Below are 205,105 nucleotides of genomic sequence, written 5' to 3'. Positions count from 1 at the left end.
CAGCACTAGCAATGAAATATTACAAAGTTTTAAAACATTTACATTTAATTTAAGCCTTCAAAATTAATGTTTCATCAAGATACGGCCACATGATATAGGCTGACCTGAAATGCAAGATGAATAAATTGATATAACATACTTCCTCAATGAGCCTTTTTTAAACAGTGGTTTAAAAAGATTAAGTTAAAAGAAAACACATAACAAATAGCTTATTTAAGCAGAATGGTATAAAAGGCAATAAGAGGCAGACACGTTTGTTGATAAGGCACAAACCTGAAATTTCATTAAATGCAATCAAATAAAATCAGCATACACTTAAATTTTTGAAAACTTAAGTAATAACATAACACATGACAAAGTAAATAGATATTTCGAATTCAACAAAGCAAAAGTAAGCAGTTACGCAGAGTCATATAGAACAGTTTTTAATTTGTTTATTTATTTGTGTATTTATTTACACTGTACACTTTATGGAATGTCATACACTAGTTCAGTAACGTAAATATTGCCTCTCGTTTTTCTGAGCAGTCGGGATGGTTTGTTTTGCTTTTGTTTTGAAATTGTACACAGGCCCAGACCCGGAAATGTTACTGTGCTGTAAAGCGTGGGAATGCCTTTATGTCGCCTCCAAGTGGTTGTGGTTAAAGACGACTAAAATAACAAAATATGTATATCAAAATTTAAAATCATACACCCCAAGTATTTAGAATATTGAACGGCAGCAAAGTAAAGTACTTAAGTAATAATAATACAAATAACAATAATAATAAGAAATGAAAAAAATGAGGACATGCTCATTATGTAAATTTCAAGTAAAAAATATTATATGTTGAAAATGAGAAATTATTATTATATTTTAAACATATGTGATCATTTTAAATGTGGCTGTTAAATTAAAAGAGAAAATCACAATCACAACACAAAGTTTTAAAGAAATGAACAATTTCATCCAGAGTGATACATATTAATTACAAACACAAAGGACAGGAACGAGAAACGAGCACTAATGTAACACTACTCCTTTTTATCAGTTAAGTAGAGTTTCTAAATTATTTACACATGACTGCACTCTTTGATTTACACATTACACATAACACATAAAAAGAGGGTTACACCTTCACACTATTGTCACATAAATGTCAGAGTTGGGGTGTGAAGTGAACCCAACTACATGAAATAGAATCTCTGGGTGTTTGCTATTAATTTGTTAAGATTAGTGGCAAAGAACCAGTTAGGTTTTTTTCTTAACTTAATTAGTTAAGAAAAAAAAAGCATAGCAGCAGGAAAAATACCTTATAATTGAAGCAGAGCAAAAACAAAAACAAAAAAACCCCAAAACAAAATAAAAAAAACAAAACTCAGGAAACTAAACTGATGCCCAGAGAAACAAACAGGGAAAAAAGAGACAACTGCACTGAGACAAAGACTGACAAGATGACAGATAAAAGAAAACAGAGGAAGGCAAAGGATATAGGAAGCAACATATATGGAAACCCCGAAGGAACTAAACACACAAAAGTCAAAGTAGCAAATGGACCAAGAATGACAAAACAATGGTTTGCAAATTAACACAAAAAAACAACCTTAACAGTCACTGTGAATCCTCTGAGGTCCAAGAAACCCCAATTCTTACCCAGGGCTATCACAGTATGTAATTTTTGTTTTTATGAAATTGTTCTCTCATGTCTTCACAACCAGGGAGCAAAGAAAATAACAATTTTAACTGAAACACATCTAAATCTTCTCACGTTTTCCCTATAAATTTAGGGTTCCATTTATGACTTACTGTCTTATAGCAGGGGTGGGGAACTCCAGGCCTCAAGGGCCGGTGTCCTGGAGGTTTTAGATATAACCGTGGGTCAACATCCCTGATTTAAATGATTAGTTCATTATGAGTCCTCTGGAGAACTTCAAGACATGTTGAAGAGGTAATTTGGGCATTTAAATCAGCTATGTTGGATAAAGGACACATCTAAAACCTGCAAGACACCGGCCCTTGAAGCCTGGAGTTCCCCATCCCTGTCTTAGAGCTCAGAGGATTAGGACTAATAAGTACCAATGCACCTAAGGTACTAGAAAAATATTTTAGTGAAGTAAGTGTGGAAAAGAATTACAGTACCCAAATACAAAGATGTTTTTTAACACTGGCAGAATGTTGGTAATGTTGTGGAGATCATTTCATGGTCTCCACACTAGATGGCAGACAGAGTTCACTGGCATCTGGGGTGAACTTTAGAGACCTAATGAGCGCAGAAGAAAACTGATGCAACAAAACTGAGTTCAGATCAGGCTGCTTGCATCAGGATTTGGATGGTGCCCTTTTGCCTTTGAGCAGTTTGCAGTGAGAGTATGCTTCATTTGCCTCAGATCTAATGACATTTACTGCTTCATTGTGTTAGATGTCACAACAACAGAGCTGGTGAGGAGTGGGCGTTGTGCTGATGGTTCATTCATCATCGGTGAGTCAGTCACAGCTCAGTCACTCGAGTGGATGACTTGTATTGATTTCGGATTTTAGGATGGATGGTGCTAGTGTTTCGACACATACACACCCACGGGGACTCCATCCTCACAGAAGAACACAGCGACAAGACCCTTCATGAACAAACTGACAAAACACAGGCTTTTAGCACGAAGAACCTGCATCTCAGAGGCAACATTGCAAACTATAGCTGCCTCTAATGTTGTGGTAAAAGTCTGTTTGTCCTTTCCACTACATACAGTTTGATAATGATATTTCTAGGAAGCTGTTAGATGTCCTAGAAGAGGATAATAGAATGTGTAATCTGTTATGTTTTGGGATTTGCCACCTTGTACTTGCAGTCTACAAGAACTATAGAGTCAGGTCTTGAGTCAGGTCTTTCCGTTCGGCTATAAAACCACAACGACACACAGGAGTGGTTTGTGCACTTATACAATTCAGGGAGGAGGAGGATCTCCTTCAGCTACATAAATAAATAGTCCTTTCAGTTTTGTGGACTAACTGATTCAGCCTCACCTCTGATAAGCTTCTTTCAGCCCTTTTGTGTGTCAGTAGCTTACAGGACTTCACTTGATGATGGACATGTGATATATCCCACACACATATGGCTGAAATTCAAGCAACCAGTTAAAATAGAAACACTCGCTGTGGCTGCGGATCTGTAATGGTGACAACAGGATGACAATTTTGCTTCTCACTGACTTGCACATTAATAATCGTCAGGGATCAGCAGTCAGCGTTTTTACCACACCAGCATGAACTCTCACATCAGTCCACTCACACATAAACACACACCCGCAGTAGAGAGAGTGACCAGCAGTAAATCACACAGTTTGTGTCAGGCACCACCTGTGGCAGAACATCAGCTGTCTGTGTTTCTGACACCTGTTTGTCTTTGTGGGGAGGGCTACAAGTTGTTTTTGTGTGTGTGTACTTGAAAGTAAAATCCTCAAATGTATTTTCTCAGTCAAAGACATTAATAAAAATTCCCATCAGAGTAGGGAGGGATTCTTTATGAGACAAAGCCTGTTAAAAGCTTGAGAACCACTGAATCACACTAAAGTCTGAATGTTTCCAGCTTTCATTTTACAGTGTGTTCAGAAAGCATTCAGACCCCTCCCCCGAAATATCACATTTACATAGTCTTTGGCAAAAACACAACGACACATTTCTCTTGATCATTGCTGAGATGTTTCTACACCTTGATTAGAGTCCGCCTGTGCTAAACTCAATTGATTGGATGCGATCTGGAAAGACACACAGCTCTCTATAGAAGGTTTCACAACTGATTATATATATGAGAGCAAATAACAAGCCCAACAAGCGGGGGGGGGGGGGGGGGGGGGGGGTATAGTGAGAGAGATGACCAAGGACCTAATGATCACTTTGACTAAAGGACAGAAGAAGAAGACCACATGGATAACTATCACTGGAGCTCTCCATTGATCTAGGCTTTATGACTAATAAGCAATATAATTCTAGCTGTGAAATAAATGTATGCAGTGAAATGTACAATGCACAACCCTGAAATTTAGTGACGGAAACATGTAAGTACAGTGAAAGCACTTCACAAAACTTGTGACATGGTGTAACTCAGCTCATAACCTTAGCGCGTCGGAGCAGTATGCCTCATGCGATAGAGCGGCTGTGGCGTGCAAGACCTCTGTCTGGTTGAGCATTTGGAGCCTTGCTACCAAACCGACATTTCATCTCCGAGAAATTTATCCCAGAGAGAAGTAAAGCAAGTGTGTAAGTTCATTTTGGAATGTCTGTAAAGCATTCCCACGTTAAGCATAATAACAACGGATATATGTAGCGACTGCCCCTCATTCTCTCCCTCCCTCTCCTGTTGCTACTTCAATGATCAGCTGATCGGCTTTTCTGTCGCGAGTCCGTCTCTCTTGCTTGTTTTTGGCCCACTTTGCACCAGAAAGAGGAAACCAGCGGCTGAACAACAGCAGCACGTTTAAGCTTGATAAGCTGTTGTTAGAATTTATTTAATATTAGTTTCTACACCAGGATCCTTTTCTACCTAGCTGACGGCTGGTAACTGTGCAGGGGCGGATCTAGCAAAGTTTTGCCAGGGGGGCAGGTAGGGCATTAACAGGGAAAAGAGGGGTACTAAGAAATACTTATCTTTCTTATTCTTGTCTAAAACGTCTAGCTTTTAATAAATAATTATCTGAATCTTACACCCAAAGTTTTAATCTGATGTAAAATGTATAGAATGACGAGGCAGAGGGTGGGGGGGTGGTTCCTTGTTTTTTTTTTTGCTGGGAGTTTGCAACCCTATTAGTTAGGTTGTTTAATATTTCTGCTAAGTACTCTTTAAAATGCCAGAATAGGGAGGATGGTGTAGGTTTAAGTTTATTAGATTGATCATTATTGTCAGTAGCAGTTTTCGATACGAGCGACACGGGCGGTTGCCCGGGCGGCATCGTGGTGGGGGGCGGCATCACGCCCATTTACTTGTACTCATGCTGCCCGACGTCATGCCAGCGCATATTGGGAATGTCACAGGCACCGATCGGTTTTCTATCGCCCATTTGCTGGGAGTAAGGGCGCCCTCGTTTGCGTAGTGCGCCTGCTGCTTGCGGCACAGGGAGAAGAGGGCGGGGCGGCGGGGGATTCTCTGGCTGGCTGGAGCAGCATCTAATAACCAACCCGCAAAATAAAACTAAATAAAAACAAACCAAACACGAAAACAACAGACATTTTAATACAGACTTATAATTTGCACCGCTGTTTTTTCAAAATTCCATACGCGCAAAGTAAGCGCGAGAGCCCTCGGTGCGCCTGCTCGCTGCTGAAGTCAAAGTAAACTTTATTGTCATCTCCGCTACATACAGTCCAGGATATAGAGAGACGAGGCTCCAGTTACAACAGTGCAAGTAAACAAACAATAAATATAAGAAGAGTAAGAAAATAAATATACACTTTAGGACTTTTGGTAAAGGGATCAATAACAATTTAAAATTTATATTTGATGATTTAAAGTCTCACACACAAACCGTCGAAAGGGGAGGGGGGGCCCTGCTGCTTCCAAACAGAGCACATTTCATTTATAATGTTGTAAATCCAAGTCCATTATGTATTCATGATTTGAATCCTGGGTTGTGCGAAATCCCAGAAATAAACCCTAGACAAAGTGATTCTGTGAACTAAGGTGTAGGTCTATTAGGTTATGTTGTGGTGATCCTCGGGTTGGGGGGTGATTGTTCATACTGGAGTGCAAAATTAAAACCAATGGAAGATGGACAAGAAAAGTTCAAAGCCATCAGGTGCTCAGTTTAGAAAAAAGAGAAAAGAAGAGGAGGAGAAAAGAGCAAAAGATACAGGTAAGCAAATGTCATGGCAGGTCATCCTGAAACAATCAGAATCAGAATATTTAACAGTAACAGACTAAACTCCAAACATTATGTAACATTATGTTACAGATTTTACACATTTAAGAAATAGCACTAATATATATATACATATATATATATATATATATATATATATATATATATATATATATATATATATATATATATATATATATATATATATATATATATATATATATATATATAAAAATTGCCCACTCGCCCCTGTAGGTGGTCAATCCTTCAAGCTGGCAGAGGGGGTGTTCGCCCAGGGCACCGAACAGCCTAGGACCGCCACTGAGTATTGTTGAACAATTAAATATTTTGGGTGCAGTGTAGTTTTTGCATACAGGTATAACAGAATTGCTTTAGTTTAAAAGAAAACACAAAAGCTTGACTATGACCTTATACAAAATGCAGCAAGATGTTAAAAAAACTGTTTTATTGATTAAAAAATACACTATATCGGATTCATATCGGTATTGGCAGATATCCAAATGTATGATATCGGTATCGGTATTGGACATAAAAAAGTGGTATCGTGCCATCTGTAGTTTAAACCACTCAGACTGTGACCAAACATGATTCTGTGGTTTGATTAAACTTTGTGGCCTCAGTTCTAAATATTATGTCTGAAGGGAAACCAGGCAGAGCTTATGACCTACTCAATATCATCCCTACAATGAAGTATGGTGGCATCATGGTGTCTGGCTATTTTTCAGCAGAAGGGACTGGAGACTAATTAGGGTTTAGGGAAAGCTGAAAGTAGAAAAGTACAGAGACATCCTCAGTGAAAACCTGTTCCACATGTGGAACAGGTTTTCACTGAGGATGTCTCTGTGACAATTACTTGAAGGTTCACTTTCCAACATGACAATGACAACACAGGAGTGGCTTAGGGACAACTCTACGGATGTCCTAGAGTAGCCCAGTTACTGACCTGAACTCTATTGAACATCTCTGTAGAAACCTGACAATGCCGACTTTCATCATCCAACCTGACAAAACAAACAATAAGAAGAAAAAAGTTGGGAAATAAATGTACAATGGTTGTTGCTTGTTTACTTTACTACTGTTTTCAGTTAGACTGACTAACATAATTACATAATTAAGACTTACATGTTAGTTATCAAGGGCATGAGTAAAATGTTGTGAATGTGTGTAAATCATAATGAAATCCATTTGAACTATTGTCTATAAGTGTGGAAATTAAGATAAAGAACAACGGAGTGTTATTAAAGACATAACCAACTCCTTACAGGAACCAGTCAACGCAGAAACACTGAAAAAGTTATCCACCTCAGTTGTCAAGGGCAACCTGTACGTGCGACGTCTGACAAGCTGCGTAAATTGCTGCATTCAGGTACAGTGCGACATAACCAACTTATGCCGGCTCGCATGAAAAAAAGGCAGCAAGCCGGGTGCTGTTGCCTGAGTTATGTTTCGAACTAAATTAGCCTTCTGTTGTGTTTTTCCAAAATAAGCTTCATTTTATAAAAGGTACAATACATGAAGAAACCTGGACCAGTCCTAGATTGAAATGCATTAGAGGTTTCGACGACAGCAAAGTTGGTGGTAGAACACATAACTTGCAAGTGAAGAAAGGTTATTAAAACGTTATTTTGGGGCAAACATTTTAAACAGTTTTATTACATACGTGCTGATGCTAGACATGCCGATTTTTGTCCATGATGTAACCATTTAAATCAAAGTTCGTTTAGAAAAACTGCCCCAATAAGTGCCTGAAGGAGTTTCAAGACGAAAGGCAATACTTTTCTGTAGACACACCTGGCGCTGGTAAAATTCATTTTTTGTTTGTTTGTTTTAGGGAAGGGGGCATATTTATTCCCGAGAAACTTCAGAGTAGGAGTTTACAGCGGGTCCTTAAACGCAGCACATGTTGCGGCCAGCAGCCAGCGGCAGCAGACCGGTATCCGAGCGGCACAGCGCCGCATCACATAGAGCTGAGTGCGTCAGAAACAGCCGAGAAACGCTGCGATTCTCCGCTTTAGTTCCCAGTGATTCAGTGCCAGCAGCGGAGCGGCGATGCTCTAGAACATGTAGGAGTCGACTGTTTCTTTTTAAGCCACCATTTTCTTTTTTCTTTTCCTTTTTTGTACTTTTATCGGATAGCCCGCAAACTGTGAAACATCTTGTCACGCCGTCGTCGGGAGTCCCCATTCATCTTAGGTCGCTTGTATCGTTGAACCGAGCAGCGAACTTTGGTGAAAACTACACAGCAACTCAGCCGTCGTCGTTATTCGAAAGACTCTGTGACATATTTGGCCTGACACCACTTTCACCATGAGGTAGGAAGCCCCTGTCTTCATTCTGAAATAGTGTGAGAGGAGTGAGTGTTTTTTTTTTTGGGGGGGGGGGAAGAGATGAAACAATGAAAACTACAAAATTACGCCAACTTTGCTTCCATAACGGCTTGTATCGAGTAACCGGTGCGCGCCTGCTTGCAGTGCCGTGTTCGCCTTATTAGAGGGTGTTTGTTTGTGGTCAGGTTTTATTAACGCCAGCAGGCGCGCTCAGTTGAATCTGAATTTGTGCTGCATTTGTGGACGTGCATGGGTTTGGAATGGCGCTCGCTTATTCCTCCTGCTGCTGCTACTCCCACTCTGCATGAGAGAGGATTATCTTTCAGCGGTGCTGCTGATGGGGTGGCATTTATTTGATGCCACATCATGATTGTCACACACGCGCAGAGAAGCACACAGAGAATGGCTGGTAAATAAACGCTAGCTCCATAGACACCCAGCCTGAGCGAGTCTGGTGGCAGATGGCGAAGACATATGATAGCTGCTTAAACACATAGTGCAGTTCTGACATGTGTCATGAACTCGGGAGGACACGGGTTTGACAATGTTCGTGCAGCATGTTGGATGTACCACCTGACAAAACCATCATAGCTTACCATGTGTGGCTGTTATGTAGCGTGGATGAAGTCTCTGTTTTCCATTAAAACATGATATCTTCTGAAGGGAAAGCCTATTCGTGCAGATACTTTGAACGGCTGCTTATTCTATGGAGGTCTGTTTTTGTCCAAATTATTTTCGGATATCTATTGTGCAAATTGTATTTGCATCCTTTCAACTTTACTTCACTTATGGCAAAACACTTTTTGACAAGCAGGTTGTGCTTGATGGTGTCTCTTTTGACACAAACATGTGTCAGTGCTTGTTTAATGTGGAGGGAAGACCCATCCCACACTGTGGTGTTTGGTGGTGACATAACAACGTGGGCTTTTGTGTAAGGAAAAAAGGGGAATGTTGAATGATGTACAACATAGAAACAGATGGTAAGAAATCTTTTAAACCCATAGAGGAAAAAGTTGAATGAATTCTGTTAGTAGTGCTGTGATGTGGTGACCACAGTGATATTCAGTGACAGCAAAATAATCGCTGACGAGTCTCAAGTTAAATGTTTCTCAACTCCAAGGTGAGCAGCTGAAGTGACTAGAAATTACTATTACTAATGATAGAATCAGATGAAAATGGGCTCTAGTTTTGTCTCATTCATTTGGCAATAAAAACACTGCTTATGTTTGGAGAAGGGAGTAACTTACAACACGGTGGTGGGACTATTATGCTGTGGGAACGCTTCAGTGTGTTTGGAACTGGGAATCTCATCTAGAAGGAAATATGAATAAAGAAGGACATGTGAAGATTTTAAAAGAGAACCTCAAGCAGTCAGGAGCAAAAGTGGGTCTAGATTATCGCTTTAGTCAGAGAAATGACCCAAAACATACGCAACTTCTTGTGAAGAACCATCATCCGTAGTGAGTGTCCACATGAACAAAATTTCAGCCTCATATAGAGCTGAGTGTGGGAGTGAAAATGAATGCTGTGTTACTTTACTCTTTCTGGGGGTCATGATGTACAATGCATTTCTTGTGGCCTTATTTTCCACGATTTGGTGTAACATTGTTGCACAAGCCTTGAGGTTCCTGAAATGCCTCCTGCATGAGCAGCCACACTGTAATGTTACCACCAAAGTGTCAAGGTCTAGCACTGGCCTTGTTTAGATACATCATGCATGAAAGCTGTATTCTTTTTATTTAATTTTTTTTGTATTTTAAAATTTTTTTTTCTTCAGTTCATGTAGAGCTGCCATCTCCACAGGAATGTGTCCAGAAGAAGTGTTGGATTTACTTGATTCTGTTTGACATGGCTAACATAGCACGGCAATGTTTGTCAGACATTTCCTGTTGCGTGTTTCATTTGTGATGCTCACATTCATCCAGACAAAGCTCAGTGTCAAAACCGCTTCTGTGGACATTTGAGATCTTTATTTTACTGTGTGTGTGTGTGTGTGTGTTAAGAAGTGAGACATGCAGTGTGCAGGAGGCCTGCCTCTTTAAAGAAAACCCTTAATTGAAGCCAGCTGTTGGAATCTCTCTGTAGGCCAAACTGTGGTTAACAATAGTTTTGGTTGTTTCAAAGAGCCGCATGTTGCGTCCGTGTCCCAGAATGGAAACCGCTAACTTCTCATGTCTCTCATTTTCCCATCCTCTTCCTCATATTTCTTAACAACTCCCTCATTAGTTGTTTTTAGTCTCTTATGAGCCCCTGAGCATGTCTTTTAAAGTACAAGGAGGAGCGCTGAAAATGAACATCACCAAACTGCAGATAGCAACAGAGAGAAATAAAGGCTGATGTAATTTTTAACACAAGTTGTTTTCAGAGGCAGAAATCTTGTTTAGAAGGAATGTATTTGTGTGTCTGTGTCATAGAACAGGTGTGTGGACGAGTGGCTGCCCCAGCTGCTTGCAGCTGACTCATGCAGGACACTTGTGTGGATCTGTTGTTGTTGGTTTGTTTTTTTTTGTTTTTTTGTCCTTTCCTTGTCCCCCATGTGCCACATGGCTGTGACCACATGAACACCCCAAAGTTATTATCCCATTGAGTATTCAGTACATGCTCCTGGAGGTGAGTATTAGCAAGCCATTTTCAAAATTATCTCCAGCAAAGCGCTGTTCAATTTGTTCCAATCATCACAGCAAAGAAGGCAGTTTGATTATTTAACTCACAGCTGGGCGAAGGTGACGGTGGGTGGATGAGTTGACATTTATTTTTGCGCCAGCCACGTTGAAGGGTTCCCCACCCCCCCATTATATTTAAATTTACAATAAGATATAAACCTTTACAATATATATATTTTTTTAGATGACTAAACTTTTTTTTCTTTCTTTCATAAAACATTTTTGCTTTTAAAATGGTAACTGCTACTTTGCAGAGGCCAAGGAGACTTACTGAAAAACCCAAACTACTGACTGTCAATAAAGAAGTGAACACAGCAAAGTCTGGAAATGTAGTAGTGCCTTGAACCTGCATTCTTTCCAACAGCCATCCAGGGGCTACTCTTGTGGTTGCAAAATGTAGTGAGATTGTGTAAAAGTATGAGTGTGCAGTGTTCTTGGTTTCTCAGTCACATTCATCCTTTGCTTTTGATACCAAGGTTTAAAAACGGTGAAACTCAAGTCTTCAGAACATCAGTCCACAAACTGATTATATGGCTTTAGCAATCTTTTATATAGTGTCAATAACTCAGATATACAATATTAGCTTTTTAAAATTACAATGCAATTTTATTTATTTAGCACGTTTAAAACCAGGGGATACACCAAAGTGCTTCACAGTAAAAATAACGGTAAATGATTACACTGAACAGTAAGTCATTAAAACAAGGTAAAATAGAGAAAGTAGAGAAAAGAAACAAAAAGCATTAGTAAGTAGAGAAAGGGAGAGATCATGATTATCCAGAGAAATGAGTAGCGATACAGCAATTAATGAGGTGAGAATTAGCAAATTAGAAAAGCCAGGTTGAATAGGTAAGTTTTCAAGTGTGCTTTAAAGGATTGAATGGAGTCAGAGGCACAAATGGTAGCAGGAAGACTATTCCAGAGGCAAAAGCACGATCACCCCTAGTCTTCAGACGGTGCCTGGGCTGGGCCAGAAGTAACTGACCGGAAGATCGTAAAGAACGGCTGGGAGTACAGAGACTGAGGAGGTCGGTGAGATAGTCAGGGGCTATCTCACAGACCTTTGGTGAGATAGCATTTGAAAGTAAGCAGCAGAACTTTAAAATCAATACAACATTTAATAGGCAGCCAATGTAAGTCAAACTTTCTAAATTTGCAGTTTAAAAAAAAATACAATGAAAAGGTTATGTGAGTGGTTTGGTTTGTCTGTTTGTTAGTAGAACTTCTCAGAAAGGTGGGGAAATATAATTCCAGTTTAACCATAGGTGAGGTTAGGCCCAGTTTACAAGTGATAAACTTCAGCTAAACGGATTTCGGAATTATTTGAAGGATTCTTTACTGTTGCAAAATTGGGCATTTTGCGTCAGAACTTACCCAGTTTGATATCAATTAGTTACAAAATAAACAAAAAAAAGGATTGAGAGATGGTATTGATGACGTTAAAACGCCTATTGATTGTTTCACATCTATGTGTCACATCTATGTGTCATAAACTTAGTTTATGAGTTCTTAGTGAGGTGCGTGTGTGAATGCTGGATGTTTAGCAACATGGCCTCATCCTGACTCTTAAGGTAAAAGGTACCTGGTGAATGGTCCTTCTTAAACCATTAGGAGGAGACTTTATATAATGCTTGTCAGCTTATTCTTCCATGTTCTGTCAGGGCACACATACCACCGATGCCAGCTTATCTCTGGCTGTTTGATAAGCAGCACTGTAAGGGCGATGGGGGGCTGTGAGGCGTCACAGTAATAGTTCTTGACAACTGCTGAAGGGCCACGTGCCTCTGAGGCACTACAGGTTCACGCCACAGATGAATGGCAGGAGCTGAGGTCAGACTCCATGCAGCTTGGAACATTTTAATGTAAGTGTTGCACTGGAGGAACTGTTTATGAAGAGAAAAACACCCCCAGTCCCTCATGAGTTGAAGCTGGACTGCAGCCAGCTATGGTATCTAGTCCAAATGAGATATTAATGAGGTCATCCTAAGGCTAATTTGAAATTGGAATAAATGCAATACACTTTACGTTGACTTAAAAGACTGAAGACACAGTCACTGATTCTGGTCTCTTCTTTGGGTTTATCGTATCTCAGAGTGACAGAGTCAGGGATCCTTTCCTCGTCTTTACAGGTCAGATTAATAGATTTTCTGACAATAATATTACAAGAAGTCTAAGGAGCTTGGAAAGAAAAGCGTCTGGACTTCTTTAAGTTGTTGTCAGTTGTCTTAAAGAAGTCCAGACGCTTTTCTTTCCAAGCTCCTTAGACTACGATGACCTGGATGACTGAGAACCTTCACAGACAATATTACAAGAACTGTGATTTGATTACTTAATGGACACATAATGGCATCGCTCTCTGTTAATTTCAGCGTAGCAGTCTTTGTCCACAAATCCCAGGGATTCAGCCCCCCCTGTCTGTGCCCTATCGTAGAAATAAATGTGACCTCTAAAGGAAAGTGAGGAATTGGTAGCAAGCTCTGGAGGCACATTTGGCCTTATTCCCCTCTAATACACAAGCTGATCGCAACCTGGTTTTCAAAGTTGGAATTTTTCAAAGGCCTTGTCCAGACTGGAAGTACAATGGTGTGTCTGTGTCTTTTTTTTTTTTTTATGAACTTTTTGAACAGGCCATTAACTTTATAAATCTTCGGGATTGCTATTCCTGTATTATGGTTTCCATGTAAATGCAAGGACTGGTCCAAGTTTTCCTCCAGATGCAGAGTGAGGGCTGCAGAGCTGCTGATGTGACCTTGTGTTATTGTGATACCTGAATTGTCATATATTTTATATTCCTATAAAATGTTAGAAATTATTATAAACAGACCAATCAACTGGAAGAGTATAAGAGTATAATCTGACTATAAAACCAAATGTATAATGTTGTCTGTTTATTGATGGGGGTGAATTGAACTATAAAATGGGACAGGAGAATAAAGGTGTTGTGCCAGAACGATTTGCTTTTGAAGCTTTTGGGGAAGATTTTGATCTCCTGGCAGCTTGCCATCATCTGCCCCTCATGCTTTCTCTCTCCCCTTCACCTCTTTCTGCAGTTGCTGTCAGCCAGTCCATCCTTAATCTCACATTCTCATTTCTCTTCCAATCTGCTCCAAAAAGGCCCGCTTTGCAGTCCTCTCTGAGCCAGGACCCCCCCCCCCCCCCCCCCCCCCCAAAGTTTTCATCCCTTTGACGTTCCAGACGAGTTTCATCCCTCATGACTGAGGTCTTATGTTTCGGCCGTCTGCTGGATGGCTGTTTACTGAGGTAAAGTCAACCAGAGGAGCAAAGTAATCATACCGTGGATTTGTGGCTGACACAGGGCCAGCTCTCCCAGGATTACTGCTGATTCACTACAGTAAAAGATGTGACATGGAGCTCTTAGTATTAAGTCACCATAGGTAACATATTGCTTTACTTGGATATATATTAGGGTATTTTTAAGGTTGTGACAGACAGAAAAGACCAATTAATGTCTTTACCATAACCACAGCCCGGTGCTGCTTCTGAAAGTTAAGTGCCTTGCTCAAGGGTGTCTCAACAGTAATTTATAAGGAGAGAATTACTCATTCATTTTTATTCATACTTCGTCCTTGCTGACCTCATGATTCACATCATTGGCCTCCTGCTTAGAAGCTCCCTTCTCTAATCTGTAAGCTACCACCAGCCATCACGTCCTTGGTGTTTTTCTTCCTGCTGAATGATACTTGTGTTTAACTCTGTGCCTTTTCCCTGTATTTTTCTGATGAGTCACTCCATGGACACTCAGGATATTACAGACCAGACTGAGAAATGATCTCCTTTTTCTCTTCAGTGGTAGTTTGCTGCTTTTATGATTAGTATTTTCAGGGATACTTTGTTCCTTTGAGAAGTGGCAGTAGACAAATAAAGCACTTAAAATGCATTTCTACTGATAAACATTTTAGCAATGGAGACAAAAATAGCAGTCACATACTACCCAGAGCTGAGCAGGTAAGAGATCTGGAAACAAAGGCTGCTGCAGGCAACTATTAACAATTCTTCAACAGGTTCATCTACAGAGACCTTAACTTCTCCTACCTTAGTTTAGAGCAGTGGTTGGGGAACTCCAGGCCTTGAGGGCCAGTTTCCTGCAGGTTTTAGATGTGTCCTTGATCCAACACAGCTGATTCAAATAGCTAAATTACCTCCTCAACATGTCTTGAAGTTCTCTAGATGCTTCGTAACAAACTAATCATTTGATTCAGTCGTGTTAACCTGGGGTGATATCTAAAACCTGCAGGACACCGGCCCTTGAGTTCATCACCCCCGGATTAGAGCCTAACCGATATAGTTTTTGTAAAGACTGATGTGGATATTTGGTGATTTACAAACCCAATGTTGTACTGCATTGGGTAGTGCGCATGTGCCAACCAGCGTGCAGCCTGTTACAGTCGCTCCTGCTTTTCTCTTAGTTTAGCTCTTTTTTTCTTACGTATTCTTTTTTTTTTTCTGACTTGTATTTTCCTCCATTTTCTATCTCTTACTCAATCATGTGGATTGAGAGAGTTTTTGTTCTTCTGGTGGCCGTGGAACTCTTACTTTTATCAAGGAACGGGACCGCGGCACATCTCCTACACGCACGGACCGTTTACTCCAGAGATCAGCTGATCGCCCTGATGCCGGCCGGCTCGCTGGCCAGGCCCGCAGAAGTACCAGCTGAAATTTGGAGGAAAACACATCGGGGATGCAGAGGTCAAGGACAGAAGAGAAGAAAAAAGGTGACGGTGAGACAGCGGAGGCTCGAAGCGAGGAGGAGGTTTAAACCGTGTCTGCCGTCTATCGTGATGGGTAATGTGCGATCGTTGGCAATTAAAATCGACGAGCTCTCAGCACTGGTACGGAGTCAGAGGGAATACCGAGAGTGTAGCCTGATGTGTTTCACCGAATCATGGCTGCACCAGGTCATTCCCGATGAGAATGCTTCCGTGGAAGGCTTCCACACTGTTCGGGCGGACAGGGACAGCATCGCTAGCGGTAAGCGGAAAGGAGGTGGGCTTGCTGTTCTAGTTAACAACCGGTGGTGTAACCCTGCCAACATAACAACCAAAGAAAGGATTTGTTGCCCGGACACTGAACTGTGTGCTGTTGGACTCAGGCCATATTATTTACCCAGGGAATTCTCTCACGTCATCTTGGTGGCTGTTTATGTTCCCCCCTCTGCTAACCCCACAGCTGCATGTGACACTATCCACTCTGCCATAGCTCGGTTACAGACTCAACACCCGAGTGCCTTTATTGTGATCTCGGGTGACTTCAACCATGTATCACTGGACAATACACTACCAACATTCAAACAATATGTGGACTGTCCCACCAGGGGAGAGAAAACTTTAGACTTACTGTATGCTAACGTCAAGGATGCATACAGCTCCTCCTCCCTCCCCCCACTTGGAAGGTCAGATCATAACCTGATTCACCTCACCCCCTGCTATGTGCCAATTGTGAGGAGGGAACCTGTGACCACCAGGACTGTCAGGAGGTGGTCAGAGGAGGCCTTAGCAGAACTACAGGGCTGTTTCGAGGTGACCGACTGGGAAACACTCTGTGAGCCTCACGCCGAGGACATCAATGGGCTTACTGAGTGTATCACAGGCTACATAACTTTCTGCACCGACTCCATTGTTCCAGCTCAGACTGTTCATTGTTACCCAAATAACAAGCCGTGGGTGACTAAGGACATCAAAGCCCTCCTCAACAACAAGAAGAGGGCTTTCAGAGGGGGCAACAAAGAGGAGGTGAGGAAGATCCAGGTGTTACTAAAGGACAAGATCAGAGAGGCTAAGGACAATTACAGGAGGAAGCTGGAGTGGAAACTCCAGCAGAACAGCATGAGAGAGGTGTGGAGGGGCATGAAGACCATCACTGGATTCAGGCCAACCAACAGCAGGGGAGCTGAGGGAGGTGAGAATAGAGCTAACGAGTTGAATCTGTTTTTCAATAGATTCGACACCACAGTGTCTGCTCCCACCCCCACAACCTCACCTGCAGTCAGCCTGGAATCCAGAGCCACACCACTGTGCCAGCCTCTCTCTTCACATATTGCCTCCTGTGAGATTCCTGACACCCCTCCCCCACCCATCACCTTCACTCAATACCAGGTTGAGATGCAAATGAGGAGACTTCACTCAGGCAAGTCTGCTGGACCAGACGGAGTGAGTCCCCTTGTCCTCAAGACCTGTGCCCCCCAGCTGTGTGGAGTCTTTCATAAACTGTTTATGCTGAGTCTGAGTCTGCAGAGGGTCCCGGTGATGTGGAAGACATCATGCCTCGTCCCTGTACCAAAGACGTCCCTGTACCCAGTGGCCCCCAGGATTACAGGCCCGTGGCACTGACCTCCCACATCATGAAGACCCTGGAAAGGCTCATCCTGGACCAGCTGCGACCCATAGTAAGACCACACCTGGATCCCCTTCAGTTCGCTTATCAGCCTCGTCTCGGAACTGAGGACGCCATCATCTACCTGCTCAATCGTGTCTACACCCATCTGGACCAGCTGGCGAGCACTGTGAGGGTCATGTTTTTTGACTTTTCCAGTGCTTTCAACACCATCAGGCCGACCCTCCTGGGTGATAAGTTAGCAGCGATGCAGGTGGATGCTTCTCTGGTGTCCTGGATTGTTGATTACCTGACAGGAAGACCACAATATGTACGTCTCCCACAGTGTGTGTCTGACAAGGTGATTAGCAACACAGGGGCACCACAGGCGACTGTCCTCTCCCCCTTCCTCTTCACCCTCTACAGCACAGACTTCAGCCACTGCACAGAGACCTGCCATCTTCAGAAGTTTTCTGATGACTCTGCGGTGGTTGGATGCATCAGCAGGGATGATGAGACAGAGTACCGGGCTGTGGTCGACTCCTTTGTCACGTGGTGTGAGCAGAATCATCTGCAGCTCAACGTGGCAAAGACCAAGGAACTGATCGTGGACTTCAGGAAGACCAGGAAACACTTGACCCCTGTTTCAATCCAGGGGCTCAATGTTGACATTGTAGAGGACTATAAATACCTTGGAGTACACATTGACAATAAACTGGACTGGGCTAAAAACACCACAGCACTTTACAGGAAGGGCCAGAGTCGTCTCTATTTTTTGAGGCGACTGAGGTCCTTCAACATCTGCCAGAAAATGCTGAGGATTTTCTATGAGTCTGTTGTGGCCAGTGCGATCCTCTATGCTGTTGCATGCTGGGGGAGCAGGCTGAGGGTCGCAGATGCCAACAGACTTAATAAACTGATCCGTAAGGCCAGCAATGTTGTGGGGATGGAGCTGGACTCCCTCAAGGTGGTGTCGGAGAGGCGGATGCTGTCCAAGATAAAGACAATGTTGGATAACACCTCCCACCCACTCCATGACATGTTGGTCAGTCACAGGAGCACGTTCAGTGAGAGACTGAGATTACCGAAAAGCACCACTGAACGACACAGGAAATCATTCCTGCCTGTGGCCATCTCCCTGTACAACGCATCCACTTAACACACTGTTTGCTACTACAGCTACACATGTTTCTTTTCCAACTATTTATTTATGAGTGACTTATGTATGTGTATGTATATATATGTATATTTTGTACTATTCTTAGTTAGTGTATTGTCTGTCTTGTCTTAATGTTGGTTTAAAATGGAGCACTGTAACAAAAAATAATTTCCCCCAGGGATCAATAAAGTATTCTGATTCTGATTCTGATCCATCTCTCTATAGCTTAAATTTGTTATGTTTAGTTATTTATTTACTCATTTACAGTGGTCTCGGATCCAGCTGGTTATTTATGATATTCCAAATGTGTTTTGCCAACAGAAGTTTTAGAGTGTCCACCGGTTGATAAACTTTGCAACATAACACTTATAACTTATAGCTTGTAGCTAATATCGACTGATAATATACATACTAAGGAAAGGGTAAAAGCACAGTGCTGCAAAGCAAGAGCATATGTGTTGTAAGCGGATCAAAAAATGAGAGCTATATAAAGGGGGGGGAATGTGGGACTAGAGCTCAGTCAGCATGTTGAATGTCCAATTGATGAACTTTAAGCTAACTGATACTTGATATTATGGGGGATGGCAAAAATAAGATGCGTAAAAATATACAACAACATCAATGAAATAAAAAGGAAGAAGTCTAGCTCCTATAATAATGTTAATGTTTTATTTGCCATAGCTGTTCGCTGCTAGCTTATTGATAACTTTACACACAGCTATTGTTCCTAGCGGGTAATTGCTAATAGTTAAGTAGCTAACATTAAAGTGTGGGCTGGCCAGATTAACACTTTTAACTGCTTAATACATCACTACTGTTGAAATGTGAAACTTTACTATGGTCTCTAGTTGCCAAGAAGCATTGAATTGGTTTTGGCATCCCATGGGGCCTCAACACTTTAGTATGATACCTGTCTGCTGCTTATCTACTAATGTCTATAGAAAGAAATGTAATCTTCTAGTGCTTCCTTTGTGTATTAGTTTGTGGTGCTAAACAAAAGTTTGTATAAAAGTATTGTTCCTAAGTACCTTCATCACAGGATCTCTCGAGGTCAATAGGTTGAAAACTATAGTGGCTGGAAAAAATTGGTGAAATTGAGATTTATTAATGCTTTCCCGAAATATTATGCAAATGCTAAGTTTCTAGCTTTTGAGTGTGAAACACTGGAATTATCTGACACTGTTTTTTGTTTTGTTTTGGGGGTTTTTGTACAATGAGTGATACCAGTCATAATTAAACCCGGTTTTGACATTCACCAAGAAGCGGCGTTACCCAAAGATAAATGCTGCTTGACATTTAACTGTGAAATGAGTAATGATTTGGTATAAAATACTTTTCTTCTCGTTAAATATGGAACATTTTGCATCCAGAAAGTGTATTTCTTTATCTTAAATTTTAGCTTTTGTAGTCTCCCCCTCGCCCCCCCCGTGAAGTTACAGCAGTTGTTTCTTCACATTCAAGGCAAGGCAAGGCAAATTTATTTGTATAGCACAATTCAACAACAAGGTGATTCAAAGTTTACAGAGACATTAGAAACAAAAACAAATAAAAAGCATGATCACACATTGATTCCTGTTGTATCCTTTTTAAAGAAAAAAATTAAATTATCTGATAAGAAAAAAGACATTTTCTTCTATGTGATCACATCTCTGCAATGCTCAGCCTCTTTGTCTAAACAAATGGCAAAGAGCAAACTCAAGCTCCATGTTAAACTATGATGTCATTGCTGCTGTTGTGATTTGTTGTTTTTCACCAAAACCCCCCCACAAGAGGCTGCTTGGGCCTAATGCATGCATCCATGCGCCTTAATATGTTTCTGTTGCAGGTTTATTTTTAGTTACAAATGTGAGTGCGCTTACATGGTGACAACTGAGTGCTGCAGAGTTGGAGACTAAACAAAGTGTTGACGATTCTTTTTAAAATCTTTTTTATTTATTTAGGGTTTTTTTTTTTTTTTTTTTTTTTTTTGTAGCGTGGAGTTATTTGAGTTGCTCGGTGAATGAATCATTACAGCCTGTTTGTGTTTAAATGTGCTAGTGTATGACTGTGTATGCATGTCTGTAAGCATTTAAAGGAGTAACAATGAAGAAATGCGAGCATATCATGTAATTAGCCACCTGTAATTACTGTTGATGATGATGATCTGGTGTCCTGCTCAGTGATATTGGATATTGGAATATTTTTAATGGCCTGTGGAGGAAGGACCCCCCCCCCCCCCCCCCCCCCAAGCTTTTAGTTTGGTAATATAAAAAAAATATAATTGTACATTATTATATTATTTTTTAATATTATTACACTACAATTAAGCAATATAGTTTATTGATTTATATTGATCTAAATCTGTAAAATGTTACTACAGTCTTGATCTGGCCTAGTACACCCCATACCCCCCTTTAGACTCACCCCTGCTTGCTAGAAAGTGAGATGATATCCACCAGCCTTCAGCAAGCGGACTAATTTCAACACTGTTTTATTTTAAATTCTGTAGCTTTACTGTAGTACTTCCTGTGTAAAACAGCAGGGAGTGGAAGCTGATACAACGGTCTTTCTTTCTTCACGTTGGAGTTGTTGATCAGGCGCTTTTCCCCAGTAAATTTCGGGTTTGCTTTTAGTTACATGACTAGTGTTGAAGTTGATTAAAGGTAGAAAACAATATTAATGCCTACTTGAAGTTATAGACTGTCAGTACTTTTCTCATCTTGTGCATTTTCCATGGTTATACCTCTCTGACCTGTCTTCCCCGTGATGTTTGTGTAATTTATGTATGGTCGGAAGGGTAAGATAGCGCTGGCACGGCTGGCAGCTTTAACCCAATTTCCCTCGGGATGAATAAAGTATTATCAATCAATCAATCAATCAAAAGTGTTTGCTGAGCTCTGAATGCTTCACTTGGTGTGTGTCTGTGTGTGTGTGTGTGTGTGTCAGACAAGTTGTGTGCTTACTTTACCATCCTGTGAAATTTGTGAGCTTCTGCCATGGACATCATTGTCTGAGGGGGAAAAAGTACTGAGACTACAAAATAGGAGTTTGGTATGATCTGTCCAAAATTCTTCCACGGTGGCATACAGTTCGATCATAGCGCAAAGGAGTATCTGGTATAAACATAGCTTTGGATCCATTAGAGGGAGTGGGTGTCAAAAGATCATGTTGGTAACATAGCTAATTTTTTGCAATTTATAGAACGAAGTATATTTACTAAAGAAACACACAGGTAGCTGGAAATAATTGTTAAAATATGGACACCTGTGCACATACTTTTGGCATATGTTTCATCAGAGCATGTGAAAAGGGTTGACTGTGCAGGAGTGTTTGAGACAGTGTTAGTCAACAGTACGTGTCATTGCTCTGGCCAGCTGCATGCCCACGGTGTGCTCAACTGTGTGATTTGCCAACAGGAGGCCACGCTAGCCTGATGATCCACGACAGCTCATGAATGTGCTTTTCTACGCTCTGCACTGCCAACCTTTCACTTGTCCTCTCCCTCTCCTTCTTCTGAGATTATGCTTATGCCATTTCAGCTCTGCTGGTCAGCATGCAATGAGGAGTGACAGTGATGATGGTAGATGAGGTGAAGCAAATGTGACGCAGAAGCATTTTTGCCCCTGTTGGTTTAATTGCTTCACAGTGCAGGATCAGTTGGATGTTTCTGATCATTGTTTGGAGGATTAAAGGCCCTTTTGGACCTTGGAAATAAGTTTTATATAGGTTAAGCATAGCTGTCACTGAGATGTGATGTGTTTATTCTTTAACTATGTTTTGCATCTATTCGAATGATGTTAATATACAGTGTTGTCAATATGATCAATCAGTCCAGTGCTCTAAAAGGTCGGAGTTATGGTGAAAACGGAACAGGACAATTTAACTTAAAGTTAACGGCTGGCCTGCTGCCTTTATTTGTATGAACAGGTTTTCCAGCAGTGAGCCAACATGCACTGTCTGAGGACCTCGTGATCTGCTGATTTAAATCCAATGATCAGTCAGACTTGTACATGTGGTTATAAGCAGCACTGAGGTATAATTTGTCCTGCAGCCAACCTAACAGCTACAACAAAATGAAGTGTTGTATGAGCTCAAACAGTATGTCCTTAAATGGACTGATTCTTATATAGCACTTTTCTACTCTCCCGGAGTACTCAAAGCGCTCTATACAACATGCCACAATCACCCATTCACACAAGCACTTTTTCTAAGCTGTTAAGTGCGCCCTATCTAACATTCATACACATTCAGACTCCAATGGATGCATCGGAGAGCAACTTGGGGTTAGTACGCTGCCTAAGGATACTTGACACGTAGACTGGCTCCTCCAGTCTGTCAGCAGAGTCGAAGTGATGTAATCAGACTGTTGGTGTCTTCCAATTCCCTTCAATTGATCTTATCTCTTTTCACATCTCACACATATTTAACCCTGTTGGTTCAGTTTTGTTGTCTTTGAAGTCTTTCTGTATATCTTTCTCTCGTCCATCCATCCATTATGTTTTCTTCTTTTTTTTCCCTTTTTTTTAAAAAATGTGGGCAGATTTTTAATCAGATATGCACAGATCTGTACAACTCTCATTCTCTCCATTTGTGTTCTTAAGAGAAATAATTTTTCCACTGTGTTCTAGTTCTGGCATGGGATCTCATCCCAGTAGGACATGCCATAAACACCTCCTAGGAGGTGCCCAGGAGGCACACTAGTCAGATTCCCCAACCACCTTCGTGGGCTTCCTTTGCTACAGATCTAGTGAAATGAACAATGTTGTGTGATGTTTTTGAAATTGGTAATACAAAATTATAAAGCTTTTGATTAGCAAGTAAGGATTAATCAGGTTGGAGTTGGATAGCGTTGCTTGATTTGTGTGGAGTTTTTTTAGGAGCGTGCAGAGACTGAAGAAATATATATATATTTTTTTTGCATATGAAACTTACATCTCATGCCATCAGCTTGTCCTCGGTCACGGTTTCCTTCCACATAAAGCTTTGCAAAGATTGCATAAAAAGCGCTTGCAGGAACAAAAACATAATATTCCAGAAACACGCTTTGCCGATCCGATCAGCTGTTCGTAGCACTTCACACATTAAAACAGACGTCACCGCTAACTATCGCATTTCCGCCATTTCCTGCCTGAAACCGGAAGTGACATCATTTTCGCGGAAAATGTAGTTGTTTTTTTGTTTTTTTTTACTTGTAGGCCTTAAAAGCCTATACTGGTCATGTTTGACTTTTCTGAATAGTTTCTGGGATGCTTAGAACTCTAATTGCACTGCTGGAAATAGTTTATTTGTTTTCTTTGCAAATTTGCATCATAGGATTTTTTTTTTTCCTGCAGTATATAAAAATTGCTGCATCTCCAAAATAAAACTATGAAGACACTCAAAATAAATTTCCTGTTGTTGTAAACTATTTTTTGCAACTTTTTTGTATTTAAAGTTTTGAGGGATAAGCCTCTTAAATTTCTCCAAGTAGAAATATATGTAAAAACAAAATGATTTTCAATTTTTTTTTTTTGTAGTTTATTGCACTTTTTTGCAATTAATGTAGTTACTATGGACTTAATGCATACATATTATTAAAATATGGGCTATAACAGTTGTATTGATGTATAGCAACTTGAAATGCTCCCACAAATGGCACTACAACATGTAAAAAAATAATATAAGCTCTGGTGGACTTGGTCCTATAGTAGGTCTTAAAGGGTTAAATAAATATCGTCAAATAATCGAGATCTCAATTTCAGTGAAAATAATCGTGATTATCATTTTTGCCATAATCGAGCAGCCCTATCCTCCAGCACAACTGATGCTCTAAAGGAGCTGTGGATGTGGCTTGAGGCACCAAGTAGCAGGCTAGCTAGAAATCAATAATAAAACAGCAGTAGTGAATTTCCCTCTTCTCACATTTTCTCTCTGTGTAATTTGGCTGTCCTGACACCACAGAAGTCCAGCAGAGTCAGACTGGAAAGAGATTAGAAATGAACGGATGGGTAAACTTGTAATTTTGTTCATTCTTCAGTAAGGAATAAACAAACCAAGGCACACATACTGATGATGGCTGAAGGGATTATTATTACTCCCCTGTGGTTGCTAACTCCTTGAACCCTCTGCTAGGACAGTATATGGATTTATCATACACACATCTTTTGTGTGACGCTCTGGGGACCTCCTAATGGGGGGTGGGGTTGTGTGTGTGTGTGTGTGTGTGTGTGTGTGTGTGTGTGTGCGTTCTCCTGTTGACTGTTTTGTGTAACCTGTCTGTGTGTTAATCCTTTTCCTACAGGCAGATTGACTATTTTCAGCAGATAATAGCATGACCTACATGCATAAAAGAACCCATACTGATTGTAGTTATGGTATTGCTTTATATTAAAGTATTAACTCCTCATCACTGTCAGAATTTTTACGGAATTAAAGTTGCTGACAGACTGTTTGTCAGTAAGTCAACTTAAATACTACTCCATGAACTAAGATCCTCTTCAGCTCCTTTTTATAGCTAATCGCATACAATTGCTTAAAGCTCAGAAAAAGCTCATCTATTGCTTTTAATTTTGAGTACTGTTGAAGGGGTTGCTCAATAAAAGTAATGAATTACTTTCCTTGTTTACTTTTGTAGTTAGCACGACACTAATAGTCTCTTGGATTAGCGCACACTCAGCTTGAACGTCACTGTGTGTCTGTGCACTGTGTGCCTGTGCACTGTGTGTATCATTACGTATAAAGATGCTAGCATGATGTTTTCATAGGTTTTTTGGAAAGGTTTGATGTGGTGGATCATTGCACAGTTTGACCTTACTGCTACTGTTTTGTTTTTTGTTTTTTTGTTTTGTTTTTTAATAGTAGTAATCAGCACTGTTAAAATTTGAAGATCACTCTGATTGCTGTCCTGTCTCCCACAAAATGAAGTCAAGCATGTACATAAAAAGACTCGCTGCACACTGGAATGTGCATCCCTTTAAATTTGACTGCTGGTCACATGCAGACACTCCCGGCTCCGGTTGCCTAGGTAACCCTCTAATGTATTTACTACTACTTGGCATGCAGCTACAATTAATGATATCGCACACTCTGACTGGTGGTTTCCTCAAACACTTTGGTGGCAGCGGTTATTTCACCCATCGTTTCATGGAGTCGTAAAATTCCTTTCACTTTATATCACAACTTTAATATACCCTGTCACTGCAAATCACTTCCACTGTGGACACAGTTTTTTTTTTTTTTTTTTTTTTATATCCGCAAATCATGCAGATAATTGAAACATTGGAGATCAATTAACTTCAAATTTATGGAGTGCAATTAGTCACTAATAACAATCCTTCCACTGGGATGATTATTAGTAACTAATGCTTTATAGCACAGTTGGAGATAAATGTAATATGATGATAGTAGTGCTTTACTTTGTAATTTAGTGATGCACTGGTCCAAAATTTGGACTTGATATGAGATAATCCTGACCAAAAAGCATGACTGGTGACAGTGGACTGATTTGTTCAGTTAAACTAAATGTTATTTATATTGTGCAATCTTTGTTGATTGGTTGACACGAAGGGGAAAAGAAGGGGAAAGAGAGATAAGACATCTCCTTATGCTCTCTCTATTGTTGAAGTGTAAGTGGTGGATTGTTGCAAAATTATTTGGAATGCACTACATACTTTAGTTTTTCTAAAGTTTTAGATTTTAACTGAAGTTTTAGCTCACTTGTAATTTTCTTATTGCACAATTAATTATTAAAAGTAATATTTGTCAATGCTTCTGTGTTTAATGTTTGTTGCCTGTTATATTAACTTTTTCAAAATATATAAACTCGCATTCCCAAGTCTTGGATTACTGCACCCTAGCCCAAATGGTTCTGTCATTAGAAGTGGTCGTCCAGGCAACACAAGAATACCGCCAAATTGACGCTCTTTGTTTGGCCCGTTGTGGCCTCACTACATCTTGAATGAACAGAAAGGGGGAAATAATAGTCACAGTTCCATGAAGATGGAGAGAAGGCAAAAGACAGGCGAGGGAGGAGCATAAGAACGTGACTTCTGAAACAGGTCATCCACATCTCAGCTAGGCCTCATTTGGCTTCCATAATGAAACGACCCCAGACAAACCTCTCCATCTTTGTTTCCCTGCACAATGCCTGTGCAGCAGGAGAGAATCATCTGACACATGAACTCCCAGCAGTCAGCTGTGTTCAACAGGCTGTACTGACACACACAGGGATAGTTTATCTGTCTACTGTGCTTCCAAGCACTGCAATATTAGCCAGCATTATTACGTATTGCATATCTGAGCTCATGAGATGGACAGTGTTCTCCTTTTCTTGCTTTGAGGGTAATTGTTGCCATGACCTTAATGGAGATTTATTTGATCTATTTGGCTAGACGTCTGTTGCACCTTCCAGAAAGTCTTAGTGCTGTTTTTAAGGATACGTTCTTGGACATGGTCAGGGCTACACTTCTTAGAAATCAAAGAGATACAAACAACATGTACAAAGGAACTTTTGGAGAGTAATGGGTAGGGCTGCACGATTAATCGTTAGAAAATCGCGATCTCGATTCATACTTATGTGCGATCTCATTTCCAAATGACAACGATTTAAAAAAAAAAAAAAAAGACTACAACGATTGTACCGCATTTTGATCCGGGACGTAATCTGCATGAAAACAAGCGCTCACTTATCCTGCTCAACAAATGACAAGGGCGGAGCCTCATGCCACATGATACAGAAGCTGTGCCGTGTGATGCTAAAATTAGCAGGGAAAAAACAACTGAGAGCACGTCAGGGATGACGAGAAAGTGACAGGAGAAAATCCGTCCCGGTCAGCCACCCAAACATCAATAACAGGAACCTTATACAGCGCTTCCCTATACCCGTCGAACTCCCGCAGGCACAAAGAAATTACGGAGGCTATCACTTATCACCTGACCAAAGATATGGCTCCCATCAACACTGTGCAAAACGAGGGATTTAGGAAAATGATCAACACCCTAGACAAACGCTACACAGTGCCGTCCCGCAACTATTTTTGTATTGTTGCACTACCTGCTCTATACACGCAGCGTTGAGCAACGGTGGAGACGGAATTTCAAGCAGTACAACATTTTGCGGCAACAACAAAATGTGAGACATTTGTTGTTTTTATGTTTATTTATTGTTTTTATGTTCAGTTTCAACTGTTACGAAGTTGATGTGCAGTTAATAAGTGCAATAAATATTTATACTGGAAAAGAGAATCGTGAGAGAATCGTGATCTCAATTCTAAGCCAAAAAATCGTGATTCTCATTTTATGCAAAATCGTGCAGCCGTAGTAATGGGGCTTTATTACATGTATACAACACGCATGCATATTTCAAGTAAATGTCCTCAAAGATGAGCATATTAAATTTTGGGCACTTGGGTTGCAGGTTGTTCCTCATGAATTCCTTTCTTTTGTTTTGAAAATCACTACAAAGATGACACAACCTGGCTGATTTCATGTACCTCCTGCCACATGACCCACTAAACATATTAGTGGCTTATGGTTGAACTGACTGTCTCAGGTATAAGTGTGTAGCATTGTATATGTACTTTAATTCACTTTGGGTCCTTTTTGTGTGGTTGTGGTGACAAGCTAATAAAGCTTCTGAATCAGGCTGGGCGATTAATTCAAAATGAATCAAAACTAACACTCAAAGTCTCTAACTGACCTAATCTTGTTAATGTAGGTTATTTTATTATTCGTTTTAAAAGGCTGTTAACACTCCCTGAAGTTTGTTTAAATGGGAGATGGTCCAATGTACTGAGGGGATTGTCATTTTACTCTGCGCCTTCCACTCTGACATGGAAGCATCATGGAGAAAAAAACATAACACTAAGCCAACTGCACAAGTGAGAAGCACATTGACGGTGGCTTTGGCAGATTTATGTGCTATCTGCTGGCAGATTGAACAAAGTCAATTTTCACTTATTATACTAATGTTATTAGGAATAACCATGGTCGCGTGCCTTATATTAAATGGAGTTTTTCGCTGGCAATCTTTAAAAGTCATTAATTTGTCAAAGGGTGTTCATTCTTCCACCAATCAGCTGGTGTTGCTCTCAAAGGAGACCCACGTGGTTATAGAGAACATTGTGTGCAGCACAGAGCAATCAACCTGCTGAGATCTTCAAATTCTCCTCCTTGTAGCAGCTACACCTCATCTTTTAAACGAAGCTCTTATTAAAATTTCAGAGGCCTCTGATGTAACTCATTTTCTGCTCGCTGACAGCTCAGTCGCACAGCTGCCGTTTGAAAGCAGCCTGCTTATCACCTGTTGACATTTGAGAACACACACAAAGAGTTGGGGTTGTACTTTAACTATTCTAATTACTTTTCACATAGTTCAAGACCTTGAGGTTCTATTATTTATTATTTTTATTTATTTATTTTTTTGGTATACCTGCTTTTTGGGAGGTAGCTGGAACTGGTTATTTTCCTGCACGCTGGTCAGTGTGTCTGGGGCAATGGCTCAAGGATTTCAGACAATGATCTTCACAGTTGACATTAGTTAGATCATAGGTGTCAAACTCTGGCCCGCGGGCCAAATTTGGCCCGCATCCTAATTACATTTGGCCCGCGAAGCCATACCAAATTACTATTAGAGCTGGCCTACTGGTATTATACAGCTAATATATATATATTGTTTAGTATTAAGCTTTGCTTGTTCCATATTCAGTTTTTCAGCAAAATGTGTTTGAGTCCATAAGAAAAGATTCATTCTTATATCTGGAGGAATAAATATATTTCAATAAATATTAACGTTAGCCCGCGACTTTGTTCCAGTTTTCAATTTTGGCCCACTGTGTATTTGAGTTTGACACCCCTGAGTTAGATGATACCAGATTACTGCTTTCTCCACTGTTAGAAGTAAGAATTCAGTCACAGGGTTTGGTTGGAATGATTTGTTTTGCTGACTTGTGGCTGGATTTTTATGCTCCAGTTTCCAGGTTTTAATACTTTAATGTGGTTAATGCACGCATACGTGCATGCTCTTAGTATGAGTGTGTTTGTTGTTTCTACACACCTTGGCTATTGGCCTATTATGTGACAAATCAGCAGGAGGCATGGCTAAGATGACAGCCAGGTGAGGTGGACTAGGCTTCATTCTGTTTTACCACAGCCGTGTCAGGGGCTCTCTGGCCTGCTCTTCTCTGCAAATCCTGACCTGTGCTGTATTTCAAGAAAAACTGTCATTTGATGTCGTGTGTGTGTGTGTGTGTGTGTGTGTGTGTGTGTGTGTGTGTGTGTGTGTGTGTGTGTGTGTGTGTGTTGTTTTTTTTTTTTTTTTTTTTTTTTTTTCTTTATTTAGTTTCACCCTCCAGTGAACGCAGTGGTCCCTGCATGTGTGGGTTTTTTTGTTTTCTGGGTGACTGTGTGGACTTGTCCATGGACCATCGATGCACCAACTATGCATGTTCCTCGGGCAGTGGACTGCAAAGTATTATAACAGGAACAGCTACTCTACTGTCAACACCTGATACTTCTGCTGAGCTCAGAGTTAGCTACAGGGTGTTCAGTTTCAGGGGCACTTCAGTGGGCATGGCCCATCATTTCTTTTGTAAGAATTCAGCATCAGCTGAAGGTTGATCTCACACAAGTTCTCCTCCAGCGGTACTGTACACACTGAAATTAGTGAGGTAAATCCAATTGAGATAAGATGTGCTACGCAGTTAAATACCATTAACAAAGTACAGCTTGAATGACAGCTTTCCTTTAACAGTACACTCTGCTAATTGCACATGTCAAAATGGATTTATTAACCAGACAGTACTGTTGAGACTGAAACCGTTTATTAATGTCAGGCAGTAGAGGATCTTAGTACAAAAAAAAACCTCTTAAGTGACATCACCAGCATTTTGAGAGTACAAATGTGTAAGACACAGAGTGAAATACAAATAGTGGAACACAAATATGGGTGTTTACAGGTAAGGCAGTGATCTAGTGAAAGTACATTAGAATAACATTCTGAGCTGCTGAGGGACTTTTCTTTTGCCCGGCACAGCCAATGGTATTTTGACATAGGCTCTTATCACAGAAAATGTGATAAGAGCTTGTAGGAAATAAGATTATGATCCTGACACAGACGGCTATATGCACAGCCTTACCTTCATTAACTGGAATCATTGAAGTGAACCTCTTCACCATGTTTGTGCAGTTTGGAGCATTTTTATTGGAATTTTCTGACAAAATGGAGCTTGCTCTGTGGTGGGTTTTTTCCTTTCAGGGTTACTTGGCGCCGCCGCCACCACTACCACTGCTGCTACTACTAATTCTGCAGTAACACGCAAACACTAATGTTGAGGCTTTGAAAGAGTCCAGTACATAAAATAATTGGAAAACAAATGAAATAAAACTGCACCCAAAGCAGTAAATGATCTACTCTGGAATAATATATTTGGTACAGGGTTGTAGATTCCCGCTCTGCTTTTAGGTTAAATCTGATACTTTTTTTGTTGTTGTTGCCATGGTTTTTACCCCTCTGCCATAAAAGGGTCATGGGTATTGTCGACACCCCATTGGGCGTGTGGACGTTGTGGACATGCAAGTTTGTGAATGCAACAACTCAAGAACATGGCGATGTAGGCGTTGGATCTAATTCAAATTCAAATTTTATTTGTCACGTACACAGTCATACACAGTACGGTATGTAGTGAAATGCTTGGACAACTGCTCGTGACCTAAAGAAAACAAAAAAGGAAAAGGCTATGAATAAGATAGGAAATAAATATGAAAAATTAAAAAGGGTAAATTTAACTAGGAAGGAATAAGATAAAATATATAAATTAAAGTTGAAAATAAAATAACTGTACAACAAAATACACAATATAGAACTATATAAGAATGTATGAAGAAATATAAATAAATATATACACAATAACAGCAGCTGTACAAGTATTAACTGGAAATGAAGAATATAATGTCCAGTGTTGTGCAATCTTGGATCTTGATACCTTAGGTGCATCTATTATGAGGCTGGCGGGTCGTGCTGATGGCTGCCAGCATTTTTACATGTGGAAGAGCTGCCGGAGCCCCACCTATAGTAATAGTGGAGCGCTGGAGTATCTCTAGGAGCAGATGGCGGCTCTATTGGTCACGAATTATTTTGGAGCTTGTCGGGTTGTTGTTTTTTATTTTTTTTATTATTATTTTTTTATTTCATTTATCCTTCCTAGCTGTTAAGGCACTGCTATGCTGGCTAACATTTAGAGTTGGCATTCTTGGTATTACCCAGTATGTCATTAGGTTCTGTATTTTTATAAAAATTGAAGTAATTAGTGCAACAATTGTCTTTCTGTGTTATGTTTGCCCCCTTAAATAGATGAGAAAAATACCAAAACAGCTGGAACTGCACAGAATCCTAGTTCCATGTATTGTTTTCCTCTTGTCTGTGATGACATTAACAGATAAATTGTTGCTAAGCTGCTGGTTAATAATGCTTTTTAAAACATCTCAAATGTTTACTTTTATTACTGGATTTTATACCCAAGGAACCAAATGACCTTAATTAGATGAATGCCGTGGAATTTATTTTTTTTCAGCTTGTTTGCTGGGTCATGCCTGTGCAGATCACATTTCCATTGCTGCTGTATTATCAGTGTAAGTACTATATCCACACATGTAACCTCAGGCAGCAGATGTCACTGGTAGTAAAAACTGGAAGAGGCTTATGTGGCAGCCTGTAATGCCCCAGCCGTTCTAATGCCCAATACCCTACCCTGCCAGCCATCATGTGGGCGTGTGTGTTTCTGACTCTGTGTGTATTAGGTGTGGAGGCTGGTTGCTGACCCAGTCCAGGCTAGATGCTCTTCCTCTCACACTCACTGTGGGCCCTTTCTGTGTGTGAAAGTCTGCCAACTGTTAAAACATGTTTCCTTTGTGTGTGGACAACAGCACATGCAAAAAGCTGAAGCACTCGGAGACATCGGGGGAGCCTGTATGGTGGGATGCTGTGGGTGAAGAAAGCTGAGCGTCTTGATAGAAATGTGTGTGAGATGAGTAAAAACAGGTGGCTGCTCTGTTTGTCCATCTGCACCCTCTTCCATAGCAGCTGTCTGTTCTTTCCCCTCACCCACTCTGTGTGCATGTGATTTCTACTAGGGTCAGGGGTCACAAACTACAGTGTACAATTCAGCCAGTCTACACTAGTAACACTAATAAATATACTTTATCTTTGTTTGCGAGGCTGCTGGTATGAAGTGATGTGGTTTTGTGTTTTAATGTATATGTGGGCATTTTGAAATTGAGAACATATTTCATGTAGAGCTGCTATGTGGGATTGTAAGGTTTTCATCTTGGTATGTTAGTCAGTTGAAATGAAAAGTTCTAGAGAAATGCTAGAGTCTGAAGATGATCTTCTGTGTGACGTTAGACAGGGTAACGGAGCTCAGAGTCCAAAAGATGTGGGGAACAAGTCCTGGAAGGAATTGGGTCCGGCAGAAGTGTGATTTCACATAAACACAAAGCACAGTCAAATGGGTTAAAGATTATGTTGAACCCCCGTTAATACGATTGAAGAAGGCCCCCAGATTTGGACAAATTTAAAGTGAGTGTCAGCCAGACGAAAACTAACCTCTTCAACATACGAACATGCGATCACCTCACATAGCCAAACCCTAAACAAGGGATGGTGATTTCCAGGCTCTAAGAAGTCTTTTAGCCACAATCATGCCAAACTTTAAGGCTTTCTGAAGATGATGTCGAAGTGCCAGTGAGGTTACGGAGCAGCCTATGACTGCAAGTATACTATGTGGCTTTAATTTTAAGTCATAAATCTGGTTAGATAGATATAGATTGTTAGGGAAAATATTCTAAAACACTTCTTCAGTAAAGACTCAGAGAAGAGAAACACACAGAGTTCTTGCTAGCAAGGGCAGCTCCCTACTGAGAGACTCGCACTAAGAAACTGCCCCGGTCTTTATTTATACTTCTGTGTGTGTGTGTGTGTGTGTGTGTGTTTGTGTGTCTCTCCTGCTGATCAAAGGGTCATAAAACATGAAAGCACAAAAGGTACATCCTTGGTCATAAAGAGGGTAGTCTCCCCCACCCTAGATGGCACGGTGAGGAAGTCCAGCAGTTAAAGCACTTAGACTAAAACAGACATAGCTACGTTAAAACAATAAAACAAGGTACGACCTCTCCCATGCTCCCAGGATGTGGGGGTGAACCAAGCCTGCTAAAAATCACACATCCTGTCACTACCAAATAACTACAAACAGCATCCTACCATAAGCAAACTTATATCACTAAAAGATTATACTGACTACTAAATACAATTTTCCATTGACATAGATCGCTTGCTCTCTTGCTTCCCAGAAACTCCTGAGTGTTGGGCATGATCAAAAAAGGTGACCAAGGGTTCTTTCCACCTCTTTGCATTTATCACACAATGAGGAAATGGATGGAAAAATACTGGCTCCATTTCAGAGAAATGCAAACGATGAAGGACTTTGAACTGGCATTAACAGAGCACTCTTTAATCTTCTTCAACACATAGGCCCATAAATCATCTGATATATCTACTTGTATGTCAGGTTAATGGAGATGCACTACTTCAAAAACAAGCTGATTGACGTAAACCTTTTCACTGGGTAAACTGTTGTTGTTCAGTGTAGGGATAGTTGAGTGTTTGGGTCAGGACACAAGGACAACAAATATGCTGTCCTTGTGTCCTGACAAGAATAATTTAATCATTTCTTGTTAAATCAATTAAAATACTTTGGGAATACTACCAATGAGTGCTCGTCTAATCTCAGATATAATGATTAAATGTGACTTTATGTATGTAAACAGCAACATAGGAGATTGTCTATGATTTATCACAATTAATTTTTGTATTATGAGAAACGGGTTTTTATGTAATTGCCAGTTTGACCCATCTGTGACCGTGGCAGACTTTAGTAGCAGGTTTTAGAAGCAGTGTTGGTACTAAATTCTTGACGATCTCCTTTTGCATTAATAAATAAATGACAGAAGTAAGATAACTTGACCTTTATTGGATGAAATGGATGTATACAAAGTGTAATTCAACTTGCAGTTGAGAAGGTGATAGATCACATCCCATGTTATTGGAATACTCAAAATTCATTAATCACAATACTGTTGTATTCTGAGTGATGTGCTCTAATAACATTGTATTGTGTATTCCCACCTAACATTTCTGAAAGTGTGTTTCAGAGAAATTAATTAAACTGAAAAATTTAACAAAAAATGTAAAATGAAGTTTCTTGTAAACTGTAGAATATCAATGAAGGGTTTAGTTTAGAAATAATCTTTTTAATTTTAATGTCATCTCACTAATGCAGTTATTTTCAAGAGTAAAACGGTATTTATTGTTTAAAAACCATATTTACTCTTTAAATAAATCTGTTTACATGTTTGTGAATGTCCTTAAACTTCCACAAAGTCAGTCTGATAATCTGTGTGTGCATATGAGAGAGAGAGCGAGGGAGAGAGAGAGGGGGAGACCTAAAGCAGTGTCTGTCCTTCATCCTACACTGTGTGAGCCAAGTCTGCTCTTATCAGCTCAAGATAAAGAGACGCTTCATTCTGACCGCTCATCTTAGCCAGCCTCTATTCTCTTTTCTCCTTCTGTCTTTTCCCTTTGGAAGCATGCTTTCCCTCCTTAACCTCTAGATTTTTTTTTTTTTAATCATTTCATTTCATCTTCTTTCTGTTTGTTTTTGTTCAAATGTGAAAGACTTCTCAGAAACTCAGTTTTTTGGGTGTACAAATTCACACATTCTATGTTTCTGGTGTTACAGGGCCACAGAGTGATGCAAAGCTTCCATCTAGCTTTCTGGTTGATGCTCTTTGTGGTTTAAGTATGCTACGTCTGCTTTTTACATAATGAAAATCATCGTTATCAGAGTTCTTAAATCTGATAAATGTTTTTCTTTCCTACTGTTATTTCTTTCTCATTGTAACTGTTGGGGTGCATGTTACAGAGTGGAATGTGTGTGGGGGTTTTTTGGGCTACAATTTTACAGAGATCCCTTAAAGTGTCATGGCCCAGCCTTCTTGTAATATGGCAGTTAGACGTGGTATTTACTTCCACAGCTGTCTTTATGAGCATTTAAGTCCACCTTTTGTAAAAGTTATAACTTGTTAGCTAGGTGGAATTGTTATCATGCTTCTTGAAAACCCTGTTTTTAGGGTTACGCCTTGCTTTTAGGATTAGGTTTGTTTGGCCTTGATGCTTGTTGGTGGTTTATGGGAACTCGATGCCTGTCTACCTTCAGCGTTTTGTTTGTGTTTTTGGTTTTGCACTTCATCCACTCTGAGTGAACTCCCTGCACATTTCTGGCCCACTTGAAAAACAAACTCAGTCAATCATTTGACCGAGTTTGGGTGAGTGAAAGCTTCTCTCCGTTTGATCTGTGTATTTATGCCCCTGCACGCACTGAACTAACACAGCAACTTTTAACCAAAATCTGAGAACTACGTGGTACCAGGGTCCCCTGCAATCCAGCCACCAAGTTTGAAGTGAATCAGATGAATGGTGAAGAACAGACAGTGACGTACATCCAGGGTTTTCAGATCTTTGACAAATAAACAGTTTCCAGCATGTAAAACGCATCAGTTGTTCTGTCTCTCACTTTTTTCCCTCTCTCATTCTTATTTTCCTCTTCGTTTCTGTTGTTCCTCTACCACGTCTTCTTGCTCTTGATCACTTTTCTCAGTTTTCTCTTCATTTCTCACGCCCACACTAACAGATGGGTTGCAGCCATTGTTTCACACGGCAAACATGGCCAATTTTTCAGGGTTTTGACAGCAGTTACAGTGCGCTCAAATCTGTGAATATAGCTGAAAGAAGTTTGCAACTTCCTCGGCCTGGTGTTGGGAGTTATCACAGTGCAGTTCCAACAAACATACAGTCTGCATTGGAGAATTAGGCCTCTCTGGCATTGAGTGAAATCACTGCAGAGTAAAGAGCACACACTCGGAGAAAGACGCTTAGCAGCGCTATCTGAATATTAACACGGTTGTCTCACTGTCTTGTCTTTGCATACATTTTGAAAATGATAAACCCAACTGTACAGTTTTCACTGTTCGCGTAGAGAAAGCGGCGAGTCTGGGTCCAGTAGAATCAGTGTGCTGAATAACTGTGGAGGGGAGGACTGACTATAACAAGTGTACTCACAGACCTGTGTCATATGCTGGTTTTAAAATAAGGAGTTCACAGGAGGCTGCGATTGGGACTTCCATAAATATTTTCACTAACTCAGAAAATGCAGAGCAAAGGGAAAGTCAGGTGAGAGGAGGGGAGCTGGCAGCTTCATAAGAGCTTGTTTCTTTTGCTGACGTATTGGCGGCGCTCCTGTTGTCTTTGTCAAATTCCTTGCGGAGAGTAAAAATCTCCTGTGCAAACAGCCAGTGGTATGCTCAAAGGCACTCTTATCTGCTTTTTGCAAAGAATTCCAAGCATAAGCTGTGAAGTTTGAATATTAATCACTTTAATGAAGCACCATAACACCGTGCGATGTACAGATCGAGCCTTTTACTCGGGGCAAGGGTTTGTGCAAAAAATAGTGTCTGCTGCCGCTGTAATATGTAATGGTGCACGGTAGAGATTACCAATTTGTTTTCACTGTTTGCCGTTACCTAACGCAGAGGATTCGGCCTATAAAAGGGCTTTTATTTCGTCCACCAAGTACTTATGTAACCTTCTATTCACTCTAATCCCATCCTGTAAAAAAGCAAACAAAAAAACAGTTTCTATAAGTTTCTCTCAGCATTCATTCAACATGAGAAGGTGGCATTCTGTAAAAAGTGATGTTTAAACTAAATGATTTAATATATTGACTTTCTTTTCCATCTTGCACTGATGTTACCACAGGCCGAGACTTGGCCATCATGTCTTCCTTTGTACAGCCACACACACACTGAAAAATACTATGATACCTTTACTTCACTCTGTTTGTGGGGATCTGGTTTTCAGTTTTGGGTCAGCTTGTTGTTTGTAACTTCACCTGGGGAATACTCTGTGTAGGGGTGAATTTGGCCAATGGTAGAGATTTTGACTCTACCGCAATAGCACATGTGGATGGTGTCATCTGCGCCTGTTTTGGTCAAAAGCATTGCAGTGGCTGCAAGCAATATAATCTGGAAATTGTGCCGGGCGACAGTAATAGCGAAGAGACGAAGCACGTTTTAGAAGCCAAAAACGGCACTTCCTCCACTTGTGTACCGTTGATTCATTGTTGAATTCTCTTGCAGCTGCTCTTTTCGCATGACTTACCTCGTATCGTGGATGGATTATCTCAGTTGTTCTCCTGACTGAAGTTTAGTCCGTTTACAGCATCCTGCCATGCGGTTGCATTTGATCCTAACCATTGGGAACCCTCACGTTAACTTTTATCGAGTGGGGAAAAAAAGTTAGCATTCACCCTCCAGCATCACTGTTTATGTTATGCTAACATAGCTGTGTTGCTAGCGATCACGTAGCACATTTTTTATTATTAATCCTTTATTTATCCAGGTAAAAAAATCTCATTGAGATTAAAAATCTCATTTCCAAGAGAGACCTGGCATCATAGCAACAAAAGTCACACACCACATAGGTATACAACATTTAAAACAAATACAATATCGCATACAAACATGTGTAAAATAAACAATAACATCATTATATACCAGCTAGTCCAACTTCAGTAACCCTAAAAAAGTCGGTGCTGTTTAGTTTTCTGTCTTTATTTATGTTGGAAGTGATAGCAGAGCTGTACTTTTTAATTTTTTCAGAAATCTCTCGGTCAGAACATGGTATATCATATTTAGGTGGAAACTAGCAAGCTAACTTCCTGCTAACTCAATTAAATTGACTAAATTCTGTTTTCATGCATGCCTGGATGTTAAACTTAATTGTTACACCTGGTAAAGCAGCAATGCTGATCATTTTATTAAAGATGAAAGAATTTGGACAGCTTTTAACTCTCAGTGATCCTGCAGTGTTCCTTTGACTTTGGGGCCCGAAGCGGACTGAGTTTTGGACCTAGATTACTCCACGAGGCTCCTGACTACGGCAGCCGTAATGCTCCGACAATCCATCAAGCGGTGCAGCTTCGTAGCATTTTTTTGACAGGTTTTTGAGTGCTGTGTACCATATAAAATTGGTTAGAGGTCAGTAAACACAACCAGAATTCATACATAAGGTGCACTGGATTATAAGGCGCACTGTCGTTTTTCTTTTTTTTTTTTTTTCTTTTTTGGAGAAATGGATGGACGGGCAGTGCTCTCTCAGAGCACAACCGTGCATTGTGTGAAGTCATAGCACAAGACTGAAAAATGTGTATGGTGATTGTTTGAGTCTGTGATTACTACCAAAGCCCCAAGTGGCACTTGGAGCAGCACTGAAAGCTTGTGGTCCAGTTGATTAGGATTCTTATGGTGGTCTGCATCTGAGACTTCTGCCAAAATAAGGTACTGAGGTTTCCTTCATTTTCTTTCACAGCAAGTCCTTACTGACTGTTCTGTTATTTATTACTGCTTCCTTCAATAAGGATTATGTGACAGTGAGTCATGAGATTTGCCCAAGTGTTTGTTTGTTTTGTTTTTTTGGTTTTTTTTGGTGTGTAATCTGTAGCTAGGTGCTATATCACGTTGCACTTAGTCACCATTGTGCTTTTGCATCATGGGATTCACTGGCTCGCTAAAGGGTAGCAGAGGGAAATATAATGTGTGTCTCATGAATCTTTAGATGAGCTGTTTAAGGCTTCATGAAGGAACATGGAAGTTGGTTTTTTTTCTTATTTTTCCTTCAATTTAAACAATTATTTCTATAGAATTATGGCTATTTCCCTGAGGGCTTTTCACAGCAGCCAAGCACCTTAATAAAACCAAGAACACATCGACCCCCTGTTAAAAGTGCACAATCTAATTCTTTTGAACTGTTGCATTAATTAATAATTGCTGTTGCTGGAGTTTTTAAAGTTGCAAAGTGAGGATGAAATTAAAGCCAACTCTAATAAAAGGACAAACACAATAATTAATGGAAGCCTGCATTGCAGTTTTAAACACTGCTAGCAGCTAAAAGCATTAATGTGTAAGTGGTGACACAGCTTCTCTTCCTCTCTGCAGGATGGATTCCTCTTTGCCTCTCCACCATCATTCAGCTGATTAAAAACCTCTCTGCTTTCCATATCAGTCTCTCCATCTTTGTCCCTATATTTCAGCACAAGTCTGGATCCAAAGTTCTGGACTCTGATCAGCATTGGTTCTTTCATAACATATAGTTGGTGACCTGTGAAGGCCCTGATTGGGATGGATCTTTATGCAGTCCTTTTAACATCAGTAGAGCTTTAACAGTTCTGCTTTGTCTTGTAATCCCCAGGAAATTGTAAGTAATGATGTGACTACATTGGTACCCATTTTTGTGGATCTTCAGAAGGAATGGGGAAATTCAGCCAATGAGGATACTTTGGAGATGTACTAAGAATCATGGTAGAATGCGAAGTAGTTGGACAGTTAAAAAAAAAAAAAAAAAAATGAAGTTAATGTCAATAACTCTCTTACTTCAGCAAAATTCTTTGTATATTAGTACATTATGACTACTTCTTTGTGTTCTTCAGGGCATCAAATAACCTAAAGAACCCACAACAACGCAAGCATGAATAAGATGGGGTTTCCCACAGATTCTGTTTATTGTGGAGACTGAAGTCACTGTAGGCTTGGCTTGTTGGCACATGAACCAGTTTTTGCTGCAAGTTCTGGCTAAAGTAGCCCGCCAGTTCAGAAGGACCGCAGCCACCAGCTGCAGTTAGAAATGGTGGACTTTGAGTATATTTGAGTACACTGGGTACAAGATCCTTGAGAAGCAGCTGAATGATATAAAGAATCGCCACAACAACAACGTGACGGAGCCAGACGCTAGTGAAAGAACTCGACAGAAGGATGATGTGCAGTAACTGAACTTTCAAAGTAAGAGTATGAAATGAAAAGATTAAAGTTGGTGTGAGGGTGAGGAGGGGAGGGGGGGGGGAAACTAAAGAGAAACAGTCGACCACTTTGCTCCAAACTACTATATCGGTAACTGTGAGGTGAAATTTAGCAGAGACATCAGCAATAGATTGTATATGTAAAAACATACATGGCCTCTGAGAATACACCTACTGCTTTGTGACATGAAGGCTTGAGGTTGTTACATTCATCCTCCATTGATGTAATGTTTTCAAGAAGTGGATCTGACCCAGAAGCTGTGACAAAGCATGGCCTATAGCATACCATGCTTTGTCTGTTGTACTATAAGTGAAACTGTAATTAACTAAATGAGCACCGTGCTGTATTAAACAAGACGTGAAACTTGCAGTAGAGTTTGTTGACATTGAGCTTATAAACCAAGATTGGTTTGGCTATTTTTCTCCTCCATTTTCATACTGCTGGACTCCAACCTCTGCCACCAGCAGACTAGCCCATTGTTGACCATTAGAAAGAATACAGGTTTGAAGAAAATGTGGCTTTTTTTTCCCTTTTATGTTCAGTTTTAGTGCTCACAACATTTTGTTGTTAGAATCTGACCACCGAGTTGCTGCAAACCCATCAAAGATGTCTCCACTTCCATGTTTAGGAGCTTACAATTGTATGTTTAGAATTTCTGTTTCTCATTATGTCTGCAGATGCCATCTGCCTGTCACGGGCTTGTAATGGCAGCAGGCTGCGTAACAAAACACAGACTGCACGCACACTGGCACAGCAAGGAAACGCTCCATGAAAGTCCTAAATACACCAGTAGGGCTCACAAACAGACTCCTGTGCAAGTGGAATTCCACAGGCTCGGCACAAACTGGAGGCTGAGTTTGAACAAAAACTTTTTCTCTGCTTTTTAACTGGCGAAGAAGAAAGCTTTGAATACTGGACACTTATTTAGGTAAAGGATGCTTGAGGTGAGATTTCAAAGAGTGTGTGTGTATGTGGGTGCATCCCTGCAGTATATCCCCCTCCTTCAGTGAAGCCGAAACTCAGGCTGTGGTGTATCTATTTTTTGAGCAATGTGACATAAGTGTCTGTTCTTACTGTGTGGTGTTGAATTTGCTCTGAGAGGATAAAGAGGTCATTCCTGAATGCAAATAAGATAAAGACAGAATTCTTCTGTGCAGCCTGTCATATGCATACTGCCCTCAGCTGATGAATTCAGCACCCCTGAGCCACGGGGTGGCTGAGGTAAAACAGGTTGACTACCGGAAGGTTGCTGGTTTGAATCCCTGCCTGCTCCAGTCTGCATGCTGACATTGTGTTAACATTTTTCCTTTTCTCGGCTCTTGTGAAATGGGAGAGTTCATGCTGTGGATTACTTCAAGTAGAAAATGACAAAGGCTCATTTTATCTTGAAGTTTATTTGTGAGTACAGCCTGAGATGACTTTGTTTCAGACTCTAATGAGCATGACTGAGAAGAGGAAGATGGTGTGTGTAATATGCAAATAATGTTTTTTATTTTATTTTTTAGAAGCACTAATGCAGTTCGATTAGTAAAACTGCTTAATGTCATCAGCACAACAAGATTTAAGCATGCAATTAGTTTACCTTTTACTGTAGGTGCAAAATTCACTCCCTCCAACTATTTTCTTGTTCTCCACCAGCTCCTGAGGGAGAGATCTCGCTCTGTAGCTGCTAAGAGCTTCACTGTGTTCAGCAGCCTGCTTCCTAACTATGCTGGGTTGGCAGAATCCAGTGGTCTGTTTAAAATGTCTTACTGAAACAGTTTGCTGCGAATCGGGGGGCGAAAGAGTTGAAACCCGCACAAAGAGCTGAAAGAGGCTAAAATGCACATTTTGCATTCACTTTTTTTTTTGATTCACTGTTAAATACACAAATCGAAACAGCTTAAATTGATATTAGGAATGGATTTGGTAATTTTTCTTTTCCTTTTTTTTTTTTTAAGTCTTAAACTTTACTGCCTAAAACCTTGGTGAGCAAAACATTAACTTACTGACTGTATATTAATGCAATTACAACATTACCACTTTTCCTCTGGTTAAAATCTGTAGCTTGATGGTTGTGAGTGAACAAAGCACACATGCTCAAAAAAGTGGTAAAGGATGATCATAGAAGGCTGAGGAAACGAAGGCAGGCTTTCTGCACATTTCTTACTCCTTGCCAGACTAACGCAGCCTTTTCCTTTGTCTCTACACCAGTTCTATCATTGAGTGTTGTTGTGTCAACAGCTGAGGACCCGTTGGGTCAGACTCTGGTTTCTGCAGCTCTGTCTGCAAGGATCCGCTTTGGGTCATAAAGTTTGTGCCAAACCCTCCAAGTAATATGATTTAGCATTTCTTTCATGTTTAGCTTCCAGATGGAATTGGAGTCCTTTCACATCATGGAAAAATTAATTATTGCCCCTGTTGTGGAGAGGAAATGTTTGTCTCTTACCATTAGTCTTTTACCCACTCTGTGTTCTTTTGTGTCCACATGTAACCACACTTACAGTTTGATAGATGGGACTCATGGTGCTTACAGTAGCAACAGAGTGTTGCTACCAAACACAGCAAACATTTGCTGCTTTGCCAAGTCAGCAGTGTGATGCTGTGATGATCAAGATTTTTGCTTTTTCATGTACACACTCACCCACATGCATGCTTACAGTTTGGTTGTCAGTGTGCTCACACCTTATTATTCTGAATTGGGTGTAATAACTTGTGTGTGTGTGTGTGTGTGTGTGTGTGTGTGTGTTGTACTTCATAGTAGTTGTAACAATTATATCTATACCAAAAGTTAAAGGGTGACAAATGTTTAACAACCAGATTTTTTTTTTTTTTTAAACTAGCCTGATCAATCGGCGTTAACAAAGTTTAATAATGCTGTTGCTTTCTTATTGCTTTTAAAAGCCTTAGTTTCAGGCTAACCCAGCTAAACTGAACAGTAGTTTAGCTTCTTTAGTTCTTGAGTATTCCACAAATTTCAACACAGTGTCCAATTGCTCATAGCAAGTTTTACCCTTATTTGAAATGTGTTGATGCATGCTTAATCATCCAGATAATGAAATCACAAAATTTCTAGCGTTACATCCAGATGAAGGTGTTACGGCCCGGCTCTGCTAGGCGGCAGCGGACGTAACATAAACGAGCCCAGAGACCAAGGAGTTAGATAGGAAGACAAACATAAGGTTTATTAACACAACTGAAATCCGTTAGTGAAACAACTCACTAGGCAGCAGAGAAACTTTAAGCAAACACCACGATTAATAACACCAGTAGAGCACTGCTCTACTAAACGTCTCGCAGGAGGCAACACAAAACACAGGCAGAAGGCAAAAGGGAAAAGGCAAAAGGGAGGGACTCTCTGTACAGTCTGTTCAAATCAACAAGTCCCTCGACGAATGAAGACTCCTCAGCCTTTTATACTATCAGTTAACTGCAGTCAGCTGTGTCACTTGTCATAACTGCAGACAGCTGTGTCACTTGTCCGTCGTACTCCAGGCTCCTGCGGCAGCCAATGGTGTGCGTAGTCTGACAGGCTCGGATCCGCATGAAGTTGGGGCGGGCATATGTCCGGGCCAGCCAATCCCCCGTGAGTCCTGGAGCACTGTAGCTTCCATGGAGGAAGGCGGGGCCACCTGAGGCTAGCGGCCGTAACACCCCTCCCCTTAAAATACCAACTATGTTGGGCTGAAGCCAACGTTACAGAGCATAAACAACAACAAAAGACAAAAGCAGTAAAACATGTTTACAAACGGGACAGACCGTCAGCTAAAACATTTTCATTCCCCTTTTTGTGGTGGATACTTAAGTTGTATTCCTGCAACAACAGAGCCCAGCGCATAAGGCGCTGGTTGTGATTAAACATACGCGCCAGGAACACAAGTGGGTTGTGGTCTGTGTACACAACAAGAGGCAACATGCTGGACCCCAGGTACACGTGAAAGTGCTGAAGAGCCAACAACAAAGCCAGGGTCTCCTTTTCAATGGTGGAGTAGTTTAACTGATTTTTATTGAACTTGCGGGAAAAGTAACAAACGGGGTGGTTCAAACCCAGCAAGTCTTCTTGCAACAGCACTGCCCCAGCCCCGACAGCACTGGCATCAACCTCGAGTTTGAATGGTCGCGTCAAATCAGGTGCAGCTAACACAGGAGAATGGCAGAGGAGGGCTTTTGCACTCTCAAAAGCATCCTGACACTCACTTGACCAGCTAAACTCAACCTTTGGGCTGAGCAGGTCAGTCAATGGCTTTACTACAGAGGAGAAATTCTTACAAAAGTTCCTGTAGTAGCCCACCATCCCTAGAAACCGACGTAACTCACGCCTGGTGGTAGGCGTGGGAAACTGTTTAATCACCTCCACTTTGGCATCTATGGGCCGGACCTGTCCACGTCCCACCTCCCTGCCTAAGTACGTCACAGTAGCTTTGGCAAACTCACACTTAGCTAAGTTGAGAGTTAGGGTAGCTTGTGCCAAACGGTGAAATACCTGTTGTAACGTTTCCAAATGATCTTGCCATGTTTCAGTGTAGACTACTAGATCATCTAGGTAGGCACTGCAGTTGGACAGACCACGGAGGACTTTATTTACTAGCCTCTGGAAGGTGGCAGGAGCGTTACACATGCCGAAAGCCATGACTGTGTACTGTAAAAAATCATCGGGTGTAACAAAGGCAGCGATGTTAGAGGCACGTTCAGTTAAAGGGACCTGCCAGTAACCCTTAAGAAGATCTAACTTGGAGACATACTGAGCAGTCCCAATACTGTCTACACAATCCTCAACCCTTGGGAGAGGATGTGAGTCAGCCACAGTCACAGAGTTCACCTTCCGGAAGTCTGTAATAAAACGGGGCGAGCCATCTGGCTTAGACTCCACTATACAAGGCGAGCTCCAGGGGCTTTGACTGGGCTTCGCTAAACCATGTTGCAGCAGATAGTCAGCCTCCTGTTTCATGAGCACGCGCTTATGGGGGCTGGCTCGATAAGGATGCTGCTTAATAGGTTTAGCTCCCTGGACATCAATGTCATGCTCTAGCACCGTAGTGGCAGTTGGCACATCCCCGAATAAACAGGTGTATTCCCTAATTAAGGCAATTATGTCCTCTTGCTGCTCTGAAATCAGATGCTCAAGCAAACCCGGCAATGCTTTTAGCATTTCAGAGTTAGACAAACGGGGTCTAGAACAGGTGGGATAACATAGTTTTAACCCATCACCCCCATCCGCCCCTCCTTCCTCCTGGTGGCTTGAGGCTACAATAGGAACACAGAGCCCTGCAGGCTTTGGTGTTGACCGCGGATGGTACAGTTTTAACATGTTTACGTGACAGACACGTGTTTTGCGTCTGCGGTCGGGAGTGCAAATTACATAATCTGTCTCCCCTCTCTTTTCACAAACTTTAAATGGGCCACTATACCTAGTAGACAAGGCTGAGCCAGGGACAGGCAAGAGCACGAGAACCTGGTCGCCCACCTGAAAGGTTCTTTTAACAGAAGCCTTATCATAATGGCGTTTCATCTTTCCCTGTGACGCGGCAAGGTGTTGCTTAGCCAGAGCGTTGGCTTGATTCAAACGCTCACGGAAGTGTTTTACATAACTGCTGACGTTTGTTTTGAAAACCCCTTGTGGGCTCAAAAACGCCTCTCTCAGAGCTTTGAGGGGTCCCCGTGGCCTATGGCCAAATACTAGCTCAGAGGGACTAAACCCAAGTGACTCCTGAACGGCGTCACGGGCAGCAAATAACACAAATGGAACACCCTCGTCCCAGCTTTTATCACTCTCCAGGCAGTATTTGCGTAGCATCGTCTTCAAGGTCTGGTGCCACCGCTCTAATGCACCTTGCGATTCAGGATGGTAAGCAGAGGACACAATATGCTTAACACCCAGAGTGCTAACTGCTTGTTTGAATACCTTAGACTGAAAGTTCGAGCCCTGGTCGGTTTGTACGACCTTAGGCAAGCCAAACACTGAAAAGAAGGTTGTCAACGCCTTAACGACAGATCTCGCTGTAATTTTATGTAACGGGACAGCCTCGGGGAAGCGGGTAGCGGCACACATTATCGTGAGTAGATATTGCTTTCCTGATTTTGCTCTAGGTAGTGGACCCACACAGTCTACTATGACATGGTCAAACGGCTGATCCACTACAGGAATGGGACACAACGGAGCCGGGGGCATGACCTGATTGGGTTTACCTGCAATCTGACATACATGGCAACTGTTGCAAAATTTAGAAACATCACGCTTCATACCAGGCCAAAAGAAATGTTTTAATAGTAGCTGGTATGTTTTTGTGATGCCCAAGTGTCCTGACCACTGGCTTTCATGGGCAAGGGCCAGGATCTTCTGCCGGTACGCAGAGGGCACTACAATCTGCTTGACCTTGCTCCAATCTGCACCTTCTGCACCTGGTGGAGACCACTGACGCATTAGAACATCATGTTCTATGAAATAGGCTTGTTGCTCCTTTTTGGCTTGCTCAGCACTTACCATACGTTTGAAACAGCTCTTTATTGTTTCATCAGCTAATTGAGCTGCTGACAGCTGATCTCTAGTCAAAGGCAGTACAGAGTCCTTAGGAAATGGATCAGGCTCCTCGGGCGTCACAGAGTCTGGAGGTGACAGAACATTGTTTCTGTTAGTGGGTACATCATTCTCCCCGGAAAACGAGGACATCAACACAGAATCAGAGAGGGCAATATCAGTATCTTTCCGAGCTTGTGCTCGAGTAATTGCACAGGCTGGATACAGCCCAGGGTGCATAGACACATCAGAAGTTTTCTGATTCAGGGGGTTGTCTAAAACCTCCAGACGAGGGAGCACTACCCCTCCTGCGATGTCGTTGCCCAACAGCATGGCCACACCCTCTATTGGCAAGGCCGGGCAAACGGCAACAGGGAAAAATCCTGTAGCAAGGCTAGATTTAATAAAAATTCTGTGAACTGGTCTAGGAGCGTAACCCATCTCTATCCCCCGCAGAACAGAATTAAAACCACATTCACTTTTAGCAGAAAATGGTAATACAGTTGAGAGGATGACAGTTTGAGAACCTCCAGTGTCCCTTAAAATACGCACAGGTTTTAACTCGGATGGGTTGTCTGTTAGCGATACTAAGCCATCAAAAATGAATGGTTCGAAACAGGGGTCAGGCACCCTACCACCACACTCATGGTCCTCGTGACGGGCCTCAGCTTTTACAAAACCCACCCCTTTGGGTGGCTGAGCATGTGATGTTTTGCGTTTTAATGCTAAACAGTCAGCAATCACATGTCCGGTTTTATGACAGTAAAAACATTCACGGTGTTCCCTGGACCCAGACTCTTTAGCTGTGTGGCGCTGCTGCACAGGGCTAACCCGTGGCTTCTCACTGTCAGTAAATGAGGCTTTGTGAGTGAGTACAAACTCATCAGCAAGAACAGCAGCAGATGTGAGTGACGTCACTTTCTGTTCATTCAAATACAGCACAATACGCTCAGGAATGCATTTCTTAAAGTCCTCTAACAAAACTAGTTCGCGCAGAGCGTCATAGTCAGTCGCTTTTGACGCAACACACCACTTATCAAAGAGAACCCCCTTTTCTCTTGCAAACTCCACATAAGTCTGCGACAGCAATCTCTTTTGCTGGCGAAACCTCTGCCTATAGGCCTCTGGAACTAGCTCATATGCCTTCAAGACAGCTGCTTTAACACACGAGTAATCTAAACTGTCCTTTAAAGAAAGAGCAGCTACCACCTCTTGAGCTTTGCCGGACAGTTTGCACTGTAGCAAAAGAGGCCAAATCTCACTAGGCCACTGCAGCGCACCAGCGATACGTTCAAATGCTGCAAAGTATGTATCCACCTCAGTTTCTCTAAAAGTGGGCACTAAAGAAATGCACTTATCAATTTTAAAAGCAGAAGTGGACGTGGAGGTGGGACCGGAATGAACAGCAGAGACAGATGAGGCTTGAGACTGTGACTCCAGCTCAAGCTGTCGGAGCCTAACGGCCTTGTCCGCCTCTATTTCCAGCCTCCTTATTTCAAGCTGAACCCGCCGGTTCTGAGCCTTCTCCTCAGCCTCCATCTGGAGACGTGCCAGCCGCACCTTCAGCCGAGCTCCTTCTCTCCCTTCGGAACTCCCAGAAGAGAGTGGATCATAGCGAGGAAGCGTGCGCGGCGTTTTTCCCCGCTCATCCCCCTCACCATCCCCACTGGAACCATTTTGGCCCTCTTCAACTACGGCAGCTTGGCTTGGCACACCAGAGACCACAGGCAAAACAGGCGCTTGAAGCACACCAGCTCCCACCAACTTGTCCACCACTAAGGCTTTTATTTCACTCTTACGGAGAGTTTTTGAAACCTGCAGCTGAAAGTGATCCACAATTTGCAGCAACTCGTTCTTGCGACAGCTATTAATAATCCCTAGAGACGGGGCAGCTATAAAGTGCTGCAAACAAAACGCAGCTGACATAGTGCTTAATCTTTAGCCAACTCAATTTCTCTTTCTTTTTTTTTTTTTTTTTGACCCCCACTCCCAGGAACAAAGACCCCCTATGAGGGATCCCGGATGAGCCCCCACTTATGTTACGGCCCGGCTCTGCTAGGCGGCAGCGGACGTAACATAAACGAGCCCAGAGACCAAGGAGTTAGATAGGAAGACAAACATAAGGTTTATTAACACAACTGAAATCCGTTAGTGAAACAACTCACTAGGCAGCAGAGAACCTTTAAGCAAACACCACGATTAATAACACCAGTAGAGCACTGACAAACGGGGTCTAGAACAGGTGGGATAACATAGTTTTAACCCATCACCCCCATCCGCCCCTCCTTCCTCCTGGTGGCTTGAGGCTACAATAGGAACACAGAGCCCTGCAGGCTTTGGTGTTGACCGCGGATGGTACAGTTTTAACATGTTTACGTGACAGACACGTGTTTTGCGTCTGCGGTCGGGAGTGCAAATTACATAATCTGTCTCCCCTCTCTTTTCACAAACTTTAAATGGGCCACTATACCTAGTAGACAAGGCTGAGCCAGGGACAGGCAAGAGCACGAGAACCTGGTCGCCCACCTGAAAGGTTCTTTTAACAGAAGCCTTATCATAATGGCGTTTCATCTTTCCCTGTGACGCGGCAAGGTGTTGCTTAGCCAGAGCGTTGGCTTGATTCAAACGCTCACGGAAGTGTTTTACATAACTGCTGACGTTTGTTTTGAAAACCCCTTGTGGGCTCAAAAACGCCTCTCTCAGAGCTTTGAGGGGTCCCCGTGGCCTATGGCCAAATACTAGCTCAGAGGGACTAAACCCAAGTGACTCCTGAACGGCGTCACGGGCAGCAAATAACACAAATGGAACACCCTCGTCCCAGCTTTTATCACTCTCCAGGCAGTATTTGCGTAGCATCGTCTTCAAGGTCTGGTGCGGCCGTAACAGAAGGAAATCAACTTTTTTGGACTTATTCGAAAGGGTGACTGCAAAATTTGTCTGTGATTGTTAGCTACCTCAGTTTGTGAAAGCACAAACACTGAGCAAAGCCAAAACACAAGTAGCATTGATTTGAAAAAATGTCGCAATGTCTAGGCAGTTAGTCCTAGCCTTTCTGCGTTTACAATGTATCCATCTGCTACTAGCTGAAACTTTTGGGGGCCACGATATACTCACAAAACAGTTCATGTAGTTGTATTTAATGATGTGAAGGCACTTGTGCACAAAAAGTGTGGAAATATGCAATTTTGAGATGTATCATTACTCTTCAGTTTGGATGACTGAACATCTTATCCTCATCCTGTCTGTAAGGCTGAACCCAGGCATGCTCATTTCCACTAATTGTAGCTGTATCCTTATTCTCTGATCACTACCCAAGCTTAGCTTTCTGTTCAGCACAACACACTGCAATATTATTCACAGCAGATGCTGCACCCGATCCATATGCCAATCTCTTGCTCTACTCTCCCCTCTTTGTTGATCGAGACCCCGAGATACTTACTACCTTAAGTAGAGGAGTTTAACTCCTCCTTAACCTGGAACTATGTTCTTAAAAGCTAAAAACAAAATGACTTGCAAAGGGCAGCCACTGTAATCAATGATCTTGTGGCTGGGGGACAGTAAAAATTAATTAGCCAGCTGCTGATGGTTTGGACTGGTGATGATGGTACTATCAAACGCAGTTGGTGTCTATTTTCAACAAAAGCGATAAAGATGCTGTTGTAGTTAAAATGTAGCCACAGCACAGAGGGGTCCCATTACAGAGTTGTAGAGCTCAGATGAAAGAAACATTTTCTTTAGCATTCACAACAACAGTTTACATTATTGTAACCATGATTAAAACCTTTACTAGTAAAAATCCTGGTCTTTGTCTTCTCACATCCACCACCAAGGGCTAGTAAAACTGATTCACTGCCATAAGTGGGCAGTGAGAGAAATGTGTTGGACACTTGATTGCCCCATGCTATCCCTCTGGCTGTATAGGTACCAAATTGCCCTAGCAACAGGCCTGATACCCAATACTAAAGCACCCCCCACCACCTAACCCCAGGAGGATGCGGTCAAATGATCTGTCAATGTCCACAAACATGTAAACTAGTTGGGCAAACCCCATGCACCCTATAGTATTCATAGTGTGCCCCATACCCCTTCTTCTATTGGGATAGATGGTGATAGTATAATTATTTTTGTTGCGTCCCGAGTTAATAGAATTTTATTAAATTCATACCTAAAGAGGAAGCAGTTTGGGATTAGTTCCTGTTGTCAAGCCAGCAAGTCAAATAAATGCCCTGAAGTTTCAGCATAACGCTACCTCTGACCAATGTAACCATTTGAGCTATATTTATTGAGGTTTGCTTGTGTTTAAGATGATGACCAAAGCATTGCGTGCTATTGATTGTTAAAAATAGCCAGTATTTATAAAAAATGAGTCAAAGGGATATAAGACTTCAATTATATACACTTGCATTTAGATAAACATAAGTGGAAATGAAAGGTGTCTCTTGTACACGCAGCTTTAAATGGAAACGGCTGTAATTTCTCCTACACGATCTTGAGCTCACACACTCAGACGCTGACCGGTTGCTTAGTTGGCTCTAATCCTCTAGTTCATCGGCCCTTTCCTCTCCAAGGGAATGAAAAGTACATCACCATAGAGACCACATCAATGGCCCATTAGCATGAGAGGTGAAGAGAGGAGAGACTGAATGGAGAGGGGAGCGAGAGAGTTTAGACTGGGAAAAGAGATACTGAACGAGAAATGGAGCAAAGGAATGAACAAAAGGAGAATGTGTTTAAAAGAGAGGATGGGAAAATGTGGCAGTGGGAAACTTTAAAATAAATGATACATTGGCTCTGTTCAGTCAAGGAGGTTTATTGCTATGGATAATTCTGCTTTCCTAACTATGTCTGCTCTGTCTTTGCTTTAACTATGTTTTTTTTTTTTTTTTTTAAATATTCAAAAGTTACTGGCAGTTTGGATCTCTACTCATAAAATGCACTTGTAAGTAAACTTCATTTGGAGTACCTTTGCATCTGATTGCCAAAACACTATTAAAGGTACCTGTTGTTGTTGTTGTTTTTTGACGTTTTGACTAGACATGAATTAGTCTTACAATATAGCTACATACATTTCATGTGTCACTACTCTAAAGTGATACTTTATCACAGCAGTTTATATTATAACTGCCTGGGAAATATTTTTCAAGGTTTTTACAATGAACAGCCCAGGTATTATATACAAACCTCAAAGTTTGTTTCGACTGAACATGTATGCGCTTTTTATACACTTGAGACCCTTTTGTGTTGAGATGAGCGAGGCATCTTTACACACACATTGGTTTGGATCGAGATGCTGCTACTGACGCTGGAGCTGGTAAAACTGTGTCCAGTGAGTGTGCTTTTTATAAAACCTAGTATTAGAAAAAACACATTTATAGATACAAACTGAAAGTATTACACTTCTAACACACATTAGCTTACTATTTTTACATGTTAATTCATGTTAGATTGTAGGGCTGCAAACTGCTGCAGTTTTACAGTTGACTTTTTGGCAGATTTCATTTGACATATTGCTAATTAGTTTGAAGCCAAATCTCAGTAAAAGCAGTCACAGTTGAGACTGAGTCTGCAGGGTACAAAAGTGTAATGTTTTTACAGGTAGTCTGTACCTCCTGCTCCCAGAAATAACATTACAGATGACTTACAACATCATACGGACCAAACAATGGACCAGTGGATCCTGAGACTACTGCTCTAGAAAACAATAGGGAAAGCTGTTAACGACACTGATGATTAAGATTTAAACATTGGAATTCCATAAAATGACACTCTTTCTTTTGAAGGCCAAACTACTACATTTATTTTAGGATTTTGTGTATCAGTTGACAAAAGCAGCACTGGCAGTGATTAAGAAGGATTATTTCTTTTAAACTTTTGTTCAACTACATCACAATGAAAAGATATGCTATTTCTATTTGGGTTGTGTGAGCTCGACCCCCACCCACCCCTCCTCTCAGATGAGCATTCTGCAGACAGCTAAGCTATTTAACAGCTGTCTTAAAGTACTGTATCAGGGGGACGCAGCAGCAAATATAACTGACTTGCAAAAGCGTGGAAGAGACACTGGATTGAACTGATTTTTGAAGCGTGCGTGTTCTCTATAAGTTTTCTGACCTACATAGCCCCATTAGGATCATGGCCATCAGTCACTGATAGACTTATCTCACTCATCCTTGTGTTTGTCTTCCTAAGGTTAGTATATCCACTATACGTTGATGATAAACAGAATGTTACTGGAGACGAACACAAAGGCTCACAGCTCCTGCATGCTCCCTCTCCCTATTACATCCATGCTATGTACTTGTGATTCACTTAAATTTGCTCTGTGCTCTATATTAGATGCCATTTGCCAGAACAGATTGTAACAATTCAATACACCGTATTTTTCGGACCATAAGGCACACTTTCGATGAATGGGCCTGTTTTCATACATAAGGTGCACCGGATTATAAGGCGCATTAAGCAAAACAAAACGGGCAGATAAATGGTCTGTATTTATGTAAAGCGCTTTACTAGTCCCCGAGGACCCCAAAGCGCTTTACATATCCACTCATCCACCCATTCACACACTGGTGATGGCAAGCTACATTGTAGCCACAGCCACCCTGGGGCGCACTGACAGAGGCGAGGCTGCCGGACACTGGCGCCACCGGGCCCTCTGACCACCACCAGTAGGCAAAACGGGTGAAGTGTCTCGCCCAAGGACACAACGACCAAGACTGTCCAAGCAGGGGCTCGAACTGGCAACCTTCCGATTACAAGGCGAACTCCCAACTCTTGAGCCACGATTGCCCCAGATAAATCAAACTTTACTCAACTCATTCTTCTTGCTTCCTCCACTTCCGTACCATTGATTCATTAATGTTGAATTCTCTCGTAGCTACTCTATTCCCATGTTGTTGCAGTACAGTAATGACTAACTAGAGCTGTGATATGAACAAAAATCTCATATCCCGATATAAGACATTTATCGTCCCGACAACGATATCACAATAATTTTACATTTTCTGTAAATTCTGTGAATCTTGGGCAACTCAACTTGCGTAAAGTTTTCAGCTGGGCGTCGTGTACCAGTGTTTTGACCAATACGTGAAACTATACATAGTTAGACATAAGTTGTAACGACCGCCATTTTCTTTGAGTCTGAGGTGGGGACCGGTTTCCTGCATAATTTGCATAGTACAGTTTTCTGGTCTGTGTCAGACTTTTCATAATCACACCGTGTCCATGATACAGAGGCCCCTTGTTTTGAAATAAGGTGCTCGATTGCAGTGTGGGGAAAAAAAATGCACGGAAATAAATTATTTTTCAAGAATAATTAAATAGATTCAACATCTTTCTTCAACAGTATTGCAGAATTCACAGATGGTACCTTCCCAAAGGAAAAAGTACTATTGCTTACTAGGGTATATTAGACTTAACAGTTACTATATACAGTAATGGACTTCTATATTTTACATCAGATTAAAACTTTGGGTGTAAGATTCAGATAATTATTTATTAAAAGCCAGACATTTTAAATGAGAATAAGAAAGAAAAGTATGTCTTTGTGCCCCCTTTTCCCTGTTAATGCCCTATCGGCCCCCCTGGCTAAACTTTGCTAGATCCGCCCCTGCACAGTTACCAGCCGTCAGCTGCGTAGAAAAGGATCCTGGTGTAGAAAGTAATAATAAATAAATTCTAACAACGGCTTATCAAGCTTAATAATGCTGCTGTTGTTCAGCCGCTGGTTTCCTCTTTCTGGTGCAAAGTGGGCCAAAAACAAAGAGAGACGGACTTGCGACAGAAAAGCCGATCAGCTGATCATTAAGCAGTTTCATGATTGAAGCAGGAGAGGGAGGGAGAGAGAGAGGGGCAGTCCCTCCATATATTGGTTGTTAAGCTTAACATGGGAATGCTTTACAAACATTCAGAGATGAACTTACACACTCGCTTTACTTCTCTCTGGGATAACTTCCTCGGAGATGAAATGCCGGATTGCTAGCAAGGCTACACACAGCCGCTCTATCACCTGATGCATACTGCTGCAACGTGCTACGGTTATGAGCCGAGTTACGCCGTGTAGCAAGTTTTGTGAGGTGCTTTTTTTGATATTTAATGGATCGGATTACATTTTTTATTTCTCGCCGATATCCGATCCAGTAATTTGGGTCAGTATCGGACCGATACGATACGTAATATCGGATCGGTCCATCTCTAGTTGCCACAACCATACATGCCAACCCTCCCGATTTTTCAGGGAGAATACCGAATTTCAGTGCCCCTCCTGAAAATCTCCCGGAGCCACCATTCTCCTGAATTTCTTCAGATTTTCCACCCAGATAACAAAATTGAAAAACTATATGCAGAATTCATAGCGCAACCCAGCCAATTCCAGTCTCCAACAACGGCGGCAGCTACTTAGTTTTAATATTACTCTTATTTCTCTTTCTGGGTCGCAAAAAAACTTTTAACATATTTTCAGGTAAGAATGTAGCTGTGTTCAAATATCTGAACCGACCAACACATCGGCTTCAAACCCCCGCGGTCTTTCGCTACTCGGGTTAAACATGATATATAAGTCACTTAGATAACTTAAAAATGTTATTGTTTGGCTTTTTCAGTGTTTTATTTGTTCGTGAATAAATCAGTTTGGCTGAGATTAAAGTTATTAGATTTGATTAAATTAAATTTAACTTTATTAATCCCTCAGGAGGGTTCCTCCGGGTTTTCACACAGCTGAATAAACGCCAAACAGAAAACTGAAAACAGAAGTGAGAGAGTCTAGAGTTTACGCCAGCGCCCGGTTATATTTTAGATAGCAAGGAGCAGACGGCAGAGTTTCACTCCACAGAGGGAGCTCGTGACGTACTACCCAGCTTTCTTTAGACCGCGAAGGCCGGGTCCTCAGGTGGAAGCAGCCTCTGAATTTGGACACGCCCACTGTTTCCAGACATTTAACGTATTTTATTCGATAAATAAACACTGTAAATGTATTTATCCCCCCCCAACAGCTCTTTTGAATTATCTCCCTAGTGTGGCCACAACACCTCACGTTTTTGCCACATGTATCGTGAACTAGTGATGTGTCAGTCGCGAACGAAATGGCTCTTAGAGCCGGATCTTTGACGTGAACGACGTGAGCCGGCTCCTTATCGCGAGCCGTGTTTTGTTTTTTGTTTTTGTGTTTGTTTGTTTTTTTCCTTTCTCTCACCCTCTCTTGCACTTTTTTCCCGCTTCACTCCGCATGCGAGCCTTGTGCTTTGAGCTGGGAAGAGGGGGGAGGGGCGGTAGTTAAACTAGCAGTAGCACAGGAACAGAGCAGGATCATAAAGGATTCAGAAACCCATATGACAGAGAATATGCATGTTCTTTTTGTTTTCATATTTTCATTTATATTAATTATTTTTTGTGTTGTGGTTTGCAGTGTTTTGTGTTGTTTCACTTTAAATTTGTTTAAAAGGGAAAAGCTGAAAATTTAAATAGTTAAAAGTTGAAATGTGAATAGTTGGTTTTTGTATTATATGATTTATTTATTACATTTTATGTGGAGTGAATAAATAAAAGTATATTTACGTTGGCCCCTAGAAACAAAACGTGTACAAACTCCAAAACGTGTACAAACTCCAAAACGCGTACAAAAGACAACCGAAGTGCTCCAGAATGCTAGGTGCAGTGTTGAGCTTTTGTTACCTAGTGGCTACACAAGCCAGGAAGTACCAACGACCGGATTTGGTGTGTGGTAGTAACAGGTAAATTAACTTTTTTTTTTTTTTTTTTTTTAATTATTTGAATATATATGAGTGCTTGTGTATAAATACACAAACAATACACATATGCTTTCAATTGTGTAATTTAAGTGATCTAGGTAGCTCTGTTTTGGAAGTTCAGTTAACTGTTTTGGAATTTGTACGTGCTTTTTGGAGTTTGTACGTGTTTTGTCTCTAGGGGCCACCGCATATATTTATATATAAACATATATAAATAAAACCTTTTTTTTTTAACATTAGTATTTCCTTTTGTGCATAATTTTATATTATTGCTAATAATAACTTCATTAAAGCAACAACACAACCTGAAGAGCGGCTCTTTTTAGTGAGCCGAGCCAAAAGAGCCGGTTCTCTGAAAGGAGCCATAAATCCCATCACTATTGCAAACCACGTTTCAGCTTTTGTGGAGGTAAAATACGTTCGCACATGACTCCAACGTCAGCCATTGTTGTGAGTGCACACGCCAAGGGGCTGCGAGACAGACAGCCGTATTTCGCACATGACTATGAAAGGCGGAAGAGGAAGTAGTTCCTTTGAATGTAGACAATCCGAATGTTATGGTTTCTTTTCACTGTGTTCCTGTTAATGATAAACTACAAATTTAACCTAAATTACTAAAATATCGATATTTTAATGTGAGAATGTATTCTAGAACATAAATGATTGGTATGGGAGGAATCGATATTTCAGGATCGATCCGCACATCACTAACACATCCGCACATCGTTGTTGCTAACGACAATGCATAAAAAACAGTCGCTTGTCCATCCGTAGTGTGGTTATTTTAAATATAAGAGAAAGAGAGAACTTTAAGAAATTAATATAGCCACTACAGTGACCATCAAAACGATGAAAAACTATTGCCATAAAAAGTTTATTTTGCGACGCCACGAATCAAATGAGAGTGTAATATGAAACGATAGACATTTTCATATCGTCATCTGATAGATATGGTTATATTGAAAAGCCCTATGACTAACCTCGTATTGTGGATGGATTATTTCAGTTGTTCTCCTGACTGAAGTTTGGTCCATTTACAGCATCCTGCCATGCGATTGCATTTGTCAATAACCATCGGGAAACCTCCCGATAACTTTCATCCAGTGAAAAAAGTTAGCATTCATGCTCCATCTTCACTGTGTTTATGTTATGCTAACATAGCTGTGTCGCTAGCAATCACGCAGCACATCATTATATACCAGCTAGTCCAACTTCAATAACCCTAAAAAATTCAGAGCCGTTTAGTTTTCTGTCTTCATTTATGTTGGAAGTGATGGCAGAGCTGTAATTTCTTTCAGAGATCGCTCAGTCGGAACATGCTATATCATGTTTAGGTGGAAACTAGTGAGCTAACTTCCTAGATGAAACTGGATGTTAAACTTAATTTTTACACCTGGTAAAGCAGCAATGCTGATCATTTTATTAAATATGAAAGAATTTAGACTGTTTTTAACTCTCACTGATGACGCAGTGTTCGTTTGGCTTTGGGACTTGAAGTAGATGGAGTTTTGGACCCAGATTACTCCACGAGGCTCTTGACTGCGGTAGCCGTAATGCTCCGACAATCCATCAAGCGGTGCAACTTCGTAGCTCACCAAAGTCGTACTAAAACGTTTTTTGACAGATTTTTGAGCGCCTATACCACATAAAATTAGTTCGAGGTCAGTAAGCACAACCAGAATTCATACATAAGGTGCACTCCCAACTTTTGTAAAAATTAAAGGATTTTAAGTGCACCTTATAGTGCGGAAAATACGGTATCATAAAAACATAATCTTTGTCAACTCTTACTTCAGCTCGTAGTGTCAACAATAATGAACGTTATCTGACAATAGCAGAATGGTAGGAGTTCACAAATGTCAGCAAATGACAAAAAGCGGGGTTTCAGATTGAATCCAAAACAGCCTAAGCTAATGATCTGTTGTTGTCTTAAACCAGTATAATGTGACATTATACACAGGTTAATATAATGGGTCATGTTAGCTTGAATTTGGGAAGCTAGATGACTAATTTCCACTCGTGTGTTCATGGTTGCTGTGTCACACCCAAGTCAAATTATATTGTCATTTTGATATTCCGATATACAACATGTAGCTGGTCTCTAAGTTGTTGCACAAAATAGATGCAATGTAGTACACAGTGCAGAATCCAGTTGTCGATGCTAGCTCCAAAATAGTACACTAATGATCTGCGTGCTAAAACTAGCAATTGAATGCCAACTGCAGCTCACTTGGTATCTGTGGGCGTCAATAATATCAATAGTTTTGCAAAACTCTTTGAAAAATGGGTTCAATATTGACCTGACGCACCTTTGAGAATTGTCCATAGAACTTTTCCTTTGAGGACTATAGAGTGAAACACTCCGACTGTATGCTTTGTCAGGCAGTGGGAGGTCAAACACAGGACTTCTATTCCTGCAGTTTCATTGATCTAGTAGCTTTCAGATCATTCCTGTACTTCAGTGCAATCAGGCCCCCTAAATAGCAGAGTACAGTAATTCAAGGCTGAGAATGTTCACATACTTTCATGCAAATGGCCTTTGAAGGCCTTTACTTTTTAATGTAGGCAACTCTGAGATTTTTGCATTGAGTTTCAAATGTGCATTGTTGAATCGATGAAAGGTTCCAATTCAATCCTTCAGACTTCCTTCAAACCATCTAGGTTATGTCAAATCCTATTGATCTGCCCCTCTGATCCCTGTACAAGAACTCTCTTTGTACATAGAAAAGTTTGAAATATGGGAAAAGTGAAACTTCTGTATACTTTCACATTTGTGCACTTGAAGCAAGTCACAGTCTTTAGTGGTCTGATTGTTAGAGGGGGCTTTAGATGCTCTAGAGATGATCTAAGATGTATGATCTAAGGCATTAAACCTACTGTGTGATGACTGCTGCAGTGTTTACCTGTGAGTTTACCTGGGGGAAAAGACAGTTGACTGTTTTTAATTTAGAAATGCTTTATGAGCGTATTTCCCCGAGTTCAGTATTTTGTCAGTGAAAAATGATTAGAGGGGGGAGGGGAGGGAAAAAAAAACCTTTAGTTTCAGCAACCTGAGTATGAACCTGAGCATGCTGGCTCTGTCATGGCTTAATGAAACGCAGGAAGGGGAGAAAACTACTATTAACAGTCGCAGCTGTGCTTTCCCTAATGTGCAATGTCAGTGTGCTGAATGGAGACATCCCTGCTGCATCGTTTCACTCTGAGGGGAAGGAAGAACTAGTTTTATGTCGTGTGTTTCTGTGATGCAGCAGAGGCAGAATGTCAGCAGCACCTCTGTAGACCTCAAGTGTGGTGTTTTTTTTGTTTTTGTTTTTTTTGTTTGTTTGTTTTTCCTTCTTTTTTGTTGTGGTTTTGTGTAATTATAAAGCCGTTAAAACATAAGCTGCTCTGTGACTGGAATGGCCTTAGCAGATGGTCTAACTTGTTGAAGAGATGTAGAAGGGCACAAATGTCTCTGTTTTGTTTTCACTTTCCAATCAGACTGTTTAAACTGTAAGCAGAGTGGGAAAACTCCCAAAGACTCTCAGATATCGGCACATAATTGTGGATTGTGTCCTTCTGTTTGCAGAACGTCTACCTGACTGGATATCCTAAGAATATAAATAAAAAGTCTAATCCAATGGATTAATTTCATTTGACAAAAAACATTTTATTTTTTTTTGTCCGGGTTTTTAAAAACCTATATAAGGATTTTAACGCTCGTTTTCAGGTTCCTTCTTTGGTAATAGATGGTAAAACATGTCTTGGAGTTGAACCTTGAATTGGGAGACCATTGACAGTCCCCCACATGAGCTAAGCTGATGTGTGCAGGTCACAGTATCTATTTTTGGACTGTAGAAAAAGATTCTTTAACCCCTGACTCATTACACTCCCTACATGCCCCCACCTAGCTGCTCCACTTTTAGCCCAGGCTCCTGTGAGGTGAGTGAGTCCGGGTGGGTGTATGGGCTGAAATGGGGAGGGGGTTACTTCCAGCAGGCCTTGTGGTTGGGTGGATGCCCGTACACTCTCACTTTCTCCCTTGTGGAGTCAAGTCAGTCGTGGAGCCAGGCCAAAGCAGCTGCTCAGTCAGCTAGCCTGTGGAGAAAGTGGACACTAGACCAAACTTTCCCAGCGACCGATTTTCTTGTACAGTTGGTGGAAGTGCCAGATTGAGCGGTTACCAACGCCAGGATGACTCGTGATTCGTAAGTTTCAGCCGGCCATAGCAATGGAGCCGATGTAGGATTTCGGGGTTAACCATATTAACCATTTTCTATGTCTTTACCTACAGTATTATCATCTCCAAAGCAGAGTTGGCAAGTATTTGTAGTATAGGCTCAGGGAAGTGTGATTATTGTGGAGCTCAGTCTCTCTGCCCGTCTACCTGTCTGGCTGAACCATTGCCATTTACCATGGACACTCAAAGTTCAGCTGAAACGCTCACTGCAGCTGTTATCAGCATCCACAAATTCATTCATTATTCGGAGCCCCCCCATCTAAAAAAGCTGCTCTCACCAGTTGAGGAGCTTTCCTTTTTATAGAACTGCAGTAGCTGTTAAACTCAGAGTCCAATCAGAGGGAGTTTGGAGCTCGGTTACAGGATAGGATTCATCTCTTCGTGTGGTGACAGGGTACTTTTCTCCTTTGCTGCTTCTAGAGCTGCCGTTGTTTTTCCTAAAGGACTCTAAAAACCTCTTTGCAGGCTTGTCCTTCTTGGGTTGTTGTTAAAAATGTATGTGATGGTGACTCGGGGTATTTTATCTCTGTGGTGATAGTTCACCTCCTCTTGGCAAATATCTGCTGTCTCATTAGTGTGAGGACTGCTGATTTGTGCCCTGTGAATCTGCTCGCCACATCATTTTTATACCCTTTGTTCCACTGAGCACGTCTCCCTTCATTTTCATTTGGATGCTTGGCAGCATCAAAGTGATTTCCAAAATGTGTTTCACTGTAATAAGTGGAGGTAATGTAGCTAAATGAGTGATTTTAAACTGGTATTTTGTTCAATGTCCCCACATTCACAACACTGCAAATTTGACTTGGCATCCATCTGCAGATCACCTGCTGCCCCATTTTTCTTTTTTTTCTTTTTTTTTCTTTCTAGAATGGTTCACCCAGCAACAATGACATCATTGTCCAGGCTGGACATCAGAAGCATTGCAGGTCAAATGACAGCAACACAGAGTTATGCTCCCACCCCACACAGCACCGTGCTGTTCTGTTATGTCTGTACTTCAAACCTCAGACCTAAATCACCACTGAAGGCAACAAAAGCAAACTGCTTTATCTTGGAATTTTCACAGACCAATAAACAGTTTTGCTGTTAAACTCCAGATATTCATGTTGAATATATTTGCTACTTGGTTATAGCCAAAAATCATAGTCATTATAATTTTGTTCAGTAGTGTAACCTTGATTATTCAGTAACTTCACAAATGGCATTTATTTATCATAAAAATGTCTTTTGATATTTACTTTTTCCTTTGATGTTGATACCTTTTAACTCTTATGCCTAAAATCTGACGTGTGTGCCTGGTGCATTCTTACTTATGTGTCTAAGTTTGCAGTGACTCTCTTTATCCTTTGCTATTGTTTTTGATTTATGTATGTTTTGTTTTGTTTTATTTTTGTTGCATATGTTGTTTGTTTAATTTAAGACAAAAAAAAACAATTAAATGAATGAGAGGTAAAACTTGAGGGGGTAGGGACAAATAAGTAAATACTTCTGCCTACTCCTTTTCAAACAAATAATGGAATAATAGTTTGTAATGATTGTGAAGGCACATGTTTGAAATGTTTGAAATAAAAATGAACTGAACTGAACTATTGCTAAACAGCTTGTAATATGCTTGAATGTCATATAGCCATTAGCTGGAGAAGGCTTGGGTCCAATATGTCAGAGTGGATGACAGCAGAATTCAAACAGAGGACTTTTACATGGTACAAAACTGCTGAATGCTGAATCTCTTGAGTAAAACACTCAGTCGATTAGTGTTTTCTTTGTGAGGCACTTTGATCCTTTTTTTTTCTAAAACTGGGGTTTGTGCCACAGGTTGGTGCAGATGAGAATACCAAAATAATGAAAAAAAGTCCCCACCCAGCATCCGCCTTCTGCTGAACACTGTCGGTTTCAGGTTTTTCTCCTCGGTCCACTCATGTAAAATGATCCATGTGCCTTTCAGTGTACCTGAAAACATCCTGGGAGAGGTATGCAAGGACAAAGGCTGGTTTTTCTTCAGCTGTATTCCACTCAGTTTTGCCGTCTGTGCAGTAATGCGAAGCTATCTGTGTACTGCGGCAGTGTTCTCACACCCTGTGTGCTGTGAGAACCGTGACTATACTCGTATATTGTCTGGGATTAAATGGACCACTGATATCACTAGTTTGTCTTGTGGACAGACCTCCTTAGCAGTCTTAGCGTACCTGCCTGCCACTTGATCTGTAGCTTATTAGCCATTCATATCCCTTGAGAGACATGCATGTCTGTGTTTCAGCAGCAGGGTGTGTGGGGCTTTTTTGTTTTTGTTTTGGGTCCTTTTCCCAAATTACACGAAACTGCTTGATTGGCTCAGCACAAGAGGTTTCCACCATGAACCAGCTTTCTTGTCTTTTCTCTTGCTATATTTCTGCCCCTCTAGTCTGTCACACTCCCTGATGTTCCTGGGAAACTGTTTGGTACCACATTAATTCATCTTCCTCTTTACTAATCACTAGTCTTTACAAAGCTGACTCAGTCACTCATGACAATATTGTTTGTAACTTTGTCTGTCATAATACAGAAACAAAGACTGTTGGCCAAGCAGAGACTAGCAGCCATGTAATTTTTAATTTTCTTTGACAGTGTGTACTCAGAGTTACCGTGACACTTTGATTGTCCCACACACCAAGTCAACTAAACTTAGTAGTTCATGTTAGAGATTTTCTTGGAAAAACAAAACCAACAGTAATAAAATATTTGATCAACTTCATGTAATCGTCAAAGTTTAAATTTTGTTGCTTTCAGCTAAAGTTCTTAACTTCAGTGATTTGTTTCCAAGCCGTACCAAATGCTCCTTTTATTTAAACTTTTTCATGAAGTATAACGGGGGTGTCTGTCCCTCAAGCCGTCCCTGCCTCTCTCACTTTGTTTCCAGAGCGTTCAGCCTTAGCTGTCACTATGATACACTCATTTCAAATCTATTTTCTAATTTTCCATCCTGCTCTCTCCTAAAGAAAATCTTCCACTCTGTCACCTTCAGCTTCTCTTGTCTTTTTGTTAGTGCCATCTTTTCCACATTATACAAGGTCTCACTACCATAAACTAACTCTACTTCTGTTTTGTCGCTGTTGCACCGGTCTCCTTCTCATTTACATATATGTATTCTGTCGTGCTTCCACTGACTTTCATTCCTCTTCTCTCCAGAGCATACCTCAACCTCTCCAGGCTCTCTTCCACCTGCTCCCTACTCTGTCTACAGAGCAGCGTTGTCGTGAACATAATATTCCATGTAGACTCCTGTCTGACTTTATCTGTTTTGCTGTCCATCACCAGAAGCTGTTGATTCCTGATGTAATCTCACCCCCACCTTGAAACCATCTGTCACTCCTGCTGTAGACATCGTCTTCTGTCATCATACATGCCCTGCACCACCTGCACATAGTTTTCTGCCACTTCTGACTCATCCACAGTTCCTCTCTTTACTCCCTTTCATTGTGTAGTGAATCACTTTTATCCATCTGTAATTACTACAGCACTTCTGATACAACACACTATAGAGAAGGCCATGCATCTTCCCACTCTACAAGACTGTGTTAAACAATCTATTGCCCTCTCTCATACACACCTCTGTACCTCCACAGGTATGTTGTCTGTACCACCTGCTTCCACTCATCATCCTCATCACCACTTTTTTTTTTATTTTTTTACCGACATTCCTTTTCTTATGTGCTTCTCAGCACACTGTCTTCACTTGTTAGTACATCTCCATCACTAACCTTAATCTGCTGTACATCCTTTCCAGCTCGATCTCTCTCCCTATCCCCTTACTCCAAATCCTTTTCTCCTTCCTTAGTGTTCAGCTTCACATACAACTCACTGTAAGCCTTGTCCTGTGCACTATAACAAGTCCCATTCAGACTACACATACAGCGAATCATACAAATGTAGGTATTAGGCTCAGAAGGCCAGTCATACCTCACTAAAAGCATTTGGAGTTTAGGTGTGACTCCATTAAGTTAAAGCAAGTGTTCACGACTTCATAAGAAAATTCCTGATGTGAACTGGGAGACTGGGGCTGTAGAATGATCCATAAAATGTTGTTGTGTTATGGTTAATTTGAAGCTTTACTGTCCAAAATTTTCAGTCTCAAATGTCCTGCCTTGATCTCTCGGTAATCCCAAAACTGACTTCTTCTAGGAGCTTTAGTCACCAATTGAACTATTTTGAACATGGCAGTCTGCTATGAACGAAATCTCTCCAATACTCCTATAATACTCCTACATATGACAGTTTCAGAAAATTCTATTCAATTCAATTTTATTTATACAGCACCAAATCCCAACAACGGTCGCCTCAAGGTGCTTTATCTTGTAAGGACCCTACAATAATACATACAGAGAAAAACCCAACAATCATATGACATCCCTTTGGCGACAGTGGGAAGGAAAAACTCCCTTTTAACAGGAAAAAAACCTCTAGCAGAACCAGGATCGGTGAGGGGCAGCCATCTGCAGCAACCAATTGGGGAGAGAAAAGGAAGATGGGACAAAAGACATCCTGTGGAAGAGAGCCAGAGATTAATAACAAGTATGTTATTAAGAGGTCTATTAACACATAGTGAGCGAAGAAGAAACACTTAGTGCATCATGGGAATCCCCCATCAGCCTATACCTATTGCAGTATAACTGGAGAGAGAGATAGATAGATAGATAGATAGATACACAAAAAAATTAAAGCTCCCTTTCTTCCTCACGCTCCTCTCCTCTTAGTCAGCTATAGTTGTTTTGTTTTTGTTTTTTTTCCCCCTCTCTTGCCTGCTGAGGCAAAAAGTACTGCTGACCAGCCTGATGATGTCATCCTCGTCCCTCAGTAACACACGGACACACACCCACATTAGGAAGAGGAGGCTGTTTGTTGAGTGTAAATAGAGAGGAGGGCTGTTTCAGCACCAGCAGGAGAACTGCTACGATTGATACTGTACGTTTGATCATGTGATCTCCAGATTGGATTCATTTAAATTAGAAGTAGAAAGTAAATACTCATATTTGATGAAAACCCTGCTTTATTTGTCCATATTGAAGATGGGCTTAACTCATGTTACTTTAACTTGTTTAACTTGTTTAACTTGTTAACTTGTTTAACTTGTTAACTTGTAACTTTAACTTACTTTAACATGTTACTTTCTCATGTTACTTTAACTCATGTTACTTTCAACAAATACATTTTCTGGAATCATTGCTGGATCCTGTCACAACCTCTAAATATTAATTTCTAACATCAAAGGGAGGAGGACTTCTCTCCAGAGTTATAGTTAATGATTAGAAATAAGTAAAAGTACCATCTAATTCTGTGATTTGACTGATTTTATACTTTTGTTTTTTTTTTGTTTTTTTTTTTGTTCTATTTCTTTGAAAAAGCCAAGGTAAATCATGCAGCTTTGGGGGATTTAATACTGGACATTTGCAAACAATAGAGGTCTTAATTCTTAATTTCATTTTCTACTGCCATTTATCCACCCCTGACTCATCGTTACTCTGCTCTGAGGAAACACTAGCTGCTCTGTTAAAATGTGTCACTGTGACCTGTGCCTCGACTCACAGGTGTCTCTACAATGTGTAAAGCTGGTGTGACTGAAACTTGACTTGTACTCTGTTGTGGACACAGACAGCTTAGTAGTCATTCTGGTTATACTACTTGTGCATGAATTACGTTGCCTTTCACACATGTATAATTGATGCATTGTAATTTAAGCTCTCCAGGAACAAACCCGCACAGTCATAAAAAACACCCTGCTTATGTAAAATGCTTATGACAGAAAATTTTTAAAAAGGAAAATGAGACTGGGCAAAAGCAGTTCAACGATTTTGTCGTAGTTAATGTTGAATAGTTTATCCACTAGAGGGCATCCGGTGGTATTTCAAACATCGCTACAACAACCAGCTGATCCGAGCAGTAAATGAGTAATCCACGACTTGTTGTATCAGTAACACAAGTTTATTTTTAAACAATGAAAATCTCATATTATCCCAGACGAACTACAGCTAACAAATGTTGGGCAAATCTCTTTGTGTTGTGTGCCTGGTTACATCAGCTGGTATAACCGGTATTTTGACATCTCCAAATACTGGTATCTCTGTCAGCCTTAGAAATCCTGCATCAGCTGGGCTCTGTTGATGACTGCTCAATATTTGTCTTCATTACTCACTCTTCTTGTATTAAATGTAAGACTTTGTGAAACTGACACTGTGGAAGCCGTTGTGGTGTAGCTATAGTTTGGGAGTTTTGTGGTATACAATCTGTTAGCATTGTTCTTTTCAGTGTATACAGTACAATGTGTGCACGTCGCTGTTTTATTTAGCTTTTGAAATAACTGTGTGGGACGTAGCTTGCGGTTTATGAGCTGTGTGTATGTTTGTCTGTGGCATTTGAGCCACCTGTACTCGGCAGCCTCCTGCGGTGACACAACCTGAAATGGCATCAGGCCTCGGGGGAGACGAGATGTGCTGCTCACTTCATCTCTTTCTTCTCCTTCTCTCTTTCTATTAGTAGAGCTATTTGCAGCATTTCTTTCTTTTTCAGAGCTTACACTGCTCCTCTTTTCACCTTTTCCCGTTTCCCTGGATCCCAGTATTACTAAAGGTTCTATACAACTAAAGTCTTAAAAGGCACATTATGCTTTTCCATATTTTTTTGTCCATTGTTGGCATGGTGGATGCTCATATTAAGTTGGCTGAAGTTTCAGCATGTGTACAGGTTATCCATGTGAGCCAAAAGCTCAGGCTTCAGAGTTGTTGTTTTTAAAAAAAAAAATAAAAAATTTATTCATGTCTTCTCTACTTCTGGCTGTGATATTATAGAGAGGGATATCCCTACTATGGTCATCTCAGGCATGCAGCCACAGCTTTGAGAACAGCAGTCCCACCCACCTGCTGTTTAATCTTTCAATTTGTGAAACGGTGAAGCATAATCGGGTAATGTAAAGGCAGAGGTACTGCACCAAGACGCAGTTTAAGATAAATACATGGGAAAAAGCTGAACTGCCAGTCATTCAAAGCTAATTAACTGGAGTCTAAATATAAAACTGCGGCGATGGAAATGACCAGAACAGGTGCCCTAAACAAGGTTTCCACACTTGCTGCACATCTATAAGCCTCTTGGCAACCCACCTCCACCCCTCCTCCTCCTTTATGCTGATATGACTGTTGTTTAAAGGCGTATCTGTTGTTGTTGCCTACGCTGTTCAGTGCTGGGTTTTGCTGCTGTTTTCTGTTCTCTGGAAGTTTTTGTAAACACACAGTTTGGAGTGTTTCTGAACAAAATAACCTCGCCTCTTTTGTAATTCTGAGAGTGTTGTTAATTGCCAAATTACAACCCTGGATGTTTTCAAAGTCACTACTGGCTGTAGTGATCAGCCAAAGTCATTTGTAACGGGTGTTCAGATAGAAATAACTGATAGCTTATTACAGGTGCCTCACACTGCCCTCTTCCTCCTCCTCACCCCTCCCAAATGGATTGTAATAGCTTGTGATGTGTGAGCATGGTTTCGGCAGCTTTTGACTCAGTGCTTAAGTGGAGTGTGACAAACTGCTCTCTGCATAGACCTTTCATTCGTCAAGCCCCGTTTTCCAGGGCACATGCTACCTCTCCCTTTAATAGTTCTGTCTTACACTGGCAGCTGTACTTTATGGACGAACCGGAATTTTAATGTAATTATATACGTCTTCATATCTATTTATTTTTTAATCTAAAGCTGTATATCGGACTTTATAAATGAGACAATGACAGCGTATGTTTGTATGCCTGTGTTGTGTTGAAGTGCTCAGTTTTTCAGTGTTGCCTCAGTGTCTGATTTCATGTGCTGAACCAAAGCGCATATATGCATCTCCTCCAGCTCTTGTTGTTCCGACCTCCAAGAGTACAGTCTGCCCTTGGAACCCTGTGTATTTTGTGTTTGTGTGTCTGTCTCAGTGTATTTTTTTTATACATTCTGTGTCCTGCCCTGAAAGCACATGTCAGCCCTTCTGCGCTGATAGAAATTCGCTGCTTTATTGAGGCTGATTTAGTGCCTGTCAAGCCAGCTGTCCAATGGGAAATAATTTTTAAAAAGTCCTTTATTTTCAGCTCTTGTAGTATTTACATCCACTTTTGAATTAGTTTGTAGCCTTCAGGGTGAAGCACGACTCTAATTTTAACCCTGAAAAAAAGGAAAATGTGTTCAAGTCGATCATTTATCACGACAGCTGCTCAGGAAGACACATCTTCAGGACTGGAAAAGGCACTGTCAATCATGTATAGTAGAAATACATTGATACATTTGTTTAAAATGGAAAAAAGGCAGAGGTTGTTTTTCTTGTTTATATTCATTTACAGTCTGTTCCTAAGGAAAAAGAATTTTTCCAATAAAGATATTGGATGAAAGTGTGATGAAAGGCACATATCTATCTCTAAATGAGCATGAAATCGGCCCTGCAAATTTATGAAACTCAATTCTAGACATAAATGCCCCAAATTGATTGGACACTGAAGGTGGTGAAAGGTTCAGTTTCCAGCTGTAAACTACTTGATAAGTTAATCTGGTTGGCATGTTTGTCCGATGGTTAGTACTGTCACTTCACTGCAAAATGATTCCTAGTTCAAAGCTGGGGCTTTTCTGGCAGGAGGTTGCGTGCTGTGAATCTGCTCTTCTACTCCTTTTAATACTTGTAACAAAACAGGGGGAAAAAAGACTCCCAAATTCCCAATTTAACATAAAAGTTGGCATAGCAACCAATACAACCTGGTACAGGCTGCAGAACAGCGAATCGCAGCACAGCAGGAAAGCCCAAATGTCGGCTGAAAATCCCCCCCCCCCCACAGTATATACAGATTCTACTTCACATGAGCCTTTATAGAAAGCTGTCGCATGTTCCATCCAATATTATGTTTGATTAGGAGCGCCAATGCGGGTCATTTTGACTTGTTAGGTAGATTCATAACGTATGTATGTTGATGTTACATTGTTCGGCACAATGCCAGCTGATGATAGCTGAAAGTGAAAGAAAGGATTTTAGCTGTGCCGAAGCAGGCCAGGACACTGAATAAAGAAATGAAGAACTTTGCGTGCTCGCTGCGAATGTCTGCCTCCTGTGACAACAGAGATGGAAATATTCGACTAATCCTTATTCCACATCCGCCATACATCACTACATCTGGCTGCTCACTCTCTTTAGTCTATTTATTTAGGAGAGTGAGAGAGCAGAGTTGGGTGGGTGGGTATATGGTGAGAGAGGGAGTGTGTGGATGGTCACAGCGATAAAGTAGAGAGGGAGGGGAGGGGTAGATGAAAGAAGGGGTGATCAAGTGAGAGACAAAAGGTATGAGATAGATGTAGCAGAAGCGGCGAGGGGAAGGAGAGCGACAGATGTAAAGGATACCTCCCTTCATGCCTCAGCCCCCGCTTGCAACCTCCTGAATTGAGCCGCTGTGAACTGCTGGATCCCGCCGTGTGGATTTCTCCACAGCAGCCTCTTCCACAGGAGCGCAGGAGTGGGCTGTGCAGGAGCCTGTTGCCTGGATACCTCTGCTGTCGCTACGGCGGCGAAAAGCCAAGACCAAAGCGTGCGCGTATTTGCTGGCTGGTGCCGCTGCCATGGGAAAAACACAGCTGGCTGACTGTTTAGACGGTTCCCTCGCTTGCCGACTTGCTGGCTGACTTGCTGTCGTCGCATGTACGCATAAGGAAAGAATCACCCTGAGAAGGGGACTTTAAAGAGAAGGGGGAGGGGGGTGGCTGGCACCCTGCTTTGCATGATGAAGAGAGCTGTTTGGTAGCAGGGATATTACTTTGGCAAAATTGAAGCAACTGCAACAAGAGCCGGAAAGGGCTGGTAGGGGAGAAGTCACGCTTGGGGCTGGCTGAGTTATTTAAGCAGGAAGGCTGTGGGCAGCTATGCAGATCCAGTCTTCTGGTCCACAGTCCAAAGCCTCCAGCTTCATCCTCAGTCAGAGATGTGTACTGGCCTCCAAAATGGAAATCCACCGGTACGTATCTGTTGTCACAGACTTAGTCCTGCTGCTTTTGTGCTCTTTCTATAGGAACCTTAAACGGAAACTGCTGCTCACTTTTGATCGATGGGAAGAGAATGCCTCATGCTTCACCAGTGACAATTGTTGTTGATTTGGTGTGCTCTTATCAAGTTATCTAGTCAATTTCAGAATTAGGATCATGAACCAAAATCTGACATACTGAACACTTCAGCATGATTACAAATGATCAAATGAAACTTTTAACCCAGATTTATGTCTGTTGGAAAACTAGGTGTAGGTAAAGGGGGGCAGTAGTGCTCATTTCCAACTCTATACAGTGGGGCAAAAAAGTATTTAGTCAGCCACCGATTGTGCAAGTTCCCCCACCTAAAATGATGACAGAGGTCAGTAATTTGCACCAGAGGTACACTTCAACTGTGAGAGACAGAATGTGAAAAAAAAATCCATGAATCCACATGGTAGGATTTGTAAAGAATTTATTCGTAAATCAGGGTGGAAAATAAGTATTTGGTCAATAAAAAAAAAAATACAACTCAATACTTTGTAACATAACCTTTGTTGGCAATAACAGAGGTCAAACGTTTACTATAGGTCTTTACCAGGTTTGCACACACAGTAGCTGGTATTTTGGCCCAGTCCTCCATGCAGATCTTCTCGAGAGCAGTGATGTTTTGGGGCTGTCGCCGAGCAACACGGACTTTCAACTCCCGCCACAGATTTTCTATGGGGTTGAGGTCTGGAGACTGGCTAGGCCACTCCAGGACTTTCAAATACTTCTTACGGAGCCACTCCTTTGTTGCCCGGGCCGTGTGTTTTGGATCATTGTCATGTTGGAAGACCCAGCCTCGTTTCATCTTCAAAGTTCTCACTGATGGAAGGAGGTTTTGGCTCAAAATCTCACGATACATGGCCCCATTCATTCTGTCCTTAACACGGATCAGTCGTCCTGTCCCCTTGGCAGAAAAACAGCCCCATAGCATGATGTTTCCACCCCCATGCTACACAGTAGGTATGGTGTTCTTGGGATGCAACTCAGTATTCTTCTTCCTCCAAACACGACGAGTTGAGTTTATACCAAAAAGTTCTACTTTGGTTTCATCTGACCACATGACATTCTCCCAATCCTCTGCTGTATCATCCATGTGCTCTCTGGCAAACTTCAGACGGGCCTGGACATGCACTGGCTTCAGCAGCGGAACACGTCTGGCACTGCGGGATTTGATTCCCTGCCGTTGTAGTGTGTTACTGATGGTGACCTTTGTTACTTTGGTCCCAGCTCTCTGCAGGTCATTCACCAGGTCCCCCCGTGTGGTTCTGGGATCTTTGCTCACTGTTCTCATGATCATTTTGACCCCACGGGATCAGATCTTGTGTGGAGCCCCAGATCGAGGGAGATTATCAGTGGTCTTGTATGTCTTCCATTTTCTGATGATTGCTCCCACAGTTGATTTTTTTCACACCAAGCTGCTTGCCTATTGTAGATTCACTCTTCCCAGTCTGGTGCAGGTCTACAATACTTTTCCTGGTGTCCTTCGACAGCTCTTTGGTCTTGGCCATGGCGGAGTTTGGAGTCTGACTGTTTGAGGCTGTGGACAGGTGTCTTTTATACAGATGATGAGTTCAAACAGGTGCCATTCATACAGGTAACGAGTGGGGGACAGAAAAGCTTCTTACAGAAGACGTTACAGGTCTGTGAGGGCCAGAGATTTTCCTTGTTTGAGGTGACCAAATACTTATTTTCCACCCTGATTTACGAATAAATTCTTTACAAATCCTACCATGTGAATTCATGGATTTTTTTTTTTCACATTCTGTCTCTCACAGTTGAAGTGTACCTCTGGTGCAAATTACTGACCTCTGTCATCATTTTAAGTGGGGGAACTTGCACAATCGGTGGCTGACTAAATACTTTTTTGCCCCACTGTATACACTGAACAAAAATATAAACGCAACACTTTTGTTTTTGCTCCCATTCCCCATGGGATGGACGTAGAGACCTAAAATTCATTCCAGATACACAATATAACCATCCCTCCCAAACAGTGGTCACAAATCAGTCCAAATGTGTGGTAGTGGGCACATCTGCTATATTGAGATAATCCATCCCACCTCACAGGTGTGCCACATCAGGATGCTGATCTGACATCATGAGTAGTGCACAGGTGTACCTCAGACTGCCCACAACAAAAGGCCACCCTGGAATGTGCATTTTTTTGCGCTATTGGGGGTCTGGGGACCCAGAACCGGTCAGTATCTGGTGTGACCACCATTTGCCTCATGCAGTGCAACACATCGTCGCATGGAGTCTATCAGATTGTCAATTGTGGCCTGTGGAATGTTGGTCCACTCCACTTCAATGGCTGTGCGAGGTTGTTGGATATTCATGGGAACTGGTACACGCTGTCGTATACGCCGGTCAAGCACATCCCGAACATGCTCAATGGGTGACATGTCCGGTGAGTATGCTGGCCATGCAAGAACTGGGACATTCTCAGCTGCCATCTGCCCTGAACAATGTGAACCATGATTCATCCGTGAAGCGCACACCTCTCCAACGTGCCAGACGCCATCGAATGTGAGCATTTGCCCACACAAGTCTGTTACGGCGACGAGCTGGAGTCAGGTCAAGACCCCGATGAGGACGACGGGCATGCAGTTGAGCGTCCCTGAGACGGTTTCTGACAGTTTGTGCAGAAATTGTTTGGTTGTGCAAACCAATTGTTCCAGCAGCTGTCTGGGTGGCTGGTCTCAGACGATCTTGGAGGTGAACCTGCTGGATGTGGAGGTCCTGGGCTGGTGTGGTTACATGAGGTCTGCGGTTGTGAGGCCGGTTGGATGTGCTGCCATATTCTCTGAAACGCCTGTGGAGACGGCTTATGGTTGAGAAATGAACATTCAATGCACGGGCGACAGATCTGGTTGACATTCCTGCTGTCAGCATGCCAATTGCACGCTCCCTCATTGCTTGTGGCATCTGTGGCATTTTGCTGTGAGACAAAACTGCACATTCCAGGGTGGCCTTTTGTTGTGGGCAGTCTGAGGTACACCTGTGCACTACTCATGATGTCAGATCAGCATCCTGATGTGGCACACCTGTGAGGTGGGATGGATTATCTCAATATAGCAGATGTGCCCACTACTACATTTGGACTGATTTGTGAACACTGTTTGGGAGGGATGGTTATATTGTGTATCTGGAATGAATTTTAGGTCTCTACGTCCATCCCATGGGGAATGGGAGCAGTAACAAAGGTGTTGCGTTTATATTTTTGTTGAGTGTATTTCTGACTCTACTCTCTTTGCATGATTCACAGTACACCGAATCATTTTTAACTTACAATGGCCCTTGCAGCCTCTCACTTCATCCATAAGCCACCATCTGTTTAAGCTAGCCGTCTGTTATTTTGGGCCCTTCGCTTCCACAAACAGAAACTGAAACTGTTCAGGAATTGATCCTTTGTGCAGACTTCTTTAAAGTTTTAAGAAATGGTTGGCACAGACTGAAGGCATGACAAGGACTTTAATTTACATGTCATGTAGAGCATAAAGCTACGGTTCTGGTTTTCTGTAACTATCAAGAGAAGATAATTGATTAGTATTAGCTACATTGTGGATGTATTGTACTAATGGATGCTAGTGTTGTACGTGCTTGTCCCCCTAAATAATTGTGATCATTTGTTTTTGCTGCATTCATAATAAATGTGATGCATAGAGTTTTAAACCCTGAATCGGTGAATAATGGCGACCTGTGTAAAGTCTGATGCCCTTCTTTTTTTAAAACCAGATGTTTAAATCCACATGCAGAAGGTCTGGTTTTGGTTTTTTTGGGCAGTTTGTTTTCGAATCTCAGTTTGTCGGAGTGTGTTCGAGTCAACTCTGAGTTGACTGAAGGATTTTCTGTTCTCATGCCTGTGTGCCTTCTTCCCCAAGGGCTTGGTTGGATCCAAGTAGCTACATTGGTGATTTAGCAGTTGCAACGTGATGTTAAACATGAAGACTCTGTTTATTTATTGATGATTGTTTGCTAAAATGTCAGACAACATTTGAGTTTGGCTCAGTAGCACGAATGTTATGTTCATTTGGATTTTTTTTGTTTGTTTTCATGGAATGAAATGAAGATTTATTTATTTTAAAGTTGGGGAAACAAAATGAATGAATTAAACCGAATGTATTCAAATCGCCTAATGGACCAAGGGATCCAGATATGGACCATATAACTCAACAAACAGGGCTGGGATAATAACCTATAGTTGACCTTTGACTTTACAAGCCTTCAAATCAGAACAAAGGTCATTTTGACCAGCCATAGTGAGCTTGTGAGTAGGTGATTGGGAGGAGAGCTGATTGAAACCTGGCTCTGTATGTTAATGTTAAAACGAAGCCTGTTTAGAGAGCTTAGCATGATTACTGCAGATGCTGAATTTCTTTAAGTTTCTGTGTTATTTCATGGTCCTCATGAGCATCTTCTCCATTCACATGCCATGTTATTAAGAAATTAATAGTGATCTTTTAGTCTGGATAATTTTGCAAAAAATAAGATTATTACATTTGAAATATTTTACACTCTGAACTATGACTCTGTTCTGGGATTTCCAAGTACATGCAGAATATGCATGAACAGCAGGAGCCTGTGTGGAGGTGACCTGCAGAGTTGCTTTGTAATTTTGGAACCTGCTGAGATTTGCTAATAGGTTTTCTGGAAAGGGATCATATGAGGCACTAAGTATTAATTGGCAGTGAGATCGGATAATCTGCTGGGATTGAGTTTGACCCTAACTCTGAATTAGACAGATTATACTTGGTTTTGTTTGCTTTGTCACTTCAAAGGAGTCAGACTTTCTTGTATGTTTTCAAGTTGTCTTGAGCATTAGATCTTCAGACTTTCTGACAGTCTTTCAAAGTTTCCAAGGCATAGTGCATAACTGCCTTATGTCCAGCTTCACCTAAACAAAGGGTGCTCTGTGGCTTTTAAACCAGTCCTGTGGGAGTATTTGGCAAAGAAACAGAAGTTTGGAGGTATTTTATGAACTTTGTGGACAATAAACCAGAATTGTGATGTGACTGTTGCTGAACCAGACCTTTGCAGTTTTGCACCTGAAGGCTGCAGTTGTTTATTTCAGTGGTTTAAGAGGAGTGAAAGCTGAGTTCAGTGCAGACTTGCTCTGCCATCAATGTGTCCCCTGTCCGTGTGTGAATAGAACTGTGATTGGACCCTTGTAAAATGTGCCAGGCACCCAGTTAGGCCGCAGTCTGAACCCTGGAAACTACCTGTAAAAACCACTAGATATAAGTGATATACAGCGACTTGAACAAACACCTTGGAGAACTCGATATCTGGATTGGGTTATGTTCAATAGTGCATGCTTGAAACAGCCTGTTTTCTGCCAAGTGTAAAATTTTCTGTCTCTATTTGCTGTGTCCTTACTAATAGGTCAGCCAAATGTGTCTGAGCGTTGTTCTTTGACTGTAATGTAGCCCATTTGAAAAAGTGTGCGGTTTAATTTAAGGAAAGGTCAAAATGGGCTTGTTGAGGGGATGACACTGAAAAGGTTGAGCCACTAATAAAAGATGTGCGTGTTTGTGTGGTGGGATGGGGATTGGTGCCACCTGTGGCCGAAGCCTCTGAGGATCACGCTCTTCAGTCAGCTAATGGTTTCTGTGAGTGACTTACACAAAGCCTAATTGAATCCAAAAGGATTCAGTGGACCTGGCCTTAGAACTCATTAAATAAGACTGGAACTTGAATAGTCCAGTCAGGGGTTCAGGTAATTAGCAGATGATAATGTTTTACATCTTTAGGTGACTTGGAAATAATCAAGGGAGTGACGACACTAGTTGTATTGTAATATAGCTTTAAAATGGAATAAAAGAAGTTTGTTTTAACAGTCATTAACGGTAACAACATTTTCTGTGATTAGCTGTGTAATGACCATGAGATAAAATGCGTAGGCCTGGTTCCGGAAGCCAGTGCGGTGTGGAACATCTGATATGTTTTGTGACTTTAAACTGTGTTGGCTAGAAATAAATTTGGATGTTGGAGTTGGATTACTGACATGTTTTGTTATTTAGCCTAGTTGGACATCTTAAACTACTTATTTTTATTTTATTTATTTATTTTTTTAAATGAACTACTTAAAACAAAGTGTAGCTCAGCCTTTTCGAGTCTTCTTTGAGCATGTTTAGGTGAATTGTTACGAGTTGAAACTGCTGGAAAAGTTTGTACAAGATGCTGAACCCTGCATCAATGTGTGTGTCTGCAAATGTTAAAAAGCACTGTTTGATTAGATGACTGAGACATACTCAAAATAGAAAAGTAGTAGCAGAAAGCACTTTATATGTTGCAGTCCATTTACCATTATACCAAGAAAGCTAAAAATGGAGTTGTAAGAACTACAATAATACTCAGATGCTGCAGTTTACTCCCAGAAAGGGGCTGGCGCTTGTAACGGCTACTAGAACTATGGAAATATTCTCGTGGCCCAAAACCACCTTGCATTAACCATGGGATTTTAAAGCTCTGGCTCATTTGTAGATATTTAAAAATAAGGGTTATGTTAGCTTCCTGGGGTATTTTTCAGTCTTGCTGTTCCTTGAGGAGCTTTTTCTCCAGTTTCTCATTGCTAATTTAGAGTAGTAAGCAGGGCTGCACGATTAATCGTTAGAAAATCGCGATCTCGATTCATACTTATGTGCGATCTCATTTCCAAATGACAACGATTAAAAAAAACCAAAAAAAAAAAAAACCGACGACGACGATTGTACCGCATTTTGATCCGGGACGTAATCTGCATGAAAACAAGCGCTCACTCTTCCTGCTCAACAAATGACAAGGGCGGAGCCTCATGCCACGTGATACAGAAGCTGTGCCATGTGATGCTAAAATTAGCAGGGGAAAAAAACAACTGAGAGCACGTCAGGGATGATGAGAAAGTGACAGGAGAAAATCCGTCCCGGTCAGCCACCCAAACATCAATAACAGGAACCTTATACAGCGCTTCCCTCTACCCGTCGAACTCCCGCAGGCACAAAGAAATTACGGAGGCTATTACTTATCACCTGACCAAAGATATGGCTCCCATCAACACTGTGCAAAACGAGGGATTTAGGAAAATGATCAACACCCTAGACAAACGCTACACAGTGCCGTCCCGCAACTATTTTTGTATTGTTGCACTACCTGCTCTATACACGCAGCGTCGAGCAACGGTGGAGACGGAATTTCTAGCAGTACAACAACAAAACGTGAGACATTTGTTGTTTTTATGTTTATTTATTGTTTTTATGTTCAGTTTCAACTGTTACGAAGTTGATGTGCAGTTAATAAGCGCAATAAATATTTATACTGGAAAAGAGAATCGTGAGAGAATCGTGATCTCAATTCTAAGCAAAAAAATCGTGATTCTCATTTTATGCAAAATCGTGCAGCCCTAGTAGTAAGCCTGTCATTTTAGTCATTTTTTCAGCATTGGGTTTATAAACCCTTTCCAGGATTTACAACATCTATAAATGACGAGTGTATCTCTTTATTGATTCCTGCTTAAATTACTGGCCAGACGCTGACCTTTGCTTGCTCAATTTCTGAATGTTGCTGTGGCTGTTCATATCTGGCTGCAGGGCTAGTGCAGTCTAGCTGCCCCACACGCACACCATCATTGTGGGCTGTACTGGGTTATATATAGTCACTAGTAGTGATGGCTCCTTTGTCACACACCAGGTGTTTTTACAGCTATCATGCCACATGGTGGTCCTCTCCTGATCCATCTCTTTCTTTCCTCATCTAATAGAGTGGATGACTCACACTTAAGAGCAGAGGGTATTTTCTCATTGCTCTATGATAGTGTGTGTGTGTGTGTGTGTGTGTGTGTGTGTGTGTGTGTGTGTGGACCCATGCTTACTTTACAAATATCAAATCTGCGGGTATTGATTATTCTAATTGATTAACAAGGTTTCACAAGTCGATTTTGGTTTTTCCTCTGAACGCTGACTGATGTGATAAAGGGGGTTTCCATGTTGCCATTAAATTTGATGTATTGATTCAAGTTTGAATCTCATTTATGAAACATGCTGAATGGTTTCAGAAAAATGTCATGACGTCATATCAGGTAGCTGACGTTCTCCTGTTTGGCGTTTCCTGTTTAAAAGGTGGGTGTAATACAAGTACATCTGATGGATCACCTTTATTGTCTGATATAAGCACAGTTGTTTAGGAGAAGTGAGGTGGACTGAATGTGTGTGAACATCGTCAGTTCCTGCTCTTGTTTGTTTGCAGCTTCATGTCAAAAGTCTTTGGTGCAAATATGATGTGGAGCAAATCCATTCTGAAAATTATTTGACTTCTTGTCTAGATTAGGGTGATTTAGGTTTTTGGACATATTCAGATACCCCCAAGAGTCTGGAGTCCACTGGAATCTCTTAATTTTCTCTTCCTCTAAACACTGGTACTGTAACTGCACCCAGTGGTTGAACAGGATCTTTCTCTTGTCTGCGGGCCTCCGTCTTCCCTCCCTGTCTGCTCCTGATCACTTCCATATGAGCTAGGAGCTCTCTGCTCCACACTGTAGTCGATGGCTGACTAATAAAATAGAAAAGAGAATGAGAGGGAAAGAGGGTTTAGATGAGGGCAGCAAGAGATTGAGTTAGTGGGACAGAAAGTTAGAAAGAGAGTTTAAAAAGAAAACAAAGAAAACAAAAAAACCCAACAACAACACAGAGTGAGCTAAAAATTAGTCCAGGCTGCTGAGTGAAAAGGAAGGATGCAGATGTGGCTGGGATGCTCCCTAGAGCCCCTCTACACTGAACTCCTTCCTTCTGTCTATAGCCAGCTGCACTTCTGCCTTAACAACCTTCATGGCTTTCCCAATCCCAGTATACCTCTGTCTTTTATTCTTCTCCTCATGTGCATTTTCACAGCGGGGACTCCCGCTGGATTCCACGCCCAAGCTTGGAAAAGCTTTCCCTAACATTCATTTTGGTTCAGCTTGCAAGTTTTGTTTCAGCTTCACAGGATTTATCATCCTCCCCCACCTTGAAAACGGCTGACTCTGGCTTTTCAGACCAGAGCCTCAGTTTATTGTCAGCCAAATGGGGCAAACTGTAGAGAGCAAGTCAGTTTAAAGAGAGAGGAGGAGGCAGAATGAAGAAATGCCTCTGTTGTGAGTCATGTTAATGAATCTATTCTGAGAAGTGTGTGTGTGTTTGTGTTTGTCAGGGGCACCCTTTTGTTAATTTGTCTCTTGAAGGCTGATTGAGTCTGAGCAGCTAAGTGTAGTCTCAATGATTATACATCTGTTCAGGCCAAAAAATACCACAGAGTTTAATGAAATTAACCTCATTGGTGTAACTCGGAAATAATGAACACTGTAAACAAACAGTCATTGTATATCAGCAAGGTATCATTAATGAGGAAATCTGAATTTTATATCAGACCAGTGAAGTGGAATGTTCGATAAGAGCAGCTGTATAAAAACTGCAGCCACTGCAAACTTCCACTCTCCATCTCTCACATTGATCAACCATAACACTATGAACTATTGATAGGTGAAGTGAATAACACTAATCGTCTCTTCATCATGGGACCTGTTAGTGGGTGGGATGTATCACGGAGCATTTTGTTCTCAAAGTTGATGTGTTAAGTGGAGGAAACATGGACAAACGTAAGGATTGAGTGAATCTGACAATGGCCAGAATGTGATTGTTGTTGTCTCCTAAACTGCAGCTCTTCTGGGGTGTTCCTAGTCTGCAGGAAACGGTACTCCTGGATGGCTGTGGCCTCTTTCAGCAAGACATTGACTTTGAGGTGTTGACTTGGCCTACGGATTTCCTGGCTCACATGTAGGGCTGCACGATTAATCGTTAGAAAATCGCGATCTCGATTCATACTTATGTGCGATCTCATTTCCAAATGACAACTATTTAAAAAAAAAAAAAAAAAAAGACGACGATTGTACCGCATTCTGATCCGGGACGTAATCTGCATGAAAACAAGCGCTCGCTCTTCCTGCTCAACAAATGACAAGGGCGGAGCCTCATGCCACGTGATACAGAAGCTGTGCCGTGTGATGCTAAAATTAGCAGGGAAAAAAACAACTGAGAGCACGTCAGGGATGACGAGAAAGTGACAGGAGAAAATCCGTCCCGTCAACCACCCAAACATCAATAACGGGAACCTTATACAGCGCTTCCCTATACCCGTCGAACTCCTGCAGGCACAAAGAAATTACGGAGGCTATCACTTATCACCTGACCAAAGATATGGCTCCCATCAACACTGTGCAAACGAGGGATTTAGGAAAATGATCAACACCCTAGACAAACGCTACACAGTGCCGTCCCGCAACTATTTTTCTATTGTTGCACTACCTGCTCTATACACGCAGCGTCGAGCAACGGTGGAGACGGAATTTCAAGCAGTACAACATTTTGCGGCAACAACAAAACGTGAGACATTTGTTGTTTTTATGTTCAGTCTCAACTGTTACGAAGTTGATGTGCAGTTAATAAGTGCAATAAATATTTATACTGGAAAAGAAAATCGTGATCTCAATTCTAAGCCAAAAAATCGTGATTCTCATTTTATGCAAAATCGTGCAGCCCTACTCTCAATCCAATCGAGCATCTGTGGGATGATGAACTACAGCTCCACTGTGTTGGACTTGGTGATAGTGATGTAGTTGCTATTCTTTGGTGAGCCTGGTGTGGCACTACATAATTAGTTCTCCACTTACTGCTGGGACATGACCAGAACTTTTATGTGCATTAAAGTCATATCTTCAGCATAACCATGTATAATATCCACAAAACTTAAAAAGAGGTTATACACACACAATACGGTAATATTATGTTGAAGCACAGTATGTATCACTCCGCGAGGCTCCTGCCTACGATAGCCGTAATGCTCTGACAATCCATCAAGCGGTGCGGGTTTGTAGCTTAGCAAAGTCATACTAAAACATTTGACAGATTTTCGAGCGCCGTGTATGACATAAAATCGTTTCGAGGTCAGTAAACACAACCCGAATTCATACATAAGCCCCACGGGATTATAAGGGGCTCTGTCGATTTTCAGAAAAATCAAAGGATTGATTTTAAGTGTGCCGTGTTTTCCAAAACACACGGTAATAACGACGGCCCGCTAGCATGTGCTACCAGAAATAGTGCTTTGTTGTGTATCTGACAGATGAAAGCTAAACCAGCTCCACACCCCTGAAGTTGCAGCATTTTTACAAACCAATTCTGGTTCATCCGTTCCATTCAACGATCCGCTTTCGCTCTTCTCATTCTCTGTCGCCACCATGCTTTTTTTCGCCATGTGCATATGAAAACAAAGGCACTGCGCATGCGCGTTTTACTCATATTCTATCGCGATATTTCATTTTCTTATCATTGCCCAACATTATACCTGTATTACCGTGAACGGTATGATACGGCCCAGCCCTACTGTGAAGAGATCACCACACTGATACCACAGTAATACTCCACATATGGTGAATCATAAGGCTCTGTATAGCTGGCACAATGACACAAATGAATTCATCACTCAGCTCCTGGCTTTGTCAGACTGGCAGACGCACTGAATGAGATTTTTAGTTTGGCCATTTTTGGGTTTTTTCTATATTTAGATTAGTCACTCGGCTGCTTACATAACGCTGGCCCATCAGTTGTGGAAAAAGTCGCAGTTTCCAGCCATAGTAATGATGGACTGAGTCAGTAATTTTCAGGTAATCAGAAATTTGACTTGCTCCAGTCTTCAGTACCTTAGTTCAACAACCATGAGTTAGAAGGAGTCAAATCAGTGATTCCCTTTTGCTTTTGTCTTCTACTTCTCTCCTCTGCACTCCTTTGCTCTCTGTAAACCCACAGTACCTCACCCACCCCAATCCTGGCAGGATGTGACATCATGGTAGTGAATACCCTGGAGCTGTTCTGTTCCTCTTTGAAGTCAGAACTGCTCCAAACTCAGAGCTTCATTAACATTAATGAAGGAGATGAAAATATTCTCATTTCATTTCCCATTCTCTCCATTTCTATTTTTGTCAGATCTGCACATTTGTCCTCTTTGTGTGTGTGTCGGTGTGTGTGTTGATGTGTCACTATTCGCTTTTCCTTTTAACAGGGAAATAGTATCCACATATATGTAAAACTGTTGTTTGTCTGTAAGAGCATTCAGATTTTTAGCCTGTAGTTTGGTATTTTATCTAACATGGTGAAATTTAAGGAGCTCATAAAGTAAGCTGTTAAACTAAGCAGATCTGGTTAGTTAGATGGTCATTTAAGCTAATGTAAGCTACTGTTAGCTAATGCTACTTGATATGCTTCATTGCTTCATGGCCCCCATTGCTTCAATGACTATCCCCCCACCCACACCCCACACAATTTACACCACCCCTGCCCACACACCTTACCAATCTGAGCCATGGTCTGAGCAACCCCCATCACTGAGGCCACTCACAGATGCTATTCAGACAAGCGCTTTTCTTTGCACTACTTCCAAGCACTTTGCAACTACTTTGCTCTCCAATGTGTGCCTTATTTATTTTTTTTATTTATCCCTCTTGTGTATATATTTTTCCCGTTTGCTATTTATTCTTGCTGTCTACTATTTATATTTTATTCTGGCACAGTTGGTGTGGAGCACCCATAATTTCATTGTACATGTACAATGACAGTATTCTATTTTATTCTATTCTAGTGTGACGTCTGGGGCTTCTTTGCTGCTTCAGGAGCTGGACGACTTCCTGTAATTGAATCATGAGCTCTGCTCTCTATCCTCAAGTGGTCAGCACTCCCGGAGGCTGGACATCATGAATGTCCAGCCGTCAGTAAACTGTTGATTTTAGCCCGTTGGTAGGTGGCTGCCAGGTAGCAAGGTGACATTATAATATCCGATATAGATGGGAACCAGTGGATCCAACCATTGGACTTAAATGTATCCATGTGCCAAAGTTTGGTTGCTATTCAGACAAGAAGAACATTTTATAAAGCACATTTAACTTAATATAAATCTCAGAAATCTAATCTGTAGTTGCATTTAGGAATTCCTTTTTAGGAAAAAGCATGGCTCTTTCTGCAGTCATGTTGGCACAGAGGCACAGAGTGTAGCAGTGTAGTCTCAGTAGAGAGGCAGGCAGAGGGTAGCTGATACATTTAGTGGAAGGGTTAACAAGGAGACGAGGAGGGTCAACAGGACTAGATTACACCGGTCAAGTACTTAACCATCAAAGCTTACATTTCACTGTGACTGTCTGAGACATATCACTGAATTGGCTGCAAAGACGAAAGACAATTCACCACTACATAATGTACATACTCATGTACAATCTCAGTTAGGATTGCTATTAATGTAAATAAGGGTGCATTTTACAGGTTCTTCCTCTGATGACTGTCTGCTTTAAAAGAACCATAACTGTCAAAGTAATTATCCTACAGAGATTGGACCAATTAGGAGAAAGCAACTGTGTCATGTCTGCTCATCTGTTCTCCACATTTTCTTTCTTTTGGTTCCACATATTCCTTGTCTTTGCTCACATTGGTTGCAAAGAGCACTTGGACCTTCAACACAAAATCTCTTCGAATCGCACACATGCAAGCTGTACTACATTCACCACACAAAAATGTAATGTTGAGAAATTGCATAGACATGCGCACCCAGTGTGGTGAGAGTTTATGACTTAAAGCCTGCAGGCTATGGTCTGCAGTGGTCCTGAGCTTGAATTTATTTTATGCTATGATAATATGTGACATCCTATCTGGCCAAACAAAGTGACCACAGTAACCAAAATATGCACCAGTGCTCTCATTATTTTTTTACTGCTCAGTTGTGAGGTTCAGAGTGCCTCTTTTGAATGGCTGCATTCAGTCACTCTCCCAATTCCAAATCCATTGGTACAATTCCAGGAGGTCCTGGGATATGAAGTCATAGCATTTGGGGGGTCCTAATCATTCCTAACTTCCCGTATATAAGCGAGTCTGAAATGGTTTTATATGTAAAGATGATGAAATGCTATTATCATAAGGTAAATTAAAGCTAAAGCCAAACAGTAAGGCTGACTAAACTTGCCTGTTAAATAAAAGCAAGAAGAAAACTGACACAAAATAACAAAATCTCACTTTGTCACTTGCTGGTACTAGATTGGACCCCCTTTGCCTTCCGAACTGCCTTAATTTTTCATGGCAAAGATTCAACAAGCTGCTGGACACATTCCTCAGAGTTTTTGGTCCATGCTGACACAATACCGTCAAAAGGCTGTGGACTGCACATCTGTGAATTTCCCATTCCACTGCATCCCAAAGTGGCTCTATTGGATTGCGATCTGGTAACTGTGGAGGCAATTAGAGTCCAGTGCACTTATTGTCATGTTCAAGAAACCAGTCTGAGATGATTTGATCTTTGTGACATGGTGCATTATCCTGCTTGAAGCAGCCATGAGAAGATGAGTACACAGTGATCATTGGAGATGGTTGGCTAAAACGCTCAGGTAGGCCGTGGTGTTTAAACGATGTTCGTTTGGTACTAAGGTGTGCCAAGAAAATCGCCTCCACACCAGCAGCATCCTCAGCCATTGATGTACGTCAGGATGCATCCATGCTTTCGTATTATTTACTGAAACTTCTGATTCTACTATCTAAATGTCACAGCAGGACAGGAAACTCGTCAGACTAGGCAACTTTTTTTTTTTTTTTGCCAAGTCTGACCCAGCTACCAGACCAACCCAACTATGCTATCTGTTAGCATAAAGGACTGAAGGTCTAAAAACTGTTAATTTATCATCTGAGCAATTACGATACTGAATACTTGGTTACAGTGCTGCTTCTTTAAAACAAATCTTTGTTTTTAAGAGGAATTAAATTAGCACATGAGACTGAAAACTTGGTGTTTTCAGAAATGTATCATCCCTCTTTGCATTTTTTAGTATGCAACTGGAAATTTAAAGGCATGTGTGCGGTCTGAATACTTGTATGCACATAAACCAGTGACTAGGGGTGGGTTTATCTTCCAATCCCAGCTGAAATCACTGTAGCTGCTGCTGCTGTGAGCCTCAGAGGAGAAAAGTTAATCGTTCTTACTCCGTTTGGCCAGTATAATAGAGACGTAAGGTTGGAGTAATTTGCCCGTAGAATATTGAAAAATCTGCAGTGATCGTGAATGAATGGTTCTGTCTTTATTTCCAGCTCCAGTGTGTTTGAGCTCAGAGCTTTTACTAGTTTGATGTAAGGTGAGGGCTGAGGTGTGAAGTCTCGGTGCATCTTCAGAGAGGTTTGACATTAAATCATATTGTAAGTTCATCAGCTTCTGTGGGGTGTTACCACAGCTCGACCATGATGAAGCACATTTGAGCAGAGGCGTGAAAGTGTTTGTGAGAGCTGGAAATGCGGGGAGCTGTGCATATGGATGCCTGAACCTCATGCATGTGTGTCCTTGGGTGTATGAACAAGCCCACAATACACACTGGCGATAAATGCTTTGCAGCAGTCTCGGGAAGTTTCTTTTTTTTCAATTCCACAGAATATTCTTTGAAACCTGGAGTGAGATGCATGTTAAGTAGCTCTGGCATATGCAGGAGACTGCTTGCACTCCTGTGTGTCTGTGTGTGAACCTCGTTCGTGGTCTACATTCCGAGATGTGTTTTTCTTCTCACTGTAAAGCCTCTATTTTCATGCATTTCTAACACTGACGCAGACTCTCTGAGGATGTGTATATGGCCTGTTCTCATCACTTCCTCCCTGACTCTTTTCACTCCTTCACCCTTCCCCAAGCAATTATGCCTGTCATTTTTACACTTCCTGTCTCTCAAGCTCTCCCTCCGTTTCCCGTCTTAACCTCTGCGTTTTTGCCTGCTTGTATTCAGAGTGTAAATTGTCACACAGGTTCATGATATCATAGGCCACCATATTTGGCTTTAGGTGAGAAAACAATGATGATGTCATTAGTGTCAGACTGGGTTTGAGACAACAGATACAGTGGGGCAAAAAAGTATTTAGTCAGCCACCGATTGTGCAAGTTCCCCCACCTAAAATGATGACAGAGGTCAGTAATTTGCACCAGAGGTACACTTCAACTGTGAGAGACAGAATGTGAAAAAAAAATCCATGAATTCACATGGTAGGATTTGTAAAGAATTTATTCGTAAATCCGGGTGGAAAATAAGTATTTGGTCAATAACAAAACAACAACAACAACAACTCAATACTTTGTAACATAACCTTTGTTGTCAATAACAGAGGTCAAACGTTTACTATAGGTCTTTACCAGGTTTGCACACACAGTAGCTGGTATTTTGGCCCATTCCTCCATGCAGATCTTCTCGAGAGCAGTGATGTTTTGGGGCTGTCGCCGAGCAACACGGACTTTCAACTCCCGCCACAGATTTTCTATGGGGTTGAGGTCTGGAGACTGGCTAGGCCACTCCAGGACTTTCAAATGCTTCTTACGGAGCCACTCCTTTGTTGCCCGGGCGGTGTGTTTTGGATCATTGTCATGTTGGAAGACCCAGCCTCGTTTCATCTTCAAAGTTCTCACTGATGGAAGGAGGTTTTGGCTCAAAATCTCACGATACATGGCCCCATTCATTCTGTCCTTTACACGGATCAGTCGTCCTGTCCCCTTGGCAGAAAAACAGCCCCATAGCATGATGTTTCCACCCCCATGCTTCACAGTAGGTATGGTGTTCTTGGGATGCAACTCAGTATTCTTCTTCCTCCAAACATGACGAGTTGAGTTTATACCAAAAAGTTCTACTTTGGTTTCATCTGACCACATGACATTCTCCCAATCCTCTGCTGTATCATCCATGTGCTCTCTGGCAAACTTCAGACGGGCCTGGACATGCACTGGCTTCAGCAGCGGAACACGTCTGGCACTGCGGGATTTGATTCCCTGCCGTTGTAGTGTGTTACTGATGGTGACCTTTGTTACTTTGGTCCCAGCTCTCTGCAGGTCATTCACCAGGTCCCCCCGTGTGGTTCTGGGATCTTTGCTCACCGTTCTCATGATCATTTTGACCCCACGGGATCAGATCTTGCGTGGAGCCCCAGATCGAGGGAGATTATCAGTGGTCTTGTATGTCTTCCATTTTCTGATGATTGCTCCCACAGTTGATTTTTTTCACACCAAGCTGCTTGCCTATTGTAGATTCACTCTTCCCAGTCTGGTGCAGGTCTACAATACTTTTCCTGGTGTCCTTCGAAAGCTCTTTGGTCTTGGCCATGGCGGAGTTTGGAGTCTGACTGTTTGAGGCTGTGGACAGGTGTCTTTTATTCAGATGATGGGTTCAAACAGGTGCCATTCATACAGGTAACGAGTGGGGGACAGAAAAGCTTCTTACAGAAGACGTTACAGGTCTGTGAGAGCCAGAGATTTTCCTTGTTTGAGGTGACCAAATACTTATTTTCCACCCTAATTTACGAATAAATTCTTTACAAATCCTACCATGTGAATTCATGGATTTTTTTTTCACATTCTGTCTCTCACAGTTGAAGTGTACCTCTGGTGCAAATTACTGACCTCTGTCATCATTTTAAGTGGGGGAACTTGCACAATCGGTGGCTGACTAAATACTTTTTTGCCCCACTGTATATATAACAAGCCAATGAGATGGTGTTTTATAGACATTGACGTTTATAAGGCAGGGTAGTTAACGTGAAGACTGCAGGCTTGTGCTGCTTTTAAATTTGACCTTTAAAAGAAAAAAACATGATATAACAGCTTGTGTGTTTCCGAACTGCATGGATGCAAAATAATCTATAGCAAACCTTGAATATGAGCAGATACAAAACTACATCCTAGCTTATTAATTACCAGGACATGTCACCACGCTATATGGAAGCTTGTATAACAGATTTCTTTTTGATGTGCTAAAGGAAAATCATTTTTCCATCTCACTCTAGCATGTGTGTTTTGCAAGCAGCCAAGTTTCAGCTGATGTTAGCAAGCCTAGTTGGCAAGTTGCATTTAAAATCTGTCCAATTCCAATGCACCTACACTTAGCAGTGCTGAGGCCTGAATGACCGCTGTCTCTACATCTGACTGTGCAGACACACTTGTCATTAGAAGCCTCCACAGCTCTTAACTTTAAGCCTCAAGTAAAACCAGATTGATGAGATGTAAAACAAAACCACAGTACCATTATTATGTAGGTGGAAACTGTCCATAGAGGCAAAAACAGTTTTTTTCTTTCTTTTTTTTTTTATATCAGGCTGAAAAAGGCACATTTCATAGCCGAATTTGGGCATTTCAACATGATAGCCTCTGGAGTGATTTTGGAGGCAGGTTCATGTGTCCACTACAGAAAGTGCAATTCCAAAGCTGCATAGCTACAGTGAAAAGTGAGCACAGGAGAGTTTCCAGGCCTTAAATCAGCTGTGTGGCAGCAGATGTAGCCATCGCAGCAGAAAAGACTGGAGGCAGTTTTTTTCCTCTCAAATGAGCAGTCTCCCCTCACTGTCAGTCTTTAACTCTTTCCCCTGTAAAGAGGACATTTGATCTCCTTCCCTGTACCCTTAATGACGAGTTTTGACACCTCAGTATATAATAAAGAAATAGTTTGACAACCAGTAGGATACTGTCTGGGTTTGCTGTTTGCTGGTTTAAGAGAATCTCTAGATGGATGATTACTAATGTGTCACTGAGGAGCTTGGAGGCATCTGAAGGGCTGTGGACTTTTAGTCTGTGCACTGCAGACCAAGTTCATGGGAATTTAGTTAATACTGATCAGTAACACTAATGAAGGCATTTGCTTGCTGCCTTTGAGAATTGGTATGTTTGATTAAACTGATATTAGACTGCTATGTTTGATTATGGAGGAGTATGAACCATGTTAAACACCGATTTTAAAAATAAATAAATAAATAAGGATACGGATAAGCTGTTTTTGTCGGTTGCAGTTGCCTGCAGCTGAAATGACACACCTAGTCGACCATACATACAATACATACAATATACAAACTTACATTGTGGATACAGGCCAGGCTAGGCAGCAAAAAAGGGATAGACGGTGAGATATGTAATACATAGGGGCAATTAGAGAGAAAATGATTACTGAGAAGACACGCGCAAACACCCCCCCCCCCCCCCCCCCCCCCCCCCACATACCAAACTATTAATACAACAAAGTTAGTTTAGTTAGGACTGCAAGCAACAATGACAGCAGATATGACACTGATTAGGTCCATCACTGTATAAAAGTCAGAGCTGAGGTGGGAGCGGGTTGCCAGGCAGCTTGCAGAGGCAGAATCAGTTGTGCACAGACTAAAACTGAAATGACATTCACAATATGAGATGTTGTGTGGAAGTGTACCGGCTGAGCCATCAGCTGATCTGCTGGGATTACAGCTAGGCTTGAAGTAGTGAAGTTTATTGGTGAGCTGTGGAGCCAATGAAACATTCACTAGTTAATTTCATTTTACAGTCTGTTTTTGGTGTTGTGTGCTCTGCTCTGTTTCTTGCTTTTATACCTGTGGGGTCATCTTTGTATTTGCAGTCCCAAGCACTTGGTCACTTCACAAAACTTGCTTCAAAGAAGAAAGGAAGATTGAAAAAGATTGGATTTCTAAAATGGTAGAATAAACTTTTCTGTCTCTTGTCCCTGCAGTGAACAGAGCATCTGCCAGGCGCGAGCTGCTGTCATGGTGTATGACGATGCCAATAAGAAGTGGGTCCCAGCCGGTGGCTCTACAGGCTTCAGCAGAGTCCACATTTACCACCACACGGGCAACAACGCCTTCCGTGTAGTGGGACGCAAGATCCAAGATCATCAGGTCAGTGGATGAGACGGGGCTGTTACTATCACAGTGTATATATAGATTTGAAAAGGAGAAATGGTCTGTGACTATAAGCATACAAAAACAATGACACAATTATCATATTTGCGTTAGTGATATAGTGCTGATATTACATTTTTTGACCTCCGACTGTGTCCTCTGGCAGCAGATCCTTTTCAAGACAGAACTGTCCATCCGCTGGACCAGTCCTGCCCTGGCTGGGACATTCCAGCATTAGTAGTATTCATGTTGATTTGTGTGCCAGTAGTTGTTTGGAGCCCTTTTACAAATATACCTTTTAGTTTTGAAGATTGTTGTGCTGTATCATATCATCTGCAATGATACTAGTATAAATATTTATACATATTAAAAAAGAATCACGTTGTGATGTAATTTCTGCAGCAGACTACCAAAAAACAAGATCCTAGCAGGGAAGGTGTGACGTGCAATGTGCAAATGAATGACTCCATCAAGTGTCACTAGAACACTTGATAGTTTGAATCAGTGTGTCACAAAGAGCAAACAATGGATATGAATTACTGATGTGCTTACATGGTGGAAAAATGTGCCTGGTTTAAAAATCTCAATTCAAGATGCAACGTCACACGTAGAAATAATTTAAGTTTTATTATGTGATAGTATTTTACAATTACTTTAGTTATTATTAATCAAAAGTGTTAAGTAGTTATTTTGTAGTTTTACGTAAATTTTCTCAGTGGAAAAAAAACTGCAAAAGTTACTTGAGTGCTCAAATTTGAGTTATACTTTATAATGCTGTCTTTACTGGTCTGTTCAGTTAAATTTTATTTATACAGTGCCAAATCTCAACAACTGCTGCTTGAAGTTGCCTTTTATTTTATTGTATGTTGTAGGTAAAGACTAAATAATACAGAGAAAATCCCAACAATTACATGAGCCGTATGAATAAGCACATGGTTGACAGTAGAAAGGAAAAACTGTCTTTTAACAGGAAGAAACCTCCTGCAGAACCAGGTTCAGAGAGCAACAGCCAAATGCTGTGACCCACTGGGTGTTTCAGTAGATTCACACGTGAATGACATGGTTTCTTTATTCAGTGACAACAGAAAAGGATGGAAATAACCTTGAGTTACTTGCACTTTGCCATAATATTTTTCGACTTTCCACTGAACCTGTATTCTGAGTCTTCAACTGTTTTCTTCTTGACCATCTTGTTCCTCTTTTTTCTGTGCATGTCAGCACATCGTGCTGCCTGGTTAGCTTTTATTTGTAAGAATAAGTAACCATCATATATTTATTACAGCAAGCCATGCATGTATGAACACATAATGATTTAGTCCTACACAGCAGAGTCCTGGTGAGGACATTTGAGCAGAAAGAAACTCAGATTAGCTCAAATGGCTCATAGCTTCAGAGCAATAATCCCGAAGCTGACAATAATCCTCAGTTTAGATGAAAGCATCCCAATCAGAGCTGAGGCACAGTGGGTACAGTTATATGCAAAAGTTGGGGCAAATCTGTGGAATTGTGAAAAGGCAAACATTCCTGCAGGAAATGCAATGTGTGAGAGGGATGACCTGAATGTATGAGTTCAGAATTGTGTTTATTGCGCAAACCTTTGCAAACAGCTGTCAGTGTGCTCTGCATGTGCATTTATTGCACATTCGCACTAAATTGCACTAAACCTTTGGTGTTGGTTATCTTTCTTCTGGAATGCCACAAAATCTGTGTATAAAAACTCGGCTAGTGAACAATGCTTATGGCAGCTTCCCATTCCTCCAACCTCCGATCTGGTAACCATTTGGAATTTTAACATATCTAATAAAGCAAATTGGAGCGTTTAGACAGTGGATTTTCATTAATATCAGGGAACACATGTTTCATATTCATAATACAGACGTGCTAAAAATTGACTGGCTGGAGTGTGCGCATCCTCAGTTATGAGGCCTGTAAAAACATGGACGAGTCAGAGGCTGGACTGGCTGTGTTTGTGTTGGCGCTTCACACTTGGGCTTCAGCCTGATTTCTCACTGTGTGGCACTGCCTATCTTACCATTTCCTCTATTTGTTTCACTGCCATCCACAACAAAACATTTGCAGTTACACAGTTCCTCCTCACATTTGCTGCTTGTCATCTTATCCAGTCCATCAACAATACAAAGCAAATATGGGAATCCTTTCCTGCCTACCAGAGACACATTAGCAAAAACTCAAAAATCGACAACAGACCATTTCCATAGTCAAATAAATGTCTGCTCTGGTGCTAAAGCTTGTTTCTTTATAAATGAGCAGATTGATTACAGGTATTAGCACTCATAGAGCTGGTTTTTTTTTTTTGCCAAAGTAGCAGTATCGTCTTCTGAAGTATTTTTGCAATATTACCTTTAAGCCTAGTGTCAGTACAGTACAGTAATCCTTCATTTAAATCAGGATGCGGCAGAAATCAAAACACACCACCAAGCCCTGTGTGATAAGCTGCTGGGTCCCTGTTGGGGAATGTTTTGAATTTATTCTCCTTATTAGTTTGGACGAGAGATAGCACAGCGATTATGAGATTAAACCGCATTACACATCTTTTCAGGGTATATCCGCTATATCAGATGAACTGTAACAAAATGAAGCGTGTGTGTGTGAATTCACTGATAATGCTGATTATGATGCTTCAAATATGAATGCTTTCATTGTGGGGGAAAAAGAGGTTGGACTTTAACAGCAGAGAAGGCAAGTTAGCATGCTAACAATCCAATAAATCTACTGCAAATAATGTATACTAATAAGCCTTAATAGCCTTCTCAAAGGTTTTAGAAGCTTGTTTGGTTCAGAAATCTTAAATACAGTAACTGTAAAAGACGGACATAGCAAAGACACTATAGAGAGGGACATAATGACGATGATAATAATATTAATAAATTTTATTTGAAAGTGCCTTTCAGAACACTCAAGGACACTGTACACAGCAGAATACCGGTAATAAAAGCAAGCAGTTTACACAATCATAAAAGCATAACACATAAAAACAAATTTAAAATAGAGTGGAGAGGTTATGCGGGATAAGCTATTTTTGAACAAGTGAGTTTTGAGTCTGGACTTAAAGAGAGAGAAGGAAATGATATATTTTTTTTAAAATCAGGAGGTAGGGAATTCCAGAGTCGAGGAGCAGAGCAGCTGAAAGCCCTGCTCCCCACGGTGGCGAGACGGGGAGAGGGGACAGAGAGAGAAAGAAGAAAGATCTGAGACACCGAGATGGGATGGTGATCTGAACCAGATCACAGAGATATGGAGGGGAGAGATGATGAATAGCCTTAAATGTGTACAAGAGTATTTTGAAATTGATGCAATATTTGACCGGGAGCCAGTGAAGCTGCTGCAGGACAGGAGTGATGTGATGGATGGAAGGGGTCCTGGTGATAATACGAGCAGCAGAGTTCTGGATGTGTTGGAGCTTGTGGATGGCCACAGAAGCATAGCTGTTAGGGGGGAAAACAGTATTGTAATGTTATTTTTAGGATGAAGTAGGAATCGTATTGGACTCATGACTCTTTCTCCTCTTGATGACTGAAATTAAAGGTAACTTGGAGAATGCTGCCACCCATTGTGACATCACCACTTGTTTCTCAACTGTGCAAACTGAAGCCATGATATTAAAGTTTTGGCTGCTTTTGAGCCACAAAAGGTCATATTTGGACACTGTTGTATCTATAGACCATATGGTTTATGGTCTGAAAGAATAATCATTCACCATATGTGGTTTTTAAAATGTGTCTGTCTGTCTTAAAATGCCAGTATCTGATGGTCAGGCTCCAGTGAATGAAATATTGGTAAATTAATAATGATAAATAATATTAATAATGATAAATATATCAATTTTTTAAAAACTTAACGAATAAAATACTAAAGTCATATCCCTGACTTCAAGCCTAAACAGAATCCTAACTATGTTTTAAAAATACACACATTATCCATATGGACCACATGGATACTTTAGGCTTCAGCTGTGTAGGCACTCTGATGATGGAACTGAATATGTTTGTACTGTGATATGAGCCAATACACAAGTCAAATGTGAGTAATTTCCCCTTGTTGCTTCAAAAGTTTGATTTTTCTAAAAATACTTTTTGACTTTGCATGTGAGTAGAAAAAGGAAAATGTTCAGACAGTTCCTTTAGGTTCTAGGGAAAATGGTTTGGGACCCCTCCCTATTGGTCTTATTTAACTGGGAGTACCTTGAGGCATTACTGTTTGGCTGTGTGCCCCGAACAGTAAAAACCTCAGATGTGAACACTTAAAGTGCCTTAAATTAGACACAGAGTGAGGGGATCATAAAGTCTACTTACGAGGAAGTAAAAGTGACTTTAAACAACATAACAGGCGACAGTGTTACAAGGTTGACATATTGTGTTTTAATTGGAGATATTTTATTTTATTATTATTATGATCCTTCAGACTTGAAGTCATAAACCTCTCCTGTCTTGTCTCCGTTTCCTCTCTCTTCTGATTCACGGATGTCTGCAGGTGGTGATAAACTGTGCCATTCCCAAGGGGCTGAAGTACAATCAGGCCACACAGACCTTCCACCAGTGGCGTGATGCCCGACAAGTCTACGGCCTCAACTTTGGTAGCAAGGAGGATGCAAACGTATTTGCCAGTGCCATGATGCATGCACTGGAGGTGCTTAATTCGCAGGACACAGGTGAGACCTCCTGAGCATGCATGCTTTCTAGCTCCACCACATGATAACTGAATATCTAAATTATGCATGCACAAACTATATAGCTTATCCTGATACAGGATTCAGCTATAGCTTTTATTTAGATCAGATCTGCATTTACACTTGGTGCTGTTATTCCTGAAGATGGGCAAACATGACGATATATTGGTGTCTGCATGCTGTCGGGATTTGGAGAAATCATAGTCATATTTCTTGTCGTGTTCTCTCTGTACTGAGAGCTACGCTTCTGTAGATTTGTTTTCACATTGCATTTTACATGTGGATTTCCCTTTCTTAAAGAAATCAAAACAAAGAATAGTAACAGATGTAATGGCATGAGAGCGTCACATGGTCATTAGCAGCCTGCTAAATTAGCTGCTAGCATACCTTTTCTCTTTTGCAGGCTGCATAGGTTTAGCCACCATGATCCTTTTTTTTTTTTTTTTTTTTTTTCATGATTTCAAAATAACACCAGTGATTTTAAATGTTCTGAATATCAGCCCCTCTAATCAGGCTGACCAATAACTGGCCTGTCTCTATACTGTATATAAAAGATGGACATTTCCAATTTAGCATTTTGACTGTCGTCCTTAGAGGATATAGGCAGACACTTGTTTTTGAATTACTGTTTTGAAGCCTCAGATGACTTTTTACTTCATCTTGTAGAATGTTTAGCTTATTTTAGAGTTTAGAAATGTGTTATCATAGAATGTAGAACTATTGTAGAGACATTGATACTGCCCTTAAAGTAATAAAGGCCTCACTGTGTCGTGAACTTAGGAGTAGATTGTAGGAGGCCTCTCCCCCACTGAGTGGAAATTCCCCAGAGGATGTTTTAAGGTGGGGGTCTAAACATTTGTAACTGTGGTTTGGAAGGGAGAAAGGTTTTATGACCTAGGGAGTTACCTACACCCACAGTGTTTTAACTGTCACGCACACACATTCACACGCACACTCACTCATGTGCACTCACACATACACACAGGTATGCACACACAGTCACACACGAGCACTCACATAGACACGTGGGAACGCGCACATGTAGGCATTCATGTGCTCGTGCACATAGACACAGACAGAGTTTGCAGCACACTGTAGGGGGTTTTATGATGGGGTCGCTTCTATAAAGCTGGCTGTAACTAACAAAGGGTTGAAGACATACAAGACCACTGATAATCTCCCTCGATCTGGGGCTCCACGCAAGATCTCATCCCGTGGGGTCAAAATGATCATGAGAACGGTGAGCAAAGATCCCAGAACCACACGGGGGGACCTGGTGAATGACCTGCAGAGAGCTGGGACCAAAGTAACAAAGGTCACCATCAGTAACACACTACAACGGCAGGGAATCAAATCCCGCAGTGCCAGACGTGTTCCGCTGCTGAAGCCAGTGCATGTCCAGGCCCGTCTGAAGTTTGCCAGAGAGCACATGGATGATACAGCAGAGGATTGGGAGAATGTCATGTGGTCAGATGAAACCAAAGTAGAACTTTTTGGTATAAACTCAACTCGTCGTGTTTGGAGGAAGAAGAATACTGAGTTGCATCCCAAGAACACCATACCTACTGTGAAGCATGGGGGTGGAAACATCATGCTATGGGGCTGTTTTTCTGCCAAGGGGACAGGACGACTGATCCGTGTTAAGGACAGAATGAATGGGGCCATGTATCGTGAGATTTTGAGCCAAAACCACCTTCCATCAGTGAGAACTTTGAAGATGAAACGAGGCTGGGTCTTCCAACATGACAATGATCCAAAACACACCGCCCGGGCAACAAAGGAGTGGCTCCGTAAGAAGCATTTGAAAGTCCTGGAGTGGCCTAGCCAGTCTCCAGACCTCAACCCCATAGAAAATCTGTGGCGGGAGTTGAAAGTCCGTGTTGCTCGGCGACAGCCCCAAAACATCACTGCTCTCGAGAAGATCTGCATGGAGGAATGGGCCAAAATACCAGCTACTGTGTGTGCAAACCTGGTAAAGACCTATAGTAAACGTTTGACCTCTGTTATTGACAACAAAGGTTATGTTACAAAGTATTGAGTTGTATTTTTGTTATTGACCAAATACTTATTTTCCACCCGGATTTACGAATAAATTCTTTACAAATCCTACCATGTGGATTCATGGATTTTTTTTTTTTTCACATTCTGTCTCTCACAGTTGAAGTGTACCTCTGGTGCAAATTACTGACCTCTGTCATCATTTTAGGTGGGGGAACTTGCACAATCGGTGGCTGACTAAATACTTTTTTGCCCCACTGTATATTATACAGCCTGTGCATGTCTGTGTCAGCCAAGTTGAGCAAGCAGCTTTCAACTCCCCACACTGGGGTTCAATATTTTTGTAACATAACAAATATAACATGTCAAGAGCCCACTCATTTACACTGCCAGTAGTTTGTTCATATTAATTCCGTTTCAGAGGTTTCATCCTCTGATTGTATTCATAACATGTTGAGCCTCCACTAAAACAGAGACCGCTGATGAATTTTATTTCTTTTGAGCATTCCAAAGGAGGGATGTTAACAAAGATGTTTGAAAAGAAGAACACTAGTTCAGAGCTTGTACCTGTACAGAGCACTGAGAGATTTCCACATATCTAATAATGTAGCATTAAACTCCAGCTCCTGCTGCATTTTTGGACCTGTGTTTACTGGAAGTAGAACCACTAACTTGTGCTTCTGCTCAACTCTGCAGGCAAGAGCAATTTTTGGATATGAAATGCTAAGAGGCACGAAGGGATTAATGCTTAAAAAAAAAAAGAAAAAAAAAAGGATTAAAAAACATGTGTCAACAATAAAAATGTTTTTTGAGTGAACAAAACATTTTTTTCCAGAAGCAACGATTAGAGTAAAACATCTTAATTTGTTGCGGGAAGTCAACATTTGAAACGTGAAAAAATAAAAAACAAACCCATTTGAAACGTGATTTTCATTTCAAGTTGAAAGCACAGCCAGGAGGTAATGCTAATGAGGTGGTTTATTTATTTATTTTTTAGCATTGCTGAGCTTGGTTAGCAGTTACTTCTCGCAAGAAATTCATTTATCAAACATTGAATATCGACCCCAGATCTGATCAAAACACAAACGGCCTCGTTCACTTCAAGAAACGCCCCATATTCACAGCACGCACATTCATGCTGAATCCAATTTCCAGCAAATAGTTGCAGGCTCAAACTTCCATGACCTTGGCTTTCTAAACACACACTCGCTCCACTGACTTCCTGCGTGTCTACGTTCGCGCATATGTAGGAAGGGATGGATATTTCCCTACTTTAGAAACATCCGTTGTATTAAAGCACCTCATTTTAATACAAAAAAGATGGTTTTAATTGCAGCTTGTTTGTATTTTTGCAATCCCAGCATCCAGATGCTACTCCATGCTCCCTCCCCTCTCCTTAAGCCATGCCTCTCATCACACTCTAATCCCATCCACTAATTAACCTGATAGAGATGCGCCTCATCAAGCTAATGGGGCTAAGACGTGTGGTGTGTTTGCGTGAGAGAGAGACAGAACAGACTTTAGAGTGAGAGTGGAATGACATGAGGACACATTTTAACAGAGCTGAAGGGAATTGCCAGGATTTTGTCATCCCTAATACGACCAGAGGAAGGCTAAATGTGGACAGTTGTGTAGAACTGTGAGGGTCGTGTTTTGTTTTTCCTACAATAGGTGCTGGCATCCAAGCGTTTTAGGATAATAAAACGTGGCTCACGTGGCTCAAGAGTTGGGAGTTCGCCTTGTAATCGGAAGGTTGCTGGTTCGAGCCCCGGCTTGGACAGTCTCTGTTGTTGTGTCCTTGGGCAAGACACTTCACCTGTTGCCTACTGGTGGTGGTCAGAGGGCCCGGTGGCGCCAGTGTCCGGCAGCCTCGCCTCTGTCAGTGTGCCCCAGGGTGGCTGTGGCTACAATGTAGCTTGCTATCGCCAGCGTGTGAATGTGTGTGTGAATGGGTGGATGACTGGATATGTAAAGCGCTTTGGGGTCCTTAGGGACTAGTAAGGCGCTATATAAATACAGGCCATTTACCATTTACCAATAAAGTAGTGGATGTATCTTGATGGCTTTTTTTAATTAATTAATTTTTTTTTAGCTCTTCAATTTTACATTAACTGTTACATTAAAAAAAGTACTAATGCAGTGTCTCTGAGAGTTTAACCATGTTTTTTTTTATCTGTATTTTGCAGTCATATAGTGATTGTGTATATTCAGCGTGGTTGCTGCTTCCTTGAGAAATGCTCATTCAAACTATGAGTGACAGAAGTCATTAATCACAAGAAAGAAAATTAAAGACAAACACAGCTGGGCGAGTATATACTATAGTTATCTTGGGATTACCATTTTGAGTTTTAGAGTGAAACAACTACAGATGTGCAGAAATGTTGCTGTGATTTGTTTGTATAAGAAGCAGCTGGTGATGGTGTATAATGGTGATACTATTGAGAGGCTTCTGCTAGAATTTTCTGCTCCTGCTCGCTTCAAATACTGAAAGTTTTGATCCCCTAAAGTGTCTTATGGTGCTGTAGTATGTCTAAAACTTAGAAATCTATTTCAATGCAGTTTAGAAAAAAAACTGTGATTAAAATCATAATACTGTGTTACACCGGATCAAAAAACTTTAAGTTGGATGTGCAAGCATGCTAATTTACAGTATCACTATAATGAAGCTCAGACCAAACTGTGGTCTATAAAAATATAATCTTTGTTTTCTTGTCAGGTTGTATACACATTAGTTTTAAATGCACTTGAATCACCTTAAATCGTATCACAAAGCTGGAATGTTAGCCGGACCATTTAAGTGAAGCAAGATGGCTGAAACTAACTAGACTTCTCTGCTGTGTATTTTACCCCCACAAGAGCCTTATGAGAAAACGGCACAGCCAAAGACTTCAGCCTCCAGCGTTTTCCTTTGCTGCTTGCTTTATTCTCTAACATTTTAATTTTTCCTTCACTCGCCTGATTTCCTCTCTGCTCCCTCTGTCTTTCTCATTCTTCTCACATTGCCCCCCCCCCCTCTGTGGTGCAGTCAGCTCCGTACAGAAGCCAGAGGGTTTCCTCTTTCACCCCACTGTTTTGCTACTGTATTTCTGTCGTGACAGCTGCACTCAGTGGCGCCTATTCCAGCCACATTTACCCGTGGACCTGACAGCCCCCTGCGACACATAGGGTTTGCCCTCCGTCACTCACTCAGTGGGTGGATGGGCCCTGCCCTCAGAGTGGGATCACTGATATTACCATGTGCATGGCAGTCATACAGTGGAAGCTTTTAACCATTTTAATAATTGTTCTAAATCGCTTTTCTTTGATGTGGTGTACAGTATGTGACATACCATGACCACTTTAATAAACAAAGACAAAAAGAACATTTAAAGAATTTAAAATTTTGACTTGCTTTGCAGCTCAAATATAAAGTTCAGCAGAATTATAACTAGCTGTCTAACCTTTTACCTAAAGTGCTTCACAGTATGGTGGAAACATGTGACCTGATCCTCTACAGGAACTACTGAGTAATCAGTGGAGATGTAAATCGTATGGCGCGGCCTTGGCCAGTGAGCACACTTAATTGGAACAAGACAAGCAGCAGGATGAGCATAGTCACTGAAGCTAGCTTTTCCAGTCAGACTAATTTGCACAGCTGCTTTTGCTCTCGTGTTTTAGTCAGGACCCGTTCAGTCAAAAGAAGGCTGTTATTTCCATCTGCAGTAGTGACACTGCAGCAGAGATGTCTCTGGTTTAGTTAGGTTGCAAAGTGGCTTGCAGTAGCTGTAACTGCGGGCAGGCTGCGTGGGGTTAAAGAACCTAACACTCTATTTGAGGTGTAGAAGGGTATCAGCTGAGCCGCCAGGTAAACTCTTGTGATCTCAACTGCCGTTTACCCAAACAAATTATCGCTGGGCTCAATTTTTGTTTCACGTAAACAAGACTAAAAATTATTCCAACTGATACTTTAATACTTATGATACAAGTTAGGGTGGATGGAACTGAACTTTAGTCCAGACATATTAGTTTTTTACTTGCATTTAAACTTTGTGTCTCCTTTGCTGCCACCGAGTGCAATCTGACAAGAGCAGAAAGCAAAAACCACTGAATATTCCAACAAATAGTGCAGCAGACTGTGTATGCAAAGGTAATGAGGACCAAATCATGTTATATGGCACAGATACTTAGTTCGTTACTACTTCCATGAGGCATTTGCTAAAGGACCATCTCGTTCTTCTTGGTGCTGCTAGTTTATTTATTTATTTTTCTTCAGATTGAACTTTTTTCATTCTGGCTCTTAGAAGTTACAGTTGTCCAGCATCACTGCTGATACAGAGATCAACTGACAAGCCAGGATTGTTGGAACAGCATGCCATAAGCACGATCTAAAATACTCCTGTTGAGAAGGCAGGCAGATTAAACACTAGTCGTTTCAGTTCAATACACAAGTTCTATCACATGACACCAGTTTTATCTCCATCACTTTGAGTCCTAGGAACAAAGAGAATAGCTAATTTGGATACTTTTTTGTTTTTGTTTTTTTTAGATGTACTGAATAAAAGATGGGTTCATAACCTGAGAGTGCTTCTAAAGAAAATGTATCTAAGTGTACAAAAACTTTAGCAAGAAGCCAGAAATATAGAACATATGAATTGATGATGGGACAACATCATATTACAAGTGCCTCGATTTAGCTATAGCAAGGATTCATGCATTAAACCCTAGATAAATCAGCCCTGACAGTGGATTAAAGTATCTTGGCACATGTGGAAACCATGTGAGGATGACCTCTGCCCTCCATGACTTCACTGATTTATTTCCTTTCCCCTGAGAACCCTCCACAGTGTTTCTAATGAAGAGATGCTCTACAATTGCAGCCCATGCTCAATATTATCAGAGATAGAACTGATTTCCTCCTCCCATAAATGCTTCTCCGGATCAGGACATGCTTTGATGTATGTCTTTGAAGTCGAGCTTGACCCGCATAGCCAGAGAAGATTACGATTTCAGCTGTTTCGGAGGATTAAGAGAGAGGAAGGAAATCAGTTTATACGTTGTTGCTGTTTGGCCAACAAAGCTGCCCAATAGCATCACACTTTTAGTTATTTAAGGATTCCCACACATGCAGGTGAGTGAATTATGTGATGTGTGTTTTTATCTGAGGCTAGGAATGTGTGAGTGAGAGATTGAACAAAGCACAGAATAGTTTCCGAGTGAGGGAAGAGAATGGATATGGTTCACTGCTGCCATGTGGAAAATGTGCGTGTCTACAAGCACTTAAAATAAAGGCAAACACTCATCACTTTGATGATGGGTTGTATACAGTAGGCATGCGCATTTACTGCGGGTGACCTCTGCAAACACCGCACACTCGACTCTGTCGCCGTCTTACGTCACTGAAACCAGCTCGTCACCTCACTGCTGGATATTGACTTGGACCAGCTTCTGTTCTAAAAGTGAGCTCACATGTGGATAAGTGAGGGCGCAGACAGCCCACACATAGTTTATCTGTTATTCCTTTTCTCCTAAAAAGGCCAAAGCAGGGTGGGAAGGAAGGCCAGGATCAGGAGAGGGAGGGATGGGTCACAGACTTGCCAGCCGTGTGTTGTGGTCTGGCTGGTAATCCGCTTCTGTCAGGTCTGAGCAGAGAATTGCAGACTTAAAGGTGGACATGAGGTCATAGGTTGATGCATGCATCCTTTTTTTTTTCCTTTTTTAAATATAGCCTTCTTGAATAAAGGGTTAGAAAAACAGCATTGTCACATCCTGACTTGCGTGTCACCAACTCACTGCTTCGAAAAGCGACCAGCATTAGACCTGTCTGTGCTTTTCCTGCACAAACGTCGCTAGGATGTTGATGCCAGAGGTCAGAGGAGAATGGCCAGACTGTTTTGATAGGAGGGCAACAACAACTCAAATAACCATTGTTAAACTCCAAAATAGTATCTCTGAATGCCCAGCATGTTGAATCTGATGGGTGACAGCAGCAGAAGACCACACCGCATGCCACGCTTGTCAGCTACAGGAAGGGAGGCAACTATTCACCCAAATCACTTGCCACCTTTGAGGTGTGATGGATCAGGAGATGATGACATAGATGTGCAGCTGACAAACAATTGTGGGACTCATGTCATGTCAGTATGGACCAGTCTGACACTCCAATTTAGGTTTTTACAGTTGTAATATTTTTAGTTGGTCAGTCATATCTCCTGAAAATACCAACATGTATAAAAAAAACAAACCCATCTATATCTGTATAAGTGTCTCAGGGTCTTGTTCGCGTGTGAAGGGAGAAGGGAGCAGGAGATCAACAGACTGATCGGTGCTGTGGCTGCAGTGATGCAGACGCTGTACCGGTCTGTCGTAGTGAAGAGAGAGGTTCATCTGTGTGTGTACTTCGTCTTCCTGTCAGTCATCAGTTCATTTACATTTTTTTCTTCCCAAAGCCTGGTGTTGCCTTCTTCTGTGGATCCTGGAAATCTGTATGATAAAGCACTACTTACTGGTTTGAATTTCAATTTTCGTAGTTGTTGTGTTTGCTGTCAGTCCATTAAATACTGACTGGTATGCAGCTGATTAAATATGACAAACTGTCACATTGTTTTTCAGCTGTCCTTCCTGTCTTTAAAAGGACTTGTTTTTAATTCTTTTATTTAGGATTATTGACCACTCAAAGCACTTGGCACACACAGACATTATTACAACACTCTGTTGTCATTTATATGTATTTTTGACTCTGTCAGCTGCCAGTTGACCTCTGACCTTATGACTAGTCATATGCTTCCAACATTGCCTCTTTTAATGGAAGCATGTTTACACCTTAATTGGGGAAAACCCTGATTTGACACATCCAGTTGCTAACACCTCTGTGTGACTTTGCAGCTTGATTGCTGATGTTAGTTTAGTTTAGTGTCAGGTTTAGTGAAGCCAGATAAAGAAAACATATCTGGGATATGTTCACTGTACAGACGCTGTTCTTCCCCTTTTTGTTTATCCTCTGACTTCTTTTCCTCTATTTTCAAAACTTAAGGCTTAACTTTGAACTCTGTGCATATCTTCTTTTTGTATTAGAGCATGGATTTTACTTCTACCTTCCTAAAGCTTCTGCCCCTGGCTTGTTCTTTTAATGGAGCATTACCTTGAGTAAATGTACATTCACCAAATGGAGGAGAGAAAAGCTAGCAGTTAGGCAGTTAAAGCGTAGAGTAGAGTTGTATTCTCTGCTCTTTTTGTCTGGGTAGCCACAGTTGGAGTTGGCAAAAGCTTGTCTCCACAGAGATGTGTGAAAAGTTGCTAAGTGCGGCTCATCAATTTATTTTGAGTCCTCACTGTTCCTGCCAGCAGTATAGAGCATGTGGCTCTGGATGTTGTGAAACCTTTGTTGCAGAGGAGGGGGTGAAACCTGAGAGCTGGAGGTGAAGAGAAAGGCACATTTCATCCCTCATCTCATAGAAACAGCCTGTATGTCCCTGGACCACCGGGAGGGGGGGGGGGGGGTTGCAGGTCACGGATGAGTGAGAGCAATGCGTAAACATTTTGGGGTCCGGCACTCCCCCCAGCAACTGTCCACCACACCAGTCTGGCATGTGTTTTTCTTGTTTTAACATGACAGCGTGTGATCACGCTTGCATCAGAAGCCCCCCCCCCCCCCCCCTCCCCCTCTATTTCTCGATGAGCTCATGGTCTCTGGCATCAAACGCGAGTTTGCAGACGACTGCACAGCTGGACTAGAGAGACCGAGGCAAAAGGAAAGTTGTGTGCAACAGGACAGAGTAAGTGACAGAGTTTAAAAAGAGAAATACATTGCAGAAGTATCCGCAGACATGCCGGCCGCAGCAAGAGTTCACAGATTCCCCCAGGAGCAGCAGAAGATCAGCCGCGCTCAAATCATCCTCAGGAGTGAGTAGTCAGCCTGGCAGAAGTGTTGAACCGGAGCACCTATCTGCTTGGCTGTTTTATGTTGTCTTGCGTGTCTCTGTTTGGTCTTTAGATTATGCATGATGAGGCAAAATCGTTTGTATTTTTGTAAAACTACAAACGATTTTTTTTTTATTAATAAAAGAAATTTTAAAAATTAATTTTGAGCTGTTTATCAAGATTAAAAAACAACAGACAAACACTCTGTTTGCTGTTGTTTTAAAGAAGCTGCAAATACTGCTTATATTTCATATGCTTTTTAATAGAACACCTGTTATGGGCACAAAGATTTATCCATCAGTAAACCATCATGTCATTACTGTCGTCGAGTTAAATGAACAGTCAAACATGAATATATTCCACTGCCGCCTTCTCAGCGTGTCTAAGCATTTTGTCCCATGAGTCTCAGACACATGTCAGTCGGAAGTGAGGACTCTGCAGAAACCTGATTGGCTGCAGAGCTCTCCTGTAATTTCATTGGTTAAGCTGTGCTCTAGTTGTCGTGTAGCAACAGTGTCAAAAGGCTGGAGGGAAGATTGACCATAGTTGCCATGGTCTCATGATCTTTGAAAGAGAAACAAGTTTAATTGTACATGTGAGCCACAGCACAAGTCCTCCTTTGTGTTTGCCAGCTGGGTGTGATATATGTAATGATTTGTTTGACAGGCCGTCCAAGCATAAAAACACAGCTATGAGTACGGAAATACCAAAAAGCCCACTGACCGGCTTCCAGAGTACAGAGTGCGAAGCCAACTAACCTAAGACGACTCTGAACAAATGTTACACGGGATATTTCATGCTCCTCTTCAGCTCCATATTTTCATTTGTTCACTTTGTTATAGCAGCTTCGCATTTGCAACCCCCTTAATCATCCACTGTCTGAAATGAGCTATTTTAGTTCCCTTCCTGTTCCCTCACTCAAGTTGGTGGTACTTAAGTGCTCACAGCCCTTTTCCCCATTTTCCTAGTTTACTATAAAACTGGACTTCTTTTTTCAACAGTACTTGCCTCTTCATTTTTCAGATTTAGAAGCTACAGCCATTTTTTTTTTTTTTAAATTCTAAGGTTGGGAAATCTGGTTTAAAAAAAAGAAAAAAAAGAATTACCATAAACGGAGGCATGCTAATATGGAATCCTTGCAATTTTACTATACTGGCTGAATATTACTGTGTAAAACTTTGCAATAGTTTCTAATTATCACTACAATAAATATTATGATAGTTTGGGAAACCAGTTAGTATTGGCCTTTAAGCAGGAAGAAACATTGCTTACTTTATCTAGAATATAGACCAGTACTTAGAATATGCAGCTTTAAGGCATGTATTCTTTTGGGTACAGGCCCAATTCAGTGGAAACATCATAATGAATCTAGAAAACCCTCACCGAAACCAAATCTTGCTCAACTTTGCCAAAACTCACGAGGAAGTAAACAAAACACTTGAGTTAAAAAGCCAAACAACCACGCTGTAATTATGGCTGTCATCATTTTTCAGCTCAGATGGTCAAAACATCCTCAGACACCACAAGACTTGAGTCACACTAATAAGTTTCCATCTTTTGGTCTCTGGTTAATGGCCAGTTATATGGTGTGTGCCAAATTTCCTGCTCATCATTGCATTCCCACAAAGTCATATGTGCTTTAATCTTATAGCATGGAATGCAAAGATTCATTGCGTCAAGCGAATCTGTGTCATTCAGCTGTTACTCATTAATCATGTGCTAAATACAATTTGTGTGAATCTGTAGGAGCTGGGAGGGTATCAGCAGAGTGGTAGTATAATTAAAGGATCTCCACTGCTGTCTTGTCTTTAAACCTTTCTTAGATTCAAATAGCAAAAATTAGACCAAAAAATGCAAACTTTGTTGCGGTGTCCCAACTCCAAGTCATGGAAAAGAAACTCGACGTTCCTGCACACATAAGATGTCGCAGACTGGAGGAATGCTCTGACATGATGAAATATCAAATTTAAAAAAAAGAAAAAGAAGATAGATAATAGGTCTTATTATTTACCCACAGAATGCTCTCTTCTCTCAGTCTAAAATAATCTGCTGCCATTTCTTGTCATTTAATGCTGACAAAATGAGCCTTTCGGCACTTTTTGAGCACTCACTGCCAGTTCTGAATGATCGGAGACTCATTTTACCGGAGAAGCTGATGAAGCAGTTTTATGTACAGCTGCCCCCTCTTGTGCTGCATTCCTCATCCCCACTTAGGCTTATCTCTAATTTCTGTTTTGTTTTGTTTTTTCTTCGTTCTCTAATTCAAGTTTTCACATTGAAGACTGTGGGGGGGAGGTGACTGAACACTCCATGTGACTACAGCTACTTTGTTGCTGTCTGGTAGTGTTTTCCTCTCACATTCTTGTCCAAACTGATCCATCCTTGTTGCTGCTGCTGCTGCTGCTACCATTAGCCTGTCGAGCTATAATGAGTCATTCAGTAATATATAATTCATGACAGTATTGGTTTTGTGTGTGTGAAAGATTCTCGTGGGTAAGGTAGAGGGAGCAGCTTTACAGGAACACCCAAGCCAGCCCTGTTTTCTGTTTTTATCTGTGTGTGGAACTCATTCTGTCCTTGGATCAGGACCATTGGGTTCCATCCTGCTGTAGATGGGCCATTGCATTACATCCAAACAGGTTGGCACAAACAGTTTGGCTCTACATGCGAGTCTGCAACCAACAAATTAGTTACATTTAATTAACATTTAGAGGGAAGTGATTGACCAGTTAATAATTTCTTATGTGATCCAGTTGTTGAATTGATCATCTGGTCCCCTCTAAGTCAAACCCCCTGCTTTCCCCTAGTTCCAAGTGTTTACCATAACCCTCGATTCTGCAGGTTGCCGGGCAGATCTGAAACTATATTAAGTACATGTTTGTAGGTTGTGTCACACTGACAGATGATCCCTGTCGTTTGACATGGATTCAGAATCATCCCTGCCCTGTCACTCAGATATTCTGACAGAGCACTGGGTTGGAATTGGATTTCCAGCAGTCATTCAAGGGGTGGTGATTGAAATGTGTAGCTGAGCAGAGGTATAGATATCATTACCCTACTGCCCCTCTAGACATTGTGACTCCCACGAGCCCCAAAATAATCCTTTGACACATTGAGTGAGTCGGAGATACAGAAACAGATGGAGACGGCTCAGCTCAGCCTGGACCCGCAGCTACTTAAATCTCCTGCACGTCTGTCTGTAACAGGATTTGTCGCTAATTAACATAATAATTAATGTACTCTCTCTGATTGAGGTCCTGTAATGATGCAAATTCTGTGTGAATCTAACTCCTAACACCTGTCTTTTTAAGTTGTTTTTCTGATTTAAGGAGTAACAGCTTTTAAGCTTGACCTTGAACAGCATGGTAAAAAATGAAATCAAGAAGAAATTCACAAATTCAGATTTTAATTTGTCAATGATTTAACAGGGGTTTCCAGAGGCCCAAGTTCTTTTAAATTTGGACACATAAAAAGAACACGTTAAATCTTTAAAATCTTTTAAAACGGCAGCAACGGAACATCTGGATCAGCCATTTTCAAAGAAGAGATTTCACTCTGGTGTCTTCGCTTTGCAAAGAGAGAAGGCTTTTGAATCCCAGTAACCAATAGCTTGAAAGTCACTGCTTTTGATGGTGGAGTGCATCTATGAGCTTTTAAGTTCCTGCTTAGTGTAATGTCAGCCATCCAATCAGGTCATGGCAAGGTTGCTTTAAATTAATGAAGTAATGGATGAGGTTAACAGAGGTAAGGGATTGGACAGGCAGCGGCAGAGCAATTGATGAGGAAAGCTGGAAGCCACGCAGAGAATTTAAAGGTTTATGTGCCAGATGAGCCATTTACTTGGCTATCTAATATAATGGTTATTGATGGAGAACCATTTCACCTTCCTTTCCCGAAGACACAGACTTCAGCAGGAAGCACGAGATTGAGGCGGACGGCACATTCCCGGCTCTGTCACAAATACTTAGTTTTCTAGTAACTCTCTCAATCCTGCCTGCATTTGGCCAGTAGGAGAACTGCAGACACCCGCAGAACAAACTGGAGATTAAAAAAAAAAAAAAAGGATGTAATGACTAGACAGATATTCAAGATATTGTTGAAGCACCTTACACCTGCATCCTTTCATGATGGCCAGAAGACACAATGCTTCACTCAGCATACGTATTTGGCTACACAGTTGGACTCAAACGCAGTTCAGTAAACTGTTATTGTTCTATGGGTGGTAAACAGAATTAAGCAAATGCAATGGAAGCGATTTTATGGAGTTAGTTCAATGCTCTGAGCTGGTAAATATGACCAAAATCTGATTTGATTAGAATAATGTACTTCTGTAGATCGGCCGTGTTCTCTCTTACTGCATGGGCTATAGATGCGGCCACTTTACCCGACAACAGACCTTGGAGGATGACATCATGATCTATATGACGCTGTGAGCTTTAGGTGTGTAAAAAGTTGTCCCTGTAATCCTGCTGTCTGAGCTTTGTGCCAGACAGTCTAAATCAAGCTGGCTGTGGACATTTGTCTTACATGTTACCTTTGACTGTGTGAAGGCAGTTTCAATTTCGAATTTCATTCGGTTTTCCAGGGCAGCATGTCTCTGACTGTATCTTAACACGCTGTTGGCTTTGGTTCTCCCTGTAGCCATGTGTGCTAAAAAATGTAGGACCTCGTGACACCGTAAGGCTCTGTGGATCAAAGTGTGTACCAAAGCAGAAACTCGGAGCTTCATAGATTATTTATAACCCCGTGTGCTTTTTAGCATGTTGGTGCCTAAGGGTTTGACGGATGGACATGTTTATAGAGAAATGAAGTGAATAAATGCTTGTCCACTGCAGACACATACACTACAGAAATACCTTGACCTATTGGCAGTTGACAGTGTCAGCTCCTCACTTGTATAAACGGGATGGTTGCGAGGTTTGATGGCACCTTTTTTTCCCCCCCTTTACTTTTGTGTTTTGTGTCCAGATCATATCAGATAGCTCTGATAACTAATGCTAAGGTTGGGTTTTTAAAAAAAAAAAAGGTAATCACCATATTCATTTTTGATGAGACGTGGAGGATAGAACCAAAAAAGTTTAAGCTTGCTCAACCTGACTTTAAAAAAAAAAAAAAAAACAACCCCCCCCCCCCCCCCCACAAAAAAAAAAAAACAGTTTTTTTTTTCCTGCTTTTGTTTTGTTTGGTCAATAAAATGAAGTATATTCTATAAATTATAAATGATTTATAAAACATCGGAAAGGACTGAAATATTGCTGTTTAATTCCTGTGAGCTCAAAAATAATATCGTTACCATGTCATTGATTCAAAAAAATAATAAAATAGTTTGTTTCCAGTAATACATCACCTTGGTTTAGTACCAGCTTAATTGTAGACTTGTAGTCCATGCTGCACCCCCGTCCTGTGCAGACCCTGACATCCTCAGGTCAGACGGTTGTCAGACTAGCGTTGCATTTCCAGCAAGCAAAACAGCTGTTTTAATCTTGTTTGCACAATTTCTCATCCATCATTCTGAGATTTCTGCCTCCAACACAATGGAAGAAAATAGCAGACTTACCTGTCTTTCAGTTACCTTGGTTCATAGCAGGGATGCAGCCGTACTGATGCTTGGCTGATACTGTCGTTGGTAAATGATCATTAAATGGCATTCACCAATAGAACTGAAAACAGTATCTTTTTTTTCCTCAGACACAAAGTGTGTGAATAAATAGCAACAAAACATCATAAGCAAGTGCTTGGGGGGTAAATATTAATATCACTACTGACTAAGCCAAACTACTTTTAAACCTCGATGTTTCTGTCTACCCAGAACTTTAATATGTACATTTCTGATCTTTATTTTTATTATGGGCTAACAAAAAATCTTCTAGTATATTGAAAGTGGTGTTTGGATTGTATTCAGACTGATGTCTGGAGAACTGAGACTGATGTTTATTCTACTCCAGGCTCAGACAACAGGCTATAAATACTTTTGTTTATCGATTATAAATATTATTTGGATGGTCTTTAGGGCTTGAGTGTGAGCTCGGTGTCCAGGAATTACATGGAGTCACCCTCCCTAAACAGTCGAAGCAGATGGCTGCCCTTCCCTGAGCCTGGTTTTTTCCTGTTAAAACTGAGTTTTTCCTTCCCACTGTCGCCAGGTGCTTGCTCAAAGAGGTCTTTCTAATTGTTACACTTTTTTCTGTGGCTAGTCCGTTTGAGAATTTCACAGAAGAAAATCCACTCTGTCTGTAGGTCTAGACATTATATGGTGTTCTAACTTGGGTGAACTAAGCCTTTCTGTTTGATGCCATTTCTTGTCATCTGAATGAATAATTTAGGTATTCTACATTTATGTGAAACGACAAACCGTGGAGTTTCAGTCCCTCTACATCTCCATGCACATGCTGGTAATGATATTGAGAGCAGCAGCATGTGTCCTTCTCTGTATCCAGTGCATAAATAATAGATTAGATCCAGGAAGTACAAACCGGTGGACCAACCCATCAGGTAGGGAATCCATCGTACCACATTACGTACACAACACCCGGTCTATTTCTTTTCCTTTGGCCTCTTTATCTTCCTTTTATGTCCCATCAGTTTCTTTCTACTCACTCTGAATCTCCAGCAGTTTTGCTCTCTCTCACTCCCTCTTATGCTCATCCCTCCCTCCTACTTTATATCCCTCCCTCCCCTCTTCCTTTTGTTTCCATCAATTCTAATCTGTTGGAGAACTGGCACAAAGAGAAACCACACCCAGCATTCCAGCATCATTTTTAAAGTTGCACCGTCCGGATATTGGGATATCAGGACATCAGACTGCAGAGAATAAAGAACTTGTGCCACTGCTATTTTATTAAAAGGAGTCTTCTTTTGACGGAACTTTTGCTCGTAAGCATCAGTCTGCGTTAGAAACCTCCCTCACTGTGGGCACTGCACAGCTAAGGCACAAGGAATTGACAGAGGAAACTCTGGAGAGCCCGAGCTATGGTTTTATATGTGACGTCCCAGGACTGTACAAGAGGAGCTGGCAGCAGGGTGGTAGTGACTCTGAGGCCTGGCAACGGTTCAGACGGGGCCTCACACGGACTGTGGCGCTACGTTTGCTGCCAGAGGAGGCCCACAATGACGCTGCCCTCATGTAGGTATACAGGAGTGATGGCTGTCAGTGGCTACTGTACTTGTGTGTATCTGCAGGACATTTCAAGGTTGCTCAAGAAAAGTTACTTATCAGATTTGTGAGTGGATGGCAATTATAGATTTTCTGTTATCTCCTATAAACTATTATCTCCCTTGTACTCCTGCTGAGATGACACATTGCCAATACTCTTGTTTCCAAAAAAGTGTTTTAGACCTTGATGGTGATCTAATGATATACTGCTTTTTTTTTTTTTGTTTTTTTTGTTAAACCTCCTACTTGTCTTTGGCTTTACTTTTTTCTCTGCCTGTTTTCCCAGCCTTTCCCAAGTGCTGTTGTCTGGGGTCATTGGATCACTTCAGCTCTAAGGAGACGATCCATTTGACAAAAAGGGAGGCTGGCTGTGTTTTGAGAAAGCATTCCGAGCACCGGCAGGTTTGGCGTTTGCCTTCCTTGTGCTAAATAGTTAAATACTAAGATACAGTAATAAAAAGCTTGGTCTAATGAGAAAACGAGGCCTAAATGAGCGTCTGACCCGGTGATTTGATTTAAAGTCATCCCTCCTGAGCAGCTTTTGGGGCTGTTGCCCTGCTAGGCTGCTGTCTGAGTCTTGTCATTAGCACATAAGCTCTATTAGAGCAGACAGTAACACAATTACACCCACAGGCAGTGGAAGATGGAGACAAGGGACCATGTCAGCAGTTGCAGATATAGACTGCCTTCATTTGATAATATTTCAAGACTGGACTAGAAGGAAATCATCATGGTAATAAGATGAGATGATTTGGATCACAGTAGATGGATAGCTACATGCAGAGGTGGTAACAAAAAAAGTGCTCTGTATCAGTCTTGTTCAGATTTACTTTGTGCTGGGGATAATCAGTACACAATGTTGACGTTTAGGGATTAAAGTGTCTCTGAAGTGTTTCCTTTTTCCTTTTTTTTTTTTAAGGCACTGTAGCTTTAAGAGCATTGTGTTTGTTATTTAAGTGCTAAGCTGCATCTATTTTCTGTGTTAGTTTTTGATATTCAGTTTTGGGATCCTGATGGTAACACACACAAACCATGTTAGCTTGTGCTAATCCTTTCCCCCTCTGTGATATTTATCAACAATCTAAGGACGCTCTGTGCTTTGTGCTTTTTACATAAATCAGAATCTGAAGTCACAGCTTAGCCACTCTTTATAACTCCTGTAGTTATTTTCTCAAATATAAAATCAGGTGTCTTCTAAGTTTTAGAATCAACATTAGGTATTTATTATCATGCCAGTTTTCAGCTGAGCCTATCCAGGCATGTTACCTCTGAACAAATGACTTCCTGTAGAAGCCTCTTTCATTCAGTACATGGCTGCCAGCTCTCAGACTATTGCATTTATTACACAAATAAACAGGAGGAAAAGTCAAAATTGCCTGCTTTGTTTTCCAACTGAAGCGCTCAAGTTCCATATTCTTGCTTCTTTTTTCTCCTTCTTCTTTTTACTGCAACAGCCACCATCAAAGAATGGATTACAGTTTTTAGCTAGTTTTATGGTAAATGGATGTATAAAGTTTGGTTAAAAAGTCCTTGTGTTTGCAGGTTTGCTAGCAGTCCTTCAGCTGTCTGTCTCTGCTCTGCATCTGTAAGGTTCTTGTATTTCTGTGTGTTTAGTCTTGTAATGGCGATTCTAAGTAATCCTCACAGAAACCTGCTCTCCAAAAATTAAGCACATGTTTTCGTCTTCATGTGTTATTTCAACAAATAAATATTTAGGAGTTGATCTGCATTTCTTGCTCAGGACTAGCAAACTCACATCTCTCATAAATACAGTGGTCCCTCTCTTTGATGCGGTTCACCTTTCGCAGCCTTGCTGTTTTGTGGATATTTTTTTTGATATTTTCCATGGGGTTTGTTTTTTTTTGTACACAAGGTACTGTAGCCCCAGTGCATCCATCTGGGTCTGCGTGAATACAGATCCATTTACCAGGGACTAAACTAGCAAAACATATCTGACTGATAAACTTGATAGTGAAGTTACTAATATAACTTCAGTTAGCCAATATAACAAATGGCTGCTGTTGTGATGGTGAATGGTTATGTGTCACTCTGTGTTAGCCTGTTTTAAATTCATGAATAAAAATGAGAGGTTCAAAAATTGGGGTGGTAGGGCGGTTAGCACTGTTGCCTCACAGCAAGAAAGTCCTGAGTTCAATTCCATCATCAGGCCAGGGCCTTTCTGTGTGGAGTTCGCATGTTCTCTCTGTGTTGGCGTGAATTCTCTCCAGGTACTCCGGCTTCCTCCCACAGTCCAAAGACATGCAGTTAGTGGGGTTAGGTTAATTGGTAACTCTAAATTGCCCATAAGTGTAAATATGAGAGCGTATGATTGTCTGTGTCTATGTGTAGATGACAGGGTGTGGTAGCATTAGTTAGCTGAGCCGAGGTTAAAGGTTTCTTCTTTTTCTTTGGTAATAAACTGGCACCAGATAAATGCTAAAATCTTGGGGTGTCACCAAAACGTGTCACCATGCTAAGTTTTCTTTCAAACAAATAATTTTTAAATTGGAATCTACATATCTCATTTCTGAGTGCGTAAATAAAGACTAGACTCTCTATAATTTATCCAGCTATTGAAATCCTGTAGTAAAACCAGCGTTTCCTCACAAATATGAAAGCTAAATTGGAAGATTTAGAAATTTAAAAAATTCAAATGCCTAATGGAATTTAATGAAAAATAAAACTTTCTTTGCTTTATATAATCAACTTACAAAAAGGTAACAAAAACAGTGTCGTAAATATCAGATAACTTGGATGTAGGTGAATATATCAGTGTTACGTGTTGTGACAGTGCAGGGTTCAAACAAATAACTGAGTACATTTGTACTTCCAAAGCAAAGGGGTTCCCTGAAGGCAGCAGTTTTCCCCAGATAGACGCGGCTCTCCATCACAACACACAAACTGCACAGGAGCATCTCATGATAATTTGAACCAGAGCCCAAGGCATTGGCACATTCTGCACATTTCCCACATCCCATCCAGTTGAGCACCCCAAAGGATTTTATCCATGCCCACAGTCTTCCACTTGGGTGTTTGTGGCAATCCAAGCTTCTACTGCAACACCCTGAGGTGTCTTTGGGAGAACACTCACATAAAATTATGTGAATGATCTGAACTGCGTTCTGGGCCATCTCTTGCGGACAGCTTTTTTTTTCTTTTCTTTTTTTTTGCCTCCATTGTCTTTTTTGTGTTTTTTGCTTTCTGGAAAATGGAAAAAATGAATCAAGCTGAAGGGTCACAGTTTTGATTTAACGTCTTAAAATGGTCCAGAAGTGTTTAGTAGATGGCCTTGAAGGAGAGATCAGTCATATTTTAATCAAGTAGGTTTTTTGTTTTTTATGGTATGGACCTGTCCTCAAAACAAACAGCTAGTATTTACGACTGATAAATGAAGGCCTTAATGGCACCACGCTGACTCATACCTCCCCTTTTAACTCGATAATCTGTATTCCAAATATTTGGCTATTTCTGCTTGGATACTCTTTTGTCAAGTGGCCTTTTATGGTGACAGAAAATCCTTCACCATTTCTTGCAGATGACCTAAAAGTCTGAAATTGAACAAAAAATGCTGAGATAAGGCAAGTGGAAGAAAAGGAAGTAACATAAAGAGAGCTGTTGTTCCTGTGCTCTGATTGCTTTGACACAGACGTGGCAAACCTCGTATTCTCCCCTTGTGGGAAAAGTAGCTGCTGTCAATACCAATGGCAGTGTTAAGTAGAGGCAATGTGTGTGAGCACGTTGGTATTCAGATGCAGTCATGAGCCTGGTTGCAGCCCAGATTCAGCCCCTTTTATCTTTCTGTCTCGGTCTGTTGATACGGTCAGGACTTGGCTGAATACTAATTACACTCAAATCTGCTCCGTGCAGATCCAGAAGCTTCTCATTGCTGTGTGTGTTTTATGTACACAGCACCACTTTGGTCCTTCTGACTAATGCCCCTCTTTAGGTAAAAGTTAGCTCATTAGTGAGTGTAAAGTACACAGAGCTGTCAGTGTTTCACTCATGCAGGATTTGTTTTACCTTTTTATTTTATTTTATTTTTTATATTAAACAACAATTAAAAAATGTTCTATTTTCTACTCTCAGATCTGCATAGAGTCACAGAGAGGCCATCATTTGGCCATTTCAGGCACACAGCTATGGCTCTGGGCACAGAAGACCCACCTACTTCCCATTTATAAGGGGCAGCCAATCAGACAAAACCTGCTTGCAATTGCAGATGCTGCATATTGTGTTCACAGCTCCCTGCCTATGGGGGATGCTGTTCATTTTCTTCTGCATTTTATTAATATTGAAGTTTTCGGTGGCCGACGGCCATTGGTGTTAGACTGGAGATGGGATCTAACAAGACCGGCTTGCTTATTCCAATCAGACCTTTTTCTGTGTTGTTGTTGTGTGAACAGATGTTTACTGTCTAGAAGAGCTAGATTACTCATTTTGTACAAATCATAAATATCTTCTTTGAAAAAAGCAGTCCTTGTAGTTATAAAGATTTAGCCTTTTTGGTTAATAGCTTTCTTTTCTCCTGTTTAGGTGCTGATGTTACCCCTCAAAAGATCAATAATAGTCAAACTGGTCCTTCCTTGCAGGAATCATATTTGTGATGCTCTACGTTTTCCCCCCAGCCGCGTCGTAATATGGTTGACCCATGGTGCTGCACTGATATTGAGTCATTTTAAAATTACCGCAGATCATTTCAAACTGTATTTGTAATGTAACACTTACAAGAATAAAAGCATGATAGGTCACTGTCAGACAGACTTGGCAGATTCTCAGAAAATTGTGTTTGTCTTCAGTTCGGCTCGCATGATTCTGACTAGTTCCTATTGCTTTGTGTGTATACAAAACACACAAACACACACTCTCACACACATCTGCTGTACCTGCTTGGTTATAAAAATGGCTGATAAAAGAGAAAAGTGGGTAATATGGTGGCGATTGTTCTCTGAATGACTGGAAACTTGTAGTATTTGTGGTACACACTAATATGGATACATGACGGTTTCTGTTCAGAAGGTTTTGAGCTTTTATAAAAATGACTGGATGTTCTAAATTCAGTGTTTCAAATGAAACAGGGCTAATTCTGTGATTTCCATCATCTACACTTTGAATTTACTTCATTGCAGAAACTCATATCATTGTTTATTACTTTTATTTTAAGCTTAAAGTACCTGTTATTTTTCACACTGCTCTTTATTGTGATGATGTTTCCTTTGGAAAAACAAACAAAAAAAACTAACTGAAAGCTCAAAGCCCCCCTGGGAGTCTGAGATGCATCTCAGTTAACAAAAGAAAGGGAGAACTGCTCTGCATCCAAATGTTCCTACAGGAAGAGGGTGGGGTGGTGGCATGACTTGAACCTGGAGTGTAGCAGATGTATGTGGAAGCACTGAGTGTTTGCGTGTTTGGATCAAATATGAAACGTGAGCGTGTTAAAGATTCCACAAAGCCTTTTGGTGCTAGTTTTGTTTTTTCTTCGTGGTGCTGCTTTTTCTCTTTCTTCTCTCAGACCTGGCGCTTCAGTCCAGCTCCGAGTATTTACCTCCCTTTCTTAGCAAATAACAAGTGTCTGCCAGAAATGGCTTTACAGGACATGAAGCCACCAGAGAGCTACAGAAGCCAGATAAACTGCAGATATTTTGCCAGATAATTTGGTTACTATGGCAACCAGGAGAATCTCCCTGCTTTCACTATGAACTGCTCTGAGCAGCTCTTTGCACAGGTTACCTTAAAAACCTTGTATTTTGATAGGTCAGAGGCTTTGACTGGAACAATGATCATGTGAGCTAAATGTCTAACAGTTGCCGTGTGTGTGTGTGCGTGTGTGTGTGCGTGTGTGTGTGTGTGTGCGTGTGTGTGTGTGTGTGTGTTGCCCTCTACAGGTCCTACGTTGCCCAGACAGGGCCCCCAGGTTCAGAATGGTCCCACACCAGAGGAGATGGACCTGCAGAGGAGGTAAGGACTACTTTTCATGCTTAAAGTCTGTCATAATGCAGGGTCCAACACGAAGTAATGCATTACATATCATGTATTGAAATAAGTAATACATGATATTAATCGCTACCTGGCGAGTACTTCTTCACACTACTTGTTACATTACTTTTGTGTTACACTGTACCATGGCATGGAATATAATGGCACATAATTACCAGTAATGATATAAACCAGCGGTCCCCAACCCCGGTCCGTGAGTCGTTTGAAATTTATGATTTTTAGGGTTTTTATCATGATTTTTTTTTTTCGTTAACTCCCTTTTCCTGGTTCTTTTCCCTTGTGTTATGAGTAAATCTTTTGTTTTTTTGGTACTGGTACTGATTTTGTTGTATTTATCCGTGACACCTCAAGCCCAGTTCGTGAAAATATTGCCTGACATAAACCGGTACGTGGCGCAAAAAAGGTCGGGGACTGCTGATATAAGCCTAAAGCTTATATTCCCGCATGCTGACACATGTCCCTGTCCTAATGAGGATGCACACAGGATCTTTGTCAACAAAGTTGTAAACCAGGTCCTATTCCTGCTGTAGGAACAGGACAGGTAGAAATGGATGCTACAACACTAACCACTGCTTTTGTTACCTGTTGAAGATCAGGCTTTGGCTGCTTTGCTGCTTCTAACTTTGTTTTAGCATGTTAGCATGCTGTCTGTGCAGATGCTTGTAAAGAGAATTAATGTTGTGTTAGCAGAAGAAGACCGTTGTTTCTGGTCTGACCACACTTTACTGCACCAAACATAATTTCCCTTTCTCAACTCATCGCTTTACTACGTTCCTCCTCCCTGCTCTCTAAATCCAGTAATCAGATTAGTTACTGCTACGTCTTCATTGTTGTTGGCTTTCGGCTGCTCCCTTCAGAGGGAGCCACAACAGATAATCTGCCTCCATCTCAACGTATCCCAGCAACCCTCTACATGTCCTCCTTCACTACATCCATCCTGTGGTCTTCCTGTTTTCCTCCTGATTGGCAGCTCCATCCTTTTGCCTATATTATCCAGACTCCCTCCTCCTGCACATGTCCAAACTATCTCACCTAGCCTCTCTAACAGTAGCTCCAAGTTTCTGAACCCGATCTGTCCCTCTGACATGCTCATTTCTAATTGTGTCCATCTTGTTCACACTCAGTAAAAATCCTAACATTTACACTTTGCCACTTTTAGTTTTCCTTCTTTCTCTTTGGTGAGGTCTCACTACCATCTGTCACAGATCACCTCTGACACCAATGTCCACTCTGCCTGCACTCTCTTCTTCTCCTCATACTGATCAAGCCATTATGTCGTTACTTTGTTACAGAAGTTATTGAATAATCTGTATGATTGATATTGAAGGACATACCATGCATTTTTATGCACACAGTGGTGATTATTTCGTAAGTTAAGTTTGTAAGGCCCTGGTTAATGCCTAGAACAATGATAAAGCAAGGTGGGAATTAGAACAGACCTTCTTGTGATTGAGTCACTTCTGTTTGAGCGTGCAATGTGATGGCAAATCAAGAAAATAAAATAAGATTATTCATCAGTGGGTGAGGTCCATCTTTTAGATACAGTCTGTGGGAACAGTTTAAAGCCGTGGGCCAAATTTAAGTATAAACAAATGGTAAAATAGTAGCTATGCTCAGAGATTGGGCTGTATTATTGTTTTAAAATGATTAACGGCAGAGAATAACAATTGTCATCTTTATGTGCTTAGTGACACCAGCAAAGCTCAGCTGTAACATAAGGCCTCTGAATGCTGTGGATATACAGTCTTATGCGCGCATACACTCAAACAAAACCTTGTTTTTCTTCTCCATACAAGGCCACTTGTTCTTGAGGTAATATAGAAACCATGGAACAGCTACACACACAGTTACATGGATACACACCGGGCTGCATTAATGGAGCACAGCTGTTGGCTAAGGTTCAGAACCTGTTCAGCACTCTCACAGGCAGAGCAATTCTTGAGACGCCTTGGCTGTCTTAATAGTTTTGTCTTAATGCGCCACATGAGTCAACCAACAACACCTTATTACAACTACGTGGAGTTAACAGTGAAGTGAGAAATAAATAGGGGCATCAAAGTGAAATGTGTAACACTTGAAACATGATCAATCCAGGTGTTCAAGCACATTGCAAATGTGATGATTCTCCAAATAACCAAACTCCAATCCTGCTGAACACGTCATTATTTTAAAGTATTGTGTACTGCGAGACAGTGAAGGCATTGAGTAAATGTGGGTTTTGGCTGAACTGGGGTCTTTGTTTTGGGGTTTTGTTTTGTTTTTGTTTGTTTATTTGTTTGTTTGTTTGTTTGTTTGTTTGTTTGTTTGTTTTTTGGGGGGGGGGGATTTCGTAATTTGATTAGAACGGTGTTGCATTTGTGCTTCTGGCATAGACTACTTAGACTGTTTACATGCACCTTTTTAACCGGCTGCCACAGCAAGTCCAGTAATGCTTAAGACAGATTTTTCCAACATACTGCAAAATCATCTTTGCATTCCTGCAAAATTCAAAGGGAACTTAGACTTGCAGACACATGCAAAACGCAATAATCTATATGGTGTTTTTGACATGGCCACCCACCAAACTTCTTCCCATAGTGGAAGGAAACATTAGATTACTTGTTTTAGTTTATCTCATTATTAGAAATAAATGGAAAAGTGCAGTGATTTCTGTGAAAGTGGGCCTCAGTACTTCTAATTGTGTTGGAGGGGAACTTGAATCTGGCAGCTGGCGTCCCCTCCATTTCTTCTTGCTTTTTTTCCTACTTCCCTATTGCTTTTCTCTTTTACCGTTTTGTCTCTGCCTGCTGTCATCGATCTCTTCCTTCTTACCTTCCCTTCCATGCTCTTGTTCCCAGTTCCAGTCACATTCCACACTTAGCAGCAGATGACAGACAGGCAGGAAGTGAAAACGTGACGGAGGTCATCTTATGATACAGAGGCTACTGTCAAGCCCGTGGAAGAGTGTGCAAAGGATGTGTGGATCAAAGAGAACATAGGTTGAGAAAAGCGAGGGGGTCGGTGACGGGAGAAGAGGCGATGTGAGGAGAGTAGTGTAAAAATTAAATGCGCATTAGTACTAACCTTTCTGCTTTATTAAAAGAAACACAAACTCACTGCAAGCTTTGGACTCTTGGGTTTACAGATATTACTTTTTGAACAACAGATGGCTGTCTTACATCCCCTCATTACACCACTCTCTGTGATCCAGCTGGTTTTGTTGACTGTTTATTGGAACATCTGTGAAACGGTCATCATGGGATTTTAATTTGTAGGGTCAGTTTGTAGTGTTTGCTGATCTGACCAAACTGTCCAACACATGAATTCAGTCTTGGCTCTGTTTACCTCCACTGTACATCCTGCCTACTTCAGCTAATCACTCGAAAGGTTAGTGGTTTTCATCTGACTGTAGACACACCCGTAGTTAATCCATGGCAATCTAAAAGCCATTTTTGAGCCTTTTAATTCTAAATTTTCTAAACTTCAGCGGGTAGCTTGTGTTGCTGTGGGATCAACTATGGCTGATATTCATAGCCAAGGCTCTACATCAGGAAGACTGATGTGGTTTCAGACAGTATTTTAGCAATGCTAGAGAGCTATGGCCACCTAAAATTAGGTAAAGTTAAGGACATGTGGTGTCATGGTGGTGTAGTGGTTGGCACTGTCACCTGACATTAATGCCAGAGGATGTTTGACTGATAAACTGTAGTTATCAAGTTGCAGCGCACTGATGACTGATGACTCTTGCAGCACTTGCGACCACTAGGGCTGCCACAAACGACTATTTAATAGTCGACTAGTCACAAATTATTTTTGCGATTAGTCAACTAATCGGATCATGCATGCATACAGCTTATTGCATCAGCGTGCATCTGCGCTTATATAACTATCATTAGCTTACAGCTTGAAGTGTTTAAGGTATGTGCTAACTAAAAATAAAGACAAGATGATAGTTTATTAAACTTTTAATGAATTTTGCAGATTGTCTCAGTGGACTTTAATAAACTCAGCTGTCTGCTCCTTGCTATCTAAAATATAACAGGACACTGGAGTAAATTCTCTACCATCTCACACTTTTGTTTAATCAGTTTTCTGTTTGACGTTTATTCAGCTATGTGAAAACTTTAACTTTAATCTCAGCCAAACAAATTTACTCAGGAACAAATAAAACACTGAAAAAAGCCAAACAACAACAGTTTTCAGTTATCTAAGTTATCTCGCAGGCTCTAGTGAGCCTTGAACCCTGTCTAGATGTCTCCGAAAACGTAGGAGCACTTTTACAAATATGTGATGTCTTGATAAACTGGGCAGATATTTGAAGTTTACACACCTACATTCTCGCCTGAAAATATGTTAAAAGTTTATTTTGTGACCCAGAAAGAGTAATAAGATTAAAATTAAAACTAAGTAGCTGCCACCATTGTTGGAAACTGGAATTGGCTGAGCCGTGCTATGAATTCTGGGATAGGTTGGGCCACAAAGGATATGCCCGACCCATCCTTCAAATCTGGGAATTGCAGAAGTCTTCGAATTTGGAAAGCCTTCGTTGCGTCGCTGTAACGTAATCGGCCCTCAAATGTGGCCTCCGAAGGATGCGGCCCCTGAATTTGGACACAGCTATGATACTGGAGTTGCTTCTTCTTCTTCGGGGTTTAACGGCAGCTGGCATCCTTGTACATGGAGTGCTGCCATCTTCTGTTTCAATCCATTATTACACTCTTAAATCCTACTACTTATTCCTGCGTCTTTCAGGATCTCACGAGGCTTTAAACGACATGTCGACTATTAAATTTGTCATTGACGTAATCGTGACTAGTCGACTAATCGTGGCAGCCCTAGCAACCAGGCTCTAACTTTATATCTTTGGTCTGTGGTCAGGAGTTGCTGTGTTTCTTAAACTTTTCCACTTTTTAATAAAACCACTTACACTTGATTGCAGAAGGGAGGGGTTTTTGAGGGAACAAATGTCACAAACAGCCTCAGTGGTGTCCTATTTCAATAACAGGCTCTAACTCATTGAGCTCTATACTGTGCATTTGGAAAGTATTCACAACTTTTCACTTCTTCCACATTAGGAAACCGCCTCTGCTGCTTCCCTTGACTACTGGCTGTAACTTTGATAAGGTGGCCAAGTTCACATCTCAAAAACTGCTCAACATTTGTAATCCTAGCAGGAAGTTTACTGACATTTTGATGCAGATTAATCACAGAGGTTCTGTCTCTTATTCTACTGGTAGACTAACTTGATAGGCCAGCATCTTACAGCATTATTAAGGAAACACTTCTGGGTCTAGTTCGGGGTCAGGTTATGCCAAAGAAGAGCTAGCATAGCATCAGACTATGGCTAAAGTAGCTGAAGAGAGAGCTAGTGTTTCACCACCTTCAGTCTTTCATCTTTCACTCCCTGTTTGTAATTTATCTTATTTTTAATCTTTATTGGGAAGCACTTAAACAAAAATAATAATAACCTGGAGAAATAAATCCACTCATAAGTTTCACTGACGTTTATTTTATGTTGTCTTATAAGTTGTCTTTGACACCTTTGTCTCATCCAGCCTGTTTCATGTCTGTTATGAATAATTGCAGACACTATCATCAAAGGAGCTAATATTTAATTTCAGTTTGCTCTCTGCTGTTCATCAGGAATCATTCAGCCTTGTGCTGTGTGAATGATAGAGATTGGGAGTGAATAAAGAAATTGAGAGTGTGGATATACTGAAATTGTCTTTCCCCCTCTCCAAATTCCTCTCTGCCTCATTTTGAGATCCACCTCGTTCCTCAGTTAACCACACATGTTCATTCAGACTCATTCCATACTCATCAGTGTGGCTTTGTCTTGCTCACTTGTGGGTCTCTGCTCTGTGTGAGAAGCAAACACTGAGATCCTTCTACTGTGGAAAGGCCAGAATATCCAAACATCTCTGTGATGGGATTTTCCACTGAGTCACATGATAGGAGGGGAAAATGATGCACGTTTCCCTGTTTGTCGGTCCCCCCCCTCTTAGTATTCCTCCTTTTCATGAATACATAGATGAATGAAAGCAAGCAGACAATGCCACTTCAGGAGTGAGTGATTTGTTGCATGTATTCATTCTGCAGCTAAGGGAAAAAGTGAAGCTGAACCACCTGTTCAGAAATGCAGGGTACTACCCTCAGATTAAAAAGACACGAGCTGGAAATAATAGGCTGTGTTATAAATAGCCGTGTGCTGTGTGGGTGCAAGCGAGTGTGTCGGGGGAGAGAGCGAAAGAGGAAATGTGTTGCATCGCCTTGAATGAAAGAGAGGATGGAAGTATGGGAGAGGATAAAGATGCATGTGTGTTTTTGCTCAGGTTCTGTTAGCTGTTAGCGAAGGAGCTCGAAGGTAAGAGCACAGCAGCTGCTGGTGGAAACGAGCGCTCTCACAAACCTGTGCTGATATCCGTAGATATTCTCAAATGACAGTGCTGGATATTAATCCACACTCTTTGCATGCAAGCACACACTCAAAACTCAAAGACCGATTGCTTTGATAGCAGGGTTGGGCTCTTTTATCAGTGGGTCACATGACACATCGAGTGTGTCTATGTGTATATTGCACATTTGGACTAGATTCTTCATAGAGTAGGTCCATATGGTCCATCTGGGCTCCTGTCCATTCAGACAACACTTCCTTGTCCTGTGAGCCAATCAAGCAAGCCGCTGACTCCAGCTGGCCAGCAGATTTTGCCAGACTTGAGTGTCCCAGGAGTTTCAGTGCAGTTGTCACTTGTGGCAAAATGGCAAAGCCAGATTGTGACATCATTTTCAGCTCGATGTTTAAACACCCGAATGTCTTAAAGCCACAGATTGAAATATTCATACAATAATTCGCTCTCAGTTTAGCTTTATTTAGTTATTCTGTATCTGATTAAAGCTGACAGAATGTGAGCTTCTTTGTTTTCCAGTATTCTGGGACATAATGAAACGTCTCCCTCTCTGGATAACCACTATAGTCAATAATAAAAACATGACATGGTTTAACAAGAATATAGAAGTGGCAGGAGAAGCCCTCATTCTGTTGGCTTCTTCTCCTCACATTGTTAAAGTGGACCTATTATGCTGTAAAAATGGGAGCTTGTGACGGCCCTAAATGCTGCTTCAAAAAGTGTCGCTCTCAGCGAGCTGTGTCGCAGACTTAATTAATTACTAAGGTATTCGGTTAATAGTCACTCAGTTACTGTCCGTTAGAGCTTGCTGGAAATACAGAAATGGTGTGTAATGATTGTGTGATGGGCTGGTGTGGAAGAGCCTCCACGCTGCGACTGCTATAGGGACTCCTGTCCAATACTGATGAAGCTGAACATGATGGTGACTCAAACTTTTTCTTTCACTTTAGACTGATTTGTTTTTGACCTATACTACTTTCCCACCATATATACTTCTTTATTTATTTAGTTTTAGTTCATCAAGAGTAGTCTTTATAATTTTTTTTAATACTTCTTGCCTAACTAAAAATATTAACTCCTATTGAGAACATTTGCAGCTCTTTGATCCTTACAGCCTGACTGCAGATCCTGTTCTATCGCTGTTTGCATTGTGCCTGTGCAGCTCTCTCCCTCTGTTTCATGCCTCTCAGTTTTGATTGTAAGCCTTTTGATGTTTTCAATATCATCCCAAATCCTTCCCGACTTCCTGAGTATCTCAAAGTTTTTGCAAAGACGAAAGGAACGTGTGTGCATATGCATGTACGTGCATGCCGAGATTCAGGCCGCGCCACCGCCCACACTTGCATAGCAACGGTTTCCCAGCAACGCTTGTCACGAGGCGAGTGAGACGCCAGTTAAACGGTGCGCGAGGCTTTTCACAGCTTTGAATCCTGTGACATTTCCCTGCGAGGCATAGAGGGATGCGGAGGGAAGGGGAGCTCGTTTTTTGATTCATCCACTGGAGACAGGAAATAAGACAGCACTGTATAGAAAGGGGAATTTAATGTGGTAGTTGTTACATCGGTTTCCTGGAAGTGACGACATACTCTGCTTTATTAAACGCTGTCAGTTCCAGAATGGAATTCCATAAAAGATTTCTGGAAAAGAGAAAAGATGCTGAACTCTGCCTCCTAGACAGAAAACTGTAAAAACTTTGGAAAGATTTTTTTTGAACCACACAAAGTATGCAAACTGCTATTCCCCAACGGTCACTTGAAGCTTGTTCCAAAATCACATCAGTCCTGATAGACTCCATGTTTAAAAATGCCCGACTTCAGTCATGACCATAACTTGTTTAATCTGGTAAATAAAAGAGTTAAAGTTATTTGGGGTGTAAATCACCCATTTAAATTTCATTAGAACTGTGTGTGACTGTTTTGACTGGCAGGTAATGCCTGTTATCCACAGCCAATCAGAGGCACTAAACTGAACCTGTCACTGTGTTTGTGCTGTTTGGATGGTTTTAATGGAATTCCATCCATCCATCTTCACCTCTGCTTATGAGGAGGAAATTTCACACATTAGAATATGAGCTGAATGGATAGATGTGCTTTTTGATACATTTTGTGAAACTATTTACAGTGGAGTGGAGCAATTAAAGAATTTATGGAATGACAACTAAACCGGAAACAGAAGTTATTAGTTTCTAAAGTAAAATTTTACATTTGCAAAGGTTAATTGTAAACTGGCCCAGATTCACAGGCTGCTTTATATTATGGATTTATTTCCATTAACAGACACTGACTGTGTATCAGTATTAACAGGAATTTCACTAGGCTCATTTCTCCATCCATAAAAGCGTTTGTGACAAAGCTATTTCCTCATCTGTTGCTATTAATGAAAGAGTGTGAGTGTGCTTGAAGTTCCGGCTGTGGGAGAAGCTGCTCTCACTGAACAGGAATGTGCTTATTATTATCACATGACATCAGCTGAAAGGCTACACTGTGTCATAACCTCAAAGGTGTCCCCCTGATAGACTACAGGCGCTCTGCTCCCTCCCGTACACAGATACAAGAGAACACACATTTAACCACATTCACACTCTTCATGACCACGTCTCTCCAGATGGGATATTTTAAGTTGGTGTGCTCACTGTGTAGGAATGTCATGATCTCCCTCTTAGAAGAATGCTGTGTGCGTGTGTTACGTTCATAAATTTTAGCATTTGTGTATACGTTTGTCCAGCTGCTGGCACACTACTACTTATCGCACTTAGACAAAGGGATGGCCCTGCACTGAAACCTGTATGTTCAGGCTGGGGACCTGAAACGTCAAAGTCATGATTCCCATGTCCTTTTCTGGGCAAAAAGTTGCACCAGTCAAGAGCGTGAATATCCTCTGAGCCTAAAGACATTCATCAACACCAGCAGAGGCATTTAACTACAACAAAACAAACTCCAACCCTGACAGCAGAGCTGAGATTGCCTCTTCGCTCTAATTAGAACTGATTCAGCAAGTACACCTCCGTCACCAGAGGGAGAGCACACAAGACAAATTACACTATCTCTAGGAGTTCATGTTTCTTTGTCAGAATGTACCCCTACAACAAAAGTCCCTGTGGGAACACAGTTCTGTAGCATAGATGCTACTAGTCTGCTTTTATTTTCTCTCATATATACAGCACTGTGCAAAGGTCTTGAGACACCCTTCACACTCTTCAATGGGAACGTTTTGTTAAAAATGTGTAAAAATACAACTAAGCGCAGCAGCCCCACCCACCTGCAGTTCAAACCTTCTGTTTGTAGGGTCAGTTAATCAGAATTTCAGTGAGGGATCTGAAATTCAACCAGCTAAATCGGGATTTGTCTAGACTGTGATTTATGCCAAGCTATTCTCTACTATCCCAGAATAAAAATATAGAGCTCGAAATGAGTTTAAGAAGTTTTAAAAGAGGCTGAAAGGTAAAATGTTGGCTATGAATATTCTTACTTCTAATTTGGAACTTGTCCCTTGATAAAGATAACCTTTATTATGCTGCACATTGTCCCGACAGTTGGTGTACTCTCCAGTGAATCACCTAGTCTCTTTAGCTTACAGTCTTGGGAGAGGCTAGCAGTGTGGAAACTTGCTGCACAAACTTGCTGCACTGGATCACCTCCAGTATTGGGAAAAGTTCAAGACATGTTTTTTGTTTTTTGTTTTTTTTTTTAAACCGTGCTTGGATTCAGTGATTGGTTGGTGTAAATTTTTTAACACTCCATTTGCTGTAACTTAACTAATATCTAATATAAAACATGTAGATTTTGAGGTATGGTTCTGTATGATGTAATTTACAATTTTAGATGTAATTCTGACAGAAATGGAGTGAAATAATACACAAAACAACTTCATCTTAAATAAATTGTGGTTGTTACTAATAACACATGATGTGAGCAGTGTTTTTGGGAGAACCATTGTAAATCTAATTCTTAGCAGTTGAACACAGTAGTTACCAGTGGATAAGGGCTCCAAGGACCCACTACAGAAGGTCTTTGAACTGTTATAATCAGTCCTGCTAGTGGGTTGCATCACTGCCAGGCTGTTCATGTTCTGACCATCAGGCAGTGTTTTGGTTTAATCTCTAGGACCAGATGGAATTAAATCTTGCAAACTATTAAATTATCATGAAGCTTTAGGAGTGACCCGTAGGTGTTTTCATGTGTACCCACAAACATCTCAACAGCAGCTGATTGGAGCAGTCATCCTTTTCACAGAGGATTATTTCTGCACTTTCCCTGTCTGAGTAATAAAGCACATATGGATTTAGAACAGAGAAAGGCTTTAAGATAACTTCCAACATTGCTGGTTGACAAATTGCACCAGGTGCCTACTTCCCTGCTAACATTTTGCTGCTAGCACTTTGACCATCATCACACAGAAAATTGCAAAATGAATGAAAAACGTGGACCTCTTCCTGATGAAACTTCTTTTACTGCCATCAACCATGACATCATGAGTTATTTTTAATCCCGAAGATATTCTGATGCTGTTGCAGCGCTGAGGATCCCACAGGGACTAATTTGCCATCAGAGTGTAGATTATTGTAGATCTGGAAAGCCTCCAGAGAAGACTGAAATCCTCAGAGACATGGCTGTGCTGCACTTTCATTGGCCATGAATCCAGGTTTGCTCCGTTTTTCTGTAATTACATCAATGCACAACTGAGACATCGTGAGAACTGGGACAGTTTAAGTGTGTGAGTGACAGGCAGACAAGGGAGTTAAGGAGGGAGCAACTTTCCATGGGCTCGCTTTCTTCCACCTTTTCCTTCTATCATTCTTTTCTCTCCATCTTTCCATCCTTTGGTGTTTTCTGTCTCTCTGCTAGTGGAAAATGGGAGAAACCCATGTTTCATTCATACCACTGCTGAAGGAAGAGATTTTACTTTGATCTTTACACTCATTGTCCGCTTGTGTAAGTATCTCTTGATGGTACTGGGATGGAAGCCCTTGTGACTTCAAAACTGATTCAGTATTTGATGCCATAGATTCAACAAGGCGATGGGATCAGAGATCTTGGTCCACACTGACATTATGGCATCACACAATTGCTGCTAATTTGTCAGCTGCACATCAGTGAATATTGAGTGTGAGACATGCTTCTACATACCTTTGGGGGGGGGGAATGGTTATTTCAGTTACTGTTGCTTTCTTATTAGCTCAGAGTACTCTGGCTTTCATCCTCTGACATCAACCAGCCGTTTTTACCCACAGAACACTTAAATCACAGTTCTGCCACATTCAGATGCTCACGTTGAACTTCTGATGGTTGTCTTAACCATCTCAGCATGCCTAAATGAGTTGCTGCCAGTTGATTGGCTAATTTGATATTTGCATTAATGAACAGTTGAACAGATATATTTAACAAAGTGACGAGTGAGTGTGTAAGCACAGAAGAGTGGGTAAGTCCCAGAAGAGAGCTGTGCTGTCACATTTAAATTACTTTCAGTTGTCTTTTGACTGTAGTGATCCCAGGTAAGCTTCCACTGTGAACAGTTGTCAATTCTGTCTGTCATATTATGTAGAAGGTGAATCTGGTCTCATTTTATACCTTACCTGGGAAGCTGTGCAGAATTCAAAATCTGCAGTTTAAAATTAAAAGGGTAAATATAGGATTTGAAACAGGTGTTAGGTCGGTCACCCTTTTCTTGTTATAGTAACTGAAGTCACCTGCTTGCCTTGGCTTAGAAGTGAACAATCAACATATATGCTACTGTGTGAGAGCACAAATCCAAACCTTCCTCCGTGTGTGTGTGTGTGTGTGTGTGTGTGTGTGTGTGTGTGTTAGTGCATTAGGCCGAGTGCAGTTTTTGTGTACCCCTCCGGCAGATGGAAGCAAAGGGAGTTTGCATTAAGCAGCATTTGTGCTGATGATTGACTTTTAGCTGTGAGTCAGCTTTCAGAAAAACAGGATGAGTGAGGGCAAGCAATGTGACAGCGTCTCATTTGGTGTGTGTGTGTGTGTGTGTGTGTGTGTGAGAGAAAGGGAGAGGGGAGTGCCCTTTGGCGTTTAACTTAATTTCCCACCATCTCTCTTCTTGGTTGTGTAATTTATGAATGTAACGCTCACTTATTTGCAACAAGTATAATTTATGACCCCGTAAATCAGGCTATGACAACACAGTCGAGGCTTTCCAATGAAATTAAAGGTGTGTGTGTGTGTGTGTGTGAACCTGACAGATTACACCTTCCCGCTGTTTGCACCTGCTCTCTGCCTCGCATTTTATCTCTTGTACTTTCCCCCAGTTCACACCCTACACAGACACACTTTATTTATTTGTACCCAAAAGTCTATCAGAGTGCTGCATGGCTCTGGTACATGATTTCATATGCATTCAATGGAGCAGGGATCTGTCCTATGAAGCTAGTTCAACATGGCCATTATCTGGCTTCACTCATCCTAAGAAAAACTATCATCTGAAAAAGCTAAGCACATGATACAGACTGAACATGTGCGCGGTGTGAGTGTGTGTGTGTTGGTAAAAGCACACTATAGAGTGTAAAAACTGCTGTATGATTGTTTGGAAAAGCACTGTATAGCTTGAAGAATTGTATTTATTTAAAATTCACTTTTTAAAGTCTATTTAAAGGGAGAAAAGCATGCCGTGTATGGTTGCAGAATTCTCCTCGCTCTTATTTGTCAGTAATTACAATGAAATTAGATGTAAAAGGACTCCTCCTTTTAGCGTGTAGTTGTATTCTTTCAGCTGAAGTCTCATTGGTGTGAAGTGGTGTTGAGACAGTCTCTTTTTACTTACTGAGCTCCACAGGCTTTTCCTGGAGTGGACATTATGTTTCAGAAGTGCTCTGGGGGGTGGGGCTGTGTGTTGATCTCTTATCTTCAGCATAACCTGCTCTAGAGAAGAGCAAGTCTTCAAATACGCAATCCATATGGCTTAATGGTGACCGCGAGGCAGTCCACTAACACCTTGTAGTATCGGACCAAAAAGGGAATTATAAATAAAAAAATGTAGCACCACAGAGCGCTGAGAGGCAGACCATTTTTGTAGACCAAACTGGTCTACAAATATGGGCTTTTTCCATAGGGTTCTGGATACTGGAGGCCATAAGCTCCCCTCCATTTAACAGTTTGGTGTTCGTCTTTTCGTTTACACTTTTCTAACCTGTAACTATTGTGCTTTTTAAAACCTTTTAATGCAATATCAGCTTACACCCCCAGTAAGCTCTGCTGCACAGCATACTGAGTCTGTGCTTACATCCTCATGGAGTCATTGCTACAATCTGCATAGTAGCCCAGTGCACAAAGTAGAAAATCTGATGGTTGAAATCAGAGAAAAGGTCTCAAAATGTCTTCTTTTTCTTATCAGTTCACTGTGTTTTTGTTTTTTTGTTTAATTATAGTGCACCATTTAAATATTGTTTGGTCTTACCTTCTAGTTAAGGTTCTAAAAAGGTGTTAAAGTATTCGTTTTTATTTTTCAAACATGATAGTTTTTCCTATTGTGTTCTTTTTTTATATTCTTGTAAACTGAATGGTTTACCTGCAGCGATCTTTGCGCAGAATCTCAGCTATAGCAAATTAAAAATGGCCTCCTTAAGTTGCACTTGATTTCATTTCCACATGCAGGCACACAGAAGTGCTCACACTGGCTCACATGGCTTAAATGGTTCATTTCTTGTTTCCCTGTTCTTCTGCTGCTGCCTTCTGCTGACACCTAGTGGCTAAACATGAGTCTGCAACCACTGTCTGTGCTGAACACAGTATTAAGGTCACATTTTAAGATTTTAGGTGAGGGGAAAAAGCCACAGTGAGAGTTTTGATATTTCTGTGTCTCTGACAGGCACACCTGGCTCTGTGCAGCAGGCTTTCACATCAGGCAGTGTGTGTGTGTGTGTGTGTGTGTGTGTGTGTTTTTAATGCGCACAGATTTTAACGAAGTTGGGTGAAGTTGCGAAGTTGGCTGAACAGCATGGTTATTGCACCGAGGAAAATTTGTTATCATATGACATGACCCATTTCTGTAATATACTTTCATATCTATATTATTGCTAATATATATTATAATATATCTATATCATGGCTAAAGCACTTCTGGATGGATGCAAACTGCATTTCGTTGCCCTGTACCTGTGCATGTGCAATGACAATAAAGTTGAATTCTATTCTATTCTATACGTGTTATGTAATGATGGTGAATATGTGCATCAAACTCATTCATAGCATTTTATCCTGTTTTGTTTGTTTGTTTGTTTTTTAACCCATCTCCACAGCTAACTGTTCATTGTAAAAAAATAAATAAATACCAGCACACATTTGATTGTAGACTCAAAGAGGCTCAAATAAAAAAAAATTATTTTTTTATTTGGAGAAATTTGACCAAGACAACAGAAGCGATTGAAAGATGATTTTCTTTTTTTTTCTTTTTCTTTTTTTCTTTTTTAAATTGCATCATTTTCCTGCATCTCTTTTGCTCCTCCAGGCAGCTTCAGGAGGCACAGAAACAGAAGGAGATGGAGAGGGAGCGCCAGGAGCGAGAACGTCAGGAGAGAGAGCGTCAGGAGCGGGAGCGCCAAGAGAGGGAGCGCCTGGAGCGAGAGATGCTGGAGCGTCAGGAGCGCGAACGTCAGGAACGGGAGCATCAGGAGAGGGAGGCGCAGGCAGAGAAAGAGCGACTTGAGCGGGAGCGCCAGGAGCAGCAGGAGCGTGCCGAGCGTGAACTGATGGAGAGGGAGAAGGTGGAGAGAGAGCGGCTGGAGAAGGAGCAGCAGGAGCAGTTGGATAGAGAGCAGCAGGACTGGGAGAGAGGGAGACGCATCTCCAACGCTGGTGAGTAATCCACTTTGTGTTTCTGCTGCTGCGCACACTTGTTTCATTTTACTAATTTTACTACTACAATATTACTAATGTGACTGTTTTCTGTCCAAGGAGCAGTTTGTCTCAGGCTCACAGTAAATATAGACTAGTCAATGACAAGCGTTATCTTTCAGTTATCTCTCCAAAGTACATTTTAAAATGGTCATTTTTGTTATTTGAACATTTAGTGAAGTTTTTGTGTCAGTTTCATACAGTGTCATTATTGTGTTAATATTTAACAGTTTATTTATACGCGTGGTGGTTTTCAGTTGGTATAAAACAAAATTCCCTAAAAGTGGTACATGATCTGAGTGATGATGTGATATTTAGACTTGTTATACTTTAACCACAATGCATATTTTTGTTTTGTTTGGTTGGGGGGGGGGTTGTTTTTTGTCTTCTTATCCATCCATCCCAATTAAAAAAACAACTCAGTTTTCCAGCAGCAAGCAGTGCCTGCTTTTGCATTGCACTGTGGGTGAATCAAGTCCATTAGCAGTGCACTCAAATATCCAAGTCTTCTTTGTATTCATGGTGACTTTTTGAATGAGGCTTCATTAATGAAGCCTCATTCGGAGGGAAAGGAGTTAATCCCTTTTAACTCCTTTCCCTCCATTTAAGAGAGTTTAAGAGAGTCTCCTTCTGATTGGCTGCAGCTTGGAAACAAAATTTGAGCCAGCTGGGAGGGGCCTCTGTGCTCACAGGAAGCATTGTGTGTTTGAGATGACCATGTTGGGATGCCTACTCGCATTGATGTCATAAAGCGTCAAGGCTAGAAACATCAGTCTGAAGCCTGAGCACTTAGCTCACAAGGAATTTGCACGCATATGCTGACCTCATTACTGGACCCTTTTGCAATGTTTAATATGAACATCCACTTCTGGAACAGTACACGTATGACTAAAAGTAAGGAAAAGCAGAATTGGTCCATTTCTCAGAAGTAGCAGTTGATAATTTTCCAGTAGAAACGCTCCGAATGTTCCAAAACAGGTTACTAGATGCAGTACTTGAAATACAGGAAATGTATTGAAGAATGAAGAGAAGCGTTCTGTTTTAACATTTTCATCTAGTCTCATTGGTGCTGAGTTACAGTAATCTCATCTGCCAGGCGCTGTGAGCAGATTCCACATGAATGCAACAGTTAGCGTGTTATGTTAGAAAGTGTGCTGCCAGCTCATACACAAATTAAAATTCTACAGTTTATAAACTCTGAGACTGAGGAAAATAATTTTGAACAAACACATCACCTCAGTCAAGCATAGAGAATGAGTGCAAATATTTGCAGTCAAGTGTAATTACTGCTTAAATTGAGCAGCAGGGTAGAGGTGTAGGTAGACGCCACCCTAGTGTTGTATGCGTTCTAAACTGGAGCTGCTTGGTTGTTAGATAAGAATGAAATTTCCTATAATCCAACTCTGGGTTAGCGGGGAAGGCTGTGTTGGATGGCATGCTTCAGTGCCACGCTTGGCCAATTACCATATGCATGCATAAGCACACACACAGAGGCAGGCAGAGTTCAGTGGCCTGACTCAGAGCCTAAAAATACATCATCATGTCGAATGCTGGTGAAACCCCCCTGGGGTTGGATGTTTGTGTTGGTGTGTGCGTACGTGCATGTAAAAGCCCTACATGTCATGCAGAATAACACTAAGAAACAGGGTGCAGTGATTGCTGTTTACAAAATCTGAAGTACCACTGCAGTGACTGTGAGGGAGCTACTAGGATGCTATCTCACAATCAAATCAGAATCTAACAGGAACTTGGGCTGATTGTGTGATTTTAGCTGTAACTTGTGTGATTGCTGTGCTGTATGATTTTTTTTTTTCTAAATTCTTCTTTTTAGAAACAAGTTTGCCAATTTATGAGATGGTGGTAGAACCATATTTTTTCAGCAAAAAAAGTTGGGTTTTTTTTTAAACTATGTCCAATTAAGAAATTAAATTTAACTTAATATAGAAAATATATAGTATTTACAGTAACTCTATATAAAAAATAGTCCTGTGAAAATGGGCTCACAGAACTTTTAGACAGTGGACCTGGGTGCCTTGTGAGAGGCAATGACAGATTTAATTAGGTGTCCCTTCACGTTTTGAAAGATGAATTCTGTTTCAGTAGAGCCCTTCATCTCACAGTCACAACACTCCTTGCTCCAACTCTACATGCACATATACCTCTTTGCAGAATTGAAGATTCTGCAACCCTGACCCCACTGAGACTTAGCAGTGTTGGGCTTCATGGCCCTCCCCGTATTTGAACCTCTGCAGGAGGTTGATTTAAAACATCTGTTTGAAAACAGTTTTGCTGCTAGCTTTAGCATCTGCTAAACATGTCAGTAACATTCATGCACTTTCAATGTACTCTTCGTGGACTCTGGTTTTCTCAAGGGCAGACCAGGGTATTGCTGAAACCCAATGGATGTTGCATTTGATTGTGGAGGCAGTTGCTCTTGGTTATATAAATTGGGGGTTGCAGGCGCCAGTCTACTATACTAGTAGTCTGGCAACCAGTGCACTCATGGCCTTGGAAAATGTAGCAAAAGCAACACTTAATTACAAGCTCGGGGTCCTCACTTGGATAGATGGGCTATTTGCGAATTGGTAGTGATGAGCATTTCTGGCAATGCGAGAGTCTGAGAATTTGAGATTACTTGTGTAATCCAGGTTCTCAGAGTAGCATGAGTGAGAATTCTCACCAGGTAGCTGTCCTCATTGAAGCGAAGCTAGATGAGGGGCTTATCTTGAATAATAACTCTAGCACAACTCTAGGTGGGCTATTCTGCCCAACGTGGTCGTTGCAATCACCGGCCAATGAGGAAGGCCCTTCCCATGATACTTTCACTCGTACTACTCTGAGAACCGAGGTTACGCAAGTAATGGTGCTAATATGAACATCTAACATCTGCAATAAAAAACAATCACAAAATTATCTTTTGTGAATATTCCCTTCCACAGTATTACTCTGAGCAAAAACCTAAAATCCACTCGCAAAACTTAGGAAATACAGGTGTGGAATTGCAGCACGTGTAAAGTGAAGTAGAGCAGAAGGTGATGTAAGGATTACACCATCCACAAACATTGAAAACATATGGCAGGCACAGAGAACACAGTCTAGGCTATGCTAAGCACTAGAGGTGCAAAATCAAAGTAATTAGACAGGGTGGGACCAAGCTAAGATGCATAATGAACAAGAGAGGGAATTTAATGTGAATTCATTGCATACTGTTCCTTTTTGACGTGAAGATGTGCTTCTACACCCCATTAAAGCAATATGAGGTGTGATCAAAAAGTTCAAAATATTTAAAAACATTTAAAAATTAATCAAATCATTCAAAAATCAAAAAACCTTACTTGATCTAAATGTGCCTGATGTTCCATTCATAATGGGTTTTTTTTTTTATTGCTGCAATTTTTAGATCAGTCTATAGTAGGCCCATTGAGTCCAATCATACTTCTGCCTTGTTTTTTGTTTTTTTTGTTTTGGGGGGGGGGGGGGGGGGTGGCGTGCTTGTTCTCTCAACAACACAAATGAATGTTGGTGAGAAAAAATAAACTAAGCATACTTGTGGTCTGGTTCCTCATCAAAATGTAATATTTTCTTAACTTTCTAAAGTGAAAGAAGTAAAAGCGGCCTCAGGCTCAATTTGACTCTTGTTTTCTTTACATTTTAATGTATTATCCCTTTCTTGTTCTTAAAACATCAGTTTAAAAAATAATGGACACCAATTACAATATGGGCATCCCATCTACTAGTAAAGACTCTGATTTGGACATATAAGCTATGCATCTGTATACTACAAACTGGAAGATCTCCAGGCTGAGGAACTGGGTTCAGAATGTTGTCTTTCAAATGAGAAAGATGGGTCTGTTATTATCAGTGTTGGTCAAGTTACTTGAAAAAAGTAATCAGTAACTAATTACTAATTACTTCCCCAAAAAAGTAATCCCGTTGCTTTACTGATTACTTATTTTCAAAAGTAATTAATTACTTAGTTACTTCAGTTTCACGATTGACAACCTGAATAGGTGATAAAGCGATAGATCTTTCAGCCCAATTCTACTTTTTCTGCATAATCCATCATACAAAATGTAATCAAATGGAAAGGTCCCTTTTTAAAACTTCTTTTATTAGTTTTAATCGTTTAACTTTATGCATCAAGCAAAAATTTAATTATATGCAACATTCTCTGACTGGAAGAAATTTGTTTAATATTTAAACCTATTTTCTGCACATTCCAGCACATAAAATAATATTTTTTGTGTGTTTACACTGTCTTTCAAATAGATACAAGTAAAACACAGCAGAAAATAAATAAAATCAAAGACTCAGCGGTCCTGTTGCTCTATTTTCACCTGTAAAGCAGGAGTGGCGTAGGCGTAGGCTTACCCTGGTGCAGGTGTGCCGCGGCGGTCAGTGGAAGAATCCACGAGTTTCTCTGTGAGTTTCCCATTACGTCGTAGCTACTCGGTGCTTGATTGGAAGTTTAGGGGATTATTTTCGCTGTAAAAAGAAGTTTTCTTCCCACGCACAACGGACGCTAATGTTTTTGTCACTTTTTATGGAATCAAACTCAAAGTAAGGTCAGTGCTTCCACGCTTTAAACGCTGCACGCTCATACTCTCTCCCGCACTCGATATATTATCCACTGTTGATCTGCAGACAGCTGTTGTCACGAACGTCGCACTCGCTTACGTCACTGTCATGAGACATTCTCGAAAAAAATCACGGTTTTAGTAACACAGTAACGCAGCGTTCCTACGGGAAAGTAACAGTAATCTAATTACCGTTTTTGCAATAGTAATCCCTTACTTTTTTCAAGTAACGAGTAAAGTAACGCGTTACTGCCCATCTCTGGTTATTATGTAGGTATGACGATACTGCATACTCATTACAATCATTAAACTATCAACAGTGCAGCCTGACTCTTCCTAAAATGTGAAAGGTGCATGTGTGAAGGCAGCTTTACAGAATCATTCTTCATGCAACTATCACACTGCTCAAAAGTACGATTATCCATATAACTTTCATCACCTTATCCCGGACAAGCCCCTAGTTCTGCTAATCATATTAATGTTGTTGTATTCATGCATGACTATTGCAATTACATTTCAGGAAATTTTCATTGTTTAATGTCTAGAATTAATTTATCTGGACCTGTTTGTGCTGCTGTTGAATAGTCTTTATGACATTGGTATATTCGTCTATACTTTGGATTTGTTATGTGAGATATCAGAGTGAGATGAGTGGTAAGCTGTCATTTGATTGTTGTCCTCAGTACGTTCATTCTTTCCCTCTTCTTTCAGTGAGCAGAAGTCTGAAAGCTTTCTATCTCTGCCTGTGTCCTCAGTGCTAACACCTGTTTACTAACACAGTAGCATCACCTTAGCCTAAGAACATACACACAAGCTGGAGGAAAACTTTAGTTTAGCTCTGTGCTGGTTTTTTCTGCTTCATCTGCCCCCTTCTCTTTTTTCCTCCCTCCCTTCTTCCGTCTATCTTTCCTCACCTGCTGTCTTTCCCTTCTGTGTGCACGACGGCTGCTTCCTTCCTGCCTTCTTTCCTTCGTTCTGTCCGCTTCTGTCCTGTCTTGTCCTCAACCTCGGTTTTGTCCAATTCGCACGTCCAGCTTTCGAAAGCACATTGTGCACCCCCACACCTCAGGAGTACGGCAGGACCCCCTCCACGCCCATATCTCCATCCACGCCCACTTACCCATCTCCTGGGACCCAGTCGCCATCCTCCACTACAACACCCCCAACCCCCCCACTCAGGCACTCAGCCTCCCGATTTGCCACCTCACTCGGTTCTGCCTTCCATCCTGTCCTGCCTCACTACGCCACAGTTCCACGGCGACAGCAGGCATTTCCCCAAGCCCCACCGCCTGCCCCTGCTCCTGCCCCTGCTCCAACTCCTCCTCCACCCAAGTCTGTGGTGTGGTCAGCGTGCAATTTTACTCCATTGCCTCCCTCACCTCCGGTCATGATAAGCAGCCCCCCGGGGAAGGCCACCGGTCCAAGGCCACTGATCCCGATTGCCGCGCCATCCCCTCTCACCCAAAAGCCTCCCTCGCCATCCCCCAATGGGCCACCCATGTTTCCCGCACCTTCTCCTGTGACCATCCCACACGGCCACACCCCCCTCAGCATTACCTGCCCAACACCACCTCCCCCGCCTACCCCACCCCCTCTCCCTTCGCCCATAGCTCCCCCTCCGTCTTCCTCCTCAGTCTCGTCTCCCCCCTCCTCATCCCAGGCTCCTGGTGTGCCCTCTCCCTCCACAGCGCCCCCTGCTGCTGCAGCTGCTGCTGCCACCTCTGCCTCTGCTGAACACCTCTGTTGGGGCCTGGGTCTGTCGGGGCCAGGGGAGCTGGACACAGCCGCAGGCTCAGAGCCCCAATCGGCTCAGGGGGATTCCTCCTGTCAGCCCCAGCCCCAGGGTAAGGCCTCCAGTCTGGATTCTGCTCTCTCTTTCTCACTGCTTTTCTCCCCTCTGTCTTTCACTGCTTGCAACTCACACTCTAACAGGGGTTGGTTGTTACATTGTCACTGATCTGGCCACAACACAAAGTAAGTCCTGTGACACAGACTGATCTAGGAGTTTTCTTTAGAAAAATTGTGCCTTTCCTGGTTGCTGTAACTCAACTCAGTCTGGTTACAATTTCTAATATTAAAATATTCACTATGGTAACTTTTGTGGGATCTCAATGTGTAACAGCTATTGTTTTCCAACTTCTAGCTTCTTTGTCAGTCTCACAAAGCCTGTGTATGTCCTCGTGCTGGCTGGCTGTTCATTGGATATGAAATGTGTTGTTGTTCAGCATGGCATGTCTGTGTCTTTGACAGACCTGCGTAAAACTCTTGCTTTCTTCATCTCTTGCCTGATTTGTTTTTCTTCATTCTCAGACAAGCTTCACACACATTTGAACTTTCACTCTCCATAATTTGATTTTTTTTTTACTTTGGGTCTGGAAGCCAATTTCTAAGCAGGCACAGCTGGAAGCTCACTCGACTTGATCAGTGGAACATCGACTGTGCTGTTCAAATCTTATCCACATGAACTTGTTCTGTAATATTAGGAATGCACCAAACATTAAGAGAGAAGCTAATAGGAAAACTGTCATTGATTTAAAGGGTAATGTCAAAAAGTCTAAAGAAAAGAAAAACTGGTGTCACTTTGAAATGCAGCTGTTAGCTTCCTCTTAACTATGTTAATTGTCCCACTAGTGATGGGCGTTCTCCTTCTGACACAAGGTGCAGCAAACACAGAACCTTTCATATACCTGATCTAATTTTTTTGAGACAGGCTCTGATTGGTGCACCTGTAGGGAATATGCTTAAAAGTCAAGATGGGCAAAGGAGCTGATTTGTACTCAGAGTAAAGTAACAACAAATATTTCAGAGTTCATCACAATGATTGGGCGAAAGAGGCTGGATTACTTGTATCATACCATAGGTTCCGCACAAACTATCCCACATAAAGCAAACATCTGGTTGTTTGAGACTCATTTATGAATTAATGTTTCTTCCCAAGTTCCTTTTCATAATTGTCTTTTGGTTATTATGCATTGGTGTGTACATGCATGCTTGTATGTGTATGTATGTCATTGCACCAAACTGTTTGTTTAATTGAATGTTTAGTGTGGCTTGCATGTCTTAGTTCTGTTTATTGGAATGTTAAATGGTCCAAATTGGGTTTTCAGTAAACCATGAAAAGCAATTGTGATATCTGACTTACCCCTTTGGCACGCTGCCTTCCTTTAAACGCAAATCCAGTCATTAATTCCACATTTTAATAAAACAAATTTGCTCTAGTATGATGTTGCATGCCATCATTCCTTTTATATGTTGAAAAGTAGGGACACACTGGCAACAAATCCTGCAGTTTGGTTCCAGTAATGCAGTTCAAATTAATAATTGATCTGAAAACCTGTGGCTAACACGTAGCCAGCAGGGTCAAAATGAAATATGACAGTTAAATGTCAGCCAAAGATATACAAACATAAGTCAGTATCATATTTAAGAAAATAGAACTACTTTGCCTATTTGGGGGTTTTTTTTCCCCCTCAAAAGTGATAGTTTAGTGATAGTTCAGTCTACATCCTAATCCATTTTCAATACATTTTCTCATCATTTAACAGTCAACTTAACTATCCAGTGTCAGATTAAAGACAACATGAAAATAGGGTTTTTCCTCCTGTTTTTTCGTGCGCTTCCCCAAAGAGCTTTTGCCCTTCCCCCTTTCAAAAAAAAAAAAAAAGGAATTTGATTTGCTTAAGCATAAAACAGGGAAAGTAGAGGTAACACAGAATCATTGCTTTAACAATATGGAATGTAATCATGCTATTTTGTGTGGTCCCACCCCAGAGATCCATCTAATCGCTGGAGTGTGATCAGTTTTAATGCAAACATCCTGCCGTCCGCAGGTTTGTGTCTGGAATTGTTCTGAAAAATGTCTTTCTGTCTTCACCCATCCCCCACTGCTCCTTATTCCACCCCTGTCCCTAACAGACGTGGGACAGATTCCAGGGCTGACCACCCCCACCCCTCCCCCACCTCCACCCCTGCCACCCGGCTCCACTGTGACCTCTGCGGCTGCTACCCCGGCTGTCACCCCCACCACCCCCGGCGGCCACCCTCCACCCCCGCCACCTCCTCCACTCCCTCCGACACTGACTCCAGGCGGGACGCCACCTCCTCCGCCGGGTCCCCCTCCCCCTCCCGGAGCTCCACCACCACCCCCAGCACCACCTCTTCCCACCGGACTGTTCTCTCCTGCAGAGGACCGCCCTCTCTCAGGCCTGGCTGCTGCCCTCGCTGGAGCCAAGCTGCGCAAAGTGCCAAGGGTGAGCGCTTGATTTGTTAATGGACCAATGGAAAGCTCGACTAACACGTCTTCATAAGTGAACCATTTAGAATACAGTGTATAAGTATTAGGAAGGCAACCGGTTGCATATGCATTCACTTCGGTCACCCCCGATCATCATACACAATCTCACAGTCACTAAAACATTATCCAAACGCACCATGTTCACACATGATCTCTCTCTCTCTCTCTCTCTCTCTCTCTCTCTCTCTCTCTCTCTCTCTCTCTCTCTCTCTCTCTCTCTCTCTCTCTCTCTCACTCACACACACACACACACACACACACACACACACACACACACACACACACACACACACACACCATCTGTCACATCTCATTAGGGCTCACAGGAGGACTTCATGTAATGCTCACTGTCTGCCAATGACTACATGGCTACTTGTGTTTTGAGTAAAATATGTATTGTACTTCTTTAAAAAACATAGCTTTTCTGATATAAAATGAGTATTAAAAACATCAATCCTTTTTCATTTATTCTATTTATTTCCCAAACACTGTAAATACCTTCTCTGTTTATGAAGAACACAAATGTGTTTTTGCTTGTGGCCCTTCAGAGTGATGATGCAGGGGCAGCTCTGGCAGCAGCCATGATGGGGGCCACAGGGGCTAAATCAGAGACAAGAGGTAACGGGCCACTTCCTGGAGGAGGGGGGCTTATGGAGGAGATGAGCGCCCTATTGGCCAGGAGGTACACTCGCACGATATTATCATCCAAAACCAGATTTGTCTGTTCACCATGCAAATTTTGTCCTAATTTCTGAAAATAGGCAATTAGTGGTTTTAAATTTGGAAATGAGACTTGATATCGATCAGTGTTTAAGCCCTCCTCACTGTGCCTGGGCTTTTGACATCTTACAGGAGAAGAATTGCGGAGAAGGGCTCGTCACCTGAACCTGACCAGAGATCAGTAAGTAATACCAGAACCATCGTCTAAGCCCCTGTCATGCTATGGTCCTGTGTTTGACTTTGTTTCAAAATGTCATTATTGCTATCGTCAGACGATAGCTCCTCAGTGTGCTTTGGTTATTTCAGAGTATTTTCACTCCTTGATCACTGAGTACTTTCGATATGAAAGTCTGTATGTCTTTAGAGGATGTCATGTTCTACATACCTGTCTGTTACTATTGACATATGTCATAAAGTACTTACCTAAATTGCAGAAAATAGTGTTTTGAGTTGTGGATATATTAATAAAGATATAAACCAATCACTATTTAAATAGCACTTGACATGGTTGAATTCTAGCTGAACATTGAACATTTTCCATACTATTTTCTATTCCTAGAGTATTATATTAATTACTTATACATGATTCTATGGAGAAAATCTAGCCTTTTAGGGGTTTTTTTTATGTTTGTTTGATTTAGTTTCCTGTTTTGTTTTTTTTGGGGGGGGGTTGTTGTTTTTTTAAGCTTTGGTCATGGTTCTGCCAGGCTTAATAAGGGCAGTGGAAGTAGGGAGGCCAATATGAATGTTTTGCGCACAGGTATTTAAAGGCATTTAAGAGTCAACTTCTTGCTTATAATTACAAATCATCTAGTGCTTTCTACCTGCATATAGCAACAGCCACGTTCTAGCTTTCCAAACTTGTGCCTCTAGATATGTGGTCAGTTTTTAAGGGAGCGTTTTTGTTTTTTGTTTTTTTGGTCAGTTGACAACATTTAATTTCTGCACTCTGTTATTTTGTCTTGATCGCAAAGGTTTTTGGTTTAATATAAAATGAATAATTCAATTCAGTTTTATTTATACAGCACCAAATCACAACAGTTGCCTCAATGCGCTTTATATTGTAAGGTAGATCCTACAATAATACACAGAGAGAAAAACCCAACAATCATGTGACCCCCTATGAGCAAGCACTTTGGCACGGTACTTCTGTTTGACCCACAGCCTGGGCGTGTGCATCAACTCGTTGGGGAAGCAGGCGAAACCCGTGGGGACATAGACTGGTATCCTGGGAGGAGACGGTGACAGTTGTGAATCAGCATTAGATTTTACTAAACAAGTCATTCTGAATATTTCAAAATTAGGTTTTTAAATGACAAAGTTGGGTGGCACAGAGCTGTTGAAGACTGTTAACAACAAACACCTTTCAACCAATAAGATGTTGCTGATGTGCTTTATGGGAATTTGGCATTTGTTCTCACTTACTTTGCATGTGGAGCATCAAGACCTTGGCCAAAGTTTTCCTTGTAGAACCTCATGGAGGAGATAATGCAGCCAGAGGTCCAATAGATCATGACGTTTGTCAGCAGGTCATCTAGAGAGAACTTCCTGCAACACATGACCCCACTGATATAAGACTACTGACAACTGAAAAACTAAGGAAACAAGCCTATTTCAGAATAGACAGCACTGCTAATACGCATGCTACTACTCAAGTTCACAACTTCTTATAACCTTCAATCCAATTTTATTTATACAGCACCAAATCACAACACCAGTCGCCTCAAGGTGCTTTATTTTGTAAGGTAGACCCTACAATAATACATACAGAGAAAACGCCAACAATCAGACGACCCCCTATGAGCAAGCACTTTGGCAACAGTGGGAAGGAATAACTCCCTTTCAACAGGAAGAAATCTCCAGCAGAACCAGGCTCAGGGAGGGGCAGCTATCTGCTGCGATTGGTTGGGGTGAAAGAAGGAAGACAGGATAAAATTCTGAGTTTGTGTTGGTGTTACAGATTAAATTTGTTTAAAAGATGTTTGTGATTCTGTGTAGACACTCCATCACAAGACCTGTTCTTGATCCTTATTGTGACTCATTAAACCTTGTTTCTGTGTGCCCAATAGGAGGAGGGTGAGATAAATACGACCCCTAAAGTGTCAGCTTGTAGCACACCAGGTGAGTGTTAAATGAAGACAACAGCATTAGCAGTTAACGAGCATCTTCCTGAAACTGGTGACAAGGTTTACAGCTAGCTTTAATCTCGTTAGGTTATAGGCATACTGATCTTAATGTCGGTTCATGTTTGGTTTCAGTATTTCTTATATTTTGTTTTCTGTTTTCCAGACATGCCCAGGAAGCCATGGGAAAGAACAAACACCATGAATGGTAGCAAATCTCCAGTTATTGGAAGGTACAGTGTCTTCCTGCATCTCCATTTGAAATGTTTGTTTATTACAAGTACATTTATGTTCTAAATTAAATTTTTGTTTATTAAGTTCACCCAGGATATGAATGCCGATCATTTCCTAACTGAATGGCAGTGTGACACAGCTAAACATGATTTCCTAGCCTCTGAAACTATACAAGGATATATTGAAGCATAAGCATCAACTAGCTTTAGCATGATGCATTGCTGGGGCCGTTTAGTGCTGGCTAACACCACTAAAGCTTATCCTGGCCTTTATGTGCAGATTCATAAGACCACCAGCGTGTGTGTGAGAATGAACGGGTGAGAATGTAATGGCATCCTTACCACATATTTTCATATACAGTAGTGACCCAAATAATAAAAATGGTGTACATCCATAACCAGATGAAGGTGTGTGGTGGATGAATTAGTCAACCTTAACCATGCAAGACCATATTTTATGTATCAAAAAATATACTTCATCTGTGTTAGCAGGCATGCTAGCATTAACTAATATTAGCCTGAACAACAACAGTTATGAATCAGATTAGATACAAAAAAGGATCAAACTCAGAACTTTTCACCCATAGGCGGTTCCACATGTTTCTGGGTTTTCTGTTTTGTTTTGGTTTTTTTTTGGTTTTTTTTGTTGTTGTTGTTTTGTTTTTTAAATATACTTTATCACTGAATTATAGTACATTTTAATTTCCTTTACACAGAAATGAGAAGCTGTTTCAGACTTTTTCCACAACAGCAGAAAGTAATTGAAATAAGTGACATCACCACACATGTAACAAATAAGATATCATCTATATAGTATAAACAGTTTGGGGGCCGAGTATTGAACCTTGTGGAACTCCACAAGAAACTTTAAGTAAACATAACTTATATCAGGGTTTTACCAGGTATTTTCTTACATCTACACAACCACTTATTAACAGAAGCCTTCCCATTAGGCTGGCGTTTTGCAGTACATATATAGGTTTTACACTGTAATTTGTAAAGTCAGTGTTTCTGCTGCTCACACAGACGAGAGTCTCCGTGGAGGAATCCCATGGGAGCAGATTCCTCCAACAGGTAGAGCGAAAAGCCCTGAAAAGTTTGAGAGAACCTTTTTTTCTTCAAATCAAACTTCCTTTAAAGTTGAGGTTTGCTGTGACGATTTGGTTGGAGAGGAGTTCTTTCGAAGTGCTTGGATGTTTGGACTGAATCGTGTGCCGTCTTTGTGTTCTTTACTACATTTATCAGTCTTGTAGGGGGCCGGGACTGCTCGTCTGTTGTTTAATACGTGCCATTTGGTCCAATTTGTGTGTTCTAAATCAGTGTGCGTCTGGATGATGGGTTTCTAATATAATCTAGTCATTGTGTTTGCATGCTGTGTGCCCGCTGCTCTCAGAACTTAATTTATTTTAAATGGGGAAATCCATATGTGTCCGTCACATACTGTACACCCACCCTATCATACAGACCAACACAAAAATGTGTGTCCACCCAGTGTAGAGTAGACTTGGCAGAGTATTATCTTTGAAGAGCCAGAACAGTTCCAGCAGGCTCTGACAGATAAGAGTGTGTGTGTGTGTGTGTGTGTGTGTGTGTGTGTGTGTGTGTGTGTGTGTGTGTGTGTGTGTGTGTGTGTGTGTGTGTGTGTGTGTGTGTGTGTGTGTGTGTGTGTGTGTGTGTGTGTGTGTGTGTGTGTGTGTGTGTGTGTACGTACGTACACAAGACCAGATGGGTGTTTTTGATTACAGCTTAATAAAATTGACTTTCATATGCAGAGCTGAGCTGAGCAGATTGTCACTTGTCAGACCCTGTAGTGTTGCACGGAGCTTTTTGTTGATCTGACCAGAAAAACGTTGACTTTTACTGTTATGGTAAATGGACTGGTTCTTATATATCGCTTTTCTACTCTGAGCAGTCAAAGCGCTTTATACAACTCGTTCATTCACCCATTCACACAAACACTTTTTCTAAACTGTTAAGTGCTCCCTATATAACATTCATACACATTCACATCCCGATGTGAATGTGTATCTGTAGCTCAGGTAGTGGTGTGTATTACCTGAGCTACAGCCAGGGGTAGCTACTTTTTATATATATATTTTTTATATTTTGTATTACTGTGTGATGGGCAGCATTTGGGCAGGTAAATCACAATATACACATACACCAAATCATCTGCAAAACACTAATTTGTTTGCTTTAATATTTTTTTAAATTATTGTGTAAATGTTGTATAATGTGTGCGCACTGATTTATCTTCCTCAGTCTGTTTCTTACCTTCACCATTTCTTCTGTTCTGAGACCAGCATGAAAAGGAACACAAACACACCACAATCTCAGTTTCCGAATTTTTCCCAGTCCCATAGCTACCTAATGACCTGCTGTTTAGGTCACTTCCTTTTCCTTCACTTCTCATTCCTGTCACGTGTCCTATCTTGAAAGTAACTGGCTGCTCAGAATGTTTTTTGTCCCTCACATGGTGTATGGGGCAATACCAGCCTTCTCTTAATTACTGGTATCCTCCTCCTTCCTTTAAGTGTGTGTGTGTGTGGGGGGGGTGTCCAGGGAAGTTGTGCCACACCTCAGGTTTCCTCCTTAAAAAGACAGGGGTAGTAAAGTGTATTTGCACTGTTACGAATGTGGTCTAATCTCTGTCTAGACAAACAGAGGTTGCTTTATTTTGTAACGGACACATTCAATATTTCCAGAGCTGTGGGAAAAGTAAGGGAATGTCTTCTGGAAGCAATAACCTTTTTATAAGTTTTTCAGTTCTCCACAGTGAATTTTATACTATTATTCTTTCCAGAGAAGCTTCAGCTCAACCACATTCTTGGGATATCTGGTATGAGTGACTATGTCACGCCCTTAACTCTCCTAGACATCAGCTGACAGAGGAACATGTGAGAAGACAAATATCCAGTGCACCCAGTATTTAACCTGCCAGCTTCTTAATACTGAGTCTGTGTCATATCAGAACGTGCTAGTGAATTAATAAGGAATTTAATATTTTGGTGTATTTACAGTATGGATATTAAACTATCCATACTGCATAGTCTAATATCCAGTTTCCATATAATTATAGTATATTTCATGAACTGGACCTGCCCCCTCTTTATTTCAGTTTGATAGGTGGCTGAGAACTGTGTGTTTGCTTTTCTGTGTATTCCCTTGCATGTCTCTGTGTACAGTATCCAATGTTTGTGCATGCATCGACCAGGATTTGGCTGCTAATTGTGTTTATGTGCATTTTATATCGGACTAACACAAAAGAGAAAATGCTCAGTGTGCAGTTCAGCATACTAATAAATCTCCTGCCTGTGGTGACAGACAAGTTTGATTGCAGAGTTTATTGTCATGTAAATGATGTCAAATATCGGATTTGTTTTTATTTGTTATCCTCTCAACTATTTATGGTTCCTCCTCTATAAAATAGATTCAAATACAGTTTGAGACATATTTATTCGACTGCTGTTTTCTCTCATGGTGTAATTTACTCAAGTTGCTTTACAAGCAGCTAAACAAGAGTCAGCATTCTTGTAGGAGGGCAGATTGTGTGGTTTAAATGATTTTACTGAGCTCAAAACCTCCATTTATTACTCATAAATCACATAGTAGCTGGTGTTGCTTTATGATCTTACAAGTAGTTTTTATGCTCTTTGTCTTTTCTCATAGACCTAAATCCACTCCTACACCTACTGCATCCTTAAGTGCCAATGGTGTGCCAACAGAAGCTGTTGACTATGATAGATTGAAACAGGTAAGTAGACATTTTTAGACACAGATTTTATTTCTGCATATTCCCTTTGATACTGTGATTGTGGTTTTCAGGTTGTTGCAGTATATGGTGACTGAATTTCTTTTCCTTGTGGCCCAAAAGTCGCCCGACAATATCAATATTGCTCCACAAAGTTTTCATATTAAAGCAAGTCAGCTGTATAGTGCTGTTGTTGTAAAATAAAAGTAAAATGGAACTTGGAACTGGAGCGTCTATTGACCTTGGTCTGTGTTTCTTCATTATTTATGCAGCCCTGTTAGTAGTTCAGTGCGTGGTAGTGTGGGTGTGTGCAGTCCTGTTAGAAGGCAGCTCCTCCCTCTGACCTTGTGAATGAGCCTCTTAGATAAGTAAAGAGTCTGTCAGAGTTCTGCATATCTGTCACTACAACTGGCCACAGACGTGACAGCCCACAGACCCACTCACCACACTCACTGTCTCACTGAGTAAGCCTGGGTTAAGTTATAGGTCAAACTTGAGGCTCATCATTTTAGTACGCCTTCCATACTGTGTATGTCACTTTGTTTGCATCTTGGTGTCATTAAGTAAGTCTTTAGCTCTAATCCCACAGAGATTACCTAAGAAGGGATTAGCTACTATGTAAAGTTGAGATGGGAGCTTCTTTTACCAGTTGCCAGGATGCATACCCACAGTAAAAGAAGGAAAAGGGGGGGGGGGGCAAAATTAACAATTGCACAAGACAAGCTCGTCTCTGAGGTCTAATGACATTTATCATGTTTATATGAAAATGTGACTTTTTTTTTTTTTTTCTTTTAGGACATTCTTGATGAGATGAGGAAGGAGCTGTCAAAACTAAAAGAAGAGCTCATTGATGGTAATTATCACCACTTTAGTCATCCTATAGAAAGACCAGCAAGGCTTTGTAGTGAGTCCATACTAAACACGACAGTGCAGTAATGGTTTCTGGACACTTTGTTTAAAAACTTTTTTTTTTATTTTGTGAGAGCCAGAAGTGATCATATTTTGACAAGAAGGTCTAACTTGTCCATTAAGCAAGTTAGCAAGCTAGCAAGTTTGGTTAGCAGTGTTTTGCAGTGTACCTAGTGTGATGTAAGGATACAGATATCTGCTTGTTAGTTTTAATTGACTGACAACTAAAATACTATAATTTCATTCACCACGACTGGAGCATCATCTTCTTGGGTGTGTACATTCAAAGGAGCTCATACTTTTTAAATTCTATTGGCATTGCTATAATAGGTGCCAACAGCACAAACACGCTGGAGAAGTGTGGTGGTTCATAACTCTTTGCTCCAATTCTTTCACTTCTACAAAGATTCACCGAAAGTTGGGTATTTTAACATGGGGAAACTGACTCACCCTTGAAGCCAGCCTTGAGTGAGTGTTACAGGAACTGCAGTTGTTGGCTTAGTTTATTGTGATCCACATTAAGAATGTGGCCGTGTCTTTGTTCTGTGTTTCAGCAATCCGGGAGGAGCTGGGTAGGTCCAGCACAGCATAGAGGAATCTGACTTCCCCGTTCAGAAACACACACAAGAACCGACAGACAACACCGGTCAACTTAAAGACATGACAATATAACAATGGAAAACAACAAAAAACGGTGGCGATTACGACAAAAATCATTTTACCACACAGAGAGGACATTATCTGGTGCGGAGCAGTGTCAGACAGGCTGGTGGTGGTAGGAGATTTGTAGCCTTTGATAGCTGTGACTCACAGAATCCATTCTGCAAAGCCTCGTATTCCCACTGCCCCATCTCACAACCCCCTCTCTCCCCTCGCCTTCCTGCTGAGGGCATCCTGGAGGACAGAGGAGCGAAAGTCTTTATGCAAAGATGGCTCCTCTCTGTTTGTCCTCCTATAAGAAGAAAATAAATCCAATAGTGAACTCTTCTGTGATACTGCATTAACCACAAGTTGCTCACTGTCAAAAGTTTTATCAAGAGTGTGCAGAGAGCCGAAGGATGGAAACTTAAAAACTTTTCTCCCATAATGCCATAGGGGTAGCGTGTGTTTGCGTATGAAGGACTGACAGTCTCTGGTGGAGGCTAACACTGCAGGACACTGTAAAGCTCGTCTTCCTCAAATACTATTTTAACCTGAACATATACAAAAGAGAGAAAAAGTTAGACTAAACAAATAAAATCTCTCCACCAACGTCTGTTTCAGTGTGGATCTACGGCCATATGAGTAGCTCAATAATCCAGTCTTTATACAGGATGCTCCCTGGCCCGTCTCTTCATCTGTGAAGTCATCATCAGAGGCACCGTTTCCCTCCCAAAGCGAGCGTTTTTGTCATTTTTCTGTCGTCGAGCGGCAGGTGGATGAGACACTGAGGGGTGTAGCTGCCTGTAGCTCTCTACCAAACATTACCTGTTGAACAGAAGTGCTGATTCACCTGCCATGCGCCTCGACCAGACGTATAGATAGGTGTTCCCCTTCCCTTGATTTAACGAGTCTCTATCATCCATCCTTCTCAGTCTGTTGTGGGGTTTTTTTGTTTTAGCATGTTTGTTTTCTTAGTACGGCGAAGGTCACAGGTCTGCCACGAATTTACATTACCCGTCACAAGTTTTAATACAAGCAATAAGTGTAGCATCTATTTTTACAGCCCTGCTCCTAAACACCACCAAACATTTCAGTGTCTCCTTTTTTTTTTTTTTTGCGGGGGGGCTCTTCTGGGCCCCTGTTGGATGTTACTGTGTCACCACCACCTTTCTGTAAAGCTGAAAGCTGATGTGATTGAATAACAGCGCAACACTGTAAGACATCATTTCATGGAATTCATTTCTATATCACAACACACTCAGAATTTTTCTTCTATAAATCCTAGGATACTGTATCTGTAGCCACATTGGAGGTGAACTTTATTATTAGTTTTGTTTTTTTGTTGGGTTTTTTTGGAGGGGGGGTGTTTGTTCTGTTTTCATTTCAAAACATTTATAAAATTAAACTTTTTTTCAAAAGGTGCACCGGATAACCCAAAAATCTAAGAGATTGTGTCCATGCAAGGACATGAATGTGCCATTCATTCTTTCACCAGTGCTTACCGTGTCATTTTTTTTCTTTGCCTTTTTCTCCTGCTGCTGTCAAATCCTTAAAATGACAAACTGTATTTACCCCTATCATGCTATGATATAAGATAGAACTGTCACTTTCAGCATGTCTTTAGCTTCAGTGCTTAAAGTACAATCAGTAAAAGAGAGAGATGTTTGGAGCTGAGAGACTGATGTCCCAACAAAGCTTCAAGATACAACGCAACAGGTTGAGGCAATGGATGAAAGTCTGTGGTATGGTTCTGTACTCTTGTTGTCTGAATGAGATCCTGAAGAGTGGCCATTTCCAAAACGTAATCGAGTTTCTTGGCTAGCTAACAGCCACAGTGTGCTCTGCAGGAGCCAATTTAAGCATTCAAGAGGGGGTGACGTTTTAACGTGAGCGTCTTTAGTGTATATTGCAAGCATCAGAATGGGATCTTAAAAAGCAGCAGCATACCATCTCCACAGGTCACTCCTAGGCAGCAATCCCACACACATTTCAGGTTTCGTCTCTCTGGACTCCAACTCTCACTTGTGACATTTTGTGTTGCCCACACAATCTTGGATGCAGTGTGTCGCTTGCGATGTTTCGATTACATTCTAAAAACGCCTGAGCAAACAAGCTTGTTCAGCCTGTAATTTAACATCAAATGGAAAAGCTGATAATTGCACTGAGTAATCACTAGTTTACTTAAGTTAGTGACAGCTAATGCTAGCTCCCTTGGGCACCTGTCACATTTCCAACATTCTCACCCGTTTTTCACTTTGAATAGGGGTAACATCAAGTGCTCATCTGGCTTGGTGATTCTTTGCTAGTTGTGTGCTGTTGAGAGGGCTGCTAAAACTTGTTAGCACCTGCCAGCCATATTTTGCACATGTTTCAGTGCTGCTGGTAGCAAGCAAAATGATGTAAATATCCCAAAAGAGCAGCAGACCAGTGAAACATGCTGTTTGGGATCAAAGTGAAGCAATTACTCATTTCTGTAGAAGTTGGTGACAGGCGGCTAACTTAGATAACGCTAACTGCTAACTCCATTAGCCTCAGTGAGGCAGTATTCGTATGTGGAGAGGTTGCTTTAGTGCCAGACAGTGGCTGTTCGTGTCCTTTGGGGACATATCTTTGCAGACACTACCGTCATATTGACAACAACTATTCACTCACAAGGCAGGCTAATGCAGCTTAACTAAACTAAACTAGCTATCTCTGTGCAACTTTGCAAATATGCAGATTGCACAAGCAACTCTTTTTTTTTTTTTTTTTTTTCATGATGGTTTCATTGCCTCGCAAATGATGTCATTAGCTGGCACTTGAAAAATTAAGTGCGAGTGAAGCCTTAAGTTTCGATGAACCAGCTACCTGCATGATGAATCTAAAGGGCACACTTCCAACATTGTAATGCCAGATTTGCTTTGTAGTGCAGGCTGAGATGACCATGAGGACCTGATTATGAATTCATGAGGAAGAATTTTGAAATTCCTACCAGACCAAAGAAACCATTACACCATCTTCAAAATTCTAATGGCACGTCTAACAAACTGTGTGTAAAATATGTGGCCATGCCCCCTTTAGAAGAATCTTTGGGTTAACTGGCTAATTTGTTGTTGTTGTTGTTCTTATCACCACAGTTTTTATACTACTTAACCCAACAGATGGCTTGATAATCATGTCTTTCAGTGGATGTTGGCGCCTCTGGTGGATCTCATTCTACACAACTGTTTAAGGGCTTTGATGTTATAGCTTTGCTACATAAGATCAGGCATCACACACTTGAGAAATGTCATTTTCCTCTTCAGTTACAGTCATCAGTTTGAGATTGGTTCGAAAATACTGTGAACATAATATGAAAGCAGTTTCAGTTCATGTGTGGACATGGTGTGATCCATGGAGGAATGTTTTTTTCGAGACAGTTTAGGTTTATCCACTTAAAAAAAGGCTGTTTCATCAACTCATTCACCAAGAGTGTTTACACAGCATCGATTGCACTTTAAGACAAAAAAACCCACACACAAACAAAGCAATCCACCGTGACAGCTGTCGCTCAGAGCCTCTGTCACCAACATTGTGGCTCTCTCACCAAAGGATTTTAACCCTGACGGTCTCCTGCTAAACATGATCAATCTCAGAAAAGTCGCCTTTTTATTTTAGGTTTTAATGATTTTGTCAAAAGCAGAAACATGTCACAATGGAAGTGGAAATGTTTTGATCAAGAAAAGTTTCTCTTTTGTGGAGCTGTGTAGTTTGTGCCTTGTTCCGAAGTTGCATTTAATATGTCAAAGATTTAAAGTTGACTAGTAATAATATCTATGGGACTGTCATTATGATCATCTGCAGTTTCTTTCTTTGTTCATCATGGTCAAGTTGATTTTAAAGGGAGAGTTTCAATCACTTTGGTACTGTTCCCTCCAAGAAAACAGTGTTTTTCTGTTTGCTTTCAACATAACTCATGACTTCTTTCCATGCAGCTGTGAAGCTGCTTCTCTTACAGCTCAGAAGTACAATCAAACTTTGATACACAAGGCCTACGAGGGTTCAAAGATGATCTTCAGTGTGTGTGATTTAGTTTTTTGTAAACCTGAAGCCCTGTTTGGAAGTCCCAATGAGTCTGGCTGCAGTGTTCTGTGTTCCCTCATGCCATTTTAAATGTCACAGAAACTCTTTGTGTTCAGCAGCTTAGCTTTCTTTACATGCTTGGAAATCTCTGATTGGGAAAAAAAAAACGTTTTGGTTTTGGCTGTGAGGTCTGCTCAATGATGGAAACACTTTGTAAATCCAGCTGAGGGAATGGAAGTTGTGAATTTGTGGGAATAATGGCAGAGATGACTGACTGAAGTAAGTTTTGTAGAGGGGTTTCCAGACGTATTCTTTTATCATCTGAAATGTACCATACTGTTCTCATGTCTAGTCTTTTCTTACATGCTAACATATTGTTTTTGTTTGAGCAAATGAAATAAAAATTGCAATACAATACTAGAACTGATTTCTTTTTAAATGATCACTGATTTCAACTATTTTTCACTGTTTAATGGGAACATTTTGTGGGGAGACCCAAACAGATGTGGAGAAGATCTGTCGAGAGCGAAGCGAAGGCCGTCGGAATGACGTGGACCCAGCTAAAGAGAGCAGCCCAGAACAGAGTCCGTTGGAGTGGGGTTGTTGCGGACCTATGCTCCCCCAGGAGTCAACAGGAAAATTGAATGGGAACATTTAAGTTAATGCTCTAATGGGTCAACTTCAAGTCAAGATTATACTGATATACATGAAGGAACAGGGTGAGCACTGCCACAGCTACAAAATGACCTTCAGCAGGACACTGTGAATGTGTCCCACCAAACAATCCAAAACAGACTTAATGAGGGTGGCCTGAGTCAGCACACCTTTGAAAGCAGTTTTTATCAGTTTGGCCTGGTGATCCTGTACATGCACTGAAATAAAAGTTACTTGAAATAAATTTTAGAATAATCGCCCCAATAAATGCTTCTTATTCTACAAAGACTTTGGCTGAACTGGCTCGTTTCACGGCTCGAGAGGAATAAAGTACCAAAGCCCAGTTTATGATAAAACAACAACTTATACAAAACTAATCTTAATGCAGTTCAACAATGGAAACATGGAAGTGGAAATGAGCAGATTCCAACTACTTGGTCAGAAATCAGCATTCGATCTCCTTTTTCTCCTCCCAGATCTGTTGCTGCACACCATTTCACAGCCTGTCAAGTGACATAATGTCTGACTGCTCCACGTCGTCTCACGTGCACACTGAGCAGATGTGAACAGGAAGAGGGGAAACTAACTAAAAATGAGCTCACTTATCGAAAGCTTGCATGTTGTGCACATTTTCTTCCTTGTAGTGCCACTGACATCTGTGAGCTCAGTCAAACTGCTGCTGCGTGAAAGGATGGCCACAGGAATCTCAAGACTAAAAGTTTAACCTAACACTGCAAGTTGTGGTTTTTCTTGTGTCAAAGGAAAATGTTTACAATGAAACTCTTTGCAAGATGTGGCTCCTTCACATCTTTTTAAAGTTTTTTTTTAAGTGCAAAATCACGTTTTTGGGATTGTTGTTAGTTACTTGCAGAGGCGTCTAGTTATCAGAGTTCATCTTGATTATGGTATATGGTACTTGATTATGGAGTTTAATAACTTCATACATTTTCTGGGTTACACCAAGAGTCCTGGTTTAGAGAATAAACCTCTTTTATTGGTTCCTGTGCAGCTTCACCTTACAACATACACAGCCATGCTTCCTGTGGGTGGAGCATACAGCGCTCTGTGCCAGTGCATCTGCAGTTCATTTGAGGTTTGCTTTGACTTGCAGCCACAGAGGAGCCGTGCTGTGGCGAAAGCTGCACTAAGACAGGAAAACACCCCGAGCTGCAGAGATGAGGACGAGGAAGATGAGACAACACTGATGCTGTGACTTGATTGGCGAGTTTGAATTTTCGAAATCAAGCCCTCTTCCTCTTATTGTCTTAATGAGCTTTAGCTTTGAGCGGCAGGTGCCAATAATGTGTCAACTGTCAGGTTCCCCCATGCAAATAAGTCATGCTCTTCTGCTGTCAGACACCATTTCTGCTTCACTTCACTACCATTGTTTGGGGCAATCTTCCTCAGCACACATACATACATACATATGAAATACTCAGTCCAGCATACTGTAATCAACTCTCTTTAATCTGGCAGATATTTAAACAGGTGCAAGAAATTTACTTTAAACTGGACAGGCTGTTTTAAAAATAAAAATAGTTTTCACTCCAGTTTTGTCAGCTGGTTCAGTAAGACCTATCAGGGGGTTTATTCCCCATGTTAAAATAGGTCTTTAGTGAGTGACTACACATTTGATAAGCATGACTTTTTGCTTATGCTTGACTTAAATAAACCTTACTTTTTATAATCCTAGTCATTTTCCATTGGAGACAGGCCCAAACCTTTTTGAAGGGGTACTAAAATTAATTGGTATCTTTATGATGAGAAAGCAAATGCATTATGACTCACAGATTTAAGGGTTTTCTGTTGCTGCATTATTACAGCAAAAAAGAAGTTGATGACAGAAAACTTAACTGCTAAATAGTGATGCAATTTTCGTGTAAATTTAAATGCAGAGATTTTGTAATGCATCGTGATAAACTCTGCATTAAAATCAATGTCACACAGGTGACTTATGTGAAAGCATGTGTCTCCAGAGCCTTTGCCTGGACAAGGCAAAGTGAGAATTAAGTGAATGATTCCCATTCACTTTTACCGCATTTTTTTGTTACTGCAATCAGTTAAAGTAGGCTGTACTAACAAAAATAGCAACTGTTAAGTATTAACAGTTTGAAAAATACGTTTATATTAATACTATTTTTATTCCAACATTGTTAGTCTCATAATAATAATTTTCATTATGCCCTCCAGAATGTTCGCGTTTATGAAGCAAAAAGTATTCATATTATACATACACAGTTTAATTTGGGATATTATTGTCAATACCGCTGTTTTGTCTGACAGTAATTTAATACCGGTAAACAAAGTAGTCGTGACTCTCTCAAAGCCAATCCCAACACAGTTAAAATCCACCGACAGCCAATGAAATCGCAGAGTCGTTTGAAATGAACGCTGGACTAACCAATCGAAAGCCTTCGCGCCTTTGAAGTCACTGGTGGGTTTTGCCCGAAGAGGGAGGGAGAACGAGTTCTACGTCAAACGTTAGCAAAGTTCGTTTTTAAAAATATTAAGCTTAATTTATTAATTCGTCGTCGTGATCGGGATATTTTAAGCAGTTGTACTTACTGGAATTATTCGCACAATATTAAGGTAAGTCCGTCTTCCAATTGCATGTGTTGGCAATGCAAAGAGCAACTACTCTTTACGTTTCTCTTTGTTGGGAAACTGGGGCTTAGCCGAAGCTAACTCAAGCTGGTCGTATAACGGCGTTGTAGGCTTTGGCTAATTTCTGAAAGGTTATCTTGTTTCTGTTGGTTGAAGTGGGAAAAAAAAACCCACAACCAAAAAAATTAGTTGGACGAATTTGTTTTAACGTGTGGTGGTAACCTTGCTCTTCGATAGGTCAAGTTTTTATTAGAGTTTGTCGGTTTTGGTAAGCGGAACTGCGAATTTAACTACCCACCTCTGTTCGGGCTATTCGCCAACAAGCAGATTAACGATAGACAGTTCAGAAATTAGACGGTGCCCGGTAGTGAAACATAGTCTTTAAGCGATCGTAACGTGAACGTTTAACTCAGTCGTAATTTCAGCTGCCTGTGTGTCCTTTTTTAAAGGGTTTGTTGCGTTATCGTCAGCGAGTTTAGCTTTGCCGAACTTATTCATGCGTGCCCACGTATTGTTTCTATGGCGGGTGCTTTTGCTTTCTTCGCCAGAAGTATTTGAATGCATGACGTTTTCCCTCCTTTCCTTTTCTGTCGATTGTAGTTGCATCCGCGCTATCTCGAAGCTAACTAAGCTAGCGTATTTCGTTAAAGAAACAGCTCCTGCACTTTGGCAAAAACTATTATGTTATCTGAGGGTACGTGAAAAGTGTCGCTTACCCCACTAGCCCAAGCGCAAAAACTGCAGTTAAAGCAATCAGTAAAAGCGGCGCTTTGACAGTTATTCACATGTATGTCATATCTCACATACACATATGTATATAATTGTATAATGCATATATTTAAAGGGAGTGAAAAAGGAGGAAAATGCATACAAAAGTGCGCCTTTTTTAACATTTGAAGCCACATGAGTGCGGTCGTGATACGGTTTATACTCAGTATTCTTTTTACCAGTATAAGACTGTGTGAACTACAGTATGTCTACACACTGCAGTAACATGACATTTGATGGCGCCTTAATAGTCCGAGTAAAGTTTGTGCTGCTGTGGGTTATCTGCCTTTCCTTTTATGTGGACCAAAATAAAACGGTTCGGTTTGACCTACTCTAGAGATGCTCGAGTACATACCCTTTGTCCTTTTAGATGACTTATCTAACTTTTTGGTGTGAGTTTACAACTTGACTCGCATGTTACATTTCAAATGGACTGCGTACCAGGTGGGGCAGTTTTCAGCACAAAGCTGAGGGGTGGATAGGGTGGCTGCCTGTCTTCTATTTTAAACCCCACCCACGTTATAGCCATATCTTTTCATCAGCCCAAAGGGGGGATCTGAGGGGGAACTCTCCTCAGTCAGGAGACACCACATATCCCATATGGAAGCCTGCACGCGAGCCAGGAAAGCAGCATTGGGACATACTTTGGGTGTGTCCTGTTGTGAGATGGGGTGTTTGCGCAGATGCTGTGGGTTTTTGTGTTTTTCGAAGATTCGATCAGTTAGCAGTGGAAATTTATCACTTTTCCTGCTTTTTTTGTTATAACGGTGGTGATTGGACAGTTGGAGCCTTTGTAAGTTAGTGGAGTTACTGTGTGATTATAAAGGCAAACAAGAGACTAATTGTCAAGTTGAAGAAAAAGTATTTCATTGATGGGTACACCATGCTTAATTTCTGACGTTTGATGGTAGAAAGTACAACTTTCAAAGAGTTATTATATTTTATATTTTAATTTTCGTTTCACTATAGTTTGACTTTTTGCTTTCAGATAGATTCCTGGTGAATGTACTTGTTTCAATTTAATTTGTAATATTTACAAAGGTTTTAATTCAGTTTTTATTAGTTTCACTTTTTAGTTTCAGATTGTAAGATTAGGACATTCAGAACAATACAATAATATACCAATAGAGACAGTCACATCTCAGTAAATGTTGTGTAAAGTTAAAAAAACAAAACAAAAATAACTCAAAGCACATCCTACATGCCATTTACTGGAGTATGGAATTTTAATTAGCATCACTGCTGACATTGGCTGTCATTGGGGTATGTGGTTTGAAACTATTATCAGAACAGATCGGGATTAAAGCTTGAAACCAAAACTCTTCTTGAATGCTGTAAAGTCTGGCATTCCTTTCATGTGGTTATTAAAGTACTGATCCATTATTCTGTTGTAGAAATATATGCAATTTTCAACATTTCAGTACTAGACTATTATCAAGAAAATGGTTAATGAGAAAGGGAAACCAGGATTTAAAAAAATGTTTTTATTTATTTGCAATTGTAAAATATCTTGACTTCTACCAAAGGAAAATAAACAACTTAAAACGCTTTATTTCCATAAAATAAGTATTTAAATATTAGAAGTCACAGAGTTAAACTGCATTCTGATAATTTGCTGCCTAAAGAGGTTATCAGCAAAGGTAAACCAGTGAATACGTGTTCAGGTCAAAAGTAGTAAATTCATGAATACAGAGACAGTTTGTGTGAAATTCCTTGCCTGTTGCTGTGACTTGAATGGAGCGACCCACTGGGACAGACAGCTCTGGATAAACCTCGCAGGGACAGACTTGTCAGCAATTCTGCAGTAGTGTGTTGGTTTTCTAGACACTGAGCCTCCCAGGTCACTGATGTTCTATAATGCTGACTTTGCCTGGCCCTCCTCTTTGTGTCCAGTGATGAGCACTCCTGTTGGATTTTGCCATTCCGTAGTGTTAGTTAATACAATTGTGAAATTGTAAACTGAATATCTATAACATCACTGGGTGGATAAATGGAGACACAGGAAACAAGCTTGACAGTTGGTTGCCAAAAATGGCATTTAACCTCTGTATATGAGGATGACCTCAGAAAGCTGCTGCACCACCCCTGTTCTGCCAAGATGGTTTCACACATCTGCCAAAAAAACAAAAACAAAAAAACCCCAGAAGTGATGACAGGGTGGACTTTTTGTATTCCTGTGTAGTTTGGGGTTTTAGCCTTAACTTTGGATGTAGCCTTGTATTATGATGTCCTCAGGTTAGATATGTTTTGCCTTAATTCTTTTGAAGCATAAATCTTTGGTGAGTGGCCACAGCAGGCTAGTTATCTCTGGTCAGGTTGTAGTTATAGTGGAATTTTATTTTTCGTCCTCTAATTAAGTTCGTGTTTAGACTCACGGCTCTAAGCAACATCTTCTCCATCTTTGGTTTAAATATTTTCTCAATACAATTGCACTGTGCAGTTACATTATGAATTATATTTCCTGCAGTACTTTGCAAACATAGGCTGTATATAAAAGATGGTCTAAGCTTCTGGTGCAGAAAAGCCTCAAACCTGGATTCTTTGTAAATCCAGCAGGGGGCAGTGACTCTGTCTGGGGGAGAGAAATCAGTGGTTTTACGGAAGTTTGCTGTCACTTCAGTAGACACTTTAGTGCTGGGTTTCTGGTTTTAAATGCTAGTTACAGGATTAATTGAATATATCACCCTGTTAATGTTGTAAATTCTGGTCTAGTGTCCAGAAAGATGATAAAGCTGGTTACACTCTGTGTCCACAGGCTGTGTTTTTTACACTGGAAGAGCTCGTATTCTCATTTTAAGAGCACATTTTAAGAACTTTTTATTACTAGGTTATAAAATCCACATTCTTCATTGTTTTTCCTCCATGTGACAGTGTTATCATTATTCTCACATCTGCTTGATATTTGGTCATGAGAAATATAAGACTGATAAGTGCAGTGATGATCTAAAAGTCTTCTTTTCAGCTGAGTAACTAGTAATAATGCTGTATTTTAGGTGTGTTTTTCTGCTGAGCATTTAGTGTGGTTTATAGAATTTGGATTAAAAAAATAAACACAGAGGGAGCAAAAAACACTGCATGTAGATGGATGACAGGTTGCTTACCGGTCATGTACAATGTCTGATTTGTTGGTTGGATCCAGCAAATCGGCTTGTCATTCTTGCCTTCAGAATGTTAAGATGGTTATGTGAAAATATTCTGCTTCATAACAGGACCTCACTAACACGATGCTGCTGCTGCTGCTCCATTCTGTGTTTGCAAAGCACATTCTGTGAGAATGTTCAAGTTTTTGAGACCGTTGTCATACTGTGGTGCATCAGAGTAACTTAAGATGACTAACGATATTTAAGATCAGTCACTACAGATGTATTGCCTGGCCACCGTTGCACTTTATCAAAAGTTCAAAGTTACTGCCAAAGCTGTCAAGTAAAAGTGAAAGCACTGAGATGTTGAGATGCTGCTATTGTTGTCTTTCAAGCTTCGTTGTCTTTCATATGCTGTGCTTCAGTGGTACGAAAGGAGACAGAAGGGGCCGCCTGCAGTGACGAGGCCATTTTTTTTTTTTTTTTTTTTTTTTTTTCTCTTCAAATGATTGAGCCTTACTGTAAATACCAGTGGCAGGTTTAAATTAATTATTATTTAACAAGTTAGTCCTGCTCTGCTTTTCCTGATATCTCCTATCAGTTTGGTCAAGTCTCTTTGCTCCTCTCTCTTGTCCTCTCTGTTTCACTTTCAGCCACTTTCTCCCCTGCTTGTTGTACTTCCTTCTGTACTGAACTCGTGCTCTGTTTTGATTAACTCCTTGTCAGGTCAATGAAGATGCCTACTGTGAAGTACCAGAAAGGGGACACTGTGATGGGCCGCTGGCCCGGCAGCAGCCTGTACTATCAGGTCAAGGTGCTGGGCTTTGATTCCAAAAGCCAGCTCTACACTGTCATCTACAAAGATGGTACAGAGCTGGAGCTCAAGGAGCAAGACATTAAGGTAGGATCAGAGTCACGTGCTCTTGTGAACTGCAGCTGACTCTTCACTCGGTTTCACGGAGTGCTTTATTGTGAATTCTTTTTTTCTTTTTCTTTTTTCTTTTCTCAACATTGAAGTCAGATCTGCACATTAACCACTGTGGGTGTAGGTTCAAACCATGAAGCGCTAATGCTTTAAATTAGTTATATTTTTGTTCTAAAGGAAAGATAAAAGAGAAAACACAGACTGGATTGTTAATCAGTGATGATACTGGTATGCAGTTATTAAGTCATGTAAAAGGGATCACTGTAGCTGTAATGTCTGTAGCATTCTACTAATAGTTACGTTTTAGAACTGTCGTGGGTATGGTCAGGAATATATTTCAACTGTAAGATGATACTCTGTGAAAATTCAGCCTCAGTTTTTAATCTTTGCAACATTTTTTAAATGATAAACGTATAGCAGTCCCCTTTCAGTTTTTTTTCTCCTCCCGATTGTTATTTTCCCTCAGAGCGTCACTGGTTTCCAGACCCGCTCCCGTTCTCGCTCTCGTTCCCGCTCACCAGCCCGCCGTCGCAGCCGTTCACGCTCCCCGGCAAGGACCACACGTCGTTCGTCATCTCGTACAGCGGCAGCTGTCGCTGCAACAGCAATCACAGAGAGTACACCGTCTTCTCGCAGAGATACCAGACTGAAGGATACAGTGGAAGTGAGGCTCAGCCCTGTGGTAAGTGCTTATGCTGCCTTGTCATTGTCTGATTATAGGCAAGGCAAGTTTATTTGTATAGCACAATTCAACAACAAGGTGATTCAAAGTGCTTTACAGAGACATTAAAAACAAGAACAAATAAAAAGCATGATTTAAAATTGAATAAAACAAGCAAATAAACTAACTAGTTAACAAACAAACAAACAAACAACAGTATATAAAATCAAAACAGATAAAATCAGAACAGTAGATAAAATCAGTAGTTAAATGTAAGTTTTGAAATTTAAGCTTAAAGTGTGGATTTGGTGCTTTATTCAAATGCAGCTGAGAACAGGTGAGTCTTCAACCTGGATTTAAATAAACTGAGTGTTTCAGCTGATCTGAGGCTTTCTGGGAGTTTGTTCCAGATATAAGGAGCATAAAAGCTGAATGCAGCTTCTCCGTGTCTGGTTCTGACTCTGGGAACTGATAAAAGACCGGATCCAGATGACCTGAGGGATCTGGATGGTTCATACTGGGTCAGGAGGTCATTGATGTATTTTGGTCCTAAACCATTCAGAGCTTTATAGGCCAGCATCAGAACTTTAAAGTCTATCCTCTGACGGACAGGCAGCCAGTGTAAGGACCTCAGAGCTGGACTGATGTGGTCCACTTTTTTGGTCTTAGTGAGGACTCGAGCAGCAGAGTTCTGAATGAGCTGTAGTTGTCTGACTGATTTTTTTAGGTAGACCTGTAAAGATGCTGTTACAGTAATCAAGCCTACTAAAGATGAATGCATGGACTAGTTTTTCCAGGTCCTGTTGAGACATCAGATCTTTTATCCTTGATATATTCTTGAGGTGATAGTAAGCTGACTTTGTTATTGTCTTAATGTGTTTTTCTAAGTTTAGGTCTGCATCCATCACTACACCCAAATTTCTCGCCTGGTTTGTGGTTTTTAGATGTATAGATTGAAGTTCTCTGGTGACCTGTAATCGTTTTTCTTTGGCGCCAAAGACTATTACCTCAGTTTTGTTTTTGTTTAGCTGGAGAAAATTGTGGCACAACCAGTCATTGATTTCCTCAATGCATTTACCAAGAGCCTGTACAGGGCCTCGGTCTCCTGGTGACATTGTGATATATATTTGTGTGTCATCTGCATAGCTGTGATAGTTTATTTTGTTGTTGTTTATAATCTGTGCCAGTGGGAGCATGTAGATGTTAAACAGAAGGGGTCCCAAGATGGAACCTTGGGGAACTCCACATGTGATACTTGTCTGCTCAGATGTGAAGTTACCTATTGATACAAAGTATTTCCTGTTTTCTACGTATGTTTTGAACCAGTTTAGTACAGTTCCTGAAAGACCTGTCCAGTTCTCCAGTCGTTTGAGTAATATGTTGTGGTCAACTGTATCAAATGCTGCACTGAGATCCAGTAAAACTAGGACTGACATTTTTCCACTGTCTGTGTTCAGACATATGTCATTAAACACTTTTGTCAGAGCGGTTTCAGTGCTGTGGTTCTGTCTAAAACCTGACTGGAAGGCATCGTAGCAATTATTCTGTTTTAAGAAGTAACTGAGCTGTTGAGAAACTGCTTTTTCAATGATCTTACTTAAAAACGGGAGATTTGAGATCGGCCTGTAGTTGTTCATTTGTGTCTTGTCAAGATTGTCCTTTTTCAGTATAGGTTTGATTACAGCAGTTTTTAGTGATTCTGGAAACACACCTGATAATAAAGAAAAGTTGACGATCTGTAACAGGTCTGACTCTAAAGTCTTTGAGACCTTTTTGAAAAAACTTGTTGGCAGGACATCTAAACAGCAGGAGGAGGAGTTCAGTTGACCTAAGATGTCCTCCAGGTCTTTGCTGTTAATAGGTTGAAACTGTTTCATGGTGTTTAAACAGTTTTTTGGTGGACACAGTACATATCCTGGATCTGCTGTTGATGTACCAATTGCTTGTCTAATTTTTTGGATTTTTTCAGTGAAGAATTTGGCAAAGTCATTGCAGGCCATGGTCGAATGAAGTTCAGCTGCCACTGACACAGGAGGGTTTGTTAGCCTGTCAACTGTAGAAAATAAGACCCGAGCATTATGGCTGTTTTTAGTGATGATGTCAGAGAAGTAGGACCTCCTTGCATTCCTCAGTTGTAAATTATAATTGTGAAGTTTCTCTTTATAAATGTCATAATGAACCTGGAGGTTTGTTTTTCTCCATCTGCGCTCAGCTTTCCTACACTCTCTTTTTTCATTTTTCACCAGTGTGGAGTTTCTCCATGGAGACTTTTTCCTTCCAGAGATAACCTTCACCTTAATGGGAGCAATAGTGTCCATTACATTTAACATGTTAGCATTGAAGCTATTGACGAGCTCATTGACTGACCCTCTGGGCAGGTCAGGTGTTAATGGGAAGACCTGGTTAAAAATTGCACTACTGTGTTCAGTTATACACCGTTTTGTGATCACTGTTGTTGATATATTTGTGTGGGCTGAGATTTTACTTTCAAAGAAAACACAGTAATGATCAGACAGGCCCACATCAGACACAGTAACCTTTGAAATGCTCAGGCCTTTGGAGATCAGTAGGTCAAGAGTGTGTCCTCTATTATGTGTGGCCTCTGGGCAACTTTGGGCTGACTCAGCATGTAACAGAGTGTTACTCAGGTCTTTAGTCCCTTTGTCCTGAGGGTTGTCCACATGAATGTTAAAATCCCCAGCAATAATTACACAGTCAAAATCAACACAGATCACAGACAGCAGTTCACTGAGGTCATTAAAAAAAGTCTGTGCAGTATTTGGGAGGCCTGTAAACATTAAGAAACACAACTTTGGATGGGGCCTTCAGCTGTAAAGACACATATTCAAAAGACTGAAAACTTCCAGGAGATAGCTGCTTACATTGAAATGATTCATTAAATAAGACAGCAACCCCTCCTCCTCTCCTGCTCGCCCTGACCTCACTGATAAAACTGTAGTTAGGAGGGGTCGTCTCGATGAGAACAGCTCCACTGTTACTTTGGTCCAACCAAGTTTCAGTTAAAAACATAAAATCAAGGCTGTGCTCAGTGATTAAATCATTAATTAAAAATGTTTTCCCAGCTAGAGATCTAATGTTTAATAAAGCCAACTTAAGTGTTTTAGAGGTATTACTTGTCCCCTCGTGTTTGGGAGCAGTCTGTGGCACACAAGGTATGTTTACTATGTTTAAAGATCTTTTAGAGTGCAGCTCTCTGTGTTTTGACCAGGCCACATGTCTCCTGTCACCTAAAAGTACAGAAATTTTAAAACCTTCTAGTAAACAGGGTCCCAGCTTCTCCTGGGAAAAGTCATCACTGCCATAATCCTCACAGCCCGGACCCTTCACACATCACGCATCAGACTGCGGAGACAGGGCATGAAGAGGAACTAAGGGGGGCGAGGCTGGGCAATGTGACTTCGATTGCTCTGTTGAGGGTGGGGCTCGATGGCGAACCTTTGGCCGCTCTGGTGGGGGGTTTATGGGGGACAAAAAGGGATTGGGACGGGGGGTAGATCTGAGCCCAGCATTGACCCGCTCCATCATCTCCTCAGTGAATTTCAGGTGTGGGGAGGAGGGAGAAAGGGAGGGGGAGGAGGGTGATGGCCTGTCAGGGGTTTGGGGGACTGGGGAAGGTCGTGGTCCCTTGTCCTGGTCGTTGGTGTTGTTGAGAGAGTTGGAGGCAAATAGGGACCCCTCTTCTTGCCTTAGATGTCTCTCCTTTCTGAGGCTCTTCCTCAGATGCCATGGATGTCTCTCCTTTCTGAGGCTCTTCCCGGGTGGGGGCAAATGGAGCTCCTCCTCAAGGTTTCTGCTGGGCTTTGTCTGTTCTTGGAGTACTGTTTGTTCCTCTTTATGAGATAACTCCTCGTTTATCTCAGCCTTGGCACCAAGCACGGATGGATGACGTATGGAATAAAACAAGTTGGAGGTGAACAGTTTCACCCCTGACTTGTTAAAATTAAATCCATTTGCTTTGAACAGATGCCTGCGTTCCCAAAAAATATTAAAGTTGTCGATAAAGTGCACTGAGTGGTCAGCACATGCTGATATAAGCCATTTATTCAGTGTAAACAACCTGCTGAATCTCTCGTCTCCTCCTCTGACCGGCGGTACAGGTCCACTGATGAATACAGCTGCATTCAGAGAGTTTACAGTATTTAATAATACTGTAATAGCAGTATTAATAATAAAAAAAAGGGAAAAAATCAGCATAAAAATCAATAAAAATCAATATAAGAAGCAAAGCATTCAAGAGCAAAGAGATGAAGCGTCCACACTCACAAAGGGGAGGAGTACTATAGAATATTAGTGATTGTCAAAAACATGATAAGGAGAAGTTGAAGAATGCCAGCAGAAAGCGTATAAATGCAGGTAACTGTTATAATGAAGACATACTACATATAGAGAGTCTCTTCTTTAGTTACCTGACTATATCAGTGTTATATAGTCCCTTCTGTCTGTTCCACCTGTTCGCCTGACTACCATGGGACTCAGAGCCTTTAGTTGTTCTGCCGTGAGACTTTAGAACACATCCACCAGATTTCTGGACTACAAACTCCCTCTCTCTACTTTTAAATCACATCTTAAAACCCATCTATTCAGAATTGCATACACTTCATCATGCCTCAGTCTTATTCTGTTTTTTACTTTAATTAGCTTTTATAGTTGTTTTTTGTTGTCTTTACCTTTTTGTTTTTAATTATTTTGTATTAATGTAAGGTGACCTTGAAGGTCTTGAAAGGTGCCTATAAATAAAATGTATTATTATTATCATCATTATATCAATCATTTCACTGCAATGCCGTTTGCCAGTGGGTTGCTTAGACAGACATAGTCTTGTCAAAGTCACCCTTCATAAAACTTGACACCCATCAAACGATGCAATCAGTCAAAAATGTGTCCAGATAATATTTGGAGTTGGAAATTGAAGAATTAAGAAGCAGAAAGCTAAGGACGCACTAAGTACTTCATGAGACGCTTGCAACGATAAAAGTGAACTGTGACTAGATGACAGTCGTCTCCACGCTAAGAGCAGCACTTGTCTACATTGCTTTCAGTTATAGTAATCTTTCATAAGGTCCTGGACCAATGGGTTCATTTTTTTTTTTTTTAAATTTTTTTTGTTGATAGTGGTTGTGTGCTTAATGAAGTTCTGCTATTTCACTTTGCCACATGAGTATATTATTTCACTTGTAGTGATTTATTTATTTATATATTTCTTTTTTGTGGAGAGTGCTACTTAGTGTGCCATAGCATGAGATTGTAATGTGTACTGTGGATTCTCCTTGTACAAAGGATGTGCAAAACTAGATATGTAAACATTGCTGCCATTGCTAATGCCAGACAGATAAAAATATTCTTAGTTTATTAATGTACAACACAAGTTACCGGTTCAAAGACATTATAGTGCCCACAGATTTGGCCAAATTATGCACCAGGGTGTGAAATACTAGAATGGAAATTCAGGTGACACACATTTCAGTTACACTTAAAACATGATTTGGTTAACAAGGAACGTGATGACTGGACTAATGCAAATGTTTGGGTTTTTCCCCTCGTTTAGACAACTGTAGATTTGTTGCCAGGAACATCCCTACCCAAAATACATTTTAAAAAATGTGTGCAGTACAGAGGTTGTCCCATTAACTGTGAAATAGCCCACAGATTTCTGGCAAGATCCAGTCCATTATCAAATGTCCTAATTCATCAGTACCTTGTCCTTGTGGGGAAATTGTGAGTCATTCATTCTGGTGTTTGACCATAACACAATCACACTCCCTCTGTATGTTCCTCACATTGTTTTTTATTTTCTTTTGTTTTTGTCTCTGTCATTTCCATCAATCACCCTCCATTGTTTGCTGAGCAGGAACAGACAAAGGCAGCAGAGAACAGTAGCAACAATAAGCATGAAAAGAAAGAGGAGAATAACACTGCTAGCAAAGTGATTGAGGTGAGTTTTGTCTTGCAATTTAAAAAAAAAACCCCAAAAAACGTGTCAAAACTTTTATTTAAAAAGGTTCAAGTGTCTCAAAATAATTGGCTCATAGAAGAACATTTGTGCAGACCACTCCAAGTGAAAAGGTTTTAAACAGAACTAAAAGGCTCTGAGGTAAGTTGCAGCTGATGGAATGTCATGATGCATGCACGTCGGGGGCCCATGTATGTTTTCTGAGGGGGGGCTCCTCTCACAAGACTGTACTTCATTTAACTAGTCACATGTTGCACTAGCATGTGCTGCCTCTTTACTGTGCCTGTTTCTGACAGTCTAAAGTCCTGTGTGCAGTAATCTGTGCTGCATTTAAGTTAAGATATAAAACTTTTTCTTCTTTGACTTTAATGTTTATTTACTGCAGATTTCTGACAGTTTATTTGTTGTTTTCTGGCTGGAAAAAAAGATGTTCTTTTCATAGCAGCAAATGGCAATGATCTTTATTGGGCTAAGACACTTAATCTCCTAATTATTTCATTCATGTATTTTGTCAGTGTAGGTAGTAGTGTAGGCTTGTAGGTGTAGGCAGTTTTGTGTTGTGATATTTCGATATTAGTAACTTTGTTTCTTGTTCTATCGATTTCCTCTGTATGAGATGCAAATGGTTGGATTGCATTATCCTACTGATTGGCTGAAATTGTTATGCTTTTGAGTTGTATTAATATGAATTGTTGACTTGTGTCCAATTCTAAATAACCCAAAATCTTATTCCAGAAGTCTGAAGCTAAGGTGGAGGCAGAGTCTGAGAAAAACCAAGGCCCTTATAATCTACGCCGTAGGAAGGCTGACGGAGATGCCAAACCAGCTGAAGCCAAACCAGATCAGCCAGAAAAAAAGGCTAAGGAGGCTGCAGCCCCATCCACCATCCCCTCCGCCCCACTCGACTTTGGAGGGAAGATGGGTAGGAGGATAGGAAAAATGCATTTTCATGCCACAGCCTCACTTCTGTGAGCTTGTACGAACTCTGTGTATTTGTAATCAGTTAGACACACAAAAAATTAACTATCTATCGGAGCATGGTGGTAGAGATGCCGAGGAAAAGCTGAACCTGACCAAACTGATATTGTTAATATTCCTGCTGTTTCTTGTCTTGCCTACAGGAGCGTACTTCTGGCTGCTCTTCTTGCCAGCCTGGGTTCTCTTTGTAATACTTCAAGGCAACCTAACGGACCCCAGTCTGATCAACGCCCCCCCTCCTCTGCCTCCACTTGACACCTTCTGGGATGCCCAGGCTCTTTGCTTTGTCATCCTCTGGATCTTATTTCAGGCACTGCTTTACATCCTGCCAGTTGGAAAAGTGAGTGAGAAGATCTGAAATTTTTAAATAGAAACCCTAAGTTGATGTTTGGCTTTCAACTTCAATCTGTCTTTTTCCAAGTGGCTCCACTAAAGTGCTGCTGGTGTTTGTCTCTTTTTCTCTAGCTGAGTGAGGGCATGCCACTGAGGTCTGGAGTGAGGCTGAAGTACAGAACCAATGGTGAGTCTGTGTGAAGCCACTCCCAATAAGAACATACTACTAAGTCACGTCATTGACGATCACTCATTTGTAACTGTAGCTTCATCTGAACCAATAAATGTCTCTGTCCTTTTTTTTTTTTTTTTTTTTGTGCTACACTGTTTATAGTAAAGAACTATAGTCATTTATTTGTGTCATGATATTTATTATTATTCTAGTTGTGGTCTTCAGTATATTTTTTTCGGCCTCTGTGTGTACCTCCAGGTTTCTTTGCCATAATGGTGAGTGCTATAGTGGTGGCAGTAGCAGTGCACCAGGGTGCTGATCTTACCTACATCCACAGCCACTTCCTCCAGCTGGCGACTGCCACCTTCATCATCTCCGTCCTGCTCAGCATCTACCTGTATGTTCGCTCTCGCTATGCCGCCTCAGAAGAGCTGGCACTGGGGGGAAACTCGGGTAAGAAGATTGCGTACATTCTGTTGTGCCCCTTCATCTGTTTAATTTGCCAGTTTATGTAAATCAGCAGACCTTGAGTTTGCTTCTGTCTTTTCTCCAGGCAATGTGGTTTATGACTTTTTCAAAGGACGTGAACTTAATCCCCGCATCAAAAACTTTGATCTGAAATTCTTCTGTGAGATGCGCCCTGGACTCATTGGCTGGGTGGGTTGTCTTTGTTTCATTAGTTCTGCTTCATCTGTTTAAAATTAGTCTGAAGCACACATTGCGCTCTCTGCTGGCCATCCAGGGAAATACCTTTTAAATTTAAGTCATCTGATATTACTAAAAGAGTTCCTTGTGTCTGTCTGCTGCTGTAGGGTTAAATTAGAGCATCAGTTTAGATTTGATTTAAAGAAGAAAGACGTTCCTTCTATATTGAGCTGAATATCTTTGAATTGTTTAAATTAATTTTTTTAAGTTTAGGTTAGGATGGTTAGGGAAAGTGATAGAAATGTACTACTGACTAAGTAAAGTGTGTTAAGAAGATGGAATGAGTCCTTTGAGGAGTTCATGAATAAAGAAAATGATACATAAGAGACCGATAAACGACAGTTAGTGAATGAAGAAGTGAGGGCAGCTATAAAGAGTACAAGGAGTGGAAAGGTTGTTAATCTTGATGACACTTATGGAGATATGAGGTGAGATGGGTAGGGAGAGACAGAACAGTGGACTTTTGTGGTTTCGCAAGTGACTCAAGAGTTGTTGGGCGTATTGGATGTGTAGCAACCACTGGTTGGTAGGAAAACTGGTATAATATTGTATCTCAGGGGTATCCCTGACTGGTCACACCTGCGTGAATATGGCCTTATTCATGTCATCCTTTGTTGTTACATGTCCAAAATGGCAGCTAAAGTTAATGTCACTTGGTTGGTGGTCATGTGTCTACAAAACCTCAGTAGTTTAAAGTATGCTGCTTTGATGCTGCCTCAGCATTAGGTTTTCCCACACATTTTTAACATTTTTTTGCGTTCTCCACAAATGGCAGTTCTGCATTACGGGTGATCAGGAATCTTTCCTAATAATTTTAGTTCTGTGTGTTTTATGTGTGCAGTGTTTGATCAACTTTGCCATGGCGTTGGCTGAGATGAAGAAGCACAATCTTGATGCTCCATCATATGCCATGATCCTAGTGAACCTGTTCCAGCTGCTCTACGTGGTGGACGGCCTCTGGAATGAGGTAAGCTCAGCAGAGTATTTTTCTATGCCAATTTTACACGAAGTAACTGGTCAGGTTCACAGGTTGTAAACTTGCCAGTCTATCTGTTGTTCAGACCAAATGAATGTGTTTGTTTCCCAGGAGGCTATCCTGACCACCATGGACTTGATGCATGATGGTTTTGGCTTCATGTTGGCTTTTGGTGATCTGGTGTGGGTTCCTTTTACGTACACCTTGCAAGCGTATTACCTGGTCCTCCATCCCAATGCCCTGAGCCTGCCAGCAGTCATAGCCATCGTCACACTCAAATGTGAGGGAGAGCATGAAACTGAATTCACTCACCCTCTTCATATGTTTTTAATATTTTGCTGAGTCATTCTGGTGTTTGTGTCCTTTCTCTCTGTATTTCAGTGATTGGCTTCTATATCTTCAGAAAATCTAACTCTGAGAAGAATGCCTTCAGGAGAAACCCATCCAACCCTAAACTGTCCCGTAAGTTCTCCTGTGGGCTTATCCCAAATTAAGTCTCGTTTATGCAACAGGCTCATGTTTCTTTTCCTGATGAACATTCTTTATTGTCTGAGGTAATAGTACTAAGATGAAATGGTCCACTAAATACACTTTTTTTTTTCTGATTGTGTTTTTTGTTTTTTTTAAATTAACCCCTCAGCTGTTGAAGGCTGATGGGGTTCTATTGCCCACATGGTACCCAGTCCTTTTTTTTTTTTTCATTCAGTTTATAATACTCGTCAGTCTAAACAGCAATCTCATGCAGTGTTAGAATGGCCTAAATCTTAATTATCAACATTACATAAAGAGAAAATGAAATGAAACACAAATGAGTTATTGCATGTTTCTCAGTACATGTTGGTACTATTCAGTCATCTTTTTATTCTTGTTGTCTCTCCAGATTTGAAAACGATCCCTACAGCTACAGGGAAAAGTCTGCTGGTCTCTGGCTGGTGGGGAGTGGTTCGCCACCCTAACTATTTGGGAGACCTCATCATGGCTCTGGCCTGGTCCCTACCCTGTGGTGAGTTTGCTTGGCATTTACAGTTAATGTAATAAAGAATGTAGGATGCTAAATACAAAACAAGTCGAGAGCAGGACAGGCAGAGGAGTTTGTAGCAGCACAGAAGCACCCTATTATTCTTAAGTTCATGTCATTTTTATATAGCACCAAATCAAAACAAGTCGCCTTAAGGTGCTTTATATTGTAAGGTAAAGACCCAACAATAAAACAGAAAACGCCAACAATCAGACAGCCCCCCTGTGAGCCAGCACTTTTGTTACAATAGGAGGGAAGCAGTCCCTTTTAACAGGAAGAAACCTCCTGCAGAACCAAGCCCAGAGAGGGGCGACCATTGTGTGGGGGTGATCTGTAAACTAATGGTAAACTGCAGCTCCTTTACATAGTGGGCTGTCAGTAAATTTGATTACATATTTGTTTTGCAACAATCCAACTAATAATTTTTAAGTGGGAAAACAAAGCAGCTCCACTGCCATCCATCTTTACTTCCTGCACCACAGAGTTCAAAGCTTTACCTGTTTATCTGGTAGCTCTGTCAGTGTTTTTTCTCTTGAAGAAGACTTCTTCAAGAGACTCATGGCATCAAATATCTATTCAATATTTTTGAAATTCTGTGTTTATTATTTATTTCAGTTGTTCATTTTGTGATGTGTGCAAAGGGAAAATCTCATGTTGAAATTAATGTGCCCATGTAAGTAGTTCAGTCTCTCATTGTGTTGGTTTGCCCTCAGGTGAACACAATGTGATGTTTGGTACTAGTTTGAATCCTCACAGGGACATAAAAACTGCACATTGCCATGGTGTAATCTGGTTTAAAGACTCAATTCTGCTCCAAAAGTTTTTTAACTTTTCCCTGGACGTCGTCGTTAATCTGTGAATGTTTCCATTTGTCTTGAGTGTCTCTCTAATGTTTCTGATATTAACTTGGAAAAAAATGTTCTGGAGTACAGTCAGGCTAAAGCGATGTTTTGTCACTGCAGGTTTCAGCCACCTCCTGCCGTGGTACTACATGATCTACTTCATCATCCTGCTTGTACACCGAGACTCGCGTGACATGAGCGAGTGCAGGAGGAAGTACGGCTCGGCATGGGACGAGTACTGCAGAACTGTCCGCTACCGGATCATCCCCCGCGTCTACTGAGGAAATCGACCCTGGACACTCAGAGCTGAGGACATTTTTTGTTTGTTTTAAACCCAGTATAAACAGCTGTGTGAAGGCTCCCAAAATATGAATGGATTGACCGATTTGACCTTTTGTACTTTTTATTTTTTTGATTGCTTAATTCTGAACTGAAGGAGGACTGAATTTTTGATGATCATGATATTGAGTTTTTGAAAATTGCCTTTTTTTATAATTAAAAAAAATTAAAATGTATACATAAAAGTTTACAAAACGAGGGGAAAAATGAAACGCCTCTGCTAGGAATGTCTTGTTAGGATGTATATTTTTGTATATACATATTTTGTTTTTATACTTAAAGAATAACACACCACATGCTTATGCTTATGTTTTTGGGACATGTTACTGTGCCCCAATTCTAAAAATTTTACAGCATCAGCTTGGCTAATACAGATGATTTTGTAAGTATGGCTTCCTGTTAGGAATTCTGTGGCTTGTGCATATTGTGAAGGATGGGATGGAAACATGCTACCCCTCTCTGATAAGCTGTACAGTGGAACTAGGACTCGTGTTTCTTCTCAGGACCAGGGATGTTGTCAGAAAGTCAGATTAGAAAAGTTTTGTCTTAATTTTGATGTGAATACTTTTATAGAGAGATCTAGTTTTGATTTGAAATTGTAAAAATGGTATTAGAGGCTTTGAGAAAAATGCACTAATGCGTCAAAGCATTTTTTTTTTTTCTTTCTTTCTTTTTGCGTGATCACTTCCAAAGTGTTTAAATTTGGCTTTGCTACCTCAGATTCACTCACTGTCCACTTCTTCCTCCTTGGTGCTCTCTGGGAGGCAGTGTGTGTAATTATGAGTGTAATGTCACAGCTACATGACATAAACTTGTGAATATGTAATTTTCTAATATGAACATGTGGCAAGTGTCCACATCACAGGTGATGGAACTTTGTTTGTTTTTTTTTTCACCTCCCCACATTTCCCACAGTTATTTCTAGATGTTTGCCTCATCGTGTTCTGGGTGATGATTTCTCTGCAGTGTCACATCAATTTGGTGTTTTTATCTTTTCAAGCTTTAACTTGCCAGGTCAGCTGACAGTGACCACTTAGTGAAGTTTATACTGTGACAACATGAGGAGCAGTCGACTGTGTAAGCATTTGTAACCTGTGCATTTTCAAATCCAAATTAAGTATTTTTATGCCTGTGCAACTGTAGGCGATAATACAAGTAGCAATAGATAACTCCATTGGGTAGCTTTTTTTTTTTTTTTTTTTTTTTTAATGCTGTTCTGACTGAATACCATGTAAATATTTTTTAATCATGTTTTAATTAAAGTAAGTAAAAGTAGTAATGCCAGTAATGTTTCTCATTAGATATTTAATGTTGCTTTTTAATTTTGACCACTGTAGGCCACTGTTTCCACACTTAGATCTGCCATGGTTCTAGACAAAATTCAGAATTGAGTAAAGGGTTTTAGAAAGGTGTATATACTCTTCACCTGATTAGAGAGGGGAAAACAATTAAGTCTGATCCTTGAGACGTTGACCATTCTCTTTGCTCCAGGACCCATTGTGGTAATACAAAACTTGTTTGCTTTGACTGTGACTGGTGAGCAATACTTTGGATGTATTTTGATATATGACAGCAATAAATAAGAATATTAACTAGTCCAGGAAGCTGCCTATCAGTTCTGTGACAGCAACTGGGACAAAGCTAATCTGTACAAATGTTGCGGCATGAAATAAAGAATTACAGTATTTCATTTTCTTGTCTGTATTTGTTTATTTCATTTGAAAAGAGGGCATCTGCAATATTAACAGAAATGTTGGTGGCTGGCTTTAATGAGACATAAGTGAGTGTCTCTCTCCCAGAACAGACTGGACAGGAAGGTGTTTCAGCCTTGCTCCATATCGGGAGGTTTGTATGGCTGGGTGAGATGTCACATACAGCTTGGATTAGACATTTGACGTCCTAGGGCTCTGCATTGGATATCTGTCCAAGTGAGCCTTCATATTTTTTTATTTATTTATTTTTTTTCTTCACCTGTCCCGTTTGGTTCTTTTGCCATCACAATTATTGTCTAAAGGCAAAGAAAGATTCCCAACGGATTTACTTTACCAAATGGACCATCCCAGCCTTGCCGTATTGGTCTATTTGATTCACCTTTGTTTTAATTTTTTATTTTATTTTCACTTGCTACTCACAGGACAGACATGACTGAGGGAAAGAAAAGGGAGAAAGAAAAACAGCGGGGAAGAGGAACGGTGATAAAGGGCAAAAAAACAAAAACAAACAAACCGTGAGCCTTCATTTTATTGGATTCTCCCATTTAATCCAAGCTCCCTGCCCCCTCATGCCTGCCATCTTCTGGGGAAGAGATGAGAAAAGATGAGAGCCCTAGAACTTGTTATATTGAGACACCGGAAGGCTCCACTGTCCTGATCACAGACAAGAATTGCCTTGAATGGAATTAAAATGTCATTTAATTTCAGTTTTGAAAGCACGAATTATTCCTGTTGTGCAGCAAAGTGGGAACATTGTTTCAGTTGACTATCATAACCCCGGATTCCATTTCCCCCTGCTTTTTATTTCCCAACCAATTTAAAAACATTTTCCCCATAAAATACTACAACTCCCATGATCCCTTCCTGATATCCCCACATGCATTTGGTTTCTAGGACAAAAGTCAGTTCTTGCCTGCTCCCGCTTCGTGCTGTTGCTGCGTTCAGCTCTGGTTCAGTTCAGGGACACAAGGGCGGGGAAAAAACGCTGGTTTCGCAGTGGAGCAGAAAAGCGCCGCCAGCAGCGAGCAGCCTTCTGGACCGGACCTTTAATAGTAAAACTGCGAAGAGCTATGTTACTTTTCCTGACTGCTGAATTGTTTTGATTTTATGAGCAGAAGAAGAAGCGACCAACAACCTAAAAGGTACGGCCACCTCGCATACCTCCAGTAAAGAGCTCGACGAGATTAACTTTGACATAAATAGTGCGTGGGAAAGCTCCCACTGTGTCGTCAGTTTTTGTTAGTGACTTATAGCTTTATGATAATACCTGTGAGCAAAATATCAAATATCATATATAAACAAGTTGTATCATTTATTTTGTTTATCTATTTTTAAAAATATTAAAAAATAGTCATTAATCTGTGTTCGTAGCTTGACCACACTGTAGCGTTTTTGGATGGATCTAGAGCGGCAGATGCATTTCTGGCTGCAGTGTTCGTGTGAATGGGGCAGTTTGTTCGAGAAAACAGACCTATTTCATTTGACTAAAAGGGCTAACAGCCACCAGGGATGCTGAACTTTATACAGTGTATCCTCTTTGAATGAATACACACGCAAACAGGGTCTCAGTCCAGACTTTTCCACCAGTGGATTGCAGTCTGGCCCGTGTTAGCTGCCACTGATGTGTCCGGTAGTGGTGGGCGGATCGATCCAAATATCGATAGTATCGATCCCAAGTCGGCATTGGTATCGGATCGATACTAGCCTGGTGATATCGATTCTTTACTTTGAGTTCTGCTCACTTACAACGCTGTGCTTTCGGCAAAAACTAAACAACCAGGTCGCTGGACTCACCGCTCCTGTGTCAGCGGAGAGCAGGCACACTTTGCTCCCTCTCCCCCACTCTTATGTTTCGGTGTTGCACTGACACGTGATGTGACTTAGACACTTTGGGGGTTGTTAAGTTGTTTACATATTAATTATATTTTTTGTTTTTGTTGTTGAGAATTTTAATTGTAATTTTTGTATTAGTTTAACAACAGTATTTGTTTTAATTTGTTTACTGGTTTGCGTGCACTTAAGATTTAAAAAAAAAAGATCGCCACCACGGCAGACCCGATGGCATTTTCATGCTTCGCAGCATCATTTATTCTTACAATAATCACACGGTTGTTGTAACAGTACATTCAAAGGCTTCAGCTCTCCCGCTAGCAACCGTACACATCACCACCACCAAACCTGCAGCAGCATCGCAGAACATGCCCTGCCACATACCCTCCTCGCCCACTTCACCTCACCCCGCGAGCAGGCGAGGGAATTGGCCCGGACCATCGGCGCCCCATGCACCAGCCCAGCGACGGGGAAGTGTCCACTCTGGCGCTCGCCCGCGCCTCCAGCGGAAGCCCCGGAGCTGACCTGATGACCACCCATGACAAGCAGCAGCGGCGCCGCAGCAGGCGTGGCAGGACCCCCGCGCACCTCGACCTCTGTCTCCAGCTAGGCAGGTCCCGCTGGCGCGCCAGCCTCCTGCTCACCCCTAGCCGCGCGCTGTCCACACGGTTGCTGTAACAGTAGCCTACATTCAATGGCTGCAGCCCTCCTGCTGCCAGCTGTACACATCAACACCAAAAACAACAACAGCACAAGCAGCGCACAGGTTTTAAGCCGGCGAGGCATCATTGTAGATGCAGTGAAGGTGAGTCCATCTCACCTGCAGCAGCATCGCAGACCACGAGCTGCCACAATAATAAAACGTTTTTTATTTAATTATAAATAAATTATTTCTCCTAATTATGTCCTGGGTTTTAACTAATTAGTAATACCAAAGGAAACATCACAAAAAACACTTAAGGTTATGAAAATTAATTGCGATTTAGCAATTCAATGAGCCATACACCTTATAAATTGAAAAGTATCGGTATTGGTATCGGCAATACTGGCCCGAATTTACTTGGTATAGGATCGATACCAAAATATGCAGTATCGCACACCACTAAGTGAAGATCTTTCAAAGTTCTGTGGACATTTTCTGCTGTTTTGTGTTAAACCACTGTAAATGGAGTTAATTGCCAAAAAAGACACCTAATTTGGCAAAGAGCAATTTTAAATGGCATCATTAGCACATTGTTCCCAGCATCTTGTTCAAAAGACACATAATTTATTCCCATTTCTTCAGTTAAATCTATAAAAATTGTCAACGATGCCACAGTTGACAGACATAGTATTTTTCCACCAACAAGGTGATTCCTAAAGAGCTACAAGTCTTGGCACATGTGCACTTAGTCCTTTAAAAAATCTGAGGAAACTGGATAAGTATACAATAAAATAAGAAGTCACAAGACACTCTACAGTAGGTAAGAGGTATCTGAAAATCGTGCTCATAGTAAGTAAATCTATCAAAGACCTGAGACAGAGATGAGAGATGAGAGATGCATCTGGGCCTTCAGTTGATCCATCTATTGTTTACTGAAGCCTCATCAGAACTGGTCTCATTAGAAGGGCGGCTGTCATACAGCCATTCTTAAGGAAAGGAAAAAGGGAGAAAAGGCTGAGGTATGCTAATTTGCACATGAACAAATCAACGCACCCACTTCCAATTTTCCTTGAAAAATATAAGGATCCAAGGAGTGGTACAATGCTGTATATTGTTAGAGAACTCGGCTGTCAAACTCCTAAAGTTTGCAGATGACACCACTGTCATTGGCCTCATTCAAGATGGTGATGAGTCTGCATACCGGCAAGAAGTTGAGCGGCTGGTACTCTGGTGCAGTCAGCACAATCTGGAGCTGAACACTCTTAAGACTGTAGAGATGACAGTGGACTTCAGGAGACATCCCTCAACTCTGCTCCCCCTCACCATATCAGACAGCCCTGTGTCAACTGTGAAGACCTTCAAGTTCCTGGGTACAACCATCTCCCAGGACCTGAAGTGGGAGACCAACATCAACTCCATCCTCAAAAAGACCCAGCAGAGGATGTACTTCCTGAGACAACTGGGGAAGTACAGTCTCCCACAGGAGCTGCTGATCCAGTTCTACACTGCAGTCATTGAGTCTGTCCTGTGCTCCTCCATCACAGTCTGGTATGGTGCAGCCACTAAACAGGACAGGAGCAGACTGCAGCGGACTGTAAGGGCAGCAGAAAGGATCATCGGCACCCCCCTGCCCTCCATCCAGGATCTGTACCTCTCAAGAACCAGGAAACGGGAAGACGGTACAGAAGCCTGCAGACCAGGACCACCCGACACAGGAACAGTTTCTTTCCCCTCACCATCTCCCTTCTTAACAGTTGACCTGTCACACTGCTCCCACTGCCAGACTGCAACTGCACCTTATGTACATTTTGTAGTATTCATTCCACCTCATTCATTTCTGTATTTTATGTATGTAAGTTAGATTCGTTATTTATAGTTTGTTTACACAGCTTTGTGTATGTATGTGTAATGTGTATATATAGACACGTGTGTGTGTGTGTGTGTGTGTGTGTGTGTGTGTGTGTGTGTGTGTGTGTGTGTGTGTGTGTGATTTACATTGCTGTGCTTGAGAGCCACCATCTACCGGAACCAAATTCCCTGTATGTGTCTGCACATATACTTGGCCAATAAACACGATTCTGATTCTGATAATGAACCCGGCCAAAGTTGTCAATAATGGGGTCAGCATTGGTGCAGGTAATCCTTATGAACCAAAGTTCAGGATTTGGACTAATTCAGCAGTGACTGAACTTTCCCTGATAACGACTGTGTTGAGTCTGTTCCTTCTCATTCCATGCAAGGCCACCTGGGTTGGCTGGAAGACTGTTTACTTAGCCTAGCAGGGCGAAGGACACTGTCTCAGCTGAACTCTTGACATGCACACACATACATATACACTGATATGCACACACTCATCCCCCCTCCCTTTCCAAACGCCTTCGACACTTATTCCCTTCTGATGCTGCACCCTTTACCCACCCCTGTTGCTTGTCATGTGTTTCTTTGGTGTATTAAGAGTTTTTTCATGTGCTTTGTGCAGAGGTGTTTTTTTTTTTTCTGTTCTCAAACTGATCTCCCTGTTGGAGCTCAGTCTGGGGGGAGTTATTTTTTTCTCCTTATCTTTCCTCATGTGGTGCATTTTCCATTGTTATACCTCTCTGACCTGTCTTTCCCATGTGATGTTTTGTGTAATGTATGTATGGTTGGAGGGTAAGATGGTGCCGCCATTGCATGCAATAGGTCGGCAGCCTTATGAAATTTCCCCTTGTGGGACTAATAAAGGTATATCAATTCAATTCAATTCAAAATAAGAGTAAGGGGGTTGTGCAGTAGTAAATTGATCACATTTTTAACGTGGATGGATGCAAACTACTTCTTTTTAAAAAAGAATTATCTATTTTTGGACAAAGTGACAAAATACAGGTACAGCATAGTACAGTCTATAGATGACAGATTCATGGCTACTACCTTAAATGATGCCTGGGTGTAGATGTTGTTTCATTTTTTTCCTCTGTCCTGTCTGTCATTCATTCTTGCAGACTCTCATCATGTTCACAGAGGTCCTACTTGCTCTGGTGATTGGTGGACTGATCTACTTCCTGGTTCAGAGGAGTAAGAATCAGGTCCTAACAACAGAGGATGGCTGGTGGGGTTCTGGAGCACCCCGTGATGCTGGGGAGGACGACACTATCCGCTCCTTCAGGGTAACCACCAGCGATCAAGAGCTGGAGGTTAGTTTTCCTCTCAGTTGGTCACACAGGATAGATGGTGCATTTGCTGCTGAGAAATTCCACCTCGCACAAATAGACTTGTACATCTTCTCTTATTTCTTGTCAGGACCTCTACAGGAGGATTGATCTGACTCGTCCTTTTCCCTCACTGGAGGACAGCCAGTTTAATTATGGCTTCAACTCGCAGTACCTGCAGAAGGTGGTGTCTTACTGGAGAAATGAGTTTGACTGGAGGAAGCAGGTCGACAAGCTCAACCAGTACCCTCACTTCAAAACCAAGATTGAGGGTGAGACTAAGCTGCCACATTCATGAAGAAGAATACTGTTGGTTGTCTCTAACCTGTTAAAAATCTGTCCAGGCATTGATATCCATTACCTGCATGTGAAACCCAAAAAGGTGCCAGAAGGGACGAGTGCTGTTCCACTGATTATGGTCCATGGCTGGCCTGGCTCCTTCTATGAGTTCTATGGATTGATCCCTCTGCTCACAGACCTGTCAAACCCACACAACCTCGTGTTTGAGGTGGTGTGTCCCTCCATTCCAGGGTATGGCTTCTCTGAAGCACCACATAAGAAAGGTGAGCCTGGGATTTCTTTACTTTGGCCACATCCCATCATCACTGTTGTAACAGTATGACTAGAGTCTTTTATCATGGTCAAAGACTTTAAAATAACCATATTTGTTGAAGGGGAAATAAAAAAAACTACCCTGCACCCAACTTGTTAATACAAGTTGGGTGCAGGGTAGTATTTTTGTTAATTGGTAAACCCTAAGCAGTCACAAAGTGTACAAAGGACATTAAATACACAAAACAGCGTAAATCCAGGTTGACCCTAATAAGCTAAGTAAGAAAGAAGGGACCTTCATCATCTTCCTATCCCAGACCCTGGAGAGGTCGCAGAGTGAAAAAATAAGAAATCAGAAATCAGGCACTTTTTCATATGTGCACACATGCACTTTTTATAAATGAGCAACATAATTAGCTGCTTCTCCACTGTGTCTCTCAACTGTAGTGGTTGGACTGCAGATGGTGGCAGCAGTACTCGCCAATTTTAGTGTAGTGCCTCATGAACCTCTTGCACAGCTAGATTGGAGTTGCCCTTTAGCTCACAGCTGAGCTCCAGATGTTAAATGTTGCAGTTGGTCTGACTGTAAGGATGAGATCCTCTCAGCTGATTCATATCAGTTATCACGATTAGATCAGAGAGACCTGGCCAGTGAGCCAGCTGGTAGAGAAAACAGGATGGTCAGTGGTTAGCAGCACTAAAATAAATGTTGGAATTCACCGTTAGTAAAGTCAGTGTGAAGGAAATGCAAGAATGCTGCGTTTTCTAACTCTGCCTCCATGTGAACAGGTTTTGATTCGGTATGCGCGGCTCGTATCTTCCACAAACTGATGAAGCGTCTGGGTTTCCAGCAGTACTACACTCACGCTGGAGACTGGGGCTGGTTGGTCACCACCAACATGGCTCAGCTGGAACCCAAGTATGTGATACAAGAGCTACACCAAATGTACTGGGTATAAATGACGTCTTATTGAGAAATATTACACCAAATTCTGAGCATGGCGATAGTTTTCTGTAGTATACTTGTTCAAAGAACAGTAGACCTCTGTGAGGCATGCAAACATTTTTGTATTTCTGGACATCTTTTTTGTAAGCAGTTTTTTGTTGTTTTTTTTTTTGCTTCGCCCCCAGAACTGTCAAAGGCTTGCATTTGAACTTTGCCCCACCCTCCAAGCCAGGGCTGTCCATGGCTTTGTCCATGATGCTTGGCCGGCACTTCCCTAAGCTGTTTGGCTTCACTGACTTTGATATTCAGCGATTATTTCCCTGCATGGAGAAACTGGTGGTAGAATCCATCAAAGAGACTGGCTACATGCATATCCAGGCCACCAAGCCTGACACTGTGGGTAAGAACTTGGAGAAGATGGTTTCAAGCAGCATAACCCAGTTCAAGTCTGACTGGGGAGCTTGGTTGCATTTTCCTTTACTTAATATACTTCTAATCTCCCTTCAAATTATTTTATTTGCTCAAGATTCCTAAAATATTTTGTGTACATTGAATTATATTTTACTTTCTGACCCTTGAGGTCGAGGGCTGAATGACTCTCCAGTGGGTCTAGCTGCCTACATTCTGGAGAAGTTCTCCACATGGACGAGCCATGACTTCAGGAACCTGGATGACGGAGGACTCACACGGTGAATACAGCAGAATATTAGAATATGTCCCACCAATATTAGTGGAACCCCACCCCAACTGGTGGGAGCAGATGGTTGCCCCTCACCTGAGCCTGGTTGTGCTGGAGTTTTCTTCCTGTTAAAAGGGAGCTTTTCCTTCCCACTGTTGCCAAAGTGCTTGCTCATAGGGGGTCGTCTGATTGTTGGCGTTTTCTCTGTATGTATTATTGTAGGGTCTACCTTACAAAATAAAGCACCTTGAGGCGACTGGTGTTGTGATTTGGTGCTGTATAAATAAAATTGGATTGAAGGTTATAAGAAGTTGTGAACTTGAGTAGTAGCATGCGTATTAGCAGTGCTGTCTATTCTGAAATAGGCTTGTTTCCTTAGTTTTTCAGTTGTCAGTAGTCTTATATCAGTGGGGTCATGTGTTGCAGGAAGTTCTCTCTAGATGACCTGCTGACAAACGTCATGATCTATTGGACCTCTGGCTGCATTATCTCCTCCATGAGGTTCTACAAGGAAAACCTTGGCCAAGGTCTTGATGCTCCACATGCAAAGTAAGTGAGAACAAATGCCAAATTCCCATAAAGCACATCAGCAACATCTTATTGGTTGAAAGGTGTTTGTTGTTAACAGTCTTTAACAGCTCTGTGCCACCCAACTTTGTCATTTAAAAACCTAATTTTGAAATATTCAGAATGACTTACTTGTTTAGTAAAATCTAATGCTGATTCACAACTGTCACCGTCTCCTCCCAGGATACCAGTCTATGTCCCCACGGGTTTCGCCTGCTTCCCCAACGAGTTGATGCACACGCCCAGGCTGTGGGTCAAACAGAAGTACCGTAAACTTGTGACCTTTACTCCCATGGACCGCGGTGGTCATTTTGCTGCTATGGAAGAGCCCCAGCTGATGGCAGAGGACATCCAGAAGTTCACAAAGATTGTGGAAGGGAAGGTGAAAGAGTAGAGGGTGGACTGACAAATACAGAAGTATGAATAGACATCAGCTGGGACAAAGTTCTGAGCAGTAAGTGGACATAGTTCATCTAGAATCAGAGTCTAAGCTTTGTATTTCTTATCTGAAGTGGATTCTGTAAGATAGGATAGCTCTCTAAGTGACACTATGATAAAGTCATATACAGTGTTAATGGTGAAATAATGAGTGGTGGCTGAAATTGAAAATTTGTTGAGAGGTTGGGTTACTATGAAAATCACAGCTTGTTTTCAATCTACTGTTTAGAATTTAAGGCTACACCTTTCATTCTTAAACTTGCAGTTTATTTTTATGAAATTTATGGAAAAGTTGGATGTAGTCTCTGGTGAAAACTAGAGCTTAAACCTGCATTCTTGCTAAAGGCCAGCAGGGGGTGGCAAATCTGATTAAAGAAATGATCCTGGTTGTATAGAAGTCTATGGAAAAACCGCACAGCTTGTCACTTGATACATGCACTCAGTAAAAACTTTACTGATAGGCTTTTGGTGTCAACTGAAGGTTTCATGTCTTGTTAAATATAAAATGATAGCATCTTTGCATTCTCTTTGATCTACTTGGAGTAAAGTAGGTAACAAAACAAGGTAAAATCGCACAGCTGCAATAATGATTGTGCAGAGTCTCTCAGTTTCTCAGTCAGATTTACCCTGCCCCATGATGTCTGGTTTAAAAACACCAAGATGGCAATAGTTGCGAGGTTGAAGTCAAGGTTTAAAATAGCTACAAAGTAGTGGGTGATGTGACAGTGGTTGGATCCATCTTTAATGTCTGTGATGTCTCAGTCGTCCAGGTCATCGTAGTCTAAGGAGCTTGGAAAGAAAAGCGTCTTTCTGCAACTTCCCACTCCATGAATCCAGGGGTCCGTTCACTAGTTTCTAACTTCCTTACAGCATTTCTCAGCCTCGTAGTTGTTAGAACAGTTTCTAAGCAGCTGCAGATGGGAGGTTAGGGGGCACATGGTGGGATTGTGTTGACAGCATAAACAAGGTGCCAGGCATTCCTCTGACTGATAGCACGAAACCTCTGCACTTAAGCCACAACAATAACAACACTTGATTGCCTTAAAGCTTCAGGTTATGTTTTAATTTTTTTTTTTCAGAGTCATTTAAAACTAACTTGGAAGTTGAAAACCTTTGAAGTCAGACGTCTGTTGCGACATTCCACAACTTCTTACGCAGATGATCCTTTACTGCCTTGGAGTTACTTGCCAGGGTCTGTAACGTGCATCAGATTTACATCTTGTGTCAGTTAGCTTTTGATTGGCGGCAGTTTACCCCACCTTGATGTTGGTGCAAGTTAATTTAAAATATATATTTTACTATCATGACTAGAAATTCCTCATTCGAGGCCTAACAATATAGTGACAGTGCTGCAAAACGAGTTAAATCACAATCAGAGCTCCTGATGTCTCTTTAAGAGTTTCCTTGTATATCTGCTGTTGCCTTTAAAAGTCAATAAAGATGTCAAATTCAGAACAGTAAGTTGCAATTTTGTGTATGTTGCCTTTCCAAAATCACCAGACTGACCTCTGGCTGCATTTTAAACCCAATAAAACTGACGCTGCTTTAAATTTCTGTATTTCAGTTTCAGTTTTTGACTCTCTGACACAGCTCCACTGCTAAAGACTCATTCTGAGAAGTATGTGTAAACTTTACTGTGTGTTTGCACGTTTCTGAAGTTTCTTCTGTGTAGAAATGTACGAAAGCCACAGACCCAAACTGGCTCCCAGTCTGCAGCTCATTTTGCAGTTCTAGGATTCTGTAATTCAGACAATGTTTAAAATGTCCCACATGTCTACACAGTCTGGACGTGTGATAATTCAAGTTGTGGTTGGAAATGGTAGCTAATGGGAGTGTTGGTTACATTACCACTTTGTCCAAAATTAACTTTATTGTAATTGTGCATAAGATTTTATTATTTAACAAGTTGGAGGGCCTTTAAAAAGCTGTTATTCAAGGTGGTCTTTGGTTAAGATGTGAAGCCTGAAAACTGCAACCTGGGATTAAATATTTAACAGTTTGCAAACAAACTCAAAAGTCTGATACCTCCAGATATCAGACTAAATTATATATTTAGTTGTCAACAATGGGAAAACAAGTAGCCCAGATTGTTTTGTTTTATTCCAAATCCGTGCTTTTTGGCTAACACTGAGCTTCATTGTTTGTTGTAATTATAATTGTGTTCTTCAGTAAGCAACCCAAGTCCAAATGTCTTTGGCTCTAGTGGAATGTTTTTTTTTTTCACAAGTCACTCTGACCTCTTCAGAAAATATTTTAATCTTTCTGTGCTGCCAAAAGGTGTTCCTCCAGCCTCTGTGCATGAGTTTGTGTGTTCAGTATATTTCTTTGTATTGAAATGTTTTATCGTAGTTATAGTGTGTTTGTCTGAGGCCTGTATTCACCAGCTTGAGTGAGTTTCAGCAGAAAGCTTTCTAACTTTTCATTTCCATTCACATCATTTTCTAATGTAAAATGATCAGATTATGTAATCCGCTTTCTTAAACAGTCTTTTGTGTTTGTGGGATCTAATAAGTGAGTTATGCAGATGTGCTTGTCCAGCTTTGCATTATTAAAAAGCTTATCCAGTTCTGAGTTTCAGTAATCCAGACGAGGGCTGAAATGCTCCACATGCCTGCTGTGTCTGTTCTTGCTAACCAGCTTGGGTGACCTTTGCTGCGTGTCACGTGCTTCTCTGTGAGAATAAAACCTTTGAGCAAAAAGCCTCGAAGGCAGATTTTGATTTCAGGCTCAGTTCTCCGTTTCTTACATGGAATAGGAAGCTGAGCCTCACTACTAGGGTTGCCCAAGATTTTGGATTTGACAGTTCTGACTACCTTGCTAATCCTAAACACTTGCTGGTGTGATGTACAGCATTAGCTTGCCACAAAATCAGATTCATGACTGTTCAAGTCAAAAGTACTCCAAGGCCATAAATGTATTTCTCACTGCTCCGTTACATCCCATGTCGCGCTGCCCCAGAATTCTGTTTCCAGCTGTTAGCACAGCTTTGAGGTTCCCAAGGCCCCCACAGTGCCCTGGCTCAGGACACCCTCCCAGAGCAATACTCCCCCAGGCCTGACTGCCTGCCTGCCTGGAACTCTTGGCAACCAAGCAGCCATGGGAGGATCAGGATGACCGGGCGGCTGAGATAAGGACCACATGAAGTTCCCCACATTACCTCACCCGATAAGGAAACGAGCAGAGATTCACGGAAAGCCAGAGTGAGAGAGGGATAGAGACAGAGACGGTCAGACTTGGGAGGATGTCTCTGGGTGGATGGTGATTCGCAGAGAAGCAGCCCTTGTTTAAGGGTCTGGGTGGAACTGGTGTCCCACAGAAGTCTCATGAACTCTCCAGAGGAGCTTGGAGCTGCCCGCAGCGGGAAATCATCTCATTAATAACTTCATGAGATCAGATGAGCATTTCTGCTGTTCTTCACTTAACTAGTCACATCTCATATCCAGATTTGACTTCAAAAATGTGCTCACACTAGATGAAGGGATGACCTCAGATTCTGTTTTCTTTTGGGTCCAGCAAAGTACCTAGGAAAAGAAAGTATCTCTCATAGCAATCTCCAGCACTGGAAAATAAAGCTTCATCCGTCCAATGAAAACACACTGAATGTAATTTAATTTCTCGAGACTTGAAGGGAATCTACTGCAGCACTTTGGCAGCACTCATGGCAGCGAATCCTCTGGAAGGTCTCATGTTGGTTGCAGAAAACCACCGGCTGGTTTCTGGTTGTGCAGCCGAGCCGCAGAGCCGGCAGCCTCTTTCGTCCCAGAGCCCAGCCTCCCCGCATGGACACAAGCTGAGCGTACGCAGCAGTCGGGAGTCCAAGAAGTGGGTGAGTTTGAAATAATGCTCCAGGTTTTTTTTTCCTCTTCTCAAATTCAAACATGACCCTGATTTTGCAGACAAATTATGCAATGCAGTGATTGATCACTTCCAGCAGCTGGTGGGAGAGTGCAAAACCTTTCTTGCATGATATGAAGAATTTCATGAGAACATCTAAAATATGTGTTTATTTAAAGTAGCCAAATATAGTCAGTATTTTTCTCAGCTGTGGCACAGCCTCATACAATGTGTGGAGGAGCTTCCCTCTTCTGAGGTCTGGTTCAATCAGTTTGTATTAACCGTAGTGACATGGAAACGCAGAGAAACCCAGACAATTAGAGAAGGGCGCTTGGAGAACAAACAAAGTAGTCACTGTGTAACCTTGTTGACTTACATGCGAGCGGCAGCGATCATGTGTGGATGTGTGCTGATGAAATATTTGTGACTGCTTGGGTCTGTCCTGCAGGTTGACCTGTTTTCTTCTCCATTAATGCAGAACTTAAAGAGAGAGCAGCAGTGTTTTGTACACTGTCAGAGCAGCAATAATGCAGTCACAAAATCAGAACGCTTTTGTTTCTTTTAGTAATACTTGATAATCAGTCTGCAGAAATGTCAGGTTCTCGGCGTGCTCTTTGCAGCAGGTACAATCAGTGTGCGGGTCCAGGTCAAACCCCGGTTCTGGTTGTGGGTCCGCGGTCCTGAACAGGGCGCTGAGGGCTCAGCACTCCCCGGAAAACGCAGCCCGAGAGAGGAGCAGAGTACGCAACCTGCGGCAGGCCTTTCACACTCTGCAGGTACAAAACACACACACTTGCCTCAGAGCTGTTACGTTACACTGCACTCTCAGTAGTTCTGCTGTACGCCCGTCTTTGGTGACGGCTGAAAAAGAGGCTGTCACAGCAGCTTCTCCCTTCTTTGCAGGCAGCTCTACCTTCAGTCCCACCTGACACCAAGCTCTCAAAGTTGGATGTTCTGGTTCTGGCTACTAACTACATAGCTCACCTGACAGAGACCCTAGACCAAGGAGGGATGCTAACGGAGCACACGGCCTCAAGGCCGGGTGGATACCTGCATCCTGTTAAGGTTAGAAAGTGACAGCTCACTGCCTTCCATGCTATGCCCATTATTGTCTTACTCACATATATTATACAACTTGAAGACTTGCTAATTGGCCATCACTAGTCAATAATCTGTTCACTGTGCCTGCGCAAAATACTTTTAGCTACAGTCGAGTAAAAGAGGTTTTCACAGGATTCTCTGCAGTTCCTAGATGCACCTTTAGCGCTTGTTAAAAAATTCAGGTGTTTGTTAACACAGTACCACGAAGTAAGAGCTATACCTCAGAATCTCCAGGCATCAGTTAGCATGTTAAATGTTAACGTTTGTCTCCGTAAGACTGAACAAGTGTGGCTTGTTCACACATTGAGTGTAATGAGCTGTTTCAAATATAGAATGTACAGAATTTCAGAATGTGTAGCTGTTCTTAGATTAAGCCTGTGATCAGACGTCCAGCATGACTCTGGATAAATGTGTGTCTCTTCTCAGAAATGGCCCATGCGTTCTCTGCTCTACTGTGGGAGTGTGGGAGAGCTGCTGTCAGCCAGTCAGATGACTCCACCTGGACAGGACAGGACACACCCACTGAGCCCTACCTTAGAAGGAGACGATGAGTGAAAGCCTGTTTTATGCTGTTTTATATCTTTAATCGTAACCAGCTATTGGTAGCAAAGGAGACATCAAAAGACACTCATGTGCAGAGATGGGCAAATTTCAAAGGATGTGGTGCACCGCTGCTGACGTGGGCTTAAAGACGAGCAAGGCAGACATTTTTATGTTACATATAAACAATGATGTTTTTGTCAAATTACTTTTTTTAATCTAAATGCGGAAGTTAAATGAACTTTAATGAACCTGCAGCTAAGTTTTTACTTTCTGGTGTTGGATTTCTTTCTTTTAAATTAAATGTGGTCATGTGTCTTAAACAGAAAATAAAATGTGTTTGTGGAAAAAAAATCATATTCTCCCTGCAAGGAAGAGTCACCTGTTTGCTTTTTTTTTTTTTCTTTTTAAAAAAAATAAAGTCTACGTTTGTGAGGTTTTCCTACTTTATTATTTGAATGTGTGTGTGTGCGTGGGGGGGGGGGGGGTCTGATCACTGAGTGTTCATTACAGCAGTGCCACAGAATGTAACCGTTTACTTGCACTAGGACAGCAGCGACTCTTAACGGTTCACGCAGGTTCAATAATGTGTAGCGTAAGACCTCCTATACAACTCATCCCATCCATGCTCGACCTACCCCAGATGATCTCCTTGTAACATAAAAACACAGCGATTGTAATTATCAGAAATCACTCCAGAATAGCTCTGTGGTGTTTTTGAGCCTGTAGAGTTACTGAGCAGTAAAGTGAATATCACTCAAAATGTCCAGAGTGCCACCAGACCCCCACCAGCAGCTTGTTCACCGACCTTCCATCCCTCAACTTTTAAGTTTTAAGAGTTCTTAAGACTGCAGTAAACAGTAACGATGGAAAAGGATCCAGGTTGAATAGAAGTGAAATAAAGTTCTATTTATTATATGTTTTTGCTACAAAAATCACATGAATTCACTTTTATTTCTCCCCACCCCTATCCAGCTGCCCCACCAGTGAGGCCCACCCACAGTCTGATCGACACAGTTGTACAATACTGCAAAGACAAATCCAACAGTCCTCTGTTCATGTGACGAAATGTGACAACTACCAATTACAGTTTCAAATATAAATAAGTTGTTTCTGGGAAGCTCCTATTTGGAGACTTTAGCAACTGGTGATCTGTTCAGGTTCATGCACAGCTGGACTTACTTCAAACTAAATCATTCCAGTCTGTTGTAAGCAGTGACAAGTGCACTGGGGTCATCACACAGTTAAAAAAAGACGTTTGGTAAGAGAGAAGCAGATGTTGTATATCTGTTTGCGCCTTGAACCCCCCCCGAAAAAACAAAACAAAACAAATGCAGCTAAAAAAAGGAAGGTGAAATTTCAGAATCGTTTATGGACGTTTTGGATCTTTTACTCTGGAGATTCAGCATCATATACTCTGTGTGTGCAATTATAATAACTTTATTTCTGACTAAAACCCAATCGTATGATATCCAAAGACATTCTCCCATTAAAAAAAACAACCTCCCCTGACATTAGTGTGCTGTGATTGAACAACGCTTTGAGATAAAAACACTCCCCACTTTTTTCCCACTCAAGTCATATTTCACTGACTCATATTTGTGCTGAATGATCACGATGTCATTTTAAAAATAAGAACCTGAACCAGTAAGTCACGTGGATATGTTTGTCGGGTGTAGTACAGATGGGAGACAAGACTAACTGGAAGCGTCTCCCCCTTGAACAAAATGGGCTCAGCTCCACAAGCAACAGCCCAACGTTCAAGGCTACTTCTATAAATCTGTCTGGGGCTGGCTGGGGGGGGGGGTCTCCTCGATTTCCCATGTGTAGCGATGACTAATTTGGAGCTGCCGCATTCTGACTACTACATCAGAGGTTATAGAGGGGCAAGCTGGACTATTTGGTAAAGCAACAACAACGTGAGTCTGTGAGTGTGCAAAAAAGTCAAAAAACAAACTCAAACCCTTGAAATGTTTTATTTAAGTTAGCCTGGAAACAGTGAATAATGACATGCTCATGCTGTTGTAGGAAAGTTTTTCTATCAACCGACATCAACACTTCCTTTTCTCTTTAAAGGACATGGACCACAGCTCTGAAAATGTCAAAAGTCTAATTTTATAAGTTTTTTTTTTTTTAAACCCACTGTTAACTTGTTTGATGCATGATGTAGTTTATTTAATTTTTTTGTAAAAAATAAATAAAGGCTAAAGTTTTTAGCCTTTATTGGTGCAGGATAATAGAAAGAAGAGCGCGAGCTCAAAGGAAGACCAGGGGAAGACACACAGCAAGTGAGCCTCTGCATTAGCCTTACAACCTGTGGCTCAACCCAGTGAGTTGAACCAAGACCTCCACAATGTCATTTCCACCTGAACTTCTTCAACTACTTTCAGGATTTTCACTTCCACTGACCACATCCAAAGTGACCCAACAACATATATCAGTGCTTGCACTTAAATGTCATCTATTTCAGAATTTATATTTTAACCACTGCTTCATTCAATTCAATTCAATTTTATTTATACAGCGCCAAATCACAACAACAGTTGCCTCAAGGCACTTTATACTGTAAGGTATACCCCACAATAATACATGCAGAGAAAAACCCAACAATCACATAACCCCCTATAAGCAAGCACATTGGCGACAGTGGGGAGGAAAAACTCCCTTTTAACAATAAGAATTCTCCGACAGAACCAGGCTCAGGGAGGGGCGGCCATCTGCGGTGACCGGTTCATAACTTCTAAAGTTTCCTAAATGCAGTCTGTTCTAGTTGTTGTTACTCCACCGTGATGGAGGTGTTGTGTTCTAGGCTTGCCTGTCCATAAATATCTTGAGAGAAGATCTTCACAAAAGTTAAGGGGAAATGTACCAGTTTGCCACCCTTTCTTTCACCAACACCCTGTAAATGTTTGGACATGTAGTAAATAACTTGCTGTAGTTTAAAAAATAAAAAATAAAAAATTGTAATATGTGCAGAAGACTATTTGGCATTATCCCTCAGAAATAAGCAAGGCCTTCCCTGAAAAAACAGCATTTCATTATTATTGAGGCCTTCACAGATTAGCAAGTTACCAGAACCATATGCACTAATAACCCCCATAAAACCATAGGCTTTGAACTGTGCCCTGGCAACGAGCTGGGTGGTCTTTCTCCCCTCTAGCCCGAAGGACATGCCCATTATTTCCAAAGATGAACTCAGAGTGTAGCTGGTTAGCCCAGAGGACAGTTTTCCTACATCTCTTCAGTCCATTCATCCCTGGCTTTGGGCCTTTTGCAGTGTGTACAAGAAATTGCCTCTGTAATTTGATTCTTTTTTAGACTACGTGCTGTAGATGATGGTGTCCACAGATTGTTTGCTACATTATTATTAAAAAAGGTGAGATGTTCCAACTGCTGTCTTGTTTTTTGCCATCTCTGTCTGACCATTTTAAAAATGTGTTGCTGTTATCAATATCAGAATGAGCGTCAAACTCATAATTAGATTTTTTGGTTTTACAATATTTCCTCTTAAGTATGGACAGATGGGGCTAAAATAATTTTATTGGATTCTGTTCATTTATTATGTGTGAGTTTAGATGGTGTCCCATCTCTTCTGATGGTGGTTTTATCTTAGGTGTACTTAAAGTAATACATACACTGCATCAGAACGCCTACACTCGATGGAACAACTCCATGTACAGGCCAGTGAGAGCCCTTAAAGTACACTCTGTATGTGTGTGTGTGTGTGTTTGTCCATGCTTCCTTCTAAAGACAGCTATTTATGCCATTGGAAGAGCTTCAACAAAGTGTGTATCCAAAGTGTCTACCCCCTCACCGCCTCATGCTGGGAGATAATAGACATATTTTTACTATCTTGTGCTCATTATGGCCGGTACATGCTGATTACGGGCTCGATTTATGAAGCTCTGAGGCCACACTCCCCTTTACTTTGGCTGGACCTCTGCTGGAACTGTATGGAAGTCCAGGGAGATCACAATGAGCAGGAGGAGGAAGAAGATGAGTGGAGAGGAGGATGATGGAGTAGAAGGGAGGGTAGAGGAGAAGAGTGTGAGAGTAGAGAGAATGGGATAAAAGATAAATACAGAACAAGAACAAAGGACAGGAGAAGAGAGCAAAAACAAAATGGATAGGAAATAATAAGACAGGGAGATTTGGGGGGGGGGGGGGGGTAGTAGAAGAAAAGCATGATGCTCTGCAATTATTCTTTTTTGCTTCAGCGTCTGCTTCTGGATCACATTTGATCAGTCTCAGATAACACAATGCTCAACTCAAAGTTATGCTTACAATTGAGCATAAGTGAATTATCACCAAGCTAAACTTGCAGGATTAATCCTGGATACATGATCTAATAATTAACAGGACATCTTTCATTCTCTTTAATTTTATATTTAACTGTGCTTTTAACTTCCGCAGAGTTTTTCTGCGCTCAAACCAGCGTTCCTCCCTGTCCAGGATGTTACATCCTCATCACTGAAAGAGTGTCGACTGGCCTGTAGGTGTAAATAGACTGCAGAGTCCTGGCCTGAGGAGGTAGCTCTTCTGTGTTGTGCCATCCGCTTCGCCATCCAGAGGTTGTTTGGTTTCCCTGATGTATGAATCCTGGCAATCCTCCTGGCACTTACCAGCGTACACTATGTTACTCTGTTTGTGTCGAGGGACCCGATCCTTGGGGTGGACCAATTTTTGGCGCAACGTGTTTTGGGGTTTAACAGCCACTGAGATGCGGTGTTTGGAAAAAATGCGTCTCAACTGTTCCGATACTCCTGACACGTACGGGATCACTACAGGTTTTCGCTTAGTCAGCGCTGGTCCTTCTCTCCTGGATCGGCTGGAGCTTTCTTTTGGAGCCTTCCCAGCTTTGACAAAAGTCCAGCTGGGATAACCACATTTACTCAGGGCCTTCTTGATGTGCTGTTCTTCTGCTTCCCTGGCCGCTGTGTCTGTGGGGATGGTGTTCGCTCTATGTTGTAGCGTCCTGATGACACCCAGTTTATGCTCCAGTGGATGATGAGAGTCAGACCTTAAATACTTATCCGTATGCGTAGGTTTCCAGTACACATCAACTTTTAGATGTCCCCCATTACTGATGGAAATCTCACAGTCTAAAAAGGCTAACCTGCCACTTTTCATATCCTCCCTGGTGAATTTGATGTGTTGATCCACCGAGTTAATGTGATCCGTGAATTGTGGTACGTCGTGAGATTTGATTTTCACCCAGGTGTCATCCACATACCTGAACCAGTGACTTGGTGATTTTCCAGGGTAGGACAACAGAACCCTTTTTTCCACTTCTTCCATGTACAAATTGGCCACGATGGGTGAAACTGGGGCACACCCATGTTTCTGCCTGTAGTACTGACCCCTGTTTGTGAAGTAGGTTGAACGAAGACACAGTTCCACAAGCAAACACACTTAGTCGATGCTGAGAGTGGTCCTGTTGCTGAGGATGGGGTCATCCTGTAATCTCTTACAAACTACCTCCAACACTTCTGTGACTGGGATGCAAGTGAAGAGAGATGTAACGGCGTACGAAACAATTGTTTCATTTGCCTCCATAATGACATCTCTCACCTTCTCAATGAAATCCAGGGTGTTTGATGTATTTTCATGTACTTTCATGTTTATGTATCTTCAGTAAACCATACAGACTTGGTGTAGATTCCCCTGGGTATAGCCTGTGGTACGAGGTCCGGTCAATAGCATTGTCTCGTTCTAACTGTTTCAGACAATATATCACCCTCTTCCTGTAACCACTTCCTGGGTATTGTTTCAGTAAGTATTTTCATCACTGAGCAGTGACAACATTTTCTCATGATAGCCTTTCTGGTTTAGCAATACTGTGCACCCACCCTTGTCTGTCGGAAGGATGATAATGTTGTTGTTATTACTAAGTGATGTGAGTGTCTTCCTCTTCTCCATGCTGATGTTGGATGCTGGGGGCTTTGCATTGCTGAGACAGGCCAAAACCTTTGTCCGTAGTTGCTCTGCTTCCACTTCTGCAATATTGTTGTTTCAAATTGCTGTTTCTGTGGCTGTGATCAGTTCCACTAGCGGGATTTGTCTTGGCGTGACAGCAAAATTCAGCCCTTTAGCAAGGATGTTTTTCTCTGTTTGGGTGAGCTGTCTGTCAGACAAATTCTTCACCCACTTGTTCACATCCTCGGTGTCGCATCCTTCTCTCTTCTGGCCATTGAGGACACTCTCTGTATTTTGCTGTGGTTCCTGACGTACAACAAGTAAGTCAAACTTCCTTTGTTGCCTGGTTTTAGACTTTTTGTGCTGTGCTAGACGAGCCTTCTCAGTGAAATCAAACACCTTTTTAAGAGTACTTTCATCTAGAAGAATCGTAAGTCTTTGTCAGATCCACTCCTCGTGAGATTAAGCAGCTGGTGCTGTGCCCTCTGGAGGATTTTTGTTGCCCGGAAGCCTTTAACTGAAGAGCTCATTTGCAGACTTTTAGGAGTAATCCTGTATTGTCTGCATCTGAGGCTGAATCTCAGGTGGTTTCTGCAATCCACATTCTTACATGCTGTTTGCTCATACTGACGTACAAGCTTTAGGCAGTCCTTGCCAAAGTGGGTTAAAATGTCTTGATGCATTCTCAATCATCCAGGTAAGTAAATCTCCAAAAGATGATTCTGTTCGTCTGGACGTAGCGTTTTCAGGGGGAGAAACGCTTCGTCACTCATTCAAGTGACTTCTTCAGTCTCAGCTGACACTTATGGCCATTGATCAGTGGTCTTTGGTCAGTGGTTGTTGATCAATGATCGTGAGAATTTGCATAATCATGTTGAAGGAACTGACCTCCCAGCCCATTGTTCTTTCAGTGGGCTGGTTTCAGTCATTATGCAAATGTACTGTTTATAAGATTGGCAAAACCTGCAGTCAGCTGAGGTTGAAGAAGTCACTTGGATGAGTGACGAAACATTTCTCCCACTGAAAACGTTACGTCCAGATGAACAGAATCAACTTTTGGAGATGATTCACCTCAGGATCTTCTTGATGCATTCTCAGTTTTTAAGGATAAGCTTAACATTTCTGTCAGTGCTGTTTTTTTCTAGCCACGTACATAAAATGCGATTAGTCAGGATACAGATGTCCTCCCCAGCCACTATATTGAAATGCAGTGGGGGAGCACATCAGCTTCCACAAACTGCAAACTGGGTTTTTTCTACCAAATAACCTCCCAAATTACAGACTGTACCTTTAAGCTGAAAGGCTCAGTAAGGCATGTCAGTAAGTACTGAGAGTATAAGCCTTATCAAACTAAGAGCTGCAGCTAAACTTTATGGCTTAATGAGGCTTAATATCAGCTGAGATAATGAGATCCAGAAAAACGCCTATCACATAGCAATACTTAGACCAGCGGTCCCCAACCCCCGGGCCTCGGACCGGTACCGGGCCGCGAGAGTTGAGGCTCAGGTGTGAAATGTTTGGTTTTCAGGGTTTTTATCGGTTTTCAGCGTTATTTTGTTATCGTTTTTATCGTTAACTCTGTTTTCCTGGGTCTTTTCACATGTGTTATGAATAAATCTGCTTTTTTTCGGTACCGGTACTAGTTTTATTTTGCTGTATTTATCCGCGACACCTTAATAAAGGCCGGTCCATGAAAATATTGTCGGGCATAAACCGGTCTGTGGCGCAAAAAAGGTTGGAGACCGCTGACTTAGACCATGTAATAAGCAACTAAGCCAACACCAGACAACTTAGTAAACCATGAGTCGAAAGCAGGCCAAATCACCAAGCTTACTCGCATTACACAATAATTTTAGCCAACTACATACGAGCTGCTCTGAACAGAAATTGTGCCCTGTTCATACTTTGTGTAAGGAGAGTCCTGTGTGTCAGTGTGCCAAGAGACTTTCTTATTGTTGTTTGATGAATCCACACACCAGCAAAGATATGGCATCTTGGAAGAGTTTCCTGGAAGCTGCTGAACTAAAAGAGGCATGCAGCTGCAGAACAACAGGCTATATTTCTTTGTGCCCAGTCTGAGAGAGCTGGAGCTGTAAATTAAAGCTTTTGTTTTTATGTGCAGCCAGTTCCATACCCAAAGGCTGTATCTGTATGTAATTTCATTTCTTTCATACTCAACGCAAATTGTCATGTTCAGCTCTATGAAACAGAACATATGTGCAAAGTTTAGAGATTTCATACTTTTGTTTCACTCAATGTTATAAATGTTCTTTTCAAGATATATTTATTGAGCAGTTCACATTTGTATGACAATGGAATTTACAGAATCAGATAGTAGCTCTGTTATTTTGTATATTTTGTACATTAAGATTACATAGCATAACAAAATATAACAAAACATGACTTAATATGATACAATACCCTCCCACGCGCCCACAACCCCAGTCCCAGCTAGTTTGTCATAATGAGAAGCCAAAAAACTATAACATGGTTATAGCTGCAGAAATGTAGAGGTGCTCAAATTTTACTGAAAGAGGAGAGTCTGTCAGAAAGAGTATCTCATATTTGTTCCACATGTAATGTATTTGCAAGGTCATTAAGCCAGAGCTTTAAAGAGGGTGCATCTCTCTTCTTCCAGCGAGTGAGAATAAGTTTCTTTCCGAAGAATTTGAGACATTGAATCAAAGATGTCGACTCAATATTTTTTAACCTTGGGACAAAAAACAAAACTGTGGCAACATATCTTCAGTTAGGGAGCATTTCTCGCAGGTAGGTTACATAAAATATACGCTGAAGGTCTCTCCTTTCTCTTGAAAAGTGTATACGATGTAAAGCTTTAAATGGAATCAGTGTCTTGCATTGTAGGAGCATTTATGGATATTCTGCAAACCTTCTTCCTCTTGAATGTCTGTGGTTGCGATATCTAATACTTGATACCAAATTCTTCTTCCCATTTAGATTTTGAGCATACATTGTTGATTAAATAAAACCATGCCATTTGTCATATAAATTGTGTCTGGCTCTTCTTGTGGTTCTTATTTTCCACTGTGGCCATTAAAGAAAACAAATTTGCCATCTCTGGAGTAAATGCATGCCTGCAGACTGCTCTACAGCCACCCATAAGCTTACACCACCTGGTATTCTCAGGCGGTCTCTCATTCAAGTACTAACCAGGCCTGACCCTGCTTAGCGTCTGAGATGATGCTCAGGGTGGTATGGCTGAAAACTGGCACATCACATTCGGTCCACACAGACATCCTGGATGAAATGGACTACCTGTGCATACTCTGCAGGTTTCAGGTATCGCCTCATACTACCAGCAGTGACACTGACCATAGCCAAATGCAAAACTCGTGAAAACCACCTGTCCTCCACCTGTAAAACACTTCCTGTTTTGGGGGTTGTGTCTTTGTTGTCCCTCTAGTGCAGCGGTCCCCAACCCCCGGGCCTCGGACCGGTGCCGGGCCGCGAGAGTTGAGGCTCAGGTGTGAAATGTTTGGTTTTCAGGGTTTTTATCGGTTTTCAGCGTTATTTTGTTATCGTTTTTATCGTTAACTCTGTTTTCCTGGGTCTTTTCACGTGTGTTATAAATAAATCTGCTTTTTTCCCGGTACCGGTACTAGTTTTATTTTGTCGTATTTATCCGCGACACCTTAACCCTTTAAGACCTACCATAGAACCAAGTCCGCCAGAGCTTATATTATATTTTTACATGCTGTGGAGCCATTTTTGGGAGCATTTCAAGTTGATATACATGTAGCCGCTAAACTGGTGGACCTAAATCTTCACCACCACGTCTGTATACATACAAGCAGAAAGGGGAGTGAGTGGGTCAGCGCTCAGAGCACAGAAACTTAGCTGGCTTCAAACACACCATTTATTTTCCATAAAAAAAAAAAAAAAAAAAAACCACAGCCAGAGTTACAAATACAAGCTAAAATCCCCGTATACAATAAAAATAGTGTTTGCAACCCGCTAAAAACCCGGCCGGCCGGAATGATTTAAACACTAAAAACACAAAGCTGAATGAATGTTTTTCCCTATGCTAAAAACTCCCCCCAGGGTCCTAATTCTCACAGTCCAGCAACACGCGGGCAAATTCTCCTGAGCTGAAAGAGACAGGAACTCCTTCTCTGGGATGGGGAATCTCGCCAGCAGAAGACCAGGGAGGAGGCTCCTATCTCCACCTGACGATGCGCGATCGTGCAGTCCAGCCACTCTCCACACCCGCGCACGGCCTCCCTCGTAGCTCCGCCCTGAAACAACAGACACGGGCCAGCAACGTTGTCGGCGCAGCCGCTGTTACCCTTCCCCGGCAAAGCTACTCCTAGCGCCCAACAGTGGGAAAGCGATACTCACAGATGCAGGCAGAGGCGTACCCCTGCCCTACTGTGGATTTCACGCGTCGCCTCCCACGGTCGCTATTCTGTCCGTCGGGACTGGATCGCCGGGTTATGCTGGCCGATCGCTGAATGTCTCGTGGCGCCCCACAGTCAGGCCGGAGGTCCTTCTGTTCATAAGCTGGCTTGCACACGTTTTGTTTCCAGCTCTTCACTTTTCGTGTGTCTCTCTTTCAGTCTTTGCGCTCACCATCTCCCTTAAGTCAGTTTGGCGGCTGATAGGCCACCTCGGGGAACGCCCCCACCTCACAGGTGCCTACAATTGTCCGCTTAATCCACAGTGGAATAAAAAAAAAACAAAAAACAAAAAAAAAAACAACATTGTTCAATCAACACTAAACACACACTATAAATATGGGGATAAAATCATGCAATAGGAATATCAATAAACAAACATTCAATATCACTATTACAATAAAATCATGCAAATAAAATCGACACTATGTACCAACACAGTCTAATCCAAAACAAAATATAAAAACACAATTTTCCACTGTGTGACATACATCAATACAACCGTTATAGCCCAAATTTTAATAATATGTCTGCATTAAGTGCATAGTAACTACATAAATTGCAAGAAAGTGCAATAAACTACAAAAAAAATTTAAAATCGTTTTTGTTTTTTTAACATATATTTCTAGTTAGAGAAATTTAAGAGGCTTATCCCTCAAAACTGTAAGTACAAAAAAGTTGCACAAAATAGTTTCCCACCACAGGAAATTTATTTTAAGTGTCTTCATAGTTTTATTTTTGAAATACACCAATTTTTATACACTGCAGGAAAAACGAAAATAAATATAATAATGCAAATTTGCAAAAAAAGCAGCATATGCATCAAAATAAACAGTTTCCAGCAGTGCAATATGAGTCCTAAGCATCCCAGAAACGACACACAAAGTCATAAAGTCAAACATAACTTTTAAAAATACCAGTATAGGCTCATAAGGCCTTGATAGTAAAAAACTACATTTCCGCAAAATGACATCACTTCCGGTTTCGGGCAGGACATGGATGACACGATAGTTCGCGCTGATGGACGTAGGAAGTGTTACAAACAGCTGATCGGATGGCAAAGCGTGTTTCTGGAATATTATGTTTTTGTTGCTGCAAGCTTTGCAGTTTTTGCAAAGCTATATGTGGAAGGAAACTGTGACCTAGGACAAGCTGATGGCATCAGATGTAAGTACAACAAATCCGGTTTCATATGCAAAAAAAATTATTGCGCTAGCTTATGTGGTTGCAGTGCTACCGGGACCGGCTTTGAAGGGTTAAAGGCCGGTCCGTGAAAATATTGCGCTTTAACCAGTCCGTGGCGCAAAAAAGGTTGGGGACCGTTGCTCTAGCGCACCTGTTGTTCATTTCACTAACACTGATTAACAACCCCTCTGATACTTTTCTGACCACACCCTACAAGTTTTATTGACTCAATACACTTTGATTCAATAGTTCCCTTGTTGTATTTAGCAGTGCATATAAATAATGTCTTTGTATTTTCAATGTGTATAGTTAAATAACAAAACACAGGTAAGCTGAAGCTACAAATCCTTCCATTTCAACAGGTGTGTTAATTACTAGAGAAAGAAGATGAGGTTTTACATTAGTGCCACTAAAATTAGGTTAATTTTCACAGCAATGAAGTTGACAGACACAACCATGAACATTCTTTAATTTATCATTTTTTTATGCCATCTCAGTTCAATCAGAAATCTAATAATCATACATCTGAAAAACAGTGAATCACGACAACAGGTTTAATAATAATAATAAAAAAGTCTGTTTAGCATCACACTCCTGCTGTTGACAGCAGCCGTCTGTTCTTCGATCAAATTCACTTCTGCAATACGCAGACTTTGGTCCACTCCTGGACAGATGTTTGAGTACAGACTGCAATATGGTAGAATCCTGCTAAATTCATGAAGAATACATTGAGTTGGAAAAAAACAAAACTTTATCACAAATGAAGGCACAGCCAAAGCAGAGGAGTTATGTGGGCTCCAGTGCTTATGGAGGTTCTCTCTTTTTTGGAATACACAAGAGGAAGAATTCTTGTTGGTGGGAAAACAAATGTAATAAATATTGTTCCAAACAATATTTATTGTTTCAGGAAATTACTAAGTGCCATTGCCGTTTCACTGGAAAAAGGCCAGAGAGGAGCGCGCATCGACATTTTCAGTTTTAAACTCAATCTCCAGAACTACAAACGCTGCCTCCAACCCGTTTCACGTGGCTTGATAGCTGCAGGCTCACATTTCAAGTAGCAGAACTACTGACTTCTTGTGCTTTATTAGACATGTTAGTATTAATTATAATCACAGTGCTGCACCCTGTCCAGGCCTAGAAATGACACATTTAACAGCATTAATAATAATAATAATAATAATAATAATAATAATAATAATAATAATAATAATAATACAGCACACCAACACTTGAACTTTGATCCCTCACATCATAAAGGGCGTTTATTACTCCAGGCACACACTTCAAGTAATTTCAGGTATGAAGGAGGATTTGATACTACGCAATCATAAAGAAACTATACGTCATCAAGTAGTTCTACAATTATAGGAACCATTAAAAAAGTTTTAAATTGTTGCGAATCTGGCAGAATTTGGGAAGCAGTGCACACAAACACATGCAGAAACACACACACCAACAACAAACAGCGTGACAAACATCATTTGTTCCCATAAAACAAACCAACATGTATTTTACATCCCACTTCTGCCGAACATTCACAAAAACCTTTTTATGGTTCTTGCATATAGAATTCCACATTTCACGTCAAGAAATGTGGATAGGCTTTGTGTGAAATTACAAAAATATACAAACATGACCTCAAATACATGTTCTGGTAAAAAACAACAACAAACAAAACAGAAAACAAATCAGAAAGAATGAATTCATATTCTATATGCTTTGGATAAATCGAGGTATTCAAGTCTCGGGATGATGGTACAAACATGCTGGTTCTGTAAACGGACAGCTGCTTACAAGGGGCCAGAGTTCCATCAGACAGGAGTTACGGTGGTCTTGAGTCTCTAACCTTTGTCTAATCATTTGTTGGACTAACTCCAGGATTTTCTAAGGCAACCAAGACATCCAAGTCTTAGTTCTGGACTACTGAAATGGGATGTGGGTAAACAGTGTAGACATGCTTCAAGTGAACTCTCTGGAAACATGCCAGACTACTTTGGCCGAGCAAACATGGCAAATAAATGAACTTGTGTCCATTTGGAAGAGCACAGACGGTACTGACTGAGAATCATTGGACACGCAAAGACATCTAACACCAGGACATGACTTCAAACACTTAAATGATGATGGCCAAGAATTCTGGGATTCCAAAAAGTTTCATCGATAATGAAAATATTCAACTATACACAATATTACTCATGTTAATCACACACTGTCAACGACAGCAACCTGAATTTAAAAGAACGGGCACTTAAAAGAAGCTCGACACAATGTTCTAAGCAGCGACCCCATCAGTTTTAAATACATTACGTTACTCTCTTGTGGTCCATGATGGCTTTGGAGCGATACTGCCATCAGATGGGGGCAGAGGTGAATCTATAAGCAACTGTGAGAACTGTCCACAGTTCCTGTAATGGACTACACTGAGCTACTTGTGCTTAAACATGCAAAGCTCATGGAAACACAGCTAACAGGAGTTCAGCTAAAACATTCGCTCAGTGAGGCACTTTAGCAGGACTCCAACAGATCCTGACAGATAAACCTGGATATGTGCAATCACACTCACCGGAAAACTACACAAAATGAAACCAAACCAAGTTACCATCATAGCAGCTCAGCAGGATACGAAATAGTCTGTCGTTTTTTTGTTAGCTCTGCAACAAACTGACAACATGTCCAGGGTGTGCTCTGCCTCTAGCCCTATGGCAACTAGGCTCCAGTCCCTCCACAGTAATTGGAGAAAATGGATGGATAACTGTGAGGTGTTCTGCTAGAGGTGTGCGTGTTTGTGTTTTTCTTCACGCATCACACAAGCTTTCCAGTCTTTTGTCAGTTGGTTGCTGGC

The 205,105-nt window shown here is 41.2% G+C and overlaps 4 protein-coding genes and 2 long non-coding RNA genes across 17 annotated transcripts; 5 read left to right on the top strand and 1 right to left on the bottom strand.

Moving 5' to 3' along the window:
• The first annotated feature begins 7,752 nt into the window (after positions 1 to 7,752).
• Positions 7,753 to 151,259, top strand: enah (ENAH actin regulator). Of its 10 annotated transcripts, none has more exons than XM_026194518.2 (15): positions 69,985 to 70,683; positions 90,276 to 90,441; positions 94,936 to 95,113; positions 118,061 to 118,133; positions 133,016 to 133,362; positions 139,013 to 139,822; positions 141,894 to 142,228; positions 142,821 to 142,954; positions 143,125 to 143,173; positions 145,062 to 145,113; positions 145,282 to 145,348; positions 146,375 to 146,422; positions 149,018 to 149,102; positions 149,895 to 149,952; positions 150,563 to 151,259. In XM_026194518.2, exons 1-15 carry the CDS (start codon positions 70,592 to 70,594, stop codon positions 150,598 to 150,600), a joined length of 2,532 nt encoding a protein of 843 aa, XP_026050303.2. In that variant the 5' UTR covers positions 69,985 to 70,591; the 3' UTR covers positions 150,601 to 151,259. The 10 variants fall into 10 exon arrangements, with proteins under 10 accessions (XP_080145981.1, XP_080145980.1, XP_026050303.2 ...); XM_026194524.2 differs by lacking the exon at positions 150,563 to 151,259 and adding an exon at positions 150,415 to 150,476 and having other exon boundaries at positions 139,667 to 139,822; XM_080289855.1 differs by lacking the exons at positions 69,985 to 70,683; positions 150,563 to 151,259 and adding an exon at positions 7,753 to 8,159 and having other exon boundaries at positions 139,667 to 139,822; positions 149,895 to 150,182.
• On the top strand, positions 40,279 to 49,787 carry LOC145420444 (uncharacterized). Its single transcript, XR_013901755.1, has 2 exons — positions 40,279 to 43,317; positions 49,627 to 49,787. It is a non-coding gene; the product is annotated as an uncharacterized LOC145420444 (long non-coding RNA).
• Positions 143,948 to 147,903, bottom strand: LOC145420540 (uncharacterized). Its single transcript, XR_013901863.1, has 3 exons — positions 147,623 to 147,903; positions 144,418 to 144,540; positions 143,948 to 144,220 (listed from the first exon to the last, which is right to left on the bottom strand). It is a non-coding gene; the product is annotated as an uncharacterized LOC145420540 (long non-coding RNA).
• A 6,510-nt stretch (positions 151,260 to 157,769) lies between the features above and the next one.
• lbr (lamin B receptor) lies at positions 157,770 to 176,407 on the top strand. 2 transcript variants are annotated; one of them, XM_026142733.2, is made up of 14 exons: positions 157,770 to 157,934; positions 162,524 to 162,698; positions 163,189 to 163,404; positions 169,253 to 169,336; positions 170,090 to 170,276; positions 170,476 to 170,672; positions 170,798 to 170,852; positions 171,096 to 171,290; positions 171,391 to 171,494; positions 172,384 to 172,509; positions 172,630 to 172,798; positions 172,900 to 172,980; positions 173,399 to 173,521; positions 174,499 to 176,407. In XM_026142733.2, exons 2-14 carry the CDS (start codon positions 162,528 to 162,530, stop codon positions 174,657 to 174,659), a joined length of 1,869 nt encoding a protein of 622 aa, XP_025998518.1. In that variant the 5' UTR covers positions 157,770 to 157,934; positions 162,524 to 162,527; the 3' UTR covers positions 174,660 to 176,407. The 2 variants fall into 2 exon arrangements, with proteins under 2 accessions (XP_025998518.1, XP_080145977.1); XM_080289851.1 differs by lacking the exon at positions 169,253 to 169,336 and having other exon boundaries at positions 157,778 to 157,934; positions 174,499 to 175,992.
• A 933-nt stretch (positions 176,408 to 177,340) lies between these two features.
• ephx1 (epoxide hydrolase 1, microsomal (xenobiotic)) lies at positions 177,341 to 186,819 on the top strand. 2 transcript variants are annotated; one of them, XR_003269762.2, is made up of 10 exons: positions 177,341 to 177,571; positions 181,881 to 182,072; positions 182,179 to 182,359; positions 182,432 to 182,650; positions 183,429 to 183,558; positions 183,771 to 183,985; positions 184,166 to 184,274; positions 184,691 to 184,813; positions 185,015 to 185,285; positions 186,349 to 186,819. XR_003269762.2 is itself a non-coding variant. In XM_026142498.2 (9 exons), exons 2-9 carry the CDS (start codon positions 181,890 to 181,892, stop codon positions 185,223 to 185,225), a joined length of 1,371 nt encoding a protein of 456 aa, XP_025998283.2. In that variant the 5' UTR covers positions 177,341 to 177,571; positions 181,881 to 181,889; the 3' UTR covers positions 185,226 to 186,819. The 2 variants fall into 2 exon arrangements, 1 of the variants encoding a protein (XP_025998283.2); XM_026142498.2 differs by having other exon boundaries at positions 185,015 to 186,819.
• A 1,656-nt stretch (positions 186,820 to 188,475) lies between these two features.
• tcf23 (transcription factor 23) lies at positions 188,476 to 191,184 on the top strand. The gene is made up of 4 exons (XM_026142499.2): positions 188,476 to 189,095; positions 189,724 to 189,879; positions 190,007 to 190,168; positions 190,631 to 191,184. The coding sequence occupies exons 1-4, from the start codon at positions 188,928 to 188,930 to the stop codon at positions 190,757 to 190,759; spliced, it is 615 nt and encodes a 204-aa protein (XP_025998284.1). The 5' UTR covers positions 188,476 to 188,927; the 3' UTR covers positions 190,760 to 191,184.
• Positions 191,185 to 205,105: the final 13,921 nt, after the last annotated feature.

This window comes from Astatotilapia calliptera, chromosome 15 (assembly GCF_964374335.1).
Source record: "Astatotilapia calliptera chromosome 15, fAstCal68.1, whole genome shotgun sequence".
NCBI classification, from domain to species: Eukaryota; Metazoa; Chordata; class Actinopteri; order Cichliformes; family Cichlidae; genus Astatotilapia; species Astatotilapia calliptera.
This window is presented reverse-complemented; position numbering and strand designations above follow the sequence as displayed.

Bases quoted from the DNA above. Each gene is read 5' to 3' on its own strand.
- enah (XM_026194518.2), top strand. From the start codon at position 70,592: ATGCAGATCCAGTCTTCTGGTCCACAGTCCAAAGCCTCCAGCTTCATC. The intron at 145,114-145,281 runs GTGAGTGTTAAA...TCTGTTTTCCAG, and splicing joins GTCAGCTTGTAGCACACCAG to ACATGCCCAGGAAGCCATGG. The intron at 146,423-149,017 runs GTAGAGCGAAAA...CTTTTCTCATAG, and splicing joins GGAGCAGATTCCTCCAACAG to ACCTAAATCCACTCCTACAC.
- tcf23 (XM_026142499.2), top strand. From the start codon at position 188,928: ATGGCAGCGAATCCTCTGGAAGGTCTCATGTTGGTTGCAGAAAACCAC. The intron at 189,096-189,723 runs GTGAGTTTGAAA...TGCTCTTTGCAG, and splicing joins GTCGGGAGTCCAAGAAGTGG to CAGGTACAATCAGTGTGCGG. The intron at 189,880-190,006 runs GTACAAAACACA...CCTTCTTTGCAG, and splicing joins AGGCCTTTCACACTCTGCAG to GCAGCTCTACCTTCAGTCCC.
- lbr (XM_026142733.2), top strand. From the start codon at position 162,528: ATGAAGATGCCTACTGTGAAGTACCAGAAAGGGGACACTGTGATGGGC. The intron at 171,291-171,390 runs GTAAGAAGATTG...TCTTTTCTCCAG, and splicing joins GGCACTGGGGGGAAACTCGG to GCAATGTGGTTTATGACTTT. The intron at 172,510-172,629 runs GTAAGCTCAGCA...TTTGTTTCCCAG, and splicing joins TGGACGGCCTCTGGAATGAG to GAGGCTATCCTGACCACCAT.
- ephx1 (XM_026142498.2), top strand. From the start codon at position 181,890: ATGTTCACAGAGGTCCTACTTGCTCTGGTGATTGGTGGACTGATCTAC. The intron at 183,559-183,770 runs GTATGTGATACA...CTTCGCCCCCAG, and splicing joins ATGGCTCAGCTGGAACCCAA to AACTGTCAAAGGCTTGCATT. The intron at 184,814-185,014 runs GTAAGTGAGAAC...GTCTCCTCCCAG, and splicing joins CTTGATGCTCCACATGCAAA to GATACCAGTCTATGTCCCCA.